At 43.2% G+C, this 288,358-nt stretch overlaps 2 protein-coding genes across 2 annotated transcripts; one reads left to right on the top strand and one right to left on the bottom strand.

The window, feature by feature from the left end:
- Positions 1-34,482: 34,482 nt before the first annotated feature.
- On the bottom strand, positions 34,483-35,789 carry LOC138637672 (uncharacterized). Its single transcript, XM_069726508.1, has 2 exons — positions 35,670-35,789; positions 34,483-35,371 (listed from the first exon to the last, which is right to left on the bottom strand). The coding sequence occupies exons 1-2, from the start codon at positions 35,783-35,785 to the stop codon at positions 34,483-34,485; spliced, it is 1,005 nt and encodes a 334-aa protein (XP_069582609.1). The 5' UTR covers positions 35,786-35,789.
- A 137,388-nt stretch (positions 35,790-173,177) lies between these two features.
- Positions 173,178-258,252, top strand: ISM1 (isthmin 1). The gene is made up of 6 exons (XM_069768775.1): positions 173,178-173,807; positions 233,359-233,580; positions 242,160-242,424; positions 245,969-246,112; positions 253,342-253,431; positions 254,140-258,252. Exons 1-6 carry the CDS (start codon positions 173,691-173,693, stop codon positions 254,655-254,657), a joined length of 1,356 nt encoding a protein of 451 aa, XP_069624876.1. The 5' UTR covers positions 173,178-173,690; the 3' UTR covers positions 254,658-258,252.
- Positions 258,253-288,358: the final 30,106 nt, after the last annotated feature.

Here is a 288,358-nt window from a genome sequence, read left to right as displayed (position 1 = left end):
CTCTTTCACACGCCATCTCACAGACACGCTCACGGAAACAAAGGTCTATACGGATGGAGAGAGAGATCAAGTTGTTTAAGGTAGTTGGTAAGTCTCAACCAGCTAGCTCATCCTTTTTCAGAGAGGCCCTCCCAGAATCTTGCCACCAATGCTTCATTATGCCAACCGAGCTCGGGCGCCAGAGTACAGAAGCGTACCGCATATTGTCTCACAGATGAGTTGGACTGGCGTAAAGGGCAAAGTGAGCAACTGTAAGTATACAGTGCTATTTAAGATGATGATTGCAATATATTAAAAGGATAAAAACTTTGATGGGTGGAGTGCTTCTTTAAGGGCATATTTAAATGTATATAGATCCCTAACTTATAAGTACAGTATATATGACCATCAGCTAACTATGATGAAAAAAAATAAGGCATTATAAATTAGAAAATAATTAAAAATTATTAGGAATTAAAATAAGTATATAATAATAATAAATCATGATGATTTATTCAAAATAGAATAAAATGCCATATAAATAAGTTGAGTAGTTACAACTATTCTTCAAAAATGATCAATAATACCAATATATTACACAGTTGTGTATATTAGTGTCTGGAGTAGCTATATATTTGGTCAGGTATTGAAATGCTTTCTGTATATTCTAAAAGAACATAAGTTAAATCAACTCTGTTTAAACATCTTAGATTGCTAGGAAAAGATCCCAAACATAAGCGTATTGGCTTGAAATGGCTGTGTCTTTTTGTCACACTGTGCTGAATGTCCCCTGGATTCAACAAGCATGTCCTTGTTATTGCAGGAAAACGTTCTACCATCCCGCACATGAATGGGGTAAGTGTCCCAGGGAGGAGTGGACGCCTAATGTACATTATATAGGATGCCTGTCTTTTTACAGAATCCAATGGGCTGGAACATCCTGGAGATGGAATTATTTGTTGCATCTCTTGAATGACCCCAGCAAGGGGTCTACACAAAGCCATTGTGGGTTTTCACCTATAGGTTTTGTGATCCATGAAGATTACAACACCCTGCACTCACTAACAATAGTAACAATTTGTGTTCATACAGGTGGCAAATGGACAAGTTTTCCCATCTATACAGTCAGACCTACAGACGGCATCCTGTTCTCTGAATGCACATTCCTATTCCTCCCCATTAGCTGAAAGTAGATACTACTTGTTGTGTCCTTGGTGCTTTTCCATTTCTATTTTATTGTATTTTTTACATAGGAACTTCATGGCTGTCTGCATCTCAGTGTCTATTGAGAGTTATAAGAAAGAAGATGTCCCTCATATAAAGTGAGGTAATTTGGGTTCTGAAGCAAACGTAAGAGAAATGTTTAATTTTAATAAATAGAAGTTGAAAGGAGGTTGTAATAGATTTAACCACATGGTTATAATACAGGTTTATGACATAGCACACATAGGTATTCATCCCTAGACATATTGGGCCCAATCCAGATAAGCATTATATAGTGACACATGGACTGCCTACACATCCTGATACTTTACATGCCACACTGTACAGTATATATATATATATATATATATATATATATATATATACACACACATATATATATATATTTTTTTTTTTTTCTAGATTTATTCAGTGTCAAGTATGAGCACCATGCACACCACACCTTGGTATGCTATGAATAAAGTTACTAATGGTTGTCTTAGGACTATTCTTCCACACTGAATGCACTTGGGCACGCAAATAATCAAGATCCACAACCAGCAACTGGCAGCTTCCTTAAATCTGAGATGCTGCAGGCGTTGGTAGCACGTTTAGGCCACACAGGTTGCTCACAATAGCACAAGCATCATGCGGCCTGGTGTTGTCTTGAAAAACAGGTCCTGGAATATTTTGGAGAAATGGCTTTACTACTAGTTCATTGTAACGTTAAGATGTTAGTGTCTAGGAATGAACATAAGAGAGTTTTGTCTACCATACATTATGCCACGCCAGACAATAATCCCAGTGTGACCTTCCCACATGAAGGCCTCTTCATGGTGTTGCCCATGTGGTCTCAAGACCAATTTCCATCTTTCATTGCATCCAAGAAAAAAGCAGGATATTTGCAGCACAACATTACATGGTGTGGGTTGGTATAATGTACGGTAGCTGGATCTCTCTAGCCTTCATTCCAAGAATACCAACAGATCGGCGGTACACTGGTTTGGTCACTAGGCCACATGTTACTAATCCTACTGTGAGCAGCCTGTGTGGTCTAAACTTGCTACCATGGTCTGCATAATCTCTGGACTTGTCTCTCATTGAGCACAGCTGGAATGTGATTGATCGACAATTGCAAAGGAAGCTGCCAGCAGCGAATCTTGATGTTTTCTGTGCCCAAGCTTGGCAGACGTCAGACGACCATTGATAACCTCATTAATATCAGCCAAGGCGTGTAAGTGCAGGTATTTCTGGCTCTCATACTCAACATTCAATAAAACGAGATGTTTGCATTTTTTTCCCATTTTTTCATAATTTGTATATCATTTACCCCTTTCTGACCTCGGACCGGATAGAACGTCCGAGGTCAGATCCCGTGCTTTGATGTGGGCTCCAGTGGTGAGCCCCACATCAAAGCCACAACATGTCAGCCGTTTTGAACAGCTGACACGTGCACGCAATAGCGGCGAGTGGAATCGCGATCCAACCGCCGCTATTAACTAGTTAAATGCCGCTGTCAAAAGCTGACAGCGGCATTTAACTACCGCTTCCGGCTGCGTGGCCGGAAATGCGCGCATCGCCGACCCCGTCACATGATCGGGGGTCACCGATGCATCAGGATGGTAACCATAGAGGTCCTTGAGACCTCTATGGTTACTGATCTTGGCTTGCTGTGAGCACCACCCTTTGGTCGGCGCTCATAGCAAGCCTGTAATTAAGCTACATAGGAGCGATCTGATGATCGCTGCTATGTAGCAGAGCTGATCAGGCTATGCCAGCTTCTAACCTCCCATGGGGCTATTGAAGCATGGCAAAAGTAAAAAAAAAAAAAAAGTTTAAAAAAATATGAAATAAATAAAAAAATATATAAAAGTTTAAATCACCCCCCTTTCGCCCCATTCAAAATAAAACAAAAATAAAATCAAACCTACACATATTTGGTATTGCCGCGTTCAGAATCGCCCGATCTATCAATTAAAAAAAAAGATTAACCTGATCACTAAACGGCGCAGCGAGAAAAAAATTCGAAACGCCAAAATTATGTTTTTTTTTGGTTGCCGCGACATTGCATTAAAATGCAATAACGGGTGATCAAAAGATCATATCTGCACCAAAATGGTATCACTAAAAAAGTCAGTTCGGCATGCAAAAAATAAGCCCTCAACTGACTCCAGATCATGAAAAATGGTATCGGAAATTGGCACAATTTTTTTATTTTTAGCAAAGTTTGGAATTTTTTTCACCACTTAGATAAAAAGTAACCTAGACATGTTTGGTGTCTATGAACTGGTAATGACCTGGAGAATCACAATGGCAGGTCAGTTTTAGGATTTTGTGAAGCTAGCAAAAAAGCCAAACAAAAAACACGCATGGGATTGCACTTTTTTGCAATTTCACCGCACTTGGAATTTTTTTTCCCATTTTCTAGTACGCGACATGGTAAAACCAATGATGTCATTCAAAAGTACAACTCATCCCGCAAAAAATAAGCCCTCACATATCCATATTGACAGAAAAATAAAAAAGTTATGGCTCTGGGAAGGAGAGGAGCGAAAAATGAACACGGAAAATCCCAAGGTCATGAAGGGGTTAACATGTCTATCGAAAGTCCAATTTAAAATATCTTCTCCACTTTCCCTTCTTGGTGTTGCAGTTTCAGTGTTGCGTAATATATAGATATACATACTGCTTTACCCCATGTGTGAGCCTGTGTCAGGACATCCTGAGTAAATACAGGAAGGAGCCCCCCAATCAGAACTCCTTCTGTTAGCCGTACAAGAACAGCTTTTTATTGTGGTGGAGGACAGGTGTCTTTTGAAATCAATGGATGGCCATTGATTTTTAATGAGCACCATGCAATGGTTTGCTGCAAGCAAATCCACACATTATCCATCAGTCTCCCACCCAAATATACCAGCTATTTTCTAGGGCCTCCACCAGCTGACTTCAGAGACACATAATGTGATCTTCAAAGCCAGAGAACTCCTTTAGTGTTGAAACAGTGCATACAATTTAGCTTCCCAACTGCATAAATAGAAAAAACAATAGTAAAAGAAACACCGGAAATAACAACGGACTCATACAAAAATAATGTGAGATAATGTCCCGCCAACAGATACTACCCAGAACTTGACCTTACTGAAGACACCAGGCATTTCACACTGTACCAGAAATTTTTATTGTACAAGCTAACTTTGAAGTGTTATTAATTATGTTGCCTAACGATAATGCAAAGTACATAATGAAGTCATAATTGACGCCTCTCCATTATTAATTTGGCTTAATGTCACCTTACAATAGCAAGGTGGCATTAACCCTTCATTACCCCATAGCCCACCGCTACACGGGAATGGGAAGAGAGTGGCCAAGTGCCAGAATAGGCGCATCTTCCAGATGTGCCTTTTCTGGGGTGGCTGGGGGCAGGTGTTTTTAGCCGGGGGGGGGGGGGGGGCAATAACCGTGGACCCTCTCCAGGCTATTAATATCTGCCCTCAGTCACTGGCTTTACTACTCTGGCGGAGAAAATTGCGCGGGATCCCACGCCGATTTTCTACGGCCGTAGAAAGCCGTATAATACGGATCAGTAAAATACGGCAGATAGGAGCAGGGGCATAGAGAATAATTGTGCCGTTTGTTTTGCGAGTTTTACGGACGTATTTTCTGCGCTCATACGTCCGTAAAACTCGCAAGTGTGACGGCGGCCTCACTGGGATTAGTTGAAGCGTTCTAGAGTTATTACCACATAGTGACACTGGTCAGAGTTGTTAAATTTGGCATGGTCAGGAAAGTGAAAACAGGAAGGGGTTAAATGTTGAAATGATCAAATTTATTCAAAATATATTTTCTCGGAGACGCAGCGGAATTTTTTGGTAAGACAGGCCTAAAACTGATAAAAATAATTTCTATTTTTTTTTAATCATACTCCCTTTGTACTATTTTTTCCATACCTGCCTAAAACGTTTGCACATTACTATATATATATATACACACAGTATAAATACGGTAGTTATTATTTCTATACATTTTAGAACGTGAAAAGAGTTTCTATCTATAACAGAGTAGTTTGTCCTGAGAACACGGAGAACAGTAAGCCAGTTGCATGTCCCCATATACTGACAGCTATTTACATATATCACATTACAGTCATGTACTTCAGTAACGTTGTTGGCTTTAAGTTTATCCACTTAAACCATATTATTATTCACTTTGATTGACAAGGGGCCCTTGCAGACTTGTGATGACAGACATACAAATAATTAATTTTGAAGGGACATGAATAGGCCTTGATAATATATGTAATCTATGTATTTTGAGAGATCCGAGAGACAGGGAATCTCCCTCTTTGTATTTCAAAGGAGCCGACATGTCTGTTTGCATTATTAATTGACTTGTAACATGAAGTTAAATGCGCTGACCAGAACTGGGCTTTCAACAAAATAAAATAAGAAATCAAATCTACAGCATTATAAGGTATAATGTCCTGTACAGACACCTACCATCCAGTGCGGAATTTTATGTAGGTTGCTATCTAGGAAACATTAATGTCACATCTAGTTTATCACATGTTGTGTGTACTTACCAATCGTATTACGCTGCAGAATTGGAGATATTTAAGCCTTGGTCCCGGGTTTGCCTGGGAACGCTTCAGGAACCAATTTGGGTATTGTTCTATTAAGCCCTTTTGTGGGATAGTTCACGGGATTGCCAAAGTAAAATTGGGACTGTTGACAAGTGTTACTATAGAGGATAGAAATCACTAGCTTTTTGTTTTCCACTAATGTGTGTAATGACACCAAAAAGTGTTTTTCAAAGCGCTCAGATCACCAATGTAGGTAGGAATTGGCTTTCATATGTCCCTTTGATGTAACACTATCACTGCAGCTGGAAGTAGGAGTATAGACCTTTGGGGGACCAATTAACATCAGAATGTTACTTGTGGGGATCAGTAATGTAAATATTGCAGTTATTTAACCCATTATTAGGATTTTTTTTTTAACAAATACATACTCGGACAATGGCTTTATGGCTTAAGGTTTATTTACACAAACCAAGCAGCGACATTAAACAACCACAGATCAGTAAATATTGACCAATCAGTGGTTGTTTAATAACTTGCTTAGGCCCCTTCACATTAAGCGACGCTGCAGCGATACCGACAACGATCCGGATCGCTGCAGCGTCGCTGTTTGGTCGCTGGAGAGCTGTCACACAGACAGCTCTCCAGCGACCAACGATGCCGGTAACCAGGGTAAACATCGGGTAACTAAGCGCAGGGCCGCGCTTAGTAACCCGATGTTTACCCTGGTTACCATCCTAAAAGTAAAAAAAACAAACAGTACATACTTACCTACCGCTGTCTGTCCCCGGCGCTCTGCTTCTCTGCACTCCTCCTGTACTGGCTGTGAGCACAGCGGCCGGAAAGCAGAGCGGTGACGTCACCGCTGTGCTTTCCGGCTGACCGACGCTCACAGCCAGTACAGGAGGAGTGCAGAGCACAGCGCCGGGGACAGACAGCGGTAGGTAAGTATGTAGTGTTTGTTTTTTTTTACTTTTACGCTGGTAACCAGGGTAAACATCGGGTTACTAAGCGCGGCCCTGCGCTTAGTTACCCGATGTTTACCCTGGTTACCAGTGAAGACATCGCTGGATCGGTGTCACACACGCCGATCCAGCGATGTCCACGGGAAATCCAGCGACGAAATAAAGTTCTGGACTTTGTTCAGCGACCAACGATCTCCCAGCAGGGGCCTGATCGTTGGTCGCTGTCACACATAACGATGTCCTTAACGATATCGTTGCTACGTCACAAAAAACAACGATATCGTTAACGATATCGTTATGTGTGAAGGTACCTTTACAGAGCAGCCCTCACTAAATGATGCACACTGAGCAACCTTTAATAGACCGTTTGGTGCACATGGGCTGCTAACATAGAAAAAACTGTGCACCGCACCTATCAGTGTGACTGGCGTCCTATGTGAGTTATATCAATGTGCATTTTTTTTTTCTGCTAGGCAGCCAACCCCTGCAATGTTTGGTTGGGGTGGTTGTTTTTATCAAGTAGTTTGCACCTGTGCGGCTCCTAGCCTTTATCAGTGGAGGCCTGCTGCATCCTGCTAAGTGTGCATTTGTCATCAGACAGGGTTTTGGGAAGGCCGTATCTCATGGTATGTATTTTTTTTTGTGCACATGGGCTGCCATTGTCCTCGACAGCGCAAGTTGTGTTACACAAGACAATGTGCTACCGAGAACGAAGATCTTTTGTCATTCTGTTTACACTGCAAGACTATTGTAAAAGGAACATTCTTGAAAATGCTTGTTCATGATTATCTTGCTGTCTTAATTGACCTTTACTCGTATTAACTGAGCCCACTGTCTATACATGAATTAGGCCCAACAGCTGTAGTCACCATGAATTCTTCTGTGTAAAGCATCATATCACTCATAGTACTCACAAGAAACAGCAGGATTGTGACCTGACATTGTAGAAATTGAGGCTTTTAACAAGTGAAAAAAAGAGGTTTAGATAGAAGAGATAAAAATCTTAAAGATTTCCTTATATAAGTAAACTTTGGGGAGCCCAGTAAACATTTTATTAAAGTATTGATGAAAAGTCTGATAAAGTACTACTGTAAAAGTACTACTGTACATAAGCTCCCTGTCTCTGCCAGCATACGGAGACCCCTAAGCTCTGCTCAGAGGTGTCACATAACACACATCCCAAGATCCCTGCAGCTGTAACTAATTGAAGGGGTTGTCTGGTCTAACTTTTTTATCCAATTGGCTTCTTGTCAGGGGTGGATTAAGGGTAGCCAGGGCCCCGGGCTGTTCAGACACTGTGGGCCCCCCGGTCATGTGACTGGGTCATGTAACCAGGTCATCATATACCTGAACCAGATTATTCCAGAAAAATAGTTGCTGTGTGAAACTATAACCTGTCAAACATCCATTGATCTAGTCAATTTACCCTTGAGTTAGGAAGAAGAAAAAAACAAAACACAGTACTATCACTATAAGTGCCAGTATTCACAGGAGATCTGTACTTAGTATGCAGTGTCTGTATAGAGGTAATACAGTGATCACCGGTGGCATTGTACACAGGACCTCTCTATATAGTATACAGTGTATAGTGTCAGTGTATAGGTAACACTGACTCACCAGTGACGTCTCTAAGTGAAGTCCTTCATCTTTCATCCTGCACAGACCGCCATCACTTCATCCAGCCAGGACTCGTCTCTGCAGGAAATAACAGTTATCTCAAGCTCCGCTTGCAGAACACATTACCTAATTTTTCCCAACTTCTACATTACACCACATAAAGAAAAAAAGGCAACATAGTGTCACTCTACACAGTAACAGGACTGCCCCCTATTTAAAACAGTGTCCTCAAAAAATAGAATAAATACATCACTGCAGTAATAATATCCCTTAATTAGCCCTTATGGTAGTAATAATAATATGCCCCATCCTGGCCCCGCGTATCTCATTCCTGGCTCCAGCCATATGTTCTCCCATCCTGCCCTCATGAGTATCCATTCTGCCCCATATGATCTCCCCATCCTCCTGCCCCATATGATCTCCCCATCCTTCCCCATCAGTCTCCATCATATCCATCTTGCACCATGATCCTGCACGATCTGTCTCCAATCCTGCCCCCCCATGTCTTTCATTCTGCCACATGTCTCCAATCCTGCCCCGTATCTACATCCTGCCCTTGTCTCCAGTCCTGCACCCAGTGTGTCCAGCATCTCTGCCCCCATTGTGTCCAGCATCTCTGCCCCCAATGTGTCCAGCATCTCTGCCCCCAATGTGTCCAACATCTCTGCCCCCAGTGTGTCCAGCATCTCTGCCCCCAGTGTGTCCAGCATCTCTGCCCCCAGTGTGTCCAGCATCTCTGCCCCCAGTGTGTCCGGCATCTCTGCCCCCAGTGTGTCCGGCATCTCTGCCCCCAGTGTGTCCGGCATCTCTGCCCCCAGTGTGTCCGGCATCTCTGCCCCCAGTGTGTCCGGCATCTCTGCCCCCAGTGTGTCCGGCATCTCTGCCCCCAGTGTGTCCGGCATCTCTGCCCCCAGTGTGTCCAGCATCTCTGCCCCCAGTGTGTCCAGCATCTCTGCCCCCAGTGTGTCCAGCATCTCTGCCCCCAGTGTGTCCAGCATCTCTGCCCCCAGTGTGTCCAGCATCTCTGCCCCCAGTGTGTCCAGCATCTCTGCCCCCAGTGTGTCCAGCATCTCTGCCCCCAGTGTGTCCAGCATCTCTGCCCCCACTGTGTCCAGCATCTCTGCCCCCAGTGTGTCCAGCATCATTGCCCCCAGTGTGTCCAGCACACTGGCTCGGGCCCCCCGGATTGCCGTTTGCAATAAAAAAAAAAAAAAGAGTTCTCCTCACCTGTCTGGGCTCCTTCGGCGAAGCAGCTCCCTCCAGCTGCGCGCACTTGCCGCTGTCAGCTGTCAGCCTCCGATTGGCTGGCGGCTGTTAACTATTGACGTGCGGGCGCGCGCCCGCACATCAATAGCATTTAACTGCCACAGCGCCGGTAGGGGCCCGGTGAGCAGATGAGATGGGGCCCGATGCGGGGCCCCTCTGCCCATCGGGCACATACGCCAGTCAGGGCAGTAATGCCCTGATGGCGGCGGGCAATCTGAGCGGTAGCCCAGGGCCCCCCACACCACTGGGCCCTGGGCTACCGCCCAGATTGACCCTATTATAATCCGCCCCTGCTTCTTGTACATAAAAATAGCAAATACAGTTACTTACTGCCAGTCCAGTGCTGTCTCTCAGCTTATGCCTCCAGTCTTTGTTGATGGAGGCAGCGGTGACTTTACATCGCTAGCATGTGACCGTTGCAGCCACTCATTGGAATCAGTAGTGATGCTGATGTAGACAGCACCAGACCATTGTGTCCAGTGATTGGCTGCAACAGTCACATGATGATGACATCACCCCTGTAGTCAGGGCAGCACGGTGGTGCAGTGGTTAGCACAGCAGCCTTGCAGCGCTGGGGTCCTGGGTTCTAATCCCACCCAGGACAACATCTGCAAAGAGTTTGTATGTTCTCTCCGTGTTTGCGTGGGTTTCCTCCGGGCACTCCGGTTTCCTCCCACATTCCAAAGACATACTGATAGGGATTCTAGATTGTGAGCCCTATCTGGGACAGTGATGATAATGTGTGCAAAAACTGTAAAGCGCTGCGGAATATGTTAGCGCTATATAAAAATAAAGATTATTATTTATTATTATAGTCAAATCATCGGAGACTAGAGGCAGCAATGGAGAGACGGAGTTGCAGTGAATAAGTACAGCTGTATTTGCTATATTTATGTACAAGAAGCCAATGGAACAAAATAAACCAGACAACCACTTTATCCCCTTTATTTTTATGTTTTGTTTTTTTTCCACCCCTTCTTTAAAGTCATAACTTTTACATTAGAAAAAAAATCTACTTTTTACTTCTCTTTTAGTCCCCTTAGGGACTTATACCAGAGTCTAATTTCCCATATAATCAAATGACCACAGCCTGGTTTTCCCAGGAGCGCTATCTTAACAGGCTCAGAAGCCTTCACTAGGCCCCTGATTGACACGGCAATCTAATGGGCGTGTGGAGCAGCGTGCCCCTCAGACAGCACACTGTAAATGCAAATCACAGTGGCTGAAAAGGGATTGACAGTGGCATTAAAGGTGTGAACAACAGCAATTGGAACAGGTAGATGCAGTGAATGTAGGCTCAGTTTGTGAGCTTCCTCCATAGACCCATACCCAACTAGCACTGAACATGTATGGTGGATGTCTGTAAATGGTTAAGGAACGGGATAGTGCACTTCTGCACATACTTATCTGGAGGACTAAGGAATTTATAGGTAGAAATGAACCCAGTAATGTAGCAGTTATAGGCATTGTACATACTGAAAAACTATATTGAACCTGTTCTTATAACAGATTTCGATCAATATTATAACTATAAGTATTAGCATAAGACATGGAAGTTTTTACAAAGTGATTGGTTGTAATTTTAGGATCTGCTTAGTTCTACATCAAGGTATATTCTTCCGACACATCTAGAGGTACTGTGTTCCCTTTGTGGTGACTGCCAATATACTGTCAGGAAATCTATTCACCAGCAATGCTCCTTGGGAAAAATATATGGAAATTAGCTCCTCCCCAGAGGAAAAGCTGTCTATCTAGTGCCACCTATTGTCAATGGACAAGCCTAATCTTTTCAGACGACTTTGGATATTTATCCAAATCAAAGCCTTCTGTAAGGGGAAAAGTCCTTCTTATGCAAACAAATGTTTTGGGGGTCATGCCCCTCTTCAATGATGGACTCATATTTATTGGATCAAAATGGATGTAAAACTGATCATAACTAATCACATTGATTTAAATCTGTTCCATTATATTTTCACTGGGTAGATTACTATAATTTTTTTGGCGCAACAAAAAAGGGCATCTCATGCCAATTGATGGTATTTGGTATCCGAAACATTTTTTTTAAAAAGTGGGGCTATCAAAGGAGGCTTGTCCAACTTTTCTACATGGAGAAAGCAAGTCTTAGCAATAGTAAAGGACCCATGAAACACTGTCTAGCATCAGTGTGAGCAAAGCCATTGTAGTCTTCATTAGCACTAGTACTCAGGGGCACAAATAACATTGGTGCAAGGTGTGCAACCGTACCAAGAGTAAAGAAAGCCCACTTCTGCCACCAAAGCAGCTTCTGTCACAGACATATAACAGAGTATTATGATGAGCTACTGGACTACAGGAAGGTCTACATAATGTTCTTGCATTAATATAATTTTCATATATAAATATTTGTATATAAAAATATTAACGTTCAGAAAGTTTAATCTTTAATGTTGAATGCTAAGGATGGAAACAGATGGAGGGCCAGCTAACACGAATGTCTAATAATCCCTTCTTGTTCTCGAAGTAAGTATGATTAAGTCTCTGGAGACTTAAGTCTCGTTGACATCAGTAAAACTAATCGGAGTCATCTTAGCAATGCATGTTGCTCCATTAATTATACATGTTATTTGCCAGCTTGGCTTTAACATCAGTCACAAACCTGACAATGATACCAACCTAAAAAGAACTCCTTATGCAATCACTGCAAATAGCATTTACGCAAAAACATTTCTGGAAGGGGGGGAAATAGAGCTTTAATTAAAGAGAAAAGTACTTTTATAAATGTAGTTTTTATGGTCATCACCCATAAAATAACTATTTATTGTGACACTTTTATATAGCCCCAACTGTAAGCGACAATAGTCTAACATAAGATGAATTATTGGGCTGTGTGCGGTTCACTGAATGAAAAGGACTGCAGATTTATATAGACATTATCTATTCTGGACCTATTAGACCAGCTCAGATTGTGGGTCCAGGAATAGATGATTATTAGGAGTCCAACTTCTGGACGGGAAATGGGAAAAAATTCCAAGTATGGTGAAATTGCAAAAAAATGCAATTCCACAGTTGTTGTTTTTTTTACCATGTTCGCTAAATGCTAAAACTGACCTGCCATTATGATTCTCCAGGTCATTACGAAAAATCCAAAGTTTGGTAAAAAAAAAAAAAAAGGCGCCATTTTCCGAGACCTGTAGCGTCTCCATTTTTCATGATCTTGGGTTGGTTGAGGGCTTATTTTTTGCACGTTGAGCGGATGTTTTTATTGATACCATTTTGCTGTAGATTCGATCTTTTGATCGCCAGTTAATGTATTGCATTTTATTTCAATGTAGCATTGACCAAAATAACGTAATTCTGACGGTTTTAATTGTATCCTCGTTATGCCGTTTAGCGATCAGATTATTTCTTTTTTTTATATTGATAGATCGGGCGATTGTGAAAGCGGCAATACCAAATATATGTATATTTGATTTTTTTATATTGTTTTATTTTGACTGGGGAGAAAGGGGGGTGATTTGAACTTTTGTTTATTTTTTTATATTTTTAAAAATATATTTTTTTTTTTACTTTTTGCATGATTTAATAGTCTCCATGGGAGACTAGAAGCTGCAGTACTTCAATCGCCTCCGCTACACACAGGCGATGATCAGATCGCGTGTGTGTAGTAGAAATGCTCACGTGCTATGAGTGTCGACCACCTGGCGGCGCTCATAGCAATCCGGCAATGAAACCATAGACTAGTCGGACACACGGATGTGGGAAATCGGATTTCGCGATAAAAGAACAGCCCAAAATCAATTGATATTGTAAATGCCGAAAGGTGCACTATATTCTACAAATATATACAGAGTAATATGCAGATATTACTGCTAGAAGTACAGATACAAGTAGGGTACAGGTTGGGGAGAGCAGTTAACTGTATGTGTCACGTTAACGTTTTTTTTTATCACTTGTGGATGAAGGGAAATTCTCATATCCACAGGCATCTTCTTAGTTTCTTTAGCTTTTATCCCTAGCTCGCCGCCTCCCATATTCACCACCGCCCCTCTGGGTTGGACTGGATTCTCCTCCCTTGACTTCCTAGCTGAAATAATTCCCAATATCTAGGATGGGTCATAACTTCCAAGGGGGGGTCTAAATGGGACGACCGACGTCTCAACAAGTTGATTGGGGCTGGACCGATACGGCGAGTCCAAACTTGGGTCGGCTAAGAGGTTCTGGAGGCCAGTCTCGATAGCTCGGTATCCGTGACAGCTAGAGAAATATGAGACGCAGGGGTGCATGTGTAGGGCTCCCATGGTTCTGGTGGTATATTGGGCTTACCACTGAGATTCACGGTACTCTCATAATTCACCTTTAGGTGTTGGTGCCCAAGTATCTAGAGCCTTCTCTTGATGTGGGCCGCCTTGCACAAATGACAGCTGGGGGTCCTAGCTCCAGTCCTCCTTGCCTTCAATAACACATGGCCTCTAACTCTCTGGCCATTTGGAAAAGGTTCTGTTGTTTTGGAGAATTTTGTACTTATCCTAAGGGTGGTGGCCACTTCAGAAGTGGAGGAAGATCTCTGGACAATATATTGGGCCTGAATTAATAAATCCAAAATGGAGTCTCTACTGAAGCGATGGCCCGGGGTCCACCATGGTGCAGGAAGACTACTGTACACAAGATGAGGTGCAAACAGCAAAGGGTAGATTTGGAAGGCAAGGAAGGAAGGGAATGAGGAAGATGCAAACAGGGGTATACAATGGCAAAAGACAATTTACAAGAGCAATAAACTTTATCTTTTCCGTAAAATAGCACGGTGCTCCAACTATTGCAGACTCAAAATTTGTCTAACAAGCAAATGTAAACAATAAACAAGTGATGATGCTACTCTACGTATAACCTCCCTGGCCTTTACTAAGCAGGCCACACGGCTCCCGTGTACTGACTATTGAAGCCTACACTAGGCCCTAACAGGTGCACCAAACAGGAACAGACTCACGGTGATGTTGGAGAATCAGGTCTAGTCCCAGGGGGGCCACCAGCAGTCTAATACGGTGCTGCGCACGGCTTTCTGTCAGCTCTGTGAAACGTGGTCTTCTCCTTGCTTCTGGATCCTAGGGATGCTCCTGGAAACTGTAAATCCCTTTCTCTGTATCTTTGTGGTTCTCTTGCAGCTATATCAGGACACAGTTCTTCTCTCTTTCAGCTATCAGCACAAAAAGTCCTCTCTTCAGCAGCCTCAGCTCACACACGCTGCTCCAGCTCCACACCTGCACTCTGCACAGACTAGCTCATTACAACGATTATTGCAGGGGAGAAGCAGAACATTCCATCACGCCAGACAAGGGGGTGCAGCCTCTTAAAATGACAGCGTGTTCCTTACTGTCCATAACAGCACCACCCTCTTACACTACTATTATCTGGGCACACGGCTGGACTCAGAATTAAAGAGCGACATTTTGGAAAGCAGACTTTGAATGGTCTGCGGGTGTCATGCCGCGTTTGGAGAGCCCATGATGTGCATAGACAGTGGAAAACTCCCATAAGTGACCCCATTTTGAAAAATAAACATTAGGAATTTATCTAGACATCTTGAACCTACAGGTGCTTCACAGAATTTTACAACATTGAATTGTGAATATGAAAAAATATATATTTTTCCCACAAAATGTTTTTAGCAATTTCTCTTGAGCGCACCGATCCCCCATATGTGGTCGAAACTACTTTTTGAGGCACAGTGCAAGCTCAGGAGGGAATTAAAAGCCATATTAGAGTTCGGATTTTGTTGGAATTATTTGATTAGTCCCATGTCACATTGGAAGAGCCCCTGAGGTGTCTGAACAGTAGAAATTCCCATAAGTGACTTCATTTTACAAACTACAAATTATAATCTTTTTGTATCACTGTATTCTGAGAGCTATAACTTCTTTATTTCTCCACTGAAAGAGCTGTATGGTGGCTTGTTTTTTTTTTGTGGGACAAGATCACATTTTTATTTATATTTGTCTTTTTCATCGCATTTATTCCACTTTTTGTTCGGTGGTATGCTGAAAAACCAAACACATTGTATGAAAGTTGACAAAACCAGACAATTTGGCATGACTGGATGCCCATTTAACCCCTTTACCACAAAGGGTGGTTTCCACGTTAATGACCGGGCCAATTTTTACAATTCTGACCACTGTCCCTTTATGAGGTTATAACTCTGGAACACTTCAACAGATCCCGGTGATTCTGATATTGTTTTCTCATGACATATTGTATTTCGTGACAGTGGTAAAATCTCTTTGATATTACCTGCGTTTATTAGTGGGAAAAAAAACGGAAATTTGGCGAAAATTTTGAAAATTTCACAATTTTCCAACTTTGAATTTTTATGCAATTAAAACACAGAGATATGTCACACATAATACTTAATAAGTAACATTTCCCACATGTCTACTTCACATCAGCACAATTTTGGAACCAAAATTTTTTTTTGTTAGGGAGTTATAAGGGTTAAAAGTTGACCAGCAATTTCTCATTTTTACAACATCATTTTTTTTAGGGACCACATCTCATTTGAAGTCATTTTGAGGGGTCTTGTCATGATCCCAATGGCAGGGGATCACAAAAGGACAAGCACACAAAAAACAGAACAAGCTCTAGGGTGATGGAAACTGAGCTGACCGTGATCCTGAACCTAATTCACAACACTAGCAGTAGCCGGGGAACGTGCCTACGATGATTCTAGATGTCTCGCGCCAGCCAAAGGACTAGCTTCCCCTATTCGAAGAAACAAAGACCTCTCTTGCCTCCAGAGAAACACCCCACAGAAATAGCAGCCCCCCACATGTAATGACGGTGAAATGAGAGGAAAGCACATACGTAGTAATGAAAACAGATTCAGCAAAATGAGGCCCGCTAAAACTAGATAGCAGAGGATACAAAAGTGAACTGCGCGGTCAGCGAAAAACCCTACAAAAAACCATCCTGAAATTACCTGAACTCATGTGCCAACTCATGGAACATGAGGAGTAATATCAGCCCACTAGAGCAACCAGCAACAAGGAATCACATAACTGCAAGCTGGACTAAAACAAAAATAAAGCAAAACGCGGAACAGGAAAATCAAAAACTTAGCTTGTCCTGATGATTACAGAAGCGGAAAGCAGAGGTAACAAGACACACTGATTACATTGATCGCCGGCGAGGAAATGACAAGAAAGCCAGGTTAAATAGGAAACTCCCATATCCTGATAGAACAGGTGGACACCAGAGACCGCAGAGAACACAAGTCACCCAGTACCATCTGTAACCACCAGAGGGAGCCCAAAAACAGAATCCACAATAGTACCCCCCCCTTGAGGAGGGGTCACCGAACCCTCACGAGAACCACCAGGGCGACCAGGATGAGCCCTATGAAATGCACGGACCAAATCAGCAGCATGAACATCAGAGGCAACCACCCAAGAATTATGCTCCTGACCATAACCTTTCCACTTGACCAAATACTGAAGTTTCCGTCTGGAAACACGAGAATCCAAGATCTTCTCCACAACATACTCCAATTCTCCCTCCACCAGCACCGGAGCAGGAGGCTCAAGCGAAGGAACAACAGGTACCTCATACTTCCGCAACAACGACCGATGGAACACATTATGAATAGCAAACGATGCCGGGAGATCCAAACAAACGACACAGGGTTAAGAATTTCCAAGATCCTATAGGGACCGATAAACCGAGGCTTGAACTTAGGAGAAGAGACCTTCATAGGAACAAAACGAGAAGACAACCACACCAAGTCCCCAACACGAAGTCGAGGACCCACGCGGCGACGGCGATTAGCAAACTGCTGAGCCCTCTCCTGGGACAACTTCAAATTGTCCACCACATGACTCCAAATCTGATGCAACCTATCCACCACCATGTCCACTCCAGGACAATCAGAAGGCTCCACCTGACCAGAGGAAAAACGAGGATGAAACCCACAGCGGTTGGCAAATGACCAATCCATAAGACTCAGGGCAGCGCCTGAATCCACATAGGCATCGACGGAAATGGCTGATAATGAACAAATCAGAGTCACAGACAGAATGAACTTAGACTGTAAAGTACTAATGGCAACAGACTTATCAACCTTTTTTGTGCGTTTAGAGCATGCTGATATAACATGAGCTGAATCACCACAATAAAAACACAACCCATTTTTCCGCCTATAGTTTTGCCGTTCACTTCTGGACTGAATTCTATCACATTGCATTGTCTCAGGTGCCTGTTCAGAAGACACTGCCAAATGGTGCACGGGTTTGCGCTCCCGTAAACGCCGATCAATCTGAATAGCCATAGTCATAGACTCATTCAGACCTGTAGGCGCCGGGAACCCCACCATAACATCTTTAATGGCCTCGGAAAGGCCATCTCTGAATTTTGCAGCCAGAGCGCACTCATTCCACTGAGTAAGCACCGACCACCTCCGAAATTTCTGACAATATATTTCTGCTTCTTCTTGCCCCTGAGAGAGAGCCAATAAAGCTTTTTCAGCCTGAATCTCTAGGTTAGGTTCCTCATAGAGCAAACCCAATGCCAGAAAAAACGCATCCACATTGAGCAACGCAGGATCCCCTGGTGCCAATGCAAATGCCCAATTCTGAGGGTCACCCCGCAGGAAAGATATTACAATTTTGACTTGCTGAGCAGGGTCTCCAGAGGAGCGAGATTTCAAAGAAAGAAACAACTTGCAATTGTTCCTAAAATTCAGAAAACTAGATCTATCTCCAGAAAAAAACTCTGGGATAGGAATTCTAGGTTCAGACATAAGAGCATGTACAATAAAATCTTGTATATTTTGAACCTTAGCAGCAAGATTATTCAGGCTGGAAGCTAAACTCTGGACGTCCATGATAAACAGCTGAGGTCAGAGCCATTCAAGGATTAAGAGGAGGTAAGACACAGCCAGGCTGTAATTAAGGCTAGGCAGCAAACTCTGAGGGAAGGAAAAAAAAAAAAAAAAAACTTCCTCAGACTACTTTTCCTCCTACTTCAGCCAATACCACTTTTCGGGCCGGCGATACTGTCATGATCCCAATGGCAGGGGATCACAAAAGGACAAGCACACAAAAAACAGAACAAGCTCTAGGGTGATGGAAACTGAGCTGACCGCGATCCTGAACCTAATTCACAACACTAGCAGTAGCCGGGGAACGTGCCTACGATGATTCTAGACGTCTCGCGCCAGCCGAAGGACTAGCTTCCCCTATTAGAAGAAACAAAGACCTCTCTTGCCTCCAGAGAAACACCCCACAGAAATAGCAGCCCCCCACATGTAATGACGGTGAAATGAGAGGAAAGCACATACGTAGTAATGAAAACAGATTCAGCAAAATGAGGCCCGCTAAAACTAGATAGCAGAGGATACAAAAGTGAACTGCGCGGTCAGCGAAAAACCCTACAAAAAACCATCCTGAAATTACCTGAACTCATGTGCCAACTCATGGAACATGAGGAGTAATATCAGCCCACTAGAGCAACCAGCAACAAGGAATCACATAACTGCAAGCTGCACTAAAACAAAAATAAAGCAAAACGTGGAACAGGAAAATCAAAAACTTAGCTTGTCCTGATGATTACAGAAGCGGAAAGCAGAGGTAACAAGACACACTGATTACATTGATCGCCGGCGAGGAAATGACAAGAAAGCCAGGTTAAATAGGAAACTCCCATATCCTGATAGAACAGGTGGACACCAGAGACCGCAGAGAACACAAGTCACCCAGTACCATCTGTAACCACCAGAGGGAGCCCAAAAACAGAATCCACAACAGGGTCTATATGATAGAAAATAACCAAGTGTGACACCATTCGAAAAACTGCACCCCTCAAGGTGCTCAAAACCACATTCAAGCAGTTTATTAACCCTTCAGGTGTTTCACAGGAAATTTTTTGGAATGTTTAAATAAAAATGAACATTTAACTTGTTTTCACAAAAAATTTACTTCAGCTCCAATTTGTTTTATTTTACCAAGGGTAACAGGAGAAAATGGACCGCAAAAGTTGTTGTACAATTTGTCTTGAATACGCCGATACCCCATATGTGGTACCCAAACCACTGTTTGGGCGCAAGGGAGAGCTTGGAAGGGAAGGAGCGCGATTTGACTTTTCAATGCAAAATTGACTGCAATTGAGATGGGACGCCAAGTTGCGTTTGGAGAGCCACTGATGTGCCTAAACATTAAAACCCCCCACAAGTGACACCATTTTGGAAAGTAGACTCCCTAAGAAACCCATCTAGATGTGTTGTGAGAGCTTTGAACCCCTCAAGTGTCTCACTACAGTTTATAATGCAGAGCCGTGAAAATAAAAAAAACTTTCCCACAAAAATTATTTTTTAGCCCCCAGTTTTGTATTTTCCCAAGGGTGACAGGTGAAATTGGACCCCAAAAGTTGTTGTCCAATTTGTCTTGAGTATGCTGATACCCCATATGTGGGGAGAACCACCGTTTGGGCGCATGGGAGAGCTCGGAAGGGAAGGAGCGCCATTTGGAATGCAGACTTAGATGGAATGGTCTGCAGGAGTCACATTGCATTTGCAGAGCCCCTAATGTACCTAAACAGTAGAAACCCCCCACAAGTGACCCCATATTGGAAACTAGACCCCCCAAGGAACTTATCTAGATGTGTTGTGAGAACTTTGAACCCCCAAGTGTTTCACTACAGTTTATAACGCAGAGCCGTGAAAATAAAAAATCTTTTTTTTCCCACAAAAATTATTTTTTAGCCCCCAGCTTTGTATTTTTCCAAAGTCAACAGTTGAAATTGAACCCCAATAGTTGTTATCCAATTTGTCCTAAATACGCTGATAACCAATATGTGGGGGGGGGGGGAAACGACCGTTTGGGCGCATGGCAGAGCTCGGAAGGGAAGGAGTGCCATTTGGAATGCAGACTTACCGTATATACTCGAGTATAAGCCGAGATTTTCAGCCCAAATTTTTGGGCTGAAAGTGTCCCTCTCGGCTTATACTCGAGTCAATGTGGGTGGCAGGGTCGGCGGGTGAGGGGGTGAGGGCGCTGAGGTATACTTACCTAGTCCCAGCGATCCTCGCGCTGTCCCTGCCGTCCCACGGGCTTCTGTGCTGCAGCTTCTTCCCCTCTTCAGCGGTCACGTGGGACCGCTCATTAGAGATATGAATAAGCGGCTCCACCTCCCATAGGGGCGGAGCCGCCTATTCATTCCTCTAATCAGCGGTGCCGGTGACCGCTGACAGGAAGAGCTGCGGCACCGAAGACCAGGCAGAGGGACAGCACGAGAATCGCCAGGACTAGGTAAGTATAGCATATTCACCTGTCCTCGTTCCAGCCGCCGGGCGCCGCTCCATCTTCCCGGCCGGCGCCTCCATCTTCCCGGCGTCTGCGCTCTGACTGTTCAGGCAGAGGGCGCGATGACGCATACAGTGTGCGCGGCGCCCTCTGCCTGATCAGTCAGAGCAGAGACGCCGGGAAGATGGAGGCGCCGGAACGAGACGCCGGGAGCTGCAATCAAGGGAGGTGAGTATGTGGTTTTTTTTTTTTATTGCAGCAGCGGCGGCAGAGATTTCTATGGGGCACAATGAACGGTGCAGAGCACCGTATATGGCACAGCAATGGGGCACAATGAACGGTGCAAAGCACCGTATATGGCACAGCAATGGGGCACAATGAACGGTGCAGAGCACCGTATACATGGCACAGCAATGGGGCACAATGAACGGTGCAGAGCACCGTATATGGGCACAGATATGGGGCACAATGAACGGTGCAGAGCACCGTATATGGCACAGCAATGGGGCACAATGAACGGAGCAGAGCACCGTATATGGGCACAGATATAGGGCACAATGAACGGTGCAGAGCACTGTATATGGCACAGCAATGGGGCACAATGAACGGTGCAGAGCACCGTATATGGCACAGCAATGGGGCACAATGAACGGTGCAGAGCACCGTATATGGCACAGCAATGGGGCACAATGAATGGTGCAGAGCACTGTATATGGCACAGCAATGGGGCACAATGAACGGTGCAGAGCACCGTATATGGCACAGCAATGGGGCACAATGAACGGTGCAGAGCACCGTATATGGCACAGCAATGGGGCACAATGAACGGTGCAGAGCACTGTATATGGCACAGCAATGGGGCACAATGAACGGTGCAGAGCACCGTATATGGCACAGCTATGGGGCACAATGAACGGTGCAGAGCACTATATGGGGCACAGCTATGGGGAAATAATGAACGGTGTAGAGCACTATATGGCACAGCTATGGGGAAATAATGATCTATTTTTATTTTTGAAATTCACCGGTAAATGCTGCATTTCCACCCTAGGCTTATACTCGAGTCAATAAGTTTTCCCAGTTTTTTGTGGCAAAATTAGGGGGGTCGGCTTATACTCGGGTCGGCTTATACTCGAGTATATACGGTAGATGGATTGGTCTGCAGGCGTCACATTGCATTTGCAGAGCCCCTGATGTAACTAAACAGTAGAAACCCCCCACAAGTGACCCCATATTGGAAACTAGACCCCCCAAGAAACTTATGTAGATGTGTTGGGAGAACTTTGAACCCCCAAGTGGTTCACTACAGTTTATAACGCAGAGCCGTGAAAATAAAAAATCTTTTTTTTTCCACAAAAATTATTTTTTAGCCCCCAGTTTTGCATTTTCCCAAGGTTAACATGAGAAATTGGACCCCAAAAGTTGTTGTCCAATGTGTCTTGAGTACGCTGATACCCCATATGTTGGGCTAAACCCCTGTTTGGGTGCACGGGAGAGCTTGGAAGGGATGGAGCACTGTTTTACTTTTTCAATGCAGAATTGGCTAGAATTGAGATCAGACGCCATGTCGCGTTTGGAGAGCCCATGATGTGCCTAAACAGTGGAAACCCCCCAATTATAACTGAAACTCTAATCCAAACACACCCCTAACCTTAATCTCAACGGTAACCCTAACCACATCACTAACCCTGACACACCTCTAACCCTAATCCCAACCCTATTCCCAACCGTAAATGTAATCCAAATCCTAACTTTAGCCCCAACTCTAACCTTAACTTTAGCCCCAACCCTAACCCTAACCCTAATGGGAAAATGGAAATAAATACGGTACATTTTTTTACATTTTTTTAATTTTTCCCTAACTAACGGCGTGATTAAGGGGGGTTTGATTTACTTTTTATAGTGGGTTTTTTAGTGGATTTTTATGATTGGCAGCCGTCACACACTAAAAGACGCTTTTTAATGCAAAAAATATTTTTTGCGTTACCACATTTTGAGAGCTATAATTTTTCCATATTTTGGTTCACAGGGTCATCTGAGGTCTTGTTTTTTGCGGGACGAGTTGATGTTTTTATTGGTAACATTTTCGGGCACGTGACATTTTTTGATCGCTTTTTATTCCGATTTTTGTGAGGCAGAATGACCAAAAACCAGCTATTCATGAATTTCTTTTAGGGGGGGCGTTTATACCGTTCCACGTTTGGTAAAATGGATAAAGCAGTTTTATTCTTTGGGTCACTACGGTTACAGTGATACCTCATTTATATCATTTTTTTATGTTTTGGCGCTTTTATACGATAAAAACTATTTTATAGAAAAAATAATTATTTTTGCATCGCTTTATTCTGAGGACTATAACTTTTTTTATTTTTTCGCTGATGATATTGTGTGGCGGCTCGATTTTTGCGGGACAAGATGACGTTTTCAGCGGTACCATGGATATTTATATCCATCTTTTTGATTGCGTGTTATTCCACTTTTTGTTCGGCGGTATGATAATAAAGCCTTGGTTTTTTTTGTTTTTTTTTTACGGTGTTCACTGAAGGGGTTAACTAGTGGGACAGTTTTATAGGTTGGGTCATTATGGACGTGGCGATACTAAATATGTGTATTTTTATTGTTTTTTTTTAATTTAGATAGAGGAATGTATTTATTGGAACAATATTTTTGTTATTATTATTATTTATTTAGGAATTTTTTTTTTTTTTTTAAACATGTAATTTTTTTTTGTGGAACTTTTTTACTTTGCCCCAGGGGGGGACATCAGAGTAAAGTGACAGATCGCTGATCTGACACTGCTGTGCACTGTGTCAGATCAGCGATCTGACATGCACAGCAGGGAGGCTTGCCAGCGCCTGCTCTGAGCAGGCACTGGTAAGCCACCTCCCTGCAGGACCCTGGTGCAGCCCCACGGCCATTTTTGATCCGGGCCTGCAGGGAGGAGGTAAGAGACCCTCGGAGCAGCGTGATTACATCGCGTTGCTCTGAGGGTCTCAGGGAAGCACGCAGGGAGCCCCCTTCCGGCGCGATGCTTCCCTATACCGCTGGAACACTGCGATCATGTTTGATCGCAGTGTGACGGGGGTTAATATGCCAGGCACAAAGTGCCTGATGTCAGCTGCAATAGTCAGCTGACACCCGGCCGCGATCGGCCACGCTCCCCCTGTGAGCGCGGCTGATCGCTCTGGACGTACTATTCCATCCTTGGGAACTAGGGCCCACCCCACATGGACGGAATTGTACTATCAATGGTAGAAAGGGGTTAATGGCTGTGGAGGCCTCCTGACTACCTCAACTGCAGTTGGAATTTAATATGGCCTATCTTTTAGTTTCTAAAGATTGATAAGCTGGCCATACACTTTAGATGGCTGTAGGCCAAGTGATCGTTCATCCAACAACTATCTCTCCCAACTCTTCCCAAAATCGGTGGTTTCTAGCTAATGTATGTGGGACCTTTTCACTATAGCAGAGCAATTTCCTCTCTAGCTAATAAATTAAGCTTTTATCTATTAGCCCAGCCCATAGGAGAAGCTGGTCTTAAGTCTGGAAAACTCTTTAAAAGTCATTTGCCTTATCTTTGAAGCTTTGACAATGCCATTTTGCTAGACTGATTTCGTGTGTCTGTGAGCGGCAGAGCCAGGGCCGTAGTCGTGGCTGAGTATATCTGGTTACACGTGATCTGGCCTCCCGTCACATGCAAACAATGTCCCCTTTCTTGTATACCTTCTGCTGCACTCTCTGCACCATCAGGGTCCCATCGGGGCTGCCGAAGTTCGGCTGCTGGTGTTGTTGAGCACAAAGAGACAGCGTCCATTTCAAACTGTAAATGAAAAACTTTACTTGGTTTCAATTGCAGCACATCCACATCAGTTACAGCACCAACACAGAGTACGGCATCATTCACTTCTTCCAGGGGTTCCCAGGGTCATACCGAACTGTTCGGCACTGCAGCATCCTCCCTGTCCAGCATATCTACTCTTAGGAGTTCCCTCATCTGTTTCGCACCAGAGAGAAGCACTTCAGCCCATGTACATAGCTGCCACATGTTTGGAGCTACCTGCGTCTTTATCCTGCTGCAATTCCTTAGCTGTAACTTGCTGACGCACTAGCACTGCACAGCTGGGTCCTTTTCTTTAAGCATTGCAGTGGTGCTGCACTGTCCCTTGCTGTTAATCCCTTTGGGATGCCCGGGGCTCCATGGCCCCTCCAAGTTGTACCAGCTCCCTGTCTTCACTGAAGTCTAATCAGGAAATACTCCTGTCTCACCCACAGCTAGCTCCTCCTATGGTTAACTATATACTATGTTGTGCCCTATCTAGTGTCCCAACTGAGGTACTGCACTTTCCCTATAATGAAGTAGTATTCACTATTAGCAACACATAGTAAATATGGCAGCATAACAGCAATTATTATCAAGTAATTTACATTGTACATTCAGCAATAAAGTGGCATCAACATAGCAGCACACGAAGACGTATCAGTAATTCTAAAACATTCATGTGTTTCAATGAGAACCGGCATGGTTCTTAAAGGGGTGGGGCGAGCACTAGTCCTTAGAGCCCCTTACATGTCTGTAAAATGTGGACATTGCTTGGATTGTAATACCTGGCCCAATAGCTGAGCTAACTACATCATGTATGGCAGGTCAGCTACAGCGATCCGAGCACGGTCCGTGCTTCAAGAACATGTGAAACCAGCCTTAAACTGTGTTTAATAATTCAGAGACCCAAGAAAGTGTTCTGCTGTGAACAATGCATTATATAATGTATTACATGAGCTACACATGCAAATGATCATTATGTAAAAATCTCAATATAGTTGAATGATTAAGATCTATTCTTTGAAGCACACTGAATAAAACTCTTAGTAATTTAATCAGATACAGTAAATTAATGTTCTCCTATATTACTCATTCAGTCCAGAATGGTTCCCAACCCCAAAAAAGTCTCTATAGTGTACTATGTTTACATTCTATATTTTTAGCATTGGGTTTGCTGAGTTTAAAGTTAACAGATCACACAGCATTCCTCCGGCCCCATGACAAGTCTACATGTCTTCTGAGGCTATACTTTTCCTTGGTTTAAAATGGACAGATGAAAAGAAACTTGCTCCCTGTGAAATGAGAGAGCTCTTGGCCTATATGTCAACAACTGTGTTCGTAATATACTTTTAATGAGCTGTAAGTGCTTAGAGTATGATGAAAGCCTCCGAGGTTGTTTGAATTAGAGGAATATGTTATTATCTCACGTGATTTAGAAGAAAATATAATACAGCTCTGGTCTTAGACTTTTGTCATTTCAATCTCTTTTAAAATACCATGAACAGAAATTATGTAATTTTTTATACTTTTTAAAATATTTTTTTCGATAACATACTGTATATATCAAAACTTTGCTGGTGATCGAGAGCAGGAAAAATTTTAGGGTAAGTTCACATATTGCAGATTTGTTGCAAACAGCTTCCATAGCATGACAGTGTACAGCCCAAATTGTTCCACTGACACCATCCCCTATGTTAATGATTTTTCTTCCCTCCCCACAGTCTCCTATACCACTTAACTTATAATGATGATACACAGGACACTTTGTTTTTTAGGATATTATTGGCCACAGCAGCCATTTATTAACAAAGAACAGTAATCAATGAAATAATTGGGGGAGGTCCTTGGGGCTCCAAGATCCGGGACATATAGAACAAAGTATTTTTCAATATAATTATTTTACCCTCAGTCATAACCCCAAGCTCGAGGACACAATACCACAATCAGTGGTAAAACATGCCACCACTGGCTCCCAGGGTACTCCCCCATCCAGAGTCCCACTAGGTGCCAGATCAGCCAATCAGTAATTCCATCCTGAGGGGGACGATCTCTATAAATTCCCCCCCCCATAATAAACTCCACAAACCCCAATGACTTCCCCCATCGCCCCAACCACTGTGACCCACTGTAAAGATTTTGACTTTCAGCATAAACCCAAATCATAAAACATAACACAATATACATCTCAATAATAAATCCCTCAATTTCCTGAAAAAAAGAGGGTGAGTGGGACTCTTCTTACTGAGATCCCCATAAGCTTTATTCCATACTGGATATTAAATAAAAATCCACGTGGTGATAGTAGGAAACACTCTGAAGCATTTCGGGCGCTAGTTGTGCACCTAGTCATAGACAAAGGGCGCAAGTAGTGAGAGAAACGCGTCAGAGTGTTTTCTACTATCACAGTTTGATTTTCATTTTATAACCAATATGGAATAAAGCTTGAAGATTTTAATCATTTTTTTTGGACGTCCCAATTATCTTTTTCCACTACATGCATTTATGCATTTTTTGCCATATTGGAATGGCACCCATCACATTAAGGACGGGTTTCATTATTAAAACACAGTGAGCAATGGATTTGTTTTTTTCATTGCGATAAGACATCTGTGCAGAAGGTTCCATGCTGGAACTGGAGAAATCACAGACAGAGGTCAGCCGATTAGGTGGTTTGGGTAAATTTTTAGAGCAATATAATGGGCGTTCATTGCTTATGGAAGAGGCAATGGAAAACTGACTTGGATTTGTTTACAGATGCTTCAGGTGGTGTCGGGTTTGGAGCATACTTTAGAGGTCTGTGGTGCGCATCTAGATGGCCTGAAGATTGTTTTTTTGTCAGGTCTGGTCAAGAATATAGCGTTGTTGGAGATTTTTCCCATTTTGGCTGTGATAACATGGTGGTAGTGTGTGCAGTCAATAGTCTATGGCATCTTCGCCTCTGGTAATTCGTGTACTCCGGCAGTTTGTCTTGACTTGTCAGTCCATAAATCCTTACATTACGGCGTTGCATGTGCCAGGTGTGCAGAATTCTATTGCTTATTCATTATCTAATTTACAGTGGGAGCGTTTTCGGTTGTTGGCCCCGGATGCAGCGGACAAGGGATTGGAGTGCCCGGCGGAGCTTTGGAGCGTGGTCTCCGAGCCGCAGAGTCTTTCATTAGGTCGTCCCTGTCTGCCAGCACGTGGGCCGCTTACCGGAGAAATGTTGTAGATCAGGTAGGAGCTTTGCTGCTGTGTGAGTCAGGGGGCTGCAGAAGGTTGGTAATCAGCAAAGGTCTCACAAATTATCGCGGCTCTGGCTTTTGGTTTCAATTTACGGGGTCAGAAGAACTGAACAAAAGTGTTTTTGATGAAACAGGAGTTAAAAAGGTTTAGGAGAGGACATAGTCAAGGGAATTATAGGCGTCCGGTTTCTTTTAGCATGCTTGAAAAGTTAAGGGGGGGGGGGGATTGGACGGTATCTGTAGGATGGATTTTGAGGCTTGTCTTTTAAGTTTAGCCTGTTCACTTGCTTTCTTTGGAGCATGAAGGGTGGGGGAGATTGTGTCTCCCAGTAAAAGAAGAAGGGGAGGGCTTTTAGCTAGGGATGTTGTGACAACAACAAAGGGGTTGGCGTTCTGGATTAGGCAGTCAAAAACAGATCAGGAAGGGAAATGTAAGCGGGTAGTGTTAGGAGCGGAGCGGAATCCATGATGTGTCCGATACGCTGCTTGCAGTTTTTTTTAATGGTTTTCAGCCCTGTCGGGAGGGTCCATTATTGTGTCATGCAGATGGTTCGTTATTGTTAAAGTACCAGTTTATTTTGGTGTTTAGGAAGAGTTTGGTTTTGTTGGGTTTGGATGTCTCCCGTTTTGCATTTCATTCTTTTCGTATTGGCGGAGCGATGGAAGCAGCAGTGTGTGGACCGGGTCCAGAAATAGTGGAAGAGAGGAGACAATAAATTTGGGTAAGATGGCGGACAGGTCTCTTGGTGCCAAAACCCCTTTATAAACCCTATTCACTCCGCCCTTAACCTCTTGAGAAAGACCTTTTCCGTTCCCTCCTTTTTTAATTAACCCCTTCATATTCCCTTACATTCATAGGGCCTATCCTGATTTAGTTCAGGCCCTGTAAATACCATGGATTTGCAGTATATAGTATAAGTGATCAAGCCATATATAAAAATGTAAAAAAAATATATACAAAAAAAAGGTTAAAAAAACTAGCTACCTAGACTTGCGGTGCTGAGCCCCCTGCTGGTATAACCTCAGATGAACTCGAGCGTGAGAAAATATTCAGAAAAATTCCCACGCTCGAGTTCAAATGAGTTCATATATGAGTTCATATTGCACAGCACCACAAGTCTAGGTAGCTACGTTCACCTTCTTCCCATTCATTCCCCAGTTTTTACAGGCAGGGGCAGCTGCATTAGCAGGCTCCTGCTTGTAAAATTATTTAACCCCTTCAGATAGATTTACAGCGTGGGACATGATTTTAACAGCGGAAAGGTATGGGATATTGTTGTTTTTTTTATTTTTCCTTTTTTACAGAACGAGGGTCATCATTTGGGTTGAGCGTTTAATAAACTACAGGTCCTTCTCAAAAAATTAGCATATAGTGTTAAATTTCATTATTTACCATAATGTAATGATTACAATTAAACTTTCATATATTATAGATTCATTATCCATCAACTGAAATTTGTCAGGTCTTTTATTGTTTTAATACTGATGATTTTGGCATACAACTCCTGATAACCAAAAAAACCTGTCTCAATAAATTAGCATATTTCACCCATCCAATCAAATAAAAGTGTTTTTTAATAACAAACCAAAAAACCATCAAATAATAATGTTCAGTTATGCACTCAATACTTGGTCGGAAATCCTTTGGCAGAAATGACTGCTTCAATGCGGCGTGGCATGGAGGCAATCAGCCTGTGACACTGCTGAGATGTTATGGAGGCCCAGGATGCTTCAATAGCGGCCTTAAGCTCATCCAGAGTGTTGGGTCTTGCGTCTCTCAACTTTCTCTTCACAATATCCACAGATTCTCTATGGGGTTCAGGTCAGGAGAGTTGGCAGGCCAATTGAGCACAGTAATACCATGGTCAGTAAACCATTTACCAGTGGTTTTGGCACTGTGAGCAGGTGCCAGGTCATGCTGAAAAATGAAATCTTCATCTCCATAAAGCATTTCAGCCGATGGAAGCATGAAGTGCTCCAAAATCTCCTGATAGCTAGCTGCATTGACCCTGCCCTTGATGAAACACAGTGGACCAACACCAGCAGCTGACATGGCACCCCACACCATCACTGACTGTGGGTACTTGACACTGGACTTCAGGCATTTTGGCATTTCCTTCTCCCCAGTCTTCCTCCAGACTCTGGCACCTTGATTTCCGAATGACATGCAAAATTTGCTTTCATCAGAAAAAAGTGCTTGGGACCACTTAGCAACAGTCCAGTGCTGCTTCTCTGTAGCCCAGGTCAGGCGCCTCTGCCGCTGTTTATGGTTCAAAAGTGGCTTTACCTGGGGAATGCGGCACCTGTAGCCCATTTCCTGCACACGCCTGTGCACGGTGGCTCTGGATGTTTCCACACCAGACTCAGTCCACTGCTTCCTCAGGTTCCCCAAGGTCTGGAATCGGTCCTTCTCCACAATCTTCCTCAGGGTCCGGTCTCCTCTTCTCGTTGTACAGCGTTTTCTGCCACATTGTTTCCTTCCAACAGACTTACCATTGAGGTGCCTTGATACAGCACTCTGGGAACAGCCTATTTGTTGAGAAATTTCTTTCTGGGTCTTACCCTCTTGCTTGAGGGTGTCAATGATGGCCTTCTTGACATCTGTCAGGTCGCTAGTCTTACCCATGATGGGGGTTTTGAGTAATGAACCAGGCAGGGAGTTTATAAAAGCCTCAGGTATCTTTTGCATGTGTTTAGAGTTAATTAGTTGATTCAGAAGATTAGGGTAATAGGTCGTTTAGAGAACCTTTTCTTGATATGCTAATTTATTGAGACAGGTTTTTTGGGTTATCAGGAGTTGTATGCCAAAATCATCAGTATTAAAACAATAAAAGACCTGACAAATTTCAGTTGGTGGATAATGAATCTATAATATATGAACGTTTAATTGTAATCATTACATTATGGTAAATAATGAAATTTAACACTATATGCTAATTTTTTGAGAAGGACCTGTATTACAACACCCTGTGTCTTTATTTCAATAAAATACTTTTTTCCTAATGTGTGTGTGTGTGTGTTTTATTAACCATTTACTACTATTGGACTAATAATGGATAGGTGTCTTATTGACACCTCTCCATTATTAACCTGGCTTAATGTCACTTTACAATAGCAAGGTGACATTAACCCTTTATTACCCCATATCCCACTGCTACACGGGAGTGGGAAGAGAAAGGCTAAGTGCCAGAATAGGCGCATCTTACAGATGTGCCATTTCTGGGGTGGATGGGGGCAGATATTTTTAGCCATGGGGGCCAATAACCATGGTCCCTCTCTAGGCTATTAATATCTGCCCTCAGTCACTGGCTTTCCCACTCTGGCGGAGAAAATTGCGCGGGAGCCCACGCCAGTTTTTTCCGTGTTTTAACCCTTTATTTTAACAGCTAGAGCCCCCAAATTTTGCACACAGACACTTGGAACATTATTAGTGAGTAATATGTTAAAAAATAAGGGATATGAAATGGTTTACTGTATGTAAACCATGTCTCATAACCTGTCGGGTTTGGGAAGGAGATAGCAAAAGCCGGCAATTGAATTACTGGCTTTTCTGCTATCTAGCGCTGTGTGATATATATATGTGTGTGTGTGTCTCACTGATTATATATATATATATATATATATATATATATATATATATACACCCCTATACTATGTGTAGACATTTATTCTATCTATCTATTCTAATAAAACCTGTCAGTGTGATTTTACTGTACACCGCACTGAATTACCGGCTTTTCTATAGAACACCACTGCGTATTTCTCACAAGTCACACTGATGGTCCGTGTGTAATCCGTATTTTTCTCGTCCCCATTGACTTTCTTTGGCGGACTTTTTGTGCAATACGCTGACAAATGCAACATGCTACGATTTTCTACGTCCGTAAAATACGGCAGAGAAATATACGGCAGATAGGAGCTGCCCCATAGAGAATCATTGGTCCGTGTGCAATGTGTAGTTTTTGCGCCTCCCATACGTCCGTAAAACTCGCTAGTGTGACGCCGGCCTTACCCCTTAGGCTGGAGTCACACTAGCGAGTTTTACGGACGTAAGAGCGCCGAAAATACGTCCGTAAAACTCGCAAAACAAACGGCACAATTATTCTCAATGGGTCTGCTCCTATCAGCCGAATATAACGGATCCGTATTATACGGCTTTCTACGGCCGTAACAAATCTCAGCTTGCTGCGATTGTCAGCGTATTGCGTGAAAAATACGCCAATGAAAGTCTATGGGGGAGCGTAAAATGTGGAATGCATACGGACCATGCGTGTGACTTGCGAGAAATACGCTACTCACTGGCAGATGTCCGGAAATGTCCAAATGCTCAATCAGGCAGGTGAGGTGAGACATGCTAATTAGCAGAAAAAGCCAGACAGTGAACCCGGAAGTCTGCTGCACGCCTCCATGGAGTGAGATCTTCAAGATGGCACACATCATAAATGTTGATATCCTCATCATCTTGGTGCAAGAAAGGCCTGTTATCTGGGATCAGAGGGATCCCAACTATGCCAACAGGGCACAAAAAGAGGCAGCATGGAGGAGTGTGTGTGGGTCACTCTTCCCAAATTATGAGCAGCAGCCACGTGCGGCACAGCGGCAAATAAGTAAGTACACCCATGTTTGAAATTTAATGTTCTTGTTAAACAGCAGGACCTTAGTACTTTGATTTTTTAAAATTGATTTTATTAATGAATACACAAATTAATTTACAGCACACCAGTACGTACATGGTGTAGTATATGATAAACGGATTTCAATAAGGTTTTTAACAGATGTCCCTTACTAACATTGTTTGCAAGTAATTGTTCTTTCTGGGATAAAGGGTAACAGACTCTGTCCTTGTGGCCTTACTTTAGAATTGTCTTATGTTTGCAAATAAACTAATAAATGTCTTCTACAAATGCATATTCCTATGCTAAAATAAAATTGGTGTAGTCAATTAAACCTTGTGAGACCACTCTGCATAATGGGCTAATCAATGTGTGTAATATTTGTTGTTTCAGTGGGTGATGTTACAACCCGATGTAGGAGCATCCGCGACCAATATAGGAGGGAGAGGCAGCAGTGGGAGTGGAGTGGGGCAGGACCTCAGCATGGACCTCAGGCCGTAAGTACAAACATCACAACCCCTTTTTTAAATTAATAAAACATAAACATTTGTACTCAAAAACATTTTTCTTTACAGAACACAGTCCAACCTCACTGACAGGGAGACAGGCTCTGACTCAGAATTGGTCATAGACCCAGTGGGTGAAGGCGTAGAGGTGGCTAGTCCATCTTCTGCTCCCTCAGGCTCCATCCCTTCAGGATCCTCCTCAACTGACCAGCCAGCTCCAGCAGAGCCAGAACAACAGGAAGAGGCCCCACAGTTGTCATCATCATCATGAGCAGCAGCAGCACCACCACCACCACCTAGCCAGGATGACCCTGGAAACAGCAGCAGCCCTACTGTTGCCCTGGAGCGCTCACCACAGGCTGCAGTCTTTTCACAGCGTGCTCGCCGCAGGAGAGAGCTTATCCAAAGCCGGAGAAACGTGGATGCTGGTGTGATGAACTATCTGGCAAGGGTTCGTGAGGATGATGGGGAGGAGGGCTTTACCAGGAGCCTTGCCCGGTACTTAAGACCAATAGAACGTGAGTTGAGGCTTCGTGTGAGAGGGTGCATTCAGATCCTGATTGATGCATGCACCCCCCCAAATAACCCATACCGACTTATGGAATTTATTGAACAGTGGCAGATGTCACCTTAAAATATCCTGCGGCCTCAGAGATTACAAGGCATGCATGCTCATGAGGGATCTGACCCCCTCCACGTCAGCCAACACCTCAACCACAACCCACACCCAACCCACCATGGCAACCTCAGTACCATATGGCCGGATATCGTCAACCATCCCAATATGGCCACTTGTCCACACCCAGTGCTGGAGGGTGGTCCCAACCTGGGTTTGGACAATATGGCCATTTTGGTTTGGGGTATGATTCCAGGCCATATGGTCAGCAACATCAGGGGTTACCTAGAAATCCTTTCCAAAAGATGCCAACTGTCCAGCATCATCCCAGGCATATTTTGCCGCCAGCCACTACCACATCCTCACAGGGTGCAGGACAATTGGGCCTACAAAGGCCACCTGATGAGGATCCAGAGCAATCCACATCTCCAACACCTACCTACCAAGACTTGTGATTTTTTATTTTTGTTTTATTTGTTTTGTTTTTTTTTTTTTTCCTTTTTTTATTTTTTTTCTTTATTTTTTATACAATCTTGAGGTTGTTTGTGCTGACATAGCACTTTGTAATGCTGCTGATGTAGTATGCTTATATTGGCCCCAAAAAAAGGGTAATGAAAAGATTTGTAAAAAAAAAGGTTATGACAAAACAATAACCAACACTCAAATATTGTTTTAAGTTTAAATTTTTTTGCAAAAAAGCTACATCTGGTTGTGGACAATTCATTATTTCATCACACACACATGATAGGATCATACCCATATGAAAATTTTAGAAATACAAAAGACTGATTTTTGAAAAGGGTAACCAAAAGATTTTATATAGATAACTAAACATACTAAATTGCATATTCTTGCCAGGGAGTAGCACCTTGAGGACTCATAAAATAATTGGTGAAAACATCCCGAACTTTGAGGCCAGAAATGGGACGACGCGGAGGAGGGACATATGGGGTAGGCAGAATAACATTGCTCATGAGGTTAACATCAATATTGGGTGAGGAACAATCATGTATGCGTGTAAAATTATGTAAAATAACACAGGCTTTGATAACTTCATTGATTGTAGCCTCACCTAGCTGAATGGCAGACTGAAGAACACGCCATTTGGCAACAAGAATCCCAAAGGCGCATTCCACCAGTCTCCGCGCCCTGGAAAGTCTCAGATTAAAGACCCTCCGCCGGTGGTCAAGGTTGCGCCTGGGATAAGGCCTCATGACATGCCTCGTAAGTTGGAAAGCCTCATCTCCAACCAAAACAAAAGGCACTGCTTCCGCATTGGATCCTGGGAGTTGTTGTGGTGGGAGGTTTAGCTGGTTATCACGTAGCCGCCGACCCATTATGGACGCATTGAAGACCCTACAGTCTCCAGTTCGCCCATAGGCCCCAATGTCTACAATTATAAACCTGTAGTTACTGTCAGCAACAGCTAACAGAACTACAGAGAAAAACTGCTTATAATTGTAGAATTGGGAACCAGAGTTCGGCGGCTTACGCACCCTAATATGTTTCCCATCCACAGCTGCAATGCAGTTAGGGACGTCACAAGTGTCCTTGAATCCACTGGCGATTTTTAGCCAATCCTCCTGTTTGGGCTCAGGCATAACCACATCATGAAGCTTCTCCCATATTTGGAAACAGGTTTTACGAACAATGCCTGAAATTGTAGAACGCCCAATTAGGAACTCCAAGTGTAGTCCCGCATAGGACAAGCCTGTGGCCAGGAAGCTGAAAGAAAAAAAAAAAATTAAACATGAGTACAAAGAAAACATGAAGAAGCACAAGTGTATAGTATATTTACAAAGATTTTATGTCCAATCTAAAATGTTCAAATTCCCATGGTTAGTTTCATACAACATTAACCACATTTTTTGTGATGTGCTTGGGCCATAATGTTAACATAAACTTACAGATAACTACTAGAAGCCAACACATAGAAAAAAATATCATCAACATACAGTATGTGAGAATGTTGAATACATAAAATATCATCAACATACAGTATGTGAGAATGTTGAATACATACCGTAAGGTTAGGAGCAGACGCTCCTCAGCAGAGATGGCTTTTCTCATCCTTGTGTCCTGATAGGTGAGCCCAGGACGTAAGATCTCCAACAACATATCAAAAGTCCTGATGGTCATGCGACTATACAGGTAAAACTTGTCAGGATGTGCCCTCAAAGCTGAATATAGCCTCTGAAAATGTCCTTTACTCTGGCGTTGGGTCAATAGAGGATGCACCCACAATCTTCGTCCCCTCCTTCGCGGCTCAACATTGACCGGATATGGCTGTCCAAAACGACGTGACAACACCCAGTGAAGTAACACCCGCTGAGTTGTGCTTAAATACACATGGTCAGACATGTTTATAAGGTGAAAGCAACACAGCCAAAAGAAGCTCCAGAACAAATAGGGCACATGGGAGGGTTCCACCTGTTGTAGAGGGCTTAAATAGTGTTGTTAATGATGATTTAAATTATTTGCAGGCCAGAAAACTGTTAAATGTCCATTTTGTGATGCTGCGTGAAAAATACGCCATACGGATCACATACGGATTACACACGCAACAGCACATGCGCAAAATACGCGACCACACCTAGGCTACGCATTAACTACGGAAATAGATTTCTGGGACATTTTGGCGTATTACGCGCGCATTACGGACGTATAATACGTTCCGTATTGTCTTACGCTGAGTGTGACTCCAGCCTTAGACCTTAAAATCATAAATGGAGGCATTCTCACCTTCCAGCACCACCCAGCAGATCCAGCACAATCCACTCCAGAGGACTCTGCTAGTCTTCCATCACAGGTTGCAGTGGTCCTGTGACTTCCGAATGGACCAGACACGGCTTCCCAATCCAGTGCAGACCTCCTGAGCTGCCTGCGCTGGAAGGTGAGTAGTGCATGCCTCCTTTTATTTTATTTTTTTTTAAATAATCAACGCCCAAAAAGTAGTTTCTGTGTTGTATAACCTGTCTGATTTTGTAGAATGTGTGTGTACAGTACTGCACACCACTGCTGGTTTGTCTCTACCAGTCTCCAAAATCCAACAAATTTCCAAAAGCTACCAGCATTCTCCAAAATCAGGGTTTTTTGTTTAGCGTTCAATATAGTATAGCAATAACATGTAATGATTCAGTTTGTCACAAACTTGAAAAACGCTTGTAACAAGCTGAAATGTACTTTATTACTGTATTGTATGGAACTTTGAAATGAGGAGCCTGATTTTGAAGAATGCTAATGTCAAATTTGGAATTTAAATTAAAAAGTGAATCCAATAGAGTTTGTGTTTTTATTCTGAATATGCTCCAGAGTTTACCTTCTTAAATTTAAAGGGAACCTTTCATGTAGAAAAACACTATTAACCTGCAGATATGGTCAATCTGCAGATTAATAGCTTTATAAAGCCATGAGGCTGTCAAATAGTCATACATCAGTCATGTATGTATTGTGCTTGAAGTCATCATTGCAGTGTGACACACAATGTTACGTCACCCCAAGCCAGCTAATCATAAGAGCTACAAATGTCAGGAGGTAAGAGGCAGATTTCACGGCTTAGATTACTGATAGACTGGGTCCTTTGACTCGATTCCCACTAACTCTATGGGCTTGCTTACATGAGCATATACATCGGATGAGCACTATCTGTTTTTTTATTGGATAGCACTCAGACCAATGTTGAAAAATATAGTGAAAAATATTGCAGCATGCTTTGATTTCACTTTTAAGTCAGATCCACTCTCCCATTCAAATCTATCAGTGAAAGGCGGTGTTCACAGGAGGCTTGTAAAGACCGACACGTAGGTCATCAGCAGACCCACGGCTGTCATGACAACCTATCGGTGCCCTGCGATCACGTCACGGGTTCGTAGGAGGGCGAATCGTAAATGCCACTGTCAGTGAGTGATTGACAACGGCATTTAACTCGTTAACAGCCGCGGGCCATGCTCTGCTCCACCCATGGTTGTTAAAGTCACATGATAGCTGGTTATATCAACCATCAAGTGGGTGGAAAGATGCAGGCTCAGTGTGTGAACCCGCATCAAAGGCATGCACACTACTCTCAGTACGTCAAAGGTGGTGGAGGGGTTAAAGTTACACCACTGGTGATGTGCATGGTTCCTACCACATATATAGTTACATGTAGGTTGTAACAAGTTCATTTTACAGCGTATTACCTATGTATTTCTAGTCCTTAGACAGCTCCCTTAACCCCCTATGAAGAGAATCTATCACTAGGCTTTTGCAATTCTACCTGAGAGCAACATGATGTAGGGGCAGAAACCCTGATTCCAGTGATGCATTACTTACTGGGCTGCAGGCTGTGATTTTGATAAAATCATAGTTTTCTCTGCTGCAGATCTACCAGTTCTGTGAATGTTGAGCTCTGTATAACCCCACCTCCCACACACACACCACTGATTGGCAGCCTTCTTCCTATGCACAGCGTACACAGAAAGCTGCCAAACAGTGGTGTGAGAGGGGTTATGTTGACCTCCTGAATATGTAAGACTATCTAGCAGCAGGTTCACTAGTCTTCCAGTGATAATCCCCTGTTAATAAAACAGTGATTTTTCAAAACTACACTAAGCAGCCTAGTAAGTGATATATTGCTGGACTCAGGGTCTCTGTCTCTACACGATGCTTCTCTCAGATTACAGTGCTCCAGATCACTTACTGTCACCATTAGGCTGTGCGTACACGTTGCGTTTTTTTTGCATTTTTTCGCTATAAAAAACGCATACATATGCATCCCATCAATTATAATGAATTCTGCAATTTTTGTGCACATTTTTAGCGGAAAAAAACGCATCGCTGTAAAAAACGCATCATGTTCATTAATTTTGTAGATTTTTCGTGTTTTTCCCAGTATTTGATGCATTGGGAAACTCCGGAACAAAACGCACAAAAAAGCATGTAAAAAAAACGCGTCAAAAACGCGAGAAAAACGCAAAAAAAACGCATGTGGATTTCTTGCAGAAAATGTCCGGTTTTCTTCAGGAATTTTCTGCAAGAAAATCCTGACGTGTGCACATACCCTTAAAGCTCTTAATCTAAATGCCCTAACACTACGTCTTCTGAAAGTGGGCGGAAACTAGAGAACCTGGAGGAAATCAATACACGGGGAGAACATACAGATTCCTTGAGGACAGGCATGGACTGGCACACAGGAGAATAGGAGAATCCTCCGGTGGGCCACCACCCTCTTACATGAGTACTTGGCACTATATACTTGAATCACTATGTACAGATAAAGGCAGCATCTTATTCTTTTAACTATCTACCCAGTTCATTGTTATATATATATTTATGATTGAGGATAACGTCAAATTTGCATGTAGCTGAAAAGTGGGGCCCTGGAGTTGGTTACTGGGCACCCCAGTCTGACTCTGCTTTCAGATGTTGTGCTCAGTGGGATTTGGAGCCAGGACTCACTCTAGTGAAATTCTGTTGGACTAAGGCTAGTTTCACATTTGCGTTAAAATCCACAGCGTTTAATCCGCAACCGCCAAATGCAGGAAAAACCGCATTGAAACGCGTACAAACGCAGCGTTTATTAGACGCATACGTTAATGCATGCTGTTATGTTTGCTAATGACAGGTGTTATGAAGGCAATCCAGAAACACAGTGTGCTTAGCGATCAGAGCGCACACAGTGATCTGACAAATACCCAAAAATACAAGAACGAGCTCTGAGACGTGGAAACTCTGTAGACTGCACACCTGATCCTATCCTAAACACAACTAAAAGCGGCTGTGGATTGCGCCTAACAACTACCTAGGCAACTCGGCACAGCCTAAGAAACTAGCTAGCCTGAAGATAGAAAAATAGGCCTGACTTGCCCCAGAGAAATTCCCCAAAGGAAAAGGCAGCCCCCCACATATAATGACTGGGAGTAAGATGAAAAGACAAAACGTAGGGATGAAATAGATTCAGCAAAGTGGGGCCCGATATTCTAGGACAGAGCGAGGACAGTAAAGCGAACTTTGCAGTCTACAAAAAACCCTAAAGCAAAACCACGCAAAGGGGGCAAAAAAAACTCACCGTGCCGAACTAACGGCACGGCGGTACACCCTTTGCGTCTCAGAGCTTCCAGCAAAACAAAAGACAAGCTGGACAGAAAAAAAGCAACAAAAAAGCAAAAAGCACTTAGCTATACAGAGCAGCAGGTCACAGGAACAATCAGGAGAAGCTCAGACCCAACACTGAAACATTGACAAGGAGCAAGGATAGCAGCATCAGGCGGAGTTAAGTAATGAAGCAGTTAACGAGCTCACCAGAACACCTGAGGGAGGAAGCTCAGAAGCTGCAGTACCACTTGTGACCACAGGAGTGAATTCAGCCACAGAATTCACAACAGTACCCCCCCCCCTTGAGGAGGGGTCACCGAACCCTCACCAGAGCCCCCAGGCCGACCAGGATGAGCCGCATGAAAGGCACGAACAAGATCGGCAGCATGAACATCAGAGGCAAAAACCCAGGAATTATCTTCCTGAGCATAACCCTTCCATTTAACCAGATACTGGAGTTTCCGTCTAGAAACACGAGAATCCAAAATCTTCTCCACAATATACTCCAATTCCCCCTCCACCAAAACCGGGGCAGGAGGCTCAACAGATGGAACCATAGGTGCCACGTATCTCCGCAACAACGACCTATGGAATACATTATGTATGGAAAAGGAGTCTGGGAGGGTCAAACGAAAAGACACAGGATTGAGAACCTCAGAAATCCTATACGGACCAATAAAACGAGGTTTAAATTTAGGAGAGGAAACCTTCATAGGAATATGACAAGAAGATAACCAAACCAGATCCCCAACACGAAGTCGGGAACCCACACGGCGTCTGCGATTAGCGAAAAGTTGAGCTTTCTCCTGGGACAAGATCAAATTGTCCACTACCTGAGTCCAGATCTGCTGCAACCTATCCACCACAGAATCCACACCAGGACAGTCCGAAGACTCAACCTGTCCTGAAGAGAAACGAGGATGGAACCCAGAATTGCAAAAAAATGGAGAAACCAAGGTAGCCGAGCTGGCCCGATTATTAAGGGCGAACTCAGCCAACGGCAAAAAGGACACCCAATCATCCTGGTCTGCAGAAACAAAACATCTCAGATATGTTTCCAAGGTCTTATTGGTTCGTTCGGTCTGGCCATTAGTCTGAGGATGGAAAGCCGAGGAAAAGGATAGGTCAATGCCCATCCTACCACAAAAGGCTCGCCAAAACCTTGAAACAAACTGGGAACCTCTGTCAGAAACAATATTCTCAGGAATGCCATGCAACCGAACCACATGCTGAAAGAACAAAGGTACCAAATCAGAGGAGGAAGGCAATTTAGCCAAGGGCACCAGATGGACCATTTTAGAAAAGCGATCACAGACCACCCAAATGACTGACATCTTTTGAGAAACGGGAAGGTCAGAAATGAAATCCATCGAAATATGTGTCCAAGGCCTCTTTGGGACCGGCAAGGGCAAAAGCAACCCACTGGCACGAGAACAGCAGGGCTTAGCCCTAGCACAAATCCCACAGGACTGCACAAAAGTACGTACATCCCGTGACAGAGATGGCCACCAGAAGGATCTAGCCACTAACTCTCTGGTACCAAAGATTCCAGGATGACCAGCCAACACCGAACAATGAAGTTCAGAGATAAGTTTATTAGTCCACCTATCAGGGACGAACAGTTTCTCTGCTGGACAACGATCAGGTTTATTCGCCTGAAATTTTTGCAGCACCCACCGCAAATCAGGGGAGATGGCAGACACAATGACTCCTTCCTTGAGGATACCCGCTGGCTCAGATAAACCCGGAGAGTCGGGCACAAAACTCCTAGACAGAGCATCCGCCTTCACATTTTTAGAGCCCGGAAGGTACGAAATCACAAAGTCGAAGCGGGCAAAAAATAACGACCAACGGGCCTGTCTAGGATTCAAGCGCTTGTCAGACTCGAGATAAGTCAAGTTCTTATGATCAGTCAATACCACCACGCGATGCTTAGCTCCTTCAAGCCAATGACGCCACTCCTCGAATGCCCACTTCATGGCCAGCAACTCTCGATTGCCCACATCATAATTACGCTCAGCGGGCGAAAACTTCCTGGAAAAGAAAGCACATGGTTTCATCACTGAGCAATCAGAACCTCTCTGTGACAAAACCGCCCCTGCTCCAATCTCAGAAGCATCAACCTCGACCTGGAACGGAAGAGAAACATCTGGCTGACACAACACAGGGGCAGAACAAAAACGACGCTTCAACTCCTGAAAAGCTTCCACAGCAGCAGAAGACCAATTAACCAAATCAGCACCCTTCTTGGTCAAATCGGTCAATGGTTTGGCAATGCTAGAAAAATTACAGATGAAGCGACGATAAAAATTAGCAAAGCCCAGGAACTTTTGCAGACTTTTCAGAGATGTCGGCTGAATCCAATCCTGGATGGCTTGGACCTTAACTGGATCCATCTCGATAGTAGAAGGGGTAAAGATGAACCCCAAAAATGAAACTTTCTGCACACCGAAGAGACACTTTGATCCCTTCACAAACAAAGAGTTAGCACGCAGGACCTGAAAAACCATTCTGACCTGCTTCACATGAGACTCCCAATCATCTGAGAAGATCAAAATGTCATCCAAGTAAACAATCAGGAATTTATCCAGATACTCACGGAAGATGTCATGCATAAAAGACTGAAACACAGATGGAGCATTGGCAAGTCCGAACGGCATCACTAGATACTCAAAATGACCCTCGGGCGTATTGAATGCAGTTTTCCATTCATCTCCTTGCCTGATTCTCACCAGATTATACGCACCACGAAGATCTATCTTAGTGAACCAACTAGCCCCCTTAATCCGAGCAAACAAGTCAGATAACAATGGCAAGGGATACTGAAATTTAACAGTGATCTTATTAAGAAGGCGGTAATCAATACACGGTCTCAGCGAACCATCCTTCTTGGCTACAAAGAAGAACCCTGCTCCCAGTGGTGATGACGATGGGCGAATATGTCCCTTCTCCAGGGATTCCTTCACATAACTGCGCATAGCGGCGTGTTCGGGCACGGATAAATTAAATAATCGACCTTTAGGGAATTTACTACCAGGAATCAAATTGATAGCACAATCACAATCCCTATGCGGAGGTAGAGCATCGGACTTGGGCTCTTCAAATACATCCTGATAATCAGACAAGAACTCTGGGACCTCAGAAGGGGTGGATGACGAAATCGACAAAAATGGAACATCACCATGTACCCCCTGACAACCCCAACTGGATACCGACATGGAATTCCAATCCAATACTGGATTATGGGTTTGTAGCCATGGCAACCCCAACACGACCACATCATGCAGATTATGCAACACCAGAAAGCGAATAACTTCCTGATGTGCAGGAGCCATGCACATGGTCAGCTGGGCCCAGTATTGAGGTTTATTCTTGGCCAAAGGTGTAGCATCAATTCCTCTCAATGGAATAGGACACCGCAAAGGCTCCAAGAAAAACCCACAACGTTTAGCATAATCCAAATCCATCAGATTCAGGGCAGCGCCCGAATCCACAAACGCCATGACAGAAAACGACGACAAAGAGCATATCAAGGTAATGGACAGAAGGAATTTGGACTGTACAGTACCAATGACGGCAGACCTAGCGGACCGCTTAGTGCGCTTAGGACAATCAGAAATAGCATGAGTGGAATCGCCACAGTAAAAACACAGACCATTCAGACGTCTGTATTCCTGCCGTTCAACTCTAGTCATAGTCCTATCGCACTGCATAGGCTCAGGTTTAACCTCAGGCAGTACCGCCAAATGGTGCACAGATTTACGCTCGCGCAAGCGTCGACCGATCTGAATGGCCAAAGACAAAGACTCATTCAAACCAGCAGGCATAGGAAATCCCACCATGACATCCTTAAGAGCCTCAGAGAGACCCTTTCTGAACAAAGCTGCCAGCGCAGATTCATTCCACTGAGTGAGTACTGACCATTTCCTAAATTTCTGACAATATACTTCTATATCATCCTGACCCTGGCACAAAGCCAGCAAATTTTTCTCAGCCTGATCCACTGAATTAGGCTCATCGTACAGCAATCCGAGCGCCAGGAAAAACGCATCGACACTACTCAATGCAGGGTCTCCTGGCGCAAGAGAAAATGCCCAGTCTTGAGGGTCGCCGCGCAAAAAAGAAATAATAATCAAAACCTGTTGAATAGGATTACCAGAAGAATGAGGTTTCAAGGCCAGAAATAGCTTACAATTATTTTTGAAACTTAGAAACTTAGTTCTATCTCCAAAAAACAAATCAGGAATAGGAATTCTTGGTTCTAACATAGATTTCTGATCAATAGTATCTTGAATTTTTTGTACATTTATAACGAGATTATCCATTGAAGAGCACAGACCCTGAATATCCATGTCCACACCTGTGTCCAGAATCACCCAAATGTCTAGGGGAAAAAAAAAAAAGCGAACACAAAGCAGAAAAAAAAAAAATATTGATGTCAGAACTTTTTCTTTCCCTCTATTGAGAATCATTAGTTAGGCTCCTTGTACTGTTATGTTTGCTAATGACAGGTGTTATGAAGGCAATCCAGAAACACAGTGTGCTTAGTGATCAGAGCGCACACAGTGATCTGACAAATACCCAAAAATACAAGAACGAGCTCTGAGACGTGGAAACTCTGTAGACTGCACACCTGATCCTATCCTAAACACAACTAAAAGCGGCTGTGGATTGCGCCTAACAACTACCTAGGCAACTCGGCACAGCCTAAGAAACTAGCTAGCCTGAAGATAGAAAAATAGGCCTGACTTGCCCCAGAGAAATTCCCCAAAGGAAAAGGCAGCCCCCCACATATAATGACTGTGAGTAAGATGAAAAGACAAAACGTAGGGATGAAATAGATTCAGCAAAGTGGGGCCCGATATTCTAGGACAGAGCGAGGACAGTAAAGCGAACTTTGCAGTCTACAAAAAACCCTAAAGCAAAACCACGCAAAGGGGGCAAAAAAAACCACCGTGCCGAACTAACGGCACGGCGGTACACCCTTTGCGTCTCAGAGCTTCCAGCAAAACAAAAGACAAGCTGGACAGAAAAAAAGCAACAAAAAAGCAAAAAGCACTTAGCTATACAGAGCAGCAGGTCACAGGAACAATCAGGAGAAGCTCAGATCCAACACTGAAACATTGACAAGGAGCAAGGATAGCAGCATCAGGCGGAGTTAAGTAATGAAGCAGTTAACGAGCTCACCAGAACACCTAAGGGAGGAAGCTCAGAAGCTGCAGTACCACTTGTGACCACAGGAGTGAATTCAGCCACAGAATTCACAACAGCATGCGTTTAAAAAACGCTGCGTTTTCACGCTTTTCTATGCGTTTGCGTTTTCTGTACGCATGGTGAAAAATTTAACAGGAACTAAATCTAGATAAACAGACACCGCCAATGGGACTGCAGTGGGTGTGTATTATGGGATATCTATATGTAGACTCTTGGACTGCTGAAATCTTCACAGTTTGCTACTGTATCCTGTGTCATGATGGATCTTCGCATTCAACCTGGATTTAAGCATCAAGCTGTTTCTTGCCTGTGCGTTTGATTGGGAGCAACAAAGTAACAGAGAACGACAGAAAAGGACACTGCGTCTGCGTTTTTGGAGACACCCTATTATTGAAGTCCTGGAGAGCCTTGGAGCCTATCACACACTATATGGCGAGCTTAATGCCAACCCGGACAAATTCCCGGAATATACCAGGATGTCTCAAGACTTTTTCCGGGAATTGCTTGGTCGTGTCCAATGAGCCATCCGGAGACAGGACACCCATCTCCGTAGAGCGATTCCAGCAGAGGAACGTCTCCTGGTCACACTAAGGTACGTAATAATTCTAAACAAATGCCAGTCATAATTATTATTGGTCTGCCATGTATTCTTTGTATTTTCCTTTATGTATTTAGCAGAACACCACCATAAATGGAATTGAGTGTAATTTTATTTTTTTTATTTAAGATTTCTGGCAAATGGAGAGAGCTTATCATCCCTCCACTTTCAGTACCGGCTTGGAATTTCCACCCTGTCTGGAATAGTTGCGGACACCTGCTGGGCTTTGTGAAATGTTCTCCGGGATGAGTTTATACCCCTACCCACGGAGGACATGTGGATTGAAATTGCAGAAAAATTCTGGAGTGTGTGATTTCCCCAACTGTTTGTGAGCAGTGGATGGAAAGCACATACGCATTATCAAACCCACCAGAACTGGATTGGAGTACTTCAACTACAAAAAATATTTTTCAGTTGTGCTCATTGCAAGAGGAGATGTGGACTGTTGCTTCATCGCCGTGGACATTGGAGCTTTTGGCTGTGGCAATGACTCACAGACTTTCAAAAACTCGGATATGGGCCGACGTATGTATGGAAGAAATTTTAATTTTCCACTGCCACGACCTCTCCCCAACACTCAAGGCCCACCGATGCCATTTGTTATGGTTGGGGATGAGGCCTTCCAGATGTGTGAAAACCTACTGAAGCCATATTCCAGTCGGGACTTGAACCACACTAAAAGGATTTATAACTACAGACTGACCAGGGCCCGAAGAACAGTAGAGTGTACCTTTGGGATTCTAGTCTCAAAATGGCGCATCCTTGCGACAGCCATTAATCTAAAAATGGAGACAGTCGATGAGGTGGTCAAAGCCTGTGTGGTTCTCCACAATTACATAATGGCTAAGGAGCGACCCAACATTTAACAGGATGAACCAGTTGCAAACCCATTGCCAGATTACCAGCATCACCCGCTACGGTCAACTGTTGAAGTTGGCCACATGCGGGACCAATTTGCTGCCTATTTTGATTCTGATATTGGACGTGTGGCATGGCAAGACAATATTGTGTAAAATTTCCTGTTGGGTTCGGCCCTGTACCAGTTATGTTTTAAATGTTAATAATATTTTTTGTTAATAAAATTCGTGTTTTCATATCTTGACAGAGTCTCCAATGTATTTCCTCTAAAAACCACTTATGTTGTTAGTGGAAAGGTAGTTGACATCATTACGTCCTGATTCCGTTCTGCAGTATCTATTCGACGCAGACTGAAGATACGATGGAGATATAATACAAAGCAGATCTACACTCATCAAGTCAGGTGTCATAAATAATGAATTCATGATGCACAAATAACAGCCTCATGAATTCACTATTTCTGACACCTGTCCAGGTGAGTATAGATATGCCTTGTATGACCTCCATCATCTCTTCGGCTTGTGTGGAATAGATTACGTACACTAAAGAAAAAATGGAGGTTATACAAGGCAGTTCTCTACTCACCAGGTCAGGTGTCATATATCATGAGTTCATGACGCAGAGTTTTGTGCATCATGAACTCACTATTTATGACACATGACCTGTTGAGTATAGTTCTGCTTTGTATTACCGCCATTTTCTCTTCAGTCAGCGACACAGAATTAATCAGACTGAAGAGATTATGGAGAAAATACAAGTTATATTTATTTTTTGCCACCTCATAGCTGTATACCAAACACACAAAGCTGCAGTCTTGTACTTAATAACTACTGGAGCTATGATTTGTCAAAAAAATATAGTGTGCAGCGCAGTGGTTTATTAAGCGCACGGTGTGTGTTGCCGGCGGTGAAATACACAAATAAGCAAACATTATTGGGGGCAAAAAACATTATTTATTTTTAAACCAAAAATAAAAATTAACTGTGCCTGCTTGGGGTAGAGTGACGGAACTGGGGGATGTGTAGCTGTGAGGCCTGGCTAAGTGTGGACAACGCAAGGGTGACAGGAGAAGGGGCAATCAACGTAGTGGGATCTGGGAGTTCGGGGATAGGGCGGACGCATGAGAGGGCTTGGACACACTGGAAGGGTGAGACAAATCTGACTTTACAGACACATTGGGAGGTGAGGGGGAGGAATAGTGATAGTCCGCTGCTTTTTATTTTTTTCCCTTTTTGGGATCTAGATAGTCTGGGGAGCCTCGGTCGGCTCATTTGTTCCGGCCTGGTCGTGGTGGGCGACCTGTCAGAGTCTGGCTGCTGCAGCTGCATTGTGCTCGTAGAGCGGACAGCCATGCCAGAGTCCTGCTGCATCGTGGTGGTGGTGGAGCGGAAGGCCATGCCAGGGTCCTGCTGCATCGTGGTGGTGGAGCAGAAGGCCATGCCAGGGTCCTGCTGCTGCATGGTGGAGCGGAAGGCCATGCCAAGGTCCTGCTGCATGGGAGTGGTGGAGCGGAAGGCCATGCCAGGGTCCTGCTGCTGCATGGTGGTGGCAGTGGAGGAGGTCCAAGCAGGAGCAGCAGTTGTCATGGTGGTAGCAGTGGGCTGTCCAACAACACTCGGCATGGTGGTGGTGCTGTAGTGGTGTCTGGCAGTGCTTGGAATGGAGGTGGCCGTGCAGTGGTATACAGCCGAGCTCGGTATTGAGGTCAAGCGTGACAGTGTTGGCACAGGTGGATATGCCGCCACTGTCTGCTGAAAATACCGACTCTGCTGCATAGCCTGCACGTAAGCAGTGTCATGCAGGCCTGCATTGCTAAGCTGGAGATCAGGAGTAAGGTGTTCCGACATGCCCTGTTCAATTTTATTGAAGAAATGACGTGCTGGCCTCTGGAGGTCAGCTTTCACTTGGTTCAAGGCTTTTAGTGACCTCCTGTATACGTGTATTCATATTGTTTATGGCACTATCCAGTCGGTCACCCATCGCCTTGAGTCCATCGTGAAAGACCGAGCTCAAGTGCAAAAACTCGGGCTTGAGTGACCTGTCCAAGGCCCTCTGCCAGGAAGAGCGCAAAAATAAAAGATGCAGAAGACTGGGACAGGGGAACACCTGATGGACCAGCTTCCTGGTCTCCAGTCTGTGTGGCAGGCCCACTTGCTGCAGCACTGCTGGAAGGCTGAGACGGGCCTGTGGCTGTTTGATGAAGGACCACTCCAGAACCAGGGTCAAGAGTGCTGCTCCATGTGCTGTGAAAAAAAGAAGAAAAAAAACATTACTACCAAACATTTACAATAGTAAAGCGCCAACTCCTGTGGAATAGAAAAATACAGATTATGCAATCCAACACAACCGATTACACCACAAACAATACTTACGTTCTCTGGGCGAGGACCGGTCTCAAAAATGCAAGGATGCGGTGATACTTGTATTTGCGGATCCTTGCTCCAGAACCACTAGGAAGCCGGCTCTCTTGACAAAGGTCCTTGTTGAAGCAATCCTTCATCGAACGCCAACGTGTTTTGACTTTGAGCACTGTTGAAAAATATAAATAATGGTTAGACAAAGCACTTTTGACCATGATCACACAACTGTGTATGATGAGAGAAACTCCTGAGAGTTTCTCTCATCACACACAGTTGTGTGATCCCGGGCCAAGGTCACTGCTGCAGCACACCGCATTGCAATACTTACAAAATGCATTTCGGACCCGAGTCGGGGCGTTGTCCCAGCCATCCCACATCGCTTTGGCCACCTCATTCCATAGCCGCTGGATCATCACATTGTCCAAGTGCTGCGGAACCCGGGTGTCCCACAACGGGACTCGCTCATGGACCAGGGAGATTAGGAGGTAATTTTCAATGAGGCCCTTGTCCCATTCTGGAACCTATAAAATAAATAAAGACATTAATGTAGCAGACATTAACATAAGGAAAAGAAAGAAAACAGAGACAGAAAACTGGCATGAATATTGAAAGTCAAGAAAAACAGGAGTCAAGAAAAAAAGGTAAAGAAAGAGGAAAGTAATGAAATGAACATTCAAGAATAGTAAAGTGAGGATACAATAAACAGTCAGCCACGTATACGTACTCGATGCCACTTTGCCATCCGACCGCGAACCCACTGCTCCAGCTCAGCCTCTGCCGCAGTGGAAAAAGTGCTCTAAAAAAAGGGAAACAAAATTGTCATATGTGTAGATGTAACAGTGAATAATTACCAATCTGAGGAGGTGAGTACTCACTTCACTGACATGTTCGGCTTGTGCAGGCCCAGGACGTTGCTCCTCAGAAGAAGAAGATGACATTCTGATGCATGCAGAAAGAAAAAAATGCCAGAAATTAGGACATATAGAGACAGAAAATAGAAAATAAAGACATTGGATAGGATATACTCACATTGTTCAGTGTCTTGTTTGCTCCAAGGTTCCTGCCTGTGTCTGCTCTGCTCCTCTGTCTGCTGGGTAGTGATCTGCAAATGCCCACTCCCTCCTTTTATCAGTTTGTATGTGGGGGGTGGCTAATCAGTGTCTAGACATGTTTTCCTGTGGTGCAATGCATGCGTTCGCAAGCACATGCGTTTGCTTGCGTTTGTGAACGCATGCGTTAACATAGACTGTAATGCTTTTTTTGGACCTGGATCTCTCTCTCTCTCTCTCCTCCGTCCCTGAACAGAAAAGCTGATGCTACACATTGCAAATCGCTACAGCGCACAAGCGACAAGATGACGATAGGCGTCCACGCCCCTAAGACCTATGTCATCACTCTGCCCACGCTCCTTCATTGGCTGAAAAAATGGCGCCAAGCGCGTCATACGAAACGCGACTTTGGCGCGAAAGTCGCGTACCGCATGGCCGACCCCACACAGGGATCGGGTCGGGTTTCATGAAACCCGACTTTGCCAAAAGTCGGCGACTTTTGAAAATGAACGATCCGTTTCGCTCAACCCTACTGAAGAGGAACAGTTCCATTCTAGTGATAAAGAACTCTTTCTTCCTCTTTCCTGAAGTTCATTCAAAGTCATCCTGTGAAGTAACTGACCACCCAGGGATGTATTATTTTTTTGACCTGGAAATCACAGCAGAAACAGAAAACAACATTAATTTGCATGATGAAAGTGTTGGCCATAAAATGGTACTATGCTATCTGTTCTCTAAAGAACACCACGAGAACAAAAGTTCTAACACCTTCTTAACCATATGTCACATTGATCTGCAACCAAAATTAAGAGGTCCCTGCCCTCCACACAAACTGTTCCCTTTCTCATCACCCACTTTCTTCACACCCCACTTGGATGTCTTTAGTTCCTTATTGAACATGGAACAATTATCATCTTTATCCTAACATTACTTTAGTTGAGGGCTGTCCTACCTCTTTTATTTACTTGGGGACAAAGTGAAAGCACACTTTGAGATTTTTGTTATATTTTTGGCACGTCACAGACACATATGAAGCTTTGAAAAGTGAGGATCTGGGTGCTGAGGAAGAAACTTAGGCTACAGTCACACGTTCAGTATTTGGTCTGTATTTTACCTCAGTATCTGTAAGCCAAAACCAGGAGTGGGTGATAAATACAGAAGTGGTGCATATGTTTCTATTATACTGTACTTTTCCTCTGACTGTTCCACTCCTGATTTTGGTTTACAAGTACTGAGGTAAAATAATAATGAAATGGTGATGTGTGAACGTGTCCGGGCCCACTTTATCATTGCATTATTTTTTTGGCATGAATACCTCTCAGTTAGTGTTTTTTTAAGATGCAACAAATTCAACAGCAGACAAAAATAAAGATAATTTTTGACATTGTGCAAAATTCATGAGTCAAGCATTTTGATGAATTTAGTGCAAAAATTGTCAACGAATACCACGTGACATACAAAAATAGAGCTAAAAATATACGCAGATGATTAATTGGGGCCATAGATTTTATATTGAGCCTGTTTTCAGTTTCAGGGGAGAGGAGTGTTCCCATACTGTGTCTTCCTTCTATACACGGCTCCCCATACTGTGCCCTTCATTTATATACTGGCCCCCTGCACAGCAAACTGTGTGTCACAGACAATGATTTCTGGAAGTATTCCTGAGCCCATGCAGTGATTTGTTTGACTGAATCCTGTCTGTTTTAAATGCTCCGCCACCTGAGGGCCCATGGATCACAAGCATCCAATATTGACCATTGCCTTGTCCTTGATGAACATGGATGGATCTCTCAAAAATCTCTGAATATTTGATGATGATATGTACTGTAGATGGGGGATATTCAAAGTCTTTGCAGTACATTGAGGACATTTTTTCTGAAATGGTGCCATATTTTTAAATGTAGTTGTTCAGATTGGTAAACCTCTGACTATCTTTGCTTCTGAGAGTCTATGCCTCTCTATCATAATCACTTTAAATACTTTCATATAACATAGTGGAAAATTGACCCTCTAGCTCACTTTTGTTAGCAGTACTTTTCCAGCGTTTTGTTAACACAGTCCCAACTATTTTGAGATGTGTTGCTGCCCTTAGTTTTTGAATTGAAGGCACCAACACAAGGGACATCCCTCTTAGTATATAGCCAAGTCATTAGAACCTTCAGGTCTGCTGACCGCTTACCTGCTCCCCATGGACATCAGAATCTTGATGAGGTGACCTCATCACACTACAGTGAGCTCAGAGGTGTCAGAACACTGCTACATTTTATAGACAGAAGCTGGCTGGTGCTTGTCTGAAACCCGAATTGCTGACCTGCTCAGAGCTTAATTTGAATGAACACATCCCTGCATCCCCCCTTACCCATACTGTGCCCTGGTACTGCCCCCCAACACCTTGCCACCTTAGGCACCAGATTTTAGGTAACCATTGACAGATTTTGGCCTGATGTAACTAATGTTACATTAGTTCAGAAAGCCAGACAAATGCAATTAGGAACATATCTACTAAATCTGCCTTCATTATTCTCTTTGATCACCACTATAAACTCAAATGTGACAAACAAGGCTGCACTGTAACAACTTTCCCAGCCAGGTGTTAATGCTGCTGTGTACATTAGCACTGTGCCATGATCTTCTTTCCTACTGAATTGTTTAGAAGTGACCACATCTAGTCTCAATGAACTCCAAAGGTGAGAATTCTTTACCCCCTATCTGGTGCAGCAGCTTGGATCAGTCAGAGATAAACATTAACTTTAACCTATACTATAATTTTACTCACTTATATAGTGCCATTATCTCCACAGCGCTTTACAGATACTGTCATCACTGTCCCCATTGGGGCTCACAATAGATTCCCTATCAGTATTTCTATGGCGTGTTGGAGGAAACCAGAGGTGTAGCTAGGGTTTCAGCTTAGGGAGGTCGAAAAGTCTGAGTGGGCCCCTAACCAGATAATCCTGACTACAGCTACATGGTGCACCCTAATTGTGAGTATAAGGGGAAAATCACCAGGTGAAAATAAATCTATATACAAAAATGAACACTGATATTACTATATGGGGACAATATAGTGGTAGATACCAGTCCTGCAGTCCATATAAAAGATCACAGTACAGTTTTAGATGGTGACGTTCTTTCTGATGGAGTCGTTCACTTTTCCCATCTTTTCCATTTGGCCCAGATGAACATGACAACTTCCCCAGCCAGGACTCCGTCTGCAGAGATGACATCATAGACACATCGGACTTCTCACATTTCCAACACCGTCCATAACTATCCACAACCTGCACAAACTACTCATTCTGCTGATACCCCAATACTAAGCCGCTGCTGACGTGTCCTACAGCACCTGATGTGTGGTACAATAACATCTACTCTTAGCGCCCCACATAATACTGCCACCAATTTGCCCTTTACATAGTAATAATGACTCCTTTGTGCTCTCTAGATAGTAAAATCCCCCCTAGAAAATATTAATGCCCTGTGCTAGTGCCATGCATATTTTGTCCCTAAAAAGTAATAATACTCCATATGCAACTTTGATGGTCACAATACTCAGTGCCTCTTTGAACAATAATGCTTAAGTGCCCACTTAACATTTAATAATGTCCCCTAAGTAGCCCCCATGTACAGCTCAACTATACACAGTATGGTGGGCCCACAGCTTCCCTATACACAGTAGAATGCCCCTACAGCTCCCCTATACACACTATGATTATCCCACTTCTCCCCTATACACTGTATGATGTCCCCACTGCTCACCTGTAAACACAGTATGATGAGCCAACAGCTCTCCTCTGCATAGTATGATGAGACCACAGCTCCCCTATACACAGTCTTATGCTGACAGAGCTCCTCTATAGAAAGTATAATGCCCCTCAGAGCTCCTCTATATACAGTATAATGGGCCAACAGCTCCCCTATGCGAGGTATAATGTCTTCACAGCTCCTCTATATACATAGTATGGTGGGCCCACAGCTCCCGTACATACAGTATGATGTTACCCTGTACACAGTATAAAGCCCTCATAGCTCCCCCCTACACATGGTATGGTGGGCCCACAGCTCCCTTATACACAGTATGATGGGCCCACAGCTCCTGTATATACAGTATGATGTCCCCCACAGTTCCCCTGTACAAAGTATAATGGGCTAACTGCTCCTTTATACAAAGTATAATGCCCCCACCCACAGCTATACACAGTGTGATGGGCCCACAGCTCTACTATATACAGTATGATGGGCCCACAGCTCTACTATATACAGTTTGATGAGCCCACAGCTCCCTTATGCACAGTATGATGGGCCCACAGCTCTACTATGTACATTATGATGAGCCCACAGCTCTATTATATACAGTATGATGAGCCCACAGCTCTACTATATACAGTTTGATGAGCCCACAGCTCCCTTATGCACAGTATGATGGGCACACAGCTCTACTATGTACATTATGATGAGCCCACAGCTCTATTATATACAGTATGATTAGCCTACAGCTCTACTATATACAGTATGATGAGCCCACAGCTCCCTTATGCACAGTATGATGGGCCCACAGCTCTACTATGTACATTATGATGAGCCCACAGCTCTATTATATACAGTATGATTAGCCCACAGCTCTACTATATACAGTATGATGAGCCCACAGCTCCCTTATGCACAGTATGATGGGCCCACAGCTCTACTATGTACATTATGATGAGCCCACAGCTCTATTACATACAGTATGATGGGCCCACAGCTCCCTTATGCACAGTATGATGGGCCTACAGCTCTATTATGTACAGTATGATGGGCCCACAGCTCTACTATATACAGTATGATGAGCCCATAGCTCTACTATATACAGTATGATGAACCCACAGCTCTATTATATACAGTATGATGGGCCCACAGCTCCCTTATGCACAGTATGATGGGCCCACAGCTCTACTATGTACATTATGATGAGCCCACAGCTCTATTATGTACAGTATGATGAGCCCACAGCTCTACTATATACAGTATGATGGGCCCACAGCTCTACTATATACAGTATGATGAACCCACAGCTCTATTATATACAGTATGATGGGCCCACAGCTCCCTTATGCACAGTATGATGGGCCCACAGCTCTACTATGTACATTATGATGAGCCCACAGCTCTATTATGTACAGTATGATGAGCCCACAGCTCTACTATATACAGTATGATGAGCCCACAGTCCCTTATGCACAGTATGATGGGCCCACAGCTCTATTATGTACAGTATGATGGGCCCACAGCTCTACTATATACAGTATGATGAGCCCATAGCTCCCTTATACACAATATAATGGAGCCACAGTTCCTGTACATACAGTATGATGTCGATTAGAGCTCCCCTATACATAGAATGATGTCCACACTGTTCCCCCAAAACACAGTATAATATTCAATAGCGCTCTGACACAGTGTGGCGCCCAAACTGAAAGTCACACTGCCAGGAGGAAATTAACTTTATTCCTTCTGGCAGCCTCGTTCTTCCAGTCATAGGAGTGGCGCCGGCATGTTTTCAGTCATTGCTCTGTGTATAGAGAGTGGCAGCTGTAACTGCGCTCCTGACCCTGACTGACAACCGGCTCAGCAACCTCTACCACCCGGGAGCTTTGCTGCCGGTGCCCCTATAAACAATAATGCTTCTTAAGTGCCAACTTGACATTTAATAATGTCCTCTGAGTCCCCCCATGTACAGTAACAATGGCCCCAGGAACGCTGATGTCAGCAGGCGGTCAAGTGATGACTCTTTTGACTTCTCTCAAATCTCTTAAATTGAGAGAAGCCAAACCTTTTTAGTCGACACATGCACATAGCAAACATGTGGTCGCATGACCTCCTGATAACACATGACCTCCTGATAACACCAGTGATATTGGGGGCTCATGCAACAGGCGCTCCCTGTTATGATTTGGTAGTCTGCTTATTATTAAATTATTAAAGCACCACTCTAGCAAGGTTTTTTTTTCACTGCTGGAGTGGTGCTTTAAGCTCAAGTCCCCTGCCCTGGTCATATACTCATCCTCTGGCGTATTCACCGTTTTTTTGACACCGCTCCAGTCCTTAGACAGATCCCTTAACCCCCTATGAAGAGAATCTATCACTAGGCTTTTGCAATTCTACCTGAGAGCAACATGATGTAGGGGCAGAAACCCTGATTCCAGTGATGCATTACTTACTGGGCTGCAGGCTGTGATTTTGATAAAATCATAGTTTTCTCTGCTGCAGATCTACCAGTTCTGTGAATGTTGAGCTTTGTATAACCCCACCTCCCACACACACACCACTGATTGGCAGCCTTCTTCCTATGCACAGCGTACACAGAAAGCTGCCAAACAGTGGTGTGAGAGGGGTTATGTTGACCTCCTGAATATGCAAGACTATCTAGCAGCAGGTTCACTAGTCTTCCAGTGATAATCCCCTGTTAATAAAACAGTGATTTTTCAAAACTACACTAAGCAGCCTGGTAAGTGATATATTGCTGGACTCAGGGTCTCTGTCTCTACACGATGCTTCTCTCAGATTACAGTGCTCCAGATCACTTACTGTCACCATTAGGCTGTGCGTACACGTTGCGTTTTTTTTGCATTTTTTCGCTATAAAAAATGCATACATATGCATCCCATCAATTATAATGAATTCTGCAATTTTTGTGCACATTTTTAGCGGAAAAAAACGCATCGCTGTAAAAAACGCATCATGTTCATTAATTTTGCAGATTTTTCGTGTTTTTCCCAGTATTTGATGCATTGGGAAACTCCGGAACAAAACGCACAAAAAAGCATGTCAAAAAAACGCGTCAAAAACGCGAGAAAAACGCAAAAAAAACGCATGTGGATTTCTTGCAGAAAATGTCCGGTTTTCTTCAGGAATTTTCTGCAAGAAAATCCTGACGTGTGCACATACCCTTAAAGCTCTTAATCTAAATGCCCTAACACTACGTCTTCTGAAAGTGGGCGGAAACTAGAGAACCTGGAGGAAATCAATACACGGGGAGAACATACAGATTCCTTCAGGACAGGCACGGACTGGCACACAGGAGAATAGGAGAATCCTCCGGTGGCCCACCACCCTCTTACATGAGTACTTGGCACTATATACTTGAATCACTATGTACAGATAAAGGCAGCATCTTATTCTTTTAACTATCTACCCAGTTCATTGTTATATATATATATTTATGATTGAGGATAACGTCAAATTTGCATGTAGCTGAAAAGTGGGGCCCTGGAGTTGGTTACTGGGCACCCCAGTCTGACTCTGCTTTCAGATGTTGTGCTCAGTGGGATTTGGAGCCAGGACTCACTCTAGTGAAATTCTGTTGGACTAAGGCTAGTTTCACATTTGCGTTAAAATCCACAGCGTTTAATCCGCAACCGCCAAATGCAGGAAAAACCGCATTGAAACGCGTACAAACGCAGCGTTTATTAGACGCATACGTTAATGCATGCGTTTAAAAAATGCTGCGTTTTCACGCTTTTCTATGCGTTTGCGTTTTCTGTACGCATGGTGAAAAATTTAACAGGAACTAAATCTAGATAAACAGACACCGCCAATGGGACTGCAGTGGGTGTGTATTATGGGATATCTATATGTAGACTCTTGGACTGCTGAAATCTTCACAGTTTGCTACTGTATCCTGTGTCATGATGGATCTTCGCATTCAACCTGGATTTAAGCATCAAGCTGTTTCTTGCCTGTGCGTTTGATTGGGAGCAACAAAGTAACAGAGAACGACAGAAAAGGACACGGCGTCTGCGTTTTTGGAGACACCCTATTATTGAAGTCCTGGAGAGCCGTGGAGCCTATCACACACTATATGGCGAGCTTAATGCCAACCCGGATAAATTCCCGGAATATACCAGGATGTCTCAAGACTTTTTCCGGGAATTGCTTGGTCGTGTCCAATGAGCCATCCGGAGACAGGACACCCGTCTCCTGGTCACACTAAGGTACGTAATAATTCTAAACAAATGCCAGTCATAATTATTATTGGTCTGCCATGTATTCTTTGTATTTTCCTTTATGTATTTAGCAGAACACCACCATAAATGGAATTGAGTGTAATTTTATTTTTTTTATTTAAGATTTCTGGCAAATGGAGAGAGCTTATCATCCCTCCACTTTCAGTACCGGCTTGGAATTTCCACCCTGTCTGGAATAGTTGCGGACACCTGCTGGGCTTTGTGAAATGTTCTCCGGGATGAGTTTATACCCCTACCCACGGAGGACATGTGGATTGAAATTGCAGAAAAATTCTGGAGTGTGTGATTTCCCCAACTGTTTGTGAGCAGTGGATGGAAAGCACATACGCATTATCAAACCCACCAGAACTGGATTGGAGTACTTCAACTACAAAAAATATTTTTCAGTTGTGCTCATTGCAAGAGGAGATGTGGACTGTTGCTTCATCGCCGTGGACATTGGAGCTTTTGGCTGTGGCAATGACTCACAGACTTTCAAAAACTCGGATATGGGCCGACGTATGTATGGAAGAAATTTTAATTTTCCACTGCCACGACCTCTCCCCAACACTCAAGGCCCACCGATGCCATTTGTTATGGTTGGGGATGAGGCCTTCCAGATGTGTGAAAACCTACTGAAGCCATATTCCAGTCGGGACTTGAACCACACTAAAAGGATTTATAACTACAGACTGACCAGGGCCCGAAGAACAGTAGAGTGTACCTTTGGGATTCTAGTCTCAAAATGGCGCATCCTTGCGACAGCCATTAATCTAAAAATGGAGACAGTCGATGAGGTGGTCAAAGCCTGTGTGGTTCTCCACAATTACATAATGGCTAAGGAGCGACCCAACATTTAACTGGATGAACCAGTTGCAAACCCATTGCCAGATTACCAGCATCACCCGCTACGGTCAACTGTTGAAGTTGGCCACATGCGGGACCAATTTGCTGCCTATTTTGATTCTGATATTGGACGTGTGGCATGGCAAGACAATATTGTGTAAAATTTCCTGTTGGGTTCGGCCCTGTACCAGTTATGTTTTAAATGTTAATAATATTTTTTGTTAATAAAATTCGTGTTTTCATATCTTGACAGAGTCTCCAATGTATTTCCTCTAAAAACCACTTATGTTGTTAGTGGAAAGGTAGTTGACATCATTACGTCCTGATTCCGTTCTGCAGTATCTATTCGACGCAGACTGAAGATACGATGGAGATATAATACAAAGCAGATCTACACTCATCAAGTCAGGTGTCATAAATAATGAATTCATGATGCACAAATAACAGCCTCATGAATTCACTATTTCTGACACCTGTCCAGGTGAGTATAGATATGCCTTGTATGACCTCCATCATCTCTTCGGCTTGTGTGGAAAAGATTACGTACACTAAAGAAAAAATGGAGGCTATACAAGGCAGTTCTCTACTCACCAGGTCAGGTGTCATATATCATGAGTTCATGACGCAGAGTTTTGTGCATCATGAACTCACTATTTATGACACATGACCTGTTGAGTATAGTTCTGCTTTGTATTACCGCCATTTTCTCTTCAGTCAGCGACACAGAATTAATCAGACTGAAGAGATTATGGAGAAAATACAAGTTATATTTATTTTTTGCCACCTCATAGCTGTATACCAAACACACAAAGCTGCAGTCTTGTACTTAATAACTACTGGAGCTATGATTTGTCAAAAAAATATAGTGTGCAGTGCAGTGTTTTATTAAGCGCACGGTGTGTGTTGCCGGCGGTGAAATACACAAATAAGCAAACATTATTGGGGGCAAAAAACATTATTTATTTTTAAACCAAAAATAAAAATTAACTGTGCCTGCTTGGGGTAGAGTGACGGAACTGGGGGATGTGTAGCTGTGAGGCCTGGCTAAGTGTGGACAACGCAAGGGTGACAGGAGAAGGGGCAATCAACGTAGTGGGATCTGGGAGTTCGGGGATAGGGCGGACGCATGAGAGGGCTTGGACACACTGGAAGGGTGAGACAAATCTGACTTTACAGACACATTGGGAGGTGAGGGGGAGGAATAGTGATAGTCCGCTGCTTTTTATTTTTTTTCCCTTTTTGGGATCTAGATAGTCTGGGGAGCCTCGGTCGGCTCATTTGTTCCGGCCTGGTCGTGGTGGGTGACCTGTCAGAGTCTGGCTGCTGCAGCTGCATTGTGCTCGTAGAGCGGACAGCCATGCCAGAGTCCTGCTGCATCGTGGTGGTGGTGGAGCGGAAGGCCATGCCAGGGTCCTGCTGCATCGTGGTGGTGGAGCAGAAGGCCATGCCAGGGTCCTGCTGCTGCATGGTGGAGCGGAAGGCCATGCCAAGGTCCTGCTGCATGGGAGTAGTGGAGCGGAAGGCCATGCCAGGGTCCTGCTGCTGCATGGTGGTGGCAGTGGAGGAGGTCCAAGCAGGAGCAGCAGTTGTCATGGTGGTAGCAGTGGGCTGTCCAACAACACTCGGCATGGTGGTGGTGCTGTAGTGGTGTCTGGCAGTGCTTGGAATGGAGGTGGCCGTGCAGTGGTATACAGCCAAGCTCGGTATTGAGGTCAAGCGTGACAGTGTTGGCACAGGTGGATATGCCGCCACTGTCTGCTGAAAATACCGACTCTGCTGCATAGCCTGCACGTAAGCAGTGTCATGCAGGCCTGCATTGCTAAGCTGGAGATCAGGAGTAAGGTGTTCCGACATGCCCTGTTCAATTTTATTGAAGAAATGACGTGCTGGCCTCTGGAGGTCGGCTTTCACTTGGTTCAAGGCTTTTAGTGACCTCCTGGATACGTGTATTCATATTGTTTATGGCACTATCCAGTCGGTCACCCATCGCCTTGAGTCCATCGTGAAAGACCGAGCTCAAGTGCAAAAACTCGGGCTTGAGTGACCTGTCCAAGGCCCTCTGCCAGGAAGAGCGCAAAAATAAAAGATGCAGAAGACTGGGACAGGGGAACACCTGATGGACCAGCTTCCTGGTCTCCAGTCTGTGTGGCAGGCCCACTTGCTGCAGCACTGCTGGAAGGCTGAGACGGGCCCGTGGCTGGTTGATGAAGGACCACTCCAGAACCAGGGTCAAGAGTGCTGCTCCATGTGCTGTGAAAAAAAGAAGAAAAAAAACATTACTACCAAACATTTACAATAGTAAAGCGCCAACTCCTGTGGAATAGAAAAATACAGATTATGCAATCCAACACAACCGATTACACCACAAACAATACTTACGTTCTCTGGGCGAGGACTGGTCTCAAAAATGCAAGGATGCGGTGATACTTGTATTTGCGGATCCTTGCTCCAGAACCACTAGGAAGCCGGCTCTCTTGACAAAGGTCCTTGTTGAAGCAATCCTTCATCGAACGCCAACGTGTTTTGACTTTGAGCACTGTTGAAAAATATAAATAATGGTTAGACAAAGCACTTTTGACCATGATCACACAACTGTGTATGATGAGAGAAACTCCTGAGAGTTTCTCTCATCACACACAGTTGTGTGATCCCGGGCCAAGGTCACTGCTGCAGCACACCGCATTGCAATACTTACAAAATGCATTTCGGACCCGAGTCGGGGCGTTGTCCCAGCCATCCCACATCGCTTTGGCCACCTCATTCCATAGCCGCCGGATCATCACATTGTCCAAGTGCTGCGGAACCCGGGTGTCCCACAACGGGACTCGCTCATGGACCAGGGAGATTAGGAGGTCATTTTCAATGAGGCCCTTGTCCCATTCTGGAACCTATAAAATAAATAAAGACATTAATGTAGCAGACATTAACATAAGGAAAAGAAAGAAAACAGAGACAGAAAACTGGCATGAATATTGAAAGTCAAGAAAAACAGGAGTCAAGAAAAAAAGGTAAGGAAAGAGGAAAGTAATGAAATGAACATTCAAGAATAGTAAAGTGAGGATACAATAAACAGTCAGCCACGTATACGTACTCGATGCCACTTTGCCATCCGACCGCGAACCCACTGCTCCAGCTCAGCCTCTGCCGCAGTGGAAAAAGTGCTCTAAAAAAAGGGAAACAAAATTGTCATATGTGTAGATGTAACAGTGAATAATTACCAATCTGAGGAGGTGAGTACTCACTTCACTGACATGTTCGGCTTGTGCAGGCCCAGGACGTTGCTCCTCCTCAGAAGAAGATGACATTCTGATGCATGCAGAAAGAAAAAAATGCCAGAAATTAGGACATATAGAGACAGAAAATAGAAAATAAAGACATTGGATAGGATATACTCACATTGTTCAGTGTCTTGTTTGCTCCAAGGTTCCTGCCTGTGTCTGCTCTGCTTCTCTGTCTGCTGGGTAGTGATCTGCAAATGCCCACTCCCTCCTTTTATCAGTTTGTATGTGGGGGGTGGCTAATCAGTGTCTAGACATGTTTTCCTGTGGTGCAATGCATGCGTTCGCAAGCACATGCGTTTGCTTGCGTTTGTGAACGCATGCGTTAACATAGACTGTAATGCTTTTTTTGGACCTGGATCTCTCTCTCTCTCTCTCTCTCTCTCCTCCGTCCCTGAACAGAAACGCTGGTGCTACACATTGCAAATCGCTACAGCGCACAAGCGACAAGATGACGATAGGCGTCCACGCCCCTAAGACCTATGTCATCACTCTGCCCACGCTCCTTCATTGGCTGAAAAAATGGCGCCAAACGCGTCATACGAAACGCGACTTTGGCGCGAAAGTCGCGTACCGCATGGCCGACCCCACACAGGGATCGGGTCGGGTTTCATGAAACCCGACTTTGCCAAAAGTCAGCGACTTTTGAAAATGAACGATCCGTTTCGCTCAACCCTACTGAAGAGGAACAGTTCCATTCTAGTGATAAAGAACTCTTTCTTCCTCTTTCCTGAAGTTCATTCAAAGTCATCCTGTGAAGTAACTGACCACCCAGGGATGTATTATTTTTTTGACCTGGAAATCACAGCAGTAACAGAAAACAACATTAATTTGCATGATGAAAGTGTTGGCCATAAAATGGTACTATGCTATCTGTTCTCTAAAGAACACCACGAGAACAAGAGTTCTAACACCTTCTTAACCATATGTCACATTGATCTGCAACCAAAATTAAGAGGTCCCTGCCCTCCACACAAACTGTTCCCTTTCTCATCACCCACTTTCTTCACACCCCACTTGGATGTCTTTAGTTCCTTATTGAACATGGAACAATTATCATCTTTATCCTAACATTACTTTAGTTGAGGGCTGTCCTACCTCTTTTATTTACTTGGGGACAAAGTGAAAGCACACTTTAAGATTTTTGTTATATTTTTGGCACGTCACAGACACATATGAAGCTTTGAAAAGTGAGGATCTGGGTGCTGAGGAAGAAACTTAGGCTACAGTCACACGTTCAGTATTTGGTCTGTATTTTACCTCAGTATCTGTAAGCCAAAACCAGGAGTGGGTGATAAATACAGAAGTGGTGCATATGTTTCTATTATACTGTACTTTTCCTCTGACTGTTCCACTCCTGATTTTGGTTTACAAGTACTGAGGTAAAATAATAATGAAATGGTGATGTGTGAACGTGTCCGGGCCCACTTTATCATTGCATTATTTTTGTGGCATGAATACCTCTCAGTTAGTGTTTTTTTAAGATGCAACAAATTCAACAGCAGACTTGCTCTTTTTTTTTTTTTAACTTGCCTTGTGTTGTTTTCTTAATTTGTGGCTTTCTAGATCTTTTTGGTTCATTCTTCAAATGTGACCTTTAAAAAAGTTCTGACATTTTTTGTGCAGTTGTATGGTTTTTGCACGTCTGAATTTTGTATGCAAATTTTGCAAGTCATGCAGCTTTTTGCTCCAAAAAGGCACAAAAATGCTAAAGACAAAAATAAAGAATTTTTGACATTGTGCAAAATTCATGAGTCAAGCATTTTGATGAATTTAGTGCAAGAATTGTCAATGAATACCACGTGACATACAAAAATAGAGCTAAAAATATACGCAGATGATTAATTGGGGCCATAGATTTTATATTGAGCCTGTTTTCAGTTTCAGGGGAGAGGAGTGTTCCCATACTGTGTCTTCCTTCTATACACGGCTCCCCATACTGTGCCCTTCATTTATATACTGGCCCCCTGCACAGCAAACTGTGTGTCACAGACAATGATTTCTGGAAGTATTCCTGAGCCCATGCAGTGATTTGTTTGACTGAATCCTGTCTGTTTTAAATGCTCCGCCACCTGAGGGCCCATGGATCACAAGCATCCAATATTGACCATTGCCTTGTCCTTGATGAACATGGATGGATCTCTCAAAAATCTCTGAATATTTGATGATGATATGTACTGTAGATGGGGGATATTCAAAGTCTTTGCAGTACATTGAGGGCCTTTTTTTCTGAAATGGTGCCATATTTTTAAATGTAGTTGTTCAGATTGGTAAACCTCTGACTATCTTTGCTTCTGAGAGTCTATGCCTCTCTATCATAATCACTTTAAATACTTTCATATAACATAGTGGAAAATTGACCCTCTAGCTCACTTTTGTTAGCAGTACTTTTCCAGCGTTTTGTTAACACAGTCCCAACTATTTTGAGATGTGTTGCTGCCCTTAGTTTTTGAATTGAAGGCACCAACACAAGGGACATCCCTCTTAGTATATAGCCAAGTCATTAGAACCTTCAGGTCTGCTGACCGCTTACCTGCTCCCCATGGACATCAGAATCTTGATGAGGTGACCTCATCACACTACAGTGAGCTCAGAGGTGTCAGAACACTGCTACATTTTATAGACAGAAGCTGGCTGGTGCTTGTCTGAAACCCTAATTGCTGACCTGCTCAGAGCTTAATTTGAATGAACACATCCCTGCATCCCCCCTTACCCATACTGTGCCCTGGTACTGCCCCCCAACACCTTGCCACCTTAGGCACCAGATTTTAGGTAACCATTGACAGATTTTGGCCTGATGTAACTAATGTTACATTAGTTCAGAAAGCCAGACAAATGCAATTAGGAACATATCTACTAAATCTGCCTTCATTATTCTCTTTGATCACCACTATAAACTCAAATGTGACAAACAAGGCTGCACTGTAACAACTTTCCCAGCCAGGTGTTAATGCTGCTGTGTACATTAGCACTGTGCCATGATCTTCTTTCCTACTGAATTGTTTAGAAGTGACCACATCTAGTCTCAATGAACTCCAAAGGTGAGAATTCTTTACCCCCTATCTGGTGCAGCAGCTTGGATCAGTCAGAGATAAACATTAACTTTAACCTATACTATAATTTTACTCACTTATATAGTGCCATTATCTCCACAGCGCTTTACAGATACTGTCATCACTGTCCCCATTGGGGCTCACAATAGATTCCCTATCAGTATTTCTATGGCGTGTTGGAGGAAACCAGAGGTGTAGCTAGGGTTTCAGCTTAGGGAGGTCGAAAAGTCTGAGTGGGCCCCTAACCAGATAATCCTGACTACAGCTACATGGTGCACCCTAATTGTGAGTATAAGGGGAAAATCACCAGGTGAAAATAAATCTATATACAAAAATGAACACTGATATTACTATATGGGGACAATATAGTGGTAGATACCAGTCCTGCAGTCCATATAAAAGATCACAGTACAGTTTTAGATGGTGACGTTCTTTCTGATGGAGTCGTTCACTTTTCCCATCTTTTCCATTTGGCCCAGATGAACATGACAACTTCCCCAGCCAGGACTCCGTCTGCAGAGATGACATCATAGACACATCGGACTTCTCACATTTCCAACACCGTCCATAACTATCCACAACCTGCACAAACTACTCATTCTGCTGATACCCCAATACTAAGCCGCTGCTGACGTGTCCTACAGCACCTGATGTGTGGTACAATAACATCTACTCTTAGCGCCCCACATAATACTGCCACCAATTTGCCCTTTACATAGTAATAATGACTCCTTTGTGCTCTCTAGATAGTAAAATCCCCCCTAGAAAATATTAATGCCCTGTGCTAGTGCCATGCATATTTTGTCCCTAAAAAGTAATAATACTCCATATGCAACTTTGATGGTCACAATACTCAGTGCCTCTTTGAACAATAATGCTTAAGTGCCCACTTAACATTTAATAATGTCCCCTAAGTAGCCCCCATGTACAGCTCAACTATACACAGTATGGTGGGCCCACAGCTTCCCTATACACAGTAGAATGCCCCTACAGCTCCCCTATACACACTATGATTATCCCACTTCTCCCCTATACACTGTATGATGTCCCCACTGCTCACCTGTAAACACAGTATGATGAGCCAACAGCTCTCCTCTGCATAGTATGATGAGACCACAGCTCCCCTATACACAGTCTTATGCTGACAGAGCTCCTCTATAGAAAGTATAATGCCCCTCAGAGCTCCTCTATATACAGTATAATGGGCCAACAGCTCCCCTATGCGAGGTATAATGTCTTCACAGCTCCTCTATATACATAGTATGGTGGGCCCACAGCTCCCGTACATACAGTATGATGTTACCCTGTACACAGTATAAAGCCCTCATAGCTCCCCCCTACACATGGTATGGTGGGCCCACAGCTCCCTTATACACAGTAAGATGGGCCCACAGCTCCTGTATATACAGTATGATGTCCCCCACAGTTCCCCTGTACAAAGTATAATGGGCTAACTGCTCCTTTATACAAAGTATAATGCCCCCACCCACAGCTATACACAGTGTGATGGGCCCACAGCTCTACTATATACAGTATGATGGGCCCACAGCTCTACTATATACAGTATGATGGGCCCACAGCTCTACTATATACAGTTTGATGAGCCCACAGCTCCCTTATGCACAGTATGATGGGCCCACAGCTCTACTATGTACATTATGATGAGCCCACAGCTCTATTATATACAGTATGATGAGCCCACAGCTCTACTATATACAGTTTGATGAGCCCACAGCTCCCTTATGCACAGTATGATGGGCACACAGCTCTACTATGTACATTATGATGAGCCCACAGCTCTATTATATACAGTATGATTAGCCTACAGCTCTACTATATACAGTATGATGAGCCCACAGCTCCCTTATGCACAGTATGATGGGCCCACAGCTCTACTATGTACATTATGATGAGCCCACAGCTCTATTATATACAGTATGATTAGCCCACAGCTCTACTATATACAGTATGATGAGCCCACAGCTCCCTTATGCACAGTATGATGGGCCCACAGCTCTACTATGTACATTATGATGAGCCCACAGCTCTATTACATACAGTATGATGGGCCCACAGCTCCCTTATGCACAGTATGATGGGCCCACAGCTCTATTATGTACAGTATGATGGGCCCACAGCTCTACTATATACAGTATGATGAGCCCATAGCTCTACTATATACAGTATGATGAACCCACAGCTCTATTATATACAGTATGATGGGCCCACAGCTCCCTTATGCACAGTATGATGGGCCCACAGCTCTACTATGTACATTATGATGAGCCCACAGCTCTATTATGTACAGTATGATGAGCCCACAGCTCTACTATATACAGTATGATGGGCCCACAGCTCTACTATATACAGTATGATGAGCCCATAGCTCTACTATATACAGTATGATGAACCCACAGCTCTATTATATACAGTATGATGGGCCCACAGCTCCCTTATGCACAGTATGATGGGCCCACAGCTCTACTATGTACATTATGATGAGCCCACAGCTCTATTATGTACAGTATGATGAGCCCACAGCTCTACTATATACAGTATGATGAACCCACAGCTCTATTATATACAGTATGATGGGCCCACAGCTCCCTTATGCACAGTATGATGGGCCCACAGCTCTACTATGTACATTATGATGAGCCCACAGCTCTATTATGTACAGTATGATGAGCCCACAGCTCTACTATATACAGTATGATGAGCCCACAGTCCCTTATGCACAGTATGATGGGCCCACAGCTCTATTATGTACAGTATGATGGGCCCACAGCTCTACTATATACAGTATGATGAGCCCATAGCTCCCTTATACACAATATAATGGAGCCACAGTTCCTGTACATACAGTATGATGTCGATTAGAGCTCCCCTATACATAGAATGATGTTCACACTGTTCCCCGAAAACACAGTATAATATTCAATAGCGCTCTGACACAGTGTGGCGCCCAAACTGAAAGTCACACTGCCAGGAGGAAATTAACTTTATTCCTTCTGGCAGCCTCGTTCTTCCAGTCATAGGAGTGGCGCCGGCATGTTTTCAGTCATTGCTCTGTGTATAGAGAGTGGCAGCTGTAACTGCGCTCCTGACCCTGACTGACAACCGGCTCAGCAACCTCTACCACCCGGGAGCTTTGCTGCCGGTGCCCCTATAAACAATAATGCTTCTTAAGTGCCAACTTGACATTTAATAATGTCCTCTGAGTCCCCCCATGTACAGTAACAATGGCCCCAGGAACGCTGATGTCAGCAGGCGGTCAAGTGATGACTCTTTTGACTTCTCTCAAATCTCTTAAATTGAGAGAAGCCAAACCTTTTTAGTCGACACATGCACATAGCAAACATGTGGTCGCATGACCTCCTGATAACACATGACCTCCTGATAACACCAGTGATATTGGGGGCTCATGCAACAGGCGCTCCCTGTTATGATTTGGTAGTCTGCTTATTATTAAATTATTAAAGCACCACTCTAGCAAGGTTTTTTTTTCACTGCTGGAGTGGTGCTTTAAGCTCAAGTCCCCTGCCCTGGTGATATACTCATCCTCTGGCGTATTCACCGTTTTTTTGACACCGCTCCAGTCCTATGGCTCAATCTTGTGAGTGCAGCTTCTGGTTGGCCAGAAATCAGAAGCTACATCACAAGCACTCAATGTACGTCTATGAGGGCCAGAATGAGGTAAGAAAGAGGTCAGAATGAGGCTCTCACAGACTCAAATTAATTAGTGACCTCTGCATCGCTCCATGAAACACTGGAGCAGCGAACAGGTCACAAACTGCAGGAGACGGACCCCAGAGGTGCCGTGGCGAAAAAGATGAAAACACCAGAAGGTGAGTATCAGACAATTGGTAGAGGTCTTGGAGTTTAAGCGCCACTCCAGCGGTGAAATTAAAAAAAAATATGCTGGAGTGGTGCTTTTAATGTGATGCAGCTCATGTCTCCTATATGGGGGCTTCTTTTAGTTTTTGTATGTGTCATTAGTATTAATTAAAAAAACCAGTTTTGAAAAAAAAAAAACATTTTTTGTCACCATTTTTTTCCCATAGACAGAGTAAAAGTGATTTTTTTTTGTGCAGGAAAAGCTGTAGATTTCACTGATATTATTTTTCGTTACATAAGACTTTTCATTATTTATTTTTTCCAGGTGATGAGTATAAGGCCACAGTCACATTTTCAGTATTTGGTCAGTATTTTACCTCAGTATTTATAAGCCAAAACCAGAAGAAGAACAATCACAGGATAAGTATAATAGAAACACATCACCACTTCAGGATTTATCACCCACTCCTGGTTTTTACAAATACTGATGTAAAATGCTGACCAAGTACTGAACATGTGAATGTAGTCAAAAACTGCAATTCTGGCATTGTTCTTTTATTTGTATTTTATTTTTTACATTCTCCTTGCAGGATAAATAATGGCACAGATTAATAGTACACATAGATTTGATTACAATGATACCCAATTTATAACTTCTTTTCATGTTTTACGGCTTTTGCACAAAATCACTTTAAAAAATCTTTTTTTTTGCACCATTTTCTGAGAGTCATAATCTCTATGCAGGATTTTTTCTTTTTGCGTAACGAGCTGTAATTTGGATTTGTTACCATTTTGAGACACACAGGTTTTGTAACATTTTTTATATCATCTTAGCAGTAACAAGATGAACAAAAGTAAAAATTGTTTCATCGTTTTTTCTATTTTTTTGTGACATTCACTGAGTTTGATAAGTATTGATTTATTTGTATTGTATTGGTCATTATAGATGAAGTGATGCCACATATGTAACTCTTTAGGTGTTTGTTTTTATTAAGATGAAATAACTTTTAGTTCTCAAAAATTGTATTTTTTATGTTATATTTTAAACACTTAAAAATGTTTCTTAATTTTTTACAATATTTTTTAGTTCTACAAGTTACTTAAACTCATGCTCCTTTGATCGTATAGATAATACCCTGCATTCCTCAGGTATTGCAGAGCATCAAGCTTGTAAGAGTTAAGGTACCGTCATACATAACGATATCGTTAACGATATCGTTGCTTTTTGTGACGTAGCAACGATATCGTTAAGGAAATCGTTATGTGTGACAGCGACCAACGATCAGGCCCCTGCTGGGAGATCGTTGGTCGCTGAGGAAAGTCCAGAACTTTATTTCGTCGCTGGACTTCCCGCTGACATCGCTGGATCGGCGTGTGTGACACCGATCCAGCGATGTCTTCACTGGTAACCAGGGTAAACATCGGGTTACTAAGCGCAGGGCTGCGCTTAGTAACCCGATGTTTACGCTGGTTACCAGCGTAAACGTTAAAAAAACAAACACTACATACTTACCTTCAGCTGTCTGTCCCCGGCGCTGTGCTTCTCTGCACTCCTCCTGCATCCTGTGTCAGCGCCAGCCAGCCGGAAACCAGGGATTCAAGCTTGAGGAGGCTAATTTGCATATTCCAGGTGCCTTCTGGGAAAAGCGAAGAGTCTCCCTAAGCTAGAAGATCGTTGGGTACAGCCGGGACCAGCTGATTGGAAAGCATCACCAAACCAGGGATTCAAGCTTGAGGAGGCTAATTTGCATATTCCAGGTGCCTTCTGGGAAAAGCGAAGAGTCTCCCTAAGCTAGAAGATCGTTGGGTACAGCCGGGACCAGCTGATTGGAAAGCATCACCAAACCAGGGATTCAAGCTTGAGGAGGCTAATTTGCATATTCCAGGTGCCTTCTGGGAAAAGCGAAGAGTCTCCCTAAGCTAGAAGATCGTTGGGTACAGCCGGGACCAGCTGATTGGAAAGCATCACCAAACCGAATTTTTGCCTGTAGGACAATATTGCAAGAGAGCTTGGCTGAGTAGATTACACAAGAAGGAAAACACACAGCAAGTCAGCAGGATCTAGGAGCAACATGGCAGATGTGACAACCTACATGGTGAGCTGCAGCATGTGCTACATGTTCACAGATCGACCAGAAGAAGAATCAAATTTCACCTGTCAGAAGTGTAGACTAGTGGCCCTTTTAGAAGAAAAGGTCTGGAAGAAAGAATAGCAACTTTGAAACTCATCAAAGAGAATGAAGACTTTCTAGACAGAACAGAAGCATCTCTACTGGTCACAGAAGGTGAAAAAAGTGTCAGAGAACCTCCAAAAGCAGATGAGTGGAAGCATGTGACCAAAAGAAGCAAGAAGACCATGGAGAAATCACCAACCACACAACTAAAGAACCGATATCAAATCTTTGTAGAGGATGAAGATGGCACACCTAAGGATGAAGCAATACCAGCAAGCAAAAAAGAAAAGGGCACACAGCAACAAGTGACAGCAAAAAGTACAGCCAAGAAGCAACGAAGAGTGGTGGTGGTGGGAGACTCACTACTGAGAGGCACAGAAGCAGCCATCTGCAGACCGGACATAACTGCAAGAGAAGTATGCTGCCTTCCAGGTGCGATGATCAAGGATGTGACCGATAGGATACCAAAGCTCTTTAGCTCCAAGGACGTCCACCCATTTCTTCTGATACATGTTGGCACCAATGACACGGCAAGGAAGGACCTACCGACAATCTGCAAAGACTTTGAAGAGTTGGGGAAGAAAGTAAAGGAACTGGATGCACAGGTAGTTTTTTCTTCTATCCTTCCAGTAGACGGGTGTTATGGCTGGCAATCAGGCAACACAGCGTGCAGTAATCAGCGCACATACAGAGATCTGGCAATAACCAAAAACAATAGGACGAGCTCTGAGACGTGGAATCTCTGTAGACTGCAGTACCTGATCTATCCTCACACAACTATAAGCAGCAGTGGATTGCGCCTATCACTACCTATGCAACTCAGCACTGCCTGAGGAGCTGACTAGCCTGAAGATAGAAATACAAGCCTGACTTACCTCAGAGAAATACCCCAAAGGAATAGGCAGCCCCCCACATATAATGACTGTTAGCAAGATGAAAAGACAAACGTAGGAATGAAATAGATTCAGCAAAGTGAGGCCCGATATTCTAGACAGAGCGAGGATAGCAAAGAGAACTATGCAGTCTACAAAAAACCCTAAAACGAAAACCACGCAAAGGGGCAAAAAGACCCACCGTGCCAAACTAACAGCACGGCGGTGCACCCCTTTGCTTCTCAGAGCTTCCAGCAAAAGTTAATAGCAAGCTGGACAGAAAAAACAGAAAACAAACTAGAAGCACTTATCTAGCAGAGCAGCAGGCCCAAGGAAAGATGCAGTAGCTCAGATCCAACACTGGAACATTGACAAGGAGCAAGGAAGACAGACTCAGGTGGAGCTAAATAGCAAGGCAGCCAACGAGCTCACCAAAACACCTGAGGGAGGAAGCCCAGAGACTGCAATACCACTTGTGACCACAGAAGTGAATTCAGCCACAGAATTCACAACAGTACCCCCCCCTTGAGGAGGGGTCACCGAACCCTCACCAGAACCCCCAGGCCGACCAGGATGAGCCACATGAAAGGCACGAACAAGATCTGGGGCATGGACATCAGAGGCAAAAACCCAGGAATTATCTTCCTGAGCATAACCCTTCCATTTGACCAGATACTGGAGTTTCCGTCTAGAGACACGAGAATCCAAAATCTTCTCCACAATATACTCCAATTCCCCCTCCACCAAAACAGGGGCAGGAGGCTCCACAGATGGAACCATAGGTGCCACGTATCTCCTCAACAACGACCTATGGAATACATTATGTATGGAAAAGGAGTCTGGGAGGATCAGACGAAAAGACACCGGATTGAGAATCTCAGAAATCCTATATGGACCAATAAAACGAGGTTTAAATTTAGGAGAGGAAACCTTCATAGGAATATGACGAGAAGATAACCAAACCAGATCCCCAACACGAAGTCGGGGTCCCACACGGCGTCTGCGATTAGCGAAAAGCTGAGCCCTCTCCTGGGACAAGGTCAAATTGTCCACTACCTGAGTCCAGATCTGCTGCAACCTGTCCACCACAGAATCCACACCAGGACAGTCCGAAGACTCAACCTGTCCTGAAGAGAAACGAGGATGGAACCCAGAATTGCAGAAAAATGGAGAGACCAAGGTAGCCGAGCTGGCCCGATTATTAAGGGCGAACTCAGCCAACGGCAAAAATGACACCCAATCATCCTGGTCAGCGGAAACAAAACATCTCAGATATGTTTCCAAGGTCTGATTGGTTCGTTCGGTCTGGCCATTAGTCTGAGGATGGAAGGCCGAGGAGAAAGATAGGTCAATGCCCATCCTACCACAAAAGGCTCGCCAGAACCTCGAGACAAACTGGGAACCTCTGTCAGAAACAATATTCTCAGGAATGCCATGTAAACGAACCACATGCTGGAAGAACAAAGGCACCAAATCAGAGGAGGAAGGCAATTTAACCAAGGGCACCAGATGGACCATTTTAGAAAAGCGATCACAGACCACCCAAATGACCGACATTTTTTGAGAAACGGGAAGGTCAGAAATGAAATCCATCGAAATATGTGTCCAAGGCCTCTTCGGGACCGGCAAGGGCAAAAGCAACCCACTGGCACGTGAACAGCAGGGCTTAGCCCTAGCACAAATTCCACAGGACTGCACAAAAGCACGCACATCCCGCGACAGAGATGGCCACCAGAAGGATCTAGCAACCAACTCCCTGGTACCAAAGATTCCTGGATGACCGGCCAGCACCGAACAATGAAGTTCAGAGATAACTTTACTAGTCCACCTATCAGGGACGAACAGTTTCTCGGCCGGACAACGATCAGGTTTATTAGCCTGAAATTTCTGCAACACTCTCCACAAATCAGGGGAGATGGCAGACACAATGACTCCTTCCTTGAGGATACTCGCCGGCTCAGATAACCCCGGAGAGTCGGGCACAAAACTCCTAGACAGAGCATCCGCCTTCACATTTTTAGAGCCCGGAAGGTATGAAATCACAAAATCAAAACGAGCAAAAAATAACGACCAACGGGCCTGTCTAGGATTCAAGCGCTTGGCAGACTCAAGATAAGTAAGGTTCTTATGATCAGTCAAAACCACCACGCGATGCTTAGCACCCTCAAGCCAATGACGCCACTCCTCGAATGCCCACTTCATGGCCAGCAACTCTCGGTTGCCCACATCATAATTACGCTCAGCAGCAGAAAATTTCCTGGAAAAGAAAGCACATGGTTTGAACACTGAGCAACCAGAACCTCTCTGTGACAAAACCGCCCCTGCACCAATCTCAGAAGCATCAACCTCGACCTGGAACGGAAGAGAAACATCAGGTTGACACAACACAGGGGCACAGCAAAAACGACGCTTCAACTCCTGAAAAGCTTCCACGGCAGCAGAAGACCAATTAACCAAATCAGCACCCTTCTTGGTCAAATCGGTCAATGGTCTGGCAATGCTAGAAAAATTACAGATGAAGCGACGATAAAAATTAGCAAAGCCCAGGAATTTCTGCAGACTTTTTAGAGATGTCGGCTGAGTCCAATCCTGGATGGCCTGAACCTTAACCGGATCCATCTCGATAGTAGAAGGGGAAAAGATGAACCCCAAAAATGAAACTTTCTGCACACCGAAGAGACACTTTGATCCCTTCACGAACAAGGAATTAGCACGCAGTACCTGGAAAACCATTCTGACTTGCTTCACATGAGACTCCCAATCATCTGAGAAGATCAAAATGTCATCCAAGTAAACAATCAAGAATTTATCCAGATACTCACGGAAAATGTCATGCATTAAAGACTGAAAAACAGATGGAGCATTGGCAAGTCCGAACGGCATCACCAGATACTCAAAATGACCCTCGGGCGTATTAAATGCCGTTTTCCATTCATCTCCCTGCCTGATTCTCACCAGATTATACGCACCACGAAGATCAATCTTAGTAAACCAACTAGCGCCCTTAATCCGAGCAAACAAGTCAGAAATCAATGGCAAGGGATACTGAAACTTAACAGTGATCTTATTAAGAAGGCGGTAATCAATACACGGTCTTAGCGAACCATCCTTCTTGGCTACAAAAAAGAACCCTGCTCCCAATGGTGACGACGATGGGAGAATATGTCCCTTCTCCAGGGACTCCTTCACATAACTGCGCATAGCGGTGTGTTCAGGTACGGACAAATTAAATAAACGACCCTTAGGGAATTTACTACCAGGAATCAAATCGATAGCACAATCACAATTCCTATGCGGAGGTAGGGCATCAGACTTGGACTCTTCAAATACATCCTGAAAGTCCGACAAGAACTCTGGGATGTCAGAAGGAATGGATGACGAAATAGACAAAAATGGAACATCACCATGTACTCCCTGACAACCCCAGCTGGTTACCGACATAGAGTTCCAATCCAATACTGGATTATGGGTTTGTAGCCATGGCAACCCCAACACGACCACATCATGCAAATTATGCAGTACCAGAAAGCGAATAACTTCCTGATGTGCAGGAGCAATGCACATGGTCAGCTGGGCCCAGTACTGAGGCTTATTCTTGGCCAAAGGTGTAGCATCAATTCCTCTCAACGGAATAGGACACCGCAAAGGCTCCAAGAAAAATCCACAACGTTTAGCATAATCCAAATCCATCAGATTCAGGGCAGCGCCTGAATCCACAAACGCCATGACAGAATACGATGACAAAGAGCACATTAAGGTAATGGACAAAAGGAATTTGGACTGTACAGTACCAATAACGGCAGAGCTATCGAACCGCCTAGTGCGTTTAGGACAATTAGAAATAGCATGAGTAGAATCACCACAATAGAAACACAGTCTGTTCAGACGTCTGTGTTCTTGCCGTTCTACTCTAGTCATAGTCCTGTCGCACTGCATAGGCTCAGGTTTACTCTCAGACAATACCGCCAGATGGTGCACAGATTTACGCTCGCGCAAGCGACGACCGATCTGAATGGCCAAGGACATAGACTCATTCAAACCAGCAGGCATAGGAAATCCCACCATTACATCCTTAAGAGCTTCAGAGAGACCCTTTCTGAACAAAGCCGCTAGTGCAGATTCATTCCACAGAGTGAGTACTGACCACTTCCTAAATTTCTGACAATATACTTCTACATCATCCTGACCCTGGCATAAAGCCAGCAGATTTTTCTCAGCCTGATCCACTGAATTAGGCTCATCGTAAAGCAATCCCAGCGCCTGGAAAAATGCATCAACATTACTCAATGCAGAATCTCCTGGTGCAAGAGAAAACGCCCAGTCCTGTGGGTCACCGCGCAAAAAAGAAATAATAATCAAAACCTGTTGAATAGGATTACCAGAAGAATGAGGTTTCAAGGCCAAAAATAGCTTACAATTATTTCTGAAGCTCAGGAACTTAGTTCTGTCACCAAAAAACAAATCAGGAATCGGAATTCTTGGTTCTAGCATCGATTTCTGATCAATAGTATCTTGAATCTTTTGTACATTTACAACGAGATTATCCATTGAGGAGCACAGAGCCTGAATATCCATGTCCACAGCTGTGTCCTGAAGCACTCTAATGTCTAGGGGAAAAAAAAGACTGAAGACAGAGCTAAGAAAAAAAAATGCTGTCAGGATTTCTTTTTTCCCTCTATTGGGAATCATTGGTTTGGCTCCTTGTACTGTTATGGCTGGCAATCAGGCAACACAGCGTGCAGTAATCAGCGCACATACAGAGATCTGGCAATAACCAAAAACAATAGGACGAGCTCTGAGACGTGGAATCTCTGTAGACTGCAGTACCTGATCTATCCTCACACAACTATAAGCAGCAGTGGATTGCGCCTATCACTACCTATGCAACTCGGCACTGCCTGAGGAGCTGACTAGCCTGAAGATAGAAATACAAGCCTGACTTACCTCAGAGAAATACCCCAAAGGAATAGGCAGCCCCCCACATATAATGACTGTTAGCAAGATGAAAAGACAAACGTAGGAATGAAATAGATTCAGCAAAGTGAGGCCCGATATTCTAGACAGAGCGAGGATAGCAAAGAGAACTATGCAGTCTACAAAAAACCCTAAAACGAAAACCACGCAAAGGGGCAAAAAGACCCACCGTGCCGAAGTAACAGCACGGCGGTGCACCCCTTTGCTTCTCAGAGCTTCCAGCAAAAGTTAATAGCAAGCTGGACAGAAAAAACAGAAAACAAACTAGAAGCACTTATCTAGCAGAGCAGCAGGCCCAAGGAAAGATGCAGTAGCTCAGATCCAACACTGGAACATTGACAAGGAGCAAGGAAGACAGACTCAGGTGGAGCTAAATAGCAAGGCAGCCAACGAGCTCACCAAAACACCTGAGGGAGGAAGCCCAGAGACTGCAATACCACTTGTGACCACAGAAGTGAATTCAGCCACAGAATTCACAACAGACGGGCATGGCACCAGGAGATGGAACAGGATCCTTGATGCAAACAACTGGCTAAGACGATGGTGCAGACAACAAGGATTCGGATTCCTGGACCACGGTGTGAATTACTTGTACGATGGACTCCTCGCCAGAGACGGACTACACCTCAACAAACCTGGGAAACACACATTCGCCAGAAGACTCGCTACACTCATCAGGAGGGCGTTAAACTAGAAGAAGAGGGGACGGGAAGAAAAACATTAGACTTGAACAAAGAAGATCCAGGAAAACATACTCAGATGGGAGGTAAGAACATTTCTAAAACAATCCACAGCGAGGAGATTGGAACAAAACAAAATCCTCTAAACTGCATGCTCGCAAACGCCAGAAGCCTGACAAACAAGATGGAAGAACTAGAAGCAGAAATATCTACAGGTAACTTTGACATAGTGGGAATAACCGAGACATGGTTAGATGAAAGCTATGACTGGGCAGTTAACTTACAGGGTTACAGTCTGTTTAGAAAGGATCGTAAAAATCGGAGAGGAGGAGGGGTTTGTCTCTATGTAAAGTCTTGTCTAAAGTCCACTTTAAGGGAGGATATTAGCGAAGGAAATGAGGATGTCGAGTCCATATGGGTCGAAATTCATGGAGGGAAAAATGGTAACAAAATTCTCATTGGGGTCTGTTACAAACCCCCAAATATAACAGAAACCATGGAAAGTCTACTTCTAAAGCAGATAGATGAAGCTGCAACCCATAATGAGGTCCTGGTTATGGGGGACTTTAACTACCCGGATATTAACTGGGAAACAGAAACCTGTGAAACCCATAAAGGCAACAGGTTTCTGCTAATAACCAAGAAAAATTATCTTTCACAATTGGTGCAGAATCCAACCAGAGGAGCAGCACTTTTAGACCTAATACTATCTAATAGACCTGACAGAATAACAAATCTGCAGGTGGTCAGGCATCTAGGAAATAGCGACCACAATATTTCACTAGGGGGACTTGTCAGGGAGTCACAAAAACACTGAACTTTAGGAAGGCAAAGTTTGACCAGCTTAGAGATGCCCTTAATCTGGTAGACTGGGACAATATCCTCAGAAATAAGAATACAGATAATAAATGGGAAATGTTTAAGAACATCCTAAATAGGCAGTGTAAGCGGTTTATACCTTGTGGGAATAAAAGGACTAGAAATAGGAAAAACCCAATGTGGCTAAACAAAGAAGTAAGACAGGCAATTAACAGTAAAAAGAAAGCATTTGCACTAGTAAAGCAGGATGGCACCATTAAAGCTCTAAAAAACTATAGGGAGAAAAATACTTTATCTAAAAAACTAATTAAAGCTGCCAAAAAGGAAACAGAGAAGCACATTGCTAAGGAGAGTAAAACTAATCCCAAACTGTTCTTCAACTATATCAATAGTAAAAGAATAAAAACTGAAAATGTAGGCCCCTTAAAAAATAGTGAGGAAAGAATGGTTGTAGATGACAAGGAAAAAGCTAACATATTAAACACCTTCTTCTCCACGGTATTCACGGTGGAAAATGAAATGCTAGGTGAAATCCCAAGAAACAATGAAAACCCTATATTAAGGGTCACCAATCTAACCCAAGAAGAGGTGCGAAACCGGCTAAATAAGATTAAAATAGATAAATCTCCGGGTCCGGATGGCATACACCCACGAGTACTAAGAGAACTAAGTAATGTAATAGATAAACCATTATTTCTTATTTTTAGGGACTCTATAGCGACAGGGTCTGTTCCGCAGGATTGGCGCATAGCAAATGTGGTGCCAATATTCAAAAAGGGCTCTAAAAGTGAACCTGGAAATTATAGGCCAGTAAGTCTAACCTCTATTGTTGGTAAAATATTTGAAGGGTTTCTGAGGGATGTTATTCTGGATTATCTCAATGAGAATAACTGTTTAACTCCATATCAGCATGGGTTTATGAGAAATCGCTCCTGTCAAACCAATCTAATCAGTTTTTATGAAGAGGTAAGCTATAGGCTGGACCACGGTGAGTCATTGGACGTGGTATATCTCGATTTTTCCAAAGCGTTTGATACCGTGCCGCACAAGAGGTTGGTACACAAAATGAGAATGCTTGGTCTGGGGGAAAATGTGTGTAAATGGGTTAGTAACTGGCTTAGTGATAGAAAGCAGAGGGTGGTTATAAATGGTATAGTCTCTAACTGGGTCGCTGTGACCAGTGGGGTACCGCAGGGGTCAGTATTGGGACCTGTTCTCTTCAACATATTCATTAATGATCTGGTAGAAGGCTTACACAGTAAAATATTGATATTTGCAGATGATACAAAACTATGTAAAGCAGTTAATACAAGAGAAGATAGTATTCTGCTACAGATGGATCTAGATAAGTTGGAAACTTGGGCTGAAAGGTGGCAGATGAGGTTTAACAATGATAAATGTAAGGTTATACACATGGGAAGAAGGAATCAATATCACCATTACACACTGAATGGGAAACCACTGGGTAAATCTGACAGGGAGAAGGACTTGGGGATCCTAGTTAATGATAAACTTACCTGGAGCAGCCAGTGCCAGGCAGCAGCTGCCAAGGCAAACAGGATCATGGGGTGCATTAAAAGAGGTTTGGATACACATGATGAGAGCATTATACTGCCTCTGTACAAATCCCTAGTTAGACCGCACATGGAGTACTGTGTCCAGTTTTGGTCACCGGTGCTCAGGAAGGATATAATGGAACTAGAGAGAGTACAAAGGAGGGCAACAAAATTAATAAAGGGGATGGGAGAACTACAATACCCAGATAGATTAGCGAAATTAGGATTATTTAGTCTAGAAAAAAGACGACTGAGGGGCGATCTAATAACCATGTATAAGTATATAAGGGGACAATACAAATATCTCGCTGAGGATCTGTTTATACCAAGGAAGGTGACGGGCACAAGGGGGCATTCTTTGCGTCTGGAGGAGAGAAGGTTTTTCCACCAACATAGAAGAGGATTCTTTACTGTTAGGGCAGTGAGAATCTGGAATTGCTTGCCTGAGGAGGTGGTGATGGCGAACTCAGTCGAGGGGTTCAAGAGAGGCCTGGATGTCTTCCTGGAGCAGAATAATATTGTATCATACAATTAGGTTCTGTGGAAGGACGTAGATCTGGGGATTTGTTATGATGGAATATAGGCTGAACTGGATGGACAAATGTCTTTTTTCGGCCTTACTAACTATGTTACTATGTTACTATGTATGTTACAGCGGTGACGTCACCGCTCTGCTTTCCGGCTGACCGGCGCTGACAGTGCAGAGGAAAGCACAGCGCCGGAGGACAGACACGGAATGTAAGTATGTAGTGTTTGTTTTTTTAACGTTTACGCTGGTAACCAGGGTAAACATCGGGTTACTAAGCGCGGCCCTGCGCTTAGTAACCCGATGTTTACCCTGGTTACCGGGGACCTCAGGATCGTTGGTCGCTGGAGAACTGTGTGTGTGACAGCTCTCCAGCGACCAAACAGCGACGCTGCAGCGATCGACATCGTTGTCGGTATCGCTGCAGCGTCGCTTAGTGTGAAGGTACCTTTAGGCCTCATTCAGACGTCCATTTTTATCATGCATGAGAAAAACAGACTGATCATTTTGATGAAACTTTGAGCAGACTTTGATCAGAGTGTGGTCCGAGTAAAAAAAAAGTTTCTTCACTTTCTCCCATGTGACAGTCCATGCAAATAAGACTGCTACCCTCGGATAACATCCAAGTGCGGTCTGATTTTTTTCACGGATCAATAGACTTGCATTGTCTATTTTTAACTGACCCTCGGCTCAAAATCTTATGTGCCTCTGTGATTTTCTGAAGACCTTATGGTCTTCAAGAAAACACAGACCTGTGAATAACCCCGTGGATTAACACAGGTACAAGATTTATCTGTGAAAACCATGGATTACACTCATATGAGAAAATTGGACATCTAAATGAGCCCTTATGCTGACAAGTAGCCAAATAGACCGTTCCTGATCTATGGCAGACCTGAAAGCTATTGTTAGGCCTATGTTTGCCTTAGCACCTTGCGATCATGCTGCGGGGAGCTGATAGAGTGACAGAGGTACCTATCTCCTTCTGTCACACTCTTTACATGTAGTGGTCGCTATCGATTGCAACCTGTAGAGCTCGTTGAGCTGCTGCAAACACTGACAGCACTCAATTCCCTCTGCTATATATTTGCTAACCAGAGGAATTGAATGCTGTTATGCAGCAAGTAGGCCAGGATTACAATCCCGAGGTGAAGAGTCACTGGATTTTCATGTCGCAATTCTAAAGTGGTATAGTTACTATAATGTGAAAAGCCATGATCTGAGCAGCAAAGCAACTCATAAACTTACTTAACTCAGGGGAAATTTGCTTCCATGTACACTCCGTAAACCTTTACCTATTTTATCAAGGAAAAGCACAAAGGAGAAACTCAAGCCGATTGTAGGAAGAATAGTGTGGCTGTTACAGCCCCATTTTCTTCTCTCTTTCATTCCTGCACACATCTTTTTGATCAATGCAAGAGAAAATAGGAAATAGAACGATCAGTATATAAAGCCTTGATCGGAGTGACAGACATAATTTGCTGTGCTTTGTTGTTTCTTCAACTCTCACAGACATGCATCTAGGCTGATTTTTTAGCTCCCCCTCTAGATGTAGTTACTCCAAATAACTAATTAGCACAGAGAAAAGTGTATACCCAACTTTAAAGCAGTATTCTTGTTTTAGATATCCATAGTAAATCGACATGATATGCTAAAAATGTCTGACAGATGTAGTTCCCTCTTCCCTCAAAAATGGGGACTCTGTCCACTAGTGATGATGAATCCAGTCTTTTTAGAGATCTGGATTATTTGGCTCTTCTCAACCAGAAAGAGACAGCTCTTTTGGATTTCAATGGATCCCTATCTTTATATGTGTCCATCTGAAGGTGCATGCATATTTATGGTAAAATCTATGAAATCCAGTGCAGACAAAACCCTCCCCATATGCAGACAGCCATTAACAGATCATTTTTCAAGGTGGGTGGGCAGCTTTCAATTTCATCTGCATCATTTTACCCCCATTAAGAGCCATTCAGAGACTGTAAGTGGTTCGTACCGTCGGGCCAGTCACGAACATCCAACCACCACTGTTCTCCATTACTGCCTGATGCCATGGCCTCTGTCAGTGGAGAGGTAGTTGTACATGCTCTGTCCTCTATTGACTTTGATAGGAGTTCCGAAAACAAACTTAAAGAATATGGAGAGAGAACCAAAAGAAAATCCAGCAGGCAGGCGTGTTAGTTCTAGCCGAGAATGAAGTACAAAACAGTTGTTATTCTTCTCCTTAGGATAAAAGCAACAAATGTGTGCACAGAGATAACAGAATTATTAAAACCACAGCATGATTTCTTTCTGTATAACTTTATATCGTTCCATGAACTCCTGAATGTTGATTTGAGAGATAATAGTTACTGTACATGACCCTATGTAACCTTGTAAAACTGTGCGTATGATTTATTGCTCTCTGTATTAGGCCCAATTGAAGAATGGTGGGTTTGGAATAGTGGAATGCTTTGAGCTCCCAGTGTGATGTATTGAGGTCTCTGGAACAAACTGAGAGGTTTATGTATAGCATGTGAATAAACATATCAGCTAACTCTTTAAACTCATGAAAATCCTATGATTTATCGTTTACCCCTTCGCCACTGCAGTCAATATATATTATACTGTACTTTGTACATTGTAATAAAAGAAAGTACAGATCGACCTTTTTAGAGGGAAATTCTCTTGCAAATTAGACCAAATTGAAATCCATAGTATTATATTATTCATTCACTTCCATTTTGGATCAGCTAAGAGCATATTTAAAGGTAGTTCTTATAGTGAACTGCAGCATTGTGCTTCCACAGCATCTTACAAATAATAACTCTTGAATTTTTCATAATTATCCATTATTTGTTTTGGTGTATGTTGCAACCTACAATATGTAACCTTGATAACGGTATGCATGATTTAATGACATGAATCCTAATATAGATGTCGAGGGCTGCCCAGTACAATGCCCTAACAGATGCATGTGTATTACTGAATGCACACAATATCATACAGACATATGGCATCAAATTAGCCCCAATATGAACTTTTTACCCTAAGGCCCCCTTCATACATCCTTTTTTTGCGTTCACACAGCATCCATTTTTTAAGGACCGCAAATACGGACACATGCACACCCATTGTATACAATGGTGGTGCACACATGTCAGGTTATTCACATGGACCATGAGTCTGTGTGAAAAAAAACCAAAGACATGTCAGTTTTTTTTACTGATGACGCACGGATGACATTCTTGTGTCATCAGCATGACACGTTGCGGCACCTAGGAAAAAGCAGTACAGATCGCATTGTTCCCAGGCGCCAGGTGCTGAAGACCGCTCTGATCACCATGACCATTTGATAATGATGGGACTTGTATTCAGCACTGTGTACATCGTGCGTAAAATAAAGAATTAAATTAAAAAAATGAGTCTGGGCTCCTGCATAATTTAACCAGCAGAGGGAAAGCCCACGGCTGGAGGCTAATGTTATTTATTTGGGAAAGGGGACAATATCCCAGCTCACAGCTGTTTGCTTACACTTTACTGGTTAGTTTATGGGGGACCCCTGAAAAAAAAGTCATAGGGTCCCACTATAAAATTCTAACCAGCAAATGCAAAACAGACAGCTGTGGGTTGATATTAATAGCCTGGGAAAGTGTAATGAAAACAACACACGAGAGAGAGCCAGGGGATAGGGATATCCCCTCGCCATCACCAATCTGTGACGGAGCTACACAGTCACAGCTCTCTTGCTCCCCCCTCATGTCAGTCAAGGAACTGCACCTAGAATAAGTAGTCGTCGGAGAGGCTTCCCTGTCACGTACTGGTTATCAGGGAACTCAGCAGTGAGGGCGATATATATATCAACAGTCACAGGCTGGGAATATATATATATATATATATATATATATATATATATATATATACTATATAATTGTCTAAGGGTCACTTCCGTCTGTCTTTCTTTCTGTCACGGATATTCATTGGTCGCGGCCTCTGTCTGTCATGGAATCCAAGTCGCTGATTGGTCGTGGCAAAACACCCACGGACCATTGCCACGACCAATCAGCGACGGGCACAGTCCGGAAGAAAATGGCCGCTCCTTACTCCCCGCAGTCAGTGCCCGCACCGTATTCCCCTCCCGGTCACCGCTCACACAGGGTTAATGGCAGCGGTAAAGGACCACGTTATGCCGCGGGTAACTCACCCCGTTACCGCCGCTATTAACCCTGTGTGTCCCCAACTTTTTACTATTGATGCTGCTTATGCGGCATCAAAGTAAAAAATGTAATGTTCAAAATAATTTAAAAAAAAAACCCTGCTATACTCACCCTCCATTGTCCGCTGAGCCACTCGCGCCGGCCGCCATCTTCCATTCCCAGCGATGCATTGCAAAATTTCCCAGAAGACTTAGCGGTCTCGCGAGACCGCTAAGTCATCTGGGTAATTTCACAATGCATCCTCGGAACGGAAGATGGCGGCAGCCGCGCGCATATCGCCGGAGCTTCGGTGGATCCAAGGAGGTGAGTATACAACTATTTTTTATTTTAATTATTTTTTTTAACAGGGATATGGTGCCCACACTGCTGTATACTACGTGGGCTGTGTTACATACCGCGTGGCGGCTATATACTACATAGGCAGTGTTATATACTCCGTGGGCTGTGTGATATACTCTGTGGGCTGTGCTATATATTACGTGGCCACTGTATATACTGCATGGGCAGTGTTATATACTACGTGACTGGGCAATATACTACGTGGCTCTGTGCTGTATACTACGTGGCTGGGCAATATACTACGTGGCTGTGCAATATACTACGTGACTGGGCAATATACTACATGGCTGGGCAATATACTACATGGCTGGGGAATATACTACGTGACTGGGCAATATACTGCGTGGCTGTGCAATATACTACGTGACTGGGCAATATACTACGTGGCTGTGCAATATACTACGTGACTGGGCAATATACTACGTGACTGGGCAATATACTACGTGGCTGGGCAATATACTACGTGACTGGGCAATATACTGCGTGGCTGTGCAATATACTACGTGGCTGGGCAATATACTACGTGACTGGGCAATATACTACGTGGCTGGGCAATATACTATGTGACTGGGCAATATACTGCGTGGCTGTGCAATATACTACGTGACTGGGCAATATACTACATAGCTGGGCAATATACTACGTGACTGGGCAATATACTACATAGCTGGGCAATATACTACGTGGCTGGGCAATATACTACATGACTGGGCAATATACTACGTGGCTGGGCAATATACTACGTGGTTGGGCAATATACTACGTGGCTGGGCAATATACTACGTGGCTGGGCAATATACTACGTGGCTGGGCAATATACTATGTAGCTGGGCAATATACTACGTGGCTGGGCAATATACTACGTGACTGGGCAATATACTACGTTGACATGCACATTCTAGAATACCCGATGCGTTAGAATCGGGCCACCATCTAGTGTGTGTATATATATATATATATATATATAAACTCTGATCCGTCACTGCCAGGGTCCCCCCTGTAAACTATCTAGTAAAGGCTAAGCAAACAGCTGTTACCTGATTTCAATAGCCTGGGAGTATTTAGGGTAAATGGCCCCTTTCTCAGATTATTAATATCAGCCCCCAGCAGTCAGCTTTGCCTCTGCTGGTTTTGAAAGTTACGCAGGAGCCCACGCAGTTTTTTAAAAAGTTATATATTTAAAAAAACACAAAGCACTGATTATATAGCACACTGACATATTTCTTTCTATCTGTCTATCTATCTATTTATCTATCTATGCTTTATTTCATTTCATACGTGTCACACTGACAGCACATGGATACGGATGTCACACGTATGTCATATACGTACCCAAGTATGGCACATGGACACGGACCAGGGATCTCACCACTACTGTTTTTCCTGTACAGGAATCGCCAGTACGTATGAAGGGCCCTAAATCTGTGTGTATGTGCATGCAGTGTAGTGTTAGTATGTTAATATACTCACCTACTGCCACCATCTTTGGAATCTAGCGCCATCCTCTTCTCAGTGACGTCAACGCTCTTCAAACGCTCCATTTCACACTGATCTCTGTGTGACCTGGAAGGGGCTTTTACAATGAGAGGGCTCATTCTGATATCCATGCACATTGGTTCACGCAAATCAGACGGCGCAAATTGGACCGCAATGCATGGACTGGCTGCAGGTCTCCAACCTGGAGTGAGACAGGTTCATACATTTCTATGAGGCCGTTAATGGGAGTGCTTCTTTGAGTTTTAGTCACAAGAAAATATTTAAATATAAAAATCATACACAAACTACATACCTAAAAGACAATAACCAATAGTTATTCCCGCTAGAGGATACACTAAACTATATAGCACAATGGTTATAAAACTGACCAAAAAATATTGTATCTAAATCAAAAGGATAGGGACTTGTTCTACGCAAAATACATATAAACATATAACCAAATACATATTTTTGAACAATGGTAGAAAACTTTATTAAATTGTATGAAAACAAAGATAAAGGTTAAAAAATAGCCAACAGTGCTAGGGTGAGCCAATAAAACAGAAGAGGCATCACCATTGGATGGGCAGAATAATCACAAAAGTAAGCATAGCAAACTGCAGTGCAATATATCAATGCATGGATCGTAGACTGCGGGGTTAAGAGTAAGTTAAAGGCTACATATAATCAATATTGCCATTATACAAACCAAAGAAGGCCCCTGATACTAAGATCCATAGATCCCCAATACATAAGTAAGGTAGTACGTGCAGTGATATGCAGAGTGAGTACAAATATAGCTTATCAACACCCAAATAGCGATGCCACAGCCCCTATGCGTATTTCGGCGGTGTGCCTTTTGTGATTATTCTGCCCATCCAATAGTGATGCCTCTTCTGTTTTCTTGGCTCACCCTAGCAATGTTGGCTATTTTTTAACCTTTATCTTTGTTTTTATACAATTTAATAAAGGTTTCTACCATTGTTCAAAAATACGTGTTTGGTTATATGTTTATACCTAAAAGACACAACGTCTTACATAAAAACAAAATCTTATTACAGTATCATAAAGTGATCATCTCTATTAAGATAAACAGCCTACCAAATCAAATACTCAGTAAACTAACTTTGTCCTGTTCCCTCCTTCCAAATATTATCTGCATGTGAATCTGCCCCCTACTACTCATCTGTCTCCACACCCTCCATGCGCACAACTGCACTTCATACTTGACTATTGCACTTAAATACACGGGCTGATGATTTGATCATGCAGCTTTATATGAAAATCCCTATTTATTATAATTGCCAGACCTGAAATAACAAGCACTTTTCACCTATTGTGTCCCCCCCATTTCCTTATAGATTGTAAGCTTGCGAGCAGGGACCTCACCCCTAATGTCACTATTTAAATTGTCTTAACTTGTACTGAATTTATTGTCTGTACATGTCCCCGCTTAATTGTAAAGTGCTGCGGAATTTGTTGGCGCTATATAAATAAAAATTATTATTATTATTATTATTATTATTAAAGGTTAAAAGGTAAAAACCTATTTTTTTAAGTATTCCACCTTAATTAAAAATTTGTACATAGTTGCAGCATTTCTAAAACAAACGCGCAAAATGATGTTGTGATGCATAAACTTGTTGCTACACACCGGTCCCGGATCTGGGCTCCACTCTCCTCGCCTCGGTCCACTCAACTCTGTTGTGCTCCACTTTGACCTTTGGAAGTGGCCCGGCGTGCTCCCATGTGATCATCAGCCCAGGCCTATATAAAGCCCATCAAGACATACACATGTGTATCTATTCATACTTCCATAGGGACCTGCCTCCTCTCATCCAGATAACGTTGTTTCCTGTCCTCAGCTCCGATTAGTCAGCATTGTTATAGGGGACACAATCCACTTCAATGCTCATGTCCTATTCCAATATTAGTCTGCAAGTATTTGGACACTGACAATGTTATGGATAGGTAAATTGGAATATTTTAAACTCTATAACATAACCAGGCAGTAGACGAAGCATTATTCTACTATCTCACGCAATGTGGAGTAGCTAAACTACAGCAGATACTTCCGAAGGACAGAAAGGTCAAATGTCAAGCATTGTGTTTCTTTGGACATGCTCCCCAGGTAATCTAACCCAGAAGGAAGAAACAATTCAAACTAATTTGCTTAGTGAAAACTGGCAAATGGTTGGATAACTCCAGCATTTTTGGTTGAACAGACTGTTTGGCACTGGTGGGCTTCATGACCTATTAAGCCATGCATCAACAGGCTATGACTACAAACCATGCATCAACAAGCTTTTAGAATCAGATTTGTCTAGTTCTAGAGTCATATCAATTAGAGAAAAAAATATATACATTTTTTTCTTTAAAAAAAAAAAAAAGAAACAAAAACTTTGAGTTCTTCCCAAAAAGTTTCAAAACAAGCGTTTTTTTGTTTAATTATTTTTTTAGGTTCAATATAATATTTTAGTTCTATTAAGTAAACAATTGTATTGCATAACACAATTTCAGAATCTTTTGACCATATGTATAAAAGGAGAGTAAATTTAAAACTGAGAAGAGTAAAATGGAAAAATACTATCAGGACGGGTCCACATGGCCATGACAAGAACACATTTTTTGCTACCCTTTTGCAGCTGCACACCTGTTGTTTTGCTGAAACAAAAAGGTTTTTTTTACCTGTGGATTTTCCGCACCTAATACCGGTCTATGGAAAAAAGTCTGCACATAAAACTCTGTGTATCCACAAGAGAAATTGACATGAGTTTATCAGTTTATGCTGTGCACAATAAAAAGCACAGGGGGCATAAGATTTCTATAAATCCCATCCACTTTGTTGGAATTAAAAGATGCTGCGTCAAAAACGCATCGTGGGCACAACCTGAGGCCTCATTCACATGTCCGTGTTTAAACGTGTAAGTGAAAAAATGTTATGGGTGTCATAAATGTTTTGCATTAGGCCACGTTCCCTCTATCAGTATTTGGTCAGTATTTTACCTCAGTATTTGTAAGCCAAAACCAGGAGTGGCACAATCAGGAAAAGTATAATAGAAACATATGCATCACTTTTGTATTTATCACCCACTCCTGGTTTTGGTTTTTAAAAACTGAGGTAAAATACTGACCAAATACTGAATGTGTGAACGTGGCCTTAGTGTGTCATCTGTGAAGACAGTGGCTGGTAAGTGACGCCACTCCAGTGGTAAAATCTAAATAATAAAAACACTGGAGTGGTGCTTTAATGAAATTTCCACAATGGACAATTATCACAGAATAGATCCTAAACATCTGATCACTGGGCACCTAAGCAACTTTTATCTCTTCATTGTATGAGAAAAAACCTTTTAACCTAGACTGGGCTAACAATTTGGGGGGCATTGAGATGACTGGTCACGTGCCAGACTAGTCACTTTTATTTCTATTCTCCCCAGCCGGATCTCAGAACTATATTTTTTTTCTGAAACACCAGAATATTTTAGAGAACAACAACAACAACATACCTGGTTGCAAATTGTGCCACCAGACTATGATTGATGCTGCCCGTGGTTTGGGCAGCATGAATCAGCTTGTTCTCTTTAAAAAACATTTTCAGTCTTTATGCACTGAAAGAAAATAATCTTCACATGCCAGGTGAGGGCTTCCATCCGTCAGAAGAGATCATCACCTCTCCCTTGGGAGGCCTGAGTCACTGTGAAAAAGCAGGCAGTAGAACTGTATCCTGGTTATCACAGTACTAACATCTCCGCACACCTGGTATGTGATATTACAGATGACAGAGCTTTCATCCCTGTGCACTCTACAGTATACTTCAAGTATTTTTGCTACAGTGCGTTAGGACCATTCCTACATTTTATGATTATGCGATGATGCGAAGAAAACCTTTTGGTGTATTGTGTTCATCAGATATGAACACTCAAAAACGTTAAAGTAACTTGTGTGCGTCCTAAACTGCGATGGTAATGAAGAATTCTTTCAGCACTTTACATGTCATGCCATTCACGATGCCGCCAGTACATCTGAACCGGAAAGTGCTGAGAGATAAATACCATTACACATATGCTCTGTATGTTTCGAAAATCACTTTCAAGTGGTTTGAGTCGTGAACATAGTTCAAAATTTCTAAATGAATTGCTCTTCTAGTGCTCGTTGATATAAATAGAAGAGAGCAAATCAGTAATATCTGCTTCATTACAGAATCAGGGCATGTGATCAATTGCACATTGGTAAAATTATGGTTGAATAGTTAAAGAGAACCTGTCAGCATGCCTTTTTAAGTAAAAAGATGGCCATATTGCCGCTGTGATAGAGATTAATTTGATACCTTTGGTGAACAACGCCGGATTTTTGTTCTTTTTCAATCACCATTGGAAGTCTTCTTCTAATGAGATTTAGGTGTACAGGGGCTAGACTGTACACTGGTTTTCTGTTCTTAGCCTGGCCCCTCTGCCCGCCTCCAGTGTTTGAAGGAGAGTCCATTGATTTTTCAGTGATTTGCCTCCTGTTTGAAATCTGTCACCGGCACCATAATGGCCGTGGACAGCACAAGCGCATAATGATTGCACATGCACAGATTAATTTCCATAAAATGGTGCCATGGATTGCGTATGCGCAGTTGTCTCGAGAACATCATCAAACCAAGATCTAAATGTGCGTATGCACCAACAGCGGCGTCATTTTATTGTAGACCAGCTAGAAAATTAATCTTCACACGTGCCACCCACTGCAATGATGGCGCCAACACCAGATTTCAAACAGGAGGCAGGTCACTGAAAAATCTGTCACCTTGTCATTTAAAGACTGGAGGCAGGCAGAGGGACCGAGTAAGAGCAGGTGTTATGAGTGTGCTACGTCCTCCAGGGAGATCTGAGGTTAGAAGATCACTATGTATCGTGAATTGCAGATCTTCCATTTAGCCTGTGTGTTTGTGCCCCATATTAAATGGATTTGGTTTCCTTTGGTGCTGAAGAGGTTAATGACCCTTTCTATGCTGGTCAAAAACTTGCAGCTCCAGTATGACCAGATTCTGATCATTATTACCTCTCCCTATAAAACCTGGCCAGACCTTTTCTGTCTTGCCATTAAAAGCTTTGCTTCCTAGCTCCTTGGAGATGCTGTGCTGAATAGGAGATTGTTGTTGCTACTGGAGATTGTTGCATGCTGTTTTGGGGTGTATTCTTTCCTCATCGTCCTATCCCCATTTGGTTGGTACATTCCCATCCTTTCCTATACACCTCTTTACCTTTGGTGAATGTTTGTATGTTTGGTGCTTTCTGCTATCCCTGTTTTGTCTGTGTCCTCTTTACCTTATATTTCTGTCTCATGCATCATGTGGTGGGAAAGAATCGCCCGATCTATCAATAAAAAATAAAAGGATTAAACTAATCACTATACGGCGTAGCAAGAAAAAAAGTCAAAACGGTAAAATTACATTTTTTGGGTCGCCACGATATTGCATTAAAATGCAATAATGGGCGATCAAAAGATCGTATCTCCACCAAAATTGTATAATTAAAAATGTCAAAACGCAAAAATAAGCCCTCATCTAACCCCAGATCATTAAAAATGGAGGTGCTGCGGGTATCGGAAAATTGCGCATTTTTTAATTTTTTTAGCAAAGTTTGGAATTTTTTTTTCACCAACTAGATAAAAAATAACCTAGACATGTTTGGTGTCTATGAACCCGTAATGACCTGTAAAATCATAATGGCAGGTCATTTTTAGCATTTAGCAAACCTAGCAAAAAAAGCCAAACAAAAAACAAGTGTGGGATTGCACTTTTTTTGCAATTTCAACGCACTTGGAATTTTTTTCCCTGCTTTCTAGTACCTTACATGGTAAAACCAATGATGTCGTTCAAAAGTACAACTCATCCCGCAAACAATAAGACCTCACATGGCCATAGTGACGTAAAAATAAAAAAAGTTATGGCTCTGGGAAAGAGGGGAGCGAAAAACGAAAACGCAAAACTGAAAAAGCTCTGGTCATGAAGGAGTTAATCTATATTGTAAAATTTTTCTGACAAGTTCTCTTTAGGGCAGTCTCATACGTCCAGATAATTCCGGTACCGGAAAAATTGGTACCGGAATTATCCGTGTCCGTGTGCCGGTGCGTTTCTGTGGCACATCAGTGTGGCACACGTGCGGCACACGTGTGCCGCCCATGTGCCCACTGGGTACCACACGCACCGTGCAGGAGACAGCGCTGTCCCCTGCATCTGGTGCTGAAGCCGCGATTCATATCTTCCCTGCAGCAGCGTTTGCTGTAGAGAAGATATGTGCACCCCCCCTACCTCCGCTGTTATTAAAATACTCACCCGGCTCCCTCGCTGGCTGGCGCTGCTTCCTGTCCTGGCTGCACCTTCTACTGTATGAGTGGTCACGTGGGGCCGCTCATTTACAGTAATGAATATGCGGCTCCATATGCCTACGTATGGACCTCAAAGAAAAAATTTAAAAAAGTTAATGCTCTCCGAATTTGGAGACAACAATTACACTTTATAATCAAACTGTTTTTTTATTGGTAAGAAATACTGACATTCACAATGATAATTGTTTGCTACAGTTGAGGAGAGGTGTGTATAAATACACACCGGGAACTTACACCCACACAGCATCATATTTTGAAGTAGAATATGTCCAATAAAATACATTTTTCAAATTATACAGATAATAATGTTTCTATAATATCTGTTTTGTTATTTTTTAGCAATGTATACGGCATATAAGGCAGTTCTTTGCATTCCTTGCTCATTCTAGTCTTAGAAGTCCAGTGGGTGGACCTAATCAATGATTGACAGTCTCTACTGTATACTCACACAAGATATACTGAATCTGATCTGTGGCTAGCATGGTACAGAGAAGAAGGACCTGAGCAGAATGATATATAGGCATGTTGGAAAAGATTCAGTATAACATGTATTTTATTTATGGACATCTCTGGTGCTTGTATGTATAGGAGTCCAGTGGACGATCTCACAGTCATACAAGGAAGACTGTCTATCACTGACTAGTCCGACTCCCACCCACTGGACTCAGATGCATCCAAGAGATACATGGTATAGAGAAGGAGAGGTTGTGTGAAACAACTGAAATTATGTCTTATATTCTAGGTTCTTCAAAGTAGCCACCTTTTGCTTTGATGACTGTTTTGCACACTCTTGGCATTCTCTTGATGAGCTTCAAGAGGTAGTCACCGGGAATGGTCTTCACATAATTTTGAAGGAGTTCCCAGAGATGCTTAGCACTTGTTGGCCCTTTTGCCTTCACTCTGGGGTCCAGCACACCCCAAACCATCTGGTGACTGTGGAGGCCAGGTCATCTGGCATAGCACCCCATCACTCTCCTTCTTGGTCAAATAGCCCTTACACAGCCTGGAAGTGTGTTTGGGGTCATTGTCCTGTTGAAAAATAAATGATGGTCCAACTAAACGCAAACCGGATGGAATAGCATGCCGCTGCAAGATGCTTTGGTAGCCATGCTGGTTCAGTATGCCTTTAATTTTGAATAAATCCCCAAAAGTGTCACCAGCAAAGCACTCCCACACAATCACACCTCCTCCTCCATGCTTCACGGTGGGAACCAGGCATGTAGAGTCCATCCGTTCACCTTTTCTGCGTCGCACAAAGACAAGGTGGTTGGAACCAAAGATCTTAAATTTGGACTCATCAGGCCAAAGCACAGATTTCCACTGGCCTAATATCCATTCCTTGTGTTCTTTAGTCCAAACAAGTCTCTTCTGCTTGTTGCCTGTCCTTAGCAGTGGTTTCCCAGCAGCTATTTTACCATGAAGGCCTGCTGCACAAAGTCTCCTCTTAACAGTTGTTGTAGAGATGTGCCTGCTGCTAGAACTCTGTGTGGCATTGACCTGGTCTCTAATCTGAGCTGCTGTTAACCTGCGATTTCTGAGGCTAGTGACTCGGATAAACTTATCCTCAGAAGCAGAGGTGACTCTTGGTCTTCCTTTCCTGGGGCGGTCCTCATGTGAGCCAGTTTCTTTGTAGCGCTTGATGGTTTTTGCCACTGCACTTGAGGACACTTTCAAAGTTTTCCCAATTTTTCAGACTGACTGACCTTCATTTCTTAAAGTAATGATGGCCACTCGTTTTTCTTTACTTAGCTGCTTTTTTCTTGCCATAATACAAATTCTAACAGTCTATTCAGTAGGACTATCAGCTGTGTATCCACCAGACTTCTGCTCGACACAACTGATGGTCCCAACCCCATTTACAAGGCAAGAAATCCCACTTATTAAACCTGACAGGGCACACCTGTGAAGTGAAAACCATTCCCGGTGACTACCTCTTGAAGCTCATCAAGAGAATGCCAAGACTGCAAAGCAGTCATCAAAGCAAAAGGTGGCTACTTTGAAGAACCTAAAATATAAGACATAATTTCAGTTGTTTCACACTTTTTTGTTAAGTATATCATTCCACATGTGTTAATTCATAGTTTTGATGCCTTCAGTGTGAATGTACAATTTTCATAGTCATGAAAATACAGAAACATCTTTAAATGAGGTGTGTCCAAATTTTTGGTCTGCACTGTACATAATACATTGTCCTTGCAAAAATTGGCAAAATATATATGTTCCAGAAGCTTCAGTCTATACCCCAGTTTACAAAACTTAATAAACTTTTAATTTATTTGTAGAAAAGATAAAAAATTGTCTAAAATATTTTGAATACAGTACAATACAACTTTCAATAGTAATAGGAATATAAGCCATATTTTGGCATCCAAAGCCAAAAGGAGGTTTCTACAAAATGTTCAATTTTTGCGCCTTGGGTTTACTTCTGTCTCACTTGATTACAATTACTAAATATAGTCAAAATATTATATCCAGCAGATGTGATCGTTATCAATCCTTTAGACAAAAATTGTCCTTTATCTAATGAATGCTACAATAAAATATGAATAGCGATTAGAGGGGAAGTCTCATTACTAGAAGTTTAGTGATATTTTTGGTGATGTTGTAACTGCTTTTAAGAAGTAATCTGACATTTTTCTATGTCAGCACTGTTTTACTAAATCTACAGTTATAGATACAGTATATTTGAAACATTGAGTACAACTATTGGAATAAAGCCGAGCAGCATGCTCAAGCAAGGTCATATATTATTATTCTGCATGCCTTATATAAAAATTTAATTTTAAGGTATTAACAATTCTTTAAAAATTGCTCTAAGTAAAATATGCTGCTGTTTTCATTTAAATTAGACCAGAGGAAAGAAAGATTAACATTAAACCAATATACATAGGCTTCTTAATATTTTTATGCGACTTGATCTAGTATTTCAAAAGCCAGAATATCGGACAAGGTGGTGGGATGTGGTTTCTTTCCAAAAATATTGTGGAAGTCAAACTTGATTGAAATGAATCATGGACCTATAGCTGTTTGAGAATAAGTGAGCTCAATAAATACAACTTCCATTGAAATGATTCCAAGTTATATTATGAAGTGTGTCACTTTTTTTTTTTTCATTCCAAAATGCTTTTTAATCTTTTCTATAATGGCCCAGGCTGATATATTGACTGAGAAATGACCTCTGCATATTTGTTATTGTCATTTTAATCATCAAAGTCCCGTGTTCTGGCAGAACTTCAGATGCTTTTTCCAAAGATCCGTCAGCAAGTTAACATTTTCAGACACTTACAGAGCAGACGTGAAATCTATTCTACCGATGTCAGCATGAGTAAAACCATTTAACGTAACTCTCCTCTTATTGTACACTCAATATATATGATGTATGTGACTATATTAAACTGCTACAGTCACAAAAAGAAAAGAGAGAGGGGTGACATAAATGAAAAAAGTCAAGACAAACATCACTTTCTCTTTGCTGAATAGCCTGTAGATATCCTGTCTCGCCATATGGTGAATTACTGTGGTGAGTGTGATTCTATAAGAAATTACAGGATAACAAAACTAATTTTCAAAGAAACTGCAGGAGATAAAAGTCTGTCTCCCAGTACTCAGCCGAGCGAGTGGATTTACTTTATGGTGGCCACACACAGCAAAGTCCTACCAGCTGGTCAACGCACCACGAAAGAGGATCAGAGTCTGATCTGACCACACATGAATATGACCAAAGTGACTGAGATCTGTTCATTTTGTTCTTGGACCAAGCAGCTTCTTCTGTGATGGGGAAGATTTAGTGTGGTTTGACCAGAAACAGACTTTAAAGGCAGACATTAAATCTGCAGAACAAAATAATATAATTCTTGTGGACCACCTATCTATCTATCTATCTATCTATCTATCTATATATATATATCAAGCTAGAACTTGTCAGACTGTATGTGACTGGAGATATTGTAGTTTTTGTATTTATAATTAGAGTGGAGCAAATATGTTCGGAAACGATCACCGAATCCGAATTTGCCATATTCATGCCATATTGGTACCCTATTCGTGTTGAATTTATGTTTGACGATCGTTTCCAAACATATTTGCTCATTTCTACTCCCTTTGACTCCAATGATGTTCGGCTATGTTCCGCGAATATTACAAAAACTATATTACCGGTGATCGTAATCCGAACGGAATAATAAAAAATTCGCTCAACTCTATTCATAAACAAAGAATCACTTCTCCACTACTATTTTCAGATTTTCATTGTCATCAATGAAATGAGGAAAAATCTAATTCTTTATAGACAAATAGATGATGTGAGCAGATATTTTTACATTCGAATTCGAAGGCTTTACCGAATTTTCCCAAAATGTAATTAGCAGAGAATAAATTTGTGTTAATCTCAATACTGGAAAGCTTGTAATCTCTGGAAAAATATATGTGAAGGAGAAGAGAGAGGGCCCTGCTGACAATAAGAGCTTACACTTTATAAAAGAGATAGCGAGAACCCTGTTATGATCCGGTGACCTTGGAGCTGCATGAGAACTTTCACTGGAGAAAGTGGCCACTATACTGACCGCAAACCTGAACTTAACACCACAACTAGAAGTAGCCGTGGAGTGTACCTAACACACCTAGACACCTTGTCACAGCCGGAGGACTAAATACCCCTAAAGATGGAAATCGGAATACTGTCTTGCCTCAGAGAAAATCCCCAAAGGATAGACAGCCCCCCACAAATATTGGCGGTGAGTCGGAGAGGAAAAAACATACACAGGCAGAAAAAACAGGATTTAGCACAGGAGGCCACTCTAGCTAGATAGGATAGGACAGAGTTTTGTGCGGTCAGTATTAAAACCCTTCAAAAAATCCACAGCAGAATATACAAAAAACTTCCTACATCTACTAAAAGATGTAGGAGCGTAAATCTGAAACTCCAGTGAAACCAACCAGACTGAGAAAACACAGACACAGTCTAATCTGGACAAAAGAAAAACAAACGAACAGTACTGAAAGTAAGCACACTGCATGTGTGCCACAGGAAAAGAAACAGACACTTATCTTTGCTGAACTGGCAGATAAGCAGGAGAGGCCAGGCAGAGATCCAACACTTCCAGAGAAACATTGACAACTGGCAGGGGCTAAAGGATCCTGCACACCTAAATATCCCAGTCAGAATTGTAATTATCCGATACACCTGGCCAGGACTGCGAGTCAGAGACAACTGCATTCCCACCAACAACCACTGGAGGGAACCCAAGAGCAGAATTCACAACAGAACCCCCCCCCCTTGAGGAGGGGTCACCGAACCCTCACCAGGGCCCCCAGGACGATCAGGACAAGCCAGATGAAAGGCACGGACCAAATAAGCAGCATGGACATCAGAGGCAAAAACCCAAGAATTTTCCTCCTGGCCATAACCCTTCCATTTGACCAGGTACTGAAGCTTCCGCCTCGAAAAACGGGAATCCAAAATCTTCTCAACAACATATTCCAACTCCCCATCAACCAACACAGGGGCCGGAGGATCAGCAGAGGGAACAACAGGCTCCACATATTTCCGCAACAAAGATCTATGGAAGACATTATGGATAGCAAAAGAGGCTGGAAGCGCCAGTCGAAAAGACACCGGATTAATAATCTCAGAAATCCTATAAGGACCAATAAACCGAGGTTTAAACTTAGGAGAAGAAACCTTCATAGGAACATGACGGGAAGACAACCAGACCAGATCCCCAATCCGAAGCCGGGAACCAACACACCAACGACGATTAGCAAAACGTTGAGCCTCCTCTTGAGACAACACCAACTTGTCCACCACATGAGCCCAAATCTGCTGCAACCTGTCCACCACAGAATCCACACCAGGACAGTCAGAAGGCTCAACCTGCCCAGAAGAAAAACGAGGATGAAAACCAAAATTACAAAAGAAAGGCGAAACCAAGGTAGCAGAACTAGCCCGATTATTAAGGGCAAACTCGGCCAATGGCAAGAAGGCCACCCAATCATCCTAATCAGCAGACACAAAGCATCTCAAATAAGTCTCCAAGGTCTGATTAGTACGCTCGGTCTGGCCATTTGTCTGAGGATGAAATGCAGAAGAAAAAGACAAATCAATGCCCAGCCTAGCACAACAGGCCCGCCAAAACTTAGAAACAAACTGGGAACCTCTGTCGGAAACAATATTCTCCGGAATACCATGCAAACGAACCACATGCTGAAAGAACAACAGAACCAAATCAGTATAGGAAGGCAATTTAGGTAAGGGCACCAAATGAACTATCTTAGAGAACCGGTCACAAACAACCCAGATAACAGACATCTTCTGGGAGACCGGAAGATCAGAAATAAAATCCATCGAAATATGCGTCCAGGGCCTCTCAGGGACTGGCAATGGCAAAAGCAACCCACTAGCACGGGAGCAACAAGGCTTGGCCCGCGCACAAGTCCCACAGGACTGCACAAAAGAACGCACATCACGTGACAATGAAGGCCAACAAAAGGACCTACCAACCAAATCTCTGGCACCAAAAATGCCAGGATGACCGGCCAACACGGAACAGTGAACCTCAGAAATCACTCTACTAGTCCATCTGTCAGGAACAAACAATTTCCCCACAGGACAGCAGTCAGGTTTGTCAACCTGAAATTCCTGAAGAACCCGTCGTAAATCAGGGGAAATGGCAGAAAGGACCACCCCCTCTTTCAGAATACCGACCGGCTCTAAGACCTCAGGAGAATCAGGCAAAAAACTCCTAGAGAGGGCATCAGCCTTAATATTCTTAGAACCCGGAAGGTACAAGACCACAAAATCAAAACGGGAAAAAAAAACAAGGACCATCGAGCCTGTCTAGGATTCAGCCATTTAGCAGACTCGAGGTAAATCAAATTCTTATGATCGGTCAAGACCACAATACGGTGCTTAGCTCCCTCAAGCCAATGTCGCCACTCCTCAAACGCCCACTTCATAGCCAACAACTCCCGATTGCCGATATCATAATTGCGTTCAGCAGGCGAAAACTTACGGGAAAAGAAGGCACACGGTTTCATTAAGGAACCAACAGGATCCCTTTGAGACAAAACGGCCCTTGCCCCAATCTCAGAAGCGTCAACCTCAACCTGAAACGGAAGAGAAACATCCGGTTGGCGCAACACTGGAGCAGAAGTAAATCGACGTTTAAGCTCCTGAAAGGCAGAGACAGCCGCAGAGGACCAATTCGCCACATCAGCGCCCTTCTTCGTCAAATCGGACAAGGGTTTAACCACGCTGGAAAAATTAGCAATGAAACGGCGATAAAAATTTGCAAAACCCAAAAATTTCTGAAGGCTCTTCACGGATGTGGGCTGAATCCAATCATGAATGGCCTGAACCTTAACAGGATCCATCTCTATAGACGAATGAGAAAAAATGTAGCCCAAAAAAGAGACTTTCTGCACCCCAAAGAGACACTTAGACCCTTTCACAAACAGGGCATTGTCACGAAGGATCTGAAATACCATCCTGACCTGTTGCACATGAGACTCCCAATCATCGGAAAAAATCAAAATATCGTCCAAATATACAATCAAGAATTTATCAAGATAAGTCCGGAAGATATCATGCATGAAGGACTGAAAAACAGATGGAGCATTAGAGAGTCCAAATGGCATGACAAGGTATTCAAAATGGCCTTCGGGCGTGTTAAACGCAGTTTTCTATTCATCACCCTGCTTAATATGAACAAGATTATATGCCCCTCGAAGGTCAATCTTGGTAAACCAACTAGCTCCCTTAATCCTAGCAAACAAATCGGAAAGCAAAGGTAACGGGTATTGAAACTTGACCGTGATAATTACTGTTATGATCCGGTGACCTTGGAGCTGCATGAGAACTTTCACTGGAGAAAGTGGCCACTATACTGACCGCAAACTTGAACTTACCACCGCAACTAGAAGTAGCCGTGGAGTGTACCTAACACACCTAGACACCTCGTCACAGCCGGAGGACTAAATACCCCTAAAAATGGAAATCGGAATACTGTCTTGCCTCAGAGAAAATCTCCAAAGGATAGACAGCCCCCCACAAATATTGGCGGTGAGTCGGAGAGGAAAAAACATACACAGGCAGAAAAAACAGGATTTAGCACAGGAGGCCACTCTAGCTAGATAGGACAGGATAGGACAGAGTTCTGTGCGGTCAGTATTAAAAGCCTTCAAAAAATCCACAGCAGAATATACAAAAAACTTCCTACATCTACTAAAAGATGTAGGAGCGTAAATCTGCAACTCCAGTGAAACCAACCAGACTGAGAAAACAGACACAGTCTAATCTGGACAAAAGAAAAACAAATGAACAGTACTGAAAATCAGCACACTGCATGTGTGCCACAGGAAAAGAAACAGACACTTATCTTTGCTGAACTGGCAGATAAGCAGGAGAGGCCAGGCAGAGATCCAACACTTCCAGAGAAACATTGACAACTGGCAGGGGCTAAAGGATCCTGCACACCTAAATATCCCAGTCAGAATTGTAATTATCCGATACACCTGGCCAGGACTGCGAGTCAGAGACAACTGCATTCCCACCAACAACCACTGGAGGGAACCCAAGAGCAGAATTCACAACAGAACCCTGCTGATCATAAGAACTTGGACTCTATAGGAGATAGAGGACCTCACTGGTCATAAGAGCTTACATTCAGTAGGAGAAATAACCCTGATGACCATAAGAGCTTACACTCTACAGGAGAGAGAGAACCTCACTGATCATAAGAGCTTACACTCAGTAGGAGAAATAACCCTGATGACCATAAGAGCTTACACTCTATAGGAAAGAGCGTAAGAACCCAGCTGATCATATGAACTTACCCTCCACAGGAAAGAGAGGACTCCACTGATCACACACTAAATGAGAGAGGACGCCGCTGATAATAGCTTACACTATATAGGTGAGAGGACCCTGGTGATCATAAGAACTTACACTCTACAGGAGAGATGAAGAGGGAGAGGACCCCACTAATCATAAGAGATTACACTTTGTAGGAGAGAGAGGACCCCGCTGACCATGAGAGCTTACACACTACAGGAGAGAAAATGATAGAGAGAGAGAACCCCGCTGACCACAAAAGCTTACACTCTACAGAGGATCAAGAGAGAGCAGACACTAAATAAAATAAGTGCCTACACTCTACAGTAGAGAGGACCCTGCTGACTATAAGAGCTCTACAGAAGAGAGATTCTTACCCAGTGATTCTGGAGACGGAAAACGACTCTGCTTTACAACCTGTGCTCCACTGGAGCTGGAGTTTGCTGATCTGTGATGACCCAGATATTGACCACCACCATACAAAGTATGATGGCCCACTAGATGTCATAGCTGAAGGGCATTATCGGTAAGCATGTGTGGCCAAGCAAACAGACATTAACCCCTCTCTGATGCTTCAGCTGTATGTGAACTTTTTGCAAACTGCGAATCTCAAAGTGTTCAAATTTGCATGAAATCTCTAATTTCAAGAGAACTGACTCAAATTTGATCCTTTGTAGATTGATCTGCACATCTCTAGCTATAGACAACATTGACATGAAATTCATTATTTTACATACATTCCTCAATATTGATATTGCAAGCCCAAAAGAAAAAAATCGTGTAATTAACCCTCCGTCACATACAATATTCGGACTAACGAGTTCACATACAATGTGCCTGCCAGGCGCCTGCTGGAAAAATACCTATAATATCTAATGTTTGCAATTTCAGTGCTCTAAAAGTGATCAGTGACCTTCATAGGGATGTAATAAAAGAGACTACACATAATCAGTTGCAAAAAAAACCATTTACTTAACATAAAACTAATAACTATGAAATACAAACTTTTCAAAACTCCCGCCAAATAGTCCCCAGTTCGACTCTCTCAAAAAAATGTACAAAGAAAATTTTTGAACACAAACTTAATTTTAAGGTACCTTAAGTACTATTAAAAACATATTCAATCAGAAGTAGATGCTGAGGTTTCCCCAGAAAAGTCACACTTGCAGAGCAAATAGCAAGAATTACACACCATTTTTGCATGTGTCAGGCAAATTGCTTTATGACATTTGAGACATTCATAATTTGAAAGCCTAATATGATCCAACTTCTTCATCCTCACCACTGTCACCATCTTGCTCTGTTTCAGAATCCAGGACACATTCTTCCACCTCATCATGAGAATCAATCTCACTTTCCTCTTCTAAATCCTCATTCAGTGTGAGGTCTCTATCATCTAACAGCATGTTTGTTACTTCCTCAACATCAAGTTGTTTGGATAAATTGTACATTTTCCTCTCCATTTCAGCAGATAATCTGAAGCAAGAGAAGGAATATGTTAGGGAACTACTGTATATGCCTGAGCAGCACACTTTCTTTTATAAAATCTCCCTTATTTCTATGAAATATCCTCACATTTTGTGCTATACATTCATAAAACAAGCTAAATAAACTATTGTGATGAATAAAAACATAAAATACCAACCTTACTGAATGTGACGTATTCACATACAATGAGCCTGAGAGATCTGTGCAGCTATATCCTCTCCCCTGAAGCTCTGAAATCCAACTGTGATATCAGGTTTCACAGACCTTCAAGAGACAGGAGACTACCTGGAGGGAGGGGGTTTCCTCACAATCTGGTGAGGAAGGAGAAATGAAAGTAAAAGAGAAGCGCCTGTCAGATCAGTTGTATGTGACGGAGGGTTAAGGAAATCACAGGATGGATAGACATGTTAATTATATGCAATTATGACAAAATGGAAACAACATTTTGAAGACTTCTCAATTTATTAATGATTGAGTATGAGTGACCGGTCTACAAATACCCACGCACCTTGGCTTCTATTAATGAGGTTATTAAAGATTGTCTGAGGAATGTTCTGCCACATTAAATGCTCTTGACCACGCAAGTCATCATGATCTGCTGCTGCTCATGCTACTGTGAGCAACTCTAATGACCTAAATGTTCTACCATGGCCTGCAGCATCTCCGGACTTGTCTTCGAGGACATCTGGGAAGTTAGTGGCTGGTAGTTGCAAAGGAAGCTGCCAGCAGCGGATATTAATGATTTGAGTAACCAACATACATTCAGCATGGAAGAACATTTCTCCGAAAACCATGAAAGGGTCTCTGTCAGCTCAGAATGACTGTTGAAACCAAATATAGAATCTCAGTTTTGAACAGTCATTCTGTGCTGACCCCCTTTCACAATGCATGTATTTTTGGAGATGATACTCGTACTTGATACTGAATAAATGGGGATATTTTCACTTTTTTTATATAATTTTCAGATCACATACATGTCTATCCATCCTGTGATTTTTTATACTTTCAAAACTTTTCCTTCTTCGTGTTGCAATTTCAAGATTGAGATATGTATGTAAGTAGTTACCTTTAGTTAATAAAATTGCACTAAGTTTCAGTTTGCAATTTTCAATTCATAAAATTTACGATCTGACCTTGCTGTCAGATTTTTCTCTTTTGGGAGTGTCTCAGTAATATAGGCTGCATGTGAGGTCCATGTGTATACAAAGTGTCTGGGGTTTTCAGTAGATAATATCAGCCCAGCTTCTTGCCTGCACTTAATTCCTTTTCATCTGCTTTTCTATAGCCTGTTTTCATTGCCTACCCTGAGATGTTTTCTCTATTCTGTAGAGATCTATATACTATGCCCTCCCCTCTGCTATCTCTGACACGGAGAGAAGGGAAGTGTTACACATCTGTCCCAGGTCTGGTCTTTGCTCCCTTTGCGCCAGTCCACTAAATTCTGTTGTGCTCCATGTCGGGCTTTGCAAGTAGCCTGATGTGCTCCCATGTGATCATCTACCCAGGCAGTATAAGCCCACCAAGACACAAACCTGTGCCTCCAGTGCTTCAAGTACCAGTTTCCCTGTGTCCTGCCTGCGGTCTTCAGTGCTTCAAGTACCTGTATCCCTATATCCTGCCTGCGGTCTGCAGTGCTTCAAGTACCTGTATCCCTGTATCCTGCCTGCTGTCTGCAGTGCTTCAAGTACCTGTATCCTGCCTGCAGTCTGCAGTGCTTCAAGTACCTGTATCCCTGTATCCTGCCTGCTGTCTGCAGTGCTTCAAGTACCTGTATCCCTATATCCTGCCTGCTGTCTGCAGTACTTCAAGTACCTGTATCCCTGTATCCTGCCTGCAGTCTGCAGTGCTTCAAGTACCTATATCCCTGTGTCCTGCCTGCAGTCTGCAGTGCTTCAAGTACCTGTATCCCTATATCCTGCCTGCGGTCTGCAGTGCTTCAAGTACCTGTATCCCTGTATCCTGCCTGCGGTCTGCAGTGCTTCAAGTACCTGTATCCCGGTATCCTGCCTGCGGTCTGCAGTGCTTCAAGTACCTGTATCCCTGTATCCTGCCTGCGGTCTGCAGTGCTTCAAGTACCTGTATCCCTGTATCCTGCCTGCGGTCTCCAGTGCTTCAAGTACCTGTATCCCGGTATCCTGCCTACGATCTCCAGTGCTTCAAGTACCTGTATCCCGGTATCCTGTCTGCAGTCTGCAGTGCTTCAAGTACCTGTATCCCGGTATCCTGCCTGCGGTCTGCAGTGCTTCAAGTACCTGTATCCCTGTATCCTGCCTGTGCTCTCCAGTGCTTTAAGCACCTGTATCCCTGTATCCTGCCTGCGGTCTCCAGTGCTTCAAGTACCTGTATCCCTGTATCCTGCCTGCGGTCTCCAGTGCTTCAAGTACCTGTATCCCTGTGTCCTGCCTGCGGTCTGCAGTGCTTTAAGTACATGTATCTCGGTATCCTGCCTGCGGTCTCCAGTGCTTCAAGTACCTGTATCCCTGTATCCTGCCTGCGGTCTGCAGTGCTTCAAGTACCTGTATCCCGGTATCCTGCCTGCGGTCTCCAGTGCTTCTAGTACCTGTATTCCTGTGTCCTGCCTGCTGTCTCCAGTTCTTCAAGCACTTATATCCCTGTATCCTGCCTGCGGTCTCCAGTGCTTCAAGTACTTGTATCCCTGTGTCCTGCCTGCAGTCTGCAGTGCTTCAAGTACCTGTATCCCTCTGTCCTGCCTGCGGTCTGCAATGCTTCAAGTACATGTATCTCGGTATCCTGCCTGTGGTCTCCAGTGCTTCAAGTACCTGTATCCCTGTGTCCTGCCTGCAGTCTGCAGTGCTTCAAGTACCTGTATCCCTGTGTCCTGACTACTTGCGGTCTCCATTGCTTCAAGTACCTGCTTCCCAGTGTCCTGTCTGCCTGCTGCCTCTATTGCATCTAGTCCTTGTTTCCCGCGTGCCTTATCTACCTTCTACACCGACGCTCGTGGCTCATGTTCCCATCCGCACCTGGGGCTTGGAGGATCCACCTCACAAGATGAGGCCATAACAGGAAGGAGAGAGCAATCAGAATTAGAAGCTGTGGCAAATTTGTAACATTTTTACAAAAGCAATTGGCTAGTGAAAGGACATTCAAACACTCTGCAAGTGAAAAAAGGTAGAATTCAGAGATGAAGGAATCAATTCGATGAGAATCAAATTTGCTTTGGATTTTACAAAAAATTCACATTCTCCGGGATCCAAAATTTTTACAACTTGATTCTGCTAATTTGCTGAATTCGTAACAGGGCCAAGAAGGGGTTAAAAAGTTCTTCTCAACTCTTCACCTGTTCCTCCACAAGATCCCTGTCCTATACTAGTTTCCTCTGGTCCAGTTTTCCATCCAGTGTTTTTTTGCCCCTCCAGGGCTCACTAGACCTTGCTGTCATAACATTGTGATGCAAATATGCCTCAATAGACCTCATGATGTGCCTCACCACATCTTGGAAGTGCCAAAGGTGTCAAAGAGCACTGTGAAGACAGAACACCGGAACAGAAGGAGCTAACAATGTCTTAGACCACGCAGGGAGCTGAGGGCCAGGCGAGGTATGTAATGTGCATAATAAGACACATTAGATTTGCATTGAATAAATTTGATGCCAATTGAATTTTCTGGCTGGATTCAAGCGAATCGGCCAAATTCAAAGTTTTGCCGATAATCTCATCTCTAGTAGAATTTTTTTTTAGGAAGACTCTATAGAAAGCAGTTTAGCTTTGTATATAGATAGCAAATAAAAAATAAAAAATGTTGACTGTTTTTGTAATTACTAGCATTGTCCATCAATGTAGATGCATGGAAAAAGTGGAACTATATTGATATCTACTGTAGGTACTCCCTTTCCCATTGTAAATCGGGTGTTTACTTGACACTATTCAATCAGTGGTGAGTCCCTGCTGACTTATCAAACTATGTTGGCACAGGTCCCTATTGACTAAGGAAATTCTAATGCCTTGTTGTCAATATTTTTCACACTTTTCCAGGAATAATAAAAAGAAGAATATTACAATACAGAGGTCAGAAATACAAATATGTGAATGAAATTGCGACGTACAGATAAGTAAGGCTAGGTTCACATTGATACAGTGCTTCATTAAAAGCTTTTTTCCAAATGGAACTCCAACAGAGCCCCGATGGAGACTTTCACTTGTATGAAGTCAATGGAGTTACTGTGAACACTCTCTTGTCTCAGTCCTGGCATAATCATCTTTTTCAGACTTCTCAACCCTTTTCTTATCGCTAATAATATCAGACAGCTGTCAAGTAGACCGTGATTGTAGAAAGTTTCATAAAAAGAACAGGGATGTGCTACATTTAGAATTCTCAAATTAATTTGCTTTGAAAATTACAAGAGGTAAGACATTTTTTATTTAAGTCATTTGGACTATCTAAAGTCAAAGTGGATGGCAGCAGTTTGAGCTGATGGGGACATAAAAGAAACAGAGAAAAAAAGAGCATAATGTTTTCTATGTGAATTTTAAATCAGTGGATTAAAAACAGATGATAAGTTTTATTTGCTCTTCATACTTTTTCTTCCCTTATGGTCAACATTTTACTTTGGCTTGAAACACTGCACTAAAAAACCTGATCAAAATCTGACAGTGTAATAGCACCCTTACATTGATTGACTGACCCGTAGAAGCGCCAGGTAGGGGCGAAACGGCCGTCATCAGCCCTGCCACACTCTGTACCCCTGCATCCCCGGCCGTGAGGATTTTATGTGAGTAAATAAAGACACCTGCTTTTGAAGATCGGTGAGTGCTGCCTTCTTTCTTCTCTGCATTGTTGGATTCATCGGCTTGTTTCTTGGCTATAGCACCCGACATCTGCCGGCTTGACTCCTTACTGCTAGTGGATGGACACAGCTCACACACATTACGGTGGTGCGGTTAGCTGTTATCTCTATTTTCCGGATCCTTACATTGATTGTCTCATGTTTTTTAATGGGTAAAATTGAAAGTGCTTGTAAAGTCAAGCAGCATTGAAATGTACTTGTCCCTAAAAATCATCACCATTCTCAAGTATATAGGGATATTTCCTTTTTTTTCATTACTGCTCGTTGCCGAACATGTACACAGCTTGCAAGCTCTGTCCTATGGAGTTTGTAAGCGCTGCTCTAAAGCTGGCCGGATCACTGGAGTACACTTCCAATGCTGCAGAGGCACAGCTGCCTCTGCTTACAGTATTGAAGAGCACACAGTTTTTGCCAAAAGCGTGATGATGCCATTGGTCTGAATTGTTACTCAAGCAGGAGTGCACCACCCCCGGCAAATAGGAAGCTGGGAGGAATGGGAGCAGTGCGCTCCTGCACTGGCAGATGTGTGGGTAACCCATTTAATGACTATTATTATGACATCTCTAAATGGAATATAGTCAGCAGTGGGGACTGCAGGGATCTGTGCTAGGACCAATTCTTTTTAATGTCTTCATTAAGGACCTTGTGGATAGAATTCAGAGTAAAGTGTTAGTCTTTGCTGACAACATCAAAGTATGTAAGACACTAAAATCTGACCTTGACATTAAACTATTACAAAACAATCTGGATAAGATGTCTGAACGGGCAAAAACATGGCAAATGAGATTTAATGTAGATAAATGTAGAGTAATGCACCTGGGATGGAGTAATCCTATTGCTGCAGATACATTAAATGGGACCATACTCAGAACTATAGAACAGGAGAAGGACTCGGGTATTCTGGTTACAGGTAAGCTGAGCAGCAGTACTCAATGTCAAGCAGCAGCCGCAAAACCAAACAAGATTTTAGGGTGTATAAAAAGAGGAAATCCCGTGATCCCAACGTATTGTTAACCTTTTACGAATCACTTGTGAGGGCACATCTAGAATACGGGATCCAGTTTTGGGCCCCACATTTTAAAAAGAATATTAAGAAGTTAGAGTCAGTTCAAAGGCGGCAACCAGATTATTGCAAGGGATGGAAGGTCTCTCATATGATGAAAAGTTTAAAAAGTTGGGCTTGTTTAGCTTAGAAAAAGACTCCTCAGAGGGGATTTCATTTACATGTATAAATATATGTGTGGTCAGTATAGAGGACTGGCACACAACTTATTCCTTCCAAAGACTATACTAAGGGTCAGTGGGCACTCATTACAGGTGGAAGAAAGGCGATTCCAGCAGCTAAGTAGGGAAGGGTTCTTTACAGTTCGAGCAGTCAGACTGTGGAATGTCCTATCACAAAAGGTAGTAATGGCAGATACTGTAACAGCTTTTATACAAGGGCCAGATGATTTTCTCAATACAAATAACATTGTGGGTTACAGTTAATTTAGTGACAAAATGCACAATTGGTGGAGAAAGGTTGAACTTGATGGACCTAGGTCTTTTTTTTCAACCTATGTAACTATGTCAAACGTTCATTGTGGCCTGATTGAGTAGTTCATTATGTGGCCCTCAGAAAAAAGCGCTGAGCATCATTGCTTTAAGACAAGTATATGAAGAATACATGCGTTTGAACTTTGGATTATATGTGCCTTCATACGTCCAGATGTAATACTATGGGAAGTGCTGTGCATATAATTGTGACATTTAGATGCTGCAAGTCTCTATAAGTCTCCACTTATAAGTTTTCAATTTCCTGAGGCTCCATCATTTTTATATTTTTTTGTATAATTTCAGCTATACAATGGAGGAGGGCTCCACTTTAGTTTGATGTTGATTCATCTTTGTGGCAATGTAAAAGTTTCCATGGAGAAAAAGTCTAATGTTGTGCAGACATGAAAGGAAACCACATTCTCATAATTTTGTATCACATCCATCTTTTGTTTACAATAAGGAAAAATCTTTTGTCTTTGATTGTCCTTCAGTCTCTGCGGTCGGGTTAAATTGTACTTTTAATTTGTAAATGATTGCATACAATTTGGCAGAACATCAATATATTACACAATAATAATATTTGGTCATCTCTCTTTTTTATTAAATTGTTTTTGCCGTTTTGAAGCCACTACTTTTAGCAATACATTCTTTTGTTTTTCAGCTTTCTCCAATGGCAAAAAAACATGGGAAAAAATCAAACATTACACAGAGACCGAGGACATTAAAAACAATGCATTCCCATCTATTTTCATATCCTCAACTAGACATCGCCTTTATTAAAATCTTTTATATACAGTGCCATCATGTTCATCAACAACTAAGGACGTAGTGCACAAACTCATAAGAGTCTGCAAAAAAAATGGTAGAGAAAAGATAGCAGTAAGCTTTGTGCTATAGTTTACACATAGGGGGTTTCATCACATTTGGGAACTATTTTTTTTTAACCTAAATGTATGTATTTGAAGATAACATTTATTTTCTTTGTTGGGTATCATTGGACATTTTACACCATCTTATTTTTTATAGACTCTTTTGATGTTGATCAATGTAAATCACCTTACAGTAGCTCAGAAAAACAAAGATAAAATTATTAGAAACTCTCCCGTCAGAATAAGCTCACTGACAGATTCTCAGTTAACTGATTCTGTAGCCAATAATAGAAACTGCAACATCGAGACTTCAGAAGGCAAACGGTGCAAAATTATTAAATAAGCAGACCCGTGTATATATATTTTTTATTAAATAAGTGCATATGTGCATTTAATGTAGTGTGAGTGTATTAATATACTCACCTACCGCAGCTCTCCCCGAAGTCCAGTGCAACTCTGCTCCTCTTCTCAGTGACGTCAACCCTCTTCGGACTCTCCAGCTCACTCTATGCTCTATGTATCAGCTGGAAACCTATTTTACAATGATGGCCTCGTTCTGATGCTACATAGACTTACACTATAAAAGTTACTTCAGGGTCATGCAGAGCGGAGCATGACCCAGAGAGTCTGCAGAGGAGTGAAATCACTGAGAAAAGGAGAGGAAAGGTGATGGACACCAGAGAGAGCGGCAGTAAGGGAGTACTGTATATTAATACCCTCACGCTACATTACATGCATATATACACATATTAAATAAAACAAATATACATGAGAGTACCTCTTTAATGAAACCCAATCTTTTTTTTTTAGCTTCAAATACATGCATTTAAGAGTAAATATTCCCTAATGTAGACAACCCCTTTTTGATGTATTTTTTTTATAATGTAAATCAATAGCAGCCATTAATCGACTTTAAAATAAACTTCTGTTTTTCTAAAAAAACAAAAAACAAACCATAAGGGTCGACTCATTAAGACTGGCGTAGCGCACGCTCGTACTACTCCAGTCTTGCTGGAGTACAGTGAATCGAGTTCATTAAAAGGCACATGCCACTTAATTTGGCACAATGTTTGAGTGGCGTGTGCCTTTGCGAGCTGCACCAGAAATGCTACTCCAGTCTGGGACTGAAGTAGCATTTCTGCCATGCAAAAACACCTGCCCTGTTGATGAATTGGATAGGCTTGGTGGCCACAGCCGTCCCGCCCCGGCTCCTCTCCAATCCTGCCCTTTTTGCTGGAACTATTTCAAACTCAAGAAAAAGCTAAAAGTTACAAAACTTCTGCGCATCTCTGCTTTGCGCAAAAACTCTGCGACTATTCAAACTTTTACGGCACTTTTCTGGCTTTGATGAATCAGCCCCATTAATTTGATACCTAATGGCATTACATATACACGTGTATTTTTGAAACAGGCAATAAGTAGCTGTCTTATGGCTCTGTACAGTGTCCTAGTTTGCGACTTGGTAAGACAGCACTTGAACAAGCCTATGAGCCTATACTACAACTATAGATTCTAAGTTGGAATATCTCCATATGTATTTATCCGATGAAGCCTACATGGCAGCCACACAGAGACCATGCAGTTCTGTACTAGGAGGCCATGCGGCTTCTGTGCCCTATTGTACTGAGCCCATGCATATAGCTTCGTCTTGTGCATTAAACCTAAATTATTCAAAAATAAAGGAGGACCCTGCCCATTAGAGTGTAACGTCTTAAAGGTTCTCTCCTAAATTTGAGAGGACGATAATCACTCTACAGAAATTGCCCATCTGTATTTATGTACAGTAAATTATATTGTGGTGCTGTATTAACCACAAAAATCAATGTACCGTAAGTACTTTTATGCCCAACGATGACCAAAGTATTCTCGGAGTGATACCTTGATTGTTAACCAATAAAAGTATCACTCCGAGACTTCTTTTGTCATCGTTGAGCATAAAAGTATTTACATCCATCTATATTTAAAAAAGTATACACTTACTTAAAAATATCAGAATATCAGATCACATCAGGTCTGCATCAATAGATTAGAACCCATAAAGTATCCAGATGCATGTTTACAAGACTTATCAGGTTAAATAATGTCCCTACATGGCTCTGATTAATCAGACGCGTAGTATTATTCCACTTTAGTAGACCATCTGTTTTATTACTGTCTTGTGCCTCTCATTTACTCTGGATTTTGGGACGATTTTATCATGGAAGCAATAGTTCAAAGGAGGATAAATCAGTCAGCATAAAGGGCTTTAAAAAACATGTGTTCAGGTAATGAGGACATAAATTATGCTTTCAAGACGAACAGATGAAGTGACTGAACTCTGCAGCACAAGTCGCCTTCATGTGCACCATAAGAAATCGTGTACCACGTTCATAGATTTCTAGAATCAGAAGTCTATTCCACATGAATCCATTTTTACATAGATGCATTGGAATTCACATTATATAAGGTCACTAACCTAACTTGAACCTATGTTACAGAAAACAATAAGCGTCATCTTTTAAGAAGATCAGTTTTAATGTGTGGACCTTTGTCTTCAGATACGGCTCCACACAGATGGATGTGACGGTCACAGACACAGAGATAGCAGGGTTAAACTGAAACTCGTTGTACTTCAACTTAAGGGTTATTCCCAGAATTTCATTATTTTTCACAAAGTACAGCAAATGCATATTTATTGTTAGCATACAGACTAAATCTAACATGACACTTCTCTCTTGTACGCTAATATCTTCTTTTCATCTCAATCTGTCCCTCGGAGCATCCAGTTTACATACTGTAGATAATCTTCTGCCATATGCATCAAAAGAGCGGTATTTGTAGTAGCACATCAACGCGTTGTCTGCTGCAGGCATCAAACACAGCTCACCTTTGCTTGTGCTGGTGAAGTGACCGAGGGCAAGGTCGCCCATGTATATCCATGATCTGGCCCAGCAAAACTTCCACACTCAGATTCTATTTTAACAACCGTATCTTTACTGTTATACATTTTCTTTAACACAGCGGAACACAATAATATACAGTACAAAATATGCCTATTCACAGAGATAACGTGTAATAACAAACTGTCCCTCACTTTCCCTATCCACACGTTACCAGTTCCTTTGTTCCAAGAGGTTATCTTCCCACGTCGCAGGCCTGTCTGTCACTGCAGGGGGACGCTCCAGCCGAAGAGAAAAACAACAGGGATTGAACAAAACTCCGTCTCTCAGGTCCAGACTGTAGTCCTTGGGGTTCAACAGGTAAGGGTGGAATGTTCGGCCTCAACAGAGGACCCGCTTACAGTTCATGGGCTCCAGGATCTGTGAAGATGTCACCGTTGGGTGCTCCGCAGTGTGGGAGCTGGGAACAATCTGGATGTCGGCTTCCAAGAGATAGCGGTCATCCAGGCAATCTTCTATATCGCATCTACAGGAGGACGCCAGCAGACACAGACCTCTCTCTGCACACACCAGTTTCCCGGGCTTTCTCTTTTCCTCCCCTTCCTGTTCACATGACATCACAGGGGGAAGTTTTGCCAATACAGTTTGTCCCTCTGTAATCACATTTGGCATAGGTATAACTTCTGGCCACATGGGGGCAGTGTCTGTCACAGATTCTATGTCAATGATAACAGAACAGTCACAGCCGGCCAGCTCACTACACTGGCTCTGCTGAACTCAGTTATTACAAGCTCCATTGTGGAGGAGTGCAGGACTGTTGAGCTCTGCTGAAAACCAACTAACAGAACAGAGACGTAATAATACGCAGCTATTCTAATGTAGATGATTAGTGGATGACTGCAGTACAACAGAAACAATCTCTGCCAAAGAATACAGTTGGCAGTTGCCCTACAGCTTTTCCTTCATATCCATTAACACCAACAGCCGCAATGTTACTTACTGATGCAGGTCACAGGGCCTTTCAGAGTTGCACGCCAAGTGCAGGCCACAGTCTTCTTCACTGTCTCGGGCCAGAGCAGAACTTGTTCTTTTAGGCCACAGTATCATTCAGCATTACAGATCACAGACTCTCTCTCTCTCTCTCTCTGTAGCAGGCATTCACTACAAGTGACTGCATGGCAGGCAGATTGGTGCAGGGGCGATCACTGCCGGTCACTTCAAGGTATAATTCTCTATACTATCAGGGGCGCCTGAATTATACTGTAATATAAGTGTAATGATGTATCATTTTGTAATTTAGGTGTCAACGTATAGCTAGGTGTCATATTTTCTGCATCTTGATATCTTAAAATGTTAAATCTATAATAATCAGGTAATGGTCAGAATCCCATTGATATGTCAAAAACCACTTCTCTCTAGAGGAAGCTCCTCCAGCAGGCTCTCCTAGTTTAGTAGTCAAGATCTCAGAGGATTCAGAGCATTTACTGTAGTTCTCGATCAATCTACTGTCAGGACTGACTCTGGCCTCTGGTCCTCTTCTTGCACTAAGTTACCAACAGGTGCAGTCTCTGGCTCATTAGTACACTTTCCCACATGTTTATTAGCTCCTCTTATCTCCTCTTCCCACAATTGCATACAAGCTTTCTCCCGCGCATCCTCCCTACTCTGGAACTCTCTACCCCAACATATCAGACTCTCGCCTACCATGGAAACCTTCAAAAGGAACCTGAAGACCCACCTCTTCCGACAAGTCTACAACCTGCAGTAACCACAGATCTAGGGCCGCCATCAGGGCATTACAGCCGTGACTGGCGTATGGGGCCCGGTGAGCAGAGGGGGCCCGCATCAATAGTTAACAGCCGCCAGCCGCAGCGTGCAGGTCGCCGGCGTCTGACGTCATTGTCTGTCGCCGGCGAGTGCACAGTGCAGCTGCGTGGAGAGATCAGGAGCGCGACAGGTAAGCAGAACTTTTTTTTTTTCTATTGAGAGCGGTGATCCGGGGGGGGGGGGGGGGGGTATTTGGCAGAAGGCTGGACACAGAGGGGGCAGTAAAGCTGGACACAGAGGGGGCAGTAAAGCTGGACACAGGGGGGGCAGAAGGCTGGACACAGAGGGGGCAGTAAAGCTGGACACAGAGGGGGCAGTAAAGCTGGACACAGGGGGGCAGAAGGCTGCTGGACACAGGGGGGCAGTAAAGCTGGACACAGGGGGGCAGAAGGCTGGACACAGGGGGGCAGTAAAGCTGGACACAGGGGGGGCAGAATGCTGGACACAGAGGGGGCAGTAAAGCTGGACACAGAGGGGGCAGTAAAGCTGGACACGGGGGCAGTAAAGCTGGACACAGGGGGGGCAGAAGGCTGGACACAGAGGGGGCAGTAAAGCTGGACACAGGGGGGGCAGAAGGCTGGACACGGGGGCAGTAAAGCTGGACACAGAGGGGGCAGTAAAGCTGGACACAGGGGGGGCAGAAGGCTGGACACAGGGGGGCAGTAAAGCTGGACACAGAGGGGGCAGTAAAGCTGGACACAGAGGGGGCAGTAAAGCTGGACACAGAGGGGACAGTAAAGCTGGACACGGGGGGGGCAGAAAGCTGGACACAGAGGGGGCAGAAAGCTGGACACGGGGGGGGCAGAAAGCTGGACACGGGGGGGGCAGAAAGCTGGACACAGGGGGGGCAGAAAGCTGGACACGGGGGGCAGAAAGCTGGACACAAGGGGGGGCAGAAAGCTGGACACGGGGGGGGCAGAAAGCTGGACATGGGGGGGCAGAAAGCTGGACACATGGGGGGCAGAAAGCTGGACACGGGGCAGAGTGCTGGACAGAGATGGGGCAGAGTGCTGGACAGAGATGGGGCAGAGTGCTGGACAGAGATGGGGCAGAGTGCTGGACAGAGATGGGGCAGAGTGCTGGACAGAGATGGGGCAGAGTGCTGGACAGAGATGGGGCAGAGTGCTGGACAGAGATGGGGCAGAGTGCTGGACAGAGATGGGGCAGAGTGCTGGACAGAGATGGGGCAGAGTGATGGGCAGAGTGCTGGACAGAGATGGGGCAGAGTGCTGGACAGAGATGGGGCAGAGTGCTGGACAGAGATGGGGCAGAGTGCTGGGAAGAGATGGGGCAGAGTGCTGGACAGAGATGGGGCAGAGTGCTGGACAGAGATGGGGCAGAGTGCTGGGAAGAGATGGGGCAGAGTGCTGGGAAGAGATGGGCAGAGTGCTGGGAAGAGATGGGGCAGAGTGCTGGGAAGAGATGGGGCAGAGTGCTGGGAAGAGATGGGGCAGAGTGCTGGGAAGAGATGGGGCAGAGTGCTGGACAGAGATGGGGCAGAGTGCTGGACAGAGATGGGGCAGAGTGCTGGACAGAGATGGGGCAGAGTGCTGGACAGAGATGGGGCAGAGTGCTGGACAGAGATGGGGCAGAGTGCTGGACAGAGATGGGGCAGGATTGGAGACAGATGGGGCAGAGTACTGGACACAGATGGGGCAGGATTGGAAACAGATGGGGCAGAGTGCTGGACACAGATGGGGCAAGATTGGACACAGATGGGGCAGAGTGCTGGACACAGATGGGGCAGGATTGGAAACAGATGGGGCAGAGTGCTGGACACAGATGGGGCAGAGTGCTGGACACAGATGGGGCAGGATTGGAAACAGATGGGGCAGAGTGCTGGACACAGATGGGGCAGAGTGCTGGACACATATGGGGCAGGATTGGACACAGATGGGGCAGAGTGCTGGACACATATGGGGCAGGATTGGACACAGATGGGGCAGAGTGCTGGACACAGATGGGGCAGAGTGCTGGACAGAGATGGGGCAGAGTGCTGGGAAGAGATGGGGCAGAGTGCTGGACAGAGATGGGGCAGAGTGCTGGACAGAGATGGGGCAGAGTGCTGGACAGAGATGGGGCAGAGTGCTGGACAGAAATGGGGCAGAGTGCTGGACAGAGATGGGGCAGGATTGGAGACAGATGGGGCAGAGTACTGGACACAGATCGGGCAGGATTGGAAACAGATGGGGCAGAGTGCTGGACACAGACTGGGCAAGATTGGACACAGATGGGGCAGAGTGCTGGACACAGATGGGGCAGGATTGGAAACAGATGGGGCAGAGTGCTGGACACAGATGGGGCAGAGTGCTGGACACAGATGGGGCAGAGTGCTGGACACAGATGGGGCAGAGTGCTGGACACAGATGGGGCAGGATTGGAAACAGATGGGGCAGAGTGCTGGACACAGATGGGGCAGAGTGCTGGACACATATGGGGCAGGATTGGACACAGATGGGGCAGAGTGCTGGACACAGATGGGGCAGAGTGCTGGACACAGATGGGGCAGAGTGCTGGGAAGAGATGGGGCAGAGTGCTGGACAGAGATGGGGCAGAGTGCTGGACAGAGATGGGGCAGAGTGCTGGACAGAGATGGGGCAGAGTGCTGGACAGAGATGGGGCAGAGTGCTGGACAGAGATGGGGCAGGATTGGAGACAGATGGGGCAGAGTACTGGACACATATCGGGCAGGATTGGAAACAGATGGGGCAGAGTGCTGGACACAGATGGGGCAAGATTGGACACAGATGGGGCAGAGTGCTGGACACAGATGGGGCAGGATTGGAAACAGATGGGGCAGAGTGCTGGACACAGATGGGGCAGAGTGCTGGACACAGATGGGGCAGAGTGCTGGACACAGATGGGGCAGAGTGCTGGACACAGATGGGGCAGGATTGGAAACAGATGGGGCAGAGTGCTGGACACAGATGGGGCAGAGTGCTGGACACATATGGGGCAGGATTGGACACAGATGGGGCAGAGTGCTGGACACAGATGGGGCAGAGTGCTGGACAGAGATGGGGCAGAGTGCTGGGAAGAGATGGGGCAGAGTGCTGGACAGAGATGGGGCAGAGTGCTGGACAGAGATGGGGCAGAGTGCTGGACAGAGATGGGGCAGAGTGCTGGACAGAGATGGGGCAGAGTGCTGGACAGAGATGGGGCAGAGTGCTGGACAGAGATGGGGCAGAGTGATGGGCAGAGTGCTGGACAGAGATGGGGCAGAGTGCTGGACAGAGATGGGGCAGAGTGCTGGACAGAGATGGGGCAGAGTGCTGGGAAGAGATGGGGCAGAGTGCTGGACAGAGATGGGGCAGAGTGCTGGACAGAGATGGGGCAGAGTGCTGGGAAGAGATGGGGCAGAGTGCTGGGAAGAGATGGGCAGAGTGCTGGGAAGAGATGGGGCAGAGTGCTGGGAAGAGATGGGGCAGAGTGCTGGGAAGAGATGGGGCAGAGTGCTGGGAAGAGATGGGGCAGAGTGCTGGACAGAGATGGGGCAGAGTGCTGGACAGAGATGGGGCAGAGTGCTGGACAGAGATGGGGCAGAGTGCTGGACAGAGATGGGGCAGAGTGCTGGACAGAGATGGGGCAGGATTGGAGACAGATGGGGCAGAGTACTGGACACAGATGGGGCAGGATTGGAAACAGATGGGGCAGAGTGCTGGACACAGATGGGGCAAGATTGGACACAGATGGGGCAGAGTGCTGGACACAGATGGGGCAGGATTGGAAACAGATGGGGCAGAGTGCTGGACACAGATGGGGCAGAGTGCTGGACACAGATGGGGCAGGATTGGAAACAGATGGGGCAGAGTGCTGGACACAGATGGGGCAGAGTGCTGGACACATATGGGGCAGGATTGGACACAGATGGGGCAGAGTGCTGGACACATATGGGGCAGGATTGGACACAGATGGGGCAGAGTGCTGGACACAGATGGGGCAGAGTGCTGGACAGAGATGGGGCAGAGTGCTGGGAAGAGATGGGGCAGAGTGCTGGACAGAGATGGGGCAGAGTGCTGGACAGAGATGGGGCAGAGTGCTGGACAGAGATGGGGCAGAGTGCTGGACAGAGATGGGGCAGAGTGCTGGACAGAGATGGGGCAGAGTGCTGGACAGAGATGGGGCAGGATTGGAGACAGATGGGGCAGAGTACTGGACACAGATCGGGCAGGATTGGAAACAGATGGGGCAGAGTGCTGGACACAGATGGGGCAAGATTGGACACAGATGGGGCAGAGTGCTGGACACAGATGGGGCAGGATTGGAAACAGATGGGGCAGAGTGCTGGACACAGATGGGGCAGAGTGCTGGACACAGATGGGGCAGAGTGCTGGACACAGATGGGGCAGAGTGCTGGACACAGATGGGGCAGGATTGGAAACAGATGGGGCAGAGTGCTGGACACAGATGGGGCAGAGTGCTGGACACATATGGGGCAGGATTGGACACAGATGGGGCAGAGTGCTGGACACAGATGGGGCAGAGTGCTGGACACAGATGGGGCAGAGTGCTGGGAAGAGATGGGGCAGAGTGCTGGACAGAGATGGGGCAGAGTGCTGGACAGAGATGGGGCAGAGTGCTGGACAGAGATGGGGCAGAGTGCTGGACAGAGATGGGGCAGAGTGCTGGACAGAGATGGGGCAGGATTGGAGACAGATGGGGCAGAGTACTGGACACAGATCGGGCAGGATTGGAAACAGATGGGGCAGAGTGCTGGACACAGATGGGGCAAGATTGGACACAGATGGGGCAGAGTGCTGGACACAGATGGGGCAGGATTGGAAACAGATGGGGCAGAGTGCTGGACACAGATGGGGCAGAGTGCTGGACACAGATGGGGCAGAGTGCTGGACACAGATGGGGCAGAGTGCTGGACACAGATGGGGCAGGATTGGAAACAGATGGGGCAGAGTGCTGGACACAGATGGGGCAGAGTGCTGGACACATATGGGGCAGGATTGGACACAGATGGGGCAGAGTGCTGGACACAGATGGGGCAGAGTGCTGGACAGAGATGGGGCAGAGTGCTGGGAAGAGATGGGGCAGAGTGCTGGACAGAGATGGGGCAGAGTGCTGGACAGAGATGGGGCAAAGTGCTGGACAGAGATGGGGCAGAGTGCTGGACAGAGATGGGGCAGAGTGCTGGACAGAGATGGGGCAGGATTGGAGACAGATGGGGCAGAGTACTGGACACAGATGGGGCAGGATTGGAAACAGATGGGGCAGAGTGCTGGACACAGATGGGGCAGGATTGGACACAGATGGGGCAGAGTGCTGGACACAGATGGGGCAGGATTGGAAACAGATGGGGCAGAGTGCTGGACACAGATGGGGCAGAGTGCTGGACACAGATGGGGCAGAGTGCTGGACACAGATGGGGCAGAGTGCTGGACACAGATGGGGCAGGATTGGAAACAGATGGGGCAGAGTGCTGGACACAGATGGGGCAGAGTGCTGGACACAGATGGGGCAGGATTGGACACAGATGGGGCAGAGTGCTGGACACAGATGGGGCAGAGTGCTGGACACAGATGGGGCAGGATTGGAAACAGATGGGGCAGAATGGAGACAGATGGGGCAGGATTGGAGACAGATGGGGCAGGATGGATACGATGGAGACAGATGGGGCAGGATGGGGAGATCATATGGGGCAGAATGGATACTCATGAGGGCAGGATGGGAGAACATATGGCTGGAGCCTGCAATGAGACACACGGGGGCTAGGATGGTGAATATTACCATAGGGGCTAATTAAGGGATATTATTATTGCAGTGATGTATTTATTTTATTTTTTGAGTATACTGTTTTAAATGGGGGGAGGTCCTGTTACTGTGCAGAGAGATACTATGTCACCTTCTTCATGTGGTGTAATGTAGAGGCTGTGAAAATTAAGTAATGTGTTCTGCAAGTGGAACTCGAGATAACTGTGTTATTTCCTGCAGAGACGAGTCCTGGCTGGAAGAAATGATGGCGGTCTGTGCTGGATGAAAGATGAAGGACTTCACCTAGAGACGTCACTGGTGAGTCAGTGTTAACTATACACTGACACTATACACTGTAGACTATATACAGAGGTCCTGTGTATAATGTCACCGGTGATCACTGTATTACCTGTACACAGACACTGCTTACTAATTACAGATCTCCTGTGTATAATGGCACTGCTGGTGATAGTATTGTGGGTGTTTTTGTTATTACTGATCAGTATTGTAGTATTCAGTCATTGGTGGTAATATGCGGTCTGGTCATGGTGTTGTGGTATTTGTTCCTTGTATTTGATATTATTCGGTCACTGTGGTGGTAATATGTCATCTGGTCATAGTGCTGTGGTATTTGTTCCTTGTATGTAGTATTATAGGTCATTTTAAAAATTGAAAAATAAATAAAAATATACCTAAATTGTATTGCATATTTTAACAAATATTTAGTAGGTTACAGTAGAGTAGGGCCCGGCCAAAAGTGTCTACCGTGTTATGGTGGCGGCTTAAAAAATCTTTTGGCCAAAACAAAAGCTGCCGGCTATATGTGTGATCTGGTGATGGGAACTGTCAATGTGTGATAGGTGAGAAGTGGAAATTTTCCAAGAGAGAGCGGTAAGACTGTGGACAGTTCGAGGGGTGGAGCCTGGAGGCGGGGCTGGGGTGGAGCCTGGGCGGAGTCTCAAGGGGGCCCCGAAAATTTTGCCAGTATGGGGCCCCGAAATTTCTAGTGGCAGCCCTGCATTAACCCCCGGAGCACTGCGATCAAACATGATCGCAGCGTTCCAGCGGCATAGGGAAGCATCGCGCAGGGAGGGGGCTCCCTGCGTGCTTCCCTGAGATCCTCGGTACAAGGCGATGTGAGACAGCGCACACCACTCGGATATCATCCGAGTGATGTGCGTTATAAGCGGACCCCAGCAATGGAGGAGATGGAGAAAGTCATTTCTCCGCCTCGTCCGCAGCTGTGCTCCGATCCTCCCTGTGCGAGTGAATCGGAGCACAGACGCATGACACTTGGCTCCTGCTCTGCTTCAATCAGGAGCCGAGTGTCATTAGCATATCGCATCCGATGATCTCGCATCAGATGCAATACGCTAGTGTGACGCCGGCCTAACTTGTTCTCACCAGACCAGCCCGTTAAGAAGATTGGGACCATAGTCATATTTGCGCTCATAGTATGCTCATGTGAAACTGCCCTACACAAAAAGTACTTTGTTATCATTTGTAAGAATTGCATCTGTTTGATTTCTCTTGGCTGGGGCTTCCTCCTGTACGATATAAGTAAACATGTATTATGTGAGTGTTTACCGCTCACCCAGGCGTTGATTTAAAGATGTATTCTATGTGCTTATAATAATCCCAGACTTCCTCTGTGCGCTCAGTGTTAGCATCACCGTCCTAGTGTAGTGATCCAGACCTATTCATAAATCAAGAAACATTCTCAATACCTTCATAATGAATGGAATTAGTGAATCATCACAATTACGTGAAATCAGTGCGGAGGGGGCAAAGCCTGAGATTTTCTTTGTTCCTTTTTTATCTCATAGTTTAAATTGGGCTTAATAGAAGTCATACTTAAAGTATAGAGACACAGAAAGACTATGACCACACAGGTGCTTGGCTTATTACAGTCAGGCCAAGTTCACACGCCGCAGATTGGTGCACACACAAATCTGCAGCAATTTACAGTGTAATAGGTTTTTCAAATCCCGGTTACGTGTTGTGGTAAAAGATCAGCATCACAATGAAAGCATAGTTTGGATTTCAAATCTTCAATATGCTCATTATTATGTGGATTCTCATTGCGGACTTCACCCTATTCTATGCTTAACCCCTTCACAATTTGTTTTTTCCTCTCCTTCTTCCCTGAACTATAACTCCTTTTTTTTTTCTGTCCATATAGACATATGCTTGTTTTTTTGCCGGACAAGTTGCACTCTTGAATGACACCATTTATGTTACCACATAGTGTTCTGTAAAATGGGAAAAATTGGGGAAACATGCAATTCTGACATTGTTTTTGAGAACTGTTTTTATGGTGTACATATTGTGGTAAAAATGACATCGGAATATGATTTCTGCTCATCAGTACGATTACAGCATAATCAAACATGTACAATTTTTTTTAAATGATCAAAAATAATTTTAGCAGTGGAAAAAAAATCTGAAGTTTGCAAAAAAAAAAAAAATTTGAGGGGTTGTGCTGCCAATGTCCAAGACCCGTAACGTTTTCATTTTTCGGTCGATGAAACACGCATTCGACTCCACCCGCGATTGTTAGAACAAGGTCCTGGCTGTAACACACAGCCATGACCTGCCAGGTATGTGGCAGACTCACCCCGTGAGGCCCCTCCATGCACCCGCTTCAGACTTGCTCCATACATGTACGGCGGATGTCAGTAAGGGGTTAATAGAGTAAAGTGAAATCCTTTGCCAAATCTACAAGTAGCACATATCGATTCTGCCTGCAGATTCATTTGGCATTTGTCACCAAATCTGCAGCAGACATTTTCCAAAATGAGTGAAAATAGTCTTAGAGTACTATACTAAGGCAATATTCACACTAGATGTTTTTTTCAGCTTTTTTTTTAATGCAAATTTTCAGCTGCATTTACATGGAGGTATGCTGCATCTTGCTAAGTAATCTGACCTGGTGTAGGTAAGATTGTATCTTTTTCTATGATGTTTTTTTGAAATTTTGTTCTATGTTAGCCATTTTTAACTTTAGTGTTAAGACTCGCAAGTATGGTGTGACCTTTGACGTGAGTTGGAAGATTACCTATTTTGGTCAAAATATCGATCAATACCCCATGTAATGTATTTATCTTAGACATTATCTTTTTTTATTGCACTTTTTTCCATTTTTATGCAGTTTCTCTCCAACGCATGAAGATGGAAACTCCCTCGACTTAGTCTTCTCCCGGCGGCTTTGCTCAGTGGATGATTTCACAAACTCCCCTCTCCCGCTCTCTGACCACAACCTTCTTTCATTTTCTATCAAGAACTGCAATCCCGCTCAGGTCACTGTTGTGAATTCTGTTTTCGAACTCCCTCCTGTGGTCATGAATGGTACTTCGGCGAGTTCTGTCCATGGACTCCCTCTGGTGGCTGTGAGTGGAGCTGCTGCTTCTGAGGTTCCTTCCACAGGTGACGTAGTTTATTCGTTGGCTGGCTGTTCTATTTAACTCCACTCAGATCGTTACTCCATGCCAGCTGTCAATGTTCTTGTACTGGTTCAGTTTGCTCCTGGATCTTTCTGGTGACCTGTCTACTCCAGCAGAAGCTAAGTCCCTGCTAGTTATTTATTTGTTCATTGTTTCCTTGTCCAGTTGGCTATCATGATTTTGTCTTGCTAGCTGGAAGCTCTGGGATGCAGAGTGGCACCTCCGCACTGTGAGTCGGTGCGGAGGTCTTTTTGTACACTCTGCGTGGTCTTTTGTAGTTTTTTTGTGCTGACCGCAAAGATACCTTTCCTATCCTCAGTCTGTTTAGTAAGTCTGGCCTCCCTTTGCTGAAACCTGTTTCATTTCTGTGTTTGTGACTTCATCTTAACTCACAGTCAATATATGTGGGGGGCTGCCTTTTCCTTTGGGGAATTTCTCTGAGGCAAGGTAGGCTTTATTTTCTATCTTTAGGGCTAGTTAGCTTTTAGGCTGTGAAGAGGCGTCTAGGTCGTGTTAGGTACGCTCCACGGCTATTTCTAGTTGTGTGATAGGATTAGGGGTTGCGGTCAGCAGAGTTCCCACTTCCCAGAGCTTGTCCTGTGTGAGTTTAACCATCAGGTCGTTCCAGGTGCTCCTAACCACCAGGTCCATAACAGGTCACCCCCACTTTCCACACTTATAGAAACATACAGGCCATTAACACCCAGAAACTTATGATGAACTTGCAGTCCTCATTGGCCCCAATCTCCTCCATCTCATGTCCTGATTCTGCTCTGAAGCATCACAATGAAACCCTGCAAAGTGCCCTGGATGAAGCTGCACCTCCTATACATAAAACAACTCAGCACAGATGGCAACAACCGTGGCACACGCTGCAAACATGTTTCCTGCAGCGGTGCTCCAAATGTCTGTGGCGAAAACCTAATCTACCCGAAGATTTCATCCATTATAAGTTCATGCTAAAAACATACAACTCTGCCCTTCACCTCTCCAAACAAACCTATTTCAACACCCTCATCACCTCGCTGTCCAATAACCCTAAACGTCTCTTTGACACTTTCCAGTCCCTACTCAACCCAAGAGTGCAGGCCCCAACCACGGATCTCCGCGCTGACGATCTGGCCAATTACTTCAAAGAAAAAAAGAAAAAATTGACCACATTCGACAGGAAATCATCTCCCAATCTCTTCATACCATTCACTGTCATCCCTCCCCCACTGCATCTAGTTCACTCTCTGACTTTGAACCAGTTACAGAAGAAGAAGTAATCAGGCTCCTTGCATCTTCTCGCCCAACCACTTGCACCAGTGACCCCATTCCGTCACATCTCCTCCAGTCCTTTTCCCCGGTTGTCACCTCTCACCTAAGAAAAATATTCAACCTTTCTCTCACTTCCGGTATTTTTCCATCCTCATTTAAGCATGCCATCATACATCCATTACTTAAAAAACCATCCCTCGATCAAAACTGTGCCGCTAATTATAGACCTGTCTCTAATCTTCCCTTCATCTCTAAACTCCTCGAATGCCTGGTCCACTCCCGTCTTACCCGCTATCTCTCAGATAACTCTCTTCTCGACCCTCTTCAATCTGGTTTCCGCTCTTTACACTCTACTGAAACTGCCCTCACTAAAGTCTCTAATGACCTACTAACAGCTAAATCTAATGGTCACTACTGCATGCTAATTCTCTTGGATCTCTCCGCAGCATTCGACACTGTGGATCATCAGCTACTCCTCACTATACTCCGCTCCATCGGCCTCAAGAACACCGTTCTCTCCTGGTTCTCTTCCTATCTGACCGATCCTTCACTGTATCTTTTGCTGGTTCCTCCTCCTCTCACCTTCCCCTTACTGTTGGGGTTCCTCAAGGATCAGTCCTAGACCCCCTCCTCTTCTCTTTGCATACTGCCACTATTGGACAAACAATCAGTAGATTTGGTTTCCAGTACCATCTCTATGCTGATGACACCCAATTATACACTTTTTCTCCTGTTATCACGCCGAACCTTTTTAGTAAACGAAGCACCAGTGATTGTCTTACCGCTGTCTCTAACATCATGTCCTCCCTCTATCTGAAACTGAACCTGTCAAAAACTGAACTCCTCATGTTTTCTCCCTCTATTAGCCTGCCTTTGCCTGAAATTGCCATCTCCGTGTGCGGGTCCACCATTACTCCAAAGCAACATGCCCGCTGCCTTGGAGTCATACTTGATTCCGAGCTTTCATTCACCCCCCACATCCGATCACTGGCTCGCTCTTCTTATCTGCATCTCAAAAACATTTCTAGAATTCGCCCTTTTCTTACTTTCGACTCTGCAAAAACTCTTACTGTTTCACTTATTCATTCTCGTCTGGACTATTGTAACTCTCTACTAATTGGCCTCCCTCTTACAAAACTCTCCCCGCTCCAATCTGTCCTGAATGCTGCAGCCAGGATCATATTCCTCACCAACCGTTACACCGATGCCTCTACCTTATGGCAGTCATTACACTGGTTACCCATCCACTCAAGAATCCAGTACAAAACTACTACCCTCATCCACAAAGCACTCCATGGCTCAGCAGCACCCTACATCTCCTCTCTGGTCTCAGTCTACCACCCTACCCGTACCCTCCGCTCCGCTAATGACCTCAGGTTAGCATCCTCAATAATCAGAACATCCCATTCCCGTCTCCAAGACTTTACACATGCTGCGCCGATTATTTGGAATCCACTACCTAGGTTAATACAATTAATCCCCAATCCCCACAGTTTTAAGCGTGCCCTAAAAACTCATTTGTTCAGATTGGCCTACCACCTCAACGCATTAACCTAACTATCCCTGTGTGGCCCATTCAAAAAAAAAAAAAACATAATCAGGTTCCTCGCAACATGTTCTCATACACTTTATGCAGTTATTAGCCCTCTGTGTCTGTACTGCTACATACTTAGACAGTTAAGGCTACGTTCACACTAGCGTTATGCTAGTTTGCGTCGGGTTTGCGTCGGGTGATGCAGCGGCGACGCATGCGTCATGCACCCCTATATTTAACATGGGGGACGCATGCGTTTTTGTTTGTTGCGTTGTGCGACGAATGCGTCTTTTTTGCCGCAAGTGTCGGACCAAGAAAACGCAACAAGTTGCATTTTTCTTGCGTCCAAATTTCGGCAAAAAACGACGCATGCATCGCAAAACGCAGCGTTTTTGCGTGCGTTTTGGTGCATTTTTATTTGCGTTGTGCGTTGCGTCGCCGACGCAGCGGCGCACAACGCAAATGTGAACGTAGCCTAACTGGTTCATGCAGCTTTACATGAACACCTGAGCCTTACACTATGGCTGGTCCGAATAACTAAAGCAATTGCTACCATCCACCTCTCGTGTCTCCCCTTTTCCTCATAGTTTGTAAGCTTGCGAGCAGGGCCCTCTTTCCTCTTGGTATCTATTTTGAACTGTGATTTCTGTTATGCTGTAATGTCTATGGTCTGTACAAGTCCGCTCTATAATTTGTAAAGCGCTGCGGAATATGTTGGAGCTATATAAATAAAACTAGATTGTGGCCCAATTCTAACGCATCGGGTATTCTAGAATATGCATGTCCCCGTAGTATATGGACAATGATGATTCCAGACTGTGCCTGTCGCTGATTGGTCGAGGCAACCTTTATGACATCATCATCGCCATGGCAACCATTATGACATCTACGTCGATACTGTGCCCGTTGCTGATTGGTCGAGGCCTGGCGGCCTCGACCAATCAGAGACGCGGGATTTCTACGTCGATGCTGTGCCCGTCGCTGATTGGTCGAGGCCTGGCGGCCTCGTCCAATCAGAGACGCGGGATTTCCAGGACAGACAGACAGACAGAAAGACAGACAGACGGAAAAACCCTTAGACAATTATATATATAGATTATTAATATTATTATAGTATGCAGCTGGGTTCTTTAGTGTTGGTTGGACGAATTGAGGAGTCTGTCCTTATGGGGTGCACTTATATAGTGCTGGGCAGTCTGATAGATCTAACAGTATGGACATCATTAATAGGCTGTAAGCCAGACACACTGCATCAGGCCAGTCTCACACGTCCAGATAATTCCGGTACCGGAGTTATCCGTGTCCGTGTGTCCATGTGCTCACGTAGGCTTTCCGTGTGGGATCCGTGTGATGTCTGTGAGTACATTTTTAGGGTCAGTGTGCTGTCCGTGTGCTGTCCGTGTGCTGTATGTGTGTCCGTGTCCGTGTATTGCAACAATTTTTACAATTTTAACCCTATGACAGGAAAAACGCAAACGAACAGCACACAGATGGCACACGGACAGCATCCGGGTGCGGTACGGGTTTACACCGACCCATTGACTTTAATGGGTCCGTGTGATCCGTGCGCTCCCACGAACACTGACATGTCTCTGTGTTTTGCAAACGGACACACGGTCCGTGAAAACACGCTGACATCTGCAGAGACACATTTATTTTAATGTGTCTACGTGAGTCAGTGTCTCTGGTACGTGAGGAAACTGTCACCACACGTACTGGAGCCACTGACGTGTGAAACCGGCCTCACACGTATCTGTGTGACTAGCGTCCTATGCAAGCTTCAACTGAGTGCATCTTGAATACTACACAGCCTCCCCTCCATGATCTGCCTGTGTGTGAGTGGCTGTTTGTATTTTGCACATGTGCTGCCCCCGCCTTTATCATGGGGGTCTGCTGCATCCTGCTACTGCATTGTGTAATCTTTTTTTTGTGATGCATTTTACAGTACCGGCAAAGTCTATGAGATTTCAGAAATCTCATGCACACAGCTTGTTTCTTTTGTCATCATCACTATTTTGTAATTTGCATTTTTTTTGCAAAATAGAGCATGTCACTTCTTTCAGCTTTTTTTTTTTCTGCGTTTTTCACTCATTGAAAGTAACGGGTGGTGGAAAAACGCTGAAAATCCGCAGCATTTTTTGTGTCAAAACCTGATTAAATACAACGAGATTTTTTGTTTATTAAACTTTATCAGCCTACACATGAGACAAATGCAATATGCCAAAAATGCAGGAAAAAACGCTGCAAAATCTCAGCAAAACACGCAAGAATAACCAAGCAAAACCTGTTTTTCAGCAGCTTCTTTCCTGCCAAGAGAGTTCTGTCTTGAAATGGGCCGGGCCCAGCATCATTACATAACCAATACAGAATTTATCAGCTAGAAGGTTCTATTGAATTCACACTAGACATACAACAATTGACACCTTCATTCATTACCATAACATATATTTATACATTTCCATTTACATTTTTTTGGCAAAAAAGCACAAAGTTACCATATGAGTGATACTGAAGGAGTTAAAGGGGTAAATCTCAAGTTTGAAATTTGTCCCCTATCCGTGGGATAGACAATAAAAACCTGTTCTCTAGGGTCGGACAGCTGGGACCCACACTGATCCTGAGAACCAAGGTCCTGAAGTGCCCCGCGTGAATGCAGTGGTCAGTGATGCGCTCATGTACTCCATCCATTCTTCATGCTGTGAAGTAAAAGCACAACGGGGGCAGCGGATGCAGTTTTTCAACGCATCCGCTGCCCCATTGTAAGGTCCAGGGAGGAGGGGGCGAAGTTCCGGCCGCGCATGCGGGGTCAGAAATGGCGGAAACGACGCACAAAAAAAGTTACATGTAGCGTTTTTTTGTGCCGACAGTCCGCCAAAACACGACGCATCCGTCGCACGACGAATGCGATGTGTGCCAATCCGTCGCAATGCGTCGCTAATGAAAGTCTAGGGAGAAAAAAATGCATCCTGCGGGCAACTTTGCAGGATGGGTTTTTTCTCCAAAACGACGCATTGCGACGGAGGCCAAACGACGCTAGTGTGAAAGTAGCCTTAGGGCTCATTTCCACTTGTGATAGACAAATAGGTCCGTAATCTGGACCGAAAAACTGGATGAAAAGTATGCGTTTGTCATGCGTTTGTGATGCGAGTTCAATGTGATTTTTTTAATTGCACCATCCGTTTTACATCCGTATGCAATCCGTTTTTTTTCTCTGCAACTATTTTTATACAGTCATTTACAGGACTATTTACAGTGTTCTATGACACAGAATGGTAAGGTATCCGTAAAAAACGGATGGAATACGGATGTTCCGTATGCCATGCGTTTTTTTATCGCACCCATTGACTTGCATTGGCGAGTCTCGTCCGAGACTCGCAGCAAATCGCAGCATGCTGCGATTTTTTTCTCAGTCCGATTTCGGCTGAGAAAAAAATCGCAAATGAAAAGACACCTATTGAATAACATTGGTCCGAGTGCAATCCGATTTTTTTATCGGATTGCACTCGTACGTTTTACTCGCAAGTGGAAATGAGCCCTTAGTGAGAGAGTCGGAAATAGCTGCACTTAGAGCTGGTTTTTGGTACTATCATAAGAATGAATGGAGTGGCGCTCCATTCACACAGGAGCCACTTCAGAGCCCCAGAACCAGTACGGTCACATCGGTCAGACCCCCAGCATTCAGGAAGTTAACTCCTATTTTACAGATACTTGAGAATACCCCTTTTAAAAAGTCTCCTTATCTTGTACTTGTGTCCTTTTGTAGCAGAAGCCATTGCCTAAGCACTAACTTGTCTAGCAAGGTCCACTATTACTTACCCCACCATTGTCCAGCCCAATATTATTTACACCCTATATTATAATTGATGCTGAATCTATCCTCGTTATCACCCAATGCTTTTCTTCATTTTGGCCAGTGAATGGCTCTTACATGTGGCTATCATATGTCAGGACCTGATTGCCATGGCAACCCCTGTTATCTGCCTATGTGAAATTTAACACATGGGCTAGAAAGAAAAAGCTTTTATTAGTTGTTTGGCCTGCTCACTTTAAACATTTGGCCCAGTGAATTTAACAAGCGTCCCTGTAAATGAGAGCTGAGCCATCCCCTCCGTGCAGTCATATGGAGATGTAGAACAAGTGATCAGTAATGGGGCCCAGACCAGAAGTTTCATGCACAGTCATGAGAAAATCTCATTGAATTCTAAAGGGTTATTACATATCAGGACTTAATAAATAACATAAAAGCCTTTGAAGGTCTTAAAATTAGGTGAATACAACCTCAGATGAACAATACATGTCATATTATACCATGCCCTTAATTATTTAACAGGAACTAAGCCAGAATGGAGAAGCAGAATGTGTAAAACTAAGTACACCTCACATCATTCTGAAGAAATTATGGCTCTCCTTCTGTAAGGCTATGTGCACACGTTGCGAAATGGGGTGCAGAAATTTCTGCACAAAATCCGCATCTCCTGGCAGAAACCGCAGGTGCAGATTTGCCGCGGATTTTGTGCTGTTTTTATGCGGAATTTATGCGGATTTTCTGCGGTTTTCACCACTGCGGATTTCTATAATGGAAGGGTGCAGAAACGCTGCAGATCTGCACAAAAGAAGTGACATGCACTTCTTTTAAATCTGCAGCGTTTCTGCACGGATTTTTCCGCACCATGTGCGCAGCTTTTTTTTTTCACTATTTGTTTACATTGTACTGTACATGACAGTGCGGAACTGCAGCGTTTCTGCGCGGAAAACTCCGCTGCGGATCCGCACTAAAGCCGCATCGTGTGCACACAGCCTTAAAATCCAAATAATATTATAGGACTGTGATGGTGGAAGAAACTGGATAGTCTGGGAAAAACATGAGTAGGGAGAAAGACTGACCATAGAAGCCCAGATAAATGAGATACTATAACATACAATTAATCTTTACTGGAGATCAGAAAGACAACACTAGGATAACAAAATGACCACACAAAATAAAGGGGTACCCACCCAGAACCATATAAAACCTGCATAACATTAGGGAGTCGTATCTTCATTATGAAGTGCAATGTCAGTAATTGTAAATGACCAGATATGATATTACATAAATTGTATCTTACATTGGGGCATATATAGCAAAACTGTCAGAGTGCAGAAGTGCCCTATGTAAAGTGCTGGGGCAAAAATCTAGTATAATAGTATAAGGGCTGTACATACTGCTAAGTGCTAGAGTAGTTAGTTCTGAGTGTAGTCCACCAAAAAGATTCTTTGTGATTTACCTGAAGAAGAAGTTGAAATACTTCAAAACACATCAAGAATAAAGCGCACTGCCAATATTTTCGCTTGATTCCCACTCCTTTACTGGTCACACACGAGTAGCGCAGAATACCCGCTATATCCTTTCCTACAAAATAATGGTTAAAAGGAACCTGTCACCAGAAATAATGCTATTAACCTGCAGATATGCGGTAAATCTACAGGTTAATAGCATTATGTTGGCTGGTGCCTGCACGCAGCCGAATGCAGCGGGGAGAAAATTAACTTTATTCTCCCGCCAGTATTTGATTTCAGTCATGGAGACCTGGGCGCCGCTGGTTCAGTCATTGCTCTGAGCACACAGAGCGGCTGTAACTGCGCCCCCGACACTGACTGACAGCCGACCCCAGTGCAGAGAGAGTGTCAGTCAGGGACCCAGTTACGATCTGTATGCTTAGCACAATGACCGAGCCAGCGGCGCCCAGGCCTCCATGACTGAAATCAAATGCTGGCGGGAGAATAAAGTCAATTTTCTCCCCGCTGCATTCGACTACGTGCAGGTGCCAGACAGCATAATAACACTACAGTATTAACCTGCAGATTGACCGCATATCTACAGGTTGATAGCGTTACTTCTGGTGACAGGTTTCCTTTAAATAAGAGTGAAATTGAAGCTTTGGAATGAACAAGACAAAGTCTTGACCTTAATCCTATAGAAATGTTTTGGAAGAATCTGAAGCAAGCAGCTCATGGAAGAAATCAACAAACGAGAGAGTAGAAAGAGTTGAAGGGTTTTGTAGGGAGGCTAAAATTCTCACAAGCCGATGTGGAGGACTAGTCAACAATGACTAGAAACGTTTAGATGCTGCACAAGGAGTGGGCGGTCACGCCAGATAATGAGAGGAAAGGTTCACCTACTTTTGCCACTCACAGACATTTGATAATATTTTCACTAATTTTTCTCTTTATCTACTTTTAGCTCTTCTATGAAAATCTGATGTAGTTTTCGGTCAAATTCTCGTTGAAATGGGAAACGTTCCCAAACTTTCACCACTGTGTAACGTTCTTGGAACTTATTTGTAGAATTTTGTAATGTTCCTGTTTCCAATGCGCAGGTCGGAATGATTAATTGTCTTGCTCAATAAACCAGGGACAAGTTTGCCTGAACATGTATATGTTGCTGTTTAACTCTGACAAATTATGAATAAATATTGTCCTGCGTCTATGACTCACATTGTAGCTTTGATATGTTGGCTAACCCCTACCTCACATCTACAAATATTCCTATATCCAGTTTCCAGAATTTCATATTATCAAAAGGAATGACCTGGATTACACTATGGAGAGTATACAGAACTATAGAACTGTTAAAATTCTTGCAAAGCTTCAATAAGAATACAACAAGTTCTAAATTAACTTGTATCCTCCTGGCTAAGTTTATTTTATTGTGGCAATCCAAGCTCTTCACATCGTCCTAGCATAGCTGGTTTACACAAAAGGTTTTATGTCCCAAGGTAATCCATTAGTAATTCTTACCCATCTGCTTTTGTGCAGCTTTTTCACTTGATTGCATTGAAAAGCATTGATAGATTCAACAATTCACTGTCTCAAAGAGCCAAAATAACTGCCGAAAGGGAGAACCCTGCTCAGTTTTTAGAGTAGATAAATCAGAGAATGACTTCCACTATTTACAAAATTATCTAGATCGAAAAGCTTTTATGATACGTTAACAACTGTCCAAGGGGAAGAAGCCCATGTTCACCCACGACTTTGGTAGAGGCAGTGTCGGACTGAGGTGCCAAGGGCCCACCAGTAACATTGACTTCGAGGGCCCACTTTTCACCTGTATACAAATTTTACACAACCCTGGTTCACAAATTTCCCTATATCTCTATATAATAATAATAAACTTGGCAGTTTAGTTAAGGAATGAGATGATGGGTTTTTTTTCTGTACAGAGTGAATGAAGTGAATTATGCCAAGTACTACCCATACGGTGGGGTTGAGGGTCCAGGTCTGGACAGGGGCCCAACAGGGGATTCCCCTGTTCCCCTTTGGACCAGTCCGAACCTGGATAGAGGCCAATTGTCTGAAACAATTCTTTGGTTTTTTTATGTATAGGAGGAGAAAGGTATGCTCCACTGCTAAAAAGTCTTTGTGGTGCTCTGAAATAGGACACAGCCTTCAATAGAATAGAGAAAATACTTTGGCACGCCACTTAGAAAATCATGTAGTAATTTTATTAATTAGACCCAAATGGAAAAACAGAAAATTGACTTCCAACTTTTCAGCCTTTTTCAAGGTATTTCTGTCAGTCAAGAGGTCCAAATGTCCTGCGTTGTGCCTTCGGTGGATGAGTAGTCACAACGCAGGACATTTGGACCCTTACACTGACAGAAAATGGCCGAAATGTTGGAAGTCATTTTTCGGTTTTTCCATTTGGGTCTAATTAATAACATTACTGAATGTTTTTCCAAGTTGAGTGCCAAAGTATTTTCTCTATTCTATTGTTTTTTGATGTATCACTTGGTACAAACAAAGTTTTCTTTACTAGAGTCACCGAACTGGTAGAATTCACCTTTTAGGACTTAAAACTGGTATCAAATGTTAAGGGTTTGTTACTGATCGGGGTAATTTCGGCGGGCTTGATACTGTGTATTTATGCTGTGTCAAACCCATAGTGGCCAGGCTGTGAAAGCATAGTGGATGAGATTTTAAAAAAATCTCATGTCTACTATGTGTTCACAGACGCCTGCGGCTTACCTGTAGAGACTAACATACGGCACGTATTGATGTTTATTTCTCTTGCGGTGAAGCTAGTATCTGCAAGATAAATTACATCAATAGAAATGTATTGGATGCGATGAATCTGCACGGTGCAGTGAACACATGCGGACTTAGCTGTGTTCAATAGCCGGCAACGCTTTGGATGCAGCGAGCATACGCTACTTTATCATTACAGTAGAATGCAATGTACTTGAAGACCCCTTCTTGGACTTCTTTTAAGTTCTCAATCTTATTTACTTATTTACTAATCAAGAAGAACTGAAATGTCTGAAATTTCCCTGAGAATCTGCCTCCAGAGCTTATTTTAAATGAAAGGCAGAGTTACCAGTGAGACATGTAATGAGTGACTGTCTGCTCTCCTGATCTACACTGGTAACACCCCCCTTTCAGTTGAAATAAGCTCTGGAGGCAGATTATCATGGAGACCAGTGTCCAGACCATAGATCTTGACAGCTATTTACATGTTAAGGAAAACATGGATTTCTCGGGAATCACGGTACGTGCCCACGATCAGGAATTGCTACGTATTTATGCAGCGTCAAACCTGCTGCGGCCAGATGTTACAGGATAGTGGATGGGATTTCTAGTATCTATGTACAGTATGTGCGTCTGCTGATCACCCACGGTCACTGACATGTGGAGCGTCTTTCAAGACCACAGCATGTTAAATTCTGTTGCGGAGACTAGCGTCAATCAATAGAATGTATTAAATGCAGTAAATCCGCTGCTACTTCCAGATCGTGGGCATGTACCCTGAGACTTCGGATGGCAGATATCAAAGTATCATTTTATTCAACTCTCTATGACAAACATTTCCATATATAAGTCTTAGGAAGGTTAATCCTACTGTCAGTTTTCAACTCTCCCCAAACAGATGATTTTGGAGGAAAGAAGGATTGGACTTTTTGAATTTTATCATTTGATGCTTTTGTTCTCCAGATAGATAAACCACCACCAAAGGTGTCGTGCAAGGACATTCTCCACTCTGTTAAAAACAAAAGATTGCTAACCTGAATCATGAGAAATACCTGTCAACTCAGTGAGCTTTTGGCCAACAGCTATATATCAGCTCTACCTTCTCACCATGTTTTTGATGTCAGTTGTAGCACTATTAATGCTGAGGACTGAAATGTATTGGTAACAACTGTATTCAATTTAATGATACCGTATACAGAGCTGAAAATATTCACATTCATAAACATAGCAAACGGTTGATTTATGAGAAAACTGGTCACTAAGTGAATATATATAGTGAGTGACATAGGCAGGAATTTGTTTTTATAGGGGGATGCGCACTGACACTTATAGCACCAGTTATTGAGCAGGTGAGGATTGGTAAAAACTTTGTGTATAGTCTCCTTGTAAATGCCAGGTGTGCCGTTTCAAATGTCTCAAAAACATCTGATTTGGGAGCTTTTAACATACAATAGACTCAAGGGTCTAACAAGAATAGCAGCACAAACAAAAACATCAACCTAAACATTCTTGGGATTGAAAACAACTTCTCCAAACAAAAAGAATTAACTTGAATCGAGTGAGAAAGCATGTGCACCACCAAAAGACAAACTGCAAATCAGTGGAACAATAGTGTGCAGATAACCATGCACAAAACCGAGAACTCATCAGTCCTTGTCACGAACAGCAATGAAACAATAGATCCTATTCTACTGTGTAAAAACTAGAAGCTGTAGATGTGGTAAAGATAAAGACATCAAAAATGGTCAAGTGGCTAAAGGCCACCATACACAGTAGACTATGTACAGTATATCAGAGGTTAAGCCAACACTCTAATTTGTATGGGGCGCTGCTATCTGATAGTCGGGGAGATGTAGGCACGTCCAGTTTCGGAATGCCAAGCACAGTGTCTTCTTGAAGATTTGCTGCCAGTTGAAGCGTCAGCAGGCGGCTTTCTCATAGAGAACACAGAATTGAGAAGAACAGAACGAGAGCTCCTGTGTCTGGGAAAGGTGGCTAATAGGGCTGTCGGTTGAACCATCGGCCAAAGCATAGTTCTGATGATAGCCATCTAATATGTATGGGGGCCTTAAAGGGAATCTGTCCCCCTCCTGGGATGCATATAACCTATTAATATGGGCATACAGGTAATAGAAATGTTACACTAGTCCTACCTGTATGCCTCATATTAATGGTCTGGTTGCTGAGAAATATTTTCTTTCTTTATGTTAATGATATCTTCCAGAGTCCGGGGCGTGCGGTGCCAGGAAGAAATCCCTGCCTCCTGTCCTCATTATAATGTCACCCCCTCCTTCCATGTATGTCAGTTCTGGAGCCAGAATCCTGCGCCCTGCACCACTTCAGGAGTACATACCTCATCCTCCCTTCTGTGGGCACTGCATTCAGGGATCTTCTGCGCAGATGCTGGCAACTTCTTCTCCAGTGACCTCTGGTGTACGCCGATAAGGTGCTCTCCCCACTTCCTCCCTGCATAGTCATTGCTATGTAGATATGGTTCCTGGTGAGGACTGCGCAGGGAGGAAGTGGGGAGAGCACCTTATCGGCGTGCACACCAGAGGTCACAGTGACTCGCCGCTGCCTGCAAAGAAGATGCCTGAATGCAGTGCCCATAGAATGGAGGATAAGCTATGCATGTATGAGGGGGCGCTTGCGCAGAGTTCCGGCACCAGAACTGACAAACATGGGGGGAGGGGGGGGGTAGTATTGTAATGAAGACAGAAGGCAGGGACTTTTAAAGAAAGAATAAAACATTTCTCCACAAGACTATTAATATGAGGCATACAGGTAGGACTAGCTTAACATTTCTATTACCTGTATGCTCATATTAATAGGTCATATAGTTCCGGTGGTGACAGATTCCCTTTAAGGGTGCATTTACCCTGCATGATGTGCAACATTTAATGAATGGGACTCGTTTATTAGCCTGTTTACACAGGAAACCCACGCTTTAGATGTGCACTAAACACACTGCAACAGGTTGTTCAGTGCGAAAAGACTGACTTTGTTCTCAGCAGCGCATATCCTGTTTACACAGGCAAACCAAAAGACCCTTTCCCTCTACTAAAGAGCGTTTTGCTCATTGTGGGGGTGACCACCAGCCTGTTTAATCTGTATGATTAGCGTGAAATGAGTGTTCCTAGGAATACTCTTCTACCATAATTGTGCAGTGTGATTGCACCTTAAGTAACTTGATTATCTCGCTAATCATATGATTTTGGCTTGGCGTAAGAACATAAAACCATGACTGATATAGCCGTGGTTTGGGCAGCATGAATCTGATGACAGGCTCACTTTAAGGGGTTGGCTCTTCTTCCTAAATGGGTAATATCGAAAAGTGCTTGTAACAAAAAAAAGCAACTTTACAATTTACGTGTTATTAAAAATCCTCTACGTTCTTCAGAAAAGAGATATTTTTTTATTTTATTTCACATGTCACTGGGCGTTACCTCTGTTACTGACCACCTCCTCAGTCTATCAGAGGTAGCCAGTCTCCTAAGCAAGAACAGTACTTGCAAGCTTTCTGCTATGGATCTTGCAAGTACTCTTCTGAAGCTGGCCAAAACACTACAGCAGATCTGGTCAGCTTCAGTGCCTTTGGGCCAGCAGTCATGCACTTGGTCCAAACTAGTAAATCACCAGGAGCCCACGGCACCCCAGCAACCAAGATGGCAATGGGAAGCAAGAGAGTGGTGTGCTCTAGAAAAAGCGAAATACGACAACCCCTTTAATGTAACGTGAGCTTTGTCATTGTTAGTTTGTTCACCGTATTTTCTATTTGTATCTTGTATATAATCCCTTCTCATGTACAGCACCATGGAATCAATGGTGCTCTAAAAATAAATAATAATGGTTCCAGAGAAATAGGCCTTTCTATTTATTGCTAATTTTATGGTCTTTACAATCAGGTCGCGCTCACATGATTTCCTAGGGGAGTATCTTTAAATGTATCTACGGTATATTACTTCCCTTTGAACCTTGCCCCTTTATAAAGACCATAAAAAATTGCACTTAATATAAAGTCCCTTATTTCTGAAACTGTATGGTGGATTAAAAAAAATATATACAGGGGAGAAGCAGTGATAAAATAAGTGCAAAAACTATCCACTTTTCACCTTGTGACAGAGATTTTACGATCCTTTTTGGGTCTATTCCCAGATGGACTGTAATCTGTACAACATCGAGGCAGTAAGTGCTGAAGTCCCCCACAGCACACCCGCAGGGTAAAAGAGGAATTACATGGAATTCACTGATGGTCCAAATATTCCACAATATACTGATCCTCCATATAGAGGTGCTCTTTGCTCTGCTGAACCAGTGAAAGTCCTGAATCAGAAAGTCTCATTTAGTCACAAATAATTTATTAACAGGGTATTTAAAAATGGGTTTTCAAAATGAGACAAATGCTATGACTATTTTTTTAATTTTCATAAATTAATAATGTTCTAAAAAAATATTTGAATCAATTTTTAACAATTGTATATTAAACTTTCATATACCGGGGTTTGCATTTTTCATTCAAATAGTTTTTATTGAAAATTTTCTCAACGATGTGAACAGGACATAATACGAGACATGACACGAAGGGGTGGGAGGTGGTGAGGGTCAAGGGACTAGGGAAAAGGGGGTGCCACATGAGGGTAAAGGGGAAGGAACAAGAACAGGGTAAGAAGACAAATATGATCTACGTACGCAGCGTAGATAATTTACACAATTATAGCAACCTTTGTAGATATTTATATAACAATCAGTAGTTGGTACAGAACCGTGGAGAATAATGCTGTTGTAGCATCCTAGAAAACTGAATACCTCTAATTAATTTTAATAGTTAGGAAAATCAAAAACTCTCAAGTATTTTATGTAGTATAAGAATAAACAATGCAAATTTAATATTTATCAACATTCTGTAACTATAACTATAACTGTAAGAACCCACATATGTATGACCATAAAAATTAGGGATAAATCTCTAACCAGCGATGCCATTTGATTGCAAATTTTTTGAGAGCGGGGTTTGCATTTTTAACATATGTTATGACCGTGAGAAAACTGTTTACCATGTAATGTTTTTTGTAATATTTTTTTTTTTTACACTCAGTGTCCAGTTTCTTACCAGTAACTTCCAGGTAGACAAATACATGTTTATTGGCCTATATAAGTGTCACCCAGTTGCTTTGGTGACACAACACACACAAACAAGTCCTGAAATGATGCTCCGCATTCAGTACATATGGTGCTGACGGTGCAAGGGGTCACATGATGGTGTCCTGTATACACGGGCAAGTATGTTCTGACACAGTGCAGGTTACTCTGCATTTCTGCGCAGCATTTACAGGATAGATCGTTCTCACTGGAGTGATGAGTCCCATTCTGTTATTGCCAATTTCCATCTTCTTGCCAATATCTATAGAAAAAAATGCGTCCCTTACGATTCTGCACAATTTACAAGTTACAACTTCAGGGAACAAGTCACAGGTTACTTGGCTGTACAAATAAAGCTGTTTGTGCATAGTCACACAAGCTCTAGATTCTAAGAGGGTTTTTTTGCTTGTTTTTCAGTATTTACTTTTTTTTTTTTTTTTTTTTAAATTAGCCTCAAATATAGGAGGGATTTTGAAATACATATATATGGGGCATCCACAGACTTGAGTACCACTGCAAAAGAACATTATAGCCGTGCCAAAAACCACCACTCAACACATATGCACGTTGTTATGGATATAAACTTACAGTAAGGGCAATCCGTTAAGCGCATAGCGCTAGCGAATTGCGCTAACACAATGTTTGTTTTGGTGCCGCGTTCGCCATCCCCGCTAGCGCAGATCCCCGAGGGACGGACCTCAGACGCTCCTCGGACGCTGCAAGCAGCGTCCGAGGTCCGTCACAAAAGAACGGCACATCGCTAGCGTGTGCCGAAAATGGCATGCGCTAGCGATGTGCTACAGGCAGAAATCACATTGCTGTCAATGGGTGCGCTAACGGACCCGTTGCACGGCGTTAATTGCGACGTTTTCGCTGTGCAAAGCAGTCCGTTAGCGTTAACCCATTAACGCAATGTGAACCTAGCCTAAGAAGTGACAGCCCTAACGATGAAGCCTCTTAACTGCAGCTATCATGGTTGACACTGGAAATTGAGAGGTTAAACTGATGCTATCATACCTATCTAATTTTTTTTAATTAGCCTCAAATATAGGAGGGATTTTGAAATACATATATATGGGGCATCCACAGACTTGAGTACCACTGCAAAAGAACATTATAGCAGTGCCAAAAACCCCCACTCAACACATATGCACGTTGTTATGTATATAAACTTACAGTAAGGGCAATCCGTTAAGCGCATAGCGCTAGCGGATTGCGCTAACGCAATGTTTGTTTTGGTGCAGCGTTCGCGTCCCAGCTATAGAGAGCCAATACAATAATGCAGCCTATACCCATGAGGCATGGAGTGTGCCCAACTCCTGATCCCGCTCCATTCAGTGAGAGCACATAAGCGCTGTACATGTATGGTGGCCATTGCCAAGGGGTTAATGGTCTTGTCCTATTTATTTTATTACAAAGTGGCTTACTAGTGTAAAATAACAAAAGGAATAGTATCCTATCATTCCCGGTGCTTGCTTATGTTTCCCTGGTTCTTAACCAGTCTGTGTTCACCCAGCTCCACTGATGACATCATGTGACCCCTGCAGCCAATCGCTAGCCAGTGTTTGCAGTCAAAGATTGACTCCAGGATTAACACGTCCCCACTGGAGCTAGAAGAATAGATGAATATTAATTTTTGGTTGATTTATTTTAAGAAATGTTACGGATTTGAATAACCTCTATAAGTTTTAGATTGAAATGGTCTTTTAACCCCTTCCCGACCTTTGACGCATACGCTGCGTCATGAAAGTCGGTGCCATTCCGACCCATGACGCAGCGTATGCATCATGGTTTGATCGCATTCCTGCGGGTCGGGTGACCGGGGTCAATGAAATGTCACCCGACCCGCAGGTACGTGAGGACCTCTAGTTGACCCCAGGGGGGGTGGCTTTGCCCCCCCGTGGCCACGATCGCTCCTGTGCCCTCTGTTTCACCCGCTCCAGCTCTGATTGGAGAAAGCGTCCATGTGACGCTTTCACTCCAATCAGCGGTGGAGGGGCGGAGTGAAACATGTCTGACATCACTCTCCAGCTTCATCCCTTCCGTGGAAGCTGGAGAGTGAGGTCCCTGCGTGCCGCACCCGCCGCCGCCACTGCCTGATCGCCGCCGCCCGCTGCCAGATCGCCGCCGCCCGCTGCCAGATCGCCGCCGCCCGCTGCCAGATCGCCGCCGCCGCTGCCTGATCGCCCCCTGCTGCCTGATCGCCGCTGCTGCCGCCTTCCGGTACTCCCCCCTCTGCCTCCCTCTCCCCCCACCATCCAATCCACCCCCCCGCCATCCGTTAACCCCTGCACTCCCTCCCACGCCCCAGAAATCAGCCCCCTGCCCAGTGATCACCCAGGCTCCTACATCTCCTCTGCCCCCTCCTTCCCCCCCCTCCCGCTCCTGACAGCCACCTTTTGTCCCCTCTCCCCCCCCCCCGTGATCACCCACCCCAGTGATCACTCTGATCACCCCCTGCCCCCCTGATCACGCCCCCCCTGCTGCTGCTGGCTCCTGCATTACCTCAGGCCCCTTCGCTTGACTGCTCCCCCGTGCCCCACTGATCGCCGCCTGTCCGCCTTCCCATCCACTGATCGCCACCTGTCCGCCTTCTGGTACTCCCCCCTCTGCCTCCCGCTCCCCCAACCGTCCGATCCCCCCCTGCCATCCGTTAACCCCTCCACTCCCTCCCACACCCCAGAAATCAGCCCCCTGCCCAGTGATCACCCTTCCTTGCTGCAGGCTCCTACATCTCCCCTGCCCCCTCCTTCCCCCCGCTCCTGACATCCACCTTCTGCCCCCCCCCGTGATCACCCGCCCCAGTGATCACTCTGATCACCCCCTGCCCCCCTGATTACCCCCCCACTGCTGCTGCCGCCTCCTGCATCTCCTCAGGCCCCTTCGCCTGACAGCTCCCCCGTGCCCCGCTGATCGTCGCCTGTCCTCCTTCCGGTCTGCTGATCGCCGCCTGTCCGCCTTCCGGTACTCCCCCTCTCTGCCTCCCGCTCCCCCCGCCGTCCGATCCCCCCTCCCGACCGCCACTCCCTCCCACGCCCCGGAAATCACCCCCCTGCCCAGTGATCACCCTTCCCTGCTGCAGGCTCCTACATCTCCCCTGCCCCCACATTTCCTCCGCACCTGACAGCCACCTCCTGCCCCCCCCCCTGGTGATCACCCGCCCCAGTGATCACCCTGATCACCCACCTCTCCCTCCCCCCCCGCGCTGCTGCTGCCGGCTCCTGCGTCTCCTCAGACCCCTTCGCCTGACAGCTCCCCCGCGCCCCACTTATCGCTCCCGCGTGATCGCTTCCGCGCCCTGCTGATCGCTCCCGCGCCCTGCTGATCGCTTCCGCGTGATCGCTCCCGCGCCCTGCTGATCGCTCCCGCGTGATCGCTCCCGCGCCCTGCTGATCGCTCCCGCGTGATCGCTCCCGCGCCCTGCTGATCGCTCCCGCGTGATCGCTCCCGTGCCCTGCTGATCGCTCCCGTGCCCTGCTGATCGCTCCCCTTACTGCTGCTGCCGGCTCCTGCATCTCCTCAGCCCCCCACGCCTGAAAGCCCCCTCCTGCAGTAAAGTTTCACTAAACACTCACACATACACACACGCACACTAATAAAGCTTAGTTTTTTTGCACGCACACACAATGTCCCGCTCGTCCCAGTCACAAAGGCTGTACTCGGCAGAGGAGGCATATTCTTTTATTGCCTCCGAAGCTGATAGTGAGGGAGAGGACCCTACCTTTCTCTATTCCTCCCACTCTTCCTCCTCCAGTGACACGGACTCGCCACCACCACGAAGTCGCAGGACGAGAAATCGTCCGCAGCCCAGGGAAGAAGAGCCGGAGCCCAGGGAAGAAGAGTCGGAGGCCGGGGGAGAAGACCCACAACCAAGTGTGAGTAACCCCCAACCTAGTGCTAGTCACGCCCAACCTAGCACTAGTGCCCCCACCTGGACCCCCGTCCCTGAAAATTTTGCTCCACGGATTCCTGATTTCATTCCCCAATCAGGAATCCAATTTGAGACTGCCAACCTCAGGGAAATAGACTTTTTCAAAGTCTATTTCTCGGAGTCAATCGTCAGTCCCATGGTGGAGCAAACAAACTTATATGCCCTGCAATTTTTTGCCCAAAACCCAGTTTCATCATTTTCTGCTTGGAGTCCCGTTGACTCTGCAGAAATGTTGAAATATTGGGGACTGGTCCTTCACATGGGAATTGTGAAGAAACCAGAACTTCGCCAATACTGGAGTACTGATATTTTATATCAAACTCCAATATATGGCATGGTTATGATTCGCAAGCGTTTTGAGGCGATTCATAAATTTCTCCACTTTAGGGACAACACGGACATCCTTCCTCGCGATGACCCGAATTTTGATAGACTGTTCAAAATTCGGCCGGTCATCGAACACTTCAGCAACAAGTTTGCTGAAGTGTACATTCCCCAAAGGGAAATTTGTGTGGATGAATCCCTCATCCACTTCAAAGGGAGGCTTCAGTTCCGTCAGTACCTGCCCAGCAAGAGGGCGAGGTACGGGATTAAGCTCTATAAGATCTGCGAGAGTACCTCAGGGTACACTCTCAGCTTTAGAGTTTATCAAGGAAAGGACACCAGGATCCAGCCCCCAGAATGTCCACCTGCTCTGGGGGTGAGTGGGAAAATAGTGTGGGATTTGGTCCACCCACTGCTTGATAAAGGTTACCATCTGTACGTTGATAACTTTTATACAAGCATCCCACTCTTTCAATCCCTCTCTGCCAGAGCTACCGTTGCTTGCGGTACCGTGCGCAGAAACCAGAGGGGTCTTCCTTTGTCACTAATTGAGCAGGTTCTCCCAAAGGGTGAGAGCCGGGCCCAATGTAGTGGCAACATGCTTGTGGTCAAGTTCAAAGACAAAAGGGACGTCTTTTTCTTGACAACAATCCATGGTCCCGGCACCACGGCCACCACCGTTCGAGGTACCACAGCACAGGTCCACAAACCGGACTGTGCGCTGGGGTACAACAAACACATGGGGGAGTTGATCTTTCTGATCAAGTCCTCCAGCCCTATAGTGCCATGCGGAAGACAAAGTTGTGGTATAAAAAACTGGCTGTGCACATCGTACAAATGGCATTGTATAACGCATACGTGCTATCACGATGTGCAGGTCAGACCAACAACACCTTCCTTCAGTTCCAGGAGGCGGTGATGAAGGCCCTGATGTTTGGAGACGAGGAAGGAGCGGGCCCCAGCACTGCTGGAACTCAAGGTTCCCGTATGGTACCAGGGCAACATTTTCCCGGTGAGGGGCAAAAAAGAAAAAGGTGCCGGGTATGTTATAAAAGGGGGATAAGAAGGGAAACTCGTTTCCAATGTGAAACGTGTCCCGACAAACCTGGACTGTGTTTGGATGAATGCTTCAGAATTCATCACACGTCCGTGGACTAGCCACATCCTGATATTCGACTACAGCACTCACCCACACCAGGCTGATATACACAACACCACACACACACACCAACCTGACGTACACTACACCACACCCCAACCTGACATACACTACACCACACACACCAACCTGACCCAGGTCAGGTTGGTATGTGTGGTGTAGTGTATGTCAGGTTGGTGTGTGGTGTACGTCAGGTTGGTGTGTGTGGTGTAATATACACCACACACACACACCAACCGGACGTACACTACACCACATGTACACTACCCACCAACCTGATGTGCACTACTCCACACTAGCCAACCTGACCCTACGTCAGGTTGGTGTGTGTGTTGTAATGTATGTCAGGTTGGTGTGTGGTGTGGCGTACGTCAGGTTGGTGTGTGTGTGGTGTAGTATACACCACACACACACCAACCAGACATACACTACACCCCATGTACACTACCCACCAACCTGATGTACACTACTCCACACTCGCCAACCTGACCCTACGTCAAGTTGGTGTATGTGTGTGTTGTAGTGTATGTCCGGTTGGTGTGTGGTGTGGTGTACATCAGGTTGGTGTGTGTGTGTGGTGTATACTACACCACACACACCAACCTGACGTACACTACACCACATCCTGATGTACACGATGTACACTACACACCAACCTGATGTACACTACTCCACACTCGCCAACCTAACCCTACGTCAGGTTGGTGTGTGTGTTGTAATGTATGTCAGGTTAGTGCGTGGTGTAGTGTACGTCAGGTTGGTGTGTGTGGTGTAGTATCCAACACACACACACACCAACCTGACGTACACTACACACCAACCTGATGTACACTACTCCACACTCGCCAACCTGACCCTACGTCAAGTTGGTGTATGTGTGTGTTGTAGTGTATGTCCGGTTGGTGTGTGGTGTGGTGTACGTCAGGTTGGTGTGTGTGTGGTGTATACTACACCACACACACCAACCTGACGTACACTACACCACATCCTGATGTACACTACACCACATCCTGATGTACACTACACACCAACCTGATGTACACTACTCCACACTCGCCAACCTAACCCTACGTCAAGTTGGTGTATGTGTGTGTTGTAATGTATGTCAGGTTAGTGCGTGGTGTAGTGTACGTCAGGTTGGTGTGTGTGGTGTAGTATCCAACACACACACACACACACCAACCTGACGTACACTACACACCAACCTGATGTACACTACTCCACACTCGCCAACCTGACCCTACGTCAGGTTGGTGTGTGTGCTGTAGTGTATGTCAGGTTGGTGTGTGGTGTGGTGTACATCAGGTTGGTGTGTGTGGTGCAGTATACACCACACACACCAACCTGACGTACACTACAACACACACACACCAACCTGATGTACACTATGTATGTCAAAAAGTCAAATGGCGCTCCTTCCCTTCTGAGCTCTGCTGTGCGCCCAAACAGTGGTTTACCCCCACATATGAGGTATCAGTGTACTCAGGAGAAATTGCTCAAAACATTTTAGGATCCACTTTATCCTGTTGCCCATGTGAAAATGAAAAAAATTGAGGCTAAAAGAAAATTTTTGTGAAAAAAAAGTACTTTTTCATTTTTACGGATCAATTTGTGAAGCACCTGGGGGTACAAAATGCTCACTATGCATCTAGATAAGTTCCTTGGGGGGTCTAGTTTCCAAAATGGGGTCACTTGTGGGGGTGCTCCAATGTTTAGGCACACAGAGGCTCTCCAAGCGCGACAAGGTGTCCACTAAAGATTGGAGCTAATTTTTCATTCAAAAAGTCAAATGGTGCTCCTTCCCTTCTGAGCTCTGCCGTGCGCCCAAACAGTGGTTTACCCCCACATATGAGGTATCAGTATACTCAGGAGAAATTTCTCAACACATTTTAGGATCCACTTTATCCTGTTGCCCATGTGAAAATGAAAAAAATTGAGGCTAAAAAATTTTTTTGTGAAAAAAAAAGTACTTTTTCATTTTTACGGATCAATTTGTGAAGCACCTGGGGGTACAAAATGCTCACTATGCATCTAGATAAGTTCCTTGGGGGGTCTAGTTTCCAAAATGGGGTCACTTGTGGGGGTGCTCCAATGTTTAGGCACACAGGGGCTCTCCAAACGCGACATGGTGTCCTCTAAAGATTGGAGCTAATTTTTCATTCAAAAAGTCAAATGGTGCTCCTTCCCTTCTGAGCTCTGCCGTGCGCCCAAACAGTGGTTTACCCCCACATATGAAGTATCAGTGTACTCAGGAGAAATTGCTCAACACATTTTAGGATCCACTTTATCCTGTTGCCCATGTGAAAATGAAAAGAATTGAGGCTAAAAGAAAAATTTTGTGAAAAAAAAGTACTTTTTCATTTTTACGGATCAATTTATGAAGCACCTGGGGGTACAAAATGCTCACTATGCATCTAGATAAGTTCCTTGGGGTGTCTAGTTTCCAAAATGGGGTCACTTGTGGGGGTGCTCCAATGTTTAGGCACACAGAGGCTCTCCAGACGCGACATGGTGTCCACTAAAGATTGGAGCTAATTTTGTCATTCAAAAAGTCAAATGGCGCTCCTTCCCTTCCGAGCCCTGCCATGCGCCCAAACAGTGGTTCCCCCCCATATATGGGGTATCAGCGTACTCAGGACAAATTGGACAACAAGTTTTGTGGTCCAGTTTCTCCTTTTACCCTTGGGAAAATAAAAAAAATGTTGCTAAAAGATCATTTTTGTGACTAATAAGTGAAATGTTCATTTTTTCCTTCTATGTTGCTTCTGCTGCTGAGAAACACCTGAAGGGTTAATAAACTTCTTGAATGTGGTTTTGAGCACCTTGAGGGGTGCAGTTTTTAGAATGGTGTCACTTTTGGGTATATTCAGCCATATAGACCCCTCAAACTGACTTCAAATGTGAGGTGGTCCCTAAAAAAAAATGGTTTTGTAAATTTTGTTGTAAAAATGAGAAATCGCTGATCAACTTTTAACCCTTATAACTTCCTAGAAAAAAAATTTTTTTTTTCCAAAATTGTGTTGATGTAAAGTAGACATGTGGGAAATGTTATTTATTAACTATTTTGTGTCACATATCTCTCTGGTTTATCAGAATAAAAATTCAAAATTTGAAAATTGCGAAATTTTCAAAATTTTCGCCAAATTTCCAATTTTTTCACACATAAACGCAAAAATTATCGACCTAAATTTACCACTAACATGAAGCCCAATATGTCATGAGAAAACAATCTCAGAATCGCTAGGATCCGTTGAAGCGTTCCCAAGTTATTACCTCATAAAGGGACACTGGTCAGAATTGCAAAAAATGGCAAGGTCTTTAAGGTCAAAATAGGCTGGGTCATGAAGGGGTTAAAGGGAATTTGACAGGTGATACATGCTGCCCAATGCGTGGCCAGCACGTATTGGCCACAGGCGGTACGATTACATCCATGTATGGCTGATATTTTACAGCCAATGGCTAATACATGCTGTCATGGTTAGGGCAGCATGTATCAAATGATAAGGTTCCCTATAGCCCAAAACATAGGTTGAGGAAAGCCAGCCAGCGGTGACTAAAGTCCCCTTTATAGATGTAGGCCGAACAATGGAACTAATCATTTAACTGACAGCCATCTTGGCCGTCTTTCACATACAACACACAGGAGCGCTCAATTGGCTGAGCACTCCTTGAGTTCTCTACGAGAAAGCTGCCAAGAGACATCATGCTGGTGGCTTACCTCTCGGACAATAAAGCGATGACCAATTCGTAATTGGACATACCAGATGTTTAGCTCCCCCAACAATCAGTTAGAGTGCACCCCTATACACATTCGAGTGTTGGCTGAACCTGTCAATATTGGCAAATAACGGTAACATCAGTCAAATGTGTAAGGGAGGCTTTAGTGCTCTGCATCAGGCAAAATTAGATCCAAACCCTAGAAAGATGTAGAAGATAATAATCAGCATACAATTCTGCACCAACTTTTAGGTGAAGGATGATAGTGCCCAAAAGTGTGACGTTGTCTGCTCATCGTGACCTCCTATGCCTGTTTACCTGTGTGATGCTGCTGCACAGAGTGTGCAGGGATATTTATTCGCCTGATTGTTCTTTAAATTCTACTGATGATTTTTTTGAGTGGATATCGTGCTTACAAAGTTTTCTTCCCTGTGTCTAAAAAAATGTAAATTACTGCATAAAGCTCACTGTCCTCCTGACCCCAGTCTATAATATGCATCAAGATCTAGGGAATACACATCAGGATTTCTGTTTTTAACATACATTTTCTGCATGCCTATAAAACTGAAGTCTGTGGAAGTGACATCCTGCATATAAATAATGTTCTAAACTATTGATTTCAGTGCCTGGAAAAATTTAGCCAGGAAATGTAAAGAAATATGGAAAGATTAAAGTATAAACCGACTGCATTTTTTCTCAGAAGTCACAGATCACAATGTGTCAGCAGCAGAATGCTCAATATCCGTTGTTATCAAAGAGCAAATTGTCACGGGTTTATCGCAACAGAGAGGGGCCGGAAGACCGCAGCATCTGATTCCTCATACTCCTGCACTGACTAGAAAGCACTTTGCCATTGTTAAATGGTGCAGGCTTCTATATATATACTCACCTCGGAAAAATAGAATTGCCAGCCTTAGTGTTATACTATTTGGTGTGGAGTTGGAGGTGTTTGTTGAGTAAGCGCCTGGAGTGTTGATCTAAAGACTTTTGCTTGGTGATTCGTCTGTGTGAATATCCTCATACTCTCCTATTCGGTTGTTGCTTCCTTTTTACTTGCCGGTATTCCACTTTGTTGTTTGTGAGTGCATATTTGTATGATTGGTATTTTTATTTGTCCCTGTACGTCTTCCTTTGTTAGTCTGGTTTGTGTATTCTTATATACAACTACTCCTCACTTCTCTGGGTGGGGAAGGGGACAGATAAGAGCTAATTTAGGAGCTCAGCAAGGTACATGGCCCTGGCATCTTCACCATTAGAAGCAATATGGGGAACAGGGATAGCAAAGCACTCCTAGCTTTAGGGATAGGGAAGGAGCCCCTAGCCCAGAGATATCAAACAGTCATGTGACACAAACCCATCCAAGTAAAATAAAGCCTCTGAGTTCTATTCTATCAAATTGGTAAGAAATCAATCTTACTTTTTTTTAGCTCGAAAACTTTTAAAGTGATATTCCGAGAAGCTTTGCAATTTCTACAGCTCTGCTGTACTTTCCGTTTCTGTCTCAGTATTGGTGCAAGTTCAACAGGCAAGTTTTATACCATGATTTTATAACATTGGAATATCCCATTAATAAAACCAGTCAACAACCAATTTGGACAACATCAGCCAATATTGCACAATTTACTTAAAGGGAACCTGTCACCCCCAAAATCGAAGATGAGCTAAGCCCACCAGCATCAGGGGCTTATCTACAGATTATCTTATCTGTAGATAAGCCCCCAATGTATCCTGAAAGATGATAAAAAGGTTATATTGTACTCACCCAGGGGCGGTCCTGGTGCGGTCCGGTCCGTTGGGCGTCGCGGTCCGGGGCCTCCCATCTTCTTACGATGACGTCCTCTTCTTGTATTCACGCTGCGGCTTTGGTGCGGGTATCTGCTCTGTTGAGGGCAGAGCAAAGTACTGCAGTGCGCAGATGCTGGGAAAGGTCAGAGAGGCCCGGCGCCTGCGCACTGCAGTACTTTGCTCTGCCCTCAACAGGGCAGACAAAGTACGCCTGCGCCGGAGCTGCAGCTTGAAGACAAGAAGAGGACGTCATCCTATGAAGATAGGAGGCCCTGGACCGGACCGCGATGCCCATCGGATCGGACCGCCCACCCAGGTGAGTATAATCTAACCTATTTTTCTTATCTTTCAGGATACAACGGGGGCTTATCTACAGCATTCCAGAATGCTGTAGATAAGACCATGATGCTGGTGGGCTTAGCTCATCTTCAGTTTTGGGGGTGACAGGTTCCCTTTAAACTCCTTTGTGACAAATAGCTCCACTTTTAGGGTATGCTCATACCACTGTATACATTGGATGAGTACTATCCAATTTTTCATCGGATAGCACTCAGACTAATGCTATTCAATTGGTCAGAATCTGTCTGTGAAAAAAATTGCTGCACGCTGTGATTTCACTTTGAAATCGGATGCCACTCACCCTTCAAGTCTATGGGTGTGTGGACTCGGATAACATCCGAATGTAGTGCGATTTCCAACGGTCTCACACAATGGAGAAATCTAGTTCTCTATCTTTTCCTCACAGTGTGCTATGATTCTCTCATCAGATAGTATCTGATCACAATATGCTGACACTTGGATCAAATTTTGATCAGAGTGCGATTTACATAAACGTCCCGATTCTCTCGAATGAGAGAATCTATGGTCGTCTGACCGTAGCTTTATAGTGATATATTCTTTGTTATTTAATACCAACATACATTTGCCATTCTCCATTGTCAAGTCCATCATACTATATACATCAGACCAATATCAGCCACACCTGCTGATATCGACAAATTTGGCCCACACAAATATGTACGTGGGTGACAGCCAACTGATTGTTGGGGGAGATGTCGATCAGGCATGTCCGATTTCACACTACCAAATCGCTTTGTTCTCTGGGAGATAAGCCGAGATGTCTGTCTCATAGAAAATACAAGAGTGCTTGGGTGAGAAAGACCTCCTGTGTATGGGTGAGACAGCCAAGATGCCTGATAGCCGAAGCATTGTCCAGACAACAGTCATTTAATGTGTATGGGGCCTTTGTAAACCTGTCTGACAAACCTTGTGATAGCTATAATATAATATAAGCTGCTACACTATATTAGTTGTCACTTCACAGTATCAGCACTACCACTGTTCACCAAATAATATTTCAGTCTATCTTCCATTCCTCAGCTATGTCACCCGGTTCTCTCATTCACAGGAGCAGTCACGTTGCCGAGGGCTCCTGTGTTCTTGAAGAGCCACAATCAGACATCTTTGGTGGTAGCTTATTTCTTAGAGCAAAAGGATTCAGAGTCCAAAATCAGACATGCCAATCCTTATGTCCCTCGACAATCATCTGTCACACACATTAGACTGTTGACTGAAGCTTTGGATATGGTCAGATTTTGACATTAGTCTGATGTTTATGGGGCCTGTAGTATAGCTGGAAAGGACAGGGTTAAACCCCAGCTCTGCAGTGTTTGATTGGAAGCACTTACATGGTTTCTCTAAGAATCAGGAAGTAGATTCTGGGAAGCTGACCAGCCAAGATGTGAGCTGTAGCTGAGAGAGAGATATTTTTCACCGAAAGGAGTGTGAGTAGTCAGTCATTAGCAGCTCATAGATAGCCGAGAGCTGCTACTGCGCAGACTTTTTTTGCCGCCGATGCACGCACAGTAGCAGCTATCAGATCACATCTATATACACCGCGGGCGCAGCGCCGCCAATGCACGCACAGTAGCAGCTATCGGATCACATCTATATACACCGCGGGCGCAGCGCCGCCGATGCACACACAGTAGCAGCTATCGGATCACATGTATATACACCGCGGGCGCAGCGCCGCCGATGCACACACAGTAGCAGCTATCGGATCACATCTATATACACCGCGGGCGCAGCGGGCCTCATTTTCAAATAGATTTTTTTTCTAGCTGAATAACATGAAAAACAGTTATTATTGGCACATGAAACCTGCGATTATGCTGCAGGCTAGCACCTGCCCGCAGAAGTTTTTTGTTTTTTTTTAAGTATGTACAGATATTGATTATGCAAACTAGGGAGCAGGTCAGTGAGGGATCAGTGACCTGTTAGCAGTCTGCATTATGAATACCTAATCAGAGCACCACATGAAGACCACCACCCACGGGCTGCCCTGGGGCGCGAGCATATCATTAACGTAAAACTGAGACTAAAGATTAAGGAGCAACCACAAGATGGATTTCATCAACCAAGGTATCATTTTAATCAGTATAACAGTGCCGACCTGACACTGTAGGTTACCGTGCACAATCCTGCTGACAGGTTCCCTTTAAATCTCTTTTTGACCCATTTTACCTGAGAAAAACAAGCTGCACAATAAATCTGCACACCGTGATAAAGGTTGTTGTACCCTTGGACCTCACCCTCACTCATTAATGGTGCTTTCACATCACGTCTCTGCACCCCTCAGTGGCTCCATTGGAGTTTACATCCAAACTCCCCACAAAACAGGGTTCAGATGTATGCACCAGCGGGCCATAGACTGTAATGGCGACTGCAGAGTGAACATGAGCTCTGCCGTGCACCATTTTCGGGAGTGTACACCTACAGGAGGTGAACACTCAGATGTAGTAGACTGCGTCTGGGTGTCTGCCTTCAGTAGGCAAAACTATGCACGTTAGAATGCACGTTCGCTCGGGCTACATAATTACAGTCAATGGCCCCGTCAGCACATACGTCCGAACTCAGTTTTGCGGGTGGGTTTTTACATATGCCCCGATGGGGCCACCGAACTCAATGTGAAAGCACCCTTACACAAATACACATCCCCTGATCTGCTTAATCCAATAAGCATTCAAGTTTATACAGCTTGGAGTTGGAAAAACTGCATAAAAATGATATGGTCAAAATACCTAATAATTGTTCACAGTGTAGGACCACCTCCAATCCCGAGATCCTGAGGTACATTGTTTGAATAAAGCAATTGGAGTGCTGTACTCCGCTATCTCATCTGTCCCATACATTGTACCGTAATTGGTGTGGTGGTGTGCGTCGCTATATTCAAACAATGCCCTACAAAGCCTCAATCTTTTATCAATAGGAGTCTCAGTGCCCAGCAATCAGCAAGTTATTATTATTTATTTATATAGCACCAATGATTCCATGGTGCTGTACATGAGAAGGGGTTACATGAAAATACAAATATCACTTACAGTAAACAAAACTAACAATGAGAGACTGATACAGAGGGAAGAGGACCCTGCCCTTGCGGGCTTACATTCTACAGGATTATGGGGAAAGAGACAGTAGGTCGGGGGTTGCAGTAGCTCTGAAGGCTGTAAGCTTCTTTGTAGAGGTGGGTTTTCAGGTTCAGTTTGAAGGATCAAAATGTGGTGGATAACCGAACGTGTTGGGGCACAGAATTCCAGAGGATGGGTGATATTCAGGAGAAGTCTTGGAGGCGATTGGGTGAGGAGTGAATAAGCGTGGAGGAGAGAAGGAGCTCAGGAATAGCAGACGGATACAGGGTGAGTGAGATCAGGAAAGATGGGTGATGGGATTGCAGCCAATGGACATACCAGGAATAGCAGATGCATACAGGGTGAGTAGGATCAGGAAAGATGGGTGATGGGATTGCAGCCAATGGACATACCAGGAATAGCAGACGGATACAGTGTGAGTGAGATCAGGAAAGATGAGTGATGGGATTGCAGCCAATGGACATACCAGGAATAGCAGACGGATATAGGGTGAGTAGGATCAGGAAAGATGGGTGATGGGATTGCAGCCAATGGACATAGCAGGAATAGCAGACGGATATAGGGTGAGTAGGATCAGGAAAGATGGGTGATGGGATTGCAGCCAATGGACATAGCAGGAATAGCAGACGGATATAGGGTGAGTAGGATCAGGAAAGATGGGTGATGGGATTGCCGCCAGTGGACACACCAGGAATAGCAGACGGACACAGGGTGAGTGGGATCAGGAAGTTGCCATCTTTTCCCTTGGTAGGTGTTAGCATTGTAAATTGGAACAAACAATGCTTCATGTTTGCACTGATGGCTGTGTAACTGGGGGATGTCATATGCCGCTCCTTCTCAAAACAGCATTTATACAAAGTATGTAATTTTATTGCATTTTTTGTGATTATTATGATATGTGAAACTGCATAGTTTTCTAGGCACTAATGTACTTGGTTATTGTATGTACTGTAAGAAATATATAATGTAATCTATGTATAGCATTTAGCAAAAGTACAGGGAAAGTTGGAGATTATATCTGAGATAGATAAAATGTTAGCAGAAGTTCAAGGCCAGAGGGTTGAGGGCATGAGAAGTACGCACTGTTCGGCAGTATGAGAACGTCGGCACCTGTCTCCAGCGGGCATTCCTGTAACACTTGGTGCCTACAGTCCGAACTAGGCACTGGGAAACGTGCCTTATTCCCTTCCAATAACTGGAAGCCAGATGGGTAAACACATGAGCAAGATGGGACGGGACTCATGGAAACTGTGAAGCCGGGTGGAGTATCTCAGGCGAAGAGGGAGCCATTAAGCGAAGGGATAGCTCAGTCGGAACAAACAGCGAACGTGGAAACATACTGTGCTGTAACTACAATTGAACTCATGTTCTTAAGTAAAGTGGAACTGTTTGTTAAGAAGCGAGTGTCCCCTGATTTGTGTGCGGATGTCCCTGGATTTGGAATCGTGGAGACAGAGGAGGCCTGAGGCAGAAACATGAGTGTACTGCACCATACGCATAGCACACGGGAATCAGGACATTATTCATCTGTAGGGTGCCAAGGTGTGGAAACACAGCAGCCCCTCGCCCATGACTTCCACCCTGTGCACCTTCCAGCTGATGCCGGGATTTTAATATGCTGGAATAAAAGTAAGCTTTATGAGGATCGTGATCCTGGATTTTTTCTCTATTGTTACCATTAAAGAAACATTACCAAATACACAGGTCTTGGCAAAGCTTGACACTACTGGACTTCAAACCAAAATCTGTACCGATTCTGTTATGTAACAAAGAGGCTTTTGGTTCCCCCAGAGGCACCAGGGTGACGGCAGCCTCTGTACTCCCTACAAGTGTCCCCAAAGGTCATGAAAATCACAGTTCTGTGGGACGGAAACGAGGACTTTATTGCACTTTATATTATATGTTACATTTTTCTTTTGCTTTTCTGAGGCACCAAAAATTGTCCTTGCTGAAAAAGTGATTTTCTTTTAACTATGCACCAAGCATTCCTATGTTATGAGTTACCATATTTATGTGAAAGTCAGTAGCTATTAGTCAGCATGCTCGGAACGTGAGGATGAACCCACTGCCTCTGTTTATAGTGCCATTTGGCCCAGGCACCATCTGAAAATCCTTTTTACAATCCCATGGAGAAGGGGCCACATTCCCACTTCTTATTCATATTTCCGTTCCTATAAAGATGGCCCAGAGAACACTTACAGTGATGGTACTTAGAAACCATGTGGCAAAAATTACAAAAACCACAATGAGGCTCCTGTACACGCGCTGCCCAGGTCGGCCCTCACTGACCTTTCACACAGTCGTTTCCTACAGTTTATTTTTTTGGCATACTGATTTGAAATGTGTTGTGACCTTGTGTCTGATGTTACGGTGTATGTACTGTAGGTATGCCGGCCTGTCATTTCTTATTTAAGTATTAAATGGAATCTTCCTTTCTTACAGGAAATTAAAGCTGCTTATACTACAGTTCTCTTACACATGTGAAAAATGCTCTCTAGGAGAGACAGAAATAGTAAGGACATCCCAGTCATTGATAGATACTGACAGGAAAAACATCAGTGCCAAATTCCAATTTGGGGCACCTTTTTCAGAAAATATTTTGAAATATCTCACAGAGAAGCTCTATTGTAAGTAAAATGGTATCCTGGATTTTATCAATGAAAATAAATGTATAGCCTCATATCAGTATGTTATGAGGGATGGGTCTTCTTAGGCCTCATTCCTATCTGTACAGCCACTTGGTGTTACTTTCTCTCTGAGGACCCTTTCACACATCAGTTTTTTTGCCATCAGTCGCAAACCATCGAATTTTGAAAAAAAACGGATCCAGCGACTGATGCCGCCGGATCCGTTTTTTTCTCATAGACTTCTATTAGCGATGGATTGCGACGGATAGCCTCACGTTTCATCTGTCATTCGCCGGATCCATCGAAAATTGTCTGTCCGGCGACTGGAGACAACGGACAAAGTAAAGTTTTTTGTGTACGTCGAAAAAACGGACAGCGACGGATCCGTCGCCGTCCGTCGTTTGCTAGAATGGAAGCCTATCGTGCCGGAGCTGTCAAATGACAGAATCCAGCAACGGATTCCGTTTATTTTAAACTGAGCATGCTCCGATTTTTTTAGGATCCAATTAGCCGGATCAGCTAGTCGGATCCAGCAAAAAAAACGGATCCGTTGCATCAGTTCTTCACAATCTGTTACGGATCCGTTTTTTTCAAAATTCGACGGATTGTGACTGATGGCAAAAAACTGATGTGTGAAAGGGCCCTGACATGACAATGAAATACTGGAGGGAAATTGATAAAAAGTTTGGTTTGAGGTCATTCACATTAATATGGTGCATCAGACCCTTCAAGAAGCAGGATCAGAAAACACCATATTTTACAGTTTTGCGGTAAAAACTGGAGAAAAAAGGAGTATGACCACTGATACCATATGGACATCAGTTGTCATCGATTAGAGGAAGAAAAAAACTATTTTGGAAGGCCAAGGTATAGTGAAACCTGGTTAATCTGATTAGCTTCTATGAGGAGCTTAGTCTTAAGCCCCGCATACACATTACGCTACTGTTGGCCACACCTGCCGATATCGACAAGTTCGGCTAAGGGTACCGTCACACAGTGCAATTTTGATCGCTACGACGGCACGATTCGTGACGTTCGAGCGATATAGTTACGATATCGCAGTGTCTGACACGCTCCTGCGATCAGGGACCCCGCTGAGAATCGTACGTCGTAGCAGATCGTTTGAAACTTTCTTTCGTCGTCTAGTGTCCCGCTGTGGCGGCATGATCGCATGGTGTAACATATATCGTATACGATGTGCGCATAGTAACCAACGGCTTCTACATCGCACATACGTCATGAAATTATCGCTCCAGCGTCGTAGATTGCAAAGTGTGACAGCAGTCTACGACGCTGGAGCGATATTGTTACGATGCTGGAGCGTCACGGATCGTACCGTTGTAGCGATGAAAATTGCACTGTGTGACGGTACCCTTACTGAGTCTGATTTGGGAATGCCGGTCACTTTGTTCTCCCAGAGATAAGCTGTTGGCAGAAATGTCTGTTTGTGGCTTTCTCATAGGCCAAACAAGCGCTCATGTGTATGGGAAAGTCAGCAGAAATTGCTGTCGAACAAATGTTTTTTTAAGCATTGTTTGTCCGACAGTCATCTAATGTGTATGACTGAACTAGGATGAATAATTTAATTTCATAGACCTTAATTTTTCCAAAGCACTTGATAGTGTACTGCATGAAATATGTGTAAGTGGGTAAGTAATAAGCTCAGTGATCAAAAATGGTGGGTGGTTATTAATGGAATAAGTTTAGATTGGGTTTAAATTACTAATGGTCACCACCGAGGTCATTACATGAAAATACAAAATTACTTACTAAATTGATAAGGAAAAATACTTAAGAAATTTAGTTGACAGAAAAAGGACAATATATCCCCTATCTAAGGTGTAAGTAATAGGGCCCATTGCATTTCAAAGGCTCAAAAAGAACCAAGGGGAGACCGTGATTCATCACCTTGGCCATGATGGAGGTGTGCCAGCAGAAGAGAGAAAAGACCCCGGATATAAGGAGTCACTCTTGTTGAGATGGGCAGTATGTGGGCAGCGAGCTTTATTTTGTCAGAAAATGGGATTAACTGTCATTGAAATGACGCAATGTACATGAGTACAGCAGTGTATGAGACAAGTGATCAAAATAAAAATTATACATGTCCCACAGTGGGACTAAGTAAAAAGGGAAAAAAGTAAAGTAAAATATGTAAAAAAAAAAAAAAAAAAAAAAAAGCACACACAAATCACGAAAAGCAGTTTCACCACTAAAAAAAAGCATTTATGATAAAACAAAAATGAACAAAAAAATACACAAAAAAGTGGTATCTCAATATCCGAAACGACCCACTGTATAAAACTGGCATGTTATTTATTCTGCTTGGCGAATGATGCTAAAAAAAAATAATAAAAATAATAAAAAATATGCCAAAAATGTCTCTTTTTCACCATAGTTACTCACAAAAAAGTGACTACCATGTGATCAAAAAGTCTTATGTAAAAAAAAAGTGGTAGAAATGAAAACACCAATCCGTCTTGCAAAAAACAAGCCCTAATATGGCTCATTCAGAAAAAGATAACAAATTCATTTTTGTAAAATATTGTTTTTAGTCTGTAAAAATAGCAAAGTATAAAAAGAAAATATAAATATGGTATCGTTGTAATCATACCGACCTAACGAACAAATCGTTCTTATCACTTTTACCACTTAGTAAATGAACAAAAACAATAACTGAATTGCTGTTTTTTGTTCATTCTGTGTCTGAAAAATCTGAATAAAAAGTGATGAAAAAAATTATGAACCCCAAAATGGTACCAAAAAATCTGCAAGTTGCCCTGCAAAAATATGCTCTCATACAGCTCTGTTTGACAAAAAATAAAAAAGTTACAGCTCTCAGAATATGGCGACAAAAAAAAACAACTTTTTATAACAAGGCATTTTTACTGTTTGATAGCAGCAAAACCTAAAAAAACCTATATAAATCTGATATAGCTGTAATCGCACCAGACGAGAAGCCAAAGAATAAATCAGCCTTATCACTTATACCGCATGGTGGACTGCGCAAAAATAAAAATAAAAACTATTCTTGTACTGCTATCTATTTGTTCATTCTACCTCCCAAAAATCGAAATAAGGCCCGGCTCACATTTATCATGCGCTCTTCACTGATCGCTTATGTCGGGGTTTCCGTGTAAATTCACCCGATTCAGATGAAACCTCAGATGGAACCAAACACTCATAAGTCAGATGGAGTCACTTTGGACTGGTCGTTGTTCTGGCGGCATCTCATCATTTTAGGCATCTATTAGTGCACAAGTGTGGATGACCACAGATCTGTGCATGCCTTAAAGATGGAGACCACTGAAGCAGATGCCAAATGGCGTATGAAGTGTCTCCTTCTGCCTCATGGTGGGTGGTTCTGTTGGGAGTGTAGTCTGAATCACATTTTTGTGGGATTTACACGGAAACCCCAAGGTAAGTACTCAATGTATAACACAAGAATTTGATCCAGCGTTATACTGAAAACGATCAAACAATATTATGTACCGCAAAATGTTACCAATAAAAACTGTAACTCATCCTGCACAAAACCAGACCCAACTCAGGTTCGTCATCTATCACTCTAACTATAGGGGGTTCCCACGTTACTGCTAGAAGAATCTGGCAAAGCCACAAGGCTCCCGCTCTCTCACATAAAATCCAGTGAATTCTGCGCTCCCAATACCAAATGCCCCCCTCCTCTTGAACCCACTGTGCCTAAACCACTGTAAGTGGCCACATGTTTGGCATTATTGTAATGGAGAGAAGACATTTAATTTACGGGTGCATATCACCAGCAGCACAAGCTGGGCACAATGTATGGGGGCACAATGTATGGGTACTAGACTGGCAGATGTGCAATTCTCCAGAAAAAAAGCATGGCTTGGATGGATGTTACAACATAGTCACTGCAGCTGTAGATTAATTTATTGAGAGGTGCAGTTTCCACAATGGAGTCACTTTAGTGGCTTTTCTGCTGCTCTAGCATTTTCGGGACTCTGCAAATGTCGCTTGCAAACTAATCTAGCAAAATCTATCCTCCAAAAGCCAAATAGCGCTCCTTTCTTCTCAGCCCCGACGTGTGGCCTAACAGTAAATTCTGACAACGTGTGGGGCAGCACCGCATTTAGGAGAAATTGGGGAATAAATTGCGGGGTATAGTTTCACCTATTAACCCTTGTGTACCTGACAAAATTGCAGCAAACACAAAAATTACATTTTTACCACTAAAATTCTGTGAGGCACCTATGGGTTCAAAATACTCATTGCACCTAGATGAATTCCACGAGGGGTCTAGTTTCCAAAATGGGGTCACTTATGGGGGGTCTCTGCTGTTTTTACATGTCTAGAGCTCTTCAATGCGACATGGCATTCACAATCTATCCCAATTAGCGCTCTTTCTTTGCGCAGCCCTGCCATGTGCCCAAGCAGAGGCTTTTGGCCACATATCGGGTATTGGTGTGTTCATAACTAATTGTGCAACAAATTTTGTGGTCCGTTTTCTCCTATTATCCACTGTGAAAATTACAAAATTAAGGCTAAAACAATATTTTTGCGAAAAAAATATAAATTTTCAATGTGACGACCAAATGGTATCAAATTCTGTGTAGTACTTGTCGGTTCAAAATGTTCACAATACCCCTGGATAAAATCCTTGAAGGGTGAAGTTTAAAAAATGGAGTAACTTGTGGGGGGTTTCACTGTTTAAGCACATCAGAAGCTCTCCAAATGTGAAATTCCATCAAAGTCTGCGTTCCAAAACGCCACTCCTTCCTTTCCAAGACCTGCTGTGCACCCAAACAGTAGTTTTCCTCCACATTTGGGGTATCGGCGTACTCAGGAGAAATTGCCCAACAAATTTTGGGGTCCATTTTCCCCTTTCTAAAAATAAAGTACATTTTTGTGGGTAAAATGTGATTTTGCATTTTATTAGCTCTATGTTAAAAACTTCTGTGAAGCACCTGGGGGCTCAAGGTGCTCACCACAAATCCAGGTACATTCCTTGAGGGGTCTAGTTTCCTAAATTGGGTCAATTGTGGGCGATTTCCATTGTTTAGGCACATCAGGTGCTCTCCAAATGCTACATGGCATCTGCTCTCGATTCCAGTCATTTTGCGTTTCCCACATATAGGGCATTGGCATACTCAGGAGAAATTGCACAACAAATTTTAGGATCCATTTTTCCTGTTACTCTTGTGAAAATAACAAATTTGGAGCTACAGTAAAAAAAATGTGAAAAAAATGTAAATGTTCATTTTTTCTTCCACATTGCTTTAGTTCCCGTGAAGCAACTGAAGGGTTAATAAACTTCTTGAATGTGGGTTTGAGTACATTGAGGGGTGCGGTTTTTAGAATGGTGTCACTTTTCTATATTTTCTTTCATATAGGCCCCTCAAAGTCACTTCAAATATTTTGTGGTCCCTAAAAAAATGGTTTTGTAAATTTTGTTGGAAAAATGAGAAATCGCTGGTCAACTTTTAACCCTTATAACTTCCTAACAAAAAATTATGTTTAAAAAATGATGCAGATGTAAAGTAGACTTGTGGGAAATGTTATTTATTAAAGGGAACCTGTCACCCCGTTTTTTCAGATTGAGATATAAATACTGTTAAATAGGGCCTGTGCTGTGCGTTACTATAGTGTATGTAGTGTACCCTGATTCCCCACCTATGCTGAGAAATACATTACCAAAGTCGCCGTTTTCGCCTGTCAATCAGGCTGGTCAGGTCGGGTGGGCGTGTTCACAGCGCTGTTTCTTCCTCAGCTTTACGTTGGTGGCGTAGTGGTGTGCGCATGTTGAAGTGACTAATCCACTGTGGGCACGTGAACAAGCAGCGCGCGATCGGCGCTGTCATCCCTTTCATCGGTGGGGGCGGCTATCTTCCTGGGGCCGCGCGTGCGCAGATAGAGTGCTCTGCTGCACGGGGCTTCAGGAAAATGGCCGCGGGATGCCGCGCGTGCGCACAAGAGATCGCGGCGGCCATTTTCCCAAAGCCGAGTTTGCATCTCGGCTTTGGGAAAATGGCCGCCGCGATCTCTTGTGCGCACGCGCGGCATCCCGCGGTCATTTTCCTGAAGCCCCGTGCAGCAGAGCACTCTATCTGCGCACGCGCGGCCCCAGGAAGATGGCCGCCCCCCACCGATGAAAGGGATGACAGCGAAGATCGCGCGCTGCTTGTTCACGTGCCCACAGTGGATTAGTCACTTCAACATGCGCACACCACTAGGCACCAACGTAAAGCTGAGGAAGAAACAGCGCTGTGAACACGCCCACCCGACCTGACCAGCCTGATTGACAGGCGAAAACGGCGACTTTGGTAATGTATTTCTCAGCATAGGTGGGGAATCGGGGTACACTACATACACCAGTGTTCCCCAAGTCCGGTCCTCAAGAGCCACCAACAGGTCATGTTTTCAGGATTTCCTTAGTAATGCACAGGTCATTGAATGCTTGCCTGTCCAGGTGATGCAATTATCACCTGTGCAATACTAAGGAAATCCTAAAAGCATGACCTGTTGGTGGCTCTTGAGGACCGAACTTGGGGAACACTGACATACACTATAGTAACGCACAGCGCAGGCCCTATTTAACAGTATTTATATCTCAATCTGAAAAAACGGGGTGACAGGTTCCCTTTAACTATTTTATGTAACATAACTTTCTGACTTAAGGGCGTAAGAATTAAAATTTGGAAAATTGCGTTGTTTTTTTTTTACATTTTAGCCAAATTTCAGATATATTTACACAAATAAAGTCATATCAAACACATTTTACCACTATTATGAAGTACAATATGCCATGAAAAAACATTCTCAGAATCAGTGGGATCCGTTGAAGCGTTCCAGAGTTTTTACCACATAAAGTGACAGTGGTCAGATCTCAAAAATGTGGCCTGGTCATTAAGGTCGAAATTGACTCTGTCACTAAGGGATTAAACTTGTTCCAATACCTTATTGAGTCCATCCAGATATAGACTATGCAGTTTAAATATCCAGTGGGACTCTTTGACATTAAGGCTGTGTGCACACGTTGCTGATTTTTCGCGTTTTTTTCACGGCGCCATCTTACTGGAGAAGAAAAAAAATGTCTCCTCCAATATGGCGCTGCCTACGCAGTAGCAGCGACAATGCACCAGCAGGATGGACGGCCTGGTGCCTCACAGCAACCATGTTGCAAGATAAAGTCCCCATGACTCCAGACCATGCCGCCCCATCAACACAAAACCACAGCTACAATGGCCACCACACAGCACCCACACCATCCGAAATGAGCATTGAAACTCGCCTTCTCAAGACTTTGTTTTGCAGCATGGGCGCTGTGAACCAACAGGCAGTCAGCCCTACCGATGCATTGTCGCTGCGGCGGTGGTCGGCGTATGGCGCTGCTCTGATAGGGACACACTAAGAGGTACGCCGTGAAGTCTGATCGGAATGTTAAACTAAGAACCTGATGTTCAGTTATATATAGTTTTGCCTGGCGGCATTAGATCAATGTATGATTTTTGGAGGTGCGGTCCATTCTCTTTTTCAGCATGTCCAATTTTGATCCGTGGGAGGGACCAAAGTCGCCAATACAAATCTATGGGTCTGTGAAAAAATCGGACAGTCAGATGCCATGTATTGGTGTCTGTTTTTCACAAACTATTTGACAGGAGAAGCCTGAGAAACCTCCATCATTGGTTTTTTTTTCATGAGAAAAATTGATGAAATTCTGATGGTAAAAAATGACACTTTGACCAAACCCTGATGAATATCAGATCAAAAACACAGAAGAAATTTAGAAAGTTTTTTGCATACAAGAAAAATGCCTGACATCAGAATAAGCCCTAAAATGGACCAAAAGAGCCTTTTACATTGCCACCATATTGAGATGGAAATTCATATGAACAAATCCATGCACGTGCAACAATACAACAGAAACAAACATACAACAGGCCAAACTTTGGGACAAGTATTCAATGTTTAGACAAATATTCAGATAAAAGTAGTTTGAGCTGCTATGTTCTTAAGTTGACCACTTTCATTTTTGAAATTTAATCAAAGATTAGATATTTAAAAAAAAAATGTAATTATTACGGCTAAACCAATTCAGATTATTAAGGCTGTCACCCAAATTTGTGCTATAAATCTACCATGTCCGAAATTTAATCTAATGGCCCTTGTACATATTAGCCTGTATGGACCACAGTAATTTTATTTTGTTTGTGCTTTCATTTTTCCTTTTTTTTTTCCTCCAAGAGTCATAACTTTTTCAGTTTACGGTACCTGCAACGTAGCCATAAGAGGGCTTGGTAATTTGTGGGGCGGCTGGAGTTTTGAATGACACTGTGTATGTGGTGAAAAGAAACCAAACTATTCCACCAGTGTTTATTGTTCTTACTGTGCTGTTTTGTTCTGTAAAAATGACCTAACAACACGATTCTCCGATCAGCATAATTGTGGCAATAACAAATTATAGTTTTCTGTTTTTGTACTTTCAGTAAATGATGACAACAAAATCAAAGATTTGTGAAAAGAAAAATATTTGGTTTGTGTAACTTCCCAGGAGAATGACGATGATGGCGACATTGGCCGTCAGCAGGTTACTTTTGGGTATTCAGATTACTGTGGGGTGTGTTGTACATACAGGTTACAATGGGGTATATGGTATATACTGATTACTATGGGGTGTATTATACATACAGGTTACTATGGGGTGTATGGTATATACTGGTTACAATGGGGTGCTTGGTATATAGTAGTTACTATGGGGTGTATAGTATATACTTGTTACTATGGAGTGCATTATACATACAGGTTACTATGGGGTGTATGGTATACATTGGTTACTATGGGGCGCATGGTATATAGTAGTTACTATGGGGTGTATAGTATATACTGGTTACTATGGACTATATTATACATACAGGTTACTATGGGGTGTATGGTATATACTGGTTACAATGGGGTGCTTGGTATATAGTAGTTACTATGGGGTGTATAGTATATACTTGTTACTATGGAGTGCATTATACATACAGGTTACTATTTGGTGTATGGTATATACTGGTTACTATGGGGTGCATTGTACATATTGGTTACTATGGAGTGTATCGTACATATTGGTTACTAGGGGTCTACAGTATATACTGGTTACTATGGGGTGTATTGTACATACAGGTTACTATAGGGTATATTGGACATTCTGGTTACTATGGGGTCTATGGGGTGTATTGTACATACAGGTGAAGACAGGTTATTACTGGATGTCTTGAACATACAGGTTACCAGAGGATGTGTTGTAGAAATAGATTACTATGGGGTGTATTGTATATATTGATTACTATGGGGTACAGATAGAGAATGGAGAAAACCAAGCCAGGGTGCTTCCACCCAAGATACCAAGGATCCAAAAAAGTGTGCTAAAAACTTTTAATGTTAAAAAAAAACCCTTCTAACATGGCATTATTAGAGAGAATAACGCGTTTCGGTTATCCAGTCTTCATCAGGTGTATTATCTGATGAAGGCTGGAGAGCCAAAACGCATTGTGTTTTAATTTTTATATATATATATTTTAATCTCTCTAACAATGGCATGTTAAAAGTTTTTTTATGAGTAAAAGTTTTTTAGCACACTGTTTTGGATCCTTGGTGTGCAGGGTTCTTCTGCACACCCGAGTGGCGGGTCCTGCGCACACCCAAGTCGCTGCTCCTGCGCACACCCGAGTCGCTGCTCCTGAGCACACCTGAGTCGCTGCTCCTGCGCACACCCGAGTCGCTGCTCCTGCGCACACCCCTGAGTTGCTACTCCTGCCCACAGCTGAGGCCCATGATACCAAATAGCCTCGTTTTCAACACCGCTCACCTGCGCTGCGTCCTACATTACAAGCACAGTGGATGGGATTTCTATAAATCCCTTGACCACTGTGCTTCTATTTAAGTCTGTGTAAACTCACCCGTGGTGCGGGTTCAAGAGCCTCAGCATGTCAATTATTTATCTCAGCTGCATAGTCTAACCTATAGCCATTCATTACATGCGTGATTAGAATGGAGCGAAAATACGCTGCTATATACTGACTGTGGACACATAGACTGATTCGCTGCTCCTCTGCACACCCCCGAGTCTCCGCTGATCCGCGCACCCCCGAGTCGCTTCTTCTGCTCACCCCCCCCCCCCGAGTTGCTTCTGCACCGTACACCCCCGAGTTTCCGCTCACCCCCCGAGTCGCTTCTGCTCCGAACACCCCCGAGTCTCCACTCCTCCGCACATCCCCCGAGTCTCCGCTCCTCTGCACCCCCAGAGTCTCTGCTCCTCCGCACACTACCAAGTCTCCACACACCTGAGTCTCCGCTCCTCCTCGCACCCCCGAGTTTCCACTCCAACGCGAACCCCCGAGTTTCGAATCCTCCGCGCACACCAGAGTTTCGGCTCCTCTGCACACCCCCAAGTCTCTGTTCCTCCAGACACCCCTGAGTCTGCGCCCTTCGCACACCCAAGTCTCCGCTCCTCCACACACCTCCCAAGTCTCCGCTCCTCTGCACACCCCCGAATCTCCTCTCCGCCGCACAACCCTGAGTGTCCGCTCCTCCGCACACCCGAGTCTCCGCTCCTCCGCACACCCCCGAGTCTCCTATCCTCCACACCCCCTCGAGTCTCCTCTCCTCGCACACCCGAGTCTCTGCCCCTCCGCACACCCTCGAGTCTCCGCTCCTCCGCACACCCGAATCTCCGCTCCTCCAGACACCCCCTAGTCTCCTCTCCTCCGCACACCCCCGAGTCTCCGCTCCTCCACACACCCGAGTCTTCTCTCCTTTGCACATCCGCGAGTCTCCGCTCCTCTGCACACTGCTGAGTCTCCGCACACCCTCGAGTCTCCGCTCCTCCGCACAACACCGAGTCTGCGCTCCTCCGCACAACCCCAAGTTGCTTCTGCTTCACACACCCGAGTTTCCACTCCTCGGCGAACCTGAGTCTCCGCTCCTCTGCCCCCCCCGAGTCTCCTCTTCTCCGCACACCCCTGAGTCTCTGCTTCTCCGCACACCTGAGTCTCTGCTCCTCCGCACACCCCCGAGTCTCCGCTCCTCCGCACACCTGATTCTCCTCTCCTCCGCACACCCCGGAGTCTCTGCTCCTCTGCACAGTTGTTTGCCCACTTTGATGCCAATTCTGATGCCCAGAACCTATTTGGGTCAGGCTGGAGGGACCTGGGTTTGATGCAGGGCATCACTATCATATCACTATGTATTCTTAGTGTGAGATCAGTGGCCCAAAGTCATTTAACCAGTAGCGCAGCTACTGGGGGGGGCAGAGGGTGCGGGCACCTGGGGCCCGATGCTCTGAGGGGGCCCACCCGGAGCTACGCTACTGTAACTGTATCGGCGCACGCAGCACTCCAATATAGTTACATTCTGCGGCAGAGCAGGGAGAATTGATCAGGCGAGGGGGCCTGGTGCCAGCAGTGGGCCCCCGCCATCATCAGAAGATCAGCTGTACCGGCATTTAGCCGAAACAGCTGATCGCATTGATGGGAAGAGTGCTATGCTCCTTCTTCCATCATCCCCCTGTCAGTGTCGGCGTCTGACACTGACAGCAGGCGCGATGACGTCACTGCCCAGCGCCCGCTGTCAGGAGATCAGCAGGAGCAGCGCAGGAACCAGGAAGAAGAGAGGTGAGTATTTTTTATTTATTTACGGGTGCTGCTGCCTTATTACAGGATCTGCCTATGGGCATCTGCCGCCTTATTACAGGGTCTACCTATGGGGGGGCTGCCTTATTACAGGGTCTGCCTATGGGGGCGCTGCCTTATTACAGGGTCTGCCAATGGGGGGGCTGCCTTATTACAGGGTCTGCCTATGGGGGGCTGCCTTATTACAGGGTTTGACTATGGAGACGCTGCCTTATTACAGGGTCTAACTAAGGGGGCTACCTTATTACAGGGTCTGACTATGGGGGTGCTGCCTTATTACAGGGTCTGCCGCCTTATTACAGTGTCTGCCTATGGGGGTGCTGCCTTATTACAGGGTCTGCCTATGGAGGTGCTGCCTTATTACAGTGTCTGCCTATGGCGGCTGCCTTATGCTATAGAGTCTGCCTATGGGGAGTGCATTATACTATATTGTGGACTACTTGGTGCATTATGCTACTGTATATGAAGGCTATCTAGGGGGCCATCATAAAGTATGGAGATTACAGTGTGGGGGTCATTATACAGGGTGGAGCGCGGTAATTTGCTGATTTGGGAATGAAATAAAAAAATTATGATCATTAGAAAAATTTATTTTATATTTTAATTATACTGAACAGTAATGGAATTTTTAAATTACATGGTTTTAAATAGTGTATCTGGCAAATGTCGACCTTCGCTATCCACACATTGCTGCATACGTTTTCTGAAGTTTTCATGAACTCTAACAAGCATGTCCACTGGTATTCTGCCAATTTCAGCTTCAATATTGTTCCTTAGGTCTTCCAAGGTGTTGGGACGGTTGATATACACCTTAGACTTCAGGTAACCCCAAAGGAAAAAATCGCATGGGGCTAAATCTGGTGAGCGTGCTGGCCAGTTCACATCTCCCCTCAAAGAGATAAGCCGTCCAGGAAACATTTGCCTCAAACAATTCATGGTAACCCTCGCTGTGTGTGCAGTGGCACCATCCTGTTGGAACCATGTATCCTCTAGTTCCATTACCTCAAGAGCCGGCTGAAAATAATCCTGTATCATAGACAAGTACCGTTCGGAGTTCACAGTTATGGCACGACCATTATCCTGAAAAAAGTAAGGACCAATGATGCCTACTCGTGATATGGCGCACCACACAGTGACGCGGTCCGAATGCAGAGGTCTCTCGTGAACTTCTCTGGGGTTTGTTTCACTCCAGTAATGCATATTTTGTTTGTTTACACACCCACTGAGGTGAAAATGTGCCTCATCAGAAAAAAACACAATTGCGTCACGGGGTATCGTTGCTAACATGTCTTCACAAAAGGTCCGCCGTGTCAAATAGTCCCATGCTGACAAATGTTGGACCACGCACATTTTATACGGGTGAAAATTCAGTTCATCATGAAGAATCCGGTGGAGAGAACGTCTTGAAATGCCAAGAGCAAATGATTGCTTCCGAGCAGAGCGTTTCGGAGATTGCAGTACTTCTGCTCTAACTCTCTCGATGTTTTGTGGTGTTGTAATCCTTCTCTCAGGTCCCCTTCGTACACATGACACATTCCCTGCTGTTCTGAATGCATTCACCCAATTTACAATTGATTGCCGTCCAGGAACACGTCCGCGTGGAGAAACAGCGAATTGTAAACGAAAAGCACGCTGCACTGCAATGATCGAGTGGGCATTTGAAAAATACGCTTCAACACAAAATGACCTCTCCTCACGTGTCCACTGCATGATGGCAACTGAAAGGCAGAGGAATACAAATCTCCCATCAGCCACTGTAAGCCACACCCACTCTCCCCTCTCTTCGACCGACAGTGCCGCCACAGCATGCAGTGCAAAAAAGCAAATTACCGCGCTCCACCCTGTACATTGTTGGAGACATCAGTTTAGAGGCTACTAAGGAGTCAGTATACTGTGTGGGTGGTACTATACAGTGAGGGGGCATTATACTGTGTATAAGAGAACATCATGCTGTGTATAGGGGAGCTGTACAGGGGGGAAACTCGGGACATTATTAAATGTAAAGTGGGCACTTATTGTTATAGGGGAACTCAGGTTACTGTGGCTATCAAAGGGGCACACACAGGGCATTATTACTTTGTAGGGGGGCAAAATATGGGCACTGTTTTCTAGAGCACTTGCACCCGGCATTACTATATTGTAGAGAGTTGCTTTAGAATTTAGAGGGCACAGAGAACCACACAGCAGGTACAGTAATAGGGACACATATGGCAGCAGCAGCTCAGTATTGGGGGATCAGGGGCAGTAATAGGGTCACATACGGCAGCCTCGGCTCAGTATTGAGGTATCAGGGGCAGTAATAGGGTCACATACGGCAGAGGTGACTCAGTATTGGGGTATCAGGTGCAGTAATAGGGACACATACGGCAGCAGTAGCTCAGTATCGGGGTATCAGGTGCAGTAATAGGGTCACATACGGCAGCAGCGGCTCAGCATTGGGGTATCAGGGGCAGTAATAGGACACATACGGCAGCAGCGGCTCAGTATTGGGGTATCAGGTGTAGTAATTGGGACACATACGGCAGCAGCGGCTCAGTATTGGGGTATCAGGGGCAGTAATAGGGACACATATGGCAGCAGCGGCTCAGTATTGGGTATCAGGTGTAGTAATAGGACACATATGGCAGCAGCGGCTCAGTATTGGGGTATCAGGTGCATTAATAGGGACACATGGCAGCAGCGGCTCAGTATTGGGGTATCAGGGGCAGTAATAGGGACACATACGGCAGCAGTAGCTCAGTATTGGGGTATCAGGTGCAGTAATAGGGACACATACGGCAGCAGCGGCTCAGTATTGGGGTATCAGGAGCAATAATAGAGACACATACGGCAGCAGCGGCTCAGTATTGGGGTATCAGGAGCAATAATAGAGACACATACGGCAGCAGTGGCTCAGTATCGGGGTATCAGGTGCAGTAATAGGGTCACATACGGCAGCAGCGGCTCAGTATTGGGGTATCAGGGGCAGTAATAGGGACACATACGGCAGCAGCGGCTCAGTATTGGGGTATCAGGTGCAGTAATAGGGACACATACGGCAGCAGCGGCTCAGTATTGGGGTATCAGGTGCAGTAATAGGGACACATACGGCAGCAGTAGCTCAGTATTGGGGTATCAGGTGTAGTAATAGGGACACATACAGCAGCAGCGGCTCAGTATTGGGGTATCAGGAGCAATAACAGAGACACATACGGCAGCAGTGGCTCAGTATTGGGGTATCAGGTGCAGTAATAGGGACACATACGGCAGCAGCGGCTCAGTATTGGGGTATCAGGTGCAGTAATAGGGTCACATACGGCAGCAGCGGCTCAGTATTGGGTATCAGGTGTAGTAATTGGGACACATACGGCAGCAGTGGCTCAGTATTGGGGTATCAGGGGCAGTAATAGGGACACATATGGCAGCAGCGGCTCAGTATTGGGGTATCAGGAGCAGTAATAGGGACACATAGGGCAGCAGCGGCTCAGTATTGTGGTATCAGGTGTAGTAATAGGGACACATACAGCAGCAGCGGCTCAGTATTGGGGTATCAGCAGGATGAGGAGGTTGTGCAGGTTGGGAATAGATGGTGATGGGGCTGGAATGTGAGAAGTGAAATGTGTATTTATTCTATTCTCTGCAGACGAGTTGTGGCTGGAAGAAGTTGTCATGTCGGTCTGGGCCAGATGGAAAAGTCGGGAAAAATGAACGATTCCATCAGAGAACGTCAGCGGTCAGTCATTATCTGTAACTGTGCAGTGATCTCTTATATGTTCTGTAGGACTGGTATCTACCACTGACCATATGGCGGTAATATCCATATTGGTCTTCATATAGAGATTATCTTCAGTAACATCGCAGTCATCTGGTGAGGTTCTCCTCCAGTATTAGGGTGCGTCACCCAGCTGTAATCAAGGTTACCTGGTTATGGGCCCACTCAGAAGTCCCCCCAACCAAAACCCTAGCTACGCCTCTGCATTTCACCCCTTAAAAACAAGAGTTACTTATTCAAATGTCCACAATCGACTGTCTGCCCACTTTGATGCCAATTCTGATGCCCAGAACCCATTTTTTTGGGCCAGGCCGGAGAGATCTGGTTTTGATGTGGGGCTCCCTGTTCTATATGTCCGCAGTGTGATTATCAGTGGCCCAGTCATTTAACCCTTTAACACCCATCAGTGCCCAGTTTGATGCCCATTTTCGTGCCAGTTTTATCATTTGTGTAGCTGTTTTTAAGCGTCTTCACATCAGGGCACCTCGCTGCATTGTATGTTATTATTGTGATGATTATTATTTGTTGATAATAAGTAACTGATGAATATGAAACCAACTTGAGCCTCGTGCGGAGAAGGGACATTGTTTGTAAACTATCCCTGAGCGAGGGGGGAGAGGGGAGAATGGGCGGTAATGACAGGGGGAGGGGAGCGCTACAGCCCCGGGCTCTGCACTATAAAGCCCATGACACGCTGCGTGCAGACACTGACAGACAGTGCCGGGAGTAGTCGGGACAGGGCCGCACCGGAGGAGCGTCTTACGTGCGGCAGGTAGGGGAGTGCACGGAGTCCTGGGATGGCGCTACAGCAGCCGGAGCCTGGAGAGCCTTCATGAGGCGCCCTGCTATGTGACTGTCCATAGGACGGAGCACCCGAGCTGCACAGCGGCCCCCGCACTGGAGCCGGTGGATTGCGGTACTGCACACCTGTGCGCACTTGGGGAATCGCCGTCCTGGGGTGCAGCCCATGTGGAAGCGGGATCTCCGCTGGCTCCGACAAGTCCTGCCCGCCGCTCAGCCGCCTCCGCCCTCCCCTGAAGCTTTCCCTGGGGCTTTGTTCCTTCCTGTCCCGCAGTGGCTCCCAAGTGCTGCTGCTGCGGTGGTGGTGGCGGTGCTGGCGGCGGCTCCTCCACCCAGCCGGCCCCCCTGGACCCGGAGAGCGGGGGTGCAGCCGGCCCGAGCGAGCGGGCACTGAAAGCTGGACGCATCAAGAGGATGGTGCGGCTGGCAGCGGAGCTCCTGCTGCTGCTGGGACTTGTGCTGCTCACACTGCACATCACTGTGCTGCGAGGGAGTCCTGCCAGCCCGGCCAATGCCAGCAGCCAGCACCAGGTGAGTCTGGAGATGGAAGATGCCACCTGCGGCTCCGACACCCGGTGTGAACGGGGAATGGAGACGGAGGAACCGCACTGAGCTGCCGCAGAGTCAGAGGGAGTGTGAGTGACGGATGTGTCAGCAAGGGCAGATGGCTGTAGGTGAGAGACACTGCATATCTATAGGGCAGATACACTATATCTATAGGGAAGATACACTATATCTATAGGGCAGATACACTATGTATAGGGAAGATACACTATATCTATAGGGCAGATACACTATATATAGCACAGATACACTATATCTATAGGGCAGATACACTATGTATAGGGAAGAAGATACACTATATCTATAGGGCAGATACACTATGTATAGGGAAGATACACTGTATATCTATAGGGCAGATGGCTGTAGGTGAGAGACCCTGTATATAGGGCAGATACACTGTATATCTATAGGGCAGATGGCTGTAGGTGAGAGACACTGCATATCTATAGGGCAGATACACTATGTATAGGGAAGATACACTGTATATCTATAGGGCAGATACACTATGTATAGGGAAGATACACTGTATATCTATAGGGCAGATATGTATATAGGGCAGATACACTATATCTATAGGGCAGATACACTATATATCTATAGGGCAGATATGTATATAGGGCAGATACATTATATATCTATAGGGCAGATACACTATATATCTATAGGGCAGATGGCTGTAGGTGAGAGACACTGCATATCTATAGGGCAGATACACTATGTATAGGGAAGATACACTATATCTATAGGGCAGATACACTATGTATAGGGAAGATACACTGTATATCTATAGGGCAGATACACTATATATAGCACAGATACACTATATCTATAGGGCAGATATGTATATAGGGCAGATGGCTGTAGGTGAGAGACACTGCATATCTATAGGGCAGATATGGATACAGGGCAGATACATTATATATCTATAGGGCAGATACACTGTATATCTATAGGGCAGATGGCTGTAGGTGAGAGACACTGCATATCTATAGGGCAGATACACTATATATAGCACAGATACACTATATCTATAGGGCAGATACACTATGTATAGGGAAGATACACTATATCTATAGGGCAGATATGTATATAGGGCAGATGGCTGTAGGTGAGAGACCCTGCATATCTATAGGGCAGATATGTATATAGGGCAGATACATTATATATCTATAGGGCATATATGTATATAGGGCAGATACATTATATATCTATAGGGCAGATATGTATATAGGGCAGATACATTATATATCTATAGGGCAGATATGTATATAGGGCAGATACATTATATATCTATAGGGCAGATACATTATATATCTATAGGGCAGATACACTGTATATCTATAGGGCAGATGGCTGTAGGTGAGAGACACTGCATATCTATAGGGCAGATACACTATATATAGCACAGATACACTATATCTATAGGGCAGATACACTATGTATAGGGAAGATACACTATAGGGCAGATATGTATATAGGGCAGATGGCTGTAGGTGAGAGACACTGCATATCTATAGGGCAGATACACTATATATAGCACAGATACACTATATCTATAGGGCAGATATGTATATAGGGCAGATGGCTGTAGGTGAGAGACACTGTATCTATTCTATAGGGCAGATATGTATACAGGGCAGATATGTATACAGGGCAGATATGTATATAGGGCAGATATGTATACAGGGCAGATACACTATATATCTATAGGGCAGATATGTATACAGGGCAGATACACTATATATCTATAGGGCAGATATATCTATAGGGCAGATATGTATACAGGGCAGATACACTGTATATCTATAGGGCAGATACACTGTATAACTATAGGGCAGATATGTATATAGCACAGATACACTCTATATCTATAGGGCAGATACACTATATGTGCAGGTCTGATATGTATATAGGTCAGATATATGTACAGTTCTGATATATAGAGGAGATGCCCTATATATGTACAGGTCAGATATGTAGAGCTGTAGGTGAGATACACACACTATATACGGTATGTATATGCAGATGAGGTGCGGTGTATAGGTCAGATACAATGTATAGGTCAGATGTGATGTGTCTGTAGGTTAGATATGATGTGTATCTATAGGTGAGATCTGTATAAAAAAACAGACCCGTGAACATGCCTAGAGACTATGAGTGCGTGTTCTGTCCATGAAAAAAAATCGCAATAACTCCTTCAGTCTTCTCCAATTTGGGCTCCGCTCTGATCTGTGTTGGAGGCTGTCGCAGATCTGGCCAGAAAAGCCTCTCGTACTTTGTCCAGTAAAAGAACGGACACGGTGGCCTAAACCTGCTGGACTCCATTATAGTCAGTAGGGACCATCCACCGCTGGTGCGGTCTGTTACGTGACTGATCCGACGCTGCGATAAACTAATACTTATTTTTCAGGTACTGAAAAAAAAATTGCATATTTTTTTTACAGTCAAGGAATGTAGACAGTTGTCAGCCCTGACCATTACAATTAACTATTTGTGACTATTGCTGACAACTGGCTTTTCTTTCTACTTGTATGTTCTAATGATCACTCACGACCAGTGGGACAGTATCCCATCACCACAACTCTCATCAGACTTCTGGAGTGTCTCTATGTATAGAATCTAAGCTTTTCTTGGGTAGCGGAATCCATCTGTAGACGGGCATCTGAGTGTTTTTTTGGGATGTCGTAGATCGATCTGTTTGAGGTTTGGTTTTTCTCTACCCTAGATGTGATTTATCACCATACTGGTATATTGTCCTGTATTCTGACTGATACTTTGGGAGATACTTTGCTGTATGTTCCGGTTTCACTGACCGTATGAGACAAAAAGGATCAATACTAGGAATCTCATGTCCTACCATAGACGTGTAGCAGAGCAGATTTTGGAGGACATCAATGCTCTGACAGTGGTCCTCAACCTTTCTGACCTTGAGAGCCACATTCAGCTCTGCAAGAGGGTTGCGAGCCACATCCAGCTACTGCCCCCTCAGTCGTGGCAACCAAAGCCTCCATTGCGGGTATAATGATAGCCAAAGCTTTTCCACACAAATCCCCCTACCCCCCCCAAGCAGTATACCAAGATCCAGGGGTTCCCACCACATTCAGCATTCTCCCATCATGCACTCCCAACACAGTCGCATCCATCTTCAAGCACCTCCTCTGACCGGTAGTACCATCCTTTCTCCAGCGTACCATACTTAAACCCCCAAGACCAGTAGAAGTGTACCCAAATCTGCTCTTCTATGTAGGACTGCTCACAATGTTCACCATTTTCAGATGAGCTCTTCATACCAGTTTATTAAATCTGGAGCTAATGCACCAAGCTGGCAGACAGCCGCGAGCCACGATTCATGGGACCGCAAGCCACATGTGGCTCCCGACCTACAGGGTGGGGACCCCTGCTCTAAAGGTACCGTCACACATAACGATATCGTTGCTTTTTGTGACGTAGCAACGATATCGTTAACAAAATCGTTATGCGTGACAGCGACCAACGATCAGGCCCCTGCTGGGAGATCGTTGGTCGCTGGGGAAAGTCCAGGACTTTATTTCGTTGCTGGATCTCCTGCTGACATCGCTGAATCGGCGTGTGTGACGCCGATTCAGCGATGTCTTCACTGGTAACCAGGGTAAACATCGGGTTACTAAGCGCGGCCCTGTAAATGTAAAAAAAAAAAAAAAAATACATACGTACATTCCGGTGTCTGGTCACGTCCCTCGCCTTCAGCTTCCCGCACTGACTGTGAGCGCCGTAAAGCAAAGCACAGCGGTGACGTCACCGCTGTGCTTTACGGCCGGCGCCTGAAGGCGAGGGACGTGACCAGACACCGGAATGTAAGTATGTAGTGTGTTGTTTTTTTTTTTTTTAACATTTACAATGGTAACCAGGGTAAACATCGGGTTACTAAGTGCGGCCCTGCGCTTAGTAACCCGATGTTTACTCTGGTTACCAGGGGACCGGCATCGTTGGTCGCTGGAGAGCTGTCTGTGTGACAGCTCTCCAGCAACCAAACAACGACGCTGCAGCGATCGACATCGTTGTCGAGATCACTGCAGCATCGCTTAATGTGACGGTACCTTAAGATCTAGGTTGAGGCTTATGTAAAGAAACCTTTGGGATATCAGTGTGATCAGTACTAGGAATCCCTATGGCTACATTGGTTCACCCTTTTAAAAAATTCCTTTGGTAAACCTTTTAATTTCAGACCCGAAATTAATTGTCGTTGTTCTCATTCATTTGTTAGATGCAGTTGGGCAGAGTGATTAAATTCGTGATCTATCACTTTATCACCTTCCTAAGCAATATCTGGACAAGTGTCACGGACCAGGTGGCCAATATGCCTAGAAATCTGCCACAGGCACTTTTTTTTTTTTTTTTTTTTTTTTCATGATTGCTTACTACTGATCTCTCCTGAAGTTGTGATGTTCTCTGGAAGCCACAGTAATGATACATGTTGTACAATCATTACTATCACGAAGTCAGAAACTGGGCATAAGAATAAAAATCGTCTCCTGAAATGTCCCAATTTATGCCATCAAGGTCCTACATTTATAGAGGAGATATAAGATGGTCCAACTGCACTGTGGATTTGCTGGATGAGTATAAGGTTTTCTGGACTTTTTTTTTTTTCCCTTGTACATCCCTATCAAACATTGGACTTCAAAAGTTGACCTTGAATTCATGTGTCATTTCTTCCAGAACATGAACCTAAAGTGTTTTCTAAAATCCTCAATGACGCTACTGTAAATGTGGCAAGAAGAGAATGTCAGTGCTACATCCAGGGGACTCATTGTAGATGTTGATAACATGGGATAAATAACAATCTGAGCAAAACTTAAGCTGTAGCCCATCAGCTTGACGTTGAAGTGATGCCATTCCTGTCATCTTCAGTCTCAGATTTCTAATATCCTCTGTAAGGGAATGGTTTTTTTTTTTTTTTTTTTTGTGAAGCAGTTAATAACGGTGGAGCGAGCATTGGTTTAGGTCATCAGGTATGTTTGTCCCTTCACCCCCTCCATTTCGGGTGAAAACATATTGAAGCAATTGTAACAAGGAAGTTGAAAGGCGCACGGTGGGGTTCTGCTACTACTGTGCGCTCATCTTAAATCACGGGCAACAGTGTTGCTGACTTAGGAAGTACAATGATCTGTTAATATAAAATCCTCTTTTAATGATCTTTATGTGAAATGCACTATAGATTGTAATCTGTTAACTGGTCATGTACCTTTACATTTGTGCATGTCTGCTGGAAGATGTATGTAGACCCACTTCCACTGTTACCTGACTGTTGGGAGATGTATGTAGACCCTCTTCCACTTTTTTTCTGGCTGTTGAGAGACCCTCTTCAATTGTTATCTGGATTTTGGAAGATGTTTAGAGACCCTGTTCCACTTTTCTTTTTTTTTTCTTGTATGTGAGCCAATTTATAAAAATTTAATCATGCCTTAGTTAAAGGGACACTGTCACCTGAATTTGGAGGGAACAATCTTCAGCCATGGAGGCGGGGTTTTTGATTCACCCTTTCCTTACCTGCTGGCTGCAATAATGGATTGAAGTTCATTCTCTGTCCTCCATAGTACACGCCTACGCAAGGCAAGATTACCTTGTGCAGGCGTGTACTACGGAGGACAGAGAATGAACTTCAATCCAATATTGCGGCCAGCATGCAGCCAGCGGGTAAGGAAAGGGTGAATCAAACACCCGAAAACCCCGCCTCCATGGCTGAAGATTGTTCCCTCCAAATTCAGGTGACAGAGTCCCTTTAAACACTCAAAAGTGTGTGTGTATGTATGTATGTGTGTGTGTGTGTGTATATATATATATATATATATCAGTCCAAAGATGGTAGTGGTTCTGTCATACGAAATCCCACCAATCTCTATAATCAAAGTTTTAGGTCAGTGTCACATATGATGCAGTGGGGTTTGCAGTCAGTTCATGCATTGTGGCCGGTATTCCTTGTGAAAATGGCCTTTGTGGGAAATGTTAAAGACAGTTACTGTTAACAGCAGATGTATTGATTGCGGTATATCATGGAACTTCTTTAATCCATATTAACTAGAAGTAGTAAAGCTCTTAAGAGATCATGGCTTTTAATTTCCTAGTGATTTGTAGGATTCGGGCAACAAGGTACTTCTATCCAACATCAAGATGGGAGTTGGTGGTTGTGTTTTTTTTTTTTTTTTTTTTTTTTTTTAAATATATTGGTAGAGGTAGAAGACCCCCTGATTTAAGGTTAAAAATCTTCACAAAGCTCCATATTCAGGGCTCCGTCTGTCGAAATCTATGTTCCGGGAAAGCAACTTCTCTTTTTAGTTGTCAGGAAGAGCATAACATGGCCATCTAGGGTACCATGTCAGGCTATGTGCACATCTTTTTCTTTCTACGTCGCCCTGAAACTCACCTCACTCGCCTAAAACAATGAGCAAAAGATTGAACATGTGCATTTCTATGTAGAAACTACAGTAGTTACTGTTCGTATGTAAAGTCTTATGATCGTCTTTAAACCACTTCAGGTTTCATAACATACAAAGCGGCTTAAAAAAAAGTGACCTGATCATTTTTATGGTGCCTAAGGAAGATGCCACGAGCTAAATAAAGTCGAAAGGGAGCCCAACAGACAGATGGAAGACGCCAGGCGTCTCATGAAGCGTTTTAAAAATACCAGAATTTTCTGAAGGGAGTTCTGCTTAAAAGCTAGGTAGGCTCACCCAAGTTTGACGTCTTATGCACAATACCCTAGGAATGCCATTCTGGGTGGATATGACCGGTGGCTTGTCAAAGTCTCAGAATAATCCAAAGCAATGTGAAAAGCTGATCATCGTTCGGGAGCAAAAATGTGTTTGGTGCCATATGTGGAAAGTTTTCAGCGTATGAACAATGCAAAAAGAAGATGCAAAGATTAAGATATTTGCTTAAAAAATGATCCGTTGGTAGTTCTGAAGTCCAAGTTTTGTGTTGATTAAGGTGACTTCACCATCTTGACCATTTTTTGCAGTAGATCAGACCACATTAAGATCAACAAATGAATCCCCCTTGTGAAGCGTGAATGCAGCTCCTGGTGTGTATATACTGTATCGATCACGCCAATACACCCTGACATTCATAATAACTTCTACTTAAAAATCCTCCCTTTAGTCGTGAATGGTTTAAATTATCCTCTTCAATGTAACAGGATTTGAAAGCTTCGCATTGTAATTCTATCTCCTCGGGTCTTTTCAAGTAAACTATTTTGGTTGAAGCAGCTGTATAACTATAAATTGTAATGATAACAGATATTAGCATGACCATATTTATTATGTATACATATATATAATTTTATATCAGCTTTAAGGATCTTGTATAAAATCAGATGTTGGTCGTGCACGGAATAGACGGATTTGTTGTGTAATTTCACGGTCCACCATAAACCATTTTCTGCTATGAGATAAGATTATTATTTATTTATTTTGGTCCAATGTCTACATAAATGCCGTGGTCTCCATGGGTGCTGATGGGCTGAGTCGAGGTGTTTCATTTTATCTCCTTTTATTTTTGGGATACTAAACGTTTATGGCTGTAATCTATTCCAGGTTCGTTTGTGCAGTCCTGAATATGAAATTTTAGTTTCTTTTTTTTTTTTTTTTAATAAAGATTTACATGGGGTATCTTGACCCCTTAGAGTTTGTTTGTATTTATTTATTTTTTTCTAGAATTGTTTTTAGCATTTGCCACATCCGTCATTGCCCTGGACTGATCCAGGAGGCTGATCAAAAGCACTGTAGTCACCCAACCGGTGCCCAACTTTGTAAATCGGTTATCTCTGACTGAGACCAAAACCATTTGGCCAAACACAACCGGTATATGGGAATTCAGCCTTAATGGGGTAATCTGGTGAAGGACAAGATTTCATAGCATAGTTGGTACCTTATGGATGAATGGGGGTCTGACTTCTGGGACGTGGCAGAATGGGTCTCTTTTACCTCTTAGGATGGTACAGCAGTGCACATGCTCAGCTAAAGCTTAATTTATTCAATATGGCGCTGCCAAGTGCTGCCGTCAGCCCTATAGAGAATGAATTGAGCATCAGTCAGACATCCAAATTGCAGCTCCATTTTTGTAACTAGGATACAGTGCCATCTTCTGCCGATCGGTGCAGGTATCAGCAGTTGGACCCCTACGATACGTTAGCGATCTTCTATCCTATTGATAGGTGATATCTTGTTTTTGATTGTCATCCTATTGTAAGATCCTAAAATGTCATTGAGTGGTCAATTTAATGCCAGAATAGAAAAAAATATGACCAGCAGCATCTTCACCTCCCGCAACTCTTAACATAAAGCCCTATTAAGGTTTGGAACTTGGGAGTACAGGTCAACACAAAGAGACCCTTAGGAGCATTGACTCTGGCAGATATGTCCTGTCACTGGTTATTCCAAATAATTGCTGGGTATATGAGCAAATATCTTTTGTTTGCTGAGAGTATGCCTCCCAACTTCCCTATTAATCAGCTGATGTACATGGCCGTCTGCTAAAGAAAAATGGCTAGCAATTGTCGCCAGGGCTGTGGAGTCGGAGTTAGGCTACGTTCACATTTGCGTTGTTGTGCAGCGTCGGCGACAAAACGCATGTCCATGCGCCCCTCATGTTAAATATAGGGACGCATGCGTTGCCGCGGTTGCGCCCGACGCACCGCAAATGTGAACGTAGCCTTAGTTTTGGTTGGAGTCGGTAGAAATGTACCGACTCCAGCTTTAAAAAAAAAAAATGTTTTAATATTTCATAATTGAACTTTCATATGAATTTTATAAATGTTACTCAAATATATATGTTCTATCAAACTATGAACAACAGTGATAAGCAGATAAGAACACAGCCAGTACATTTCAGCAGAATTTTTCATGTGCACTAAAAGAAATTGAGAAATTTGACCGTTCATCAAAAATAAGAGTGCAACAATCGATTCCTCTGTATCCTGACATTGTCAGAGATGTTGCCCGAGTGGTTACTGCTTTGCCACCAACCCAAGTTAGTGTAGAGAGGTTGTTCTCTGCTCTCAAAATAATTAGATCAGATTTGAGGGCATCCATGAACGAGGATCTGACAGAGGCAATACTTTTTCTGAGGACAAATTTATAGATTTCTTCTTATTAACTGCATAACAGTGTTTATTGCATATTTACTTACAAGAGTTTAGAAAAGTTTATAAAAGTTATTTGCTATATTCTAATAAATATAGTTTTTGCTCTAAGTGGTCTGATTACTTATATGATGGTGAGAAACTGAATAAGCACAATGTTAATATTTGACAACAGTAAATTTATTGTTATGAATTGGCTATTTATGAAGGAGTCGGAACCTGATAAAATCCAGGAGTCGGAGTCGCAACTGTGGCTTACTGACTCCACAGCCCTGCTTATCGCACTAGGTGGAGCATACTGCTGATTGTGAGTGTGTAAGGTTTTACAAAACTATTTTACTGGGGTTTTGGAAACATTCTTCTACAGAGTTCCACAACAACTTTACTGTTCAGCACCATCTGAATATGGCCTACCACAATCAAATTATCAGTTTTGGAAATGTGCTGTGAAAAATTTGGTGTGGAGCCTAAAGTTGCCATAAGAGACATTTATGACTTGTTAATGGGGTATACAATAAATGTCTGGGGGCCTAAACAGATCAAGAAAAACCTTTTGAGTTCTATAGGACATCAGAAAACCTTGACTTGACTTGTTCTGTATCATAGACTTCAGTAACAAGTCACCAAGCACGCACAGCCACTTCTGCCTTCTCCTTTTCAGGCTTGCTTATCCCTCGAGCATAAGTTCGTGGGATATTCTGTAGATCAATCCAAAAATTTCTCCATATTGGCAAAAAGTGGACAGTTTACGTAAGATTGTTGTTTTGGATTTTTTTATTTTTGTACAAATGGAGTGCTAAACTTTTCCATCAAAACCATTTGCTTCATATGGATATATCCACCATTTTGAAGAAAACACTGGGGTGTACACATGCAAGACTCTGGACTACTGTAAGATCCTTTTGTGTAGTGGACCTTCTTCACAAGAATCTGTGTAGTTGACATGACTGTGATAAGGCTCCATTCATCTGTGTCTCTAATTTCCATTGTGTGACTCCACTATTATTTATTTATTGCTGATATAGCGCTATCTTATTCCACAGCGCTTTACATACTTTATCATCGCTATCCCGAATAGGGCTCAAAATCTAAATTCCTTATCAGTAGGTCTTTGGAGTGTGGAAGGAAACCCGAGAAAACCCATGCAAACATGGGGAGAACATACAAACTCCTTGCAGATATTGTCCTTGGTGGGATTTGAACCCAGGACTTCAAGGCTGCAGTACTAACCACTGAGCCACTGTGCTGCACCCTAGAACTTAACAATGAAAGTGACAGTGCGTGATACATCTCCTGATGGACACCAGAAGCACCTGATGCACCCTCTTAAATATAATAGGGTCCTTGAATAATGAGCCCCAAATGCCTATTTGAACAGTGCCTAATATGATCACATCACACAACTGAAGTTACTGTTAGACCGACGTCACACTAGAGCGAAATACAGATGAGGGAGGCGTATTGCACACGGACCAATGTTTCTCTATGGGGCAGCTTCCATCAACCGTATATTTCTCGGCCGTATTTTATCTGAGAAAACCGCAGCAAACCGCGTGGGAATTTTTCTGAATATTTTCTCACGCTCGAGTTCATATGAGGTTATGCCAGCAGGGGGCGCAGCACCTCAAGTCTAGGTAGCTTTCAATTCATTCCCCAGATTTTACAGTCAGGAGCACAGCTGCATTAGCAGGCTCCTGCTTGTAAAATTATTTAACCCCTTCAGATGGATTTACATCGTGGGACATGACTGTAACGGCGGAAAAGTATAGGACATTCTTGTTTTTTTATTTTTCCTTTTTTTACAGAACGAGGGTCGTCATTTGGATTAAAAGTATAATAAACTATTACAACACCCTGTGTCTTTATTTCATTAAAATACTTTTTTCATAATGTGTGTGTGTGTGTGTGTTTTATTAACCATTTACTACTATTGGATTAATAATGGATAGGTGCCTTATTGACGCCTCTCCATCATTAACCTGGCTTAATTATTATTATAATTGAATTACTGGCTTTTTTGTTATCTAGCGCTGTATGAAATAAATATATATATATATACTTGAGTATAAGCCGAAATTTTCAGCCCAAATTTTTGGGCTGAAAGTGCCCCTCTCTGCTTATACTCGAGTCAAGGTGGGTGGCAGGGTCGGCGGGTGAGGGCGCTGAGGCATACTTACCTGCTTCCAGCAATCCTGGCACTCCCCGCCTGTCCCACGGTCTTCGGTGCTGCAGTTCTTCCCCTGTTCAGCGGTCACGTGGGACCGCTCATTAGAGAAGTGAATAAGCGGCTCCACCTCCCATAGGGGTGGAGCCGCCTATTCATTTCTCTAATCAGCGGTGCCAGTGACCGCTGATAGAGGAAGAGGCTGCGGCACCGAAGACCAGCTGTCCGGGGGATGGAGCCGGACGCCGGGAGCAGGTAAGTATCGCATATTTACCTGTCCCCGTTCCAGCCGCCGGGCTCCATCTTCCCAGCGTCTATCTGCACTGACTGTGCAGGTCAGACGGCGCGATGATGCATATAGTGTGCGTGGCGCCCTCTGCCTGAACAGTCAGTGCGGAGAGATGCCGGGACCGGACGCTGGGAGCTGCAAGCAAGAGAGGTGAGTAAGGCTTTTTTTTTTTAAATTGCAGCAGCAGCAGCAATGGCACACATATATGTGGAGCATCTATGGGGAAATATGAACGGTGCAGAGCACTATATGGGGCACAGCTATGGGGAAATATGAACGGTGCAGAGCACTATATGGCACAGCTATGGGGAAATATGAACGGTGCAGAGCACTATATGACACAGCTATGGGGCAATAATGAATGGTGCAGAGCACTATATGGCACAGCTATGGGGCAAGAATGATCTATTTTTATTTTTGAAATTCACCGGTAAATGCTGCATTTCCACCCTAGGCTTATACTCGAGTCAATAAGTTTTCCCAGTTTTTTGTGGCAAAATTAGGGGGGTCGGCTTATACTTGGGTCGGCTTATACTCGAGTATATACGGTATATATATATATATATATATATATATATATATATATATATATATATATACACACAGTTATATGAAAAAGTTTGGGCACCCCTATTAATCTTAAGCTTAATGTTTTATAAAAATTGTTTTTTTTTGCAACAGCTATTTCAGTTTCATATATCTAATAACTGTTGGACACAGTAATGTTTCTGCCTTGAAATGAGGTTTATTGTACTAACAGAAAATGTGCAATCTGCATTCAAAGAAAATTTGACAGGTGCATAAGTGTGGGCACCCTTATCATTTTCTTGTTTTAAATACTCCTACCTAATTTTTACTGACTTACTAAAGCACTTTTTTTGGTTTTCTAACCTCATTGAGCTTTGAACTTCATAGCCAGGTGTAATCGTGAGAAAAGCTACTTAAAGTGGCCACTTGCAAGTTGTTCTCCTGTTTGAATCTCCTCTGAAGAGTGGCATCATGGGCTCCTCAAAATAACTGTCTAATGATCTGAAAACAAAGATTATTCAACATAGTTGTTCAGGGGAAGGATATAAAAAGCTGTCTCAGAGATTTAACCTGTCAATTTCCACTGTGACGAACATAGTAAGGAAATGGAAGAACACAGGTACAGTTCTTGTTAAGGCCAGAAGTGGCAGGCCAAGAAAAACATCAGAAAGGCAGAGAAGAAGAATGGTGAGATCAGTCAAGGACAATCCTCAGACCACCTCCAGAGAGCTGCAGCATCAACTTGCTGCAGATGGTGTCACTGTGCATCGGTCAACTATACAACGCACTTTGCACAAGGAGAAGCTGCAGGGCCGGCTCCAGGTTTTTGAGGGCCCCGGGCGAAAGAGTCTCAGTGGGCCCCCCCTTTAACACATACCCAGATTCATGATCGCATATAAACACAGCCATGTAGTATATAACACTGCCCACGTAGTATATAGCAGCCCATGTAGTATATAGCAGCCCACGTAGCATATAGCAGCCCATGTATTATATAGCACAGCCCACGTAGTATATAGCAGCGCAGCCTACGTAGTATATAGCAGCCCACGTAGTATATAGCAGCCCATGTAGTATATAACACTGCCCACGTAGTATATAGCAGCGCAGCCCACGTAGTATATAGCAGCGCAGCCCACGTAGTATATAGCAGCGCAGCCCACGTAGTATATAGCAGCGCAGCCCACGTAGTATATAGCAGCGCCACTCACTCAGGCACTGGTAGGACTAGGAGCTCCTCTTGAATCTGCCTCATAACTTCAGCAGCACTGCAGCCAGCCAGGGGCGGAGATCCGAGCAGAGAACGTGCTCTCTCCGCCCACAAACAATGTCACGCTGGCTGCCTTCTCTTAACCCCTATGTGTGCCTGCCTGGCTGCACTGACTGACTGAGAAGATGCTTGTGTCAGAGCTGGCACATAGGGGTTAAGAGAACGCAGCCAGCAGTGACTTTGTGGGCGGAGAGAGCATGTTATCTCCTGCTCTGCTCTCCCAGCTGTATCTATGACAGCGTGAGTGGGCCCCCCTCTCTCTCTAGGGCCCCGGCATTTGCCCGGTGCGCCGGGTGCTGACGCCGGCCCTGAGAAGCTGTATGGGAGAGTGATGCGAAAGAAGCCGTTTCTACAAGCACGCCACAAACAGAGTCGGCTGAGGTATGCAAAAGCACATTTGGAGAAGCCAATTTCTTTTTGGAAGAAGGTCCTGTGGACTGATGAATCCAAGATTGAGTTGTTTGGTCATACAAAAAGGCGTTGGGCATGGCGGCCAAAAAACACAGCATACCAAGAAAAACACTTGCTACCCACATTAAAATTTGGTGGAGGTTCCATCATGCTTTGGGGCTGTGTGGCCAATGCCGGCACCGGGAATCTTGTTAAAGTTGAGGGATGCATGGATTCCTCCCAGTATTATTATTATTATTTATTGTTATAGCGCCATTTGTTCCATGGCGCTTTACATGTGAGGAGGGGTATACATAATAAAAACAAGTACAATAATCTTGAACAATACAAGTCATAACTGGTACAGGAGGAGAGAGGACCCTGACCGCGAAGGCTCACAATCTACAAGGGATGGGTGAGGATACAGTAGGCGAGAGTAGAGCTGATCATGCAGCGGTTTGGTCGATCAGTGGTTACTGCAGGTTGTAGGCTTGCCGGAAGAGGTAGGTCTTCAGGTTCTTTTTGAAGGTTTCGATGGTAGGCGAGAGTCTGATGTGTTGTGGTAGAGGGTTCCAGAGTAGGGGTGATACGCGAGAGAAATCTTGTATACGATTGTGGGAAGAGGGGAGTAGAGAAGGAGATCTTGTGAGGATCGGAGGTTGCGTGTAGGTAAGTACCGGGAGACGAGGTCGCAGATGTATGGAGGAGACAGGTTGTAGATGGCTTTGTATGTCATGGTTAGGGTTTTGTAGCGGAGTCTCTGGGCAATGGGGAGCCAGTGAAGGGATTGACAGAGGGGAGAGGCCGGGGAATAGCGGGGGGACAGGTGGATTAGTCGGGCAGCAGATTCAGCAGTATCAGCAGATTCTTGACAATAATGTTCATGAATCAGTGACAAAGTTGAAGTTACGCAGTGGATGGATCTTTCAGCAAGACAATGATCCAAAACACCGCTCCAATTCTACTCAGGCATTCATGCAGAGGAACAATTACACTGTTCTGGAATGCCCATCCCAGTCCCCAGACCTGAATATCATTGAACATCTGTGGGATTATTTGAAGAGGGCTGTCCATGCTCGGCGACCATCAAACTTAACTGAACTGGAATTGTTTAGTAAAGAGGAATGGTCAAAAATGCTTTCATCCAGGAACTCCTTAAAAGCTACAGGAAGCGACTAGAGGCTGTTATTTTTGCAAAAGAAGGATCTACTAAATATTAATGTCACTTTTCTGGTGGGGTGCCCATACTTATGCACCTGTCAAATTTTGTTTGAATGCAGATTGCACATTTTCTGTTAGTACAATAAACCTCATTTCAAGGCAGAAACATTACTATGTCCAACAGTTATTAGATATATGAAACTGAAATAGCTGTTGCAAAAAAAAACAATTTTTATAAAACATTAAGCTTAAGATTAATAGGGGTGCCCAAACTTTTTCATATAACTGTGTGTGTGTGTGTGTGTGTATATATATATATATATATATATATATATATATATATATATATATACAGTAAACCCTTTCATATCCCGTATTTTTTTACATATTCCTCACTAATAATGTTAGAAGTGTATGTGTACAAAATTTGGGGACTCTAGCTGTTAAAATAAAGGGTTAAATCGTGGAAAAAACTTGTGTGGGCTCCCGCACAATTTAATAGGGGTGCCCAAACTTTTTCATATAACTATATATATATATATATATATAGTATATATGTATATATATATATTATATAATGTGTCTCACTGAGATATATATATATGCCTATACTATGTGTAGACATTCATTTTATTTGTTCTAGTCAAACATGTCAGTGTGATTTTACTGTACACTGTGCTGAATTGCCGGCTTTTCTATAGAACACCGGTGCGTATTTCTCGCGAGTCACACTGATGGTCCGTGTGTAAGGCTACTTTCACACTAGCGTCGGAATCTCCCTGTGGCAATGCGTCGGGCAGAGATTCCGACGCTAGCGTTTAACGCACTGCACAATGGAGGCAGCGGATGCATTTCTCCGGCGCATCCGCTGCCCCATTGTGAGGTGCGGGGAGGTGGGGGCGGAGTTCCGGCCGCGCATGCGCGGTCGGAAAAAGCGGTCCGTCAGGAGCAAAAAACGTTACATGTAGCGTTTTTTGCTCCCGACGGTCCACCAAAGCACGACGTGTGGCAATCCGTCGCACTGCGTCGTCAATACAAGTCTATGGGGAAAAAACGCATCCTGCAAGCACTTTTTCAGGATGCGTTTTTTCTGCAAAACGACGCATTGTGACGGATTGCAGTTAACGCTAGTGTGAAAGTAGCCTAATCCGTATTTTTCTCACCCCCAAAGACTTTCATTGGCGATTCCCGGCCGAGATACGCTGACAATCGCAGCATGCTGCGATTTCACTCGGATCCTGAATACGGCCGAGAAAACAATGGATAATAGGAGCTGCTCCATAGATTAACATTGAGCTGGGTGCTATGCGATTTTTTTTTTTATTGCATTGCACTCGGCCGTTTAATGGTCTAGTGTGACTCCGGCCTAAGATGTATTGTGTTTTCTTTTTTTATCTAATGCCTTTTGAACCACAAGTGCCAAGAATGACATATTGAGTAAAATCAGATGGCCGTTTCTGGTTGACCACGCTACTGCTGGAAAAGTAGTAGTTCCACGTTGTGGTAGTACTTGATAGTAACTTCATTACGTGTTTCAAGTTCGCAACTCTTTTTCAAAAATAGTCTACATACAATTTTTTTTTTCTGTTCTACAAGAATAACGTGTTGGCATAGCCTTAAGATCTAAATCGACGCTCCTTTAAGAAAATCGTAATTTTGAAGAAGGAACTATTAACATGCATGTAGATTCGGAAATGTGTTCAGCGTTATTTAAGACCAGACGTAGTCTGCGGATAAACAGGAGGATTTTCCTTAAGCGATTTTGCCAGTAGCTTTGAACTTGACTTTGCTCCTGATAAATTGGAGAAGAGAAGTCACAGCTGGAGAAGTGATAAAGAAATGATGGCACTTCCAAAAAGAAAACCACTGACCATCCCGGAACAAAATCCTTCTGTTGAAAAGATCATTGATTTTTCCCCTGACAATTTAAGTGAACATCTGTGCGGTATTGAAGTGGCTTTCTTCTGAGGGAGCATGTGCCGTAGTGTGTGATATTTGAGATCACAATGCAGGCCCTTCTTTCTGCACCCTATAATGAATCTAGCAGGTCTGTTGATATTTCATTATGCCTCGCTGTTGCGTTTCATCACTATTTAACGTTCATGTTCCAGGAATGATTGCTATGCCTCATCTCGGATGAATTTTATTTCTGCAAAAAAAAAAAAAAATTTAAAGGGTTTTCGTCAATAGCCTCTATACGCCCCTCTCCCCTTATGTCATAACAGACGGCTCTGGAATTGTAGTGATAAGGGGCATGGCAAGTCTTTGCAGGACAAGAATATTTTTTTGGGTGGGGGGTGTAATGGTTTTGTTTTTAGCAGAATGCACTGAATTTATTTAGAATCGTCTTTAAAAAAATAAATAAAAAAAATCTGTATTCTTTGCATTGATTGCTATACTTGTATTGACAGTATTTTGAGCAGCTGGGGCAGCGGTCATCCACGATCAGCGCTGAGGCTTCTATATGGCATGTCAGTAAATCACTTTATTGGAATTCCCCCTTTAGGCCACGTGCCCATATGCAGAAATGCCGCGGCAGCAACCATTTTCTGTCTTTAGTGTGTTTTGTTTATTTTTGTGGATTTGACTTTGGAGTTCTGCTCATGTACATGCTTTTTAGACCGGGATCACACATGCGAGAAACACGTCCGAGTCTCGCATGTGAAATCCAAGCTCTGGCGCCGGCACTCCAGAGCGGAGCGTGCGGCTCCATGTGTTGCTATGCGGCCGCACACTCCGCTCCACAGTGTCGGCGCCAGAGCTTGGATTTCACATGCGAGACACGGACGTGTTTCTCGCATGTGTGATCCCGGCCTTAGTCTTATTATATGTAAATAGTAACTTTTTATTTTTATTTTTTGGCGGGGAATTGATAGTGCACATGAAAATAAGCAACTTTGTAATATATCTTTTCAGAGAAATCTGCTTCTTTCTCCTCCCGGACTGATCATTTTCAAAATGTTCGATTCACGGGTAAAATCTGTATTCAGTGAAGACAGATTATTACATTACTGAGATAGGAGATGGCTGTTGTTAAGTATGTATAGTGGCGAGAGCAGTGGGACAGGGGAGCCAGAGGCAGAGCTTCTCGTACCTCCTCCTGTCTACATAGAATCTTAGCAACAACTGCCATCTCCTGTCTCAGTAATGTAATAATCTGTCTTCAATGAATACAGATTTTACCCTTGAATTGAAAATTGTGAAAATGATCAGTCTGAGAGGAGAAAGAAGCAGATTTTTCTGATATATTATGTTTCTTATTGTCGTGTGTATTGAATCGTCAAATTTAGTGTGTGTGTGTGTGCGTGCGTGCGTGCGTGCATGCGTGCGTGTGTGTGGTTTTTTTTTTTCTTGGAAATTTGTATCTGAAATTTTACAGCAAATTCACAGCATTTAAACACACCCTAATGATGTAAAGATTGAGGCTAAAACCCATTTATTTATTTATTTTATTTTGTCATACATGAAAAGCAGTCCGTGTTTTATTTCGGTGTACTTGATCCATTTTGGTTTGTGTCAGTTTTTACAATATTCATTGCATCCGGTTTACACAAATGGTTGAGGGGGCTTGGCTTCACTAACCCATTAGGCTGCATTCCCATCATAAGTTTTTTATGTTTCAGATTTTCAACACCTATTATGTAGAAGCTTACTTGCCTTTTTTTTGCGTTTTTGATACTCCGTTTTTTTTTTTTTCTTTTTGGCACGACCTGTTTTGAACAAAGCTGATGACAAGATTTATTGATAGTCCTGTTCGGATTGCAGGAATTTTTTTTGCCGAAATTCATTAAGAAGACATGTACCGTATTTTTTAACTTCAGATTTTTCACAGCAAATGCACGTCTATGGGAAAAATCTGCACAAAAAACTCAAGAGTACGGGTGTTGGGTGTCGAGTTCCCGCCTCTGCACAGGGGGAATCTCGAACCATCTCTGCTGTGGTCTCCCATTCTTCTCCAGCCGCAGTGGAGTCTGCTCAGCGGAGACGTCGGTCCCAGCGTCTTATTCAGTCTCACTCTGTGCATAGGGTTACTGCTGCTTTTCCTGCTTCTGCCATTGAAGCCAGTGCTGGGCAGCGGCGAGCGGATGCTTTTGGGACTAGGTCCTGTTTTTTCCCTTCTGAGCATGCCCAGGGTGAGATCTCCCGTTGGAGATCGAGGGTCACATGCTCAGATGCTGCAGCGGTTCCCATTGGTCCTCCAGGAAGGTACAGAAGGTGCTAAACTTCTGTGGCAGCTTCCCATTGGTCCTTTATTGGAAGGTCCTATACATGCTGCAGCTTTATAAGCTTCGCATGACCGCACTGCCATGCGCTAGTGTACAATTGTAATCGTGTGTGTGTTGATGAGTGCAAGTCGTTCCTTGAAAGACCCATCCGTTGTGTATGACTGTTCGCGTAAGGTGTATTGCTGCAATCTAGCGCCTGGCTGAACTCTCAGCGTTAACACACGAAACAGCACCTACTGCTGTGACCGCCAGTACGGTGCCACGCGCCATGAGAGCGCTTCTTTAACCCAAGTCTGGGTGGTTAGTGGCGTCCGCCAGTACGGCACAGTTCGCACTCTCATGCTATTTAATTATTAGTTTTGTTACGTGCGGTACTGCGGCCCTGTGACGCAACAGGGTTCGTTTCCTTCACACAGGGTAAAGTTAACCCGTGTGTGTATTCACATTGTACCGCCATATAGTCCGTCATTACTTGGCAGCAGGTTCCATCTCTGCACGGTGGACCCCAGGCCGCGAATGCACCTTATTCCTTCTTATTATTTGGTGCGTTCCGCTAGCCCTAACAACGGGCAAGAGAAATTGACATGTTGCGGATTTGAAATGTGCAAATTGCCTCTTCAGGGCTCTTCTAGCGCCACCTATTCAAAGTAGCAATCTTGAGTCAATATCGACCCTTTACCAAACCTTGCCATATGACTTAGGAAAAAAATGGCAAATCAGAATCTCAGTTTGCTTGCAGTGTTTCAGGGTATCGTCATTTGGCTAGGTGAGAGGCTTAAGACTCTTGAGATTCTGGTTAGGCTTTTATCTGCAGTCATATGGCAAGGCTCGTTAAAGGGTGGATATTGACACTTAGGATTACTACTTCCACTAGGTGGAGTTCTAGTCCTCTTCCTCTGAAGAGAAAATTTGCATATTTAATTTCCCAAAGGAGCATGCATGGCGTATAAGTCTCCTCACTCTGATATGCCAGGCCTGGCTTGACACTCTCCACAAGGAGAAATGTTGCTCCTTAGACCGCGGATTTCTATAAATGCCATCCACTTTGCTTGAACTGTAAGAGCCTGAGTTTTCGACGATGTAAAAATAAGTGGTGTCAAAAACTCCTCGTGGCCTTATAGAGTAAAATATGAACAGCACAGTGCATGGACTACATCTATCTGCTACCTTCATGTGCCAATGAGTTGCATCGGCGAGCTTGAACCGCAAAACCGATCTAAGTGTAGGACAGGTGTCTAGTTTTTTTTGTTTGATTGTTTGTCTATAGAAAAAAAAATCACAAAGTACATGTGAAAAGGCACATTTATCGTAATGGGTCTACGGTCTATCTAAAAATAATGGGTAGCACATGGGGGGACTGCCGTGTAAATCTCTCCCAAGTGAGCTAAATACGTTGGCCCGATGACCCTACTGCAACCACATTATTTCTATTGGAGACTACTGTAAAACTAGAGCCCACTGGGAGTTAGTGTTATATATCTGTCATATGGACGGGGTAGCTCTGGTGCAATCCTTCCACCATCTGAAGTCCTAGCGTCAACTACTGCAGAAGATGTCACCTCTCCTACCTGCCACCTGTCATGAATTTTCTTTATAGTATTTAGCTTCTACGACTTCATCTGATAGATGTAATGAAGAATGCACCTTTTAGGGCTCATGTCCATGATGTTTTTTTGGGGGGAGGGAGCATGTTGCATCAAACTCTTTTGGTATAGTGGTAATTAGTGATGAGCGAGTGTACTCGTTGCTCGGGTTTTCTCGCACGCTCGGGTGACCTCCGAGTATTTATCACTGCTCGGAGATTTAGTTTTCATCACGGCAGCTGAATGATTTACAGCTATTAGCCAACTTGATTACATGTGGGGATTCCCTTGCAACCAGGCAACCCCCCACATGTACTTAGGCTGGCTACTAGCTGTAAATCATTCAGCTGCCGTGATGAAAACTAAATCTCTGAGCAGCCATAAATACTCGGAGGTCACCCGAGCGTGCGAGAAAACCCAAGCAAGAGTACACTCGCTCGTCACTAGTGGTAATCTCCGATAGACACATTGGATCTCGGGGAGAACATCTCCGTACATATGGCACCTGATGAAGCCTCTCTTCAATCCGGGTTTTGGGTTTCTTTACAGTTTCCATTAATTTCACACTAAGGCCTCGTCTGTTTTTTGCAGATGAAATTAAGGAGAAAGTGTTGAACAAGTGGCTGGAAATACATGACGATTATCCTATATACACTTCAAACTTGGCTTGTAGCTCCGAAGTATTATTGGTCTATTCATTATAAGAATTTTTTTGACCACAAGTATTTTAAAGTACAGTTTTTCCGGTGCAATCAATTTAACAAGTGTCAGGTGGCATTACTGGTACTGTAAATGCTTTGTGTCTATAAATATGGCATTTCCAGACTTCGATTTTTCCTTATGCTAATTATAAAAGCAGACCTTATTTGCTATCCATTATCACAGCCTGTGCAGCAGAATTGACTCCTCTATTACACTGTTATATGGGTCTGCATGGTTGTTCAACCACAGGGCTGGATAGATATTTATAGAATGGCGAAAAACCAGGTAAATCCTCAGTCGTAATAATCCCTGAGGACTTCTGGGTGGTTTATATCGGTGTCTATATACTGTGTAAGCCTCTGTTTTGGTCTTCAGGAATGACATGCTTTATTTCTTTGAACAAATTGTGTTTTTATTTTGCTTTAGTAACGGTCACAGCATGTTAAGGCCTCCAAACACATTAGAAAGCTGTTGGCCCGAACGATTGTTAGGCCAACAGCTATCTCTTCCCGACTTTCCCCCATACAAAGGAACACTCTACTCGGCCAAGCGCTCGTGTGTTCCCTCTGAGAGGTGCGCTTCCCTGGGAGACTACCGGAGAGCGAAAGGATCGGCCTTTAGATATCATACAGGCCAGATCCTTTTCTCCATTGACCTCCTCTGTTTGGGAAGACTCGGGGAGGGCCCATACACATTAGACTATCAGCCTATCCTGACAATATCGGTGAATTTAGACAACCTTCATTTCATGTGTATTGGGGTCTTTTGGTTATGCTAAGACATGTCATTAAAGAGGTTGTTCACTACTCAGACAGTTCCTTCTCAATCAGCATATTTCTCCCCCCCCCCCCCAATAGAATAATAAAACAATACTTGTGCTCTTCCAGCGGCGTCTGCAATCGCTCTTCCAGGAATCGTGTTATATCGTGTCACGTGATCCCTGCAGACTATCGGCCCTGGATTCGCTCCGCCTTTGGATGAATCAGCTGTCCAGTGGAGATGATCGAGCAGTCACAGCTCTCACTTCCTCCTGAGGTCTGTTTCATCCAAAGGTGGGGAGAGTGAAGACAGGGCTGATTGGCCACAGGGATCAGGTGACATAATGTAACACAAGCCACGGGAGAGCTAGTATCATCACTACTGGAATGGCACCGATACCAGGGATGGGTATAAGTGTACTATTTTACTGGGGGAAAACATATAAATTGAATTGAGAAGGTATTGTTCAAGTAGTGGACAACACCTTTAATCAACTTCTACCTCAACCAGTAATCTAAAGATATTTACTGCTTTAAAATATTCCCATGTTAATAAATAGGCAGCATGAAAATAAGCAAGTTTGTAATTGACTTGCTTTTTCTGGAGAATGACAGCAGATAGAAATGAGCGATTTACATGCTGGATAAATTCCATGGAGCTTGGTCACTAGTGCTTGGGTTTAATGTGCATTTTCCCTACATTCCATGAGAGGAGTTAACTCCTAACACCCAGTCGCCTGTCTCCAGCTTACTGATTTATGTATAGTAGTTAGCTACTCACCTTTCTCCCTCCCTCTCAGCTCCTGACAAGGCACTGGTATAAATCTTGCAAAATCAGTAGTCCCGTCTATAAGCTGCTCCTAGAGCAGTTCTCATAATCATGGCTCTCACTGTCCTGAGCCATGTGCTTGTTCTATTAGCCTGACTTTTCTATGTGTTTAAATGCAGTGATGTCAGTCGCCAGAACAAACAGCTGATGGCTGAAAATGTTACAGCAGAACTTGTGCTGAGCTTCATACTTCTACTAATACTACAGCTCTGTCATCACCAGAACTGTTACTCAAGGAGGATTGCCTGCCCTACTAGAAGCCAGGAAGTAAGGAGACTACAGAGTCGTGTGCTGCTTACGAGACAACTTGAGAATAGCCTTTTAAAGGAGCCTGTCAGTGTCTTATACCACTCCCCCAAATAGTTTACATGCCTGTATAGCTCTTTAAATGAAAAGATGGTTACCGTAATATCTTTTTGTGTCTGTAAAGATCTAATTCAGAGACAAAATATTACTTGTTTAATGTATATGGATATTGGAAGTAAATTGTGGAGGAACCATGTACTTCCAGGCCCTTTGGCTGCCATCTGTATTCACCACCTACTGCTACTTTCCTTGGTTGATGGATGTGTTGCGTCATGGAAGCCAACGACCTGACAGTCAACCAGAGGAGGGTGGTGATAGACGGAGAATGCAGAGGGAGACAGAGAAGCTGGAAGTACATTGTTACGCCACAATACACTTCCGGCCTCCCTCATGTAGCAATTTTTTTGACACTGGAGCAACACTTTGGGGACTTAAAGGTATCAAATGGCTTATATTTTAAGGAGAAACACATCAATATGAACTTTTGTTTTTTTGGGCGGGGCATTGCTGACAGGTTCCCTTTTGAAAGACGTTTCGTTATGAATAACATACCTTCTATACCCCAAGCGCCTTCCCTTTGTTTTCAGCTGTGGACACCACTTACAAACCATAGCGCTATTTCTCTTGGTCATGTTTCACTTTGAGCAATTCGTGTACTGATGAAGGTCAGTTTTGCAGACAGAAACTTTGCATTGCAGTTGTCTAATGAGATTGATCATCTTATAAATTAATAATAATAATAATAATAATAATCTTATCTGAGTGCCAAGTTTCATATTCACTACTTTAGGGATAGGATCCTAACAAGCGATCAAAAGAGTGTATCTGCACCAAAATGGTATAATTAAAAATGTCAGCTCGGCACACAAAAAATAAGCCCTCACCCAACCCCAGATCACGAAAAACTGAGGCGCTACGAGTATCGGAAAATGGCGCAATTTTTTTTTTTTTTTCACTTTGAAATTTTTTTTCTCGCCACTTTAATAAAAAATAACCTAGACATGTTTGGTGTCTATGAACTCGTATTGACCTGGAGAATCATATTGGCAGGTCAGTTTTAGCATTTAGTAAACATGGTAAAAAAAAAACCCTGTGGGATTGCACTTTTTTTTCAATTTCACCACACTTGGAATTTTTTCCACGTTTTCCAGTACACGATATGTTAAAACTAATGTTATTCAAAAGTACAACTCGTCACACTAAAAAAAAAAACCCTCACATGGCCGTTTAGACCGAAAAATAAAAGTTATGGCTCTATACAGAAGGGGAGCAAAAAACAAAAATGCAAAAACAAAAATATCTCAGGGGGTTAAAGAGGATATTTCACTTTTTTTTTTCATCATCTCCGCAATGGAGAGGGAATATGAAAAACAAACAATGTTTTATTCTGTTGTTCAACGTGAAAGTTGGTGCAGTAGGTGTCCTAAATAATTAATTCAGTCTGGATTAAAATGTAACCCCGTCCTAATTCTTACTTATATTTTTTTATTTTTTTGCCTTTCGGATAACATCCTTTTTATACAATTCGCCTTTGCAGGATGTCTTCCTTTAGAACGTTCTACGCATCTGCAGAGGGTGAAAGCTTGAGCCTCTCTCCCCCGGATAAGTAATGCTTCCTATTTTAAATCTCTCTTAATCCAACAGGTATAATATTTCTGTGTACAGATGAACAAAGCGATGAAGCTTGCACTTTAGCATCCAGTAAATCTTAAGACCAATTTGACTTATAAGGACTTAAATGAAAAATAACAAAAATTGTGTTTTTAGTTAATTTTTTAGGTGTTTTTTTTTTTATTTTGTGCCATTTTATGAAAATGTTGCCACTCTCTGTCTTTTGTATCTTTTTTGTTTAATGTATTTTTTAGGTGTCTAGATTGCAAAATAGGGATAAATTAGAAGGTGAAATAGTAGTGACTGTGCCCCCTAGTAGTGGATTACATATTTGAACTTACCAAATTCGTAAAAACTCAGGCATCTCCTGTAGATTATTGGTCTAAATCGTATGAAATTGATCTGTGGGGCATTTAAATGGAATCTGTTGCCAGGTTTTTGCTACGTAATTTGAAGCACCATTATGTAGGGGTGGAGACAATGATTCCAGCAATATATCACTTATTAGGCTGTGTTTTGCAGTCTTGGTACTATAAGTGTTTTATCAGCAGGAGATTATCATTAGAGAACTAGGTGGCTTGTGCTTCCTAGTCTGATCACACCCCCACTACTGATCAGCAGCTTTCAGTCAAAGGCAGTTGTGTGTGTACAATCAGTGCTGTGGGCAGGGTTATACAGAGCTCAACATTCTGAGCTCTGCTAGATCAGCACTAGGGAGAAAACGGTGATTCTATCACAACTGCTGCAACCAGTAAACTAAGTGATACATCGCTGGAATGTTTTATGTCAGTATTTTAGGAGTTCTGGTGATGATGCTTTGAATTGTAGAAATGTTCTACTAATCCCATTTTAAACCTCCCAACTTAATAATAATAATAATAATAATCTTTATTTTTATATAGCGCTAACATATTCCGCAGCGCTTTACAGTTTTCACACATTAACATCACTGTCCCTGATGGGGCTCACAATCTAATTTCCTAACAGTATGTCTTTGGAATGTGGGAGGAAACCGGAGTACCCGGAGGAAACCCACGCAAACACGGAGAGAACATACAAACTCTTTGCAGATGTTGTCCTTGGTGGGGTTTGAACCCAGGACTACAGCGCTGCAAGGCTGCTGTGCTAACCACTGCGCCACCGTGCTTGCCAGTATATCCTCCAGAAAATGTATTTTGGGGGGTTTCATGGCTTATGCAGGTGGTTTAAATTATTGCAATTAACATATTTTCTAGCTCTGTAGCTGTTTGCCAATGCATCCTAAAGCAGGTGCTGGCAGACCATAAAAAATATGGGAGATTATAAAATGTTCAAATGCGATTTTATTAAACCATGAATAATTTTTATTTGTGGTAAAAAATGTGCTTTTCAGCAAATATACCAAATACTGGCATACTACTATATTTTTTTGGGGGGAGGGGGCAAATGTCAGTTTTCTTGTTTTATTTTAACTGCTGCGTTAATACATTTTCCATTTTACAGAGGTCCACATATTTTCTAAAGTATTTTTTTCATTCTTAAACAAGCCCACCTTGATCTGAAGGAATGGATCTTAAAGCGGGGCCCGTGTCAAATTTAAAATGAAACCCAGATAATATATGTTTTCTTGCCGAAGGGGAACTTGGGTTTGTTTTCTGGCTGTGGTGTGTATGTTACGTATATTGCACAAAATCATTTTGCAACTTGATATTGGGTGTTTCTCTTTAGACCTTTTTTGGTCTAAATTCCCCCCCATATGCCATCGTTGGGCTGGGCGCTGTCTCGCTCAACTGTCCCACTCCAGTGTTCTCTATAAGACTCCTCTGGAGGTGGAATTTCTCCGAAACAAAGGATCGGCAGTCTGAAACTGAACATGCCGAAGCCTTCTCTCTCCTGACAGTCAGCTGTTCGAGGCCCTTCTTGATCTAAATGCTTGTGCCGATTAAAATAAAAAAAAGTATACTTCACTCCTGTGACTGCGCCGTTTTAGTGGTGATGGCACTCGGGGCTCTTTTACGGTGTTACCACTCATGAGCCCAGCGCCCAATCAGCGCTGATGTCACTGTCTTCGCCTTCATACGGATTGAACTCTAAGGCCGGGGTCACACTTGCGAGTTCAGTGCCAGAAACTCGCGCATCAATACCCGGCACTGCCGCCAACACACACTCCGGTCCCGAGTGCCGGCGGCAGTGCCGGGTATTGATGCGAGAGACTCGCGCGAGTTTCTCACATCACACTCGCAAGTGTTACTCCGGCTTTAGAGGAAGTTCGGGCTGCAGCTGATCGCGGACTTCCTGTTCATGTTCGACAGGAGGCGGGGCAAGTGACGCTAGCGCTGATTGGTTGCCAGGCTCATGTGTCATAACAGCACAAGAGCCCCGTGAGTGTGAGTGCCAACACCACTGGAACGGCGCCGGCACAGGAGAGGAGTAGAAGCTTTTTTTTATTTTATTGGTGTATAGCGTAGAGTATGAGAAGAGGTTGTCCAAGTAGGGGACAAATTCTGTAATGTCTGCAATAGCAGATTGATATACTGAATCTTTTCTCACAATATTATATATGTATATGTGCTTTTTACTCATGTAATCCTCTGCGATTTTTGGTCCAGTGGGCGGTCCGATCAGTGACTGACAGCTACCTCTGTATACACACTTGTACAAAGAAAGCTGTCAGTCACTGATTGGACCGCCCACTGGACCAGAAAGGGCAACTAGAAACTACTTAAACCATAGATTATACTGATTTTGTTTCATAATCTATTTTAATCTGCTCCCCTCCCCCTGCTCTATAGGACGGCTTTTAATGGTGACAGGTGTTCCCTTTTATAGGGAGTCTTTCTGAACAAATCAAATCAGCATGTAGGGGGCATCTTGCCATAGGAAGAATTGTATCTAGTTTACTTAGCAAGAAAACGATCTTTTATGATTTGCTAATTTGGTGCTTGGTGCACATTCCTGGGTCTCTGTCATTCTTTTTGTCCAGCTCCTTCTCCACCTTAAGTTTTTGTTAACATGTCCAGTAATGATCCGTTAGAACGAATCCAGCAGCAGTCCGTTTTTGTTTTGTTTTTTCATTGAAGTCTGTGGAAAACGGATCTGTTAATTAACCGTCCATTTTCTTCCATTTGTACCAGATGCAGTAAGGAAAAAAACAGATACTTTACAGATGAACGAAAAACGGATGGCTAATTAAGATACGTTGTCCATACACTTCAATGTTCAAAAAAAGGATCCAGCCGAGATCAGTTATTTAAAAGCGGACTAAAGTTGTCTGCACAACTGTTTTGCCAACGGATTGCTGCTGGATCCGTTCTAATGGATCACTACTGGACATGTGAACATAGCCCAACTGACTGGTCCAAATGAAGTCAGCACTGTCCATCTGTTAGACCTGATATTCCGCACATGTGCTAACAGTCTGTGTCTGTACAAACCCAAGATCAGGAGATAAGCCATTCAAAGCAAGTGGTCAACTTAAGGTACCGTCACATTAAGCGACGCAGCGATCTAGACAACGATCCCGATCGCTGCAGCGTTGCTGTGTGGTCGCTGGAGAGCTGTCACACAGACAGCTCTCCAGCGACCAACGATGCCGAAGTCCCCTGGTAACCAGGGTAAATATCGGGTTACTAAGCGCAGGGCCGCGCTTAGTAACCCGATGTTTACCCTGGTTACCAGAGTAAACGTAAAAAAAAACAAACACTACATACTTACATTCCGGTGTCTGTCCTCTCCGGCGCTGTGCTTCTCTGCACTGTCAGCGCCGGCCAGCCGTAAAGCAGAGCGGTGACGTCACCGCTGTGCTTTCCGGCCGCTGCGCTTACACAGTGCAGAGAAGCAGAGCACCGGAGAGGACAGACACCGGAATGTAAGTATGTAGTGTTCGTTTTTTTTTTTTTTACATTTACGCTGGTAACCAGGGTAAACATCGGGTTACTAAGCGCGGCCCTGCGCTTAGTAACCCGATGTTTACCCTGGTTACCAGTGAAGACATCGCTGAATCGGCGTCACACACGCCGATTCAGCGATGTCTGCGGGAGGTCCAGCGACGAAATAAAGTTCTGAACTTTCTGCGCCGACCAACGATGGCACAGCAGGATCCTGATCGCTGCTGCCTGTCAAACTGAACGATATCGCTAGCCAGGACGCTGCAACGTCACGGATCGCTAGCGATAGCGTTCACTGTGATGGTACCTTTAGAGGGAATGTGTTATTAGAAAATGACCTACTGTTTAAATAAAGCTTTTATGTTTCATGTATTTTTTAATTTTTTTTTTATATTTTTCTTTGTGATATCACAACTTGTACTTTAAAATAATGTTAATAAAATATATATATATATATATTATCGAATTGTATAAGCCGAGACCCCTAATTTTGCCACAGAAAACTTATTGACTCGAGTATAAGCCTAGGGTGGGAAATGCAGCAGCTACTGGTAAATTTCAAAAATAGATACCAATAAAAGTAAAATTAATTGAGACATCTGTAGGTTAAATGTTTTTTTTTTTTTTTTTTTTTTTTAAATATCCATATTGAATCGGGAGCCCCATATAATGCTCCATACAGTTCATGATGGGCCCCATAAGATGCTCCATACAGTTCATTATGGCCCCATAAGATGCTCCATACAAAAAATATGCCCCATATAATGCTGCATAAATGGTTAATGATGGCCCCATAAGATACTCCATAGAATAATATGCCCCATATGCTACTCCATAAAGGTTGATGCCCCATAAGATACTCCATAGAAAAATATGTCCAGTATGCTGCTGCTGCGATTAAAAAAAAAAAATGACATACCCACCTGGCCAGGTGCCAGTGTCGTGAGCAGGCGGGGACTCCAGCCCACTATGGGGGGCCAGGTGCCGGTGTCGCCGCTAGCTCAAGCCCCTGGCACGTGCAATATTCACCTGTCCGCGTTCCATCGCCGCGCGCCGCTGTGTCTTCCAGGTCTCTGCAGTGACTGTTCAGGCAGAGGGCGCGCACTAAACACGTCATCGCTCCCTATGCCCGGCGGTTGAAACGGGGACAGGTGAAGATCGCATGGCGTACCCTCCCCCTTATTCTTGCCTTCCTGGCGCGGTATCTGCATTTCCCTGCTTCGTCCCGGGGCCTGCAACTCCTTGCAGTGTTGAGTGGTCACGTGGTACCGCTCATTAAAGCAATGAATGTGCTCCACACCTATAGGAGTGGAGTCATGTCCATATTCAGTACTTTAATGAGCGGTACCACATGACCTCTGAACACAAGAAGAAGCTGCCGGCGCCAGAGACCATCGGAGAAGCAGAGACCGTGCCAGGACGGGGTGAGTGTGATGTGACAGCTGCCAACCCCCTGGGATAATAACTCGAGTATAAGCTGAGAGGGGCACTTTCAGCCTAAAACAATGGGCTGAAAATCTCTGCTTATATTCGAGTATATACAGTATTCACATCTACAGGTGCATCTCACAAAATTAGAATATCATGAAAAAGTTAATTTTCCAGGTCACCACCTGTCAGCACCATGGAGGACGTCCTTTTTATCCATAGTGGGATAGGAAACCACGAGAGTTTAAAAGGTCCCTCCCACTACCACCCTTCAGTGTTTTTTTTGTGTCCCAACAGAGAAATCTGGTGAAACTGATCAAAAACCCTGATGAAACTCTTACCGCTTTTTCTCATCTGAGCAAATCACTGTTGTGTTCATAAGCCCTTAGTCTGAGACAAAGTGACCATGTCAAAAACAAAGTACCATATTCTGGACAAAAATAAACATTTGTGAAAAAGGAGAGGACTCCAGATACTGAATAAAATACATTTTTATTAACAGCCACTTAAAAAGATCCAAGTAATTATTACCCGAATAATATCAATACAACGTGTGAAAAGATCAAAAGCGTGATACCTGGTACAGTATGAGGTTCTCAATTAGAGCTCAAAACATAGATCTGTCACGGGAAGTCTGTCCTTTGATCCTCTCACATCACCAGGTTTGTAGGACACAACGCTGGAGGCTTGGACTCCACTGAGCATGCGCCACATTATCAGACTGCGTATGTTCACTTGAAGGGAACCATATATTTATAGGCACAACACACTGATATAGACATCATGCCACGAAGAATCCATGATAAACGCGCGTCGGGGCATAGAGGTGCGCATTCCTGGCATAGGTAAGGAGCTTCCACTTTATTGATTTGCTGCTATACTTTTTTACTCATAGTATTTGTGGTCACTACATTTTCTGATTCCAGTACTTTAACACACTGGTGGAATATGCATTGTGCTAAACTAATGTACTCTTTTTCGGCATGATTATTTATTAGTCTTTCATTGTTTAGTGTAATACTCATACGCTATTGAAACTGATATGCCTTGATATGTTTCTATCTTTCTGAGCTGGAACCTCATACGCTACTACTACATTTTAAATCGACCCTAAACGGTTTTGATCTTTTCACATATTGTATTGATATTCGGGTAATAAAGTGGCAATATTGTTGTACTTTTGTGGTAAAGTTAACTACAAATTATTTATCTGTTAGTTTCATGTATTCCGGTTATTTTATATTGTACGGTATATGCTGTAATACCTCGATACTATGGTCATTGTTTTTTTTTTTTTTGTTTTTTTTTTAGAGGTCCATGCTTATACTGTTGGGTGCTGTTTAGTACGTTAGTAAGGTGAAGCATCATTAGTACTAAAGATGCTGGTCTGGGCATTTCGAATGCCAGAAATAAATCCATCCACCAAAGTTTTTGTTATGAAACCTATAAGGATTAGATAGCAGAGATCTTAGTGATTAGGATCCAGCTGCAAACTGAATGGCAGAAATATAAATTCTTTTTGTTTGTTATATACGGTAGTTTCTTTCTCACACTCTGTATAGCATGGTGCCATTTAGCACCATAAATGTGTCTAAAATTGCTTCAGTAAGATCATACAATCAATATTTTATCTTGCGATCCCAATGATGATATAGATATATTCAATTTAATGAAGATTGATTTACGGAAGCCCTTTTCAATATGCTATTATTCAGTAGTCCTGTGGTTTTTGCTCATATACCGTATATGTGGCGCTTCTTTTGAAAAGTAAAGTTTCCATGAAGGATCCTACCGGGAGGTTACACCGGACAGACCTTTCTTTAGGATTTGGTGAGTGTGACTGTCCTATTTAAAGGGAATGAAGTCAAGCAGTAAATTCACTGCTCACCCTTTTCACATTGACCCTTTCTCCCAACATGGTGTCTTTGATCTTGGAACAATAGCAGATGGACATGGTGTATGACTAGGACCCTTGAGGAATAAAAAGAGCCCATGCATACTGTGTTAGAATATTGTGACGGCGTCTCTTCTGCGAGACACAAATTCTGCAATACTTAAAATATCATTTACAAGAGTTAATCTTAATATATATATATATATATATATATATATATGTATATATGTATATATATATATATATATATATATATATATATATATATATATATATATATATATATATATATATATATCTACTATATAAAGCTGAATGTGTGTGTGTGTATGTGTGTATGTCCGGGATTGGCATCTGCACCGTCGCAGCTACAGCCACAAAATTTTGCACAGTCACACGTCTGGACCCCGAGAGCGTCATAGGCTATGTTGTGAGGTGAAATTTTAACCCCGCGCTTTCCAATTCACCAAACAATTTTGCCCCTATCTACATAATGGGGAAAAAAGTGAAAGGAAAAGTGTTTGAGACGTCGCAGCTACAGCAACAAAATTTTGCACAGTCACATGTCTGGACCCTGAGAGCGTCATAGGCTACGTTGTGAGGTGAAATTTTAACTCCGCGCTTTCCAATTCACCAAACTATTTTTCCCCTATCTACATAATGGGGGAAAGTGAAAGGAAAAGTGTTGGAGGCAAATTGACAGCTGCCAGATGTGAACAAGGGGGACTTAAAGAATGAGAGTGATGGCGCAAAAGAGTATATACCGTACAGTTACTAAGGTGGGGCCCCGACATGAGATACTCATCACACATGGGGATATGAACACACACACAAAATGCGCCACACACTACCACGTGCTTCAACACATACAGTGGGGCAAAAAAGTATTTAGTCAGTCAGCAATAGTGCAAGTTCCACCACTTAAAAAGATGAGAGGCGTCTGTAATTTACATCATAGGTAGACCTCAACTATGGGAGACAAACTGAGAAATAAAAATCCAGAAAATCACATTGTCTGTTTTTTTAATCATTTTTTTGCATATTATGGTGGAAAATAAGTATTTGGTCAGAAACAAACAATCAAGATTTCTGGCTCTCACAGACCTGTAACTTCTTCTTTAAGAGTCTCCTCTTTCCTCCACTCATTACCTGTAGTAATGGCACCTGTTTAAACTTGTTATCAGTATAAAAAGACACCTGTGCACACCCTCAAACAGTCTGACTCCAAACTCCACTATGGTGAAGACCAAAGAGCTGTCAAAGGACACCAGAAACAAAATTGTAGCCCTGCACCAGGCTGGGAAGACTGAATTTGCAATAGCCAACCAGCTTGGAGTGAAGAAATCAACAGTGGGAGCAATAATTAGAAAATGGAAGACATACAAGACCACTGATAATCTCCCTCGATCTGGGGCTCCACGCAAAATCCCACCCCGTGGGGTCAGAATGATCACAAGAACGGTGAGCAAAAATCCCAGAACCACGCGGGGGGACCTAGTGAATGAACTGCAGAGAGCTGGGACCAATGTAACAAGGCCTACCATAAGTAACACACTATGCCACCATGGACTCAGATCCTGCAGTGCCAGACGTGTCCCACTGCTTAAGCCAGTACATGTCCGGGCCCGTCTGAAGTTTGCTAGAGAGCATTTGGATGATCCAGAGGAGTTTTGGGAGAATGTCCTATGGTCTGATGAAACCAAACTGGAACTGTTTGGTAGATACACAACTTGTGTTTAGAGGAAAAAGAATACTGAGTTGCATCCATCAAACACCATACCTACTGTAAAGCATGGTGGTGGAAACATCATGCTTTGGGGCTGTTTCTCTGCAAAGGGGCCAGGACGACTGATCCGGGTACATGAAAGAATGAATGGGGCCATGTATCGTGAGATTTTGAGTGCAAACCTCCTTCCATCAGCAAGGGCATTGAAGATGAAACGTGGCTGGGTCTTTCAACATGACAATGATCCAAAGCACACCGCCAGGGCAACAAAGGAGTGGCTTCGTAAGAAGCATTTCAAGGTCCTGGTGTGGCCTAGCCAGTCTCCAGATCTCAACCCTATAGAAAACCTTTGGAGAGAGTTGAAAGTCCGTGTTGCCAAGCGAAAAGCCAAAAACATCACTGCTCTAGAGGAAGGAGATCTGCATGGAGGAATGGGCCAACATACCAACAACAGTGTGTGGCAACCTTGTGAAGACTTACAGAAAACGTTTGTCCTCTGTCATTGCCAACAAAGGATATATTACAAAGTATTGAGATGAAATTTTGTTTCTGACCAAATACTTATTTTCCACCATAATATGCAAATAAAATGTTAAAAAAACAGACAATGTGATTTTCTGGATTTTTTTTTTCTCAGTTTGTCTCCCATAGTTGAGGTCTACCTATGATGTAAATTACAGACGCCTCTCATCTTTTTAAGTGGTGGAACTTGCACTATTGCTGACTGACTAAATACTTTTTTGCCCCACTGTATACCACCCTCAGCACACATTTCACCACACATACACCAACCTCGCCACATAAAAGTCGAAACACAAAAGTCGCTGCTCAAAACTCGCCACGCGCAAAACTCGCCACATGCAAAAACTAGGCTCTTGCAAAACTCGCCACAAGTGCAAAATTCTCGTCATGAAAAACTCGCCACACGCAAAACTTGCACACGCGGAAAAATTGCCACATGCACAAAATTTGCAACACATGCAAAAGTTGCCTCACACAATACTTGCACATACTCAAAAGGCACCAGACATAAAACTCACCACGCGCAAATCTCGCCATGCGCAAAACTTGCTGCACACAACTTGCTACACTAACCTGTCACATGCAACTCGACACACAAAAAGTTGCTACACGCATGTTGCCACACAAAATTCATCTCACAAAAGTCGCTACATGCATGTCGCCACACACAACTCAACACACACAACTTGACAAACGAAACTCGCCCTAAAACACACACAAGTCTGGTATTATCCTTCAAAAATAAAAATCTGATTAATAAGCAGACAAACTACAAGAGCAACAAATGTACCATATAGGAAATACAGCAGCTGTCAGTGACATAACCTGTCTATTATGTGTATGTGTGAGCTAATATATACTGCCAGGGGGAGGGCTTCCTGTTGGCTGGGGATTTATCAGGCTGCCAATTTATCTTACAAATACTGAGGTAAAAATACTGAGCAAATAACGTGTTAACGAGGTCTAATACAGGAGATCACACAGGTATATACTATATACAGGGGAGATGACACAGAGATATATACTATATACAGGAGAGATGACACAGGTATATACTATATAGAGGAGGAGATGACATACAGGTACATACTATATGCAAGAGGAGATGACATACAGGTATATACTATATACAGGAGGAGATGACACACAGGTATATACTATATACAGGAGCAGATTACCTACAGGTATATACTATATACAGGAGGAGATGACATACAGGTATATGCTATATATAGAAGATGACAAACAGGTATATACTATATACAAGAGGAGATGACACACAGATATATACTATATACAGGGGAGATGACACACAGGTATATACTATATACAGGAGGAGATGACATACAGGTATATACTATATATAGAAGGAGATGACATACAGGTATATACTATATATAGGAGGAGATGACATACATGTATATACTATATATAGGAGGAAATGACATACAGGTATATACTATATACAGGGGAGATGACACACAGCAGGTATATACTATATACAGGGGAGATGACATACAGGTATATACTATATACAGGAGATGACATACAGGTGTATACTATATATAAGGGAGATGACAAACATGTATATACTGAGGTGAAAATGAGAGGTGTGAGGGCAAAATGAGAGGAGTGAGGGAAAATAGTGGAGTGATCGGAAAATGACAGATGTGAGGTCGAAATGACAAGTGTTAGGGGGGAATGAGAGGAGTGAGGGAGAAAATGAGAGATGTGAGGGGGAAAATTAAAGATGTGATTGGGAAAATGAAAGGCGTGATGGGAAAATAAGAGAAGTGACGTGCTATAACTAACCACAGATATTTACTATGCCCAGGCAACGCCGGGCTCTTCAGCTAGTATATATATATTACACTATGCTTAAAGTGTAACTACAATTTTTGTAATGGTTTTTATACATTTTCCTGCATGATCTGGGTCCCCAGAACAGTGTACAAGCTCAGTAGGAACTCTCTGGGTCCGTGCAAGGCACAGAGTGAATGTACGAACCTATAGACTGAGAGGAGCTGCGCCCTTCAGAGCGATGGTTTATATGATCAGTGGCGATTTCAGGACCTGGACTCCCATCGATCAGCAGTCCTTTGCGCAGATTAGTGCAGCATGGTGGATCAGTGGTTAGCACTGTTGGTTTGCAGCACTGGGAGCCTGGGTTCAAATCCCACTAAGGACAACATCTGTGAGAAGTTTGTATGTTTTCCTCATAGTTACGTGGGTTTCCTCCGGGTTCTCCGGTTTCTTCCCATACTCCAAAGACCTCTACTGATGGGAAATTTAGATTTTTAGCCCTAATGCGAACAGCAATGATGATGTCTGTAACGCGCAATGGAATGAATGGCACTAAATAAGCAAAGCATAATAATCAAATAAATTAGTTTGATTGTCCGTTTGCTTTCTAAATACAAATGAAGCAAGTTTCATATTGCTGCTACAGAATATCTGCAAGTCCTATATCTAGATGAGTGCTTTTGCAAAACTAATACACAGCTGTCAAAACTCTCAGTGTTAGAGATAGCAGAAAGAAATGAGGATGTACACAGATCTGTTGAGAGAATGTATCTATAGCTTTATGGATGGCAGAGAAAAGGAGGAAAGCACAACATGAGCTGTTGAGCCCAGTGGTTGGCTGCAGCAGTGGTATCAGGTCTACCGTGCTCATACCCACTGCAATGATCAAAAACTGAATCAGCAGTAGAACGGCATCGCTGGACCCAGGGAGGGTGATTTGAAGCTCAATTTGGTATTTTATAGGTCTGCAAACTTAGGATTCTTAATATTTAAAACGAGAACTTTTTAAAGGGAATCCGTAAGCAGATTTTAGCTATGTAATCCGAGGACAGCATGATATAGGGATTATTACACTAAATTTAGCCATTTGTCACTTATTATGCTGTGTGCTGTTAATTACCGGTACTTGCAATGAAAGTTTTATCACCAGGACATTATCACTGCCTAGACTACAGCTCAGGGGACTGCTAGACTGACCACACCCTTCCTGTGATGAGCAGCTCACGGTCAATAGACAACTCTGTGTCACACCTTCTGCATTCAATAAACTAAGTGATAAATCATTGAAATCAGGATCTCTTTTCATACATTATGCTGCTCTCAGATGAGGTAGCAGAAACCTGGTGACAGATTCCCTTTAAAGGGAACCTGTCACCTGAATTTGGCGGGACTGGTTTTGGGTCATATGGGCGGAGTTTTCGGGTGTTTGATTCACCCTTTCCTTACCCGCTGGCTGCATGCTGGCTGCAATATTGGATTGAAGTTCATTCTATGTCCTCCATAGTACACGCCTGCACAAGGCAAGATTGCTTTGCGCAGGCGTGTACTATGGAGGACATAGAATGAACTTCAATCCAATATTGCAGCCAGCATGCAGCCAGCGGGTAAGGAAAGGGTGAATCAAACACCCGAAAACTCCGCCCATATGACCCAAAACCAGTCCCGCCAAATTCAGGTGACAGAGTCCCTTTAAGGAATGTGATTCATATGCTGTGGACTTCCCTCAACAGCAAAAATTGCATCGAATCATGAAGATTTATTTTATTGTGCAAATGCTGCAGATTTTCAAACCACTTTGAAAATTTGCATTGGATTTAAATTCCACACCGCATGTTAGTTTCTTGAAAAGTTAAAGCCTTTACCAAGCAACCAACGTTTTCAGAATGGTTCCATTTCTCAAACAAGGGTGCTGGGCTTTTTACAGTAGCATAAGTAGAAGTGAAGTCCTATCGGGCCCAGGACACAATTTGGACCCTGTACCCCCAGTAGCATGCTCATATGCTTGGACCCCAATCGTGATACAGTCTCTCTTGGCTATATATATATATATATATATATATATATATATATATATATATATATATATATATATATATATATATATATATAATGTTATAAAAAATGTTTATTATCATGCTCTGACACATTTACAAATTGTATTTTGTAAATGTGACAGAACATGATAATAAACATTTTTTTGGGTTATAAATCTGAATAAAACAGTCGTAGATGAAGAATAATACACATTATTCATACTATTACTGAACAAAATCCACTATACAAGAAACAAATAATGGCGCCACACCATAACCAGTCCATATATTACGACCAAATAGTGACCAAAAAATAGCACTATACTGATTTAATAAAAATTACTGTACTAACCCTAATACTACCCCCATATAGTAGACGGTATCCATATATATACAGTACAAGGAGCTCCAGATACTCAACGGTAACACTTACAATGGAAGCAATGTGTTTCTGCTTTTCCGAATTCTATAGTAACAGTACCTCCCCTCTGTCCCACAATAACAGTATCCTCAAAAATAAAAACCATACAGTAGTGATTGGCCCTTATGTCCCCCATACACTAGTAATGCTTATGTCCCCTTTATGCCCAAATGCAGTAGAATTTCCCCCACCATGGGAATCGTACAGTAGTATTGTCCACCTATTATGCTCCCATAAACGTCTTTCATTGTAGCCCTGATATAATAAGAATATTTCACTTTGCAGCCCCATACATTAATAATGTTCCTTTATATGGCCCCATACAGTAATAATGTCCTCCATTACCTTATCTATGTCCCCCATTGTGCCTCCACAGTGCTCCACTACTACTAAAAAAAAGAAAGAAAAAAAACCTAATTTCTCACCTGTCCTGTAGGCCACATGCACATGTTGCGGAAAGGTGTGTGGATTTTTCCGCACAGATTTTGGTAAATCTGCAGGAAATCCGCACTGCAGAATTACCGCAGATTTACTGCGTTTTTTTTCGCGGTTTTTGTGCGGATTCCACCTGCGGATGCCTGTTATGTAGCAGGTGTAAACTGCTGCGGAATCCGCACAAAGAATTGACATGCTGCGGAATAAACAACGCTACGTTTCCGCGCCTTTTTTTCCGCAGCATGTGCACTGCGGATTTTGTTTTCCATAGGTTTACATGGTACTGTAAACTCATGGAAAACTGCTGTGGATCCGCAGCAAAATCCGCAACGTGTGCACATACCCTTATACCATAGCCGCAGATCTCGGTGACCCCAGCGCGCGTCATGTAACAATGCTGCTGTGCCCTGCAGGTGGAGGGTAACTGCGGGGCAGGGCGCAGTCTCCTCCTTGCTCCACTATATAACGGGCTTTCTTGAGGTCTCACCCCGATGTCCAGGCTCGTTACGACCTTGGATTTTAAAATCCTGTCATGTTCTCCATAATTAATGAACAATATGACGATAACAGCGGACTTTATTCTGTCTATATATTTTTGTCTTTTGAAAATCTGTTTTGCTTTATAGTGTTTTTTTACACATTTCTAACCGTATTAAACGTTATCAATTTTACTCATGTGGAATAAATGTTTCATGCCTAAAAGAATGAGCCTTGTACAAAATATCTGCAAGATATTTGGAACGACTTGAAACGTTTTATAGCCAGTCGCTTTAAGTGGAGACCCATTCGGCTTTTCCCCACAAAAGCCCTATCCATTCCGTCTCTTGGGGGCGGTGTATGAGATCCGCGCGGTTCCTATCTGGTGATACTATAGTGCTTCCTGGTGATAATTGTGAGGAGGGTGTGGATGGAAAGCTGCTGGAATGTGTATGCCAAAATCCAGGAACATGTTCAATAACACAATCTTGAAGCACTAACCGAATTCTGAAAGAAATTGGATCTGGAAAACATCCATCACTTGATACCCCCTAAGATAGTTTGGTTGTTAACGGCTTAAAGAGTGTTACATATATTAAATGATCAAAACTAAACCGTTTCTAATACAGGAAGCCTTTAATATCCTTGGGGGTTAAAAGAAATTCCAGCTTTATGTTAAATAGACTTTTCTCAAATTTCTTAAAATTATATGCTGGGAGAACAAAAGCACGTGTCTATAGAGTTAACTTGTTGTACTCCACCTATTTTAATAAATTCAGCAAGGTTTAACCAACACTAAAATCTAGGTAATATTCTAAGTTCATAGGATCAGTACAAGGTAACTATTGCTTTTTTTACTAATCCAGAGCTGCACTCACAGTTCTGCTTGGTGGTTTTCTGGAAGCCGTCAACAATCCAGTACTCCAGGTTGCTCCTTGACCCCATGATTTAAATGAGTATACCGTTAATAAACATATTTAAGTAAATTTTGGCTGCTGATTACGAATATGAACTCTGTTTTTGGCTATCACATCAGGATTTCGAGATATTTTCAATTTTTGATGAAATTACTCCTATCTAATGTTTTATGATAAAAACAGATGATTTTCGATACTATATTGTATATTTTTAATCAAGGAATAACAATGATTACAGCAAATCAAATATACTTATATACAGAATTAAACTAGAAAATATAAAAACACATATATATGGCACACAGATGAATGACAAATGGCAGTTATTTGAACTTTCTTTTCTTGGCTGATTTGTGATGTACAGCTTCTGGGTTGTCTCTCATCAAGCTCCAGCAATAGTCAGCCATCATATGTGAGTCCCACCGGCCTTGATACCGTTCTTCCATTGTTTTAATGTCCTGATGAAAATGCTCCCCTTGTTCCTCGCTCACATCCCCAAGGTTCTCTGGAAAAAAAAAGTCCAAATGGCTGTGTAAATACTGAATCTTGACCCTCATTCTACATCCCAGATTTCGCAGACTCATTAGTAACTCTTCCACAATCTCTTCATAGTTGTCTGCTTCCTTATTCCCTAGAAAATTCTGCACCACATTACAAAATGCATTCCAAGCTCTTTCTTCTGTCTCATTCATTGATGTGATAAAATTTGGGTCTCTCATTAGGGTACCGTCACACTATATGATTTACCAACTATCACGACCAGCGATACGACCTGGCCTTGATCGTTGGTAAGTCATAGTGTGGTCACTGGAGAGCTGTCACACAGACAGCTCTCCAGCGACCAACGATGCCGAGGTCCCCGGGTAACCAGGGTAAACATCGGGTTACTAAGCGCAGGACCGCGCTTAGTTACCCGATGTTTACCCTGGTTACCAGCGTAAAAAAAAACAAACAGCACATACTTACATTCCGGTGTCTGTCACTTGCCGTCTGCTTCCCGCACTCACTGACTGCCGGCCGTAAAGTGAAAGCACAGCACAGCGGTGACGTCACCGCTGTGCTCTGCTTTCACTTTACGGCTGGCAGTCAGTGAGTGCGGGAAGCAGACGGCAAGGGACCTGACGGACACCGGAATGTAAGTATGTAGTGTTTGTTTTTTTTTACATTTACGCTGGTAACCAGGGTAAACATCGGGTTAATAAGCGCGGCCCTGCGCTTAGTAACCCGATGTTTACCCTGGTTACAAGCGAACGCATCGCTAGATCGGTGTCACACACACCGATCTAGCGATGACAGCGGGAGATCCAGCGACGAAAGAATGTTCCAAACGATCTGCTACGACGTACGATTCTCAGCAGGATCCCTGATCGCTGCTGCGTGTCAGACACAGCGATATCGTATGGATATCGCTGGAACGTCACGAATCGTACTGTCGTAGCGACAAAAGTGCCACTGTGTGACAGTACCCTAAGTGTTCTTATTTGAGGTCCATCAAATATTCCAGCCTTTTTCTTCTCTTCACTAAGACCAGGAAAAGTTGAACATATATATAGTTACATAGTTACATAGTTATTAAGGTTGAAGGAAGACTATATGTCCATCTAGTTCAACCCATAGCCTAACCTAACATGCCCTAACATGTTGATCCAGAGGAAGGCAAAAAAAACCCATGTGGCAAAGAGTAAGCTCCACATTGGGGAAAAAAATTACTTCACGACTCCACATACGGCAATCAGACTAGTTCCCTGGATCAACGCCCTATCAAGGAATCTAGTGTATATACCCTGTAACATTATACTTTTCCAGAAAGGTATCCAGTCCCCTCTTAAATTTAAGTAATGAATCACTCAATACAACATCATACGGCAGAGAGTTCCATAGTCTCACTGCTCTTACAGTAAAGAATCCGCGTCTGTTATTATGCTTAAACCTTTTTTCCTCCAACCGCAGAGGATGCCCCCTTGTCCCTGTTTCAGGTCTATGATTAAAAAGATCATCAGAAAGGTCTTTGTACTGTCCCCTCATATATTTATACATTAAAATAAGATCACCCCTTAGTCTTCGTTTTTCCAAACGAAATAGCCCCAAGTGTAATAATCTATCTTGGTATTGCAGACCCCCCAGTCCTCTAATAACCTTGGTCGCTCTTCTCTGCACCCGCTCCAGTTCAGCTATGTCTTTCTTAAACACCGGAGACCAGAACTGTGCACAGTATTCTAAGTGTGGTCGAACTAGTGACTTGTATAGAGGTAAAATTATGTTCTCCTCATGAGCATCTATGCCTCTTTTAATGCATCCCATTATTTTATTTGCCTTTGTAGCCGCTGCCTGACACTGGCCACTGAATTTAAGTTTGTCATCCACCCATACACCCAGGTCTTTTTCATTGACGGTTTTGCCCAGAGTTTTAGAATTAAGCACATAATTATACATCTTATTACTTCTACCCAAGTGCATGACCTTACATTTATCCCCATTAAAGCTCATTTGCCATTTATCAGCCCAAGCTTCTAGTTTACATAAATCATCCTGTAATATAAAATTGTCCTCCTCTGTATTGATTACCCTGCAGAGTTTAGTGTCATCTGCAAATATTGAAATTCTACTCTGAATGCCCCCTACTATAGTTAAAGCATTCTCCACTGTGATTGAAAACTCTGACGAACTGCTTCATCAATCTAAGTTTTATGTGTAAGGGAGGAAAGACAATGTCCTTCTTATCCACTAGAGGATCATGGATGACATTCTTATTGCCAGATGCCAAACTCTGTCGCTGAGGCCATTCAGTTTTCACCCAATGCTCTGCTGTAGCTCTACTATCCCAGTAGCACAGAAAACAAAGGTGTTATCATAACAAATGGGTTTTATGCATGTTCAAAGAAAACAAAGATATTCTCACATTTATTGGGAGACTAAATGAAAACTAAATTTACCTTAGTGAACCGTATAAACCGGCACTTTTCATACACTACTTATATTTATCATGGAATTCTTGAAAATGGGCTATATTATAAGATCAGATTTGAATTCAGCACCCTCAAATTAGTCTAAGGGTATGTTCACACGTTCCTTATTTCCATCCTTTTTTTTTCAGGACTGAAACCGCAGGTCTTTGCAGAAAACGCAGGTCCTTTTTTTGGTGCTTTTTTGGTCCTTTTTTGATGCGTTTTTTGATCCTTTTTTTGATCCTTTTTTTTATGCAGTTTTCTATGCAGAGTCTGTGTTTTCTAGGAAGTTTTTTAGGGTTAAAATGGCTGAAAATACCCTACCCCTAACCCTACCCCTAACCATACCCATACCCCTAACCCTACCCCTAACCCTATTCTAACCTTAGTGGAAAAAAAAAAAAATTCTTAATTTTTTTTATTGTCCCTACCTATGGGGGTAACAAAGAAGGGGGGTGTCATTTACTATTTTTTTTTATTTTGATCACTGAGATAGGTTATATCTCAGTGATCAAAATGCACTTTGGAACGAATCTGCCGGCCGGCAGATTCGGCGGGCGCACTGCGCATGCGCCCGCCATTTTGCAAGATGGCGGCGCCCAGGGAGAAGACGGCCGGACGGACACCGGGAGGCCGGGTAAGTATAAGGGGGGGGAGATTAGGGCACGGGGGGGCATCGGAGCACGGGGGAGGGGGCATCGGAGCACGGGGGAGGGGCATCGGAGCATGGGGGGGTGGGATCGGGGCAGCCACACTCCGCCCACGCACTTCCGCCCGCTTCCCCGCACTTCCTGCTGCAGCGGTTCTGCAGCACAAACCGCAATAAAACCCGCAGATATATTTTTGATCTGCGGGTTTTATTGCGGGTTTGACCTCACAATGGAGGTCTATGGGTGCAGAACCGCTGCGGCTCCGAAAAAAGAAGTGACATGGTACTTCTTTTTTCCCGCAGCTATTCAGTGCGGCTTTTTTTTCCCGATTCCCGCATCATTTGCACAGTGGGTCCTGTTTTCCATAGGGTACATTGTACTGTACCCTGCATGGAAAACAGCTGCGGAACCGCAGCGGCAAAAACGCTGCGGTTCCGCAGTAAAAAACGCACTGTGTGAACATGGCCTAAAACTGTTCTTAACCCCTTTATGACCTTGGGATTTTCCGTTTTTCCGAGTTCCTTTTTCGCTCCCCTCCTTCCCAGAGCCATAACTTTTTTATTTTTCTGTCAATATGGCCATGTGAGGACTTATTTTTTGCGAAACAAGTTGTACTTTTGAACGACATCATTGGTTGTACATGTTGTGTACTAGAAAACGGGAAAAAAATTCCAAGTGCGGTGAAATTGCAAAAAAAATGCAATCCCACACTTGTTTTTTGTTTGACTTTTTTGCCAGGATCACTAAATGCTAAAACTGTCCTGCCATTATGATTTTCCAGGTCATTACGAATTTATAGACACTTAACATGTCTAGGTTCTCTTTTATCTATGTGGTGAAAAAAAATTCCAAACTTTGCTAAATAAAAAAAAAAAAAAAGAAATTTGCACCGTTTTACGATACCCGTAGCGTCTCCATTTTTCATGATCTGGGGTCAGGTGAGGGCTTATTTTTTGCGTGCCGACCTGTCAATTTTAATAATACCATTTTGGTGCAGATACGTTCTTTTGATCGCCCGTTATTGCATTTTAATGCATTGTCGCTGCGACCAAATAAACGTAATTCTGGCGTTTCAAATTTTTTTCTCACTATGCCATTTAGCGATCAGGTTAATCCTTTTTTTAATTGATAGATCAGGCGATTCTGAACACGGCGATACCAAATATGTGTAGGTTTGATTTTTTTTTTTATTTATCTATTTTAAAGGGGGGTAATTTAAACTTTTATATATATTTTTTTTTTCACATTTTTTTTTACTTTTTTTTTTTTACTTTTGCCATGCTTCAATAGCCTCCATGGGAGGCTAGAAGCTGGCACCACTCGATCGCCTCTGTTATATAGCAGCGATCATCATGGTGGCGCTCACAGCTAGCCGGGATCAGTAACCATAGAGGTCTCAAGGACCTCTATGGTTACCATTCTGATGCATCGCTGACCCCCCGATCATGTGACGGGGGTCAGCGATGCGCTCATTTCCGGCCGGATGTTATAGTCTTCTGAATTCATTGGGACGTAATAGTATGCCTAGTGGATGTCACTGGCACATGAGGTACAAGTTGTAATATACTAATGTCAATCCGTTGCAATGGAAAGGATTGTAATTTGAGGTCCAAAGTAAGGATTAAAATATTTAAAAGGGAATCTGTCATCAGATTATGTAATTTTTGTTATGTAATCTGAGAGCAGCATGAGAGCAGCATGATGTAGGAGCAGAGAGCCTGGTTCCAGCGATGTGTTCACTTTTTTTGCTGTTTCAATACAATCAGTGTTTTATCAGCAGGAGATTATCAGTACAGGACTAGGTCACTTGTGCTTGCTGGTCCAATCGCGACACAGATCGCTGATCTGACACAGTGCACTGCAAACTGCACCCCCGGGGCAATGTAAAAAAGTAAAAAAATATATATATATTTGCATGTGTAAAAAAAAAAAAATTCTTCCAATAAATACATTTCTTTATCTGAATAATAAAAAAACAAAAGTACACATATTTAGTACCGCCACATCCGTAACGACCTATAAAACTGTCCCCTTCAGTGAACACTGTAAAAAAAGGCAAGAAACGACGCTTTATTATTATACCTCCAAACAAAAAGTGGAATAAGGCCGGCTTCACACTCAGCGTATGAAAATACGGTCCGTATATTACGGCCGTAATACGCTGAAAAGTCCCAAAAATAGTGGTCCGTAGCTCCTCCGTAGGCAGGGTGTTTCAGCGTTTTTTGCGCATGGCGTCCTCCGTATGTAATCCGTATGGCATCCGTACTGCGTGGTTTTATCGCAGGCGTGAAAAACCAACATACGGCTATACAAGGGATCCATGTGTAAAAAAAATAAATATATATATATATATATATATATATATACTGTCTATATATATATATATATATATATATATATATATATATATATATATATGTTAGTGAGACACATATATGTATATATATTAATATTTCATCCAGCGCGATATAGCAGAAAGCCGGTAATTCAATTACCGGCTTTTGCTTTCTCCTTCCTAAACCCGACATGATATGAGACCTGGTTTACATACAGTAAACCATCTCATATCACCATTTATTTTGCATATTACACACTACTAATGTCAGTTGTGTGTCTATGCAAAATTTGGCCGTTCTAGCTAGTAAATTAAGGGGTTAAATGGCGGAAAAAATTGGCGTGGGCTCCCGCACAATTTTCTCCGCCAGAGTAGTAAAGCCAGTGACTGAGGGCAGATATTAATAGCCTGGAGAGGGTCCATAGTTATTGGCCCCCCCCCCTGGCTAAAAACACCTGCCCCCAACCACCCCAGAAAAGGCACATCTGGAAGATGCGCCTATTCTGGCACTTGGCCACTCTCTTCCCATTCCCGTGTAGCGGTGGGATATGGGGTAATGAAGGGATAATGCCACCTTGCTATTGTAAGGTGACATTAAGCCAGATTAATAATGGAGAGGCGTCAATTATGACACCTATCCATTATTAATCCAATACTAGTAAAGGGTTAAAAAAATACACAAACACAATATTAAACATTATTTTAATGAAATAAAAACAAAGGTTGTTTTAATATTTTATTGAACGCCCAATCCAATCACTGAAGACCCTCGTTCTGTAACAAAAAAAATATAATAAACCAACAATATCCTTACCTTCCGCAGATCTGTAAAGTCCAACGATGTAAATCCATCTGAAGGGGTTAAAATATTTTGCAGCCACGAGCTTTGCTAATGCAACATTGCTCATGTCTGCAAAACCCCGGAGAATGTAGGTAAAGTAGGTCATTGACCTATATTTACCTGCATTTGCGGTGAGGCGCCCTCTGCTGGTTGTTCCTAGATCGTGGGAACTTTCCTAGAACGCTCCCTGGCTCGAGTTCATATGAGGACAACCAGCAGAGGGCGCCCTCTTATGATCTCGAGCCAGGGAGCTTTCTAGGAAAGTTCCCACGATCTAGGAACAGCCAGCAGAGGGCGCCTCACCGCAAATGCAGGTAAATATAGGTCAATGACCTACTTTACCTACATTCTCCGGGGCTTTGCAGACATGAGCAATGTTGCATTAGCAAAGCTCGTGGCTGCAAAATATTTTAACCCCTTCAGATGGATTTACATCGTTGGACTTTACAGATCTGCGGAAGGTAAGGATATTGTTGGTTTATTATGTTTTTTTTGTTACAGAACGAGGGTCTTCAGTGATTGGATTGGGCGTTCAATAAAATATTAAAACAACCTTTGTTTTTATTTCATTAAAATAATGTTTAACCCCTTAGCGACCGCCGATACGCCTTTTAACGGCGGTCGCTAAGGGTACTTAAACCACAGCGCCGTTAATTAACGGCGCTGTGGAAAAAGTACATAGCGCCCACCAGAGGCCGATTTTCTCCGGGGTCTCGGCTGCCGGGGGTAGCCGAGACCCCAGAGAACATGATTCGGGGGGTTTTTAACCCACCCCGCATTTGCGATCGCCGGTAATTAACCGTTTACCGGCGATCGCAAAAAAAAAAAAAAACGCGATCTCTTTTTAATTTCTCTGTCCTCCGATGTGATCGCACATCGGAGGACAGAGAAAAGGGTCCCAGGTGGCCCCCCAATACTCACCTAGCTCCCCCGATGCTCCTCGTGTCTCCCGGTGGGCGCCGCCATCTTCAAAATGGCGGGCGCATGCGCAGTGCGCCCGCCGGCCGGCTCCGGGAGAATCTTTGGGGTCTCGGCTGCCGGGGGTAGCCGAGACCCCAAAGAGCATGATCGGGGTCGGTTTTACCAACCCCTGTTTTGCGATCGCCGGTAATTAACTGTTTACCGGCGACCGCAAAAAAAAAAAAAAAAAAGTAAAGTGTAATTCTCTGTCCTCTGATGTGATCGCACATCAGAGGACAGAGAAATAGGGGGATTCGGGGACCCTACAATACTCACCTGTGTCCCTGGATCCTCTTGCTGCTCCTCCTGGCCGCCGGCAGAAGAAAATGGCGGGCACATGCCCAGTGCGCCCGCCATCTGTCTCCATCTGCCGGCCGGCAGGAGAACAGCAGTTGGGGCTAAAATTAGGGTTAGGGTTAGGGGTAGGGTTAGGTTAGGGTTAGGGCTAGGGTTGGGGCTAAATTTAGGGTTAGGGTTGGGGCTAAATTTAGGGTTAGGGTTGGGGCTAAATTTAGGGTTAGGCTTCTTTCACACTTACGTCGGTACGGGGCTGTCGCAATGCGTCGGCCCGACATACCGACGCACGTTGTGAAAATTGTGCACAACGTGGGCAGCAGTTGTAGTTTTTCAACGCATCCGCTGCCCAATCTATGTCCTGGGGAGGAGGGGGCGGAGTTACCGCCACGCATGCGCGGTCAGAAATGGCGGATGCGACGTACAAAAAAAGTTTCATTGAACTTTTTTTGTGCCGACGGTCCACCAAAACACAACTGATCCAGTGCACGACGGACGCGACGTGTGGCCATCCGTCACGATCCGTCGGCAATACAAGTCTATGGGCAAAAAACGCATCCTGCGGGCACATTTGCAGGATCCGTTTCTTGTCCAAAACGACGGATTGCGACGGATGCCAAACGACGCAAGTGTGAAAGTAGCCTTAGGGTTAGGGTTGGGGCTAAATTTAGGGCTAGGGTTGGGGCTAAAGTTAGGGTTAGAGTTGGGATTAGGGTTATGGTTTGGATTAGGGTTGGTATTAGGGTTAGGGTTGGCATTAGGGTTACGCTTGGGATTAGGGTTAGGTTTGGGATTAGGGTTAAGGTTAGGGTTGTGATTAGGGGTGTATTGGGATTAGGGTTAGGTTTGAGATTAGGGTTGAGATTAGGATTAGGGGTGTGTTGGATTTAGGGTTTTGATTAGGGTTATGGTTAGGGTTGACATTAGGGTTGTTTTGGGGTAAGGGTTGTGATTATGGTTAGGGTTAGTGATTAGGATTATGGATCAGGTTGGGATTAGGGTTAGGGGTGTGTTGGGGTTAGGGTTGGAGCTAGAATTGGGGGGTTTCCACTGTTTAGGTACATCAGGGGGTCTCCAAACACGAAAGCCAATTTTGCGCTCAAAAAGTCAAATGGTTCTCCCTCCCTTCTGAGCTCTGCCGTGCGCCCAAACAGTGGGTTACCCCCACATATGGGGCATCAGCGTACTCGGGATAAATTGGACAACAACTTCTGGGGTCTAATTTCTCTTGTTACCCTTGTGAAAATAAAAACTTGGGGGCTACAATATCTTTTTTGTGAAAAAAAAAATATTTTTTATTTTCACGACTCTGCATTCTAAACTTCTGTGAAGCACTTGGGCATTCAAAGTTCTCACCACACATCTAGATAAGTTCCTTGGGGGGTCTAGTTTCTAAAATGGGGTCACTTGTGGGGGGTTACTACAGTTTAGGTATATCAGGGGCTCTGCAATCGCAACATAATGCCCACAGACCATTCTATCAAAGTCTGCATTCCAAAAAGGCGCTCCTTCCCTTCCGAGCTCTGCCGTGCGCCCAAACAGTGGTTTACCCCCACATATGGTGCATCAGCGTACTCGGGATAAATTGGACAACAACTATTGCAGTCCAATTTCTCCTGTTACCCTTGTGAAAATAAAAACTTGGGGGCTACAATATCTTTTTTGTGGAAAAAAAATATTTTTTATTTTCACGACTCTGCATTCTAAACTTCTGTGAAGCACTTGGGCATTCAAAGTTCTCACCACACATCTAGATAAGTTCCTTGGGGGGTCTAGTTTCCAAAATGGGGTCACTTGTAGGGGGTTTCTACAGTTTAGGTACATCAGGGGCTCTGCAATCGCAACATAATGCCCACAGACCATTCTATCAAAGTCTGCATTCCAAAAAGGCGCTCCTTCCCTTCCGAGCTCTGCCGCGCGCCCAAACAGTGGTTTACCCCCACATTTGGCGCATCAGCGTACTCGGGAAAAATTGGACAACAACTATTGCAGTCCAATTTCTCCTGTTACCCTTGTGAAAATAAAAACTTGGGGGCTACAATATCCTTTTTGTGGAAAAAAAAATATTTTTTATTTTCACGACTCTGCATTCTAAACTTCTGTGAAGCACTTGGGCATTCAAAGTTCTCACCACACATCTAGATAAGTTCCTTGGGGGGTCTAGTTTCCAAAATGGGGTCACTTGTGGAGGGTTTCTACTGGTTAGGTACATCAGGGGCTCTGCAAACGCAACATAATACCCGCAGACCATTCTATCAAAGTCTGCATTCCAAAACGGCGCTCCTTCCTTCCGAGCTCTGCCGTGCGCCCAAACAGTGGTTTACCCCCACATATGGGGTACCAGCATACTCAGGACAAATTGGACAACAACTTTTGGGGTCCAATTTCTCTTGTTACCCTTGTGAAAATAAAAACTTGGGGGCTAAAAAATCTTTTTTGTGGAAAAAAAATATTTTTTATTTTCACGGCTCTGCATTATAAACTTCTGTGAAGCACTTGGGCATTCAAGGTTCTCACCACACATCTAGATAAGTTCCATGGGAGGGTCTAGTTTCCAAAATGGGGTCACTTGTGGGGGATTTCTATTGTTTAGGCACATCAGGGGCTCTCCAAACGCGACATGGCGTCCGATCTCAATTCCAGCCAATTCTACATTGAAAAAGTAAAACGGCACTCTTTCTCTTCCAAGCTCTGCGGTGCGCCCAAACAGTGGTTTACCCCCACATATTGGGTATCGACGTACTCAGGAGAAATTGCACAACAACTTTAGTGGTCTAATTTCTCCTGTTACCCTTGTGAAAATAAAAATTTGTGGGCGAAAAGATCATTTTTGTGTAAACAAAAGCGATTTTTTTATTTTCACGACTCTACGTTATAAACTTCTGTGAAGCACTTGGGGGTTCAAAGTGGTCACCACACATCTAGATAAGTTCCTTAAGGGGTCTAGTTTCCAAAATGGTGTCACTTGAGGGGTTTTCACTGTTTAGGCACATCAGGGGCTCTCTAAACAAGACATGGCGTCCCATCTCAATTCCAGCCAATTCTGCATTGAAAAAGTCAAGCGGCGCTCCTTCACTTCTAAGTTCTGCGGTGTGCCCAAAAAGTGGTTTACCCCCACATATGGGGTATTGGCGTATTCAGGAGAAATTGTATAACAAAATTTATGGTTACATTTCTGTTTTTACACTTGTGAAAATAAAAAAAATGGTTCTCAATTAAGATGTTTGCAAAAAAAGTTAAATGTTCATTTTTTCCTTCCACATTGTTTCAGTTCCTGTGAAGCACGTAAAGGGTTAATAAAATTCTTGAATGTGGTTTTGAGAACCTTGAGGGGTGTCACACTTCATTATTTTCTATCATATAGACCCCTCAAAATGACTTCAAATGTGATGTGGTCCCTAAAAAAAAATGGTGTTGTAAAAATGAGAAATTGCTGGTCAACTTTTAACCCTTATAACTCCCTAACAAGAAAAAATTTTGTTTCCAAAATTGTGCTGATGTAAAGTAGACATGTGGGAAATGTTATTTATTAACTATTTTTCGTGACATATCTCTCTGATTTAAGGGCATAAAAATACAAAGTTTGAAAATTGCAAAATTTTAAAAATTTTCGCCATATTTCCGTTTTTTTCATAAATAATCGCAAGTAATATCGAAGAAATGTTACCACTAACATGAAGTACAATATGTCACGAAAAAACAATCTCAGAATCAGCGGGATCCGTTGAAGCGTTCCAGAGTTATAACCTCATAAAGTGACAGTGGTCAGAATTGCAAAAATTTGCCTGGTCATTAAGTACCAAATTGGCTCTGTCACTAAGGGGTTAATATTGTGTTTGTGTATTTTTTTAACCCTTTACTAGTATTGGATTAATAATGGATAGGTGTCATAATTGACGCCTCTCCATTATTAATCTGGCTTAATGTCACCTTACAATAGCAAGGTGGCATTAACCCTTCATTACCCCATATCCCACCGCTACACGGGAATGGGAAGAGAGTGGCCAAGTGCCAGAATAGGCGCATCTTCCAGATGTGCCTTTTCTGGGGTGGCTGGGGGCAGGTGTTTTTAGCCAGGGGGGGGGGCCAATAACCATGGACCTTCTCCAGGCTATTAATATCTGCCCTCAGTCACTGGCTTTACTACTCTGGCGGAGAAAATTGTGCGGGAGCCCACGCCAATTTTTTCCGCCATTTAACCCCTTAATTTACTAGCTAGAACGGCCAAATTTTGCATAGACACAACTACTAACAAATGGGGATATGAGATGGTTTACTGTATGTAATCATGTCTCATATCATGTCGGGTTTAGGAAGGAGAAAGCAAAAGCCTGCAATTGAATTACCAGCTTTCTGCTATATCGCGCTGGAAGAAATATTAATATATATACATATATGTGTCTCACTGACATATATATATATATATATATATATATATATATATATACCTATTCTATGTGTAGACATTTATTCTACCTATTCTACTGGAAGCTGTCAGTGTGATTTTACTGTACACCGCAATTGAATTACCGGCTTTCTGCTATATCGCGCTGGATGAAATATTAATATATATACATATATGTGTCCTGGAAGCTGTCAGTGTGATTTTACTGTACACCGCAATGAATTACCGGCTTTTCTCTCTAACAGCGCTGCGTATTTCTCGCAAGTCACACTGCTGGTCCGTGTGTGATCCGTATTTTTGGGGCTTCCATAGACTTTCATTGACGTTTAATTTGCGCAATACGGTGACAAGCGCAGCATGCTGCGATTTTCTACGGCCGTAGAAAGCCGTATAATACTGATCAGTTTAATACGGCAGATAGGAGCAGGGGCATAGAGAATAATTGGGACGTATGTTTTGCGAGTTTTTCGGACGTAGTTTCTGTAATGCTGTAGATAAGCCCCCGATGTTACCTGAAAAAGGAGAAAAAGACATTAGATTATACTCACCCAGGGGCGGTCCCGCTGCTGGTCAGGTCGGATGGGCGTCTCTGGTCCGCTGCGGCGCCTCTCATCTTCATTACAAGACGTCCTCTTCTGATCTTCAGCCACAGCTCCGGCGCAGGCGTACTTTGCTCTGCCCTGTTGAGGGCAGACAAAGTACTGCAGTGCGCAGGCGTCGGGCCTCTGACCTTTCCGGCGCCTGCGCACTGCAGTACTATCCTCTGCCCTCAAGAGGGCAGAGCAAAGTACGCCTGCGCCGGAGCCGTGGCTGAAGATCAGAAGAGGACGTCTTGTAATGAAGATGAGAGGCGCCGCAGCGGACCAGAGACGCCCATCCGACCTGACCAGCAGCGGGACCGCCCCTGGGTGAGTATAATCTAATGTCTTTTTCTCCTTTTTCAGGTAACATCGGGGGCTTATCTACAGCATTACAGAATGCTGCAGATAAGCCCCTGATGCCGGTGGGCTTACCTCACCCGCGATTTTCGGGGTGACAGGTTCCCATTTAAATGTTCTTTTTTTTTTTTCAAACATTCCAAAAAATAAATTTTTTGAATGTGGTTTTGAGCACCTTGAGGGGTGCAGTTTTTAGAATGGTGTGGTCCCTAAAAAAAATGGTGTTGTAAAAATGAGAAATTGCTGGTCAACTTTTAACCCTTAACTCCCTAACAAAAAAAAATTTGGTTCCAAAATTGTGCTGATGTAAAGTAGACATGTGGGAAATGTTGCTTATTAAGTATTTTGTGTGACATATCTCTGTGATTTAAGGGCATAAAAATTCAAAGTTGGAAAATTGCAAATTTTTCACCAAATTTCCGTTTTTTTTCACAAATAAATGCAGGTAATATCAAAGAAATTTTACCACTATCATGAAGTACAATATGTTATGAGAAAACAATGTCAGAATCACCGGGATCCGTTGAAGCGTTCCAGAGTTATAACCTCATGAAGGGACAGTGGTCAGAATTGTAAAAATTGGCCCGGTCATTAACGTGCAAACCACCCTTGGGGGTAAAGGGGTTAAGAGGTTAAGCTTTGCTAGATCTGCAGCAGAGAAAACTCTTAGGCCGGCTTCACACTTGCGAGTTTTACGGACGTAAGAGCGCAGAAACTACGTCCGTAAAACTCGCAAAAAATACGGCACAATTATTCTCTATGCCCCTGCTCCTATCTGCAGTATTTTACTGATCAGTATTATACGGCTTTCTACGGCCGTACAAAATCGCAGCATGCTGCGTTTGTCACCGTACTGCGCAAGAAATACGCCAATGAAAGTCTATGGAAGCGTGAAAAATACGGATTTCACACGGACAAGCAGTGTGACTTGCGAGAAATACGCAGCGCTGTTAGAGAGAAAAGCCGGTAATTCAGTGCGGTGTACAGTAAAATCACACTGACAGCTTACAGTAGAATAGGTAGAATAAATGTGTACACATAGAATAGGTATATATATATATATATATATATATATGTCAGTGAGACACATATATGTATATATATTAAAATTTATTCCAGCGCTATACAGCTTGAAAGCCGGTAATTCAATTACCGGCTTTTTCTTTCTCCTTCCTAAAACCCGACATGATTTGAGACATGGTTTACATACAGTAAACCATGTCTTCTCTCCATTTTTTTTGTAGCTTCCACACTACTAATGTCAGTAGTGTGTATCTGCCAAATTTGGCCGTTCTAGCTCTTAAAATAAAGGGTTAAATGGCGGAAAAAATTGGCGTGGGCTCCCGCGCAATTTTCTCCGCCAGAGTAGTAAAGCCAGTGACTGAGGGCAGATATTAATAGCCTGGAGAGGGTCCACGGTTATTGCCCCCCCCCCCCCCTGGCTAAAAATATCTGCCCCCAACCACCCCAGAAAAGGCACATCTGGAAGATGCGCCTATTCTGGCACTTGGCCACTCTCTTCCCATTCCCGTGTAGCGGTGGGATATGGGGTAATGAAGGGTTAATGCCACCTTGCTATTGTAAGGTGACATTAAGCCAGATTAATAATGGAGAGACGTCAATTATGACACCTATCCATTATTAATCCAATTGAATGAAAGGGTTAAATAAAACACAAACACATTATTTAAAATTATTTTAATGAAATAAAAACAATGGTTGTTGGAGTATTTTATTCTACGCCCAATCCAGTCACTGAAGACCCTCGTTCTGTGAAAGAAAAAACATAATAAACCAACAATATACTTACCCTCCGCAGATCTGTAACGTCCAACGATGTAAATCCTTCTGAAGGGGTTAAAACATTTTGCAGCCAGGAGCTTTGCTAATGCAGGCTGCTCCTCGCTGCAAAACCCCGGGGAATGAGTCTAAATATAGATCAATGAGCTATATTTAGCTTCATTTGCGGTGAGGCGCCCTCCGCTGGCTGTTTATAGATCGTGGGAACTTGTCTAGAAAGCCTGGGAGCTTTCTAGGAAATTTATACATATATAGATATATAATATATATAATATATATATAATATATATATTTTTTTCTTTTTGGTACACATGGATCATTTCTATAGCGGTATGTTGGTTTTGCAAGCCTGCGAGAAAACCACGCATTACGGATGCCATACGGATTACATACGGAGGATGCCATGCGCAAAAAACGCTGACACACCCTGCCTACGGAGGAGCTACGGACCACTATTTTCGGGACATTTCAGCGTATTACGGCCGTAATATACGGACCGTATTTTCATACGCTGAGTGTGAAGCCGGCCTTATTCTAAGGGCTCATTCTTACATACGAGAAACTCGTGTGAGTCTCGCACGTCAATACCCGGCACTCAGAAGCGGAGCGTGCGGCCGCATAGCAATATATGCAGCCGCACGCTCCGCTACGGAGTGCCGGGTGCAGTGCCAGGTATTAACGTGCGAGACTCATCCGAGTTTCTCGCATGCGAGTATGAGCCCTGAGTGACACATCACTGGAATCTGGGTTTCTGTCCCTACCCAATGCTGCTGTCGGATTACATGGCAAACAACTTCTGACAGATTACCATTAATAAAATATATTGAAAGCACCACTCCAGCATGGTATTTTTGTCTTTTTTTTTCCAGCACTGGATTAGTGCTTTTAACTTAAGTTTGGGATACAGTGATTGTGTGGTTGGTGGTGTCGCGGTTCGTACCGTGGACACCTCTTTAATGCGCTCTGCAGGGTGCACCGTACACTGCTGGCTCGGACATTCCTGCCATTCCTGTGTGTTGGTGCAAGGTTATTTAAACTCCTCATTTAAAGTGCAGGAATGGCCATCTGACAGGTCTGTGCGGTGATGGGTTTATTTGTCAGCACAGAGATGTAATTGTCCCGTCTCTACTTCTGCTCCCTGTCCAAATGTTTGTGGTGGTAAATAGGAGACGTTTACAGGCGGCATTCAGAGCGAATATTACACTTCTACGTAAACCACATAGAACATCTAACCTCATCCCTCCTATTATTGGCTCTGTTCACACCACGTTTTTCTTAAAAAAATAAAATAAAAAAATTGTGCATGCTTTCTATTTTCCTGCAACAGTCAGATGTTTCGGACAGGATTAGTAAAAATCCCATTTGCTATGTTCCTTGCAATTAATGGTTTTTCTCATTGACTTTCATGAAGGAAACTGTTCCATAGAATTGAACACTCCCACATCACACATTGAGACTGGCACAAAAAGGAGAAATTGTTTTTCCTCTTTCCCTTTTTGACACAATCATTGTTTTCATCGAAAAAAGACGTATGAAATGTCGATCTTCAAAATGTAGCTTACCCTTGTTACTACAAGCTCTGCCTCCAATGGACTCCATTGCTTACGGCATAGTGTTTGGCAAAGTTCAAAGTAATTGTCCAATTCTGTAAAATTGGTGTCCTTCCTAATCCTTACCCCCCCCCCCCCCCGCGCCCTTTTCATACACATAAGATAGGTGTCAGACGAGCAGTTGTTTAACCAACAACTATTTCCATTGACTCCTTCATACACGAGAGCCAGCTCCTATGTTCTCTATGATAGAGCTGCTGCCAGACTCCTCTGCCGGTGGCTTATCTCCCAGAGAACAAAAGGATCGGCCTTTGTAAATCTTGTACGCAGATCCTTTTCTTCCCCAAAGTCCTCTGTCAGGAGGCCCCATACGCATTAGTCTGCTGGCCATTCCCTCCAGGCCAGCTCTAGTCTAATGTGTATGGGGGGGCCTGTAATATATATGCCAATAACCTCAAACTGTTTGGGGTCTGGCTCTCCGCACCCCCCAGCTGATCATGGGTTAAAAGTAGAGTTGAGCGAATTTTTCAAAATTTGGATCCGATTACGATCGGCAGCAAATATTTGTATTTGCAATTATTCGCCGAACGTCATTGGAGTCAATGGGAGGAGAAATTACCGAATATGTTCTGAGTCGATCATCAAACATAAATTCGGCACCAATATGGCAAATTCAGATTCCGCGACCGATTCCGAACATATTCGCTCAACTCTAATTAAAAGAAGTTGCAACACTTTTGCAGGATCTGTGTCCCCTTCTTTTTTTTAACCATTACATTGAATCCCCTCTACAAGACCACCTCTTCGAGAATGCCTACCTGCTTTCTAACCCGTTTTAGGCCGTGTTCCCATGATGATTTTTTGCTGCACCATATTTTTAATAAATCAAAAAATGCTTACAGTTCCAGCAAATTTGATGGGATTTACGGAAGTCTTTTGCCCGCTGAGCTGCTTTTCTACGCAGCGTAAACTGCCCTGCGGCGCAGGTTTCTAATCTTGAGCGTGTCAATTTCTCTTCATGTACACAGAGTTTTATGTGCGGATTTTCCCCATAGTCTTGCGTTAGATGCGGAAAATCCACAGGTAAAAAACGCACATGTGTTTTTAGTGCATTTCCACTGCAAAAGCGCATTAAAAACTCATGTAATCCTCCCATGGCTGTATTAATCAAGATTTGTCAAAGCCAAATACCAGGAAGCACCAAAAACAAAGCGTGACAAGATAGAAAACCACAGCATGAAAAAGGCAATGAAAACTAAAGTCACCTCATTTACTTAATAGAGGCAGAAAATCTGCAACAGCAAAAACTCGTCGTGGGAACGTAGCCTTAAAGTATGTTCACACGTCGCGTTTATGCTGCATTTTTTGCAGGGCTGTGGAGTCGGTAAGCCAAACCTCCGACGACTCAATTTCCATGACTCCGACTCCACAGCCCATGTAGCACCAACATATTCCGCAGCGCTTTCCAATTCAACTTGCTGACCATTTTTCACCCATTCTAATGCGTAAGAAAAAAAGCATAACAAAAAAATTTTATGAAGCAATTTTCCTGCCTAGAAACTCGTTTTTGATGCAGAAATGTCCATAGCGCTTACCTTTACTAGGACACAATTTAATGTTTATCATGGACAGTATATACTGTAAGGCTTTGTTCACATGTCCAGTAGTGATCCTTTTTAGACGGGATCCAGCAGCCATCCCTTGGCCAATCTTGTGCAAACACAACTTTTTAGTCCGTTTTTCACTAACTGATCTCTGCTGCATCCATTTATTATAACATTGAAGTCTATGGAAAAACGGATCTAGCTATTAGTTACCGTATGTTTTTCTTTTATTTGTAGCAGATCTGTTTTTTGTTTACTGGACCCAGTTTCCATAGATTTCAATACTTTAAAAATGGATCCGGAGAGGACATGTGAACATAGCCTAAGAAAACCATTTCTCAGTACAAATTTTTTTTTTTTTTTTTTGGGTGGTCATCTGAGTTTTTCTATCTATCTATCTATCTATCTATCTATCTATCTATCTATCTATCTATCTATCTATCTATCTATCTATCTATCTATCTATCTATCTATCTCAGAGAAAGCGCTCTTCTACCTCAAGGTCATGGCTCTGAATTGTTAATGTATACATTTATCTCGCCTCATTATTACAGGCCAGTTTCACCTCTGAAATCTCCGCCACCACTGGAATTTCTAATATACATAAATATTATTCTAGCGCCATTTATTCCATGACACTTCACATGTGAGTGTGTATATAATATTCCACGTAATTTGTGCATAGATTGCTTTTAGTAATATTGAACATGAAGTTTAGCTTGTGTGATTTGTTTTGCAGAACGGCGAGTCTTCTTCTGAATCCAGCTTTCCGTTTTCCCATGTTGAAAGACAAGGATATCTAGAGGACCAGGCAGCGCGCAGGTCTCTTCCTAAACATCATCTTCTGACCAATGGACACTCCTCTTTACAAAGAGATGGACCAGGTTCATTCCTTTTGGATCTTCCAAACTTTCCGGATCTGTCCAAGGCTGATATTGATGGACAAAATCCAAATATTCAGGTAAATGGTAGATGTTCAAAGTTTAGGTGGCAAAGCACCGTACACCATAGCGGCACAGGTTTCATCATCATTCTACAGGCGGAAGCTTCCTTATAATCCCACAGCATTTGCCTACAGTCTAGATCACCTTATTATATAATAAAGACTTGTACCCTAATGTCTTAAAGAGAATCTGCCACCTAATCTTAGAGCAGCATGATGTAGGGACAGAGACCTTGATTCCTGTATTGTGTCACTTACTGGGCTGGTGCTGTAATTTGATAATCTCATACTGGTTTTATCACTAGAAGACTAGAAAACCTACTGCCATGTGTTCCTGCATATTTATGAGCTTTTTCTAATCCCGCCTAAACCACTGGCAGCTTTCTGCCTATGCACAGTGTACACAGGAAGCTGCATACCAGTGGTGTTGGCGGGGTATACAGAGCAAAGCATTCAGAGATCTGGTAGATCTGCAGAAGATAAAATGGTGATTTAAAAAAAAATAAAACACGCAGCCTCACAAGTGATACAACGCTGAAATCAGGGTCTCTGCCCCTAAATTATACATGCAGATGGTGCAGCAAAAACCTGGCGACAGATTCCATTTAAAATCAAACCTTATAACTAGATTTCCAAATAAAGCTGACTCCGCTGCAGTGTTTTTGGAGCTTTGTGATTAGTGATGAGCGAGCGTGACCGGATAAGATGTTATCTGAGCATGCTCGGGTGCTAACCAAGTGGCGTGCTCGAAAAATGTGTTTGAGTCCCCGCACATGCATGTCTCACGGCTGTCTAACAGCTGCGAGACATGCAGCTGTGGGGGCGCAAACATATTTTTTGAGCACGCTGAAAGCACACAGTTGGCAACCGAGCATGCTCAGATAACACCTTATCCCAGCACGTTCGCTCATCACTATTTATTATCTAAAAAATGGAATTCTTTACATTTGTCACATTTATCAGTGATTTTGAGTAGGGTAGAGAGGGGGTAACACATGCATGATGTTTTGTGATATATTTTAAGCAATTTTACCAATTGATTGATGTCTTTTGTATACTCTGTCGGCACAAAATGACTGTTCAAACCAAGAATTGTGTGTTTGGTGCACCCTCAGCAAGACTAAACATTTCAGCGCACCTTCCCACCTTCTTGTCTTTCAGTTATTTTCGTCCTTTTCTTTCTTGATTGACCGTTTTGGCTTTTTTAGGAGACAGAAAAAAGGTGGCGCTAGGAAGGCGCACCAGACTGCGAGGTCTCGCCAAGGGGGCACTGAGCGCACGCGTGTGTGGTTTGACCAATCATTTTTGGGCTCACACCGTCCCTTTAAGAGTGGGCTGTGGTACTAATTAGCTCATATTTTTGCTCTTTATTCCTATTTTTGCTCTTTATCTTTTTTTTTTTTTTCCCAATGCAAAGCAGCTGTCTTGAAGTATTGTGCAATATGAACTCTCTGTTCTCAGCATCCAGGAGGGTCTCGGCAGTTACGCCTCCCATAATAATTGCTAGAGAGGCCCATCCGTAACATTATAAACTAACAATAAATCTACTTTTTTGATCCAGTGCAGACTGGGGTGGCTACTTTGGTTCCCTTTTGTGCAATGTGACAAATATAGTGTGAGGAGACTTGTTGGAGTCTAATACAATGAATTGACTGCATGGGATGTGTTGGCAGCGTGAAGCATGGACTGTGTTTTCTTCCGTTGTCGTTCTGCTGACTTAGCTTTGCCATTTCATGAATACTAGACAGACTGCATGTTTACATGTGCTGACGTTCGTAGCAGATCGTTTTGTGATCTGTATGGGATACTAGTTACAACAGCTGTCTGGGGTCTGATGATACATTACATGCTGCCGGATGGTGACTACACGGAGAAGACTTGACGTAGCACTGTCTCATTTCTTATCTTGTTTGGAGTTGTATAAATGAGCAGCTGGAGATCCTGAATTTGTATCAGCCGTTGTGGGATTGTGGTACAATTGCAAAGAACGGCTAGGTTTTGGGGTCATTTTTGGGTCTTCATGTGGCTGGTGACTTCCACTCTGCAGCCATATGGGTATTTTGTCTCCGAAATATTACTTGGGACCAAGATTGGGGTTTGAAGCACAGGAGTCTCCTCTGAAGATGAGTGAATATTACTTTGAAGATTAAGGAATAAAATTTTGTCGACGCTCCGCGGACAAGTTCTGGAATTCCACTTTGTTAGATTTATCAAGGAAGGCAAAAACATGACATTTTTATTATTACCACTAAGGCTACTTTCACACATCAGGTTTTTTGTTTCAGGCAGAATCCGGCTAATGTACCAAAAAACGGATCCGTTGGAAATAGTTTAAAAAATGATGCAACGGATCCGTTTTTCTTAAGTGAATCAAGCCCGCCCTTGTATTCTATTACCTCCTTCTCTTTCACCCGTCTGGCCCGCCCTTCTCTGCCTCTGAAATCTCGCGAGGATGGAAGTGTAGCAGCACATGCGCGCCTGGAAAGGCAGAGAAGGGCGGGCCAGCCGGGTGAAAGAGAAAGAGCCACTTCACTTCCATCCTCACGAGATTTGAGTGGCAGAAAAGGGCGGGCCAGACGGGTGAAAGAAGAGGTAATAGGATACAAGGACGGGCTTGATTCACTTACACCTTCCCAGTGAGGCACGTCTTCATCTGGACCGCTCCCCATCGGGACCGCTCCCCGCAGAGTTCCGCACCCACCGTATAAGACAACCCCCGACTTTTGAGAAGATTTTAAAAAGACATCTTATATGCTGGAAAATACGGTATATCCACAAGATCTATATTAAGTGTCCAGTAGTAGTAATTGTGTTTTATGTATCGCGTTGTTCTGTTTTTTTGTTTTTCAATAATTTTGATCTACTATTACTTGGCACATTTTTTTAAATGATTTTTGTCACGCCGATAGTACGGTAAGGCTGCCGTCACACTAGCAGTATTAGGTCAGTATTTTACATCAGTATTTGTAAGCCAAAACCAGGGATTTTACACCCAGTAAGAGCCAGTCAGAGAATTCACTAGCTCTCGCTGGGGTGCCGGCTCCCATCGTTCACAGCAAGGAGCCGCCTCTTTGTACCAGATCGTTCACAAACGACCCATCACCACTAGTTAGCAGTTTGTCACTAGCTTCCAATCTAGGTGTGTTCCTGTTTTGTCTCCTGTTATCGCTTCGGCTTGTCTACTCACTTTGTCTGTCCTCTCTGCTCCTGACCTTGGCTTTGTATCCTGAACCTGTGCTATCCGTCCTGACATCAGACTGCCTGTCTACGTTTCTGCCTGTGCCTTCTGTACCTCGTATTCCTGCCTTGACCCGTTGGTCAGCTGCTGGATATCCGGTACTGCCCTGGAATGGCACCTGATGACTAGTCTGCGGCCCAAGCCTATCCTCACAATCAGAGTCTCTAGCGATGACCAGGGAGCCACTTAGTAATTTGGGGGTGCTACACCCAGAATCCCATTAATTGTCTGTTCCTCATATCGTCGGGAAGCAGGGGGGGGGGCTATATGCTCCATTGATGGAATAGTGGACGTGACCGGGTTTTGCATGTTCGCACTCTATTCATTTGTATAGTGGGCAGATGTTCAGTACCTGGCCGTTAACATGGCTATGCAATTTGTTTCCTCCAACATCAGGAACAGCTGATCGGCAGGGGGTGGCAGTTGCTTCACCCCCACTGATCAGACGTTGATGACCTATCCTAAGGATAGGCCATCAATGTTAAAATCCCGGACAACCCCTTTAAGGGATAATTTCAGATATTGGCACGTGAACAAGACATTACATACAGTGGGTACAGAAAGTATTCATACCCCTTTAAATTTTTCACTCTTTGTTTCATTCATTGCATCTATTTGGTAAATTCAAAGAAGTTAATTTTTTTTCTCTTTAATATACACTCTGCCCCCCATTTTGACTGAAAAAAACCCCAGAAGTGTAGTAAATTTTGCAAATTTATTAAAAAAGAAAAACTGAAATATCACATGGTCATAAGTATTCAGACCCTTTGCTCAGTATTGAGCTATTACAGCCATGTGTCTTCTTGAGAATGATGCAACAAGTTTTTCACACCTGGATTTGGGGATCTTCTGCCATTATTCCTTGCAGATCCTCCCTAGTTACGTCAGGTTGGATGGTGAACGTTGGTGGATTGCCAATTAGGTTTAGGTCAGGGCCCTGGCTGGTCCAGTCAAGAATCGTCACAGAATTGTTCTGAAGCCACTCCTTTTGCTATTTTAGCTGTGTGCTTAAGATCATTGTCTTGTTGGAAGGTGAACGTTCGGCCAAGTCAGAGGTCCAGAGCACTCTGGAAGAGGTTTTCATCCAAGATATCTCTGTACATTCATGTTTCCTTCAATGGCAACCAGTCGTCCTGTCCCTGCAGCTGAAAAACGCCCCCATAGCATAATGCTGCCACCACCATGTTTCACTGTTGGGATTGTATTGGGCAGGTGATGAGCAGTGCCTGGATTTCTCCACACGTACCGCTTTAGAATTATCATCAAAAAGGTCTATCTTCGTCTCATCAGACCAGAGAATCTTATTTCTCAGTCTGGGAGTTCTTCATGTGTTTTTTTTTTTTTCGCAAATTATGCGGGCTTTCATATTTATTGCACTGAGGAGAGGCTTCCGTCGGGCAACTCTGCCATAAAGGGGCCTGGTGGAGGGCTGCAGTGATAGTAGTTGACTTTGTGGAACTTTCTCCCATCTCCCTACTGCATCTCTTGAGCTCAGCCACAGTGATCTTGGAGTTCTTCTTTACCTCTCACCAAGGCTCTTCACCCATGATTGCTCAGTTTGGCTGGACGGCCAGGTCTAGGAAGACTTCTCGTGGTCCCAAACTTCTTCCATTTAAGGATTATGGAGGCCACTGTGCTCTTAGGAACCTTGAGTATTTCAGAAATTCTTTTGTAACTTTGGACAGATATGTGCCTTTCCATAATTCTGTCTCTGAGCTCCTTGGCCAGTTCCTTTGACTTCATGATTCTCATTTGGTCTGACATGCACTGTGAGCTGTGAGGTTTTGTATAGACAGGTGTGTGCATTTCCAAATCAAGTCCTATCACTTTAATTAAACACAGCTAGACTCCAATGAAGGAGTAGAACCATCTCAAGGAGGATCACAATGAAATGGACAGCATGTGACTTAAATATGAGTGTCTGAGCAAAGGGTCTGAATACTTATGACCATGTGATATTTCAGTTTTTCTTTTTTATTAAATTTGCAAAAAATTACAACATTTCTGTTTTTTTGTTTGTTTTGTTTTCAGTCAAGATCGGGTGCAGAGTGTACATTGAGGAAAAAAAATGAAGTTTGTTGAAATTTACCAAATGGCTGCAATGAAAGAGTGAAAAATGTAAAGGGGTCTGAATACTTTCCGTACCCACTGTAAATTTATATGAAAACTTGTTATATTTGTGCAGCTAGAATTTGCGTGACTTGGAACAGAAGTGAACGATCATACTGGTAATATTTTTGTGAAGATATAAGAAGTGACCTCCCCTTCGCTCGTATTTGATGGCATTTACTAGGAACTGAGTTGAAGACTAGACACAGTGCAATTTTTCAGGCTAGATCCAAATACAGATGTTAACAATTTGAATGTCTTGTTTTGAGTGCAATTTCCTACCTTTAGTAATGTAAACAGTTATTTCAGTAATGCCTATAATTTCTTTAATCTGGTCGGTTTATCTTGAATAGCAATGAAGTGGGTTATGTCGACATGTCATTTTAGAAAGGTTTTAAAGTGCGAATTCCAGAACTGTGTCACTGGTAGGATGGAAATGCACTGATGGAGTCAAACGTATTACTATGGATCACACAGCTCTGCAAAGTCCAGGGTAATGGTCCATCTACATGTATGACCACATGTGTGATGGATAGCACATTATTAGTCTATTTTTTATTTTTTTTTAATACCTTCTCCACATGGCCAATTTCCATTTTTGCTTTTGTTTCTCCAATTCTTCCAAGTGCCATATTTTTTTTTTTTATTAATTTTTTTATGGCTATTGGATTTAAAACGGCGTACAGGTCTTTGCATCTTCTCAACTACTAGGTTTTCATCCATCTCTGACAATTCGGGTTTTACAGGAGCCAGAGAAGGGCAATCAAGAAGGAAGAAGGCTCAGATATTTGCAGAACAAGTTGGAACTGTATGGCCACGCTGAGGGTGCAGAAGAGCGCCTGTGCTTGGTTTGAATTGAAAATTTGTGATAACAGCCTCCCTTAAAAAACGGAATGCCATACTCTTAGAGGGGACAATATAGAATAATATTGATAGAATAATACTAATTACCAAATAGCAACCTAACCATGAAAATCTTTGGATATATTGGTTTCATTTAGTGGTGGCACCGTTAGCCATGCTTTTTGCCCAGTTTTTGCAACTTTTATCCAATGCACACAGAAGTACGGTAGATACATTTTTTTTAGCCATAAATCTAAGGCAGTGTTTCCCCAACTCTAGTCCTCAACAAGTCAAGTTTTCAGGATTTCCATAGTATTGCACAGATGATGGAATTCTTGTCTGCCAGGTGATGCAAAGACCACCTGTGCAATACAAAGGAAATCTTGAGAAAGTGACCTGTCAGGGCTCTTGAGGACTGGAGATGGGGAACACTGCTCTAAGGGCTCACGCATGTTGCTGTATTTTTGGTGTGCGTCCAATCTGACAAAACATTGGAATTCACTCTGACCAATGTGACGGTACAGATTTTTTTTTTCTCAAACTGAGGTGGTCTGAGGATAATATTGCATGTCCGAATTTGATCCGATGTTTGGATCACACTCTGCCATGCAAGTCAATCAGTCCATGGAAACCAGACTCGGATGACGCACTGACACAATGGAGAAGATGGAGAAGATCCGAGGGAATTGGATCACACTCTGATCATAGTTTGATCAGCGTGTGATTTGCACAATTGTCCCGATTCTCTGGGATGAGAAAATATAGGCTCATCTGCACCTGACTGTACAACTATAAGTACCTCACCAGGGAGCTGCCAGGCTGCGCAACAGGTCCTAACAATGACAGTAATTGCGAAATTGGATTACATTTTGACAAGACATGACAAGATGGCAATGGATCCTAATTGTTACTGGTTTGACTTTTGATTTCTTACTGCAATCAGCCTGTAAAAACCTAAAACACATCCCCAAATTATCTAATTCAACTTGGACTACTGGTTTTATTGAGTTTAAGATGCTTGTATTATATCTAGAAAGTTCTGTAAATGTACCGTCACATTAAGCGACGCTGCAGCGATATAGACAACGATCCGATCGCTGCAGCGTCGCTGTTTAGGTCGCTAGGAGACGTCAAACACGGCAACAGCAGAACGATGCAGGAGCGATCCAGTGACGTACTTATCGTTCTCGCTGGTTGTTAGCTCCATGAAAAAAACATAGCAGGCATTGTTGCTTTTCCTGTCAAACATGACGAATCATGCCGACCTGACGACCAAATAAAGTTCTGGACTTTCAGCTACGACCAGCGATGTCACAGCAGGATCCTGATCGCTGCTGCATGTCAAACACAACGAGATCGCTATCCAGGATGCTGCAACGTCACGGATCGTTGTCATTCTCGTTGGAAAGTTGCTCAGTGTGAAGGTACCTTAAGCATACTACAACAAAGGCAAATTAAAGTAATCTAGAAACAATGTCTCTCTAGAATCTTCTGTTTTTAAATTCTTGATTTGATCACTGTTGGTGGGTGTCCTCTTATTTCTTCAACTATTGCTCCAGTATTATTTTGCCACCTTGAATGGTGGAGCTTTTTTATAAGTTTGGAAAATTTAAGACATTATGATGTGCTTGAATTTGACAACTGATTGTTGGCCACGGGGGTTATAAGTCATCCTATTCCCTATTTCTCCCGTAGATCTGTTTTAAAGCAACAACTAAATATGGATCCAATTGAATTTCAATTACGTGTGATGAAGGGGGTCTTGGCTTCCCACTAAAGGATGAAGAATCTGTCTTTAGATTTTCAGCTTTGGCAACAAGTTCAGCGAAATTATTCAAGACTTCTTTTAGCTTTCAGCCATACAAATCCCAAATCATATTCTTTACGATAACTTCCAGAAAAAAAAAGAAATATTAACTCACTATGTCTGCTTTTTTGTGATATCAAAAACCTTGTTTTACGAGTGAAAGAATGGTCTGACCTCTAGGTGTGTGCGCACATGTGTCAAAAATCCTGCTCTTAATGCAGATGTTACTGTCCTTGAAATTGCTGGTATTCTACAACATCTGTGACGCACATGTATTTTCTCAAAAGAAAGTTAGCCCATGATCTAGATAGAACATGTCAATGTAATGTCTTGAATATCTAGCAATCCATCAATGTCTATGCTAAGTTTTTTTTAAATATTGTTATATATTAATATACTGGTGGACACAGACAGAAAATGGCCCACATTCATTACTTTAATTTTTGGGGATGTAGTGTTTCTATACATTGGATATTCTCATATGATTTATAAAATCTATGCAGAACCTGGATTATAAGCGATCAGTCATACAAGGCGATTACTGTCTTGTACATCAACTAGGTCTCACTTTTTATCCCATTACTCTTTGTACTTTCTTAGGTTACAATTGAAGTAGTTGACGGAGCAGACATGGAGCCGGAAAATGACATGCCAAAGGACAACAAGCCCAGCTGGTCGGTTCCATCACCTGACTGGAGAAGTTGGTGGCAGAGGTCATCAACACTACCCAGGATAAATTATGGAGGCCAGGACTACAAATATGACAGCACCACTGAGGATAGCAACTTCTTAAACCCTCTGAGTGGTTGGAACAGACAAGTTCCCAGTCATCGTACACTTGATCTGAAGGAACAGCCAGAGTATGGTAAGTTCATGTTACACAGTTCGCCCTGTACTCACAGATAAGGGGTCAATAAAATGGTGTCCAGGTCGTTGTTGAGAAGGTGGAATCATTTTTGAAAATTATAGGTGAAGATCATGGATGAAAGACGTTTTCAGTGCAATGAAACCATGGTGAGCTGTACCTCAAAGTGTCATTGTTTGGTTATTTTTAGGATAGGCTGTATAGAGATTTGTGGGGTTGGTGTTTTTTCTGTCTATTCATATAATTATTTTGAAAAGCTTGTACAACTCCTGGCAAAAACACTAGCTATATTTGGTCAGTATTTTACATCAGTATTTCTCAGCCAAAACCAGGAGTGGGTGATAAATGCAGAAGTGGTGCATATGTTTCTATTGTACTTTTCCTCTAATTGTTCCACTCCTGGTTTTGGCTGAGAAGTACTGATGTAAAATACTGACCAAATACTGCTAGTGTGACCGCAGCCTAAAAAGGAGTGATCACACCTTGGAGAGCTGTTGCACCAAGTGGACTGATATGAATCATGGCTCCAACACGATAGATGTCAATTGAAACAAAGGAGAGGATTATCAAACTCTCAAGAGGGTAAATCATCACGCAATGTTGCAAAAGATGTTGGTTGTTCACAGTCAGCTGTGTCTAAAATCTGGACCAAATGCAAACAACATGGGAAGGTTGTTAAAGGCAAACATACTGGTAGACCAAGGAAGACATCAAACCGTTAAGACCGGAAACTTAAAGCAATATGTCTCCAAAACAGGAAATGCACAACAAAACAAATGAGGAACAAATGGGTGGAAACTGGAGTCAACGTCTGTGACCGAACTGTAAGAAACCGCCTAAAGGAAATGGGATTTACATACAGAAAAGTCAAACGAAAGCCGTCATTAACACCTAAACAGAAAAAAACAAGGTTACAATGGGCTAAGGAAAAGCTATCGTGGACTGTGGATGACTGGATGAAAGTCATATTCAGTGATGAATCACGAATCTGCATTGGGCAAGGTGATGATGCTGGAACTTTTGTTTGGTGACATTCCAATAAGATTTATAAAGATGACTGCCTGAAGAGAACATGCAAATTTCCACAGTCACTGATGATATGGGGCTGCATGTCAGGTAAAGGCACTGGGGAGATGGCTGTCATTACATCTCCAATAAATGCACAAGTTTATGTTGATATTTTGGACACTTTTTCTTATCCCATCGATTGAAAGGATTTTTGGGGATGATGAAATCATTTTTTAAGATAATACATCCTGCCATAGAGCAAAAATTGTGAAAAGATTCCTTGAAAAAAGACAAATAAGGTCAATAGTCTGGATCTCAATCCAATTGAAAATCTTTGCTGTTGCCAGATCAGCTTTGCAGGTTGGAGCCTTGTCATGGACCATTTTCTTCAACTTCCACCAATCAGTGAAAGTTGGAGCCAGATTGATGAAGAATACTGATTGACACTCAGTAAGTCCAGGCCTCAGAGACTGCCAGCTGTTATAAAAGCCAGAGGTGGTGCAACAAAATACTAGTGATGTGTTGGAGTGGTTTTTTTTTGTTTGTTTTTCATGATTCCATAATTTATTTTTTTCCTCAGAATTGAGTAATTCCATAATTTTTGCCAGGGGTTGTATTAGTAGGATTTTTTGCATTGCCTCTGTTGTGATTGAAAAACAAGACCTCTATAGTACTATCACTTCACATGGCTATGATTATTTAATAATCATTAAATATTATTTAATATAGACAATATATTATAATAGTTGTTTACAGTCAGACACAGGCAGGGGAATATCACTAAGCAGAATCTACAGAAATTAATGAGCGAACAAGAAATCGTCAGATCTGGAGTATCAAGGGATCTGTAAGATAGATATTGCTAATTCTATTACTTTTGCACCATTTTGAGAGTAACGGCACAGTTGCTCCTTCCCTATCCCTAAAGCTACAGGCGTTGTAGCTATCCCTGCTCCCCGGATTACTCCTGATGGTGAAGGTGCTGGGGCCACATGCCTTACTGAGCTCCTGAATCAGCCCTTATCTTTCCCCTCTCCACCCAGGAAAGTGGGTAGTTATGTATATGATTACAAATGAAAATACCAAACCTACAAATAGGCACTCACAAACAGAGTGGAAGTAAAAGAAGGAAAAACCAAATAGGAGAAGATGAGGATATGTACACAGACAAAACACCAAGCAACTGTCTCTTGAGAAACACTCTAAATGCCCCCCCAAACAAACAACACCTTCAACTCCAGAACCAGACACTATGAAACTAACACTGGCAATGCCTCCTTTCCAGAGGCTAGTACATATTTGAGGGGAGTGACCAATACTGAACAGCTGAGATCATCAAGGCGGGAAAGCTCCAGGAGCTCCCAACTGAACAGATTAACCCTGTACTGCTAGCAGACACCGGCACTGTTTGAAGGGGTTTTCCCACAAACAAAAGTTGATTTTAATCAATACATCTTGGAATGATAAGTTTCATTACAGCACAGGATCATAACTGATTCTTTATTTGAAGTAAAACATTGTGTAAATACAAGCAGGTACATATTTTATCTCTCTAAAAGAATTTAGCTGCTATTCCTTGCTGTACTGTCTGAATACTCTTTTGCTTCCTCCCCTGCCCAGGAGCTGTGGTATGATCAGACCATGTTCCTGTTCGGTCAGGCACAGACATTACACACTACACAGCAGGGGCACATTTATAAGATTATCTCAGCACAGGGACATTATATTTAAACACAATTGTGGAACTTCTGTTGATTTAAAATCAACTTTTGTTCACAGGAAAATCCCTTTTAATATGCAGGTGATGGGCTTCTAATTAGTGCAGGAGAAATCAGACAGCGCGGTCTTCTAGCTTCTCTCTGTTGCAGTAAACCCGTGACAGAGAGGCTTTAAAGGGATTGTCCACTACCTGGACTACTGCATTTTAAATACAGTTGTCCCCCTTGTAAAATAAAAATAACATGTACTCATCTAATGCACCAACACCGTTCCAGCAAGTGATGTTTCTTGGTAGTGGACAACCCCTTTAAAGAGAATCTGTCGCCAGTTTGTTCCCACCTAATCTGAGAGCAGCATAATGTAGAGACAGAGCCCTTGATTCCAGCAATGTGGGATGCTTTCTGTAGATTTGACAAAATCGCTGATTTATTAGCAGGAGATTATCACTAGAGGACTAGTAAAGCTGCCAATCAGGGGCGAGGTGGATTTATACAGAGCTCAGCATTCGGACAGTCAGAAAACCTTAGATCTGCAGCACAGAAAACAATGATGTTCACAAATTGACAGCACTATAAATTACACAGCTGGAATCGGGGCCTCTGTCTCTACGTTATGCTCTTCTGAGATGGAGTAGCAAAAACCTGTTGACAGATTCCGTTTAATTAAACCTAAATCTTTGAGATGTTCAATCCCTTTAATGACCTTTTTAAGTTTCACAGTTTAATTGCATTCATATATATATATTATCAATATCATTGATTCATTTGACTCTTTATTGACTTTTATTGAAAAATGATGTTGTTGCTTTTCTCCATAGATTACGCAGATGGAGAAGGAGACTGGAGCACATGGTCTGTGTGCAGCGTTACCTGCGGCAGTGGAAACCAGAAGCGCACAAGGTCTTGCGGCTATGCCTGCACAGCCACAGAGTCCCGGACGTGTGATATGCCAAATTGTCCTGGTATGTGAATGAGGATTACTTGCAGGGGTTGTCCACAACTAGAACAACCCCCTTCTCATTCGTTCACTTTGGCCCCGTTAAAATAAAAATACCTGTACTCGCCTCCGGTTTCGCTCCAGCGGTGTCGGCACTCGCGTTCCTGGGGCTCACATGAGATGGTTACGTCACACAAGCCCTGCGCCCAGTCTGCTCTGGCATCACTGTCCTTTCCTACGGTCGTATTCAACAGGAGCTGAGGGCTGCAACTGATCTGACTTCCGTTTGATGTTTGATTTATCCGAAGGCGGAGACAGTGACGACGGGACTGAATGGTCACAGGGCTCATGTGGCGTAACAACCTCATGTGAGGTGCAGGAATGTGAATGCTGACACCGCTGGAATGGTACTGGCACCAGTATGGGTGTTTTTATTTTAATGGGGCCAAATAAGGAGAAACGCAACTTCTTCTCATTCCTCGTGGTACAAACTCATCACCACAAGAATCATTGCCAAGTGTATAAAAGTAGGTGTTACTCCGGTTCTGTATTGCAGACAGACCGTCCTTGGGCTGCCATGTGCTTCCTTAAAATTCTTCTGGAAAACATACCATCATATAATATGTTTTTGTTTGTTTTGTCTCTTTTCTTTCATAACGCTAGTTTTTGGTTTTTTTTTTATAGTTGTGTGAAAAAGTGTTTGCCCCCTTCCTGATTTCCTGTTCTTTATCATGTTTGTCACACCTAAATGTTTCAGATCACCAAATAAATTTACATATTAGACACAGCGCTGATGTGGTGCCCAATGTCACAACCCCGGGACCGCGAGTGCTGTAACGGAGCTGGCAAAGGAAGTGTGTATTGTATAGGATTTTTTCGATTTTATTGGAGCCGAACATTTAGTTTAAGAAGAGATTGTCCTAGTAGTGGACAACCCCTTTAAGGGAAAAAGAAAACCGACAGGGCCCTGTGTGAAAAAGTGATTGCACCACACACACACACACACACCACTCAAAACAGAAATTTCACCTTGGTTTATCATATATTTGGGAAGCTGAGTTCAAATTCCCTATCCACATCAGGTCTGATTACTGAAACACCTGTTCTCAATCAAGAAATCACTTAAAAAGGACCTAACTGACAAAATGAAATGGACTAAAGCTCCTCAAATGCTAGACCTCATTTCCAAAGAAATACTGCAACAAATGAGGAACAAAATAATTGAGATCCATCCGTCTGGAAAAGGTTAGAAAGCCATTTCTAAAGCTTTGGGACTCCAGTGAACCACAGCGAGAGCCATTATCCACAAATGGCGAAAACATGGAAGAGTGGGGAACCTTCCCAGGAGTGGCCGGCTGACCAAAATTACCCCAAAAGCGCAGTGAAGATTCATCCAAGAGGTCATAAAAGACCCCACAACAAGAACATCCAAAAAACTACCTTTGCCTCTGTTAGTGTTCATGACTTCACCATAAGAAAGAGACGAGGCAAAAATGGTCTGCATGGCAGAGTTCCAACGTGAAAACCGATGCTGAACAGTAAGAAAATAAAGGCTCCTCTTAGTTTTGCCAGAAAACATCTTGATGATCCACAAGACTTTTAGGAGAATACTCTGTGGACTGACGAGACAAAAGTTGAACTTTTTGGAAGGTGTAAGTCCCATTGCATTTGGCTTAGAAGTAACACAGTAAGATGTTCCTTTTCTGAAATGCGAACAGTAAAATATTATGGTGGTGGTAGTGTGATGGTCTGGGGCTGCTTTGCCCTCCAATGTGGCTGAATTACAACAACTTTGCAAAAATGAGTGGGGCAAAATTCTTCCAGAGCGTTGTAAAAGACTCCTTGCCAGTTATAGCAAACGCTTCATTGAAGTTGTTGCTGCTAAGGGTGACCAAACCAGTTAATAGGTTTAGGGGGCAATCACGTTTTCACACAGGGCCCTGTAGGTTTGGATTTCTTTTTCTCATAATAAAAAAGACCTTCATTTTAAAAACCGCATTTTGTGATTACTTGTGGAATCTTTGTCTAATACTTGCATTTGTTTGGTGATATGAAACATGCAAAAGAACAGGAAATCAGGAAAGGGTCAAACATTTTCTCACAAAATGTATATTTTCTTTTAGGCCCTTAAATTCCATGCATATCATGTGGGGTCCGGATCCTCAGAACCCCCCCCACCCATATAATCACTGAAAAGACTGCTCAGAAGTGTGCAGGTCAGAAGGCAAAAGCGCAAAACTCTTTCAAGAGCGGCGTGCAGAATCTATAGGCTTTCTATTGAACCTACACTCCGCTGTGCACATCCTCACACAAGGGGCATGCACATCTACCTCTTGAGCTGCACCCTTGTGAATAGTCTATTGAATGTTTGCTAAGGGGGACTTAGGACCCGGACCTCACTGATCAAAGAATTAAAGGACCCCAAATTATTTTTAAAAGTTTACCAAAGTTTAGAGACATTTATAGTATATTACTGGTATGAAATTAATTGAATGAGCCATATGTATGCAGCCACCTCTCCATGTGGTGAGACCAGGGCCCTGTAATAAGATAAATTTGGGTCTCATCATATCGGTATGCAATAATTTCTGAGATGGAACAACCCCTTTAATATATACGTATGTTGTTAATGTTTTTGAAAATGATGTTGATATGGTTACTTCGTATAGTGCAAACTCTTGGAAGCCTGCAAGTATCACACTACGTCTGTGCTCACTCTGGAGGTATTCGCCTACCAGTGGGCACCGTCAGGATTGATGCTGAGGCATCTCTCCACCATAGGGTCCCATTGTAAAGAAGCGTATGCTGCATGACTCCCTTTATAGACACCACAGTTTGCTGTGCTTTACAGTAAAACAAACGGTAGGCAGACTCCTACCTACCAGACACAGACCGAACGCACCCACTTTTGGCCTCCATCTGGTGAATGGGGGACTATGGCAAAGTTAGCCTACAGTATATGTCAGGAACTCTACTCTAAGTGCACAAGTGTCCACGTACCATAAAGTTCACAGAAGTCTGGAGCTGTTTTTTAAGTTAACATTTTTTGTGTTACAAAGACGAATAAATCGGAGCCGTGAAAAGTAGGAAAAAAGTAGGAAAATCTTCCCTGAAGATTACAAGTTCCTGCCTCATTTCATAGGGTTCACGGCTTTCTCCAGAGCACAGGTGGCATCTGGTGATCAGATTTTACACAGAGGCACAGCAGGCGTAATGGAGAATTTGGTATAAAAATGTTATTTTATTTCTCCACTTATAGTCCAGTACCACTTAATTCCTTTCAAATAAGTCATTTTTTGGCAGTTCAGGGCGTTTCCTAAAGTTGGTAAGAAAAGTGTAGCATTTCATATCCAATGAGGTGTTTGTAATTAAAGTTCTGTGTGGTCTCTGAGCCTCCGAGACTTCTCCAAAGCTGCCATTTCCAGCACAATACATTTACAGTAAGTAAGATTTTATGGTTCACAGGATGCAGGGTTAAGATTGATTTTTATACTAATACACGTATTGCTGTCTTTGGCTAATGGCAGAACATGTCTGGGTACAGTTAAGCACTGCCGTACTTTATAACACCAATTACAAGGGCAAAAACTTGTGTTGGTGTCTCTTTGTTACTGGCTTAGTCACAAAAATAACATGAAGACGACAGGATTCGTTGACTTCACTTGCAGCTGATCCACCTCTCTCGAACTTACAGAATAGTGGACGGCCAGCCGTAAACTCTTCGAGGTTGCTAATATTAGTTAAAGGGAACCTGTCTCTCCTTTACCTGCATATACAGGGTTAATTTGATTTTTAAAAGCCTTTAAATCCTGTCTTTCCGGCTTATTGGAGCAGCAGCTGCAGGGATAAAATGAAGTTTTGTTCTCCCTGCAGCTGCTTGCTTCCAGTCATCGGGGCGTATATTGATACACTGTGAGCGTGGCTGTAATCAGTCCCCTGTAGTGATGAGCGAGTATACTCGTTGCTCGGGTTTTCCTGAGCATACTCTGGTGATCTCCGAGCATTTGTAAGTGCTCGGAGATATAGTTTTCGTTGCCTCAGCTGCATGACTTACAGCTGATAGACTGCTTGAATACATGCGGGGATTCCCTAGCAACCAGGCAACCCGCACGTGTACTCGGGCTGGCTAGTAGCTGTAAGTCATACAGCTGCGTCAACAAAAACTAAATCTCCCAAGCAGTTACAAATACTCGGAGACCACCTGAGCGTGCTCTGAAAACCCAAGCAATGAGTGTACTCGCTCATTCAATATCAGGGGAATAGTGATGAGCATCTGCTCTGCAGCGTACAGTTAGGTCCATATATATTTGGACAGAGACAACATTTTTCTAATTTTGGTTATAGACATTACCACAATGAATTTTAAACAAAACAATTCAGATGCAGTTGAAGTTCAGACTTTCAGCTTTCATTTGAGGGTATCCACATTAAAATTAGATGAAGGGTTTAGGAGTTTCAGCTCCTTAACATGTGCCATCCTGTTTTTTAAAGGGACCAAAAGTAATTGGACAATTGACTCCAAGGCTATTTCATGGACAGGTGTGGGCAATCCCTTCATTATGTCATTCTAAATTAAGCAGATAAAAGGCCTGGAGTTGATTTGAGGTGTGGTGCTTGCATTTGGAAGGTTTTGCTGTGAAGTAAACATGAGGTCAAAGGAGCTCTCCATGCAGGTGAAACAAGCCATCCTTAAGCTGCGAAAACAGAAAAAATCCATCCGAGAAATTGCTACAATATTAGGAGTGGCAAAATCTACAGTTTGGTACATCCTGAGAAAGAAAGAAAGCACTGGTAAACTCATCAATGCAAAAAGACCTGGGCGTCCACGGAAGACAACAGTGGTGGATGATCACAGAATAATCTCCATGGTGAAGAGAAACCCCTTCACAACAGCCAACCAAGTGAACAACACTCTCCAGGTGGTCGGCGTATCAATATCCAAATCTACCATAAAGAGAAGACTGCATGAAAGTAAATACAGAGGGTTCACTGCACGGTGCAAGCCACTCATAAGCATCAAGAAGAAAAAGGCTAGACTGGACTTTGCTAAAAAAGCATCTAAAAAAGCCAGCACAGTTCTGGAAGAACATTCTGTGGACAGATGAAACCAAGATCAACCTCTACCAGAATGATGGAAAGAGAAAAGTATGGCGAAAGCATGATACAGCTCATGATCCAAAGCATACCACATCATCTGTAAAACACGGCGGAGGCAGTGTGATGTCTTGGGCATGCATGGCTGCCAGTGGCACTGGGTCACTAGTGTTTATTGATGATGTGACACAGGACAGAAGCAGCCGAATGAATTCTGAGGTATTCAGAGCCATACTGTGTGCTCAGATCCAGCTAAATGCAGCAAAACTGATTGGTCGTTGTTTCATACTACAGATGGACAATGAACCCAAAACATAAAGCCAAAGCAACCCAGGAGTTTATTAAAGCAAAGAAGTGGAATTTTCTTGAATGGCCACGTCAGTCACCTGATCTCAACCCAATTGAGCAGCATTTCACTTGTTAAAGACTAAACTTCAGACAGAAAGGCCCACAAACAAACAGCAACTGAAAACCACCGCAGTGAAGGCCTGGCAGAGGATCAAAAAGGAGGAGACACAGCTTCTGGTGATGTCCATGAGTTCAAGACTTCAGGCAGTCATTGCCAACAAAGGGTTTTCAACCAAGTACTAGAAATGAATATTTTATTTAAAATTATTGAATCTGTCCAATTACTTTTGGTCCCTTTAAAAACAGGGTGGCACATGTTAAGGAGCTGAAACTCCTAAACCCTTCATTCAATTTTAATGTGGATACCCTCAAATGAAAGCTAAAAGTCTGAACTTCAACTGCATCTGAATTGTTTTGTTTAAAATTCATTGTGGTGATGTCTATAACCAAAATTAGAAAAATGTTGTCTCTGTCCAAATATATATGGGCCTAACTGTATGTGTTCAGCATGTGTGTGGAGAGCAGGCTGTCAATCAATGTGAGGAGAGTGCCCAAGCTCAGATGACATGACAGTAGGCAAGTAGCTGCAGGAAGAATGAACCTTTATTTTCCTGCTATATCTGCAGGTAAATAGTGTTTCTGCTTATGACTGAGGTGATTGACATGTCCTTTGCCATAGGATAGACCTGTCAATCACCTGCAGCAACAACGGCTAGAGCCGGCCGGGGGCAGAGTCGGACTAGGTTGGTCTTTGACTACGGTCCCCTGATAGAACTTTAAACTATATTTTCTCTGGAACGGTCCAGCTATCATGCAGCCGATTTGTGCTGCCTGGAGTTTGGGAATCAATAACAGGTTCTCTTTAGGGGTTGTCACATACAGTTTCATTATTTATTTCATAAAATCACAGCACTTGAATTCTCTGAGGCTATGTTCACTTAGCATTCGACCCTACATTCAGTCGCCTAGTCGAGGGTTACATCTGAAGTTCTGCAAAAATGGAATTCAGACGTATTTTCTGATAGGACCATTGACTATAATGATGCAGACGGAGTCGGTGTGCTCTGTCAGGCATCATTATTGGACATAGACGCCTGTTGGAGGCAGGCAGCAAGACGTAGTAGGCTACGTTTTGAATCTAGCGTCAACCAAGCGTATGTGGCCAATAATGATGTCCTCCTCTTTAGATTAGAGGGCCTGACATTGTCACGTGGTGACACAAATGTCATATTGTACCAGGCTGGCTTATCGAAAGAAGAGCCATGAATGCTGCCAGGTAAGAAGTGGTTCTGCTCCCGTCCCATGGCTTCAGATTACTGACATGGCCAACGGGACCGTGTCTTGCTGATCGGTTAGCACCAAATCTAGTAGGAATTCGTTTTATTATTTTACACCAGTCTGTTCAATTTAAAAATTAGCAAACGGATAACTCCTCTAATAAATTGTTTGTCACCACTGTTGGTTTTTTGCCATTTTGTCTTGCCTTACAAAAAAATGCAGGGTTCAGTGTTCTTAATCTACTGCTAGAGCCAGTTGTATGGGCCTCCTATTTGCGCATTCATTTACTACACAGGGCTTGGGACGAAGAAGAACAAGATGGCTTTAGGAACAAATACTTTGTGAGGGGCGATGCAACTTTTTAGCGTCTGTTCTGAATAACCTTCTCCCCTTGTGAGTCAGTGAAAGCCATGTGTTACCACCTGCTTTGAACTGTATAAGCCACCTGCAAATACTTGTGTGCAAATCAGATCTGTATGTGCAAGAAAGGCTGGAGCTGCCATTTATTAACTGCCTTTCATTCCGATTCTCCAGGAATTGAAGACACATTCAGAACAGCAGCCACAGAAGTGAGTCTCCTCGCGGGGAATGATGAATTTAATGCTACAAAGTTGTTTGGAGTTGGTAAGTGGTATAATGTGAAAGATGTTGCCTGCTTTGATCAATCCCTGATGGTTAGAAGGAGTCTGTCAGCACAGAATCGCTGTTCAGGCACAGGGGCTCAGTCACACTTGGCCCAGCAGTTTTCTGGTCCTTCTCACCTGCTTCTTTTGCATGTATCTCTGCCCTCTTCGTTGATTGACAGCTCTGGCTTTACAGAAGCCAGAGAAGGAAGGTTCTCAGAAATGTTTGGCCTTGCTAAGGGTGCACCAAGCGCCTGTGCTTGGTTTGAAAAGTCATTTTGTGTTGATGGACTCCCTATAAAGTCATCACTTAATGTTCCGGTGCAGGAACTCCCGGGAATTAGATGGAATATGTGACTGTAACTTGTGCATTTACCCTACAGTGCCTCCGCAGGAGAAAGAGTATTACAGTGTCCTTTAAACTTTATAGGCTGTTTGTTTTTTTTGCTTTGTTTTTTTTTCTACACTATTTGTAGCCTCTCTTATTTAGTAGATATGGGTATTTAACAGGGGTTGTTGAAAATGTATTTTCCAAACCAGAAGTTACCTTTCCTATTTTAAGGTTTGCTATTGGCAGACCCTAAATAGATATTTGTCAAGATATTCTACTTCTACAAGAGTGGTAGCTGTAAGAATTGGGCTTTGGATGGTACCAGTCTGGCTGGCAATTGTAATATAGCGTATCTGTTTTTTTTTTTTTTGCTCCTAGATACTGATAGTTGTGAACGTTGGATGAACTGCAAAAGCGAATTCCTCAAGAAGTACATGCATAAAGTGGCCAACGATCTTCCAAGCTGTCCTTGCTCTTACCCTACAGAAGTCGCCTACAGCACCGCTGACATATATGACCGCATTAAACGGAAGGAATTTCGTTGGAAGGACGCAAGCGGTCCGAAAGAGAAACTTGAGATTTACAAGCCAACTGCCAGATATTGCATCCGCTCAATGCTTTCTCTGGAGAGCACCACTCTAGCTGCCCAGCACTGTTGCTTCGATGACAGCATGCAATTAATCACCAGGGGTAAAGGTGCAGGCACCCCAAATCTGATCAGCGTAGAGTTTTCTGCAGAACTACATTACAAAGTGGACATACTGCCGTGGATCATGTGCAAAGGGGACTGGAGTCGGTATAATGAGATACGACCTCCAAACAATGGACAGAAATGCACAGAGAACCCCTCCGAAGAAGACTATTTAAAACAGTTCCAAGAAGCTCAAGAATTCTAGACATTTGCCGTGCTGGAAAGATATTTATAGAAGGACGGAGTCACCATTTCAGTGCTAGTCCTGTGGGGTGTATAAGACCTTGTTTGTAGCCCAGTGTCTGTATCTAGATTACCTAGGCATCGCTATAAAAATTTGGCAGATGGCAATTTTTAATCTGGATCCTGTGAATTATTTACATGATGCTTATACCGACCATGTTAAAGCCGGAGCTCAGTGTTGAAGACATCAAGCGCTTTTGGTTACGGTAATCCAATGACCTGCCATTGCTTTCCGCTGCGTAGACAGCTTGTATTGCTGCTGCAATGGCCAGATAGCCCTCCAGTTGCTGCATGAGATTTATTGATGATGGCCCTGGCTCCAAAGTCTATGGGCACATCATACATGTGGCCCAGAAAACCCCTTTGCCACTGCATATTTCTGTATGAACAGGCCAACGTCGGCACTCCTACATCCCACCGTCCTCCCATTCTTCTAGAAACATTTTTTTTTCTCCTTCCGAAGTAAGCAGTATTCGTAATCTGGCAACGACTTTCCCGCTACCCCATGCTTCTAATGTGTATAACCTGACCTCAATAGCGTGCTGGAGGTGATACTCTACTGATACTTCACTGAAATTGATGGGAAGTATATGTTGGGTGCTCCAGAGCCTGATATGGCTAATAGACGGGGATGCCTCCATTAACAATTCTCATCTATTAACTTAACTTTCTAATATAAATTCACAAATAGTGTTTCTAATGCACAAAACTAATTTTCGGACTTCCTTCTGCTGGGGTAGGACCCATGCTCTCCAACCATCATGTCATCCTTGTTAATGGCCAGCTAAGCAAAATAAAATAAGTTATTGTTTTTATTAAAGGGGTTTTGTACCTTCACATCTTCACTTTCTTTCACCCCATCAGCAGCCATACTTGCTTTCCCCTGCTCCATCGCCGGCTCTCCACCGTTGCTCCTGGTGGTGGTTACAAGCGGCAGCCATGACTTCACGACTACAGCGCACTTGACCGATGCAGCCAATTCTTGAGCTCAGTGGCTTGTGCCCTCTACATCATCATCATCGCTGAACCCAGTGATTGGCTGCAGCGGTAATGTGCTCTGTAGTTGCAACATCCCCATCACCGGCAGAAGCGGTGGAGAGCTGGCTCTTGAGCAGGGGGAGGTAGGTACGGCGGATTTTATGATGGGTAAATAGGACAAGCCAATGAGGTGAGAAAATTTGGTAGTGGAAAAACTTGTTTAATTAGCCAGGGCTGTAGATTCGGTAAGCCAAACCTCCGACTCCTCAATTTCCATGACACCAACTCCACCAAAATGAGCTCCGACTCCATGACTCAGACTCCACAGCCCTGTAATTAGCTATTAATTACATATCTATAAGAATAAATTCAAACAGGACGGAAAGGTAGTGGATTTTTTTCTGCAAGAAAAAAAATGTTCTGCCGCAGAATACAGTACAAGGAAAGTGAACGAGATTTTACCATTTGTAATTCACAAGCTGTAACATTTTTCACGTGGAAATTGAGCTGCGGTACAAATTTTTATATCCGTGATATGTCCGTATCTGTTGTGGACTGTGCGGGGATTTATTTTAGATTTTCCCTATTTGGAAAGCAAAATTTGCAATCAAATCCACAGGCAATGTATTCTGGTGGATTGTGAATGGCAATAGAGGAGCCTTACCCTTCCACTGGTTGTTCCTATTACCCCATGATTCATCAAGATTGGTATTTTGTACTCCAGTATTGATGGAGAGTACGCTGGAGTAAGATGCCACATATTCATTAAGAGACGTGCGCCTCTGCAATACGTGTACTCCAGTCTGCGACTGGAGTACATTCCCTTCATTAGTAGCATAAATGATGATGAATTTGTCGGGCTTACTCGACTACGCTCCATCCCATCTTGAGTTCTGGACACTTTTCTAAAATTTTGGTAGCACTGACCAGGACTGCTTAAAAAAAAATATATATTTTGAAAAAAAAGCCAAAAGTTGCAAGATTTTTGCTCAAAAAATTCTAACGTTTAAAGCAGTTATGCACCAGAAAACTAGTGTAAGTGGATCGGCTCCAGAGTCTTCAGTTATTTAATTTTAGTAGCCAATGGAAAAGGACAAGTGGCCAATAGTGATGAGCACAAGTACTCGTTACTCGACAACTACAAAACATACGGGTATTACCTGACGAACACGGGTGCGAACATTTTACTCAAGCACCCGCAATACTCTGGGCATACCCGAGCACCCTTGGCAAATTCTCGTAACGAGCACATCATTAGTGGCAAACTTTCAAGACTAGTTGGGTCTCTTCTTAAAACCTGGTATTTTATGGGTTTTAGAAACTAAGTACACATAGTTTTGTTTTTTTGTTTTTTTATCCTTCCTCTCCCAGTCCTGTCTGACAAACATGCTCATTTTGAATTGGTCATAAAAATTGTATATATTTATCATGACTGTTTGCCACCCATATCTATCAGGTTTAGTAGTTGTTTAACGGAGCTTCCATTTCTTTGCATTTTTTTTTATCCATATATTTTTGGCTTTCAAGATGGGCCTTTAAAGGAATCTGACAGCAGTTTTTTGCTATGTAATCTGAGATCAGCCAGTGACCCTGATTACAGTGATGTGTCACTTACTAGACTACTGTTTCAATAAAATCAGGGATTTATCATCAGGAGATTATCACTGCAGGACTAGGTGTCTTGTGCCTCGTGGTCCAACCCCACCTCCACCACTGATTAGTAACTTTCTATCAATATACAATGTACACAGAAAACTGCAAATAGTGGTGTGGGCGTATTTAAACAGTGCTCACTGCTCAGCATTCAGAAGAGAACTGCTAGATCTACAGCAGAGAAAACTGATTGTTTTTTAAATGAAAGCAAGCAGCCCAGTAAGTGACACATCACTGGAATCGGGGTCCCAGCCTCTAGTTCATGCTGCATAGCAAAAGCTAGTGACAGACTCCCTTTAAAAAAAAAACAAAAACAAATAAGTGAAGGAAAAATAGAGGGTTATTTTTAAATCTTTGCATTTTTTTTAAATTTTTTTAAATAAATGAAAATCCTTCCTAATATAGCAGGTGACCTTTCACATGCTACCTTTTTTCAAAATGGACACCATGGTTATTTATACACAACTAGGAGAATTCAGGGTAGCTTTTTTCATGTGAATTATTTTTCAGGGACTAAAAATATAAAGAAAAGTGGCACTTTCTCAAAAATACAGCAAATTCAGTGTTTTGTCTTGTTCTACATTATTTTAATGTTTAGTCCTTGCATTTATTTTCTATTTTTGGGGTAGGCATCAACCAAATGGAGTCTAAAAGAAGAGAATATTTGAAGAATGTGTGGGGTTCATCTGTTATTGCTGTTTACAGATACTACAATATTTTTGTAAAGTATTTATTACATTGTAGTTATATCATGCGTTGCGCATGTCTATTGTATTGTGACTTTATGTTTTTTTTGCTTTGTCTTTACTTTTTCCTCTGCTGGAATGTCATCACATATGTGGAACACAAGCACCACGTTTGAAGCTGGTCATCTGTTATTTTTGATGTCCATTAAGAAAGTAATGCTAAATAAATTCACCCAAAGAGTTGTTTTTTCTGTCTATTTTATTTTGTTTTTGTTTGTTTTTTTTAACATCTATAATTTTGTTTTCATTCAAATCAATTGAATATATCTGTAAAATTTAGGAACCTAAATTTAGACTACATTTTACTTTCAAAGTAATAAGTGCCATGAATTTCATGGGTTGTGTTTTTGTTTTTCTTTCCCAAGGGTTTTTGTGGTTTATTTTCATGCACATTTTTGTTTTTGTGGTTTGTTTAGGTTCTTTCTATTTTTTTAAATGCATGTTAGGCCTTGCCATAGGAAACTCCGGAAAATATGCCGGGGAGGGGGGAGGGCGAGTAAATGTCATAATGGATACAAATATCAGGTTCTTGACTCTCTTCCTCACCACCCAAAAAAAGTGCTAAAAGACACGTAAAGATACAGTGAAACATCAGTTAACAATCAAGTCATACAGTCAACGCTGGCTGCAATGGCTTTGCCTGAAAAACCTAAGGTGCCTTCTTGGAGCACCATAGTATAGGTCTCCAGTGAAGCCTACCAGTGCACATTGAAGTCGTTTTATGAGCTTTATATTTAAAGCAAATTATTGGGTCAGATAAGATCTGAAAATTTCTACCTAAATAAGGCATTTCTGATCTCGCAGGACTGAGTCTGCCATTGTCCAAATCTGCATGATCAGAGATGTTTGTCTGTTAATATTACCGTATGTATAATCTGCTAAATTTAAGATGGCCTTGACTACAAAAAAATTTCAAGCTGCTTAGTTTTCCTCTTTTTAGAGACATAGAACTATAAAAATAATTGTTACATAGCTTAACAAAGCCTTTAAGACAAAAGTTACTTGACACGCTTTTTCAGTTTTGTTTATTTTTTTCTAATTGCTGCTGGCAATATTCTAATAAAAATACTGACAAAAAAAATGTTAACATTTTGTCAAACACTTTTCCATGTTTCGTCAAGTATTCCACGGCAAAAAAAAACAACAATTTCCTTTCCACATACTTTACAGCATTTTTTCACACACTTGCCTAAAACTTTTGTATGGTAAAGTAAGAATGCTTCCAAAGATAGAAGTGTTAATAGTTAGCATTCTCTAACTTATAAAAATAAAGGGATCAAAACGGAAATCTAAATCAAATCAATGTTCGGTGTGGCCGCCTTGAAAACAACATCACTTATCATTAGTTCTACAGAATCCCTAAATACATGCACGAGTCTACCTAGAAGAACTGAACACCTTACCTGACCATGCTCGTGTGCCAACCAAGTGTCTTCGGCGTGCTCGAAAAATATGTTCGCGTCCCCGTGGCTATTCAACAGCCGTAACACACGCTGGTATTGTCTGTTAGGCAATCCCCGCATGTGTTGAGGCTATTGAACAACCCCGAGACATGCAAAACCGGGGGCTTGAACATATTATTCAACCACACCGAAGACAGTTGGATAGCACCCGCGCATGTTGGGCTAACCTCTTGTCCGAGCACGTTCACTCATCACTGTTAGTAACCAACTATACCGACCAGGTGAAAATGATCAACATTTTCTTGTAGGTTGAAACACAGTAATTGAAAGAAAAACAGCTTTGTGGAAATCTTGAAAATTGGTTGAGGAACAGACAAAGATGAGAATATAGTCACAATCCTACCACAAAACAATAGAAAGGTTCTAATCGGCACTCCGGGTGGCTGATGGATATCTAGACCATACACAAGACCACAGAACTCCTTAGTTACAGTGAAGAAACTGTTATTGATCTGTCCAAGTTATGTTCAAGGGAACCACTTTTTACAAGATGGCCAATGTTTCAGTCTTCACTGCCCTTGATCAGATTGTTAGAAGAATTGTGGTGGATGCTCAATAGTGAATCTGTGTGCGGTCAGCCTCTCTAGTGAGCATCCACCACACGACTGCTTCATGGCGGGGGACAATCGTTCAACTACACCTTAGCACCTGCTTATTTTCCATCAATCTCCACCCTTCTCTTGCTCTATGAAGACAGAATGGTCAGCCAAAGAAGAGGGAGACTAGAGATAGAGGGAAAACAAGCATGTGGGAAAGTGTAGGTAAATGTTTGGCCCTGCCATGAAGCACTGAGTGGCAGGACTCTGTTTGAACACTTATTCTGTGCTGACAGTCCCTTTAAGGGCAGGGCAGATACAATGGCCACCAGGTAAAGCATGGTACCCTCGAACATGAAATGTTGACATCAATAATATTTTCTTTGCTGCAACTAAGGAATGCCGTGGCCTTTTGTGCATTGTGTGCCATGGCAAGACTGACCACAAGGTATTTATACAGCATCAGCAAGGTCTCTCCCAAGCAAAGGTGTTCTTAGACAGCTCTTTGGTCTTGGCCATGGTGGAGAGGTTGGATTGTGATTGAGTGTCTTTTATACAGATAACAAGTTCAAACAGATGCAATTAGTACCGGTTATGAGTGCAGAGTAGGAAGGCTTCTTAAAGAAAAACTAACAGTTCTGTAAGAATCAGAATTCTTGCTGGTTGCTAGGTAATCAATTGCTTATTTCATGCAATAAAATGCAATTATTTATAAATCATACAATGTGATTTTTCTGTTTCTTACTTTTAGATTCTGTCTCTCACAGTTGAAGTGTACTTTCGATAAAAATTACAGAGCTCTCCATTCTTTGTAGGTGGGAAAACTGTAAAATTGGCAGTGTATCAAATACTTATTTTCCCTACTGTATATGTTTGAATCTGACATGGTTAACTACTCCATGGAGTTTGCTTATGTTTATATGGGTGTATTTGGGATAGGATAGTTGTCAGTCCTACTTGGGTCAGGGAATTTCCTGATATGGAGCATCAGCCATCAGACCTTCGCAGTAAGACGTTTATGCCATTTCTACGTGGTAAATCCTTTGAATATTAATTCCTTTGTTGCAGAGATAGATAACTCCTAGATATCCCTGGCACCATTCTTCTTGGTTACATTTTAATGTATGGGTGCCATATATTCTTGAGTGTTGGGCTCTAGAGGACACAGATAAATCATGGAATTTAGCCACTGGATCTATCGTTTAGTTCTTTTGTAGAAATATTATATTTGTACATGAAATCATTCTTAATAGTGATGAGCGAATATACTCGTTACTCGAGATTTCTCAAGCATTCTCGGGTGTCCTCCAATTATTTTTTAGTGCTCATAGATTTAGTTTTTCTTGCCACAGCTGAATGATTTCCATCTGTTAGCCAGCATAAGTATATGTGGGGATTCCCTGGCAACCCCCACATGTACTTATGCTGGCTAACAGATGTAAATCACTCAGCTGCGGCAAGAAAAACTAAATCTCCGAGCACTAAAAAATACTCGGAGGACCCCCGAGCATGCTCGAGAAATCTCAAGTAACGAGTATATTCGCTCATCACTAATTCTTAACCTTTTCCAGGTTTGGATTATCAAATTTTTTTGTAAGGTGTGATGATTTTTTTTTTACATTGTTTATGTTGATTCGTATACCATTTGATTAGATAGTCGTATATAGTCCTCCTCCAAGTTACGTTAATATGACAATCACGCCCTTATTCACAGTCAAGGTATTTCTGCCAAAGGAAAAAAAAGGAGATTTCTGTGCCTTAAAAACAACATCCTCTGTATTTTTGTTGGCGATGTGACAGAAAGTTTCTGTTTCAAGTGGAAATGACTGATTTTAGACTTCATATTTATTTTTTCTACCTTTCCGGCTTCAGACATTCAGCCAGTCATTCCACGTCTCGTTTATCCATTCATATTTCAGAATCCATTTTTATACAGTAAAGGAAAAATAAAGTGCGCAGGTAGAGCCATAAAATATCTGACTTGAACACGAGTCCATGTCACAAAGTGCTCTTGTGTTTCGCCGACTTCTGTATGACTACGCTGGTAACACAAGTAAAGCTATTTTAATGACCGCCACACTCTCCGGGGCTGCTGATAGATCTCCACATTTGTAAAAGAGCAACTCAGGCTATTTGGAAACAAACTCTGGAAATACTTTGATGATTGACAGATTTCCTACTTTCTAAGAAATGTAGGCTCAAAGAACAAAAACTAATGGCAACTACTGAAATGCATAGGGGAAGCAAAAAAGAAAAAACATAGTGGCCGCTAAAAAAAAAAAAAAGTTTTTTCTTTACAAGCAGCTAAAATGACTTCATCCATAAATCTTTCTTTCCACACCACTGAACACGAAATTGTGTTCCCATTATATAAGACCTTGTACGCGCTAGCATTTTTTTTTTATAATGAAACAAAAAATCCAGCATTAAGTGACAGGTCCCATTTATTTCAATGAAGGTTTAACACAGATTCTACAATTCTTATTTTCAAATATACTCCACAACATTGAAATGGCAACACCATTTTTGAAAAGTTCTTGAATTATGTAAATCAAAGGATGGATAGACATGTTGATGATATGAAAAGGATGAAAAAAGGGAAACATTTTCAAAGCATCTCGATTTATTCAGTATCAAATATGAGAGACAAAAATATGTGCACTTTCACCCTTTGCTGCTATCAATGAGGTTATTAATGGTTGAGGAATGTTCTGCCATGCTGAATGCACTCCCTCAAATCATCAAGATCCGCTGCTGGCAGCTCCCTTTGCAATTCCATACCAATGACATTCCATTTGTGCTCGATGGTAGACAAGTCTGGAGATGTTGCAAATAGTAGCACATTTAGGCCATGCAGATTGCTCAAAGCATGAGCAAGATGTGGCCTGGTGTTGCGCTGTTGAAAAATGGCTCCTCTCGTTCTTTGGAGAAATGGACACATCACTGGTTTCATGATCAAATGAATGCAACAGCAAGCTGTTAGTGTACCTGCAATGAAGACTAGCAGGGTCTGGCTATTGTACGTGATGCAACCCTACACCATAATCCCAGGACAGTGACGTTCTCTCCTCAAAACCTCGTTTTGGGATTTTCCATGTGGTCTCATATGTTTTGAAGAAGGGAACGTATTGTTCTATTGTGTACTGCAAGTGAAATTAAATTTCACGTATCATGCCTAAGGCGTCAAGCAGTGACATTAGAAGGCTCTTGGACAATATTGTCCATCAACAGTTGTTCTATTGAGCTCCACCTACCACCATGTGTAAAGGCTATCATGGTGCAGAGCAAGATGGCAATGGAGGCTTTAATGGAGCTCTGTCCACTTCAGTGACGAGTCTCGCTTTTGTCTTGGATGCATTGACAGACCGAAATTGGTCTGGAGACAAGGAGGCAACGCCATGAAAAGGCCTTCATCAGGGGTCGTGAAAGTATCCCAGAAATCATCTTTCAACCCAAAAACTCGGCTGCATGGTGCTACTGAGAACAGCTTGCATGGTCTAAATGTGCTACCATGGCCTGTAGCACTTGTCTCCCATCGAGCACATCTGGAACAGCATTGGTCATCATTTGCTAAGGGAGCTGCCAGCAGTAAATTTGGATGATTGCCCAAGTGCATTCAGTGTGGCAGAACATTCTTCAGAAAACCATCAATATCCTCATTGATAAAAGCAAGGCATGTGTGTATTTCTTTGTATGGCACTAATTACTCAATACTGAATAAATTGAGAAGTTTTGAAAAGTTAGTTTACATTTTTTTCTTATTTTAATATTATTAATATTTTTATCAATAAATGTAAAAATTAACCCCTTTATGACCCAGCCTATTTTGACCTTAATGACCTGGCCGTTTTTTGCAATTATGACCAGTGTCCCTTTATGAGGTAATAACTCAGGAACACTTCAATGGATCTTAGCGGTTCTGAGAATGTTTTTTCGTGACATACTGGGCTTCATGTTAGTGGTAAATTTAGGTCGATAATTTTTGCGTTTATTTGTGAAAAAAATGGTAATTTGGCTAAAATTTAGAAAATTTCGCAATTTTCAAATTTTGAATTTTTATTCTGATAAACGAGAGTTACGTGACACAAAATAGTTAATAAATTACATTACCCACATGTCTACTTTACATCAGCACAATTTTGGAAACAAAATGTTTTTTTGCTAGGAAGTTATAAGGGTTAAAATTTGACCAGCGATTTCTCATTTTTACAACGAAATTTACAAAACCATTATTTTTAAGGACCACCTCACATTTGAAGTCAGTTTGAGGGGGTCTATATGGCTGAAAATACCCAGAAATGACACCATTCTAAAAACTGCACCCCTCAAGGTGCTCAAAACCACATTCAAGAAGTTTATTAACCCTTCAGGTGATTCACAGCAGCAGAAGCAACATGGAAGGAAAAAATTAACATTTAATTTTTTAGTCCCAAAAATGATCTTTTAGCAACAATTTTTTTATTTTCCCAAGGGTAAAAAGAGAAACTGGACCCAAAAAGTTATTGAACAATTTGTCCTGAGTACGTCGATACCCCATATGTGGGGGGGGGGGGGGGGGGGAACCACTGTTTGGGCGCACGACAGGGCTCGGAAGGGAAGGAGCGCCATTTGACTTTTTCAATGAAAAATTGGCTCCAATCTTTAGCAGACACCATGTCGCGTTTGGAGAGCCCCTGTGTGCCTAAACATTGGAGCTTCCCCACAAGTGACCCCATTTTGGAAACTAGACCCCCCAAGGAGCTTATCTAGGTGCATAGTGAGCACTTTGAACCCCCAGGTGCTTCAGAAATTGATCTGTAAAAATGAAAAAGTACTTTTTTACACACAAAAAAAAAATTTAGCCTCAATTTTTTCATTTTCACATGGGCAACAGGATAAAATGGATCCTAAAGTGTGTTGGGAAATTTCTCCTGAGTACATCGATACCTCATATGTGGTCAGAAACCACTGTTTGTGCACACGGCAAGGCTCGGAAGGGAAGCAGCGCCATTTGACTTTTGAATGAAAAATTAGCTCCAATCATGGTGCTCCCCCACAAGTGATCCCATTTTAGAAACTAGAACCCCCCAAGGAACTTATCTAGATGCATAGTGAGCACTTTGAACCCCCAGGTGCTTCACAAATTGATCCGTAAAAATGAAAAAGTACTTTTTTTCACAAAAAAATTCTATTAGCCTCAATTTGTTCATTTCCACATGGGCAGCAGGATAAAATGGATCCTAAAATTTATTGGGCAATTTCTCCTGAGTACACCGATACCTCACATGTGGGGGTAAACCACTGTTTGGGCACACGGCAGAGCTCAGAAGGGAAGGAGCGCCATTTTACTTTTTGAATGATATATTAGCTACAATCGTTAGCGGACACAATATCGCGTTTGGAGAACCCCTGTGTGCCTAAACATTTGAGCTCCCCCACATGTGACCCCATTTTGGAAACTAGAGCCCCCAAGGAACTTATCTAGATGTGCGGTGACCACTTTAAACCCCCAAGTGCTTCACAGAAGTTTATAACGCAGAGCCGTGAAAATAAAAAATCATTTTTCTTTCCTCAAAAATTATGATTTAGCAAGCATTTTTTTATTTTCGCAATGGTAACAGGAGAAATTGGACCCCAATAGTTGTTGCCCAGTTTGTCCTGAGTACGCTGGTAAACCACTGTTTGGGCACACATCGGGGCTCGGAAGGGAGGGAGCACCATTTGACTTTTTGAACGCAAGATTTTCTGGAATCAGTGGTGGCGCCATGTTGCGTTTGGAGACCCCTGATGTGCCTAAACAGTGGAAACCCCTCAATTCTAACTCCAACACTAGCCCCAACACACCCCTAACCCTAATCCCAACTCTAGCCATAACCCTAATCACAACCCTAACCCCAACACACCCCTAACCACAACCCTAACCCCAACACACCCCTAACCCTAATCCTAACCCTAATCCCAACCCTAACCCCAACACACCCATAACCCTAACCACAAGCCTAATCTTAACCCTATTTCCAACCCTAGCCCTAATTCCAACACTAACTCTAATTCCAGCCCTAACCCTAAGGCTATGTACCCACGTTGCGGATTCGTGTGAGATTTTTCCGCACCATTTTTTAAAAATCCGCAGTTAAAAGGCACTGCGTTTTACCTGCGGATTTACCATGGATTTCCAGTGTTTTTTGTGCGGATTTCAACTGCGGTTTCCTATTGAGGAACAGGTGTAAAGCGCTGCGGAATCTGCACAAAGAATTGACATGCTGCGGAAAATTCAATGCAGCGTTTCCGCGCAGTATTTTCCGCACCATGGGCACAGTGGATTTGGTTTTCCATAGGTATACATGGTACTGTAAACCTGATGGAAAACTGCTACGAATCCGCAGCGGCCAATCCGTTGGAACTAACCCTAGTTCTAACCCTAATTCTAACCCTAGCCCTAACCCTAGTTCTAACCCTAACCCTATTGGAAAAATAAAAGTAAACATATTTTCTTTATTTTATTATTGTCCCTACCGATGGGGGTGATAAAGAAGGGCGTTCATTTACTTTTTTTTATTTTGATCACTGTGATAGGTTTTATCACAGTGATCAAAATGTACCTGGAACGAATCTGCCGGCCGGCAGATTCGGCGGATGCACTGCGCAGCGCCCACCATTTTGGAAAATGGCGGCGCCCATGGAGAAGACGGACGGACACCGTGAAATCGGAGATCGGGATCGGAGCACGGGGGATCAGAGCATGGGGGGGTGGGATCGGAGCATGGGGGAGCAGACAGGAGGACGGAGGGAGCGGACAGGAGGACAGAAGTTAGCGGAGCATATGAACTCGAGCATGGGAACTTTCCTGGAAAGCTCCAAGGCTCGAGTTCATATGAGGACAACCAGCAGAGGGCGCATCACCGCGAATGAAGGTAACTACGGGTCATTGACCTACATTACCTTCATTCCCCGGGGATTTACAGGCACGAGCACAGCTGCATTATAGCAGAGCTCCTGCCTGTAAAATATTTTAACCCCTTCAGATGGATTTACATCGTGGGACGTTACAGATCATCGGAAGGTATGTATATTGTTGGTTTATTTTTCCTTTGTTACAGAGCGAGGGTCTTCAGGTGGATTGAGAAAACAATAAAATATTCAAACAAACTGTGTTCATTTCATTAAAGTAATTTTTAATAATGTGTGTGTGTTTTTTTAACCATTTCATGCTATTGTATTAATAATGGATAGGTGTCAGAATTTACGCTTCTCCATTATTAATCTGGCTTAATGTCACCTTACAATAGCAAGGTGACATTAACCCTTCATTACCCCATATCCCACCGCTACACGGGAATGGGAAGAGAGTGGCCAAGTGCCAGAATAGGTGCATCTTCAAGATGTGCCTTTTCTGGGGTGGCTGGGGGCAGATGTTTTTAGCCAGGGGGGCCAATAACTGTGGACCCTCTCCAGGCTATTAATATCTGCCCTCAGTCACTGGCTTTACTACTCTGGTGGAGAAAATTGCGCGGGAGCCCACGCCAATTTTTTCTGCCATTTAACCCTTAAATTTAATAGAGCGCCCAAATTTTGCACATACACACTACTAACATTAGTATTGTGGAATATGAAAAAAAAAAGGGGATATGAGATGGTTTACTGTATGTAAACCATGTCTCATATCATGTCGGGTTTAGGAAGGAGATAGCAAAAGCCGGCAATTGAATTACCGGCTTTAAAGCTATCTAGCCCTGTATGAAATATTAATATATATACATATATGTGTCTCAATGACATATATATATATATATATATATATATATATATATATATATATATATATATATACCTATTCTATGTGTCCACATTTATTCTACCTATTCTAATGTAAGCTGTCAGTGTGATTTTACTGTACACCGCGCTGAATTGCCAGCTTTTCTCTCTAACATCGCTGCATATTTCTCGCAAGTCACACTGCTGGTCCGTGTGAAATCCGTATTTTTCTGTCCCCCATAGACTTAAATTGGCGGATTTTTTGCGCAATACGGTGACAAACGCAGCATGCTGCAATTTTTCTATGGCCGTAGAAGACCGTATAATACGGATCAGTAAAATATGGCTGATAGGAGCAGGGGCATAGAGAAGCATTGTACCGTATGCAATCCGTATTTTCAGCACTCCTCTTACGTCCGTAAAACACGGTAGTGTGACGCCGGCCTAAGTCTTGCAAAATCCCGGGTGCAACACCTGAAACGATCAGCGTCGTAGAAATTCCAGGCCAAAGAGGAACAAATACATGGCACTCCGTGATGCAGTAAAACTATCCTATCTTTAATCAATACAAGTAGTACATGGATGCAGGGGAGCAGCTGGAGCGGAGGATGACGGCCATTTTGCGTCGATCAGAACTGAACCCATTGAAGCGTCTGATCGACTTGTGTACTTTGTAAGAAAATGATTAATACCATCTTGAGAAAGGTAGAGAAAAGCCTGTCTCCTAGTAATTAGGGTGTAGCATGGGTGCCTGCGTTGTAATGATATAAGATAACTTGATTCTGTCACAGTCTATATGGCAAAGCTGCAGAAAATGGGAAATGTCAGTTAACGGGTTATGTTATTTTTATACTGTATATGCAGCATCACAAAAAAGTAAAACAATGAAAGCAGACTGAAATAATGTGATTTTCTGATATTTTTAATTAAACAAATGCCTGTCATACTTTATCATTAAATTCATGGTGAAAGAAAATACTGTTCTGCTGAATTCTCCGAGTATGAAGTTCTCTTGTATGTTTCTGTCAGCAAAGAATTACTGTATCATTTTTTCCAATTTTCCAACACCCTCAATAATTTTTTAGAAGTACGAGACAGAGAGCTATTGCAGAACTTTTGACAATCTCATCCATCCTATCCTTACAAAATCACCTGCAGCAAATTTATGAAAAGGAATGTGAGTAGGTCGTTCTTGGAGTAGCTACGGAAATAGTTTCCTTTGAAGACTCCAAACTGCATTGCTAGTAAAAAAAAAAAAACGTTTGGAACTTCACCATCAAACAATTGCCAGCCAAGGAATTTTACAGAATTGTTCAGCTCTTGACAAGTTTCCAAACTTTGTAAAAGGATAGAAAATGTTAGAGAAGAGCTACAGGTCAACGGATGGGCAGAGTTTATGAAAATGGCTCACTAACGTATTGACTTGACATAGTGAAAAAATTATCCGGAGGATCTGGAACACGTAACTTTTGTTTGTCAGTCGTGAGCAAATGTGTTTTGCATTTTTATAGCCTCTTGACTGCAACATGTGTACGTAAAAGAGAGAAACCATTCAAATGCATAGCGCTTAAGGGTTGCCAGTCACTAAATGCAAAAACACTCAGCTCCCTCCCAAGCAGATCATGAAAATGAATGAAGACTATGACTGTTTCTAATATATAGCAGCCAAAAGAAATCTTGGAGGAAGCAAGGAGGGTAAACTTCATACAACTCAGCCTATGTTTTCTCCCTTTTAAAAATAAATATTTCTTTTGGCCACTTTCACATCAAATGCGTTGCAGGTTATTCTGGCAACTTTGAGTTAACACTAAAAATAAGGCTAATTATCTTATATATCATTTTATTTGGTGCTGCCCAACTTAGCATTTACAGTCATAAAAAGAGATATACAGAAAGTACATTATTTATTATGTGCTGCAAGTATAGATACAAAAATGATCCGTGTGCTCGAAACTCTGGGACTGTACACTGTGTACAGAATTATTAGGCAAGTTGTATTTTGATCACATTATATTTTTATACATGTGGTCCTACTCCAAGCTGTTCAGGCTTGAGAGCCAACTACCAATTAAGTAAATCAGGTTATGTGCATCTCTGTAATGAGGAGGGGTGTTGTCTAATGACATCAAAACCCTATATAAGGTGTGCTTAATTATTAGGCAACTTCCTTTCCTTTGGCAAAATGGCTCAGAAGAGAGATATGACGGGCTCTGGAAAGTCCAAAATTGTGAGATGTCTTGCAGAAGGATGCAACAGTCTTGAAATTGCCAAACTTTTGAAGTGTGATCACCGAACAATCAAGCGTTTCATAGCAAAAAACCAACAGGGTTGCAAGAAGCGTGTTGGGCAAAAAAGGTGCAAAATAACTGCCCATGAATTGAGGAAAACTAAGCGTGAAGCTGCCAAGATGCCATTTGCCACCAGTTTTGCCATATTTCAGAGCTGCAACGTTACTGAAGTAACAAAAAGCACAAGTTGTGCGATACTCAGAGACATGGCCAAGGTAAGGAAGGCTGAAAAACGACCACCTTTGAACAAGAAATAAAAGATAAAACGTGAAGCCTGGGCCAAGAAATATCTTAAGACTGACTTTTCAAAGGTTTTATGGACTGATTAAATGAGAGTGACTTGATGGGCCAGATGGATGGGCTAGAGGCTGGATCAGTAAAGGGCAGAGAGCTCCACTCCGACTCAGACGCCTGCAAGGTGGAGGTGGGGTACTGGTATGGGCTGGTATCATCAAAGATGAACTCGTGGAACCTTTTCGGGTTGAGGATGGAGTGAAGCTCAACTCCCAGACCTACTGCCAGTTTCTGGAAGACAACTTCTTCAAGCAGTGGTACAGGAAGAAGTCGGTATTGTTCAAGAGAAACATGATTTTCATGCAGGACAATGCTCCATCACATGCCTCCAAATACTCCACAGTGTGGCTGGCCAGTAAAGGTCTCAAAGAAGAAAAAATAATGACACGGCCCCCTTGTTCACCTGATCTGAACCCCATAGAGGACCTGTGGTCCCTCATAAAATGTTAGATCTACACGGAGGGAAAACAGTCCACCTCTCGGAACAGTGTCTGGGAGGCTGTGGTGGCTGCTGCATGCAATGTTGATCGCAAACAGATCAAGCAGCTGACAGAATCTATGGATGGAAGGCTGTTGAGTGTCATCATAATGAAAGGTGGCTATATTGGTCACTAATTTTGGGGGGTTTTGTTTTTATATGTTAGAAATATTTATTTCTAAATTTTGTGCAGTTATATTGGTTTACCTGGTGAAAATAAACAAGTGAGATGGGATTATATTTGGTTTTTATTAAGTTGCCTAATAATTCTGCACAGTAATAGTTACCTGCACAAACAGATATCCTCTTAAGATAGCCAAATCTAAAAAAAAAAAACACTCCAACTTCCAAAAATATTAAGCTTTGACCTCACCTACTGTATTCTCACCCATCCCTTGTAGATTGTGAGCCTTCGCGGGCCTCATTCCTCCTGTACCAGTTATGACTTGTATTGTTTAAGATTATTGTACTTGTTTTTATTATGTATACCCCTCCTCACATGTAAAGCGCCATGGAATAAATGGCGCTATAACAATAAATAATAATAATAATAATATTTATGAGTCTTTTGGGTTGATTAAGAACATACAGTAGTTGTTGATCAATAATAAAAATAATCCTCTAAAATACAACTTGCCTAATAATTCTGCACACAGTGTAGACAATCAGTGTGCCGCTATATGGTGCTCCTTGCAGGCAGCATGGTATAAAGAGATTTTTCCCTAAAAGCGATGAGTTTGTTTTGTATTAGAGGCATATAGAGGTATATTAGCATCCTATAGAAGTCTATAGGCGTTGTATAACTCAGAGGCTGAATAGAGATCTACTAGACCAGTGGTCCCCAACTCCAGGCCTCGAGGGCCACCAACAGTGCAGGTTTTCAGGATTTCCTTAGTATTGCACATGGGTTGGATTCCAACCCCTGTGCAATACTAAGGATATCCTGGAAACCTGCACTGTTGGCGGCCCTCGAGGCCTGGAGTTGGGGACCACTGTACTAGACCATGTGCACCACAGATATAAAATTCTTCAAATGTTTTTAGTTTTTTTTTTGTTTTTGCCTGCCATTACTAAACAATTATATAAAGTACTTCTAGGAATGATTGTGTCATGTTTTACATTATAATTGATGGGACGGGTTAAGGGAAATAAATTATCTATCGTTTTCCGAACGACCCACACAAACATATTATGCCATGGACAATAGTCATACAAAAATATTAGACATGCCCGATCAATCTTTCGGATGACTACGAACATTCGTTGACCAAAAGTCGAACATTCACCATCTACTGTATATCGAACGATTGATTTGGTCAAAATCGTCCTTTTGGTACAACTTATGTCTAATGTGTATGAGGGCCTTGACTTGGAGATTTCATACACAATTTCACTCTCCTAATCCATTCTTAATCTCAATCCAAGGACCAGGGTGTGTTTAGAGCCCACACTCTCATGTGGCATGACAGAAAGCCAGCGTCTCCCAGGAGAAACAAAGTTCATTTTCTCCCAGTTTTCGCACATTTAGCACAGGAGCCTAACACTTTTATAACGCTATTAACCTGTAGATTAACTCTATATCTGCAGGTTAATAGTGTAATCGGACCTGATTGGTTCCCTTTAAGCCTTCACAATTTATTGCTGCCCCTGGAATTGGTTCAGTCATTGCTCTTGGCCCCTCAGAAAATTGTGCATCCCTGCTCTACCGCCATGTCAATCAGTGGTTCTCCTGCAAATGGCATCACCGAAAGAGAGGGAATCCATTTGATTACACCAATTATTGTTGTGTGTAATCTTGCGAGTTTCATAATGTGCTGAAATCAAGAAAATCTGAAGACTGAATGTCTACTCTGCTTAAAGCACAGTCTTCTCCTATTACACAGAATCTCTTGTTTGCACGTAAGCACGCCATACTTCACCCCTTCTCATACCTTGCATCCCTGTAGTTTATACATTCATGAGATGATTACCATCTGTATAATATAACCCACATCAATAGAAGCATAAGCAGGCATACTGCATAAAAGATGTGTCTGTTGACCAAGAAAAAGCAAGAAGCATAAGGTATTGGATGAACAGAAGAAAATAGATGATATCCGTAAGCGTAAAAGAATAGCCAAGTCAACAGCACAAAAAAGGATGGAATGCTTTCTGCTGGTTATTAGAACCACTTCTGACATTTTTTAGAACATTCTTGGCATTGCATATTTACCATGTACTCCATCCAGCAGGAAATCTTTTTTGTCTTAATAATCAATTCTAAGAAATTCAAATTTGCTCAACCAGTTCAGACCAATTGGCTACAGATGGTTCTAGGCTGGTACTCTACTGAGAAGTTAAGTTGCCACCTCAAACAGATGTGGTCTACAAGAAGACTGCTCAATATGAAAAATAGCTCATTGTGCAAAAGTAACCTAATTGCCCAAAAATCGATAGTGAGCCAGTAGTGTTACGTACAACCTCAATGCTTTTTAATGCTTTTTGGGGTCTTTAATGTCTTCAAATGCTAATTGTCTCTATCAGTGGTGTAGCATGGGGAGGTAGGGTGCATGGGACGCATGGCCCAATTCTCAAAGTCTATGCAGGCTCAAAATTTCACAGCTCTACCCCCCTTGCCCACCCACTGTCAAATGGTCACCTGTAAGGGCTAATTTTTCATGCGGAGTAGTCAGTGCCCGCCTGGAGCTGCTTATGCAACAGGCAACATGTCTATGTCGCCTAATTATCTGGCAATCTATTGCATGTAACGCTGGTCAAATGATGCTGAAAGTAACCATCTGTAGCTGAAAGCTGCATGAGAACATGATGGAACAGGCATACACCCACGAGTACTAAGAGAGCTAAGTAGTGTAATAGAGAAACCATTATTTCTTATATTTAGGAACTCTATAGCGACGGGGTCTGTTCTACAGGACTGGCGCATAGCAAATGTGGTACGAATATTCAAAAATGCCTCTAAAACTGAAGCTGGAAATTATAGGCCAGTAAGTCTAACCTCTATTGTTGGTAAAATATTTGAAGGGTTTCTGAGGGATGTTATTCTGTATTATCTCAAAGAGAATAACTGTTTAACTCCATATCAGCATGGGATTATGAGGAATCGCTCCTGTCAAACCAATCTAATCAGTTTTTATGAAGAGGTAAGCTATACACTGGACCAAATCATTGGACGTGGTATATCAAAGCATTTGATACCGTGCCACACAAGAGATTGGTACACAAAATGAGAATGCTGTGTCTGGGGGAAAATGTGTGTAAATGAGTAAGTAACTCTCTTAGTGATAGAAAGCAGAGGGTGGTTATAAATGGTACATTTTCTGACTGGGTCGCTGTGTCCAGTGGGGACTGCAAGGGTCGGTGTTGGGACTTATTCTCTTCAACATATTTATTAACAATCTGGTAGAAGATTTACACAGAAAAATATCGATATTTGCAGATGATACAAAACTATGTAAAGCAGTCAATACAAGAGAAGATAGTATTCTGCTACAGATGGATCTGGATAAGTTGGAAACTTGGGCCGAGAGGTGGCAGATGCGGTTTAACAATGATAAATGTAAGGTTATACACATGGGAAGAAGGAATCAATATCACCATTACACACTGAACGGGAAACCACTGGGTAAATCTGACAGGGAGAAGGACTTGGGGATCCTAGTTAATGATAAACTTACTTGCAGCAGCCAGTGCCAGGCAGCAGCTGCCAAGGCAAACAGGATCATGGGGTGCATTAAAAGAGGTCTCGATACACATGATGAGAGCATTTTACTGCCTCTGTACAAATCCCTGGTTACACAGCACATGGAGTACTGTGTACAGTTTTGGGCACCGGTGCTCAGAAAGGATATAATGGAACTAGAGTGAGTACAAAGGAGGGCAACAAAATTAATAAAGGGGATGGGAGAACTACAATACCCAGAGAGATTAGCAAAATTAGGATTATTTAGTCTAGAAAAAAGATGATTGAGGGGCGATCTAATAACCATATATAAGTATACTAGATGGTGGCCCGATTCTAACGCATCGGGTATTCTAGAATATGTATGTAGTATATAGCACAGCCCACGTACTATATTGCACAGCCATGTTGTACATAGCACAGCCCACACAGTATATAACACAGCCCTCATAGTATATAACACAGCCCACGTAGTATATAGCACAGCCCGAGTAGTATATAGCACAGCGATGTAGTATATAACAACACAGCCCACGCAGTATATAAGAACAACAATGGAAGATAACATTATATGCAAAATAGGGAATAATGGATCATAAAAGGTATCAAATAGATAATACAACAAATTATATACCCATTGCCTATATGGACACAATACAGGACTAAATGCAAAGTTCATAAAGACTAAAACAAACACCAGAAAGCAGTTTTTTGTAGTCAAAAGGTAAATAGAATTTTATATATTTATTAATGTATACAAAACAGGTAAAAAGGCATAGCGGGAAAGGTTACACAGCAAAACCGCACATATGAGCAAAAAAGGCTGTTAATAGTGTGGAAATTAAGTCTTGGAAAAAGGTATCAAAGTGGATCCCCTAATGTAATCATGCAAGTCCAACATGGTTAATACACGTCACAACCTCAATAGGCTAACAAAGGACCATGTGTGCTAGCGCAACAGTAAGGAAAAAATAACAATAACACCAAAGGAAGATTGATAGTAAACATACCGTCAGCACCAACTCCAGACACAGCACTGTCCACACCCCACCCCTGGGCTATGCCTTTTTACCTGTTTTGTATACATTAATAAATATATTAAATTCTATTTACCTTTTGACTACAAAAAAACTGCTTTCTGGTCTTTGTTTTAGCAACGCAGTATATAGCACAGCCCACGCAGTATATAACACAGCCCACATAGTATATAACACAGCCCACGTAGTATAGAGCACAGCCCACGTAGTATAGAGCACAGCCCACGTAGTATATAACACAGCCCACGTAGTATATAGCAATGTGGGCACCATATCCCTGTTAAAAAAAAATTAAAATAAAAATTAGTTATATACTCACCTTCCGGCGGGCCCCGAATGCAGGCCTTTAACGATGCCCGTCACGACGCTCCGTTCCCAGTAATGCATTGCGGCAATAACACGTGATCATGTAGCGGTCTCGTGAGACCGCTACATCATCATCTCGCGAGACCGTTACATGATCTCGAGTCATTGCCGCAATGCATTCTTGGGACCGGAGCGTCGCAAGGACTGGGAAAGGCTGGAGCGGATGGCGGAAGTTAAGAATATGTTTGGCCTTTTTTATTATTATTTTTAGCATTATATGTTTTTACTATTGATGCTGCATAGGCAGCATCAATAGTAAAAAGTTGGGCACAGCGTTAATGGACTGCATTAGACTGCGTTATGCCACCATGACCTGACCAGCCTGATTGACAGGCGAAAACGGCGACTTTGGTAAGTTATTTCGGCAGCATAGGTGGGGAATCAGGGTACACAAAATACACTATAGTAACGCACAGCTCAAGCCCTATTTAACAGTATTTTTATCTCGTACTGAAAAAATGGGGTGACAGGTTCCCTTTAACCTCTTAAAAGCTGCTGTCAATATTTTAAGAGATTGGAAATGTGGGAATGGTGTCTTCTGACCACCATTTTTTTCCCGGATCATGAGAACAGGGTGCCAATGGCATTGTAATGCTAATGGCATCTAAAAAGTAAAGCCACGTAAGATATTTTTAATATTGCTGATGTGTAACTATCAGATCTAATTAAATTTATTATTAATGTATTTGATGAAGCTGAAGTGGGGAAAAATTGAAGAATCACTTGTTTTTGGTCATTTTACATCCCAAAAATTGAATGGAAAAGATCAGAAGGTTGTATGAAGCCCAAAATAGTAGTTTGGGGAGACACGGTGTATCAATGGGTACACTAGTCTGCTGGCCCGATATCGCATGGTTCAGGGCTTATGCCACTGAATGCCCCCTCTCCTTTCCCATGGGCATAATATTACTCAGGCAACACAGGGTGAGGGTAAAAGAGAGTGGCAATACGTTATTGAACCACCAACAGCCAATAACACATAAAACAAACAAAGCAAAATACCCAGAGTCTGACCCTTCTGCTGACTAGCCGGGATTTGAGCAGCTGCAATTGTAGGGCCGACTACCCCCCGTGACACCCACAGATAGGACATAACGACAAGTTTAGGAAGCCGACAGTCGACTGAGGCATGTGACAAGGTGAATGGATGGTCATAACATGGCTTCTCCGAACATCTCTATGGAGCCAGGTGACCAGTGGGTCCTAATCCTGGCATCCCCAAGCATATCCATGGGTTCAGTGATGGTCAATGAAGCAGATTTGAATTCTTTCAGATGGAGCCATGGTCCCCTAAGCTGGCATCCTGTAGTACTGTGTCTTTTGTGATGGAGCCATGATGTCCTGGCTGCCGTCCTATAGAGTGTTCCTGGCTGTGGTTGTGTAAAGATTCTCTGGTTCTTTCAGAAGGATAGAAAATCCCTTTTTATTCCCATTTCTGTCGCTCAGTTCATCATCTACAGGTTAGGGGGGAGGTGGGATGAGTATAACATTTAATCAATCTGCATAGTTCATCCTTCTCTGTTTTGCAGGTCAACAAATTAGCTAGCCTGGACAATGTGTAACCAACATATTAACAAGCATCTATTGTTCAATTACCTTGTGTCCCTGTCATCCAAGATAACAGCACAATGTGCTATAATGCATTCTATAAATGGTTATATAATCCCCTAAATTCCTATGTATACTCCCCAAAAACCTTCTGAAGTTCCCTCGCGCTGTATGTTAATCCTGTCGGTCCGATTAGAAGGGCGTCAATTCTGTGTTCTCTATCACTCCTAGCGGCTGCTGCTCGCTGTCCGTCTGTCTCCTCCGTCTTCCACATTTCCGGGCAAAATCTTGCTCCTGGGCAGAGAAATCGCACCTCGTGCCAGCGCACTATGCTTTTCCCTACTGCGCGCAGGCGCACTTATTTTCAATTTTGGCTTTACCAGCAGTAGGGCAAAGCAAAGTGCGCAGGCGAAAGCTGCAAATTCACTGCACAGGAGCAAGACTTCATCCAGCATTGTGGATGACGCAGGATGCATCATCCACGCAATCAAGGTAGGAGGACGGTGAGCAGGATCTGGGAGGACGGGCCACGCTGTGATTTTACTGTACTTGGCTGATAAAGTGTCAGGTTTTCTAGGAGTTGAATGGGTAAAAATCAGATGGCACATGCATTGTCTGTGTGCTGTGCGATTTTTTTTTCTTGCACTCATTGACGTTTAATATATGAGGACAATTGCATCACGCTGCACGCTGCAATTTTTTTCTCAGTCCAATCTAAGAAAAAAACAGCAGATGAGCAGTGAATCATAGAATAACATTAGGCAGAAGAATGCAAACACGATTTTTTTATCGGATTGCACCCTTACATTTTTTTTCGCAAATGAGTGTGAGCCCAAAATCTACTTATTAAAACAAAATAAAACCTTTCCATTGACTTATTGGAAATGTACCTTCAGAAAAAAATCTAATTTATGCTTTATAGTAATCATATTTTTTAAACACTTCAGAGATTTTTTTTTCCTTTCCAAGTCACTATTTATATATAAAAAAAAAAAAAACAACAACAACAACTGAAACCTTGCATTTTTCTCTTTGACCACAGACGTCTACTTTTCATCTCGTCAACATAGGCAGGATTCCAATGTCAGCAGTATATCAACTATATATGCAGTAGGTAACAGATGATTCACCATTCACAATAGGTGAAGGTCACAACTTTCCTCATCCACCTCCCAGCACAGTAGCTCCTTATAGCTACAGAGCATACCTAGAAAACTTTCCTTTAGAAGTCTACGAACATCTCCAGTCTATGTTTTCCATTAATACAAGTGACTGCTTTAAATCAGATCGCTGAATGCTCAGCTCAAGAAAGATGTTAAGAAAATAAAATAAAAATCTACTATTTAATAAGAAAATTAAAAAAAAGTATAAGAATATGTTTCAGGCTCAGCAGTTAATGTCACAACTTGTAGTCTCTCATGGGAACAAAATTCAAAGTTAAAAAAAAAAAGTTTAACAAAGAAAAAAAAAATACTTCAGAAACTATATTTTTTCCTTGATAAAAAAAATATTTTTTAAATAATAAAACTAAATATATACATGATACTGCTATGATCGTAACAACCTATAGAAAAAAATACAGCACATTATGTAAAGAGTAACCATCATTTTAGTTTGTATTTGCACATGAAAATAAGAAACTTTGTAATATTTCTTATCTGATAAATCTGCTTCTTTAACCTCCTGGAATTGATCATCCATTCTCACTTTATTGGTAAAATCTGTCTTCAGTAAACACAGTTTTCCCATTACTGAGATAGGAGATGACAGTTTGTGCTTTTAAAATTCTATATAGAAACAAATATTCTGCTGCAAGTTTTCCTGAAATTACTGTTACAGTGCTCCATAGAACTTTAAAGCGCCAACTGACATTTCCTATCTCAGTAATGGAAAAATCTGTATTCACTGAGTACGGATTTTACCTGGGAATTGTGAATTCTGAGAATGAAAGATCAGTCCAGGAAGACATAGAAGCAGATTTGTTTAATGAAATATATTTAAAAGTTTCTTACTTGTATGTGCTTTTGATTTATGGAAAAATAAAATAAAATGAAATAAAATGATGGTTTAAGCAAAATAAAAAATAAATACGGTAGATAAAAAAAGAGTGCAAAAAATCCAATGTTGGATTTACATTTTTTAAATTATTTTTCTATCATATCACCAAGTAGAACTTGTCCCTCATGCAACCTTGTCAAGGGAAAATAAAAAAAAAAGAATTCAACTAGCTTTTAGAGTGCATTGAGAAAAAAATGAAGAAAAAATAGTTTAGTCCCAAAAGTTCAAAATAGGAATATAACATAATCGATTAGTAAATCCTATATATTGGAAGAAAGGAATATACTATATAGTTCCTGTATAAAGGAAAACCGATAAGCAACAGCTCTGAATAATATCCTGGATTGTTGGATGATCGTATAATTGTATATAAACGTATTTGATATGTGAGTATATAAATATTATATGCTAAATGGACCCAACTTACGGGATATTGTGATTAAAACTTGACTTTTATTGTAATTAATCAATATGGTGAAAAGTTTAGCTTCAGTCCCCTGAAGAAGCCAGTCATGGCGAAACATGTCAGGGAGGCTATGACTAGGGTTGAGCGAAACGGATCGTTCATTTTTAAAAGTCGCCGACTTTTGGCAAAGTCGGGTTTCATGAAACCCGATCCGACCCTTGTGTGGGGTCGGCCATGCGGTACGCGACTTTTGCGCCAAAGTCACGTTTCAATGACGCGAAAAGCGCCATTTCTCAGCCAATGAAGGTGGACGCAGAGTGTGGGCAGCGTGATGACATAGGTCCTGGTCCCCACCATCTTAGAGAAGGGCATTGCAGTGATTGGCTTGCTGTCTGCGGCGTCACAGGGGCTATAAAGGGGCGTTCCCGCCGACCACCATCTTACTGCTGCTGATCTGAGCATAGGGAGAGGTTGCTGCCGCTTCGTCAGAAGCAGGGATAGCGTTAGGCAGGGTCCATTAACCACCAAACCGCTTGTGCTGTAGCGATTAACACTGTCCAACACCACCTTTTGTTTGCAGGGACAGTGGAAGCTACATTTTTTTTCCTCAGCGCTGTAGCTCATTGGGCTGCCCTAGAAGGCTCCCTGATAGCTGCATTGCTGTGTGTACGCCGCTGTGCAAACCAACTGCTTTTTTCAAAGCACAAATCCTGTTGTTCCTTCCTTTCTGCACAGCTATCTTGTTTGTTTGTCCACACTTTTTATTTAATTTGTGCATCAGTCCACTCCTTATTGCTGCCTGCCATACCTGGCTGAGATTACTGCAGGGAGATAGTAATTGTAGGACAGTCCCTGTTTTTTTTTTTTGTGGGAGATTAAGATTGGCATTTCTGCTAGAGTGCCATCCCTGTGTGTGCCATCTCTCTCACATAGTGGGCCATAGAAAGCCTTTTCATTTTTCTGTTTTTTTTTTTTTTTTTTTTGTGGGGTTTATAAATTCTCCCTGATAAAAAAAATACAGTGGGAGATTAATATTGGCCTTTGGGCTTCTGTGCCAGTCCTGAGTGTGCCATCTCTCTCTCAAATAGTGGGCCATAGAAAGCCTATTAATTTTTTTTTTTATTGGGTTTCTAAATACTCCCATAAAAAATTTAAAAAAAAATCAGTGGGAGATTAATATTGCCCTTTCTGCTTGTGTGCCACTCCTGACTCCTGGGTGTACCATCTCTCTCTCTCAACTAGTGGGCCATAGAAAGCCTATTTTTTTTTTTATTGTGTTTCTAAATTCTCCCTGAAAAAATCAAAAAGAAATCAGTGGGAGATTAATATTGCCCTTTCTGCTTGTGTGCCACTCCTGACTCCTGGGTGTGCCATCTCTCTCTCTCAAATAGTGGGCACTGGGCCATAGAAAGGCTATTTTTTTTGTATTTGGTTTCTAAATTCTCCCTTAAAAAATCATTTTATTTTATTTGGTTTCTAAATTCTTCCTGAAAAAATCATTTTATTTTATTTTGTTTCTAAAGTCTCCCTGAAAAAAAAAAAAATCAGTGGGAGATTAATATTGCCCTTTCTGCTTGTGTGCCAGTCTTGACTCCTGGGTGTGCCATCTCTCTCTCTCAAATAGTGGGCCATAGAAAGCCTATTTTTTTTTATTGTGTTTCTAAATTCTCCCTGAAAAAATCAAAAAGAAATCAGTGGGAGATTAATATTGCCCTTTCTGCTTGTGTGCCACTCCTGACTCCTGGGTGTGCCATCTCTCTCTCTCTCAAATAGTGGGCCATAGAAAGCCTATTTTTTTTTATTGTGTTTCTAAATTCTCCCTGAAAAAATAAAAAAGAAATCAGTGGGAGATTAATATTGCCCTTTCTGCTTGTGTGCCAGTCTTGACTCCTGGGTGTGCCATCTCTCTCTCTCTCAAATAGTGGGCACTGAGCCATAGAAAGGATATTTTTTTTTATTTGGTTTCTAAATTCTCCCTTAAAAAATCATTTTATTTTATTTGGTTCCTAAATTCTTCCTGAAAAAATAATTTTATTTTATTTTGTTTCTAAAGTCTCCCTGAAAAAAAAAAAAGAAATCAGTGGGAGATTAATATTGCCCTTTCTGCTTGTGTGCCAGTCTTGACTCCTGGGTGTGCCATCTCTCTCTCTCTCAAATAGTGGGCACTGGGCCATAGAAAGGCTATTTTTTTTTTATTTGGTTTCTAAATTCTCCCTTAAAAAATCATTTTATTTTATTTTGTTTCTAAATTCATCCTGAAAAAATCATTTTATTTTATTTTGTTTCTAAAGTCTCCTTGAAAAAAAAAAAAAAAATCAGTGGGAGATTAATATTGCCCTTTCTGCTTGTGTGCCAGTCTTGACTCCTGGGTGTGCCATCTCTCTCTCTCAAATAGTCGGCCATTGAAAGCCTATTTTTTATTTGGTTTCTAAATTCTCCCTGAACAAATAAAAAAAAAGTGGGAGATCAATATTGACATTTCTGCTTGAGTGACAGTCCTGAGTGTGTGGCATCTCTCTCATTTGGTGCCACCGAAAACAGAGTGTGTAACATTGTGCGTGATTTTCCTTCCGGTCTCACCCACCTGTAAAGTGATATCTAAATCATTCTGAAGTTATAGCTCACCGTGTAAGTTGTTTGACAGCAACAAATACCGTTACTTTGGTTACGTTTTTAAAACAATGAGGAAGTCTGGTGGAAGAGGTCGTGGCCGTGGGCGTTCATTGTCAGCTGGTAATGATGGTAGTGGTAGTGGAGCATCAGGTGGTCGTGGGAAAAAAAATATTGCACCTAAGCCTGGAGCTGTGGAGCCAGGTTCGTCGTCTGGCTACAGAAGGCCTCGAACGCTCCCTTTTCTGGGAGTAGGAAAACCGCTTTTAAAGCCAGAGCAGCAAGAGCAAGTTTTGGCTTACCTTGCTGACTCAGCCTCTAGCTCTTTTGCCTCCTCTTTTGAAACTGGTAAAAGTAAAAGCAGCGCGTCGTTAGTGGATGTTCACGGTCAGGAACAAGTCGCTTCCTTGTCCTCTTCAGCAAAAACAACAACAGAGAAGGATGCAGCAGGCGACACAACGGGTTACTCCATGGAGCTCTTTACACATACCGTCCCTGGCTTAGAAAGTGAAGCAGTTAACAGGCCATGCCCATTACAAGTTGAATCTGACATGGAGTGCACTGATGCACAGCCACAGCCAGACTACTATGCTGGTCCTTTGACTCAGACCACAACATTGCCCTCGCAGGGTACTGATCCAGAATCAGACCCTGATGAGACTATGTTGCCCCGTCACGAACGCTCTACCACCGACTTACACGGTGACACAGACGAAGTTGCGCACGAGCTAGAAGAGGAGGTTATAGATGACCCAGTTGTTGACCCCGATTGGCAGCCATTGGGGGAACAGGGTGCAGGCGGCAGTAGTTCTGAAGCGGAGGAGGAGGGGCCGCAGCAGGCATCAACATCGCAACAGGTTCCATCTGCCGGGCCCGTAGATGGGACAAAACGCGTGGCAAAGCCAAAAACTGTTGGAGGACAGCGTGTCCATCCGGTTAAAGCTCAGTCTGCAATGCCTGAAAAGGGATCCGAGGCTCGAAAGAGTGCAGTCTGGCATTTTTTTAAACAACATCCAATTGATCCGCACAAAGTCATCTGTCAAAAATGTTCAACTACCTTAAGCAGAGGTCAGAATCTGAAAAGTCTGAATACAAGTTGCATGCATAGACATTTAACCACCATGCATTTGCAAGCCTGGACTAACTACCAAACGTCCCTTAAGGTTGTAGCACCCTCGGCCAATGAAGCTACTCACCAACGCTACATCCCTGCCGTCACTGTAAGGCCACCATTTTCCGCACCACCTGCAGTATCTGTGCAGGTTTCTTTGCCAGGCCAAAGCAGTCAGGGTCAGGGAATCACCAGTTTTGTAGTAGGAAACACTGCATCTAGGGCACAGGCGGAAACAATACCGTCTCCAACCGTCTCTCAGTCTGCCATGTCCACCGGCACACCCGCTAGTTCCACGATCTCCAGCTCTCCAGTCCAGCTCACCCTACATGAGACTCTGGTTAGAAAAAGGAAGTACTTATCCTCGCATCCGCGTACACAGGGTTTGAACGCCCACATAGCTAGACTAATCTCGTTAGAGATGATGCCCTACCGGTTAGTTGAAAGTGAAGCTTTCAAAGCCCTGATGGACTACGCTGTAACACGCTACGAGCTACCCAGTTGACACTTCTTTTCGAGAAAAGCCATCCCAGCCCTCCACCAGCATGTTAAAGAGCGCATCGTCCATGCACTCAGGCAATCTGTGAGTACAAAGGTGCACCTGACAACAGATGCATGGACCAGTAGGCATGGCCAGGGACGTTACGTGTCCATCACTGCACACTGGGTGAATGTGGTGGATGCAGGGTCCACAGGGGACAGCAATTTCGGGACAGTTCTGCCTAGCCCACGGTCTAGGAAACAGTTGGCTGTAGGCGTTTGCACCCCCTCCTCCTCGTCCTCCTGCAGAAGCGAGAGCTCGTCCACAGATCGCAGTCGCCTAATCACTCCATCCGCAGCTGCCACTGTTGCACACCAGTTGTCCCATTATGGGGCAGCTACTGGCAAGCGTCAGCAGGCTGTATTGGCTATGAAGTGTTTGGGCGACAACAGACACACCGCGGAAGTTCTGTCCGAATTCTTGCAGAAAGAAACGCAGTCGTGGCTGGGCACAGTAGATCTTGAGGCAGGCAAGGTAGTGAGTGATAACGGAAGGAATTTCATGGCTGCCATCTCCCTTTCCCAACTGAAACACATTCCTTGCCTGGCTCACACCTTAAACCTGGTGGTGCAGTGCTTCCTGAAAACTTATCCGGGGTTATCCAACCTGCTCCTCAAAGTGCGTGGACTTTGCTCACATATCCGCCGTTCGCCTGTACACTCCAGCCGTATGCAGACCTATCAGCGGTCTTTGAACCTTCCCCAGCATCGGCTAATCATAGACGTTGCAACAAGGTGGAACTCAACACTGCACCTGCTTCAGAGACTGTGCGAACAGAGGCGGGCTGTAATGTTTTTGTGGGAGGATACGCATACACAGGCAGGCAGTAGGATGGCAGACATGGAGTTGTCAGGTGTGCAGTGGTCGAAGATACAAGACATGTGTCAAGTCCTTCAGTGTTTTGAGGAATGCACACGGCTGGTTAGTGCAGACAACGCCATAATAAGCATGAGCATCCCCCTAATGCGTCTGCTGATGCAAAGTTTGATGCACATAAAAAATCAGGCGTCTGCAGCAGAGGAACAGGAAAGCCTTGATGACAGTCAGCCATTGTCTGGTCAGGGCAGTGCACAGGACGAGGTAGCGGGCGAAGAGGAGGAGGACGAGGAGGATGATGGGGATGAGTATATTTTTAATGAGGAAGCTTTTCCGGGGCCACTGGAAATTGGTGGCGTGGCAAGGCCGGGTTCTGGTTTTTTGAGGGACACAAGTGACATAGATTTGCCTGAAACTGCCCCTCAACCCAGCCCAACCGCAGATTTGACAACTGGAACTTTGGCCCACATGGCGGATTATGCCTTACGTATCCTCAAAAGGGACACACGCATTACTAAAATGATGAACAATGACGATTACTGGTTGGCCTGCCTCCTTGATCCTCGCTATAAAGGCAAATTGCAAAATATTATGCCACATGAGAACTTGGAACTAATATTAGCAACCAAACAATCAACTCTTGTTGACCGTTTGCTTCAGGCATTCCCAGCACACAGCGCCCGTGATCGTTCTCACACGAGCAGCAGGGGGCAGCAGAACAGAAGTGTTAGAGGTGCAGAAATCCGAAGTGGCGTTGGACAGAGGGGTTTTCTGACCAGGTTGTGGAGTGATTTTGCTATGACCGCAGACAGGACAGGTACTGCTGCATCAATTCAAAGTGACAGCAGACAACATTTGTCCAGTATGGTTACTAACTATTTTTCATCACTCATCGATGTTCTACCTCAACCGTCATTCCCATTTGATTACTGGGCATCCAAATTAGACACCTGGCCAGAATTGGCAGAATATGCATTGCAGGAGCTTGCTTGCCCGGCAGCTAGTGTCCTATCAGAAAGAGTATTCAGTGCTGCAGGTTCAATATTAACCGAAAAAAGGACTCGTCTGGCCACCCAAAATGTTGATGATCTAACCTTCATTAAAATGAACCACAACTGGATTTCGAATTCTTTTGCCCCACCTTGCCTGGCCGAACCTAGCTAACCTATGAAAAGGTATTGCCTGTGGACTACTCTGAATGACTTAACCAATCTCGTAATTTGCAGCAGCTGATTGTCCAGCATACGACATGTTTACACCTCCCTAAATGGCCAAACTCCCCACACGGGGCCGTGGTATCGACACTTGGCGCAAGCACCCGTGAGAGTGCTGTTTGTCTGAAGAGGTGGGTGTGCCCGCTTTTGGTCTACGGCACTGCCACTGGGTCCCTCATAGTACAATAAAGTGTCTCTGCCGGTGGTGGTGCGCACCCAATGTCAGACACACTGTTGTAACATGAGGGGCCCTGGGCATGTACCGCCGGCCACAAGAGAGTTCACCCACCCCCAGCTCAAACATTGCTCTACCACTTGCACAATTATCTCTCACAGTTACACCTATGTTTAGTCTATGCGCTGACATCCGTAAATTACTGCCACTGACAATACCATTGTGTTGACATGTATGATGGTACTTAACATAGTCAGGGGCAGTGTCCTATATTTACCCAAGTAAATACTTTGTGCAAAACTACTAGGTCTGAAACTACGCAGAGGAGCCCAACCCTGTACCTAATGATTGCACCCTTTTGGTTTTTCTTTTTGTTGTAATGCGAGACATTAACATGTATTGATTTTTTGGGACTACTAACTGGCAGACACTCATTAGAATCGGCCGCCGCTGACAACACCAATGGTGCCCACTGCCTGTGTACCCCTGCAAGAGAATTCAAAGTGCCTACAGCCCAATTTTATTATGTTAGGCCTTCGAAGCCTGTCTGCGGTCCCTCCTTCCACTAGGCCTCCACTGACCTGTCTACTGCTGCCCGTGTTCCCCTGGAACCAATGTTAAAGTGCCTACAGCCCTAATTTATTATGTTAGGCCTTCGAAGCCTGTCTGCGGTCCCTCCTTCCACTAGGCCTCCACTGACCAGTCTACTGCTGCCCGTGTACCCCTGGAACCAATGTTAAAGTGCCCACAGCCCTAATTTATTATGTTAGGCCTTCGAAGCCTGTTTGCGGTCCCTCCTTCCACTAGGCCTCCACTGACCAGTCTACTGCTGCCCGTGCACCCCTGAACCAATTCTAAAGTGCCTACAGCCATATTTTAGTATGTTAGGCCTTCGAAGCCTGTCTGCGGTCCGTTCTTTCTACTACTCCTCCACTGACCAGACCACTGCTGCCCGTGTACCCCTGGAACCTATTTAAAAGTGCCTACAGCCCAATTTTTTTATGTTAAGCCTTTGAAGCCTGTCTGCTGTCCGTTCTTTCTACTACTCCTCCACTGACCAGACCACTGCTGCCTGTGTACCCCTGGAACCTATTTAAAAGTGCCTACAGCACAATTTTTTTATGTTAGGCCTTCGAAGCCTGTCTGCGGTCTCTTCTTTCTACTACTCCTCCACTGACCAGACCACTGCTGCCCGTGTACCCCTGGAACCTATTTAAAAGTGCAGCACGGTGGCGCAGTGGTTAGCACTACAGCCTTGCAGCGCTGGGGTCCTGGGTTCTAATCCCACCCAGGACAACATCTGCAAAGAGTTTGTATGTTCTCTCCGTGTTTGCGTGGGTTTCCTCCGGGCACTCCGGTTTCCTCCCACATTCCAAAGACATACTGATAGGAATTCTAGATTGTGAGCCCAATCGGGGACAGTGATGATAATGTGTGCAAAACTGTAAAGCGCTGCGAAATATGTTAGCGCTATATAAAAATAAAGATTATTATTATTATTATTATTATTAAAAGTGCCTACAGCCCAATTTTTTTATGTTAGGCCTTCGAAGCCTGTCTGCGGTCCCTCCTTCCACTAGGCCTCCACTGACCTGTCTACTGCTGCCCGTGTACCCCTGGAACCAATTATAAAGTGCCTACAGCCCAATTTTATTATGTTAGGCCTTCGAAGCCTGTCTGCGGTCCCTCCTTCCACTAGGCCTCCACTGACCAGTCTACTGCTGCCCGTGCACCCCTGAACCAATTCTAAAGTGCCTACAGCCATATTTTAGTATGTTAGGCCTTCGAAGCCTGTCTGTGGTCCGTTCTTTCTACTACTCCTCCACTGACCAGACCACTGCTGCCCGTGTACCCCTGGAACCTATTTAAAAGTGCCTACAGCACAATTTTTTTTATGTTAGGCCTTCGAAGCCTGTCTGTGGTCCCTCCTTC

The sequence above is a fragment of the Ranitomeya imitator genome, chromosome 5, assembly GCF_032444005.1.
Source record: "Ranitomeya imitator isolate aRanImi1 chromosome 5, aRanImi1.pri, whole genome shotgun sequence".
Classification (NCBI taxonomy): Eukaryota; Metazoa; Chordata; class Amphibia; order Anura; family Dendrobatidae; genus Ranitomeya; species Ranitomeya imitator.
Note: the sequence above shows the minus strand (reverse complement) of the source record. Positions and strands in the feature narration are given on the sequence as shown.

Bases quoted from the DNA above. Each gene is read 5' to 3' on its own strand.
- LOC138637672 (XM_069726508.1), bottom strand. From the start codon at position 35,785: ATGACCATCAGGACTTTTGATATGTTGTTGGAGATCTTACGTCCTGGG. The intron at 35,372-35,669 runs GTATGTATTCAA...TTTTTCTTTCAG, and splicing joins CGTCTGCTCCTAACCTTACG to CTTCCTGGCCACAGGCTTGT.
- ISM1 (XM_069768775.1), top strand. From the start codon at position 173,691: ATGGTGCGGCTGGCAGCGGAGCTCCTGCTGCTGCTGGGACTTGTGCTG. The intron at 173,808-233,358 runs GTGAGTCTGGAG...TTTGTTTTGCAG, and splicing joins ATGCCAGCAGCCAGCACCAG to AACGGCGAGTCTTCTTCTGA. The intron at 253,432-254,139 runs GTAAGTGGTATA...TTTTGCTCCTAG, and splicing joins TACAAAGTTGTTTGGAGTTG to ATACTGATAGTTGTGAACGT.